The 288,358-nt window shown below is 40.8% G+C and overlaps 3 protein-coding genes across 4 annotated transcripts; all 3 read right to left on the bottom strand.

Moving 5' to 3' along the window:
* Positions 1 to 4,081: 4,081 nt before the first annotated feature.
* LOC122555640 (general transcription factor IIE subunit 1-like) lies at positions 4,082 to 17,698 on the bottom strand. The gene is made up of 4 exons (XM_043701640.2): positions 17,207 to 17,698; positions 14,273 to 14,474; positions 13,400 to 13,623; positions 4,082 to 4,524 (listed from the first exon to the last, which is right to left on the bottom strand). Exons 1-4 carry the CDS (start codon positions 17,649 to 17,651, stop codon positions 4,139 to 4,141), a joined length of 1,257 nt encoding a protein of 418 aa, XP_043557575.1. The 5' UTR covers positions 17,652 to 17,698; the 3' UTR covers positions 4,082 to 4,138.
* Positions 17,699 to 33,641: 15,943 nt separating this feature from the next.
* On the bottom strand, positions 33,642 to 74,106 carry asah1b (N-acylsphingosine amidohydrolase 1b). 2 transcript variants are annotated; one of them, XM_043689892.2, is made up of 15 exons: positions 73,039 to 74,106; positions 70,697 to 70,809; positions 62,160 to 62,206; positions 61,217 to 61,307; positions 58,439 to 58,525; positions 57,312 to 57,390; positions 51,818 to 51,892; positions 51,411 to 51,456; positions 48,901 to 49,045; positions 44,407 to 44,461; positions 43,637 to 43,718; positions 43,191 to 43,322; positions 42,951 to 43,074; positions 35,101 to 35,157; positions 33,642 to 34,346 (listed from the first exon to the last, which is right to left on the bottom strand). In XM_043689892.2, exons 2-15 carry the CDS (start codon positions 70,709 to 70,711, stop codon positions 34,257 to 34,259), a joined length of 1,125 nt encoding a protein of 374 aa, XP_043545827.1. In that variant the 5' UTR covers positions 70,712 to 70,809; positions 73,039 to 74,106; the 3' UTR covers positions 33,642 to 34,256. The 2 variants fall into 2 exon arrangements, with proteins under 2 accessions (XP_043545827.1, XP_043545821.1); XM_043689886.2 differs by lacking the exons at positions 70,697 to 70,809; positions 73,039 to 74,106 and adding an exon at positions 70,119 to 70,268.
* A 142-nt stretch (positions 74,107 to 74,248) lies between these two features.
* Positions 74,249 to 114,022, bottom strand: frg1 (FSHD region gene 1). The gene is made up of 9 exons (XM_043689905.2): positions 113,942 to 114,022; positions 107,309 to 107,376; positions 101,556 to 101,678; positions 99,019 to 99,079; positions 93,600 to 93,714; positions 88,028 to 88,132; positions 79,651 to 79,742; positions 76,966 to 77,076; positions 74,249 to 75,025 (listed from the first exon to the last, which is right to left on the bottom strand). The coding sequence occupies exons 1-9, from the start codon at positions 114,004 to 114,006 to the stop codon at positions 74,989 to 74,991; spliced, it is 777 nt and encodes a 258-aa protein (XP_043545840.1). The 5' UTR covers positions 114,007 to 114,022; the 3' UTR covers positions 74,249 to 74,988.
* Between the last annotated feature and the right edge of the window lie 174,336 nt (positions 114,023 to 288,358).

The raw sequence follows: 288,358 nt of genomic DNA on the forward strand, positions 1-288,358 counted from the left end.
GGCATCCTTAAATACAGGTGAGGTGCTGGAGGACTGGAAGGTTGCTCATGATGTCCCCTGTACAAGGAGGGTAGTAGGGATATTCTGGGTAACTACAGATCAGTGAGCCTGATGTCGGTGGTGGGGAAGTTGCTGGAGAGGGTACTGAGGGATAGAATCCTTTATATTTGGAAAGAAATTAGCTTATCAGTGATGGGCAACATGGTTTTGTGCAGGGGAGATTGTGCCTTACCAACTTCATAGAGTTCTTCGAGGAAATGATCAAGTTGTTAGATGAAGGAAAGTCTGTTGATGTCATATACATGGACTTTAGTAAGGGGTTTGATAAGGTTCCCCATTGGAGATGAATGGAGAAAGTGAAGTGCAGGGTGTCCTAGCTAGGTGGATAAAGAACTGGTTGATCAACAGGAGACAGTCGTAGTTGAAGGGAGTTTCCTCGAAATGGAGAAAGGTGACCAGTGGTGTTCCACAGGGGTCAGTGTTGGGGCCACTGTCGTTTGTGATGTACATAAATGATCTAGAAGAGGGCATTGTTGGTATGATCAAGTTTGTAGAAAACAAAGATTGGTGGAGTGGCAGAAAGCATAAGGACTGTTAGAGAATACAGGAGGATATACATAGACTGGAGAGTTGGGCAGAAAAGTGGCAGATGGCTTTCAATCCAGACAAATGTGAGGTGATGCATTTAGGCAAGTCTAATTCTAGAGCAAATTACACAATGAATGGAGGAGCCTTGGGAAACATTGATGGGCAGAGAGATCTGGGAACGCAGGTCTGTTGTACCCTGAAGGTTGCTGCATAGGTGGATAGAGTGGTCAAGGCGGCATATAGTATGCTTGCCTTCATCAGACGGGGTATTGAGTATAAGAGCTGGAAAGTCATGTTATAATTGTACAAGACATTGGTTCAGCTGCATTTAGAATACTGTGTACAGTTCTGGATGCCACATTACCAAAAGAATGTGGAAGCTTTGGAGAGGGTGCCGAGAAGGTTTACGAGGATGTTGCCTGGTATGGAAGGTGCTAGCTATGAAGAGAGGTTGAGTCGGTTAGGTTTATTTTCACTAAAAAAAAATTGAGGTTTACAAAATCATGAAGGGGATAGACAGGGACAAACTTTTTCCCAGGGTGAAGGATTCAATAATGAGAGCTCACGCTTACAAAGTGAGAGGTGGAAAGTGTAAGGGGGATACACGTGGCAAGTACTTCACACACACGGTGGTGGGCATTTGGAACGCGTTGCCAGCAGAAGTGGTAGAGGCAGGCATGGTAGATTCATTTAAGATGCGCATGGACAGATGCACGAGTAGATGGGGAGCAGAGGGATACAGATGCTTAGGAATTGACCCACAAGTTTAGTTAGTACGCTCGGATCGGCTCAGGCTTGGAGGGCTGAAGGGCCTGTACTTGGGCTGTAAGTTTTTTGTTCAGGACACTGATTAGGCTTGAGCATTTCAGCTATGAAGAGTAGCTGGATAATTTTATTAATCCTTAAACTAAAGGAGCTTTATTTTAAAATGGATGGCATGAGGTTGAGAGGGGATAGGAGAAAATATTTTGACTTAGTGAGTGGTGGGGACTGGAGTGGACTGCCTTTTTATAAAGTACTTGGGAGTGTCATAACATTCAAACTTACTACAACCTGCATTATGTTTGATAGTACTGAGTTAATGGGCTGAAGAACCTCTTCTGATTCTATGGACTTCTATTCCAGATTTATGAAATGAATTTCAAGCTTGTTTCAGTCACAATGACAAAGACAATCAACATTGATTACTGAATAAGATGGGGTTTCTATACTGTCCTTTGGCTAAGGAAATGTATCATCCATCATCCTTAGCAAGTCTGCCATGTACAGGCCAAGGTGGTTGACCTTTTAATAAATAAATCCTGCCAGGAGAACCTCTGCTTATCTTCAATGCATTTAAATTTTTTTTTGTAACTATAGGAATATTTGAAGTTCCTGCTGATAGCTCTGCAATTTTACTGATTGCATTGACATGTGTATTGTTTCAGAGTCCAAAGAAACCAATTACAATTACAATTCTGCAAATCAGTGACTGATTGCAAAGGTCTCAAATGGAAGATCAGAAACGGATGCCTTCAAAATCAACCAATAATCAAGCAATTCTCAACTTTTAACACATACCTAGTTACTACCCTCAAAAATCGGGTTGAAAATATCAAAATAGATAGAGAAAATACTTACTTTAGTCAACTCCATGCCAAATCTAAACACCCAAACATAGGTGTATGGTCTGCTGTAGAAGTGTGTTAGAGAAATAACAAATTCTGGCAGCACCTCCAGAGAGTTTTAATGTTAAAGTCTAATGTGAAAACAGATGCTGCCAGATCTCCTCAGTTTCTTCAGTGCTTTGTTTTCCCCCTCCCCCCCCCAAGACCTCCAGCATCCATAGTACTTTTTTTTTGAAAAATGACGTAGAGAAGTGCAGTGTTAGTGTCCACTGCACCAGTTTACAAGCCACTATCTCCAGCTCTGCATACAACAGATTCACCCTGTTCTTGACACATTGCCAAAACAGAAAAAAATAAAAACCACTAACGCAGTACTGGTTTGCCATATATTCCACATTCCATACATGTTGTTGAAAAAACTAATATTGAGCAGTTCCTAGATCTGGACAGCCATCTTTCTTAAAAATGCCATCTGTGCAATTCTGGGTCATTAAGTAGATAGATTGACTTAATAATGAAATAAATGAAAGGTAATGGGGAAAAAGGTCAGAAAGGGGAGTTAAAAGATTCAGATCAGCCATGATCTTATTGAGAGTAGATGTGATGAACTGAATGATCCATGTATCGGAGTTATCTGTATCAAGCAGCCAAGGCCACTAATCACACAAGTCAACAAACGTCAAACCATTATTCAGACAGAGCACCTCCCATAATCAATGGCAATGGATTGTGTGGTTCAGTTGTTAGCACTGCTGTCTCACAGCATCAGGATTGATTCCAGCCTTGGGTGACTGACAGTGTGGGTTTCCTCTCACCATCCAAAAAGATGTGCAAGTGAATTGGCCATGCTATATTTAAAAAAAAACCACAGGCCCATGGATGTCAAGACATGTGCAGGTTAAGTGGGCTTGCCCTGGTAAAAAGCCCCATGTAGAGTTACAGGGATGGGGTGGGGAAGAGAGGGAAGAGTTGCTGCAGGCTCGATGGAGAAAGAGGTTATTCGGTCCAATGTAGGGATTCTGATTCAATGACATTTTAAAGATTGGAGGTGGCGCTATCATTTTTTAAAAAATGTTGCCTGATGAAGGAGCAGTGCTTCAAAAGCTTGTGCTTTCAAATAAACCTGTTGGACTATAACCTAGTATTGTAAATTTTTTAAACCATTTAAAAACACCCACCTATCCAAGTTGCAACAAATGTCAAATCCAGATGCCTTTCTGAGGCAGGGCAGCAGTGGAGAAGCAAGTGTTTACACTCCAGGATCCACCACCTCACGGGGTATTCTACCAAATTTGCCATGAATCTGCACAGCGGAAACTTGTGACAGATTAGATGTCATCCTCAAAATAACAGGCAGCCAGTAGCCCTGTACAATTACATGTCAGTTACTCAGGGCAAGTGCAATAGGGATAAATATCAAACAACTCTAGCCTGGCCAGAGCCACCCACATCCTGTTGAAAATGGTGTAAACATATTGAAGCCAAAAGTAAGGAGCCAGTGCAGATTTCAGAAGGGATGGTTATGTTTAGTAGCAATAACAGAGCAGATGTGTTAGTTTTCAGAAAGGTCTGTGGTAAATATTCTCACATCAACCACAGGAAGTGAAAGGGTAGTCAAGTCAAATTGGCCGTTGCATTTATGAAATAGTACTCTGACCTATAGTTTCTCCAAATTAAAAAAAAAATGTGAATACACAGAAGGAAAACCAAATTTATGGGTCAATTCATACAGAGAAGATTAAGATGACAACACAAGTTTTGAAACTTTCTCCCATAGTAAGACAGAAGTGCTAACCATTAAAGGCCTTTGATACCACCATACCAAAATTTTTTTTTTTTTTTTTTAAACAGCACAAAGAGAGAAATTTACTGACTGCAAAACTAGCTTGTAATACAACATGAATTTAATACAATACAAGTGAAATTTGAATACTAAAAAGTGGTTAATCATACATTAAATGGAACATTTCTTGAGAAATACTAATGTAACGCTCTCGTTCTTTTTCTGTCATCAAAGATACTAATTCAGGATTTTGACTAACTTCGCTGTACAGGTGCAACTTTCCAGCAACCATAACTGTTGACTTCTCTAGTACAAACTCATTTTCCTCTTCCTTTCCATCCAATTTTGTTGGTGGTTTTGCATTCTTTGACTCATCCTCTGATTCACTGGTCTCACTATCTGGTTCACTCCGATTTGCATTTGAAGGGAAGGTTGCTCCAGTTAATGATTTTTTCTCATGAATCATAAGTGTTTTTATGACCTCAGAATTTGGAACCTTACTATTCAGAGCTGTATCTTCATCAAGCATTTCAGATGTGGTGTGTTCTGGAACAATTAGACAAGTGAAGTTTGGACAAAGTGGTCAAATACAATTGATCCAAAACAATTTCTTTTCACTACCTTTATTAGAAAAAAAGTATTTAGCATCAAAATCGGCATTTAATTGACATCTAAATTATCCAATGTATTACAATAAAAACACAGATGGTCTAATATTTTGGCATGATAATAGCAAGCTAGATAGCAGACAGTGATGTGGTGGTAACATCACTGGGCTAATAATCTAGAAATTCAAGATATACTTTGGGGATATGAGCTTGAATTCAACCAGAGCAGATGTTGGGATGTAAGTTTTAAAAGCTAGCAATAAAAGGCAACTTTGCTGGTGGTCATGAAAGCTCTTTTGGCAGTCATGTAAATCCAGGTCCACTTCAATATTTCTACTCAATTACATTCTGAAGTGACCTAGCAAGCTAAAGGGTAGCCAGGAGATTGGTTAAAAAAATGCTGGCTCAGCCATTGATGCCACATCCCATGAACAAAAAAATAAAAGTTAATATTTCTAATTGGCAAGATAAAGTGGTGTGCCATAGGGATTGCTGCTGAGTTTTTCTATAAAAAGTTATGTAACTAACTAGAAGCCGAAGGCATGTTTTCCAAATTTGCTGACATAGGTAGAAAGCATGTTTTGAAGAGATCACAGGCTAAAAACAGGGATTAGAGATACCTTAAATCCTGGGCAAAAATCTTGCAAGAGGAGTATTATGTGGGAAAATGTGAAACTGGCCATTTTAGCAAGAGGAATTTTTTTGAAAAAAGCATATAACCTAAATTGAGAGAAATTGCAGAGCTCTGGAGGTACAGAGTAATTTCTAACTGCTACGGCCAAGGTGGATGGACAACAATGAGTCAGCTTGAAAAGGATACCTGACAGCAAGGGACAAGATCCTGTTGTGGCCCATATTGGCATTGACAACCTGGGCAAGGGGTTCTGATTGGTGAATATCAGGAATTAAGAAAATATTTAAAAGCACAGGTCATCAGGTTGTACTTTCAGGATTATTACCTAAGCCTTGTGCAAATTGGCAAAGAGATAAGATTAAGGAAGCAAATACATAGCTAAAAGGAGAGCTATGCAAAAGAGGGCTTCCATTTCATGGGTCACTTCATCAGTACTGGGATAGACCCCACCTGAACCAATCGAGGACTGGGATCCAAGTAGAAAGGCTAAAGAGAGAGAGGCATAAGAAGGATCTTTAAACTTAAGAGGGGGTGCTCAGATTATTAAAATTTCCAACGCAAGTAATAAGACAGTTTGGAGGGGTTCAGGAATTTAACTTCAGGCACAGCAGATAAAAAGGACAAAAACTACAAGTAATAGGTAGTCCATGCAGAATTCAGGGTGTTGTATACGAAACAGGTAACTGACGTCGTAGTGCAGATTTGAATTTCCATAGGATGATGTAATCAAGCATGACCAGGGCTGGGAACAAAATATCCAAGGATGCACATCCCCTTGAAAAAAGGGCAGGCAGAAAGGCAGGGGTTGGGTTGCCTCACATGTTTAGATCAGTAGCAAGTGATAAGGTTGGAAGGCATAGAATCTGTGGGTAGAGTTGCAGAACTGTAAAAGGCAATAAAAAGGCCTTGATGGGAGTTATATAAAAATCTCCTAGCAACAGCCAGGATGCAGGGCAGAAAATCAATTCAGGGAAGATCGTGCCATTCCTATTACAGTAATCATGGGTACTTAAATATACAAGTGAACTGTTGGTACTGGATCTCACAAATGAGTTTGTGGAAACGTCATTATGATAGTTTTGTGAGCAGTTTGGATAAGAGTCCATTCAGGAACAGGGAATTGTGGATTTGGTGATATATATAGTGAGGCAGACTTGATTCGGGAGCTGAATGTGAAGGATCCCCTCAGGTCAGTGACCACAATATAAAATTCAGCCTGCAGTTTGGAGGGTGAGAAGCTGGAATCTCAACAATTCAAATCAAGTGAAAGCAACTACAAAGACAAGGAAGGAGCTGTTCTGAGCTTTGGAAGGCACAGCAGACAAAATATATAACATGCTAAGAAGAGGACAAGGTAACAATGGCCAACAAGGGAAGTCAGGGACAGCATAAAAGTGAAAGGAAAAGGTAATGTGGTGAAGATTAGCAAGAAGCCTTTAAAATCCAGGGAGCAATTTAAAAAAAAAGTAAGAGCATCGGGAAGATGACAAGATTAAGCTTGCAAAAAAAGGAGATTGCAAAGTATTTTTGGATATATTAAAAAAAAGAGGCAGTAGATATTGGACTGCTGGAAAGGGAGGCTGGAGAAAGTGAGGAATGAAGAACCCAGGGTTCTGATGGAAATAGCAGAGGAGATTCTGGAGGCATTGATGGTGATCTTTCAGAAATCACTGGAGTGAGGCAGTTTCCTAAAAGGACTGGAAAATGGCTAATACAACACACCTGTTAAAAGGCGGCAGATGATGTCAAATTTTAGGTTGCTCAGCCTGACCTTGATCATTAGGAAGATTGAGTCCAATATTAAGGATGAGATTGCAGTGTACAGAGTGCACTGCAAAATAGGGATGGAGTCAGCACAGCTTCATAACGGGAAAGATAATACCTGAAAAATCTGCTCCTGTTTTTTGAGGTAATGAGCAAGTTAGACAAAGGAGAGCCAGTGGATGTGAACTTAATGAATTTCCAGAAGGCCTTGGACAAGGTGCCAAACAGGAGGCTGCTGAATAAAGCAAGAACGCATGGTGTTAGGGCCAAGATACTAACACAGACCAAGGATTTGCTGACTGAGAGTAGAGTAGATAAAGGAGTCTTATTCAGCCTAGTGGCATTTCACAAAGTCTGTTTTGGGAACAAACTATTCATGTTTATATTTCTTTCTTCAAACCGTCAACAGAGGGCATTATTTGCTGATAAATTTGCAGATAAAGATAGGTAGAGGACAGAGTGTTGAGTGGGGAGGATTTGGAAGGTGAGGAATGGGCAAAAGATGAAATACAAAAAGTGGGAAAAGTAGAGGAAAGCAGTTTGTTTGGGAGAAGAGGTGTAGACCATTTTCTAAATGGGGAAAGGCTTCAGAAATCTGAAGCAAAAAGGGACCTGGGATTCCTAGTTCAGGTTTCTCTCCAGGTTAACATGCAGGTTCATTTGGCAGTTAAGGCAGCAAATGCAATGTTTGCATTCATTGTGAGGGGGCTGGGATACAAGAACAGGATGTACTGCTGTGGCAGCACAAGGCTCTGGTCAGGCTGCATTTGGAATATTGAGCAGTTTTTGACCCCTGTCTGAAAGGTGACTATGCTGGCCTTGGGGGGGGACGGGGGTTCCAAGGAGGTTTACAAAAATGATCCTGGAGATGAAGGGCTTATTGATTCTGGGTCTGTATTCAATGGAATTTAGAAGGATGGGGAATTGTGGGAGTGGAGAATTTTAATTAAAATTTAGAATACTGAGAGGCCTCAATAGAATGGATGTGGAGAGGATATTTTCACCAGTTGGTGAGAAAGTTGGTTCAGAAGGCACACCTCAGTGTAGGGACATCCTTTAAATGGATATGAGCAGGAATCTTTTCAGACAGAGGGTGGTGAATCTGAAATTCTTTGTCACAGAAGGCTGTGGACGTCAAGTTATTGACTGTATTTAAGACAGAGATAGATAGGTTCTTTAAAGGGTAAAGGGAACAAAAGGTTACAAAGGATAAGGCAGGAGAATGATGATGAGAAACGTATCAGTCATGATCAAATGGCAGTGCAGACTCTATTCTGAATGATCTGTATCTGCTCCTATATCTAATGGTTTATGCATGAATCAAAAGCAAATAACTAATGAAAACTAATTCAATGTTTGTTTATTGCAGGATGAATGGCATAAAGAAAGAAAAGATGGTTAATTCTGGAATGTGTGCCCAGTACGAGTCACCTTAGTTCAGAAAGCCTCAAAGGTCAGAAAACATTATGTTGGAAGCAGTTCAGAGAAGAACTGTTAGAACAACCCATCCATTCCACATTTAGTCTATGAGAGAAAGACAGGCTAGTCTTGTGTCCTCTGCAGTTTAGAAAATTAAGATGTGGCTGGATTAAAATAAGACAGACCCTAAATAAGGTATAGGATCAAGGATTCTTGACAGCTAAGTAGCGAGGATATTTCCTATTTAAAACAATCTAGAGCTAAATTGTCACCCAGTTAAGGCATCTGAAAATTAAGGGTCTGAGTCTTTGACACACTTTCCACCACCTTGAGGAAAAGTCTGACTATTCAGTTAGAGGGTGTCAGATTCTGGACAAGATGAAAAGTTTTGTGGGGAGTTAGCTAGGAGGGAGCATGGAGTTAAATGAAATTGGCCACTATCTTATTGAATGGGGGAGGAGGCCCAGAGCCAGATGATATCTGCTGCAAGTTTGTTTTTTTCTTCTTCTCTATCAAAGACCACAGTTGATAAATTGTGATATCAGGAGAATCGACGTTTCGGGCATTAGCCCTTCTTCTAATGCCCGAAACGTCGATTCTCCTGTTCCCTAGATGCTGCCTGACCTGCTGCGCTTTTCTAGCAACACATTTCCATCTCTGATCTCCAGCATCTGCAGACCTCACTTTCTCCTCAAATTGTGATATCACCCATTGTCTATTCCTCTCAGATTGAGATGAGCAGAGGATAGGTTTGACAGTATATTCTGGTGAAAAACTCTTTGTAAAATCTAATATCTTTCAGTTTATGAACATTGTTAGTTTGGGTGCTGTTGAATCAGACAAGGAATAGGAGCTCAATGCTTGTGATACTTTGAATAAAAACAGTTCTGGCTGGAAGAGCCCTGTCAATAAGGTTTAAACCTTAGACTAAGTTCACGTGGGAGTTACTGGCTGGCCAGCATTTATTGCCAGTCGGTAATTGCCCTTGAACATGGTGGTAAGCTTGCCTGAATCCATAGCAGCCCTATGGTGTAGGTTGACCCACAATGTTAACAGAATTCCAGGATTTTGACCCATTAAGTCACTCAACAGGACAATTCACAAGAAGAAAGGGAAACAAACTTTTCTACTGAAATTAGGGAAGCTGTATAGTACTGTTCAGTCATTTTCACTATATAGATCTGGCAATGTGTTTTGTGGTTGTCAGAAAGAGCCTTAAAACAACAGAAATTTAGTGGCATATGTTTGTTTGCAGGAATACATGGTGCACCAAAAACGTGTTTTGGTAATGTGTGCCAAAAAAAGGAGAAATAATGGTAGCTTGAAATTTGTAATTACACAATATCTTGAGCAGAGTTTGATTTTGGTGAAGATACTAGTACAAAAAGACAATTAAGATTCTCATTTGACAAGCACAAGCCACTACTTGCAGTGTCCCATCAGCTTTGTACACAAGGCAGTCCTGTACACTTGCAGAGTTTCCTTCTCTTTCCAACAGGGGAGGAATTTTGCAGAAATTAAGCAATGTCCTGAGGTGGTACAGTGACTGCTAGGCAGGCAGCATAATAGAGGATGCACCATATTTCTTCTGGGAAAGGAGCATGCAGAAAGTAACATTCCAGAAAAAATTACATCAGTTACATGCTCTGTCCAGTAGCCCAGAGAGAAATAATTTTTGGCCATTATGTTGTCTGGGAATGCCAGCTCATCTCCATTTGAGCTGCTGTTGCCAGTGTAGTGAATTTCAGGGCCAGCTTCCTATAGTATCAGAGGTAACTATTTCCTGATTTAAGAATAATATCTTGTGATAAACTAAATCATAACTACATGTCCCCATCTGGTTACAGGTTACTTTGATAGATATTGTGACAGTGACTAAAGAACCAGAAATCTTATCCCCTTCAATGAACCTAAAAAGGAGTTCTACCCACAAGTCTATGACAACAGTGGATGGTGCTCATCTCATTTCTCAGTATTAACCCTTCCAGGCCCATATAAAACATGCCATACAACAGCTTTATAAATGAAGCACTAAAAACATTTAACCTCACAACAAAAATCCTTTCCCATCTTCCAACAATGGAAGAGTCCAGAATGTTAGTGCAAAAGGCTGAAGTATTCGCAACAATCTTCAACCAGAAGTGCTGAGTGGGTGATCCACCTCAGTCTCCTCCAGCACTCCTCCTAGCCAAACCAATTCAAGTACAGCTACAAACACTGGCATCTACTGGACCCAAAAAAAGTGGCAAGTAACAAAGGCCACACAACTGACTATTTCACCACTGCTCTTTAACATTCAAAAAAGGTGTTATAACCAAATCTCCTGACATATTCAGCATTGTTATTTCCTCAACCCAAACATCCTGGGCATCCCCATTGAACAGGAACTGAACTGGACTTGCTATAAATAGTAGTGACAAGAGGTCAGAATAGGAATGCAACATGCAATTCGCCTAACTTCCCACTTGCCCGGATAAGTACAGTTCAGCAACACAAAATCCTGACACCATACAAACCACTATTGCAACCGCTAATGCAGAAATTTGCCAAATTCCTAAAGGCAGCACCTTCTAAACCCACGCCAACTATAACAAGGAGGGCGAGGGCAACAGATACATGGGAACATCCCCATTTGCAAGTTCCTCTCCAAGTCACTCATTATCCTGACTTGGAAATAGATTGCCAATCCTTCACTGTTGCTGGGTCAAAATCCTGGAATTCTCTCCATACACAGGATTGAGAATTTATCTGGGCTTCAGCAGTTTGTGCAACTCAGGATGGGCAATAAATGCTGCCCAGCCAGCAATGCCACATCCTATGAGCGAATGTTTAAAAGTGAGCAACTATTATTATGCACTGCAGTATTCCACAAGTAGGGTAGAAGCCACTTAAAAAGTCAGGGAAAGCCACCTAGTAAAAGCTCACCTTCAAAGCACAGGAAGTTTACATTTTCTTGCACCTTCAAAACAAGCAAACCAGGACTTCAAAAATTTTTTTAAAAGTCTCATCAGAAAAAACAACGGTCACTGGGCAGAAAAAGATATATAATGGTTGGGTTATACGCAAATGCTGGACAAGGAAGTGACATTGACTCAAAACACAGCACTACCAACTGCAAAGTGGATACCTAATTAACTGGTAGGAAAGGGTATTTACTATGCATACATTAAACCTCCAGGTCATAATCAGAGCAGAAGTAGATCATTTAGCCCATCAAGTCTGTTCCAAATTTCTTGCCTTATTCTCCCATAATCCCTCAATCCCCTTACTAATTAATAAAAGGAGCTCTCAGTCTTGAATATACTTAAAGGCCCAGCTTCAACAGCCCACTGTAGTAAAGAATTCACTATCTTCAAGAAATTCTTCATCCGTCCTTACTGGGTCATCCTTTATTCTGAAATATAATCTTCTTCTGGTCCTAGACACTCCCACAAGGGCACAACTTCTCCACATTTACCTTGTTAATTCTCTATGAATCTTGTATAAATATGGACTCCTTTTTATTTAAAGTTAAAATTAGCAAGCTGAACTTAACTTTTTCTTAAGGCACTCTTCCATTCCTGGAATGATTGTAGAGAACCTTCTCTGGACTACCTTCAATGCCAGAATATATCTTTCCTTACATAAGGAGAGCAGACAGGTTCACAATATTCCAGCTGTGGTCTTACTAGTACCTTGTATAGTTTTAGAAAATCTTTCCTTTTTTAAAAAAAGGGAAAAAAGAAACAAACACTCATTTGAAATAAGTGCCAAAATTCCATTTGCCTTCACTATTACCTGCTGTAATTGGATGTTAGCTTTTTGTGTGCATGTACACTCCCAAATCCTTCTGTTCCATAGTTTTTTGCTGTCTTCGTCCACTTTAATATTCAGCTTCTCTATTCTTCCTACCAGAATGCATAACCACTATTTCCACATTATGCAAAAGCTTTGCAGATGGACTATAAACACTTAAATCTGTGTCACTCTGTAGATGTTGTGTTATCTTCACTATTTGCCCTCTCACCCATGTTTTTAATCCACAAACTAGATGATTTGCATGATAATTGTATTATAAGTAGTGGACACAGCCCTGATTCGTGAATACTTTAATTACAGGTTACCATCCGGAAAACATCCCCTTATCCCAACTGTTTTCTACTCATTAGCCAATCCTCTATTCTTACCATCACAGGCTCGTCTTAAAATGTAACTTTGTGCAAAACCTTTTTTTGGCTTGCTCAAAAATTTTTTATTATATTTACTAGCTCCTTCAAATTTTTTTTCCTAATACATTAGAACATACAACTGCCAGGAAATAAATTGTAAATAATAACCTGGATCGTTACAATGTAGTAGATTAAAAACTTCAATAAATAGAAAATAAAACATTAACAACAAGTTTTCTGTTAAGTGATGGGACCTGGCATGAATTGCTTTTTATACTAAATACCAATCAGTCACATTGGTCATCTTGGTAATTTAATTTTAGACATTGAGGTAGTTGCAGAATAGTGGGTCATGATTACTATTCCCTCAAGTTTTGACACTGGTATCTCTCACACCACTTTCAATCTCATTCCCACCACACACAGACACCAGCGTGTAGCAACTACACAGATACACAACAGTAATTCACCCTGGCTTCTTTGGCAACACATTCAAAATGCCTCTACTACGTGGAAAGAGAAGGGCAGCAGGTAACATGGGAATATCACCACAAAAGTTCTGCTCCAAACTAGACTTGGAACACTGTCAAAATCCTGGAGCTCTCTTTCTGACAGCACTGAATCTATCTACACTCCCCTGACTGCTGTTGAAGGAAGGGGTTCATCACAAGGTTGATGAGGGAATGGGCAATACATGCTGACCTCGCCAGCAACACCCACATTCTGTCAGAAAATAAAACACATAACTGCAAGAAAAAAACCAAACGATTCAGGATTGCTGAAAATAAGACACGTTAAATCATTTCCTAAAGTCTCGAAGGAAATTATATTAAAATGCACATACTCACCAACTAAATTCTCCATTTTATCCAAACCAACTCCCTCAACAGTGCTTGCAGTCATCCAGATGGGCTGTGATTTAACAGGCTTCACAGTTTTTTTCTTAGATTTAGCATCAGATTCTTGGACATTTACAACAATGTTTTGTTCATACAGATCATTGCAAATTGCTTTATTTGACCATCTCTCTGGATGATCATTACTTTTAAGGCCATGTGTCTTCGGATTCTGGCTGAAAATAAAATACAATCACTCACTACATGAATAAAGCTTTGAGTGATTCCTGACTTTTATACCTAACCACTACTGATGTGAACAAGAAAGTCAACCTCTTGTGGGGTTCTGGGAAGTGGACTCCTGCTATAATCTAAAATTCTAAATCCTAAAAACGATTAACCTTTGGGTCATTCAAGCTCTAGTTTTCACAGGGACTTCAACTTAATGTTATCCAACATAAATAATTTTAATAGAGCCAGTCTTCTAGATTTATATTAACGATGGATTTGGACAAAGCACTGGCTGCAATTACCTTCTTGTACAATAATAGGTACTTTGAAGTGTTGGCATTGTACAGTTAGGATAAGATAAATCTGGAAGTATCATTTTAGATGAGCAGGATCTATATATGTAAAAAGATTTTAATGTTTAGCTAATCAAGTTCTGTTCTCTATACACCCTGTACCATGTATTGCTGACTAGAATCACTAACATTCAACTTATTCAATGTACGGGGTGATTAGCATGCCACCATTTCACAGCTCCTACTCCTCAGGTAATAAGCTAGTACCCAAATTCAAAGAATCCTTTAGCATTTGCTTTCTGTTCTGATTAAATTATTTAGTGACCAGCAGTATAACAACTGAATTTCAGATATACGCTACCTTATTGCCAGTTCTGGGATCTCAGTTGGTTGTGGTTCTAAGAGTTCATGTGGAAGAGCAATATCTTCAGTTTCACGTAAAAGTGCATAAATTGGTTCAATTTGTTCATTAAACGTTGCCAGAAGTGTTCGAGCATCACGTTTAGGTATTGCAGAAGCATCTTCTTCTACCTCCGTGAGACAGTATGTACAGTTAAAATTGCCTATAGATTTTACAGGAACAGCAAACAAGGATAATGACAAGGGAAGGATTAATAGTGGAGCACAGGATTATGACATTTGGCCTATCAAGCCCAGGTGCTAGCAGTGCTATCCAGTTAATCTTACTCCCAATATTCTCCATAAACCTATGTTTACAAAAACATTTAAAGCTTTTGCCTTTTCCACATTGCCTTCTTAATTTAGAAGATTCGCTCCCAATTAATAAAGGGGTTGGGAGAATCACCAAAAATCACAGGAAGGAATTTACTAGAAACTCTAATTTGCTTCCTCTTACCTCCTCAGTCTGCTGTACGCACTTTTGCTTCAACTGAAATTTAAACAAAGTAGAAGTAAAATATAAAACATCTGTCACTGCCTCCAAAAAGGTATGCAAAAGGTACTGCTCCAGTAACAACTGAAGATGGTGAATGGAGGAAAACATTACCCTCCGCTTTGGGATTTGTTACCTCACCTGTATCCTTGTGTTTTCAACAAACGTTAATTGTAATGTACTTGAGATGCCATTAGTTAAATCATTAAAAAAGTGCTCAGCAATTATTTTTCCCAAAATCACATTTTTCAGCCTTTCAAGTTTCAAATCCCCAGTTCTTGTCATTTTCATTCTGTTAAAAGAAAAAGTCTATTTGGACTGTACATACTGAGCAATTCTAAAAATAACTTCAAAACCACATGCTCAATGTACTGCAAAAGGAGCTACAAGAAATAAAAGGCAGGATCTCACCTGGGTAGTGCATTGTAACTGATGGAAATTGAGAAGGAGTGTGATCGGGTTGCTAATTCAGGCTGAATTAATTGGGAAGGACAATTGTAAAGTATTTGCTCTTCTTATGTAAAGCTAACCACCTGTTTGAAAAAAATGTTTCTCCCACAAAATCCTTAGATTAAAAAGGTGTTAAGGGACATATAAAGTAGGTTAATTTGGGCATATTCATCCAAGTTAGTCCACAGGTACAACTTCAGAGTTTTGTCGTCGCTGTGGTCCTACCAGATTTATAGGTCCTCGGAGAAGCTCTTCTAGTCATCAGACCAAAAACTCAAATACTGTGGCAGCAACAGCGGTATCAGAGGTTGAATCCTGCAGCAAGTAACTCACCTCTTGGAAAGACCAGCAAGACTGACTACATATGGAACTGTAGGAATTGGGGGGAGATACTAAAATGAATATTTTGCATCAGTATTTACTGTGGAGAAGATATAGAACATGGGAAGATAAATTGAAAAATGTTCATATTACAGAAGTGTTGGACATCATAAAATGCATAAAAGGAGGATAAATCCGCAGGACCTGATCAGGTGAACTCTAGAACACTGTGGGAAGCTATCATGGACAGTCACTAGTGAGGTGCAGGAAGACAAGGTTGGCTAACATGGTGCTACTATTTAAGAAAGGTGGTAAGGAAACGCCAGGGGGACGTGACCCTAACATTGTTGGTGGACAAGTTGTTGGAGGGAATCTTGAGGAATGGGTTTTCACATATTTGGAAGAGTAAGGACTGATTAGGGATAGTCAACATGGCTTTGTGCATGGGGAATCAAGTCTCAAACTTGATTGAACTTTCTGGAAAACAAAGAGGATTGATGAGGCCAGAGCATCGGATGTGATCTATTTGGGTGGCACGGTGGCACAGTGGTTAGCACTGTTACCTCACAGCGCCAGAGACCCGGGTTCAGTTCCCACCTCAGGCAACTTCTCCCCGTATCTGTGTGGGTTTCCTCCGGGTGCTCCGGTTTCCTCCCACAGTCCAAAGATGTGCAGGTCAGGTGAATTGGCTATGCTAAATTGCCCGTAGTGTTAGGTAAGGGGTAAGTGTAGGGGTATGGGTGGGTTGCACTTCGGCGGGTTGGTGTGGACTTGTTGGGCCGAAGGGCCTGTTTCCACACTGTAATGTAATCTAAATCTAAATCTAAATTTGGACTTCAAGGTATTTTACTGGTTAGCAAGGTTAAGGCAGCATCCAAGGAGCAGGAGAATCGACGTCCAGATCTCGGGTTTCTGAAGCAATTTGCGTTTTCCACATTGAAAGAGCTGATTTCAACTGTGAGTTCAGCAAGTTGCTGCCAGGTGTGAACGCGGTAGTATATAATATTACTGCCCTTCTTACGGCACTGATCCTATTTGGCAAAAAAAAGGACTGCAAATGCTGGAAACCAACGTCTAGTGTTGCTGCAAAAGCACAGGTCAGGCAGCATCCGAGGGGCAGGAAAATCGACGTTTCGGGCCAAAGCCCTTCATCAGGAATGCTTCATTGGAAGGGCTTTGGCCCGAAACGTCGATTTTCCTGCCCCTCGGATGCTGCCTGACCTGTTGTGCTTTTCCAGCACGGATCCGATTTGGACAACCCGCTGTACAACATGTAACTTTCAGCCATTTCTGCCGGAGTACTGAATCAGGCTAAACTTGGACTACCTCCATACGCGTGCGCGGTTAAACCCCGTGTTAGACAAGTTTAGCTGATTCCGTACTTTGTGGGGGGGGGGCGTAGAAAGAACGGGACAAATTTCAGAAACAAGCTGGAGAATCCTTGCAATATCTCTGTTTGAGAAAATAAAAACCATCTTACTGAAAGTTTGTCAGCTGCTAACCCAAAATAACCTTCTGCGGTGATATTCAAATTATCGCGTGGGATGAATTCAAAACCAACCATTCTCTACCAAAACAAGGGATGAAAATCAAAACATATGTTCTGGGGAAACCGATAAAGTCCCAGCTCACCTGTACAAGGGTCAAACAAATGATTGACTTCCAAATCAGTAAATGTACTGAAACAGAGCGGACACTTGAAAGATGACCTTGTGCTTGAATTCCTCTCGTCAGTTTCAATTTTTCTGCGCATAATATCCAGTTTGTATTTGACCACGTCCACCAGCAGCTTGTAGTTGATGTAATAGTAATTATGTCTGGAACTCTTCCCGTCAGAATTGGTTTCCACCCTTATTCGGCTCTTAAGAAACTTGTCAGATTTTAAGGTGTTGAGGACAGAGCGGAGCTGCTTCTTGTCAAACTTCAATAGTTGTTGCAGGTCATCCTCCTTCACACAGGGATAGCGAATGAGAATGTCCAGAGTGAGGGAATATTCCACCCCATAGAATCCACGCACTATGTACTTTGCTAAGCGTTTGAGAGATGCAGGGACTTCCGTAATGACGTTTTGGTCCATGATAGTAATTTTTGTTTAAATAAGCTGGAGAATCCTTGCAGTGTCTCAGTTTTAAAAAAAACCCAAAATTACTAAGTCTTTCAGGGGAACGCGAGTATTACAATTCCAAGAACCAGACCAGCAAAATCCCTCCATTAAAATTAGAGATGCAATGCAAATTCTACTCTCGCGTTTTAAGTGTGACTGGTTATTAATTGTATTCTCCCGAAGACGATCAATGGAAACTCATTTAATCACGTGTCTGGAGTTTGCACATTCTCCCCGTGTCTGCGTGGGTTTCCTCACACCGTCCAAAATTGCGCAGGTCAGGTGGATTAGCCATGGGAATGCGGGGTTTAGGGATAATCGCGGGGAGCTAGACCTGGGTGGAGTGTTCTTCGGAGAGAGTGCAGACTTGATGGGCCGCCTCTCTGCATTGTGTGAGCGGGACGGTAATAAGCAGGGCTAGGTATCCTAGGGAATGTTTCCTCAGCTCTGCAGTATAATCACAATAACATCGTGAAATTTCAAAACTGGATTTAAAAAAAAAATCTCTACAGTGTGGAAACAGGTCCTTTGGCCCAAGGCAATGCTGACCCTTTTACCCAAACCCATTACTCTATATTTACCCCTGAGTGATGCACCTAACCTACACGTGACTGAACATTATGGGCAATTTAGCCTGGCCAATTCACCTAACCTGCACATTTTTGTATTGTGGGAGGAAACAAGAGCACCCCGAGGAAACCCACACAGTCACTAGAGGCAGAAATTGGACCAGAGTCCCTAGTGCTGTGAGACAACAGTGTTAACCACTATGCCACCTGTGGTTGCATTGGTTAACCAGGCCCCAAGAAGAAAAGAACTTTGTGCTTTAATATCCTCGTGGTGGGCAGTACAGGTGGTTTGGGTCAGTGGGCTGAGGGGTGGCAGGTGGGTTTAATTTGGATAATTGTAAGGTATCCCATTTTGGTAATACAAGCAAGGACAGGACTTATACAATTAATGGTATGGCCCTGGGCAATGTTGCAGAACAGAGATCTAGGGGTTCAGGTACATAATTCTTTGAAATGTGTGTCACAGGTAATGGTGTTTAGTAGGCTTGCCTTCATCGGTCAGACCTTTTTGAGTATGGAGTTGGGATATCATGTTGAGATCGTATAGGACCTTGCTGAAGCCTCAAGTACTGTGTGCAGTTCTAGTCACCCTGCTATAGGAAGGATATTAAATTGGAGAGTGTTCAGAAAAGGTTAACTAGGCCTTTGATGGGAATTAAGGGTTTGAGTTATAAGACTAGGCTGGGACTTTTTATCACTGGAACAGAGTTCATAAAATCAGGAGGGGCATATGTAAGGTGAATAGCAAAAGGTCTTTTTCCTAACATGGGAGAGTTTAAAGTTGGGGGTGGGGGTCAGGGTCATATTTTCACAGTGAAAGTTTTGAGGAGGACAAGATGGGCAATGTTTTCATAGAAACAGTGATTTGTGTGGAATGAACTGCCAGAGGAAGTGGTGGATGTAAGTGCAGTTATAACATTAAGACAATTGGAGAATACAGGAATAAGAAAAGGTTCAGAAGGATGAGGTAAACTTAGAGGAGAAAGTGAGGTCTGCAGATGCTGGAGATCAAAGTTGAAACTTTATTGCTGGAACAGCACAGCAGGTCAGGCAGCATCCAGGGAACAGGAGATTCGACGTTTCGGGCACAGGCCCTTCTTCAGGATTCCTGAAGAAGGGCCTGTGCCCGAAACGTCGAATCTCCTGTTCCCTGGATGCTGCCTGACCTGCTGTGCTGTTCCAGCAATAAAGTTTCAACTGAGGTAAACTTAGGCCAGTTGGACTATTTTGGTTTGGGAACATGGTCCAAAAAGACTGCTGTATGACTCTAACCTCCAAGCTCTATTCTGAAGTGCTGTCAATGTTTATCCAATAAGGATCATTATTAGAAGTGATTGGAAATCTTTGTACCAGGAATCCTTTAAAAGCAAATAGTCTACCTGTCACATGGGATATAGTTGATCTAGTATAGATCAGTAATCCAGTTCTTGCAATATGTCATCACATATAGAATATTAACTTTAAGTCAAAGTTTGCACAAGTTTACTTGCAAGTAGACAAAAGTTTACTTGCTAGGTACAGACAAATGTTATCCTTGCCTGTAATGCTCAAGCCCCATAAAGTTCAAATTTCTCCAGGAATTGTTTGGCGATAGTATATTCTTTGTCTGTAAGAACTATTAAAGAGCAAAAGGTGATTTGATTGGGAAAAGTAGTTTTAGCTACCTTTACGTGTTGATAGAGTGAAATAATATAGAGGGTCATCAGGTCAAGAATTGTGTATGGGACAACTTAGTCTGTGTTTACAGTTCTAAGAAAATCAAGTGAGGGGACCCAGAAAAATTTTAACTTCTGAAACAATATTCATTAAAACAAAATTTTATAGTACATATTATGTACAGTAGCATATTTGGAACTGAAGTAATTGAGGAACTTAAGTGTTCTCGCCAAACATCTAATCTTCAAAGAGATTTTTCTTCCATAAGACATAGGAGTGGAAGTAAGGCCATTCGGCCCATCGAGTCCACTCCGCCATTGAATCATGGCTGATGGGCATTTCAACTCCACTTACCCGCATTCTCCCCGTAGCCCTTAATTCCTTGTGACATCAAGAATTTATCAATCTCTGCCTTGAAGAAATTTAGAATCCCGGCCTCCACTGCACTCTGCGGCAATGAATTCCATAGGCCCACCACTCTCTGACTGAAGAAATGTCTCCGCATTTCTGTTCCGAATTTACCCCCTCTAATTCTAAGGCTGTGTCCACGGGTCCTAGTCTCCTCGCCTAACGGAAACAATTTCCTAGCGTCCACCCTTTCCAAGCCATGTATTATCTTGTAAGTTTATCTTCCTCCCAATCTCAAGTCTTAAAAAAAAATCAAGGCTCAAGTGATCCGCATTCTTAAAACCAAAGCTTGAAGTATCAAAATCACATTTCTTCTCCAGCTTTATGCTTATAAAAACCCATAAGTATTAGGATACTATATAAACCCCATTTTTAGACCATAATAGGAATAAAGATGTTTAAAATCTGTTAACATGGATCCCATACTTCAATAACAATATGCCAAGTCTCATGTTTCTTAATAAAAGTAACCTGTATTTTTAGTGGGTTAGTCACAAACAGTAATTCATTGGAGAGAGTGAAAATCTAAAGTAAGAAACATAAGCCCAGTATTATCTCAAAAACCAAGTAAAAAGCAAATGTGAAGAAACAATTTGATACAATCTGTACAACACAAAGCCAAAATGTCTACAAACTAAGGTAAATAACTTCCCTCTACGATCTAAGATAAAACAGCTAGACAAAAAGTAAAAAGTTTTAAAAATCCAATTCATGATCTCGAACACAACCATTACCCGTCATGTCAATAAATTAATGGAAGCAGCTGATTAAAGGAGGAGCAAGTAGAGAATCGAATCACAAGTGAAATGATTCAAGTCAATCACACCACAACTAAATTGTGCAATTACATGCAGAAGCTGCCTCTCCTTAGTGAATTACTGAAATGGGTACAAATGGTGAACATTTTACTGTGATTCCTCAGGCAACTAATTAATACTTGAGGAAGAGTAATCAAACCAAAAGTGGGAGTTGAACGATAGCAACAGAACTGATGTTGAAACCCAAACCCAATTGAACTCTGCAGGACCCCTGCCAACAATAAAAAACCTGACAGGTGACATCAACACAAAACAGATAGCTGATTGGGCAGCAAATTGTTTTTCTCAATAAATTGTTTTTCTCACCCACTTTAAAGCTACTTAAAGAAAGATAGAGAAAAGTTCTAGCTTTCTTTTTAAAAAAAAAACTTATTTTCTACTTTAGTGAGTATTTTGAGTTCAATAAAGATATGGTAGGGAAGCTCAGATCCAAGTGTTGTATAGCTTGGAGAATGTGGGAAATCTTAGATTTAGTCTTAGAATTGAGGCAAATTAGAACTAAGTTGCAATTTATATCCAGCATAGGAGTTAAGAGAACTGACAGAAGACATCAAAGGGGATTATAGAATACTTTTTACAAAATGATGTAACTTTAATAAAAAATATAAGAAGCTGGGATTTTGCATAAATATCTTTAAGTGCCAGGAAAAGCTGTTAAGGCCAATTTTAAGAAGCACAGCTGATCTTGGCATTTGACTTTCATGAATAGAGGCATGGAGTAGAAAAGCAAAGAAGTTTTGCTACACATTAAGTGAATATTCTCACCTGGAGTGTTGTGCCCAATTCTGAGAACAGCACTGTAGAAATGATGTCAAAACTTCGAGTGGTGTGAATGATGAATGTCAGTAAGAAGGAAAGACCATAAGATTTGGAGCAAAATTTGATCATGGCTGATATGTTTCTCAACCCCATCCCCTACCTTCTACCTGTAACCCTTTATCCTCTTACTACTCAAGAACATATCTATATCTGTTTAAAATACACTCAATGCCTTAGCTTCCATAGCCTTCTGTAGCAATGAGTTTCACAGATTAATCACCATCTGGGTGAAGAAATTCCTCCTCATCTCAGGTGTAAAGGGTCATCCCTTCACTCTGAGGCTGTGCCCTCAGGTACTAGTCTCTCATACCAGTGGAAACATCATCTCCATGCCCACTCTATCCAGGGAATTCTATAATTTCAATGATGTCCTCCTTAATCCTTCTAAATTCCATAGGGTACAGACCCAAAGTCCTAACTGCTTCTCATACGATAAGCACTTCATCCCTGGGATTATTGTTGTAAAGCTCTTGTGGATCTCCTCCAACGCTGCATGTCCTTCCTTAGATACAGTGCCGTAAACTGCTCACGATATTCCAAACGTGATCTGATCAGAGCTTTATAAAACCTCGGCAGTACATCTCTACTCTTCTGTTCGAGACCTCTTAAAATGAAGGCTAACATTGCACTTGCCTTCTGAATTGCGAACTGAACCTGCATGTTAATCTTAAGAGCATCTAAAATAAACACTCCATTTGTCCTTCAGATTTCCAAAGTCTTTCCCTGTTTAGAAAATAGTCTCTGCTTCTCTTTTTCATACCAAAGTGCATAATCTCACACATTACCACATTGTATTCTGCTACTTCTTTTCCCACTCTCCCAGCCTGTCCATGTACTTCTGCAACCTCCTCACTTCCTTTGCACTCACTGTCCCTCCACCTATTTTTGTGTCATCTACAAAATTAGCAACAATGCCGTCTTTGTCCAGGTCGTTAATGTATAATGTGAATGGCTGTGGTCCCAACACTGAACCATGCGGAACTTCACTAATCAGTGGCTGCTATCCTGTAAAAGACCCCTTTTTCCACACTTTTTGTCTTCTGTCAGTCAGCCAATCCTCTATCCATGCCAGTATCTTGCACTGTCACCATGGGCTCTTATCTTTTTTAGCAGCCTCCTATGCAGCACCTTGTCAAAGATCTTCAGGAAATGCAAATAGATCACATCCACTGGCTCACCTTTATCGAACTTGTTCATTACCTTCCCAAAGAATTCTAACCAGTTTGTCAGACATGATCTCCCCTTGATGAAGTCATGCTGACTCAACCCTACTTTACCATGCACTTCCAAGTCCTCAACAATCTCATCCTGAATAATGGTCTAACATTTTACAACAACTGAGGTCAGGCTAATCAGCCTATAGTTTCCTGTTGTCTGCCTCCCTCCCTCCTTAACACAGGTATTATATTAGACAATGAAAAATTAGGCAACCTTTGAGGAGGGAATAAGACTATAATACATGGGAGAAGAAGTAAAGCATTCAGGCGAGTGGGTCTACAATGAGATTGTGGCTGATCTGATCATCGCTCCACTCAGCTTCACTTTCTTGTCTTTTCTCCTTAATCCTTAATTCCTTCACCAATTAAAAATGTCTATCTCAGCATTCAATATACTAAATACCCCACCTTCACAGCCCTCTGTGGTAAAGAATTCCATATATTTACTACCCTTTGAGAAAATGTTCTTCCTCATCTCTGTGTCTTAAATGGGCAACTCCTTATACTGAGATTATGCCCTTTAGTACCAGAAGGGCGTACAACCACTTCACATCAATCCTGTCAAGCCCCCTGATAATCTTATGTTACAACAAGGCTCTCTCTCATTCTTCTAAACTCCAAAGAGTACAATACTAACTTACTCAACCTCTCCTCATATGAAAGTCTTTCCATATTGTCATGAAGCTGAAAGGGGCACTGTACCTTTAAGAGAGTTGAACAGCTAGCAAAGACTTAAAGAGGCACAGAGAGTCTGGAACAAGGTAACCATGTAATGCTTGATCAGAACAACTAGCACTGGCTGGGTTGCTATGAGACAAAAACAAATCCAAATTTGGCCAATCAGTTTAAATTATATCCCAAGATACCAAACTCCAATCAAGTTTGAATTTGATATTTTGACAATATTAAAAACAATGAAAGGAGCTGATGTTTTCGGGTATAAATGTCAGACATTTTGGAACAGTTACCCAGAGTAGCAAAGAGAACTGCCAAGCACCAACCACTAGAAAGACTGCTTGTAAAAAGATCTGCTCTCTTAAAGGGACCTTGATCTATCAACGACCTAGGAAGGAGAATCTCTAAGATGAAGAAAAGAAGACAGAGGAAAATCTACAGAGGACATTCGGCAAGCTGATTGGTTTTGAAATGTGATTATATTTTTTATAAATTGTAATTGGGATTTTTATCAGACCAGTATTTTAGAGAGGAAGGTAAAAGACAGGTTTAGAGAAAGAATTTGTAAATAGTTGCTAGTTAATCAGTTAGACTTAAAAAAAAAAGTTGCTAATTGTTACTTTAAATCGTGACTTTTGTGATAGTTCTTTGCCTCTCGAATTTTAACAGCACGGGGTGAATCTTTTCTGTGTGGCTGGGTTAAATTAGCAGAAGGGTTTACCTTGTGTTATAACAATAAACAGAATCAAACCAATTTAAAATCTGGCCAAATTACCAAGGCTTTCTTGGATTAATCTAAGAGGTTAACAAAAGAGAGTTTATTAAATATGAAAAGAAAGAATAACATATCAGACCCAGTTTAAGAAGAGCAAGTCAGTCCAAGAAAAGAGAAACATCAAAAGATATATTGATCGGTTTCTTTGGGTTAGTTGTTCATGAAGAGTTGATAGTTCGATAGTCAACTCTGGGTAGTGAAATCTTGGCTTTTGCAGGTTATTTGAAACCGTTTGTTCAGTTTTCCTTTTAATAGTGCTTGAAGGGTAGCACTCAGAGCAAGCAAACCCTCCTTGTCCTGTTTCCTTCTGACTGAGGCTTGTTGGCTCCAATACTTGGAGCAAGATAGTCCATTTATCTTCAACAAAGGGGCAACCTGTGGGAAGTTATTTGACTGTGACCATTATCTGACCAACACGCATGGCAGAAGGCTGTAATGCAGCCCTATGTGAATGGTTGTTGTATTCATAAAACTTCATCACGTTACCACATTTTAACTTAAAAATTATTTACTATTACACTCCAGCTCCTGAGATTTTACGTTCAAGTGACTTTTGGTAAAAATGTGAACTGTAACAAAACAAGTGTAATTTCAGGAGGAATTTGGGTGCAATTCCCTGTTTGTTCCGAAAGCAGGAACATTTTTCAAAGTTGTTGTTGCCTCCCAGGAGACAGTATGTACCTTTCATTTCTCAACTTCCCAGCTGACACACCATTATTGAGGGTGAGATAAATAGTGAGCTGTCAGGGTCAATTGATCAAAAGGAAAAGAAGTGGTAAAATGCAAACAAATATTTTTCCCCTCAGATGCAGGAATACATTTTCACCTTGGTGTCTCCTGATGACAGCATTCTTGAGGTAGGAAACTTGGCAGGTTCTGGAATCAATCCTGTGTCCTTCATGCGGTGATCTCATATTGGTGCTCAAAAGCATGCCATTCTAGTTTGTCACCCAGATTTTTAGACATTTCCAGACTGCATGATCACAAATTTTTCAGGAGGGGGCACTATATTCCTTCTTAAGTAGAAATTTCTAAATGTAAATCAGTGCATAACTGCCACTCAGCACAAGCAGCTGGGTTATTAATTACTACATTTAAATATATCAGTTGTTATATTCTTTTCCCATGCCACGTTCAGTAAACTAAAAAAAAGGAAACAAAACTATTCCCAGTCATATTTGCAGGGAAAATAATTAAAGGTGAAAAAAATCACTGAACAAAACAAAGTGAACAGATGTGCTTATGTTCAGAAAAAATATCTCCTCTGTGGGCCGCCAATATTTCTTATTAGGCTGATAGCCTGGACACTAATTAACAATCAGTGTTCTGAAGGAACGCAACATGGAACTATATATGTACACAGCTACTGAGTTTGAAAGCCTGGTCCCTGGATATTTTGTGTTTCTTATTATTAAAAATAATATTGTCAGAAAGGTGGATGTAGTTAATTTGACAGGAGGGAGCACAGCACAGTGGTGTCATCTGGCAGGTTGCATGTTTGATATCTTTAGTCAATTAACAGCCATCACATCTGTTCATTTAAAGATATCGTCTTATAAAGGCATCTCAAAAACTTAGCATGTGCCACCCACGGTTGATCTGTAACAAATCCATATGCCTGCCTAGATTTCATAAACCTTGATATCCTTGCTGAACAAAAATCTATTGGTCTCTGATGTGGAATTTTCATATTCATTTATATTCAGCAGTATTTCAGGAAAGGGCTTTGGAGCTCCAGAGTGATGTATTAATAAAATGTCACTGCTGGCTGCCTTAGGACAGAATTCTGCACATCATTCAGGGCATAGCATACAATGTGTGAGGAGCCTAAACAGGTATTAGTGTCCATGCTTCCAGCTGCGAAGGCTTCAAGCTCCTGTACTTCTTCCCTAAACCTCGCTCCAGTTTCCTCCCACAGTCCAAAAATGTGCAGGTTAGGTGAATTGGCTATGCTAAATTACCTGGAGTGTTAGGTGAAGGGGTAAATGTAGGGGAATGGGTCTGGGTGGGTTGTTCTTCGGAGGGTCGGTGTGGATTCATTGGGCCAAAGGGCCTGTTTCCACACTGTAAGTAATCTAATCTAATCTAATCTCATTGCCTTTCTATATCGCAATTTTCTCCTTTAAGTAGTTCCTTAAGATGTACCTCTTTGACTAGCCTGTTGGTCACCTATTGCTTCATTGTCAAATTTGTCTGCTAACTCTCCTGTGGAACACTTTGGAATATTTTATGACATTCAGGGCACTAAATAAAAAGTTGCCCTTATTGAAACATAGAACATAGGTGCTGGAGCAGGCCCTTCAGCATGTATCATCATCATCCAATACAATCCTGGCTGGTCATGCAATTTCAGTTTCCAAATTCCACAATCTCTCCATACCTCTTGATTCCTTTAGCCACAAGGGCCATGTCCAGCTCCATCTTGAATTTTTCTAATGAACTAGCCCCAAAGGCTTTCTGTGAGAGAGAATTCCATGGGTTCACAACTCGTCTCCGTCCTGAATGGCTTACCCCTTATTCTTATACTGTGATCCCTAGTTCTGGACTTCCCAACATCAGTAACATTCTCCCTAGCCTATCCCATCAGGATCTTTCTTATATGTTTCTATGAGATCTCCCTTCATTCTTCTAAATTCAGTCAGTACAAGCCCAGTTGATCCAGTCTTTGCTCATGTCAGCCCTGCCATCCCAGCAATCAGTCTGGTAAATCGGGGTGGAAGGCGAGATTATAATTCGAATGGATGGGGAGATTATAACCAGGGGATGGGAAGGGGAGATTATAACTGGGGGATGGGAAGGGAGATTATAACCAGGATGAGAGGGAGATTATAACTGGGGACGAGTGGGAGGCAAGATTATAACCGGGATGGGAGGGGAGATTATAACCGGGGAGAGGTGGGAGGCGAGATTATAACCGGGCTGGAAGGGGTGTTTGATTATGCTAGCTGCCTTCTCGAAGAGGGTGACAAATCTCCACTACTCTTTACATGTAGAAGTGCTTTATAATATCTCTCCTGAATCTTCTGGCCTTAATTCTTAGACTATGCCCCTAGTACTAGAATCTTCAACCAGTGGAAATAGTTTATCTTTATCTACCTTATCTCTCCCTGTCAATATCCTGAAGATCTCGATTAGATCATCTTGTAATCTTCTAAATTCTTGAAAATAAAGATCTAATTTGTCCAATCCCTCCCAAAAGCATAGCCCGTGAAATCCAGATATCATTCTTGTAAATGTGCATTGAACTCTCTTCAGGGCTGAAATAGCCTTCCTAAGGTGTGGTCACCTCAAAGTGCTCCAAGTGCAGTTTAACTAGGGTTTTGTATACCTGCAGCAAAATGTCTATATCCTTATACTCCAGCCCTTTAGACATGCAGTCCAGTATTCCATTAGTCTTAAATATTTTCTGTACCTGTTCATGCCTTTTTAAAGAGTTATCTACCTGAAACCCAATCGTTAGACATCCACTGTACTTAACTTTGCACCTTCTGAAAGATCCCTGATCTATCCATTTTTGGTCCAAAATGGATAACTTCACACTTGCTTGTATTAAAATCCACCTACCACAGCTACGCCCAGTCACCCATTTTATCAGTAAGCTGCTGTAATATTATGCTGTCATCAGCACTGTCCATAATGTTGCTCAATTTTGTGGCATCAAAAAATTTGGATATTTGACTTTTTATGCCATTATCCAAGTTGTTAATAAATATTGTGAATAATTGAGGCCCACCACATCCCTTTGGGATTCCCCTATGCACTTTGAGTACTTCCCTATTATTCCAACTCTGTTTCCTGCCACTCAACCAGTTCCCTATCCATGTCAGTAATTTGCCCTCAGTTCCACTTTAGCAAGCAATCTCTTGATTTTATGAAAATCTTCTGGAAGACCATATAAATAACATCCATTGACTTACCTCTGTCCACCACTCTATCTTCAAAAAACTCTGAGATTTGTCAGGCATAACCTCCCTTCATGACCCAAATTACTGATTAATTGAAAATTTTCGAGGTGATCAGTTGCCCTATCTCTAGGTTATAGACTCCAACAACTTCAACACCACAGATGTTAGGCTAACTGGTCTATAATTCCCTGGATTCCCTATGGCAACATTGTTAAAGACCAGAATGACATGAGCAAATTTCCAGTCCAGAGGTACAACTCCTGAACACAGGGAACTCTGAAAGATTACAGTTAGGGCATCAGCAATGTGCTATACTGTCTCCTTTAATACTCCTCAATGGAAATGATCAGATCCTAGGCTTGGGCACTCTTCAGTTCCATTAATTTCCCCATCATTAATGATTTACTTAGAGTCAATGGAAACATGTACAGCATGGAAACAGACCCTTCGGTTCAACCCGTCCATGCTGACCAGATATCCCAACCCAATCTAGTCCCACCTGCCAGCACCCAGCCCATATCCCTCCAAACCCTTCCTATTCATATACCCATCTAAATGCCTCTTAAATGTTGCAATTGTACTAACCTCCACCACTTCCTCTGGCAGCTCATTCCATACATGTACCACCCTCTGCTTGAAAAGGTTGCCCCATAGGTCTCTTTTATATCTTTCCTCTCTCACCCTAAACCTATGCCCTCTAGTTCTGGACTCCCCGACCCCAGGGAAAAGACTTTGCTGATTTACCCTATCCATGCCCCTCATAATTTTGTAAACCTCTATAAGATCACCCCTCAGCCTCCGATGCTCCAGGGAAAACAGCCCCAGCCTGTTCAGTCTCTCCCTATAGCTCAAATCCTCCAACCCTGGCAACATCCTTGTAAATCTTTTCTGAACCACATGTTCCTATTTATTTCTCAGCGCCCTTCCGCATCCACAGTCCTGATGTAGGGCTTATGCCCAGACTCTCCTGCTCCTCAGATGCTGCCTGACTCACTGTGCACATTTTTTGACTCTTGACTCTCCAGCATCTACACCGCTCACTTTCTCCAAAGCTTTGTAGTATGCAGGGTATCATGAATTTTTGGGGTTAGGAGTTTAGGATTAGTAGTTCACATTAGCCTCTATGTGTTATGATTCTTCTGACCCCAATTAGCGTATCTTTCCTTTCCTTTCTCCTCATTGCACTTCATCTTGATTCACCTTAAACGCATGTAAGGTGTTAACATTCATTTAAGTACTTGTAGTGAAATTACCCAGTTTCTCCTGAATATTGGAGATGGAATGAAAGATCAGTCAATGGGGCAGACAATGGGAGGCCATTTGACAAACCCTCCAAAAATATATCAAATCAGAGCTGGCAATATTCTACTGTCAGGAAATTCAGTTTAAAAAATAGAACGAGCAGTAAGAATGGAGACAAAAGGAGAGCTGACAGTAGTGTCCTTGCCAACAAAGCAGCTCTGATCAGGTTTTGCCTTAGCAATATTCTGAGGCCATTCAATTTGAGTTAAAGTCCTTCAATGACTGGTGTATGAGAAAAGTGATTGTAGTTGATCTAAAGGAAGAGGGCTGCATCTCTGAAGTCGATAGTTGTAGTCCTAGCATCAGTTTAAGAATAGAAAAACCATTTTAATTCAAATATTTCAGTACTTTATCTTTAATTTATAACAGTGAGGGCCTCAGTTGTGCCTGATCTAACCAGGTAAGAATGAGCAGTGTCTATGAATAAAGTTAAGTTGGTTTAAGCAACACTTTGTGAAGTCTAGAAATAGTAGTAGTGAAGACAATGTGGACGTTTCTCACCCTTCAATATCTGGGGATTCCTTGAATGCTGCTAGTTCAGACAACATATTCTTTCTTCTAACTCTGAAATTGTCTCACAGAAGAAACACATTACAGAAGTGAAACTGTGCCAAGGAGAACTGAAATTTCCAATTTTAATCCTTAATTCCAAGGGATTGTCATCTCTTACTTGGAAATAGTCCGAGTTAACACCTTTAGAACATAGAAAATAGGAGCAGGGACATTTGGCCTTTTAAGCCTGCTCCAATCATTCATTTGAATTATGGCTGATCAACCAAAGTATTATCCTGTTCCTGCTTAGTCCCTTTATCGTTAGGAACTACATCTAAATCCTTCTCGAAAACATTCCATGTTTTAGCCTCAAGCTCTTTCTGCGACAGATAATTTCACAGGTTCACCACACTCTGGGTGAAGAAATTTCTCCTCATCTCAGTTCTAAATGGCATACCCAACATTCTTACAAATAGTGACCTCTGGTTCTGAGCTACTGGTGAAGGTCATTTAGTGTCATTCCAACTCTGTAACCTGAGCCATGTTGGGGTGAGACAAAGACTTATTTCCTTCGGCCTCAGGAGTTGCATTCCACAGTCCAATAAGACTCCCAGTATGATTAAATCAACGACAGTTTGGTTGCAGCCAAACCTTTTGATATCTTTTAATGTCTGTTGATCTATCATGGTCTGTTTCTTGCAAGTAGCTACCTTATTTGAACTCAAATAAAAAATAATCAGGACAAATCCAACGCGGCCAATTACCACCCAATCAGTTTACTCTCCATCATCAATAAAGTTATGGAAGGGGTCATCAACAGTGCTATCAAGCAGCACTTGCTCAACAACAACCTGCTCAGTGACACCCAGTTTGGGTCTGGGTCACTAATCTCCTGATCTCATTATAGCTTTCGTTCAAACACAGACAAAAGAGCTGAATTCCGGAGGTAAGGGGAGAGTGACAGCCCTTGACGTCAAGGCCTCATTTGACTGAGTATGGCATCAAGGAACCCTGGCAAAATTAGAATCGATGAGTATCTGGGGCAAACAATATACTGGACAGAGTCATATCTGGCACAAAGGAAGATGGTTGTTATTGTGGAGGTCAGTCATCTCATTTCTGCAGGAGTTGCTCAGTGTAGTGTCCTAGAGCCCAACAATCTTCAGCTGCTTCATCAATGACCTTCCCTCTGTTATAAGGTGAGAAGTGGGGATGTTCGCCGATGATTGCACAGTGTTCAGCACCATTCATGACTCCTCAGATACCGAAGCAGTCCGTGCTCAAATGCAACAAGATCTGGACAATACCCAGGCTTGGGCTGACAAGTGGCAAGTAACATTCATGCCACACAAATGCCAGACAATGATCGTCACCAATAAGAGACACTCTAACCACTGTCCCTTGATTCAATGGTATTACCATCACTGAATCCCCCCCTTTCAACATACTTGGGTTACCATTGACTAGAGACTCAACTGGACTCACCACATAAACACATTGGCTATAAGAGCAGGTCAGACACTAAGGATATTGCAGCAAGTAACTCACCTGATACTCCAAAGTCTTTCCACCATCAACAAGGCACAAGTCAGGAGTGTGATGGAATCCTCCCCACTTGTAAGTCCTAGTGGTCGTAGTAGTCTGGCTGTCAGTTCTGAAATGCTCCTGATGTATGGTAGTGTGGCTAGTCCTTTGGGTTGCTCGGACCACTAGGACTTATAACAGCACACAAACCAACAGCCACCCTCAGACAACAACTCACCAGAACGAAGGACCCGATACCCAGCATGAGCAAAACTAATGTAGTGTACAAAATCCCATGCAAGGACTGCACAAAACACTAAATAGGACAAACAGGAAGACAGCTAACGATCCGCATCCACGAACATCAACTAGCCACGAAACGACACGACCAGCTATCCCTAGTAGCCACACACGTAGATGACAAGCAACATGAATTCGACTGGGACAACACTACCATCATAGGGCAAGCCAAATAAAGAACAGCCAGGGAATTCCTAGAAGCATGGCACTCATCCACAAACTCCATCAACAAACACATCGAGCTGGACCCAATATACCAGCCACTACAGCGGACAGCTGAAACTGACAACCGGAAGCGGCAGGGACAGGCCACTATAAATGCCGGAGGAAACACCACAGAAGCGCTTCACAGGAGGCTCCCAAGCACTGAGGATGTCACCTAGACAGGGGACGAAACGTTTGCAACACAAACTTCCAGCTCGGCGAACAGAACCACAACAACGAGCACCCGAGCTACAAATCTTCTCACAAACTTAGAAGTAGGGAATTATACCCAGACTGAAAGATTCAGGTTAGTGGAGGATAGACTGGAAGAACTCTAGGTCAACAACAGAATATCCCATCCCTTCAACTTTGAACATGGAGATGTCGAGGAACATACATATTAATAAATAATTCTAAGCTACATACCAGCCTGCATTGACATGTGCAATAATTGAAGTTGCTGATTAAAGCAGCTTGGATCAACTCAAATTCTCAAACAAATTGAATGTAATAACAATCACTATGGTTTGTGAAGGGAGGACTGAGTTACCCTTTTTTATTTGCTAATTTAGTCTAACATTCTAATTTGTTTAGACAACCTTTGATTTTTGTAACCAGCTGCCTAACAACCTGGAGACTAGCCTCTGAACAATTGCAATAACTTATGGTTCAATGCTTCATCAAAGATTTCTAAGACAAAAGTATGATATTTCACCCCTCAGACGGATATTAGGGCAAATGGCCAAAGCATTGGTCCACCTTGTAGGTTTAAAGGCACCTCAAAGAAAGAAACAAGGTTGATAGGCAGAGAGATGTTAGAAGGGTATTCCAGAGTTCAGGGCCACACATACAAAGGCACAGCAACCATTGTTACAGTAACTAAAACTGGGGAAGCATCACAGACCTTATTTAAAGGATTGCAAATATCCAGATTAAATGAGACACAAACTTGGGAGTGACAGATCCACAAAGGTAGGAGTCGATGTTGGTCAGTGAGCCGAGAGGCAATAGGGAAATGAGACTTACATAGAGTTTAGATAGAATTTTGGATGATGGAGTTTGTGTGTTACATATGGAGGGGACAAAGTGGAAGCAGAGTGTGTGAGAGAAGTTAGAAGTGAGGTGGAAATGCAAGGTCATAACAAAAACATAATTGAGGGTTTTGTCAGATGAACTGAGACAAGGGTGAAGTTAGGTGATGTTGGCAAAAATGGACAGCCAGAGTTAGGAACTACTGTGTGATTTGCATTATAAAATAAATATTAGTAACTATTAAAAAATGGAAAATATGAACTGAAGTAGTTTTAATCAATAGATTTATCCATCAGCTTTAATGGTCAGATACAACACACTAATCTTGTACATAATGTGTTTTGGTAACAAACTTGTTTGACAAACTAGAATCCAAGCAGGTTGTTTAGCAAAATGACAAACTCCAAACATTCACTAAAGTGTACACTGTATGGTCAAAAGAGGACTGAAATATTTGTCTTTTGGTCCTGTCTACATCAAATTAACAATTAAAGACAATTTTAAGAACAGAAATCTGAATAAACAATGCTTAGTTTTACCAGTGCCAAATAAATTGCTGATTAGTAAGAAAAGGATATCAATAGAACTTTCTGCTCAGCATAATCATTAAAGTGCTTCTTGCTAGGTTTGAAATTACTGAACTAACCTATTAGACAAGAATTTTTCACATTTAGTCCATATATTTAAATTTCAAATATTTAGCTAAGCATGAAAATCTGTATAACAAAAGCCAATATGAAAGCCTAAATCGTTTTGCACATTACAGAAATTCAGTGCCATCAGAAATTAATACACTCCGTAAGAAGCATATATGCAGCTTGAACTGCTTGTCCATATTCAGATCCAGCTGTTAAATTCCACAGTACCGCCTTGCATAGATGTCTACCATGGCATACATGGGTTTGGACAATCACGTAAATATGATTCAAATGTTCCTTCAGAGATTTCCATCAAGGTAGTATATGTAGTCAACTGTGAAATGCAAATATTATTAGAAAATCTCTCGAATTTCCTAGGTTGAGTCCAAATACTTTCGATACACAATATAAATTCATGTTCATATAGCAAAAATAAAAAAGTCAAATCATAATTTCAAAGACTGTTGATTCAAGTAGTGCAAGCATATTTCACACATAAGGAGAAATCTCTCAGAGAATCCCTATTAATAAAAAGTCAGATTTGCCATAGCCCTATCCATTCATTTAAAAGAAGAATCCAGAGTTTTATTCAGAAGTTTGTTTTGGGCATTGATCAGTGTCAAGGATCTTATCTTCGACTAGTTTGAATCTGTATTCTCTCTTCCTCACTGTTTAGATTTTTGATACTAGGATTCATTCAGGGCTTTCTTGAACACATGCTAAGCCATGAAGTTTGTCCTACTGCATATAAATATATAAAATCACATTTTCCCATATACACACACTTTAGTCAATTCAAAGACTGTGTACTGGTGAAATACTTCTTGCTAAGTAAAACTGGAATTAAGGAATACTAATAGGAGAATCATAGACTTGTTTCTTTATCAATCTGGAACACCGTTAAAACAGCAATAAATGAGGAGAAAGAAAATCTAAAAAGGACTAGAGATTAACAAAATGACTGGAATCTACCAATATTAAACAGTATAATTCCCAAATTGGCTGAGCACATTGTACCTCTGCACTAAAAAGAGAGAGAGAGAGAGAAGACAGACCATCTAAAATGGAACAATTCAATTTACACTCACCTTATTGAGAACAGGCTTTGTTGACAAAACATCATAAATAGTTTCTACAGAAATATTCTGAAAGACAAGGAATAAGACATGCATCTCATTATACTTTCAGTAAGCAAACTGCACTAACACAAAACTGTCCAATTTATAATCGACATTTACTACATCTTCAAAAAAGACAAAATTCTCTGTTGTCAGATGTCACTATCAAATGATGGAATAAGTTTTCAAAAAATATTAATGCTGCCCAGAAAATTAGAAATTTATGTAACTTTGCAAACAACAAAATGTCAATTTTTAAATAATTTTACTGAATATTTTAATAATATCAGCTTACTATGTGCCAAGCAGCCATATAAACAGTCAAGTTTCATCAGTGAAAATGAAAACCAAGCTGGATTATTTATATTTGCATTTAGATTTCTTAACCTGAGTTGACATACACAGAAGCTAACAATTACATGTGAGTGTAGACTATTCGGCTCCATTAGCCTGCTTCACTAGTTGATAACATAGTGCAACAAGGGCAGGAACTTGGAGTTTGTGTGTAATTTGATCGTAGCCCTAACAAATGAGTCAATCTGCCTGCCTGGATTTTTAAAAATGATCCTGTCTTCACCATTCTCTTGGGAAGAGAGCTCTGAAGAAAGTCAAACCTCAGGAAGGAAAAAGATCCTCAGGTCTATCTTAAAATGGGAGACTCCACATTTTTCAGAATGATCAATTAGTTCTATTCTCTACAACAAGGGGAAGCATCTTCTTAGAATCCATCTTGTCGAGTTTCCTCAGAATCCCACCCCTCATTCTTCTAATATATAAAGCCAGCCTTGCTAACTTTTCCTCATGAGACTAGCACCTTATCCAAGAAATATGTAATGTGAATCTACTCTGATCTGTTTTAATGCTATTGTGTCCTTCAAAGAACACAACTGTACAGAGTACCTCTGATGTGGTCTCAACAATGCCCTGTTCAACCTTAAAATATAGCTATTTTTAAATTCCACTCCCCTTGCAATGAACTAAAACAGCCATATCTGCATATGATCCTTTTGGCAATCAATGTACCAGAATTCCCAGACCTCTGTCTACCTCAGTTTTACAATTTCTCTTCATTTAAATAATATGCGGTTCTCTAATCATCCTGCCAAGGTGAACAAATTCACATGTTCCACACCATACTGCATCTGATAATTTTTTTGCTCACCCACTACAGATATTAGATTAGATTAGATTAGATTACTGACAGTGTGGAAACAGGCCCTTCGGCCCAACAAGTCCACACCGACCCGCCGAAGCGCAACCCACCCATACCCCTACATTTACCCCTTTAACCTAACACTACGGGCAATTTAGCATGGCCAATTCACCTGACCCGCACATCTTTGTGACTGTGGGAGGAAACCGGAGCACCCGGAGGAAACCCACGCAGACACGGGGAGAATGTGCAAACTCCACACAGTCAGTCGCCTGAGTCGGGAATTGAACCCGGGTCTCTGGCGCTGTGAGGCAGCAGTGCTAACCACTGTGCCACCGTGCCGCCCATCCTTTACACCTCAAGTCCTCTGTACAATTTACTATCCCAATTACCTTTGTGTCATCAGCAAATTTAACAACCACACATTCAGTCCAAGTCATTGTTGTGGGATATAGGTAAAGTAGTGTTACTTCTGCAATCATAATTACTTATGCAAGGTAAATGCACTCACACCAGTGTATAATTGTTTCAACCAAGAGCTGAGTCAACAAGAATGAAAACTATGTGAAGGAAATATATAATTGTTTTTGTAATAGCTAAAATGTGCATACAAGAATGAAATGTGCCTGCAAACAATGGTAGATGTTACAGACAAATAGATAAGGTGCTGTGAGGGTGTAGGTTAAGCCAGATATGCTTGTACAAACAGTAGTTATAAGCATCTGTTGCCCACTTCTGCAAAAACAAAAACAAACCACAATTAAAAGGTCATAAGGATCAATATGGTTGGGGAATGGGAGGAAATGTCACAAGTGGGGGAAGTAGATAGTAGTGAAGGAGGATATACCTCACAATGGACCACAGCAGGATGTGGTGAAATCGCCAAGTAAAACTTGTACTTTGTTATGCACAAAGCCAGATAAGGCAAGAGATAAACAATAGTAATGGGCACTGGGTTGGGAGTAGTGAATCCTATATAAGATATGCACTTGCTAAACTCTGCGTGCCTATTCCAAGCACCACGCTTGCAAGAGTATAATAAACATACGGATTGCTTCAGATCTTGTCTCGGACTGAAATTCTTGAAGTGAGTGAGCTTCGTTTCTCACATTGTCGTAGTTTGCAAATAGTGGAAGTCCCAGTATTGACCTGTGTTGTTCTCTACCAACAACCCATTTATGCCTAGTATTTCCTGTTAGCTAAGCAAGCTCATAACCATGCAAACATTTACCCTTTACTCAGTTCTTTTGAGTAATATCATGTATGTTTCTGTTATCTTTATCAGATGTCTTTGTGGAAATTTAAATTTACCACATCCACCAGTTCCACTTTATCCACATTTCACATTAATTCCTTGAAGAACTTTAAAATGAGTAAGGCCTGCTCTCCTTTTCACAAAACCATGTTGGCTCTGCCATTGGCATTGAGATTTTCTAAGTACCCTGCTATAAACCCCTCAATAATAGATTAAACTTGTTTATTAAAATACATTTCTATAGAAAAATGTATTTGTTGTAATATCAAAAAATCTAAAACAATATAATTCAACACAGTACAAAGAAAAAACCCAAACTGCACTCATGTACAATTGTATAAATCTATATATAAAAACCAAATATGCAAATAATAACTAATAATAAAAATAATAATAATGATGATAACAACAACAACATGGCTCAGTGAGACAAAATACTGGCTCTGTGTCCAGGTAGTCCAAAAAGGGCTGCCATACTTGTAAGAAAATCCAAAGGGATATGCTCCATAATGATCTTATGCCAACCCAACAAACTGAGGATTTTCAGATACCCAATCTAATAGAATACTCTTTCTTGCGCAAAAAGTATGGATGTTGAAAAGTTTCTTTCTTATACGCATCTACAGGGAAGGCCAAGAGGAGGAGAAATCAGGTCCATCTCCACCCTTGTCCTCAAGATCCTCTCAAAGGAACAGGAGAATCGACGTTTCGGGCATAAGCCATTCTCCTTTGATGCTGTCTGACCTGCTGCGCTTTTCCAGCAATAGATTTTTAAGCTCTGATCTCCAGCATCTGCAGTCCTCACTTTCTCCCATAAATGATCTGGAACCAAGTGAACCCTGTGGAGAATCTTCAACTGTAAAGTGTGGGTCCTACTGCAAATGGAGATCTTTCTCGCGTTCTCTCAAATATCTTGGCATGTCTTTGAGGAGATCTTGACACCCAACCCTCCCCCATTCCCTGCAAAGCCGTTCGATCTCATCCAAAAGGGCCGCCCCCCAACAGATGATAAAGAATGCTGATAGAAAGCATTATCTTAGCACTGAGCACCCTCTTCTCTATTTTGGATCTGTAGGGATTATTAAAAGTGTAGCCCTTTTTTGAATGAAATCCCTAATTAGAAAAACAAATGAAAAAAAGAGTTCACTGCTTGATAGCTCATATTTCTGAGCTAACTGGTCAAATAACATAATTGTATCCCCCTCAAATAAGTCACCCATACAAGACACACTCCTAGCTGCCCAACAGTTTAAACCCAGAGTCTAACATCCCAGGTTGAAAACCTGGCATACCCCTACTATAGGTGTAAAAAAAGATGCTTTGACAATGTTGCCTTCACTCTGCCGCATTGTCCTCCATGCTTTAACAGTATTGATAAATATTGGGTTGTGGCAATATTCCTCAACTGTCCTCGTTTTGTCCAGGAATAGCAAGCTAGTAAGGGGGCACCTTACATGAGAAGTTTCAATATCTAGCAAGAGGGTCCCCCACAAGCCCAGTCACTCACATAAGATAAAAGCGAGCCTAGTTGATGGTTTTTAATGTCTGGGAGATCCACCTCCCCCAGTCCATGAGGCAACTGCAATTTAGCTAACTTAATAACCGGCTGCTTACGATGCTAGATAAAAGAGCTGAACCAACCGTTCAGTGTCCTCAACGTTTGCTTAGTGAAACTCAAGGAGAGCATTCACATAGGGTACGATAGACTGGGGGGCGGCGGAGTATCTACACATTCTAGTAACTTAAATGGGAGATTCCTCCCTAACCAATATGGCCAGTCCCCTACTCCTAGTATTAAAAAGATGAAAAGTAAACCCGATCAAAGCCATTCTACTGTAGATTCAAATGTTCCCCATCATCCAAGTGTGTCTCCTGCAATAAATCAATATCCACCTTTTCCTTTCTAAGGCTCAAGAGTACCTTTTTCCTCTTAATTGGCAAGTGACTCCCTTTGACATTCCAGGGACGCCATTTAAAAGAATCATTAGCCATAACCTTCTGCAGTAACACTTAGACTCTAGAGAGGAAGAACTCAAATTACAAATCGCTGAGCCTTAATAAAAGAAAATCCACAGAACCTAAAAACTACACAAACTAAAACCGCTACAGTTAACAAACCTACACAACTATCAAAGATTATATATAACAAAAACCCCAAAAAACATTATATATAAAGCACCAACAGCACTCGATAGGGGAGCTACCCCCACCCCGCCCAAAGGGGGTACCTACACACCCCAAACCCCATCTTCCCACTGCCAACACAGCAACCGGGACATTTAAATACCTGAACTGCCTGTAAATAGGCGACTAGCCATCCCAACCATTTTCTCTCCTCCTAGCTAGAGCCACACCACAAACACAAGTGACACAAAAAAAGAGAAATACAAAAAAAAATAACAATGTGAACAAAGAAATTAAAAATGAATAGTAAGTATCCAATCTCCTGTTGTTAAAGTAAATACCCCATCCATCCCAGAGCATAATTTAAGCCAGATTATTGCCAACAAATAGGAGGAAAAGAAAATCCTAACAGGACTTCACATTTTAAAAAAAAAATCCAAAAAGCGCTATTATCTATACATATTGAATTGTTCAGACTAAGTTAACTTGTCCACAAAGTCTCTTGCCTTCTCTGACCAGTCAAAGTAGTGTACGGATCCATTAAAGGTAATCCGAAGCACCGCCAGGTATTTTAGAGAGTACTGGATCCCAATCTTCCTCAGTCTTTTCATAATGCCATCATAGGATTTCCTTTTCTCGATCACCGCTGCTGAGGAGTCCTGGAAAAACATGATCCTAGAACCTTCGTAAACTAGGGTCTTCCTCTAGACTCTGGAAGTTTCCATGATTCTCTGCTTGTCTCCATAGTTATGGAGCCGCACCAGGACAGAGCGAGGGCGAGGGAGACAACGATTTGAATATTTTTCCTCCTGCCCCTGTTCACGAGATCATTGACCTGGTCAAGCAAATTATGGACTTGTGTCTACAGGCTCTGGATCCTATCCTTGGAGGAATCAGTCTCAGCTTCTACCACTGTAACACTGTGTTCAACCTCGTCCGACCTTTTCCTGAGGTTCCCAGCTGCAGCTTGTGCTTCTGCAGCATAATAGAGATTAGGGCCAGCTTCTCTTCAATTTGCTTACCTAGCATCTCGTGAGATTTCACGAACTCCGATACCAGGGCCTGATACGAAATCGAGTCCGAGGATCCTGTATCGGAGATGCCGGTGTTGGACTGGGGTGTACAAAGTTAAAAATCACACAACACCAGGTTATAGTCCAACAGGTTTAATTGGAGGCACACTAGCTTTCGGAGCGACGCTCCTTCATCAGGTGACTGTGGAGGGCTCGATCGTAACAGGTGTTACGATCAAGCCCTCCACAATCACCTGATGAAGGAGCGTCGCTCCGAAAGCTAGTGTGCTTCCAATTAAACCTGTTGGACTATAACCTGGTGTTGTGTGATTTTTAACTGAGGATCCTGTAGGCTGGGTAGCGGCCCTGGTCTCGAGTGAGCCTGCTCCCTTCTTAGACATCCCTGGACAGTGAGAACGCAGTTAAGTGACTTCCTCAAACTTTCTAGGACTCTAAATGTTTCAGAGTCCTAGAATATCACGATGACCTGGGTAGGCTGGGTTAGGGCTTTGTCCTGCTTGTGATGTGGTACAGAGTTCTGCAATGTGATCTTCCTAGATTGATTATCATCTTGGATCCCCCAGATTAAACCTTTAACCTTATGATAGATGTTAACTCCCTGCAGTTTCCTGCTTCGTATTTCTCTCCATTTTTTAATAACAAATTGTTACTTTGCAATTGGATAAGACATTTCTTGAATCTCAGGAATTTTTGAAAATTTAAAACTAGTACATAAACTATCTCAGGAACCACTTTCGATAAGTCACTGGGATGTAGTCCATCAGGGTCTGGGGTCTTGTCAGTTTTCCTCAATACTTTTTTTTCCTGGTGGTGATCATTGTTTTAAGTTCCTCCCTCACCTCCGCATATTGAATCACATATATTTCTGGGATATTATTTGAATCAACCACAGTGAAGGTAAAGACAAAATCTGTCCAATTCACCTGCCGTTTCCTTCAATTTTTTAAGTTCCTCAGACTTGCTTTTGAGGATCAGTGATTACTTACCCTTCTACAATTTATGTGTAGTCCTTCAGAAGGGCTTATGCCCGAAACGTCGATTCTCCTGCTCCTTGGATGCTGCCTGACCTGCTGCGCTTTTCCAGCAACACATTTTTAAGCTCTGATCTCCAGCATCTGTAGTCCTCACTTTCTCCTTCTACTATTTATACCTATTTTCATAGTACTGGACAGATTTTTCTCATACTCCAATTCCATCCTTATTCTTTTAGTCATTCTTCGCTTTTCTAAAGAATATTGTCCAATCTTCTGACCCTCTCCTTACCTTTGTGAATTGTACACATCTTCTATCTTTAAGTTCCTCAGTTTGCCATTGGTAGTGCATTCTTCTCCAGAGTGTCTTTTTCACTGGAATATATGTCCTGAGGTTCTGAAATAACTCCTTAAATGTTGGCCACTCCATTCATTTTTATGTTCTTTTCATAATGTAAATTTCCCAAGTCACATTGGCAAGCTCACCCCTTCTTTAGAGCTTCACAATTGCTCTAATTAAGTTTAAAACAATACTCTTAAGATCTACTGTTCTCGTCCTTAAAATGAATGTGAAATGCAATCACATTCAATCATCACTACTTCAGGGTGCCTTCACTGAGAAGTCATTAATCCTGTCCCACTGTACATTACCCTATCTAGGGTAATGTACAGCCTTCTCCCATTGGCTGCACAACATGAGCCTGAAAACATAATGAACTCATAATGAACTCATCTTCCAAGCTACCTTTGCCAATCTGATTCAGTGAATTTATGTGCACATTAAAAATCGCCCATAATTACCACTATACCTTTCTCTCGTGACCCCATCATTTCTTCATGTATACCTGTCATTCATTGTAGTTACCAGCAGGGGGCCTGTAAATCATTCCAAGAGACTTACCTCTATCCAAACGGATTTATAACTAGCACTAATATTTTTAGTTAACAGAGCCTCTCCAACTTTTTCTCAGCTTCTGAAATGTCATACACCTTTCAATACTGAGATACCAGTTATTTTTAAAATCTTGCATCTATATCTCTATAATGGATAATATAAGATACATATTGCTTTGTATTTGAATTGCCAATTCATTCATTTAGTTATAAATGCTATATACAGACACAGAGCCTTTAAATTCTTTAAATTTTCACAACATATAGCTGTGTCTGCTAGAACACTCTTAGATTGTACACATTGTCCTGTTTTGAGAGAGAGCTTGACAGATGCAAAGTACATTTCCAACCATGACCACAATGGTGTAAGTTAGCAAAGACAGACTTACAGCTTGCGTTGTTTGATTCATGCACTTCATGGCAGGAATTCTACGATTATCCAGAAACAGTGGGTCCTTCCAACGATCATAGTTTGTTTCTAGCACATACCAGATGCCATGCTTAATGTCAAGCCTAGGTTTGTACATAAAAAAATCAAAATCAAACTCCAACAAGTCTCTCTGATCCAAATGTTCCACTGCATTTACAATACAGAACATAGAAATCCTATTTCATTTGGATTTACTTACTCCCAGATATCCAGAGCAGCTGTCCTTGAACGGGTGATTACACAACCTTCACCAGACTGGTTTCCTCCAAGTATATAATAGGCCGGTGCTAGCATTTTTGTTTTGGCTAACTGATCCTTGGCTTGTGCGTAACTGCAAGATAGAGTCAAAAATGTTAGCGTGGGTAAATCCATTCCATCAAAATCAAGGAGAGTTTACAGATTCTAGCTTGAATAAAAATCTGGCATATGGAAAAGCAAAAAAAAAAAAAAAATTATTTCTCAGTTTGTTACTAACATTTGGACCACAGAATGTCTTTGAGGGATAATTTCTGGGCTGAAAGATCTATAGAATAGAAACTAGATGTCGAAATTCTGAAATAGTTCACGGAGGTGTACAGAATATCTAAATTAGGAAGAGAAATAGCTACCTTCAAAATACAATAGAATTTATGATAGACACATTACCTGGTCGCATTCTCCAATACAGATCGGGTGAGGAAACTCATCCATATACCATCCCTTTTACCTAATATCCATTCAATGATGCCTGCAAATCAAGTTAACATAGATTTAAAATGTTGGAATTTTGCAAATACCCCAAACTTACAGGAAAGAACCCCAAAATTTGGATCTAACCTACGAAAGCTTGCGTTGACACTTTTCAGGAAAAGAAAAGACAATTAATGATGCTTCACCATTTATGTTAGTTGTGATTCTTAGATTCTAATGGGAACTTAGTCATGGCAGGGGACTCCGATAAGGACATCAGAAATGAATCCTTGAAGAGGTCAAACTGACCTGCCAATTTACAGATAGCTCTGGTTTGTGATTGGTCAAAGTCAAGAAGGCCTAACCAGGAAGGCACCAACTTTGTCGGCACTATACGGAGGTGAAGTTGAGGGAAGGGACCAAGTTCACAAACTTCTAAATATCCTAGCTACTGAATCCTTCAAGTGGCCCACCTCTCCCACATTTGGCAGAATCTACCAATGTATTGACTTTAGTAATTGCAGAATCAATTAGATTGGAGAGGAAGCAAGTCTTCCGTAATCAAGAGACTGCTTCACAGGTGGAGGATATTTAAATAATTTAAATAAATTAAAATTTCTATAAACGTTTATATAATAGTATAGGCTTGTATAGAATGTTAGTCACCTTAGATACAAAGGAAAAGCGTTATAAAATTACATTTTGCTAAAATAATCCAAGTCTTAATGATAATCAGTGTTAATTACCAATATATCCTCCATCAATGCTGAAACGTTCATTCATTGTAAGTGTAAACGTCCCCTGTAAAGACAGTAGTTTGGATTACACATTAGAGGGTCCTCAAAGTGCACTGTCACGTGATTATTTTTAAACACTGAATCTATTGTGTATTGACAATTATTTTCCAATGGTCAGTTAGACACAAAGCATTAAGTTGTAATCTTATTTAATTGTCAATGGTCCAACAGGGAGGAGATAGTCACCTCAGAGTACAAAAGAGTCAAACTGTTGGCGATTTAGTAGATGATATCAGTGTCAAGAATTATACTCAATGAGAAAAATTAAAATTGGCTGGGACTCCCTTCTCTAGAAGAGAGGCCTAAAAACGAATAAAGGGTTTCTTGACATGAACATGAAGAAAATGATTGTTTGTTTGTGGAAATGTTTAAGAATAAATGACCAATTTCTATGGTATATTCTGGACAATCTATACAGATTGACACTAGTCTATAGACTTCTTTTCTATTCTTCCGAATCATAAAACCATGGGCATTTTGGAATCAAGCCAGTAAGAGCCTTTCAAGTTTATTAAAATCTGTATAATAAACAAAAGTGCAGGAAAGACTACCATTGCTGTATTGTAATTTACTTAAGTATTGGACTAGTCATATAGATATTGTTCTTGTGGCAGTGGTAATATCCCTACCTCTGAGCCAGAAGGCCTGGGTTCAAGTCCCACCTACTCCAGAGATATGTCACAGCAGCTCTGAATGGCTCTTAGCAAATATCTATAAAAAACAGTGGCCACAAGAGCAGGCCAGAGGCTAGGAATCCTGTGGAAAGTAACTCACCTTCTGACCCTCCAAAGAATGTCCATCATCTACAAGATAGAGGTTAGGAGTGTGAGATGAGTGCAGCTCCAACAAAACTGAAGCAGCTTGACACCATCCAAGACAAAACAACCACTTGGTTGGCACATCCACAAAAATCCACATCACCATAGATGTGCAGTGTGTACTATTTACAAGATGCACCACAGAGATTTACCAATGATCCTTAGGCAGTATGATCGCTACCATCTAGAAGGACAAGGGCAACAGATACATGGATTTACCACCACTTCCAAGTTCTCCTCCCAGCCACTCAGCTAAACTTTGAAAGACATTGGTGTTTCTTAAGTTTCACTGCATTGAAGTCCTGAAATTCTTTTCCTAATGGAATTGTGAATGCACTTACATCAAATGTAGTTCAAGAAAGCAGCTCAAAACTGGGGAGGCAGAATATCAATACTGCATAATGAAGCAAACAATATTTTTCTAATATATATATATATATATATATATATATATACACATACATACACACACACATATACACACTTGCTGAACTGCAGTGACTACCTGCCAAGCTAAGTTTTGTTTTTAAAATTCTCGTTTCCAGCCCCCACCTCCCCTTGTATCTTCTGACCTTGCCCTTCCAATGGTAAAGGTTTCAGGTTGCGATGGTGCTGCTGAAGGAATCTTGGTGAATTGTTACAGTACATCTCACCTCTGAAGTTCTGCTCTTTTGAGCACGTTTGGACTAGGTATGTACAGGTTAGGAGAAGAGAGACTCTAGCAAAACTCAAACTCTGCACCAGCAATCAGCTACTCCTTTCCAAGTGCTGCTTAATAGTCCTACTGATGACCGCTTCCAGCGCTTTGCTGATGTTGGAGAGCAGACTGATGGGAATGGTAATTGGCTGGGTTGGATTTGTCCTGCTTTTTGCAGAAAGGACCCGAGTAATTTTCCATTTTACAGAATTGATGCCAGTGTTGCATGTGTAGTAAAACAGCTTGGCTTGGCTAGCCAGAATATTGTTAGGGTCCATTGCTTTTGTAGTATCCAGTGTCTCCAACCATTCCTTGATATCACACGGGTGAAGCGAATTAGTTGAAGACTGACCCGCATGATGCGGGAGCTCTCAGGAGGATTCATCTTAATAAATGCTACTGAAGCTGAGAGTATCCTGCAAGGAGAAGGAGACCATCCCCAACATCTGGGTGATATTCAGATTTCTACCTTAAGCCTACGCTGAAACAATTGTTCTTCAAAAACTTGCAAGACATGCAAAGTGGCCAGGCACAGGAGCCTGGATATTGCTTCAGATGTCCCACATGAAGGAGCAGCTACTGGACTCAGACAGAGGCAACAGGGCATCACAAGTGAAGACAAAGGATTGTTTAAAGTAAAAATGTTAAGAGTGCTGGGAAAGCTTAGCTGGTCTGGCAGTGGATAATTACAGAATTGAAGACAGACAGAAGCATAATGGGTTTTACACAACTTTACTTAGTTCAGATTGCTAGCATCCACAGAATTTTGCTTTGTTTTTGTACTTGTTTAAAGCATGGGTGCACACCAACAGTTTTGCAGAGGTGAGGCATTTGATTGGCTTCAATGTAGTCTTTGAGGAGAAAGTGAGGTCTGCAGATGCTGGAGATCAGAGCTGAAAATGTGTTGCTGGAAAAGCGCAGCAGGTCAGGCAGCATCCAGGGTACAGGAGAATCGACGTTTCGGGCATAAGTCCTTCTTCAGGACCGTCCATAACCTCATCACCTCGGGGGATCTCCCATCCACCGCCTCCAACCTCATAGTCCCACAACCCCGCACCGCCCACTTCTACCTCCTGCCCAAAATCCACAAACCTGACTGCCCCGGCCGACCCATTGTCTCCGCCTGCTCCTGCCCCACCGAACTCATCTCCGCATACCATGACACCATCCTGTCCCCCTTAGTCCAAGAAGATTCCTGAAGAAGGGCTTATGCCCGAAACGTCGATTCTCCTGTTCCCTGGATGCTGCCTGACCTGCTGCGCTTTTCCAGCAACACATTTTCAGCTTCAATGTAGTCTTGCCAATCGTAACTGTAACCCCTCTCCCCACACACCCATTGCCAATCCTTGCTCCCCTATTAAAGGCAGCACTAAATAAAATTCAAACCAAGATTTTCCGAAGTTAAGCAGGGAGAGCTGTAGCAGTACAGGAGATAGAACAACAGTGTTCTCTTGGACAATTTCACATTTAAATTTACCTGGTGCTCCTGGCAGCAGGATGTTTCCCCTCCCCACCAAAAAGAGCCTGCCTCAAGAATCTTTCAGTGTGCCAGTATCATCTGCTTGATGGCTATTTTTATTGTTTATCAGATTAATAGCTGTCAATATAGAAAATAAAGAGCATGAAAGCATGAAGACTACTGGCGATCTGTTACAAGGGGTCTGTGGAATGCAACACTAGTCAAAAGGTCACTGTGGCAGGGTGGGATAGGAATAGTGGAATGCTGCTACACCAATTAACAGAGTAAAGTTGGGGCTGAAAGATCAGGCTGAGATAACAACAATTTGTAAAGTCAGCCTCGCCTGCTAAATATAATCATGGCAGGTTGGGACAGGTCGTGACAATAAATATTTAGGACGTGACATTAAATATTAAATTAATAGTTAGTAGAGTCAGCCTACTTGAGACTGTTGACAGTAAAATATCTAATCATAGAATAATATTAAGTAGGGTCTGGGATGGAAGACCATTGTTGCAGAGGTGGCAGTAAAATATCTAATATTATTCTAATGTTACGATTTAAAGTAGAATGTAGGAAAAACCATAGTGGCAGAAGTAGAGAGGGAATGGGAACTAACATCATTGGTTTATTGTATAGCTGGAGTGAGGTAATTCTGATTAATACAGTTGGGCATGCTGATAAGCTAACAAAAACATGATTATAAAATGGTATAAAGAGCCACAGACCCAGAGGTTTGGGGCATTCAAGAATTTGCTTCCTGAGTATCACAGTTTTTTGTTTGCAAATAAAAAGACCTACTTCTTGAAGAACTCTCCACGTCTCCTGGCGATTCTCTACATTTTCTTCACGACATCCTCAGTATCAGCATTTGCCATTTTCAGTCCCTCATCTGTGTGTTGGCAGGGCCAGGAGAGGAGTGTCCTTGCCCATTCTATTGTGAGAGCCAGTGACTGTTTTGTATTCCCAGATCAGCTATTTCTACACATGGTTTCTTTTCGAAAAACAGCAGTTTGCTAGCATTATCTGACAACCCTAAAGCCACAGGATGGCAGGTGAGTTTTAAATTATTAATTAGGGAGGGATTGTTTGGATTCTGCCATACACTGTCGTCGTCTCATCTGGCTAACAGTGGAGGATTTATATCAAAACCAGTGCTGCTGACTGGTGAGGGAGGGATGAATTGATAAAAGGTAGGGAAAAAAAACTCATCAGGAGGCACGCATTCCCCAAAGTCCAGGGGCTAAGGTTAGCCAATGGGCAGACACATTGCTGCACAGTGATGTCTTATGTCTCACAGACAAACACATGGACAGAAGATTCTTTTCCCTGGATGGGGGACTGAATATTATTGACAAATGCAGCTTTATGTCTTGATCTACAAAACAGGCATTGGAGCAACACAGTTTTTAAAGCTGATAGATTAGAAGGCAAAGTCAGAAGCAGTTTTGGAATTTCTAATAACTCACAGGTCTCATGCCAGTCAGCATTCCAACATATCCGGCAAAATTAGTGGATTTAAATACAGTTTTGTTGTTTCTCTGGAAATTCAGGTTAACTGTTAGAGGTCGAAGGTATTCTGGAATTTTCCAGCTCTCATTTTTGACATCCCAACTGCAGGGAGAAGACAGAAGTATGATTAAAGAAAATAATACCATTATCCCAAACACCGGCAGAGCATCGGCACCAACTAAAAACAACTCCCCAGGCCACTGAAAAATGCCTTATGTTATACCTTTTATTTTGAGTCAGTATTCATACTGATTTACCCAAAGTCTATAATGTATTAGCTGTAGAAGAATAATATTCATACAGAGTATATTCAGTCATAGGTAAGGGTTAGACAAGAACCTCACATCATGTCTGGCGTCTTTAAAGTGTTGGGAAGCTGGTTCATGATTGCACATGGATTAGCCAGCACAATGAAACAGTTGCAAGTAGACTTTGAGGAAGCTGGTATTTAAATCTTTCAACTGCAACAGCAGACTATTCTGAGGGTAGACCACCAGGTCAGATGCTACCTGATAACCATTATGCATAATAAAAAAAAATATTCATGGGATGTTGGCGTTGCCAACTGACTAGCATTTGTTTCGGTTCCCTAAATGCTCTTAAGAGGCTGGTGAGCTACCTTCTTGAACTGTTGCAGTGCTTGTGCTGTAAAAGAACCATAATGCCATTAGGGAGGGTGTTCCAATATTTTGACCCAGCAACACAGAAGAAACTGAGATATATTTCCAAATCGGGATAGTCAGTGATTTGAAAAGGAACTTCTAGGTGGTAGTATTCCCATGTACCTGCTGCCCTTGTCCTTTTAGATGGTGGTGGTGGTCATGGGTTTGAAACGTGCTGTCTTAAGAGCCTTGGTGAATTTCTACAACACATCTTGTAGATAGTACAAACGGCTGCTAAGTATCAGTGGGAGAGAGTAGATGTTTGTGGATGTGGTGTCAGTCAAATGGGCTACTGTGTTCTGGATGGCATCGAACTTCCTCATTGTTGTTGGAGCTGCACTCCTCCAGCAAGTGGAGGGTATTCCATCACATTTCTGACTTGTGCCTTACAGATAATCGACAGGCTCTGGGGAATCAGGAGGCGAGTTATTCACTAAGATTCCTAGTATCCAATCTTCTCATGGTCACAGTACTTGTATAACTGGCCTCATTCAATTTCTGGTCAATAGTAACCCCTAGGATGTTGATATTGGGGGATTAGTGTACACATACACTAATGCTGATTAGCGATAAGCTAACTTCCCACTCTCGCTCAGAGATTTTGCACCTTTATTCTTCCTAACAAAGTGCATAATCTCACAGCTTTCTACATGATATTTCATCTCCTACTTCTTTGCCCACTCTCCTAGCCTCTCCAAGTCCTTCTGCAGGCTCCCTCCTTCCTCACCACAACCTGTTCCTTCACCTATTTTTGTCTCATCTGCAAACTTAGCAACAATGCCCTTAATTCCTTCCTCCCCAAGATCATTAATGCATAATGTGATTAGATTAGATTACTTACAGCGTGGAAACAGGCCCTTCGGACCCAACAAGTCCACACCGACCCTCTGAAGCGTAACTCACCCAGACCCATTCTCCTACATTTATCCCTTCACTTAACACTACAGGCAATCTAGCATGGTCAATTCACCTAACCTGCACATTTTTGGATTGTGGGAGGAAACCCACGCAGACACGGGGAGAATATGCAAACTCCACACAGATTAATTCGGCCCAACACGCCCCCCGCGGAACTCCACTCGTCAGCAGGTGCTATCCTGGAAAAACAACCAATTGCCCTCATACTGCCTTCTTCCAGTCAGCAAATCCTCTATCCATGCCAGCAACGTGCCCCTAATGCTTTGGGCTCGTCTTATTTTGCAGCAGCTTATGCAGCACCTTGTCAAAGGTCTTCTGCAAATCCAAATGGATCACATCCACTGGCTCTCCTTTGTCTAAATCGACTGTTACCTTCTCAAAGAATTTGAGCAGACGTACCAATGATTTCCCCTTGATAAAGCCATGCTGTCTGCCCTATTTTACTAAGCACTTCTAAGTACTCTAATTTAATCCTTAATAACAGATTTACTAATTTTACTAATAAACAAGGTCAGGCTAACCAGCCTATATTTTCCTGTCTTCTGTCTCCCGTCCTTCTTGAACAGCGCTATTACAGTTGCCATTTTCTGTTACCTTCCCTGACTCTAGTTATTCTTGAAAAATCACCAACAATACCTCCATATTCTTAGCTATCTTCTCAGATATCTGGAGTGTAGTCCATCTGGTCCGGGTGATTTATCCACCTTCACCCATTCAGCCTCCTCAGTACCTCCTCCTTCGTGATGGCCACTGCACTCACCTTTGCCCCCTGACTTTCAAAGGTCTGGTATGTTCCTAGTGTCTACCAACTGAAAACTGATGCAAAGATTAATCTTAAAGAGATAAAGGTTTTAGTCCCTAAATATAAAATCAACTTAGTTTCTTACCCAAGGAATAATCCAAAGTCCAGATTTCTAGCATGGTACAGTCTCCCTAAAAGTCAAAAGATAAATATGTTCAGTTCTTCTGCTACATCAGCCTGAACAATGCAAGTAACATTAGAAACCATTGTTTCTTTCTAACCCACTCGAAAAAAATCCACTACGTGTAACAGGAACATGAAGGATATACAAATAAAGGAATTAAGTAGTTAACAGATGTTGTAACTTGGGATGATCTGATGGATGGGCAATAGGCTGTCTAATAAGCCAAACTGTGACTAAATAAAGTAGTGAAATATTGATACACATCTTGCCATAAAGGCATGTCAAAGGATTCAGTTAATTTCTTTACCACTCCCCAATAAAATGTGACCCAACAGAAATAGCTGAGAAATCTTCAGTTGACGATATACCTGCATTATCTTCAGCTACGAGGGATGTGCACACCGTGAATACTTCATAAAAGATATTAAAGAGCATAACTTCTCCTGATAGAGGGGAAAAAAATGTTAGGAATAAAGGTTAAGAATAAAAGCAAATCTGTAAGCTTGACATTTCAGTTTAAACATCTTCCCAAGTTCTGCAAATTAGGCCAGCACATTTGTCAATGTAAAGTTGGACTAAATTTCCTCCTCTTTTTCTTCATTTTTAAAACAAATGGTCAAGAAGGAGGAATGATACGAATGGTGAAAAATAAACATGCCCACATCCCAACAATAGGTAAAAGCCTAACTCCAAACGTATTTTTGTACAGTACTGTTTTCAATACCATATTTGCTTATGATGTAGTCTATTGAAACGGGAGATTGAATCGGAATACGAAGGTAGACTTTCAGCTATCGGGACTGCTTCTACTACAAAATAAATTAATAATTGATTCCCAAATTCATTTCAGACAATCACACCTAAACCCAAGGATTCGAAAGCTCCAGCATAAACATGAGTTACTTCAGTGGTCTAATACACCCCAGAGGAAACATTAATAACAAGATAGAATCCTAATCATTCCTTTATGACACAATTATCCAGTTCAATACCTTCTGTAAAGTTACTCATCTAAAAAGGATCACAATGCATGACTTGAGAGAGAGATTTCTTGTTAAGAGTTCATGAAGGTTTAACTGTAAGCAACGTTAGTTACTGTCATTTGGCCAAAACATGGTAAAAGTTTGTTAAAAACAGAAATGGTTAAAGAGAAAACATTTACTTACAGGAGCCTGGTTACAGTTGAATATACTTCAGAATATTTCATTGAATAGTTTATTAGTGATAAGATTTTCTTTAGTCAGAACATTAGAGTGCAGAGCCAGAGGATCACAACAATTATTATGGATTGTTTATATCCAATTTAGAAGTCTTTATAATATTTATGCTATTTCAAATTAATTTTTGTGAAACCAATACAGTTTGAAGCCAAGGCGGTTTCAGACAGAAAATTACAATTTAAGGCATGCATCATTATAATTAAGTCAGAAGTGCTGTTAATCTCATGGAATGATTCACACTTCAAACTAGAACAGCCAACGACTACAGTGGTTTATAATGGTCATCTTCACTGACAAAGCCTCAAAAGAGATTTGGTGACAAGAAATGGACTCTGTCAAGTAGTTGACATCTATTGTATTGAAAGAAAGAGTTTGGATCTTAAATTGTGCAACAGCATGTCACTTCAGAGTATGTGAAATTCTTTTCCCAAGAAAGCAGTAAAAGCTATGCTATTAAATTTACTCAAGGGTGAATTAGATTTTTAAAAAGGGAGTTGCAAGTTATACTAAACAGACAGCTAAGTGGAGACAACCAGATCAGCCATGATTTTATTCTGTGTTGAAGCAGGCTAAAAAGGTTTGGATGACCTGCTCCTGCTCCCAGGTATGACATTTATGCACATATCTAAGTTATTGAAAACCTAATGAACTATCTAAACATTAAAAAATGGCATCTCAAATGAGAGACTTGGGCAAACATTGCAGGAAGTGTCACTTTGCAAGGTTAAAATTTCAGAACTTCCAAAGAATTTGATCTGAGAGATCTGGGACAGAGATATATTTCTGGAATGGGTGTTGCAGTGTATAGTTACAACAATGAGAAGGCGAGCAAGTAGTGAAGTAGGAACAAAGGATGACTACCTAAGGGACAGTAAATGATACGAAGAGAAGGTTAAGACAAGGGCTCAGTGCAATTTATATTCCCAGATTTGAAACTCTGCCTTCATCATGGGATGACTCAATGAGTCACTAAATTCATAAATTCATGAAGTACCAGTTAAGAAGGAAATAGAGATGGAATGAGGGGAAAGACATTGGTGAGTGCTTTCAAGGTGCTATGATAGAGCCGAGACATCAATTAAAACAAATGTAGAGAAACTAATATTGAAAATGCCAAGAGAAACCTATTAGTAGTGGCCTGAAATTGTTTAACAAACCTCAATTCCTTATCATGTCTCTCAAACTTGATTGAGTTTTTTGAGGAAGTAACAAAGAGGATTGATGACGGCAGAGCAGTAGATGTGATCTATATAGGCTTCTGTAAGGCGTTCGACAAGGTTCCCCGTGGGAGACGGATTAGCAAGGTTAGATCTCATGGAATACAGGGAGAACTAGCCATTTGGATACAGAACTGGCTCAAAGGTAGAAGACAAAGGGTGGTGGTGGAGGGTTGTTTTTCAGACTGGAGGCCTGTGACCAGTGGAGTGCCACAAGGATCGGTGCTGGGTCCTCTACTTTTTGTCATTTACATAAATGATTTGGATGCGAGCAGAACAGGTACAGTTAGTAAATTTGCAGATGACACCAAAATTGGAGGTGTAGTGGACAGCAAAGAGCTTTACCTCAGATTATAACAGGATCTTTGAGGAGAAAGTGAGGTCTGCAGATGCTGGAGATCAGAGCTGAAAATGTGTTGCTGGAAAAGTGCAGCAGGTCAGGCAGTATCCAGGGAACAGGAGAATCGACGTTTCGGGCATAAGCCCTTCTTCAGGAATCCTGGATGCTGCCTGACCTGCTGCACTTTTCCAGCAACACATTTTCAGCTATAACAGGATCTTGCCCAGATAGGCCAATGGACTGAAAAGTGGCAGATGGAGTTTAATTCAGATAAATGCGAGGTGCTGCATTTTGGGAAAGCAAATCTTAGCAGGACTTATACACTTAATGGTAAGTCCTAGGCAGTGTTGCTGAACAAAGAGACCTTGGAGTGCAGGTTCATAGCTCCTTGAAAGTAGAGTTGCAGGTAGATAGGATAGTGAAGGCGGCGTTTGGTACGCTTTCTTTTATTGGTCAGAGTATTGAGTACAGGAGTTGAGAGGTCATGTTGCAGCTGTACAGGATATTGGTTAGGCCACTATTGGAATATTGCGTGCAGTTCTGGTCTCCTTCCAATCGGAAAGATGTTGTGAAACTTGAAAGGATTCAGAAAAGATTCACAAGGATGTTGCCAGAGTTGGAGGATCTGAGCTACAGGGAGAGGCTGAGCAGGCTGGGGCTGTTTTCCCTGGAGCGTCGGAAGCTGAGGGATGACCTTATAGAAGTTTACAAAATTATGAGGGGCATGGATAAGGTAAATAGGCAAAGTCTTTTCCCTGGGGTCGGGGAGTCCAGAACTAGAGGGCATAGGTTTAGCGTGAGAGGGGTAAGATATAAAAGAGACCTAAGGGGCAACTTTTTCACACAGAGGGTAGTACGTGTATGGAATGAGCTGCCAGAGGAAGTGGTGGAGGCTGGTACAATTGCAACATTTAAGAGGCATTCGGATGGGTATATGAAAAGGAAGGGTTTGGAGGGATATGGGCTGTGTGCTGGCAGGTGGGACTAGATTGGGTTAGGATATCTGGTCGGCATGGACTGGTTGAACCGAAGGGTCTGTTTCTATGCTGTACATTTCTATGACTCTAGGACTCTAAGTAAGAGACATAACAGCTGGCAGAAAAAAAATACAGTGGATCAATAATGTGAAGGCTGCCCATGACTGAACAGCATAAAATGTCAGCCAAAAGTCCCAACATGCTTTGCAGTAACAGAAACTATAAAGTGTGGGAAACACTTGCTTAGTAATGTCTCAGTACATGAAACAATGACTGTGCAACATTCTTTGTTATCCTAAGGATAAGTATATTTCACACCAATTAGTTATTTCTCAAACTTTTTTTCTAATCATTTACAATACAAGTAGTTTTTAATTAAGATTTTTCAAGATCATATAGTTTCCAAATAAATTAGACTTAACACACAAAAATCACTAAATAAAAACATTAGAAATAAAGGTTTAAAAACTAATAACGAGTAATGGAGAGGGGCATCCCTATTTCTTATCAAGGACTAAGGCTAAGAGAGTTGGAATGGTGAGAAATCTCAAAGAAGCCTATGACAGCCTTGTACGAGATAGCAGACACAGATGTCAGAGTTGAGAGATCAAAGGTTACAACTGACCATGGAGAGTTCAATTTTTCACTTACCAAAGCCCAATCAGATTACTAAACTAGTAATTGCTTGTTGTAGAGTCATGTACTAAAAACCCAATCACAGTAGGACAACTGTTATTAACCAATAATATACAGGAGGAGGGAGTATGTGCCGCCATGTTAAGGTAATAAGAAAAAGTATAAAATGAGAATTGTTTTTCTTGAAATTAGAGCATCATAGACTTTTCTTCCGATCTGAGCCAAAGATTAAGGGGGTAATTGAACTCTCATGTCGAGGACAGATTTGGGTAGTCATTAGCCTCTCTCTGCATTGTACTGATAGACGCGGGAACTAAGTTACAATGTCCCTGAATTCTGCTTATCTCCTGGAAGTTTATTACCTCCATAAAATTCACTCCTACAGATATAAATGAGGCAACATTAATTTGAGTCAGAAATATACAGCACAGACACAGACCCTTCAGTCCAACTCTTCTATGCTGACCAGATATCCTAAATTAATCTAGTCCCATTTGCCAACATTTGGCCCATATCCCTCCAAACCCTTCCTATTCATATACCCATTCAGATGCCTTTTAAATGTTGTAATTGTACCAGCCTCCACCACTTCCTCTGGTAGCTTATTCCATACACACACTATCCTCTGCGTGAAAAAGTTGCCCCTTAGGTACCTTTCAAATCTTTCCCCTCTCACTTTAAACTTATGCCCTGCAATTATGGACTCCCCACACCCTGGGGGAAAGACCATGTCTATTTACCCTAACAATGCCCCTCATTATTTTATAAACCTTTGAAGTCACCCTTCAGCCTTCAATGCTACAGGGAAAATAGCCTCAGTCTATTCAGCCTCTCCCTATAGTGTAAACCTTCCAACCCTGGCAACATTCTTGTAAATCTTTTCTGAACACTTTCAAGTTTGACAACATCCTTCCTACAACAGGGAGACCAGAACTGCATGCCATCAGTATTGTAGATATTTTTTAAAAAGGACACACTTAAGGTTGCCAATTAACTGTTTCCCCTATTGTAAACTCCCCCACGTAGGTTTACACAGGTCAGCTATGGATTTCGCTGTTTGATTATTTTTCTTAGACGAACTCCAATGTCCTCATATACTTGAAACCAAACAGCAAAGGCAGCTGCTGTGCAAGTTTCTTTCTCCTTTTGAATCACTTCCCCTAGTTATCTCTACCTTTGTCTGACTTCCTCCTTTTTAAAAGTGCCATTGTTCTGATTTTATTTTCTGTTCCCAGTTCCAAAACAATGCAACAGCTTATTAAAAAAAAGTCATTACTGCTCCTAGAACTTGAGGAAAATCAGCTTCAACACTGAAATTACCTCAAAAAGGAACAGCTTTTTTAGCTAGAATTGTACCCACCATCCATCTTGGATTACCCAGAATCCATTGAAGTAACAATGTTCACAGTAATAGATTATACCACATGATGCAGTACCTATGTCCAATAGCATCTATTTTACATGTATCATACCTAAGGGCACTCCTGATACATCTGCAATTCCTTTTAGTTCTTCATTAAATGGTGAAGGAAGTGTGTCCACCAGTGGAGCCTGAAAGAAAAACTGCATTTAAAATTTTTTCATATATATTAAAATCTGAAAATGTAGAGGATCATTTTGGCAGATTTAATTTATGCATATGCCTTTCAAATTGAGAACTGAGGACAATTTAACTCAACTTAAAATTAGTTTAGTGAAGAGGCATTGCAGGAATATAAATTAGTTATAGATAACAATGGAGGTAATCTAAACAGTACAACGCTAGCTGAGGTTCTTACCTCATCTCAGGTCTAGCTTATAAAAGCAATGTGTTAAGATCTGACAAACAACAGACATATGAAATTCAACACCTCAGAGTTGCTACAGGCCATGGGGTAGAGTTTCTGATTTAGGTACAATTAACAAAACTGAACAAATTACACCATAAATTTGCACACAAACTTATTTTGTTTAATAGAGAGGAATTCCCTGTGTAACAGAATGATGAAGCAGTATTTTGAAAATTATAAAACTGCTTTGATAATATTCCTTAGTATATTTAATAGTGGTAACCTTGGCAAAGTTAGTTGAAAATAGATTATCACAAAATAATTAAGAATTTAATTCAGTTTGGATCCATCACCCATGTCACATTTATTATTTAAAAAAAAACAATTTCATAGGTGGATTGAGGTACAATTCTACTCAAAGCATAATTGGTGGTCTTGGAGTCAAAGCAGAATTTTAGGAGAGTCATCTCTTGCAAATGAGCCCAATTAGCTCAAGTCCTAAAGGGGACGGGGGTCTGCTTCTGGCACAGTACTTCTAAACCTAGTGGAAAAAGTCACCAAAATTGGCATTGCAATGAATCCAATTCAACTCTAAAATTCTGATAGTTTTTGCAATGGTTGTGAAAATATATTGGAGGTGGGCGGGGGGGGGGGGGGGGGGGGGGACAGGGGGAGAAGAGTGAAGGATGAATGGAGTAGAGTGAATTCTGAAAAATCCATTGAAAGCACAATTTCTAAGCTCAAATAATCGGCCATTTAATTACATAACTCTTCCATATATTCAAATACATAAACTGCGTGCTTTGGAACAATTACAAAAGTATCCTTACCAAACTTTTATCCACAATTTCAATTAATTTTCCACTTGGAAAGAAATCATTTGCCAAGTTCTTGATCACTTGGATTAAACTGGTCAGCTGAAATTCATCAGAAAAGATGCATTGTAAACGTTATATATTGTTTGTATGAAAAAAACAAGCCAATTTAACTACATGCAGCACCAATAGTATACACAATTCTGGTAGCTGGAATCCAAGGTTCATTTCCTGAAACAATAATATAACTAGGAGAGATTGGGAAAGAGACTGGGAGGTGGAGGAGTGAAAGAGGCGCACAGATGCTTCTTGGATCCAGCATTTTCAAAATGACAGTTCATTTTTTTAAAAAAAGGAAGAAGTTTCAAAATTGCATTTCTATACTATTGTGAGAAACAAAGCTCACTGTTCAATAATTTCAGTCTGAGTCAAATTCTGAAGCAGTCTTTATTCATATGGTCTTGCAAGCCAGGTGACCATTACAGTAGGCACACCAATCAGGAGGTTACATTACAATATATACAGTTCAATTGAGTCTCTCGATACTCCTCCTTTTACTTCATATCTGATAGTCGTATTGCTCTGTGCAGTTGCTAATCTAATTGGCTTACCACATCTGTCTGTGGCCTGTTGTTGGTGTGCAACTCCCCCCCCCCCCCCCCCCCCACCCCCTTGATAGCTGGGTCTTATTACTTTTGCTGACGCAACACTGGATCTTATTCAGTTATCTTATTCATACTAACTCCCTATGTGCGTGACAATTGCAACGGTCATGTCAATACATCGGTTTCCAGCAGTCGACCACCTCCCTTTTCAGTTAGTTATTTCTTGGTATATACTCTCATGATTCCGCCTTGTGATTTTTGCAGAAGCAACATACAATTACTTGTAACTGCTTGCAAGTATATCTAGCTTAACATCGAAATCTGGATGTTCTTGTACATCAGTCAATGTAAGCAAGCATGCAGGTACAGCAGGTAGTGAAGAAAGCTAATAGCATGCTGGCCTTCATAACAAGAGGAATTGAGTATAGAAGCAAAGAGGTCCTTCTGCAGCTGTACAGGGCCCTTGTGAGACCGCACCTGGAGTATCGTGTGCAGTTTTGGTCTCCAAATTTGAGGAAAGACGTTCTGGCTATTGAGGGAGTGCAGCGTAGGTTCACGTGGTCAATTCCCGGAATGGCGGGACTATCTTACGCTGAAAGATTGGAGCGACTGGGCTTGTATATCCTTGAGTTTAGAAGGCTGAGAGGGGGTCTGATTGAGACGTATAAGATTATTAAAGAATTGGACACTCTGGAAGCAGGAAGCATGTTTCCGCTGATGGGTGAGTCCCGAACCAGAGGACACAGTTTAAAATAAGGGGTAGGTCACTTAGAACAGAGTTGAGGAGAAACGTCTTCACCCAGAGAGTGGTGAGTGTGTGGAATGCTCTGCCCCAGAAGGCTGTGGAGGCCAAATCTCTGGATACTTTCAAGAAAGAGTTGGATAGAGCTCTTAAGGATAGTGGAATCGAGGGATATGGGGATAAGGCAGGAACAGGATACTGATTGAGGATGATCAGCCATGATCATAATGAATGGTGTTGCTGGCTCAAAGGGCAGAATGGCCTACTCCTGCACCTATTGTCTTAACATATAACCCCCCCCCCCCCTCCCCATGACTCAGCCTTATGATTTTTGCAGAAACAACAACCTTCGCAAGGGCCTCTCACACTATCAAAGACCAATTAGTTTATACAAAATGTTAGTTATGAACTTTGATACTAATGCTCAGGTACTGGCCAATTAAATTGATCTTTCAAAAATTACAAGAAAAGTAAATGTCAGTGGTTACTCTGGAGTTGCACTGTGAAAAATAAATTACATTCACACAGCATTTTCCACAGGCAAATGCCTCAAAGCACTTCAGTCTATGACGCACATTTAAAGTGTAGTTGCTACTGTAATGTAGGAAATGCTGAAGCCAATGTGGTGATAATAATCAGAAAATATTGATGTGATATTGATTGAGATAAGTTTGGGTAAGGCACCAGGGATAACGTTCTCACCTTTCTTTGAAATAGTACCACAGACCTTTTACATCTACCCCAAGGTCTAAGTTTAACATCTCATGCATAAAATTTAGTATCTCAGCCTTGACTTGTGTGCTTAAATTATGGAGTGTTTGCAACGGAATCAGTGTGAATGCAGAATCCAACATTAGTACACCTTTTGATTTGATGACAATTAAAATTAACTATAATTAAACAGGTTTTATTGTAAAAGTAATAAAAAAAAATCTTAGTACCACTATTGCCAGTATTATTACTTTAATTAATCCATGTAGTCAGCTGTTACTTAAAGTTGTTCAATCCACTCTGAACACATTTTAGTAAAATATTGTTCCTCTTTCTCATCCATTCTTTTCTGATCAATCATTTCCCCTTTTCCCTTGCCTCCAGGAAACAGCTTCTTCTGTTGTTTGAGGGCTTTATTCCTATCTAAGCTTTGATTATGAATATTTTGCATACTTAATGAGGAGGAGTCACTTTGTCCTGATGTAACACCTGAGCACATTTTTGAATTTGGATGAAAAGGGAGAAGGTGCTTGGTAGTAATGGAGGGGTCTGTTTCAATACATATATCACTAATATTGGAAGAAAGGTCAGCTTTCTACTGGCAACTTTCAAACCTGGGTGTTCCTGATTTGTGTAGCACAGCTGCACTTGACGCACAAACTCAAAACTATCAGCATAAGTCAATTGTGTTATGTTTTGCGATAGTAGCAACAATACAAAATGACAGCTGCATACCTCCACTTTCTTATCATTAATCAACTGGTTCCACCTTACGCGTGGAGCCAAGTCAAGATTTATCTTGTACCAAGGAACAATGCCTTTAAACCTGTAAACATACACGGTGCCTTTTTTTATTACAATGTCTCATTAAACAGAAAAAGGTTAATTCCATGTTACTGATACAATAATATTGTATTGATATTACAACCACATGGGTTTTAGCAAACATACAAATGAACAAAATATATTTTTAAACCTTACTGTTTCAGTCAGTCCTTTACTTGAGAAAAAAAATATGTACTGAGAAAAGGAACAAAAGTTGTTTATTCAAAATAAAGATTGTAATTCTTTAATTAGTATTCACCAAAATAGTAAATAAGCAGCAAAGTATTTTAAAAAGGCATAGATTTTGAATAGTGAATGTGTCAAGTACTCAAAATCAATATTTTTGATGGCCAAACAAACACCATTTTCCGATCATGGTATCCTTTTAAAAATGTTTGATTGAATCAGTGAAGAAACTTCATTCAAAATGGGTGATTTTTCCAGCTTTCACAAACAGCTTTGTTTCAAATATAAGACACAATTCAGTGACCCAAAACCTCTGGAGAGGGGAAAATAATTTACAAATATTATTAGCAAGGGCAGCTATTGCCCATTGAAAAATTGTGGGTATATATTTCACTAAATAACTTTAAGGCTCAGAACATACACAAAACAAATAGTAATCTCAAACTCTAGCTGCTCTAAGGCAGCTGAACAGAAGAGAATGTAATTTTTTGCTGCCATACCTATTGGCCTTATGTCAGAGAAAAGCAGTAAAGATTGAATACTAGTCACATCAGTAACTTACACCTGTGGATTCATTGCAAGGGGAAGAAGAAGTGCACCTCAAATGGATGAGAAATTTGCTTAATGAAAAGTTGATACAAACATTCTGAACTGTTTCAGAACTTACGTGGGCCCAGACGGTGGATATGTGCCTCTTCTACAATCTTCAGTGTACTGCAAAAAGAAATAAGGTTTTAAAAATGCTCAACCTTCTTTTCATTATATATCAAAAAAGTACCTTCCATAAAACTGTTACGGATTTTAAAAATTCACTGATTCAAGACATGTAGAAAAACAGAGGGCCAGAATAATACCTTGCTTTTATAACCTAACACAACTATGTAATTGTAATATTGTACATTTTGTAAAGGAAGTTAATCTGTCTTTAAACAAATACCTCCCAAAGTCACATGATCACTTGTGAATTTCAGTTGCCATTGGGATTTGAGTGTACTTGTCTCAGGAAGAAATCGAGACACATTTTGGAAATTATTATTTTTATTGATAACCCTGAAAGTCCTTGATAAAGTCCTTAGTTCACCTGGAGGTATAAATAGCTCTTTCTAGCTGAGCACAATCTGACAACAACAGTCATTTAAGCTAATTGTTGAAACAGTTAATTACACCGATTGCAAGACAACAGGCAAGTCACCTGCCTAGGTGTAAGCAAATACATAATATTGATACGGGATTTACCAGTTTTGGGAAAGCAGCAATTTTAAGTTTTGATCTGTACAAAACTGGCTACAAGCAATCATTTTGCATAGGAACCAGCCCTCTAATGGTAACTCCTCCTTGAAAACATTCAATGTTGTATCAGCCTCAATTGCTTTCTGTACAGGAGAATTCTACATGCTCGCCATTCTTTGGGTAAAGAAATTCCTCCTTATCTAAATCCTCTCTCATTAGGAAAGGGGGAGGTGCAATCTATTGCCATGCAAATAATAATCTGCTTGTGTTTGCTATCAAAGTGGATAACCTCACATTTATCAACATTAACTTTCATGTGTCATGCGTTTGCCAACTTGCCCAAATCACACTGAAGTATTTCTGCATCCCCCTCACAGTTCACCCTCCCACCCAACTTTTGTGTCACATGCAAACTTGCAGATATTAAACTTTGTTCTCTCACCTAAATCACTAATACATGTGAATAGCTGGCAACCAAGCATTAATCCCTGCAGTTTCCCAGTAGTCACTGCCTGCCACTCGGACAAAGATCCATATATTCCCACTGTCTTTTTTTCTTTTGTCTGCTAACAAGTTCTTTATCCATGTCAGTACACTAGCCCCAATCCCATGTGCTTTAATATTAACCATCTAATTATGTGGGACCTGATCAAAAGCTTTTTGAAAGTCCAAGTAAGCCCCATACAACAACTCCCCCTTATAAACTATAATAGTTGCATCCTTGCAAATTTCTAGTGGATTTGTTAAGCACGATTTCTCTTTTGTAAACGCATGATGACTCTTTCTGATCCTGTTTTTCAAATGGTCTTCTATTAAGTCTTTTATAACGGACTCTAACATTTTCTGTGCAACCTTATCAGTCCTTAACTCTAGAGATAGAATCTTTACACAAGTAACAGGCTTCCAGAAATCTTAAGACAGAAATAAAATCAGTCTTTTAAGAATCTTTCATTCTGATTTTAATTTTTATGAATGGAATTTTTGCAAATAACTCATTTTGACTTAAGTAGCCGAGCAATAGTCATAATAAACTAATCCTTTGTCTTGTTTAAATGCAAGTCTATGCTTTTGGGTACTTTCACAGTGGATATGAGAGATGATACAGGAGCTTAGACAAATTTATTCATCCTCAGATCACTCCAAAGGCATGCCTGATGTGATTTCGATGTAGCCAATACACTGGGGAGAAAATTAGGAAACAAGTGACAGAATGATTAAGCAAAAAAAAAAATTGAGCCCCGCTTCATTTTGAGAAATAAAGACCAGAACCTGGTATCAGAGTGACTTCCACAGGAAGAGTAGTCTTTTGATAATTACGCAGTTCTATGTTGCCATAAGCTCTAGGGACCAAACAGAGTTGCTCAGAAAACATAAACAAAAAGATTCAAAACTGACTTTAGGAAACCAGCATTTCATGCAGTTTAGGCCTGAGTCTGCAAAGTATTTCTGCATAACACAAGAGCGAGATGCAATGGAGACAGAACCAATATAATTTCACATCAATACTACCTTAGCCAAATGACCATGTCTATGCAAAAACCATCCATTCCCAATTCTGATGTAATTTGGACGTATTTAAAAGAGATTAGTCAAATGGTCACATCCTACTCCAAAAAAAAACCCCTATTCTATAAACTCAACATGAAAATAGCTGCAAAATACTTAAAAATCAAACAGCAGTTTGAGTTTTTGCTTTGAATCTTTTACATCAATGTCTGCTATTATTAGCTAAATCTGGACTTGAACCCTCCTCATTCCAATTCTTTAATCCTTAGCTTCATTGATTCAGCCTTTGAAATTCACAACACAGATTGGCGAGTATGATACCACAGAATTACTCTGGTGTAGGGGGGCAGTCTATTAGTCTGCACAAGCTCATCAAATGACCATTATAAACTTGGTGTCATTGAACGACCTTTTCCACATAGACATGCATGTTTATTTAAATAAATCACCCAGTGTCCTCTTGAATGTCTCGATAGACCCTGCTTCCCCACCATGATTGCAAACAGTGCATTCCACACCCTAACTACTCATTGCGTGAAAATGCATTGTTTTTTCTGTAAATCACTGTGTCCTCCTGTGCTTGATTTATAGAGTCACAGCATGGAAACAATCTTCGATCCAACCCATCCATGCTGACCAGACATCCCAATCTGACCTAGTCCCATTTGTCATTTGGCCTATTGTTCTAGCAACTCAAGATTGGTCATCCATGAGGTACAATGAGCCATCAACAGCAGAGTTGAACTCCAGCACAGTCTGTAGCCTCACAGGCCAGCATATCCTCCACTCAACCATTACAACCAAACCAGGGGATTAACCCTGGTTTAATGGAGAGTGCATGAGGGCATGCTAGGAGCAGCGCCAGGCATACCTGAAGATGAGAGGTCAACCTTATGAAGCCAAACAGGATGACATGCATGCCAAACAACATTAGCAGCAAGTGATAGACTGAGCTAAGCGATCCCACAACCAACTGATCAGATCTAAGCTCTGCAGTCCTGCCACATCCAGTCGTGAATTGTGGTGGATGACTAAACAAGTCAATGGAGGAGGAAGCTCTGCAAATATCCCCATTCTCAATGATGGGGGAGCCCAGCATATCAGTGCAAAAGAGAAGGCTGAAGTTTTCACAGCAACCTTCAGCCAGAAGTACAAAGTGGATGATCCATCTTGGCCTCCTCCATTGGTCTCCAGCATTCCAGATCCCAGTCTTCAGCCAATTTGATTCATTCCACTATATCAAGAAAGGATGGAGGCACTAGATACTGCAAAGGTTGAGGGCCCTGACAACATTCCAGCAATCATACTGAAGACTGGTGTTCCAGAAGTTGCTGCTCCTCTAGCCAAGCTGTTTCAGTACAGTTACAACATTGGCATCCATCCAACAATGTGGAAAATTGCCTAGGTTTAGGTCTTGTACATAAAAACCAGGCCAAATCCAACCCAGCCAATTACCGCCCCATCAGTCTACGCTCAATCATCAGTAAAGTGACGGAAGGTGTCATCAACAGTGCTAACAAGCAGCACCTGCTCAGTGACACCCAGTTTGGGTTCCACCAGGGCCACTCAGCTCCTGACCTCATTACAGCTTTGGCTTAAACATGGACAAAAGAGCTGAATTCCAGAGCTGAGCCCTTGCCATCAAGGCTGCATTTGTTGGAGTGTGGCATCAAGGAGCCCAAGCAAAACTGGAATCAATGGGTATCGGGAGCAAACTCATCAGTGGTTGGTGTCATACCTGATACATAAGAAAATGGTCATGGTTGTTAGAGGTCAGAGGTCAGTCATCTCAGCTCCAGAACATCTGTGCAGGAATTCTTCAAAAATAGTGTCCTAGGCCCAACCATCTTCAGCTGCTTTATCAATGACCTTCCCGCCATCATAAGGACAGAAGTGGGGATGTTTGCTGATGATTGGCCAACGTTCAGCACCATTCACGACTCCCCAGATACCAAAGCATTCAGTGTCCAAATGCAACAACATCTGGACAATATCCAGGCTTGGGTTGACAAGTGGAAGTAACAAGTAATATTCTCACCACCCAAATGCCAGTCTATGACAATCACCAATAAGAGACAATCTAACCAGCCCCTCTTGACATTCAATGGTGTTACTATCACTGAATCCCACACCCCCCAACCTATTATCAACATCCTGGAAGTTATTATTAATTAGAAATTCAACTAGACTCACCACATAAATGTAGTGGCTACCAGAGCAGGTCAGAAGCTAGGAATACTGCAACAAGCAACTCATTTCCTGACTCCCCAAAGCCTGTCCACTATCTCCAAGGCACAAGTCAGGAGTGCGATGGAATACTTCTCACTTGCCTGCATTAGTGCAGCCCCCAAAACACAAGAAGCTTGACACCATCTGAGACAAAGCAGCCTGCTTGATTGGCACTCCATCCACTCCCTCCTCCACCACCGACAGTTAGTATACACTGATGCTACTATCTACAAGATGCACTACAGAAATTCACCAAAGACAACACCTTCTAAACCCATGACTACTTCCATCTAGAAGGACAAGGGCAGCAGATACATGTGTACACCATGACCTTCAAGTTCCTTTCCAAGCCACTCGCCATCCTGACTTGGAAATATATTGCAGGATCAAAATCCTGGAATTCCCTCCCTAATGGCATTGTGGGTCAACACAATGGACTGCAGCAGTTCAAGGTGGCAGCCCTCCACCACCTTCTCTGGGGCAACTAGGGAGAGGCAACAAATGCTGACCAGTCAGCAACACCCATAACCCCACAAAATTAACAAACAAAATCCTTATTATTTACATACCCACCCAGATGCCTCTTAAATGTTGCAATGACACCCACTTCCACCACTTCCTCTGGCAGCTCGTTCCATACACACACCACACTACGTGAAAAAATTACTCCTTAGGTACTTTTTAAAATCTTTTTCCTCTCACCTTAAACCTATGCTCTCTAGCTTTGAAACCCCCTGCTCCCCACGCTAGGAAAAGACATGCATGGCTATTCCCCAAGACCTTACCTTTCAGTGTACAAGTCTGCACTGGTTTGCCTTACCAAAACAACACCTCACATTTACCTAAATTAAACTCCATCTGCCAATCCTCACCCCTTCGGCCCTTCTGATCAAGGTCCCGGTGTACTCGGAGATAATCTTCTTCACTGTCCACTAAACCTCATATTTCAGCATCCTCTGCAAACTTACTAACCATACCTCCTATATTCACATTCAAATAATCTGTACAAGTGACAAAAAGCAGTGGACCCAGCTCCATTCTTGAGGCACACTGCTAGTCACAGGTTTCCAGTCTGAAAAGCAACCCTCTACCACTCCCCCGTCTCCTACCTTCAAACCAATTTTATATGTAGGAACAGTTTTCCCTACCTACTCTATCCAGCTCCCCCATGATTTTGAAAGGTTTACTAGATCGCCTCTTAACCACCTTTTCTCCAAGCAGAACAGCTCAACTTATCCAATCTATCCTCATAGATTAAGTTTCTCATGCATGAAACTATTCTTGAAATGTGTTCATATCCTGCCTGTAATGTGACACCTGGAACTGTATACAAGACTCTAGCTGTGATCTAACAAGTGCCTTATACAAATTCTTTGCTCTTGTACTCTATGTAACTATTAATAAAACCCAAGATACCATATGCTTTATTAATTGCTCTTTCCAGCTGTTCTACCAATGATCCGTGTACATATGCACCGAGATCCCTCTGATTCTGCACCCACCTTAGAATTGATCCCCTTATTTAATATTGTCTATTCACATTCTTCCTATCACCTCACGTTTCAGTGTTGAACTTCATCTGTCACCCAAATCCATCAACTTGTTGATGTCCTTTTGAAGTTGAATCAAAATATTATAGAATGAAAACTTTAAGTTTTAAACAAAATGTTAAAAAGAGAATCTTTCAGATAATCTATGAAAAGGTTAAGAACAAGTGAAGTAAAAAAAATTCCACTGTTTGTAAACCAGTTTAAGACATTAGATCAAGGTTATCCTACAAGGGAAGAATGACAAAGGTGGTGTAGCCGTGATGTCACTGAACTGGTAATCCATGTGAATGCATTGTAGACATGGGTCCAAGTCACATTGATGGAATTTAAATTCAATTAATAAATCTGGAATATATAAAACCTGTCATGGTGGCCATGAAATGATCAATTTTCATAAAAACCAAAAATACATATTGACAGAACTGAAATAAAATGCACTCAGCAAAGTAACAAAGAGGTAGTTAGGTAGATATCCATAAGGAATTATTTTTCAGTAAGCTTATACTGTACTGAGAATTAAAGAATAGCCTTTAGGGCTATGCTGAAAATGAAACCTATTATATACAGCCATGCATAATATTTGCACATTAAGATTAGTATATTTGCCTTGCAATGAGATAGCTTGCAGTTTTCATAAATACCAAGTCTCTTTATTGGGAGGTCATTTCATAATCCCACAATTGTAACAGAATGTTGGTTAGAAGCTTGAGGTCCCAAAACTTCCTTTACAACAACATATGAAGTTACTTGAGCTGTAAATACAAGAACCTGTTTTTCACCATCAGAGTTCAGTGTGCTGGGGATATATTTTTTGCTCTTGGAGTATCTTCTCCTGAAGATTTAGGTTTCTTAACATTATGCTTTTCCACAGGCACTTCCAACCTTCCAGTAGGAAGGTAGTGTTGGTGTTTTTACAGCTGACAGTGAGGACATGCTATGCCATTCAGGGAGGCAGTTGCAGGTCCGATTCCACACTTCCATCCTAATGCTTCTATAGGGTTGGACACTGGAGCATTAAATTGCAGAGTACAGAGCGGAGGGTTAAAAGTCTTATGTACACAACCAAAACGTATCTACTCATAGAAACCAAACAGGCTTGGTACTTCCCCAAAGATTGTACATCACATTCCTAAAGTTGGGCTTCAGTCATGGATTATAAGAATTAATTAAGTTTGGTTTTAGTGTTGTTAATTGTTCAGTAAAATCGACAAATTTGATGACTGAAAACGTTAGTTAGCAATCACATACCAATGATATTTGTGCTGAATCAATGGGGGTTTAGATATTTCTCACCATGCTCAGTACAAAAGGTCATGGCAGTTTTAACTTAAATACTACTTTTCCTTAAAATGTTTATTTTCTTGTTTAGTCATTGATTTAAAATTTCAGTTAGTTAACTCCCTAGTAAGCAAAACCAAATATTTAGTCAGAACTTTGTGATAGTGCTCTGGCCAGACAACGTTAGGTCGCTGCAACACGGAAAGTGTCGTGTGATCAAACGTCCTGATCAAACATCACAAGAACAATTCACGTGATCAAATACCACGTGAAAAATCAATTTCCGCAAATCCCCAACACTAGTAGAAAACAGTTCTGTCGTGGGAAGGTGAATTTTGGAAAAGTTTAAGATTATGGAAGCTGAGAGACCAGTGTGGGGTAAGAAGTCAGTCAACAAAGGCGTGGTCAACTTCTGCATTTTATGAAACTTTTGAATATTTTTGTAGAAACAAGGGATAAAAGGTTATGGGTGAAGATAATGGATAGTTAAACACCACCTTCATTTCTAATCAAATCAAAAAATCTACCTTAGAAATAACAAGATCTCAGTTTGTAAATATCTACAGATTTCCTCCTGAAATATTGAAAATTGTGCAATTGAAGATAATTTAACAAAAAAAAATTCTCAAAGTACAAAAAGGGATTCTCACAGTTCCATCTATGTGAAAAGTACATCAACGTATAAAAGTTCATAACACCAGAATCCTTTCTGATCTATCACGGGAAACCTCCATAGTTAGTAACAGATCGGTTCCTGGATTGTTGTGAAAACCCGGAACCGCGCAGCCAGTCCCTGCGGCCGTGACTTATCAACAGCGAATGTATTCACTCACCGGCGGCACGAACTGTGCCAGTGCAGAAAGCGAGAGAGTAACCAGTAAGAGATAGCAACTCCCCGACTGCATCTTTCCCCTCAGTCTTATCCCCATGCTGCTACTCCTGTCCCTCTGATCCTGGCCCCAGGAGCTCCTGCCGGCCTCTGAGGGTGGAGACAGGAAGAGAGGGATGGGGGTTGGGACAAAAAGCGACAGCGCTCTCTCCATTATCTAATCCAATCGCAAACTTGGCTGCGGATGAGTTGTTATCGTTTAGAAATCTGAGGGTCAACACATTAGCGGAAAAGACCCGTCCAAATTGATTAAGCCCAGTAAATTAAGCTCTGATGTGTTATTTATTTTCAGATTTCAATGTATATTTTAAAAAAAAAACATAAATCACTGGTCCAGAAGGACATCATTCCTCAAAAGAGGCAGAAACAAGTTATTGGCTGGGGTATAAATTCAAGACAGTGTTAACGCATTACTTACGAATACTGGTTATAATTAAATGGATTGATACAAGAATTAACAGATCACTCTGAATCAAAAACATTTCTACTGTCTAATAATTTAGAGCTGATATGTGTTATTACCTGTTTTTTTCTCATTAACTGAACTCTTAATATTAATTGTCAGCAATTAACCTCCTTCCTCCATTCCTCATTGAGGGGCTGGAACTAGTGTAAATCCTTTGTTGCTTGGACTCCTGTGGGAAGAGTGGTACTGTACTTACTTATAGGCCTGAAAGTCTAGGTCTAAGTCTCTTATACCAATTTAGTATTCAATATTCAGTGCAGACTCTACAATAGGGAGGCCAAACATAAATTAGGTGATCACTTTGTGGAGCTGTTCATTACCTAAGCTGCTGCCTGTAAAGGACCATAGAACTCAGGGTCAGGAGGAGGCCGACTGGGCCTTTGAACCTGCTCCATCATTCAATAATATCATGCCTAATCTGGATGTGGTCCTGCCTTCACTTTCTTCTCTGATGTCATAGCCCTTGACTTTCTTGGGCTGACAAAAAATGTTCTAACTCAGCCCTAAATAAATTCAGTGACCCAGCCAATATGTTACGAAGAGAATTCAATAGACTAACAACCCCAAGAGAAAATAAATTCTTATTATTACATTCTTTTAAGGAAGATTCCTTATTCCTAAACTGTGTCCCTATTTCAAATTTCTCCCACATGAACAAGCATCCTCCTAAGTATTTATCTACCAAGTTCCTCCGAATCTAATTAAGTTTGAATGAGATTGTGTTTCATTCAAAACACTAATCAGCAGAAGCCAACTTATTCAATCTTGGTTCATAAGGACCTCAACTAGGAATAGAATGAGTGAATCTTATCTGAATTGCTAATGTAATTATAACATTTTTCAAATAAAGAGACTAAACTGTACATTGCCTGTCATTTTACTTTTTTTGCCTCCTTCTTACTTTTGACCTCTACTAGTCCAATGAAGCTTAAGTAATCTCATCTTGTAATTAGGCATATTACAGCCTTTTCGCTCAATAAGGTCAATTCCCAGTTCTTTGGACTGCAACTGTTGAATGCTGCATTTTCCACTAACTCTAAATTCATGTTTGCTTTCTTTACTCATCCCACTACCATGCCCTTTTGCCTTGCACTATTATATTTCCTTTCTGTCTTACCTTCTTGCTGTCCCATCACAGGCTTTTTCATATTCTTACCTTCACTTGTTCTTTTCCCTTCCTCAGTACTTGTTGCATCTCTAACTTTTTCCACTTCTGATGAAAAGGTCATTAATTTGAAATGTAGGATATAATCTTCCCAGTCGCTGAGAAAGTGAGCCATGGTGAGAAAGTTGTGAAAATTGGGAGAGATATCCGGTGCGGACCTTCTTGATATTGCGACCAGGAAGTCCCATTTTCCAGCCAAGTATTGGATGGCTGGTAAGATTCTGTCTAATGAGTGGTCAGATATCTATTAACATGGATTATCACTGACTATCGCCTTTATTAATATGTAGTTTCCTATTCTCCCATCCACATAGTGCATGTGCATCAACTGAATGGCCATGTCTGATGGCCATGTCTGAAAGTAATCCTTAGTCGAGGGTAAAACAACAGTCAGGGGCCCCAGCACAATAAGTCAATGGTGACCTCTAATAACAGTCCGGGGGCTCAGATATAGCATGTCGACAACTGAGGGCAGTCAGCAACTGGGAATCTGTATCTCGACAGTCTGGGGAGTGGGCCCATAATCAATCCTTTGGCTCCGGTGCAACCAGTCCATGGAGTTGTGGGAAGACAGTTGGGAAACTGCCCTCAAGTCATATGTCCTGGTGAGGGGAGGCTAAAATTGGGAGGTGAAGACCGAGTAAGACAAGTTGGGTGGAGACTTGGGGAAGTTGAAAGCCATTGGGGTTAATGTACAGGACTACGAAGAAAGGAATGTGTAGACCAGAAGTAAGTGGATGAAGCTAAGACTGACTGGTTGAAGAGCGATGATTAAGGGATTCCTTCTTTGAGGGAGTGATTTGAATTTTGAACAATGTGAGGCCATTCAAAGGGCAAAACATTATATGGACATCCCTAGACTGAAGGTGAAACACATCTATGACCCACTATATGCTGTGTGTGTACCTGAGACATTAACCTACCATATGATAAACACTCTGGGCCACATGTAGCATTGAGAATCAATCCCACTAATTGCTGTGAGGCACAAGCAATGTTTGGGACCTGGAAAATTGACCCTAGTTGCCACAATAGCAATTATTTTTCACAATCCTATAGTCTGCACATTGTGCAGCAGTTGCTCACTTCACACACTTGAGTATAAAACATGGTATAGTGCTAAGAATGGCTAGGGTCTGTATCGCCAAAGTTGTGGTTGTTGCTAAACAGACATTCATACAACTCAAGAAAAGTGAACATACATTTACAAATGTATTTACAATGAATTCTCACCTCTGCTACCTACGTGTCCTGTCAGGTCATCTTTCTTTCCCTCCCACTAAACCTCAATATAGTGCCATGTTTTGTAGCTAGGGTGGAGGGAACCTGCCCTGCAGTGGTGCCTGTAGCTATTGGAGTTTTTGTTGGGTGACCCCAGTAACATTTCAGGCTAGAGGGCGCAGACATGCTGAGTCCTCGGTGCAATCTTCTCAGCTTCATATCCCACAGGAGGGAGGCAGGAGACATTGAAGTGGAAGGTCTGGCCACCCCTGGTATCCGACTGCTACCCTAAAAGGCTGGAAATACAAACAGACTGTGGGAGGAATTCTTGTGAGATCAGAATGTACTGCCTATATTATGCAGGTTATGTACTCATTCAGGATAACCACATGATTTGTATCAAAGATTTTGAAAGGATGGATTGAACTAGGACTGACTGGAGAGAAAGCTGTGTTCAGAAGGATATAATACCATCATGGTCTGGGGACAGAATAGAGTGTAAGTGTAGACTGGAGTGGAACAGAGTAGGTTTGCCTGCACCCTTTCGTTGCACTTTAAAATACATCTCCCAGCCTCCTGGGTTACAACTGCTTGGGTATCCTTTGATTGCTAATTTAGCATTAGTAGAAAGCAGTGATAGTAAAAAGCATCTAAATGAAGCTTGGCTGGCGATGAGAGGGCATCCCTATCAGATCACTCCTCCATACCCAAAGTGTAACCACACCAACACAGTGGTTGCAGCAAGGAAGAGACAGTCACCCCTCTTCTTCTGCAGTCTGTTGGTAAGGGAGGTCTAGAAAGAGATGTCAAGATTTTCATTCAGCTTCATCCCAAGCAGCTCCATAACAAGGACTTTGTGTTCTACAGGACATATGCTGAAACGCCAAATGAACTGCTGTTGAAGGACCATAAACTTATTGAAATGGGCTGTTTGGGACACCCAGTTCAGTTGCTAGTTAACTGGAACCCCCAGACATTAAAGTGACTATTTCAAGTCTGTCCATATTCCAGGCCATTGGTGATACTGGCTGGGTCAACACCCTACACAGTTCATTCAAAATGTTGATCAATCTTTGTGCAACATTGTTGTAGTTTATCGGGTGTTCAAATTTCCTCTTCAGTGTCACTTCATTTCTACCCATTTCCAATGCTAAAGATTTGATTTCAAACTTTAATATGCGACAAATTTACTTCAGTATCATCAAATTAAATGGATAGGGTCCAATGGGTGACTGGTTTTATTCACTTTATAATAAGTGTTCTATTGTCTGTGAACAAATACATTAGGAATGCAACTATGTGTGCTATTCTATATGAGATAAATGAAAAAAATTACAATGTTATATTTTAAAAAGAGAATAGATCAAACCATGATCCTGGTAATTTCTTCTTTATCTTAAGAAAAAGTCCAGATGGATTTGATATCATCTCTCTTTCTGCTGCATAATCAGGAAAATAATAAAAACAAAGTTTAATTTTATACATAATTTTATAATACAGAGACAGTTTGCTTGTCTCCCTAATTTAAGACTTGAATCCTCCACAAGATCACAGCATGGATTGTGAATTAGCAAATATGAATAAAACAATAATGAACTAATTAAGCATTATAAATGTTGTACAGAGAACATATATTTAATACAACTCTGACAAATATTCCTTGAGCTCGCCTTTCATTTTTGGATATACCACCACAGTAAAGATTTAGTGGGAATGTAGCATATTCAGTAATTACAATTAATTCTGTGTAACATGTGTGCTGTTCATGTAATTAATCTGGAATAGCAACCATACAAGGCTACCTACATAACACACTTTTCAAAAGTAAAATAAAAATTGAAAATGGCACGTTTACATTACAGGTAATGCTGCTTGTTGTACAGCATTGCTAGTTTTATATAAACACAAGCAGCCTTGGAGATAAAAAAAATTCATACATCTAGTGAAAATAACAAAATTGCTTTATTTGCAATATCGATCAGCTTTCATCTTGGATCGCCTGCAAAGCAAAACAGAGAAATTCATTACAGATATGTAAAGATAAAAAGTAATAGAATGTATAATGTGTCTTGTATATGCCTTCACTAATGAGGATGATGCAGTCAAGATCATCGTGGGAAAAAAAGCAATAGCAAATGTAAAATTAAAACAAAAGGGCTTTAGAAAAGCAGGCAGTACTAAAGTTGATAAATTACCATGTTTGGATTAGATGCATCCAATCCCAATGAGGGATTGTGAAGGCACTGGTGATACCCTTCTAATTCTCCCTGGCTAAGGATGATGACAAAGGACTGGAGAATTGTAAAATGTTACACTCCTGTTCAAAAAGGGTGTAAAGACAAGCTTAGCAACCACAAGCCAGTCAGTTTAATCTCAGTGATAGAAAAGCTTTTAGGAACGTGACAAAGTCAATTGAGAAAAGCTAAGAAATACATATCATTTTGACTAAATTGATTGAGTAGAGGGTTGATGAGGACTTCCAAAGGTCATTTAATGAAGTGCTACATAACAGACTTGTGAACAAGGTTTAAGCAAATGAATAAAAGGAATGGCAGAATAAAGTTGGCCGAGTGTCAGAGAACAGAAAATCGTGATGAATGGTTGATTTATAATGGGGTTTTTTAGGGATCAGTTTTAGGACTAATTTTTATTATCTATATTATTCTATACTTAGGTTACAGGGTACAATTTTGATGTTTTCAATGAATGTAAATCTTGGGAAGGGTAGCAATAAGCTTTGAGAGAACAGATAAACTCATGGCATTGGTGAAGGTTTGACAGGTAAAATTTAATGTCGAGAAGTGTGAAGTAAAACAAAAGGAATGATGAAAGAAAGTGCAAAACAAACGATACTGGTCTAAACTCTGGGGTATATGTACATAAAGCATTGAAGGTGAAAGGATAGGTGGTAGGGCAAATAGTTAAAAAGAATTTAGGATTTTAGTTTTATAAATAAAAACACAAGATACGAAAGCAAGGAAGTTGTAATGAATCTTCATAAAACAATTTTTCAGCTTCAGTTGGAGCATATTGTCCAATTCAGGTCAATGCACTTTGTAAAGATGTGAAGGCTTTAGAGAGAATGCAGAAAAGATTTATGACAAAGGCTCTGGTGATGAGAGACTTCAATTACTCAATAGAGGCTGGGACTGCTCTTCAAGAAGGTTGTATGGAGATTTGATTAGATTAGATTACTTACAGTGTGGAAACAGGCCCTTCGGCCCAACAAGTCCACACCGACCCGCCGAAGCGTAACCCACCCATTCCCCTACATTTACCCCTTTTTCCTAACACTACGGACAATTTAGCATGGCCAATTCACCTGACGTGCACATCTTTGGACTGTGGGAGGAAACCGGAGTACCCGGAGGAAACCCACGCAGACACGGGGAGAATGTGCAAACTCCACACAGTCAGTCGCCTGAGTCGGGAATTGAACCCGGGTCTCTGGCGCTGTGAGGCAGCAGTGCTAACCACTGTGCCACCATGCCGCCCACAATAGGTGATGAGTCTGGACATAGTAGATAGGGGGAAACTGTCCCTGCTGGGAAAGGACACCAATTTAAGTCGAAAGAACTACTGGTGACATGAGCAAAAACATTTTTCACAACAAGTAGTTTGAATTTGAAATTAACTGTTTGAGACTGTAGAGGAGGCAAATTCAATTGTACCTTTCAAAATAGAACTGCTTGATTATCTGAGAGTAAAGATTTGCAAGGCAATGAGGAAAAGGTAGGTGAGAGGAAGTACCAGATACAACACAAATTCCCAGCTTAGCAAACAGAACCACAACAGGAAGTACCAGAGTTGCTCATGAAGGCAACTAATGTTGACGCAATAAGCCAAATAGCTTCCTTCTCTGCTGTAACGATTCCATGACACCAACAGACTAAATGGGAAGACTTCTTTCAAGGTGGTAAATAAAATTTAAACACGTACCTGTCCAACAAGGCCTCGTGAAAAGTACCTTCTTTCCTGGCTTTCTTCAGCAGTTTACTATCCTCTACATTTACTCGAAGTTTATGGTCTTGAAAGCTCTGGAATTTCTTTCTGCAGCAGAAGAATTATATTAGCAACCTGAAATAAGCCTTTAACAAAATAACAAAAAATAGCACCCCACCATAATATATTCAAAGCTCCTTATCACCCATTTTCTCAAGACTTGCATCTCTGGATTGTTGCGTTTTTTGCGATTCAACTTATTTTTCCCCAAAATATTCTAATTCTGTGAGAAGCCAAATATGATAAACTGATTTAATGATGAATTGTGTACTGACAGTTATCAGGACATGCTTGCAGAATGAAAACTATTCATTTAAGAAAAGCAAACATAAGCAACAATTTCAAAAGGAAACTGGATAGACACCTGAAGGAAATAAACTTGCAGGGCTATGGTGTTGTAAGTGACTATGACGCTGAGCACATACAAACGTCTTGAAAATAATAAAGTTTAGACCTTGCAAACAAATGAATTGGCTACATAAGCAAGATTGATCAAGAGAACTGTCGTCAGTACAAGTTGCAAAAGAACATAATTAGATTAGGTGCTAAGCAGCATGTCTTTTTATACAATGTCAATGAAATAAACTTGGTCAGCACTGTAAATGATGCCGATGTGAATGGAAAGTTACAAAATGGCACTGATAAAGATTGACTATGCAAAATTGTTATAGGTGGAATTGTGGTGAAGTTAAATATTATTTGCTTTGGAAAGATTGATTGAATATTTTCAAAATGGTGAGAAGCTAGAAACTGTGAAGGTGCAGAGACTTAGGAGCCCATGTTGAGAAATGACTAAAAGCCAATACACAGATGCACAGGACAATAAGAAACAAACAGGAATTGGACATTGAGCCTTTGAGTCTGTTTCAGTCATTCAGTAAGATTAAGGCTGAAATTCAACATCAACACCACTTTCTTGCTCTATCCCCACATCCTTAGCTCTAACATTAAATATAGGCTCCGCACTTTAGGAAGGATATATTGATCTTAGAGGTTCTCATGTAGATTGACCAGAATGATACTGTGGCTAAGAGTTAAAGTATGAAGTTTCATGTAGCAGTACTGTATTTCCTTGAGTATGGGAGAGTTAAGGGTGACCTAATGGAGGAGTTAAGATGAATAAATGATTTGTAAGTATAGGTAGACAGCAATATCATCTCAAGTGGTGGACTCTTGGACAAGACTATCAACTTAAATCCAAGAGCTAGTGATGATGTTGGAAGTAATTTACACAAAGAACAGTGAAAATCTGGAACTTTAGGATCCTCTCAACTTCAGAAGCCCCAGGTTTATTCAGAATTTCTAGATTTTGTGACAAAGGTGATGATTTGGCGTGGAACCATAATAGAAAATCCAGACAGATATTTTAAAAATAAACATTCTCCCTTTCTCCAACATTATACCAAGCATAATTTTGGTATGCTTGCATTGGTCATTGCATTGAATATAGAAGTTGGGAGGTCATGTTGCAGCTGTATAGGGCATTGGTTAGGCCACTTTTGGAATTATGCATTCAATTCTGGTCTCTCTCCTATAGGAATGATGTTGTGAAACTTGAAAGGGTTCAGAAAAGATTTACAAGGATGTTGCCAAGGTTGAAGGATTTGAGCTTTAGGGAAAGGCTGAATAGGTTGAGGCTGTTTTCCCTGGAGTGTCAAAGGCTGAGGGATAACCTTATAGAGGTTTATAAAACCATGACAGGCATGGATAGGTGAATAGTTAATGTCTTTTTCCCCAAGATAGGGGAGTCCAAAACTAGAGGGCATAAGTTTAAGGTGAGAGGGGAAAGATTTAAAAGGAATCTAAGAGGCAACATTTTCACTCAGAGTGGTGCATGCATAGAATGAGCTGCTAGAGATGGAGGCTGGTAAAATTACAACATCTAAAAGGCATCTGGATGGGTATATGAATAGGAAAGATTTAGAGAGATATGGGACAAATGTTGGCAAATGTGGCTAGATTGATCTAGAATATCTGGTCAGCATGGGCAAGTTGGACCCAAGGATCTGTTCTGTGCTATACGTCTCTATGACTCTAAGTCAAGCAGACATATGTGCTGTTCCAAACTTAAGAGCAGCATATGACTCTCTCTGTTGCCAATGTGTGATAGTCCTATAAGATTCACCAGCTCTGCCACAGAAAGTTTGCCTAAACAATGTTACATTGAAAGTTTGCTTCTTCAGAAACTGTAAAACAAAAAACCATTCAAACTAAGTACACTGGGTACCAAAGAAATGAAGAACTCTTTCTGGGAAGAGTAACAACTCAGATATGCCAATCCCAGAAGATGGTACTATGTTGCAGGTTCCCGTTCTCTGTATTCTCAGCAATTTAAAAGGAAGTATAAATTGACGCATCTTATTTTGTGGACTACAGTCTGTTCTGATATAATGTGATAGTTCTGTTCCCATGTAATCCTGCGTTAAAATTATGTAATAGTAGCACCATTTAAACCAATGGGTCTGGAATTGCGTTATGGCAATACAGGCAAGGAAAGTTTGCGATCTACAAGTTATAGTCTAAAATTTTCAATCACGTTATAGCCAATTCGTGTTGAAGAAATATGCGTTATAGCAGAACTGACCATTCTCCAATTATGCTCAGAACCTTTGGTGTACTTACACGTAATTGATTTCACATTGTTTTACGTTCCCCTTGTCTTCATCTAAAAGCTCATTTTTTTCTTTCACAACAATATCAGCACAAGACCGAATCTGTTATAAACAAAAATGCAAGTTGCAGATGAAGTTTAAAAATGTTTATGGTTGGACCTAGCTATCTGAATGCATTAAAAACTGCAAGGGCCATCAGTATGAGCAGTGTTCTTGAAGTAATAGGGGATAGTTGATCAAGTTTGTTGTAGCTTGACTATGCTGAAAAAGTCACATTTTATTGAAGCTTTACGCTTTATGCACATTAGGACATTTACAAGATAATTGAGTCAAGGGGAGAACCATGATCTGTACTACCAAATGATAATCACAAAATTGTTATGGCGGAGGAGGAGGAGGCCATTTGACCCATTGTGCCTTCACCAGCTTTTCAAAAGAGTATCGTTAACTAATTATGTAAGTTAGCTCGCTGAGCTGGAAGATTTGTTTTCATACTAGGTAACATCATCAGTTAGAGTCTCTGGTGAAGAGCTGGTGGTATGTTCTGCCTCTCTATTTATAGATCTTGGTTGTTAAGGATGGTGATGCCATTTCCATTCCTTTTTTCAAGGGAAGGTAGATAGGATCAAAATTGATGTGTTTATTGATGGAGTTCTGGTTAGAATGCCATCCCCATACCATGTAAGAACGGTAATAAACACTACATCGGACAGACTGGCAAGAAACTTGCCACCAGGATACATGAACGCCAAGGGGCCACCAAAAGACACGACCCACCATCAGTAGTTTCCATACATACAGATAAAGAAGGACATTACTGTGACTGTGACAACGACAACACACATATCCTAGGACTGGCGAAACAAAGACACGCATGAGAATTCTTTGAGGCAAGGCATTCTATCCAGAACTCCATCAATAAACACATTGATATATTTCCTATCTACCTTCCCTTGGAAAAAAAAGAACTGGATGTGACAGAAACCAAGATCTATAAATAGAGAGGCGGGATGTACCACCAGCGCTTCACTGGAGACTCTCACTGATGATGTTACCTAGTGTGGTGATGAAACTTCTGAAAACAGATTTTCCAGCTCAGCGAGCTAACTTACGTATTTATCATCAACCTGAGCTACAAATCTTCTCAAAAATCGCTATCATTAACTAATGTCAATTTTCTCCCTTTTCCCGATTTCCTTGAGTACGATTTCTAACCAAATAATCCAATACCCTCAAATAGCTCATCGAACATTTCCAGGCAGTGCATTCCTTACCATAATAATAGACAATAGGTGCAGGAGTAGACCATTCTGCCCTTCGAGCCTGCACCACCATTCAATATAATCATGGCTGATCATCCTTAATCAGTATCCTGTTCCTGCCTTATCTCCATAATCCTTGATTCCACTAACCTTGAGAGCTCTATCCAACTCTTTCTTAAACGAATCCAGAGACTGGGCCTCCACAGCCCTCTGGGGCACAGCATTCCACACAGCCACCACTCTCTGGGTGAAGAGGTTTCTCCTCATCTCTGTCCTAAATGGTCTACCCCGTATTTTTAAGCTGTATCCTCTGGTTCGGCACTCACCCATCAGCGGAAACATGTTTCATGCCTCCAGCATGTCCAATCCTTTAATAATTTTATATGTCTCAATCATATCCCCTCTCAGTCTTCTAAACTCAAGGGTATACAAGCCCAGTCGCTCCAGTCTTTCAGCGTAAGGTAGTCCCGCCATTCCAGGAATTGACCTCGTGAACCTACGCTGCACTCCCTCAATAGCCAGAATGTCTTTCCTCAAATTTGGAGACCAGAACTGCACACAGTACTCCCGGTGTGGTCTCACAGGGCCCTGTACAGCTGCAGAAGAACCTCTTTGCTTCTATACTCAATCCCTCTTGTTATGAAGGCCAGCATGCTATTAGCCTTCTTCACTACCTGCTGTACCTGCATGCTTACCTTCATTGACTGGTGTACAAGAACACCCAGATCTCTTTGTACTGCCCCTTTATCTAAATTGATTCCATTTAGGTAGTAATCTGCCTTCCTGTTCTTACCACCAAACTGGATAACCATACATTTATCCACATTAAACTGCATCTGCCATGCATCTGACCACTCACCTAATCTGTCCAGGTCACCCTGTAATCTCCTAACATTCTCCTCACATTTCACCCTGCCACCCAGCTTAGTTTAATCAGCAAATTTGCTAATGTTATTACTAATACCATCTTCTATATCATTAACATATATTGTAAAAAGCTGCGGTCCCAGCACTGATCCCTGCGGTACCCCACTGGTCACTGCCTGCCATTCCAAAATGGAGCAGTTTATCACTACTCTTCGTTTCCTTTCAACCAACTAACTTTCAATCCAAGTTAGTACTTTGCCCCCAATACCATGCACCCTAATTTTGCTCACTAACACCTATGTGGGACTTTATCAAAAGCTTTCTGAAAGTCCAGATACACTACATCTACTGGATCTCCCTCGTCCATCTTCAGAGTTACATCCTCAAAAAATTCCAGAAGATTAGTCAAGCATGATTTTCCCTTCATAAATCCATGCTGACTCTGACCTATCCTGTTACTACTATCCAGATGTGTCGTAATTTCATCCTTCATAATAGACTCCAGCATCTTTCCCATCACTGAGGTCAGACTAACTGGTCTATAATTTCCTGCTTTCTCTCTCCCACCTTTCTTAAAAAGTGGTACAACATTAGCCACCCTCCAATACGCAGGAACTGATCCCGCATCTATCGAACTCTGGAATATAATCACCAATGCATCCACGATTTCTCGAGCCACCTCCTTCAGTACCCTGGGATGTAGACCATCAGGCCCCGGGGACTTATCAATCTTCAGACCTAACAGTCTTTCCAACACCAATTCCTGGCAAATATAAATTCCCTTAAGTGCAGGTCCTTCAACCACTGTTACCTCAGGGAGATTGCTTGTGTCTTCCCCAGTGAACACAGATCTGAAATGACAATTCAATTCTTCTGCCATTTCTTTGTTCCCCGTAATATATTCCCGTTTCTGTCTTCAAGGGCCCAATTTTAGTCTTAATAATTTTTTTGCCTTTCACATACCTAAAAAAGCTTTTACTATCCTCCTTTATATTTTTGGCCAGTTTACCTTCGTACCTCATTTTTTCTCTGCGTATTTCCTTAGTAATCCTCTGTTGTTCTTCAAAAGCTTCCCAGTCCTCCGTTTTCCCACTTATCTTTACTATGTTATACTTTTTCTCTTTTAACTTTATATGTTTCTTAACTTCCCTCGTCAGACATGGCATCCCATGTCTCGTCCTAGGATCTTTCTTCCTTTTTGGAATGAACTGATCCTGCATCTTCTGCATTATATACAGAAATATCCGCCATTGTTCCTCCACTGTCATCCTTGCTAAGGTATTGCACCATTGAATTTTGGCCAGCTCCTCCCTCATAGCTCCATAGTTTCCTTTATTCAACAGAACTATAGTCACTTCCGATTGTACCCTCTCCCTCTCAAATTGCAGATTGAAGCTTATTGTATTATGGTCACTACTTCCCAATGGCTCCTTCACTTCGAGGTCCCTGATCAATTCTGGTTCGTTGCACAATACCAGATCCAGAATTGCCTTCTCCCTGGTAGGCTCCAGCACCAGCTGTTCTAAGAATTCATCTCGGAGGCACTCCACAAAGTCTCTTTGTTGAGGTCCAATACCATCCTGATTCTCCCAGTCTACCTGCATGTTGAAATCCCCCATAACAACTGTAGTAACATCTTTGCGACAGGCCAATTTCAGATCCTGATTCAACTTACATCCGACATCCAGACTACTGTTTGGGGGCCTTAGATAACTCCCAAGAGGGTCTTTTTACCCTTAGAATTTCTCAGCTCTATCCACACTGACTCTACATCCCCTGATTCTAGGTCCCCCCGCGCAAGGGACTGAATATCATCCCTTCCCAACATGGCCACCCCACCCCCTCTGCCCGTCAGTCTGTCCTTACGATAGCACATGTAGCCTTGAATATTCATTTCCCAGGCCCTGTCCACTTGAAGCCACGTCTCAGTTATCCCCACAATATCGTATCTGCCAATTTCCAAAAGAGCCTCAAGCTCATCCATCTTATTTCTAATGCTTCGTGCATTCATGTATAGTATTTTTAATTTGTTACTGCCGTCACCCTTCCCATCAACTCCTATTTCACTCAACCTTACAGCATGATCCCTTTCTGAGTTTTCTGCCTGATTGATACAGTTGTCTTTCTTGACTTCCCTTGTTCTAACTTTCCCTTCAATTTCCTTCTTAAACATCCAGTTTGTCCCCTCCCCCCCGCTACTTAGTTTAAACTCACAGTGCATCTTTGCATATCACTTTAAACTGCAACGATGGTTGTATTTAAATTGTTTTTTAAAATTTAAAACAAAACAGAATGTTCTGGATTGGAGGATGATGTAAATTTGTATAGGGCTCTACCCTGTAATCTGGTTGGCATAGGAACAGGCAGGGCCCTATCTAGACTTATTAAATTTGAGGTGAGACTTTTAGCAGAAAGGAGAAGAAAGCTGTTCTTGCTGCTTGCAAAATCACAGATTCTCAGAGGCAGTCAGAAGAGCAGGTTTTGTGGAAGATGACCCACAAACAGTAGGGAGAAAAGAACAGATCCTGCAATCACCAAGTGGACAGCTAGTGAATATGTAACTCATATTTGAGAAAGGAAGGCGTTTGAAGAGTTAGAGCCATGGAATCACTAGAGGCCACAGAAGTCTATTTGACTGTACACAAATTCGTATGAACGCCATTAAACACTTCCTAAAGAAAATGATCGCCAGTTTCTCCTTTTGAATGAAGGTGACTGGAATGGTGAAACAGGAAAAAAGGATACTGTTAAGAGATGGGATGAGCTTTGGGTTTAACTCAAGACTACATGTTTATGGAGTATGTGATTGATGTATAAATATAGTCTAGATTTTTTTGATCATCAATAAATTTAAGAGAGATGTACCTTCTTTAGTTTACATTAGGTGCTTACTATGTAATGCTTAGTGGATGCTGATTTTAATTTGATAGTTACAGTAAAGTCTCCAAATTTTGCCATGCAATTTCTGTGTTGATCTCTAGAAATTTATATTATTTTTAAAAATAATGGTCTTTATGGAATCATAAGATGATAAATGGTGAGAAATAATTGCCAAAGAAAGGAGTAGCAAATCTAGAAGGAAAAAAGGATAATAAAAATATTCAATTAAAACATCAAGAAAAATAAGGCAGAATTCTTAAGAAGGAAATTAGAGTCAGGATGTTTGTGAATCTACAAAGCATCCTAACAGAAATGAATAATCATGAACATTAGTGGCTAATCAAGGGGTACATCAGTAACAAAAGATTTATTGCTTTAAATTTTCTTGTTCTGATGAAAAATAATTGTCTTGAAAAGTTTATTCTTTCTTTCTTCATATGTTGTGCCTAGTCTGCTACTTCCAGCATTTTCTGTTTTCATTATGTATTATATTGGAAATTACTATATGTAGTAAAGTCAGGAAAACATGTTGTGTGGTAATAAAGGATAGGAAATAAGACGGTTTCAGGGACTAGAAAAATCTAAAATTGCACAAACTTAAGTAGTCGTAAAATCCCGTGTGTATCGCAGACCAACATGTGCAAATAAGATATGTAATTAGTTTCCTGACAGTTCAAAGTGATAGGGATAAACAAAAGGTCGATAAAATTGGTTGACTTTAACCATTCCAAGATAAATTTGAACAAAATGCCAGTGATGAAACTGGTGAGTAATTTTCAGAATAAGTTTGGTACCTAGATATGTATTTAAACAAACAAAGAAGCATTGTTTAATTTAGTGCAAGAAAAGGAAGTGAGACAAATATCCAATGACAGAAATAAGAACAATTGGGCATAGTTACGTATGATTGATAAAGGATAATGAAAAGTTAAAGGTAAAGATGTTAAATTTTTAAAAGGCAAAGTTCAGTGAGAACAGGAGAATTTACTGTAAATTAGCTGGGCAGAAAGATACCACATAGGATGTCAGATCCCCAGGGGCTTCAAATAGAAGATGCATACAGTACATCTAAAACAAGAGTCAAAGAATGGAGTTCTATGAATAAAGATTTAAAGTTACATTAAAACACGGGAAAAATAGGATTAAAGAAAATCTACAGGGGTGGAGGAAATAATAATGCAAAAAGAAATAATCAGTTCTCATAGTTATTACTAAATACAGGACTGTAGAAATAACTATAAAAGTGAACTTGGTTCTGACAATATTAGGGAAGCAAGTGAGAGAAAATGTGTGACCTGGCTTGTCTTAGTTGGCAGTGTTGGCTTGGAGGTTATCAAGGATACTAAAAGGACTGAGAGAAGTGAGTTATTTAGACTGATAGATGATTTTATTTTAAAATTGAATAGAAAGAAAATGGCATTTCTTTTGCAACTGAACTGATTTTATTTGAGTTCATTTAGTAATTCATGTACTAGGTGCAGAGCTACTTTGTTGACTATATGTAGAAAGGTGTCTCTATGAAATGATCTGCAACGACAGAAAAGTTATTGAAGTTAACAATATTTGCAGGCCAGATATAGACATAAGCTTCTGTAATAAGCATAAATATGACAAGGTGAAAGATATCTGCTAACAGGCAACAGTAGGACACTTGATTAGTTGGCATTGATGGACAATAGATTAAATTTCCTACTCTTGTACTATAGTTTTCAAGTATGACTTAATTACATGCATTTTACTGTCTTTCAGTCAGCCAGAACAAAGTTTTGGCCGTGAGGTACATGTGCATGAAGTGAACATCTTAAATTATCCACCATTACTTATTTAGATGATGTCAAACCACTCTGCTCACATTACTCTAGAACTAATTGTGGGCAAGATTAAAGGGCTTTAACTAAGTAATCATGTAAAGCAGGTTCAATGCAAATCCGGGAGACAGGTGAGTTACTCACAGCAGAATTTCCAATCTCTCACCTTGAATTGACAGGGTTACCTTATGAAGAGAGAGCCTGGGACTATACTCATTGGAATTTAGAAGAATGAGAATAAAATTATGAAGGGAATAGATAAGACAGAAGCAGGGAGGTTGTTTCCACTGGCTGGTAAAACTAGAACTAGGGGGCATAGCATCAAAATAAGGGGGAGCAGATTTAGGACAGAGTTGAGGAGGAACTTCTTCACCCAAAGGGTTGTGAATCTGTGGAATTACCGGACCAGTGAAGCAGATAAGACTACCTTGTTGAATGTTTCTAAGGCAAAGATAGATAGAATTTTGAACAGTAGATGGGTAAGCAGAGTGGAGTCCATTAAAAGATCAGCCATGATCTTATTTAATGGCAGAGCAGACTCGACGGGCCAGATAGCCTACTAAACCAGAACAGTTTCTGAACAATAGTAACCCCCCAGATTGTTGATACTGGAATACTCAGTAATGGCTATGTCATTGAAAGTCCTGGAATTGACAGTTAGATTCTCTCTTGATGGAGATGGTCATTGCCTGGTATCTGTATGGCACAAATATTACTCGTAATTTGCCAGCCCAAGCCTACTATCCAAATCTTGCTGCATTTGGGCACGGACTGTTTCAGCATCTAAGGAATCGCAAATGATGGTGAAAACTGAGCAACCATCAGCAGACACCCCTATTTCTGACATGACAACAGACAGAAGGATATTGATAAAGCAGCTGAATATGTTCAGGCCTAGGACAGTACCCTGAGGAACTCCTGCAGTGATGTACTATGGCCAAGATGATTGACATTAAACATGCTTATTCCTTTGTATTAGGTATGACCTACTTTTATTAATTATCATGAATTGGCTAGGCCAGTTTTATTACCCATTCCTAATTGCCCAGAGGACAGTTTAGACTCAATCACAAGGGGCAGAGGGGTAAGGTTGGCAGTTTCCTTCCCTACAGGACATTAGTGAACTGGATAAGTATTTCTGAAAATTGACAAGTGTCATTGTCATCATTATACACTTAATTCCAATTTTTTTTATTAAAACAATTTTAAAAATCCACCTGCCACGATGGGATTCAACCCAGTTTCCCAGAACATTACTGGGATCTCTGGATTAACAGTCTCACAATATTACTACTAGGCCATCGCCTCTCCAACTATTGGAGAGTTTTCCTCCAAATTCCCATTGACGCCACTTTTGCTAGTGCTTTGTGACATCACTTTCAGCCAAATGCTGCTATGATGTCAAGGGCAGTCATCCTCACTTCCCTTCTTGAGTTCAGTACTTTTCCCTGCATATTTGGCTGCAATGAGTTCTGCAGTTGAGTGGGCCTGGCAGAAGCCAAATTGAGTTTCAATGAGTAGGTTATTGTTGAACTAAGGCAATTTTAACCAAGGCAAGCCACATGGATACCTTTATCATTTCCTCTTCTCCTGCTGTTTTGTGCTTTGCAATAATGTCACCTTCGTCATTACAAGAGATAAAGCAGCTGTTTGATGCCATCAATGCAAGCTTTCCCTGGGAACAGAAAAGCTAGTGAGTATACATAAAAATCATAATCATAAAAATGTTTGTATTTTACAGATACTATAAAACTCTCCTCTCTAAGTCATCTAACTTCTTGAAATTGTTTTGCCACATTTATTCACATTTGTTATTGTTCCTCCTAAACTTACCTGAAACATAAAATTCATGTACACGCAGTACAAATTACCTCACTATCTTGGAGAGAAATCTTGTAGTTTATACACTGACGTCATAAACCTAGGCCACAGTGTTTGGATAGGTAAGAGCTGCTATAATTATGCAAGTTGTTATAGTTGTAAATAAATAGTCATAATGTTTTGCTGACCTTATTCAATGTTTCTTACTTTTGTTATTTTGGCAAACTTAGTCAGTTTCCAAATATGTGCACACACAAGCAACTCTATCTAAATGTCACCATGGACTGCAAACTCTCACAATATTTTCAATCTAACATTGCAACACAGAATGGATGTAAAGGGAGGAGACAGCCCACACCACGGAATGATACAAAAGGGAGAACACATTTTTAAAGTTAAAGTAGTGCATCACTAGAAAGCAGGAACAGTCAATGTGGGAATGGAAGGCACTATTCACTAAGAATTTTGTTTTTAGATCCTATTTTGAATCAGGAATTTCTTTTTGTCTAATCACCATGTCATGCATCATTAAAGCACCATAATTTTATGAATGAAATGTCTGTAACACAACATGTTATAAATTATTGTTTGTAAATCCTACTCTGCCTGTTTAGTATTAAAACCAATAAGACCTGCATTTTGGAAGATGTAGTCTATCATTGTGGAATACACAGCATGTCACAGGCAGACTTCTGGAACTTCAGTCTACTGCCTGGCTGAATATCATTAAATACAAAACATGTTTGAGGAATTAAGCAGAGCACACATTCTAGGAACAGAGAAGGTGACAGGCCTGTGTACAGGAAATAAGCATTAGAACATGGAATGAGTGCCTTTAAGTAAAATGATTATTTTCCAGAATTATTTAAGTTGTATACATTCATGCTTTAACTAAAGAATTTTCAGTAATTTATTTCAAACAGTTCACTATATTTAGTTGTTTGGACACTGGTTTATTTTTGAGCACTGATATTAAATTAATAAGTGGGTAATTTAAGACAATCAGAAAATATCCTGATTTCTTTTGAATTGTAACACATACACTTTTCAGCCGGGGTATCTGATGCAATATTTTAGATGAGAAGCAGACAGAAGCATTATCCTATGTAACACTATTGAATATGTGGTTGATGTCTCAGTACTGTTCACAGACAACAGAATTCCTTCTGATGCACTGAAGACTCAGTGTAACAATGACAGTGCACTGTATTATTGGTGACACCCTCCTTTTGAGATGGTAAACTGAAACCTGTTTACCTGTTTCAGTGATTCCAGCATAATCAAAGCATCCATGGCACGACCTAAACATGTGTGCAGTTTTTCCAGTGTTGCGAGATATGTTACTTCATGTCACTAAAAATTCCAAATTACCTGGTCATTCATAAGAGAATATAATATTTTGTTGAGAAGTGCCACTTGGTACATTTTAGATTATTCATCAACAAAGTCTCCTACTGCAGTTCCCCATACAGGGGCTCAATCAATGTGTTAATTAATTACTCTTTGCAAATAAACATGGTGTCAGTCCTAGATTTGGTTTTTAGTTCATTGGACCAATGATTCCTTGCCATCTCTCAGATCAATTTCAAGTAATTGTCCTAATTCAGTGTTTCCACTTGTGTAGTACTTCATACATCTCCATAACATGACATCTCATAAGTTTTCTAAGGCTGAAAAGTAAAATCCTCTCCAGACTTTTCTTGTAACCTAAACCTCTAAAAAAAACTGATCAGCATTTTGGCACGGCTTTTAATCTAAGTTTGTTTCCCTTGTGTTTTGTTAACTAGAGCTGGACCCAACACTGTGGTCTGACCACAGTGATTTAGAACCTGATTCCTTTGATGTGTATTCTGTTTGAATCATCTTTTATTTATAGAATCAAATATGATATTGTAAAGGAGGTAATTGAGTCCATCATACATAGCCAACTCTTTGTGGAACTATTAGTTAATTCAACTCGCCTACTTTTTCCTCATGGGTCTTTCTTTCTTTCCCTTCAAACATTTAGCCATTACACTGGTGAAACTGACTACTAAATCTGCTTCAGGCAGTGCATTATAGATCAGACCAATTTACCATGTAAAAAAAGTTGCCAGCTCATGTCAATCACCTGAAATTCATTCCCCCAGCTACTGGCCCCTTAGCCACAACAACAATTTTCATTTATATGGTACCTCTAACATAATAAGATGTTTCAAGGTGCTTCATGGAGTGTTATTTTTGACACTGAAGTATGTAAGAAAATATTACCACAGCTTATAGGTTGTTAAAAACGTTCTGGTTTCGAAGGGATTGAAAGGAAGAAAAACAGGGAATGAACTCCAGAACTAAGGGGTTCGGCAGTTTAAGTGGTGGGAATGATTAAAATCAAAGATATGCAAGAGGCCTAAATTGAAGGACTGCAGATATTCTAGGGGTTTCAGAGATAGAGAATAGTGAGGCCTGGAAAGAACTGAAAACAAAGATAATAAATTTAAAAATTGAGGCATTGCTTAATTGGGAACCAGCTGAGATTGAAAAGTACACCAGTGATAGGTGAACAAGATTTATTGCCAGTTAATACAGAGGCAGCAGACATTTGAATCAGCTTACATAGATGGTCGATAGCAGAGTGGCTAAGAATGAATTGGGATAGTCCAAAGTAACACAGACAGGAATGGGGTTTCAGCAGCAGATCAGATAGAACAAACTCTGATGACATTATGGAGCTGGAAATGAGAAGATTTTGTGATAGCACGGACACATAGCTGAAGCTCACTTGGTGTCAAATACCAAAAATGTGGTTCAGCCTCAAGGGATGCAGTTGTTGGCTAGGGAATCAAGTTTGCCAAAATTCAAGGTTGGAGAAAGTTTCTGTTCATATAGTGTAGAATGTCAGATAAGCTATATGGAAACAATTTCTCCTTAATTACTTAAATCAAACAGTGCATGATTTCTACCACTTTTATCAAAATTCTCTGCTCGAAAGAGAACAATGACAGTTTCTCCAGTCTTCCACATAATTGACATCTCTCTTCCCTGCTACCACTCCAGTAAACGTTTTCCTAAAACAAAGTACCAGCTGAGGCCCAACTGGTGTTTTGTATTTGCTTTCCTGATTGCCCAGAGGGCAGTTAAGACTCAATCACAAGGGCCACTGGACTAAGGACGGCAGTTTCATTCCCCAGAGGACATTAGTGAACTGGATGAGTATTTCTGATAATTTACAAGTTTCACTGTCATCATTATACTCTTAATTCCAAATTTTTAAAATTGAATTCAAATTCCACCGTCTGCCATGACGGAATTCATCCTGGTTCCCCAGAACATTACCTGGATCTCTGGATTAATAGTCTCACAATATTACCACTAAGCCATCGCCTCTCCAACTAGCGGAGAGTTTTCCACCAAATTCCCATTGACGTCAGTTTTGCTAGTGCTTTGTGACATCACTTTCAGCCAAATGCTGCCGTGATGTCAAGGGCAGTCATCCTCACTTCCCTTCGTGAGTTCAGTTTTTTAAAATTTATATTTGGAAGCTTCTTTCTATTTGGAAGAAGGGAATGAGGAAGCAGAATATTTGACTGTGGAAGAATACTGACAAAATATCATGTGTCATAGACATGTATAGCACGGAAACAGACCCTTCGGTCCAACTTGTCCAGGCCGACTAGATATCCCAAATTAATCTAGTCACATTTACCAGCACCTGGTCCATATCCCTCTAAACCCTTCCTATTCATATATTCATCCAGATGCCTTTTAAATGTTGTAATTATATCAGCCTCCATCACGTCCTCTGGCAGCTCATTTCATACACGCATCACCCTCTGTGTGAAAAAGTTGCCCCTCAGGTCCCTTTTAAATCTTTCCCCTCGCACCTTAAACCTATGCCTTTAGTTTTGGGCTCCCATTCCCTGGGGAAAACATTTTGGCTATTCACCTTATCCATGCCGTTCATGATTTTCTAAACCTCTATAAGGTCATCCCTCAGCCTTCAACGCTCCAGCGAAAATAACCCCAGTCTATTCAGCCTCCCTTTAACTCAAATCCTCCAACTCTGGCAATATTCTTGTCGATGGTGGACAGGCTTTGGGGATTCAGGTAGTGAGTTACTCACTGTAGGATTCCCAGCCTTTGATCTACTTTTGTCACCACTGTGTTTATGTGGCGAGTACAGTTGAGTTTCTGGCCAACGGTAACTGCCAGGATGTTGATAGTAGGGGATTCAGTCATGGTAACACCATTGAATATCAAGGAGTGGGTGGTTAGATTGTCTCCTATTGGAGATAGAGCCAGGAGCAATCAGTTCAGTTTAGGATTGTGGTTGGCATGGACTGTTTGGACTTAAGGGTCTGCTTCCGTGCTGTATGACTCTTTAGTCATTGCTGGCCTTTTGTGTGGAGTGAATATTACACTTGTCAGCCCAAGTCCAGATCTTGTTGCATTCGAACACGGACTGCTTCAGTGCCTGAGGAGTCGCGAATGGTGCTGAACATTGTGAAATTGTTGTCGAACATCCCCAATTGTGACCTTATGATAGATCGAAGGTCACTGATGAACAGCTGAAGATGGTTGGGCCTAGGACACGACCCTGAGGAATTCCTGCAGAGATGTGCTGGAGCTGAGATAACTGACCTCCAACAACCACCACCATCTTCCTCATGTCCAGTATGACTCCAACCAGCGGAGAGTTTGCCCCCTGATACCCATTGATTCGCATTTTGCTAGGGCTCCTTGATGCCACACTCAGTTGATTGCAGCCTTGATATCAAGGGCTATCACTCTCATGTGCGGCATGGAATTCAGCTCTTTTGTCTGTGTTTGAAGCAATGAGGTAATGCTGTCAGGAGCTGAGTGGCCCTGGTAGAACCCAAACTGGGTGTCACTGATCAGGTTATTGTTGAGCGGGTGCTGCTTGATAGCACTGTTGTTACCTATTCATCTTCTCAAAGTCAACATTAGCAGCGGTAGTTCCCAACTGTAATGCAGCTTGCATACACAGACACAGCCATGTATACACATATGCACATGTATACACACACACAAATCACCAGATAAACGTGTTAAGATTTACAATGTGTCCTTCAGGATGCATTGATAATACTTTCTGAATAACCCCATTGGCTCATGTTTCCTGAAGGATGGGCTGTGACGCCAAAATGAGACAAAGCTTTTCGGAGAACTGTGAGGACAGAATGTAGCTGGTCTCTTTCCCTCTGAGTCCTAATTCAAACTGGACAAGGAGCTACATCAGAAGAAATCCACATTACTGGTACTCAGAGCCTTCGACTTAGCGAGACTATTCCCAGATTGCTCGACAGTTTCCAAAAGCAACTTACATCTTGAAAAATTGGCTCCCACTGTTCTCTTGATCCGATTGCATCTGATCGTCCAGTAACAACACCATCAGAATTTATGCCCATATATTTGCCATAGCCAGACTTCAGCGCTATTCTATAGGAAATAACAAAGGATAATGAAAATATATCCTGCATTATTGCATATTTTAGACATTATTTTAATTCATACAGTTATGTAAAATGTTTTATATAAACGTGTGTTAATCAGTGGCATCCTGCCAAACTATAAGTATATAATTGTCTGATTACCAACTGCCAAGCTGTTTTTTTTGATACAGAGGAATCTCAATTATCTGGCATTCGATTAACTGAATTTTTGATGATCCGAAGAAGATTGCAAAGTCCCGATGTGTGACTAACTACGTTATCCGGCATTGATTATCCGGCATTCGATTAACCGAACGAAATACTCGCGATCCATGTCCTTTGGATAATCGAGGTTCCTCTGCATTGCTTTCAATGCAATATAGTAGATCATAACAATGCTTTTATTCCTGGGCTGCATAATACATTTATGTTCTTATGTTTCCTAACAGAAATTACAAATCAGACAGTCTCCAATTTGTTAGAAATTTTGATTCAAAACAGTATCTATGCAAAATGTATGCACACCACAGAACAATCTATGATACTACTGAACTGGAGGGGCACCAATATCCTGGGTGGGAGGTTTCTTAGAGCTCTTTGGGTGGATTAAACAGGATTGGCAGGGGAGTGGGAACCAGAGCTACAGATCAGATGATGGATTAGGTAGTGAATAGCCAGATAAAGTGTGCAGAGAGTCTGAGAGGAGGAATAGACAGTTGACAGTCCAAAGGTGCAGTTAGCGTGATGGGTTGAAGTATGTCTATTTCAACACAAAATTATCAGGAATAAGGGTAACAAACTTAGAGAATGGATCAGTACTTGGAACTATGATGTTGTGGCCATTATGGAGACTTGGATATCACAAAGGTAGGAATCATTGTTGGATGTTCCATGGTTTAGATGTTTCAAAAGGAATAGAGGGGGTGGTAAAAAAGATGGAGGAGTGGCATTGCTAATCAGGGATAGTTTCATAGCTGAAGAAAGGGAGGTCATTGTTTGTCTGTAGAGTCAGTATGGGTGGAAGTCAGAAACAGGAAAGAAGCAGTCACTTTATTGGGAGTTTTCTACAGAACCCTTAATAGTAACAGATCACTGAGGTGCAGATTGGGAGACAGATTTTGGAAAGGTGCAGAAATAACAGGGTTACTGTCATAGGTGACTTTAACTTCCTTAATATTGATTGGAACCTCTTTAATTCAAATAGTTTGGATGGAGCAGTTTTTGTTAGGTGTGTACAGGAAGAGTTCCTCACTCAATATGCAGATAGGCCGACTAGAGGGGAGGCCATATTGGATTTGATGCTTGGCAATGAACCTTGCCAGGTGTCCGATCTCTTGGTGGGAACGCATTTCATAGTGATCACAACTCCCTGACCTTTACAGTACTCATGGAGTGGGATAAGAGCAGATGGCATGGCAAAGTATTTAATTGGAGGAGGGGGAATTACAATGCGATTAGGCAGGAACTGGGGTGCCTAAATTGGGAACAGATATTCTCAGGAAAATGCACAACAGTAATGTGGAGGTTGTTCAGGGAGCACTTGCTGATAGTGCTGGACAGGTTTGTCCCACGGAGAGATGGTAGGGTGAAAGAACCTTGGGTGACAAAAGATGTGGAACATCTAGTCAAGAGGAAGAAGAAAGCTTACTTAAGGTTGAGGAAGCAAGAATCAGACAGGGCTGTCGAGGGTTACACGGTAACCAGGAAGGAACTGAAGAGTGGATTCAGGAGAGCTAGAAGGAGCATGAAAAAGCCTTAGCAGGTTTCCTTTAAGCAGCCTTAAAGGAAAATCCTAAGGTGCTCTACACTTCTGTGAGGAACAAGAGGATGGCCCGGGTGAGGATAGGGCCAATCAGGGATAGTGGAGGGAACTTGTCCCTGGAGTCAGAAGAGGTAGGGGAGGTCATTAATGAATAATTTGCTTCAGTATTCACTACTGAGAAGGACCTTGACGTTTGTGAGGCAGCATGAAACAGACTGATATGCTCGAACAGGTTGATGTTAAGGAGGAGGATGTGCTGAAAATTTTGAAAAACATAAGGATAGATAAATTGCCTGGGCCAGATGGGATATACGCAAGGTTACTACAGGAAGCGAAGGAAGAGATTGCTGCGCCTTTGGCGATAATCTTTGCATCCTCATTGTCCACTGGAGTAGTGCCAGACGATTGGAGGGTGGCAGATGTTGTTCCCTTTGTTCAGAAAAGGGAGTAGAAATAATCCTGAGAACTACACACCAATCAGTTTTACTGCGGTGAGCAAATTAACGGAGAGGATTCTGAGAGACAGGATTTATGATTACTTGGAAAACCACAGCTTGGTTAGCGATAGTCATCATGGCTTTGTGATGGACAGGTCATGCTTCATAGATCTTATTGAGTTCTTTGAGGATATGAATAAAAACATTGATGAAGGTAGAGCAGTGGATACGGTGTACCTGGATTTTAGCAAGGCATTTGATAAGATTCCACATGGTAGGCTCACTCAGAAAGTAAGGAGGCATGGGATATAGGGAAACCTGGCCGTCTGGATATAGAACTGACTAGCCCATAGAAAACCGAGAGTGATAATAGATGGAATATATTCAGCCTGGAGCTCAGTGACCAGTTGTGTTCGACAGGGATTGGTTCTAGGACGTCTGCTCTTAGTGACTTTTATAAATGATTTGGATGAGGCAGTGGAAGAGTGGGTTAGTAAGTTTGCCGATGAGACAAAGATTGATGGAATGGTGGATAGTGTGGAGGGCTGTTGTAGGTTGCAGTGGACATTGACAGGACGCAGAACTGGGCTGAGAAGTGGCAGATGGAGTTCAACTTGGAATAGTGCAAAGTGATTCATTTTGGAAGATTGAATTTGAATGCAGTCTAAAGGATTAAAGGCAGGATTCTTGACAGTGTGGAGGAACAGAGGAATCTTGGGGTCCATATCCATAGATCCCTCAAATTTGCCACCCAAGTTGATAGGGTTGTTAAGAAGATGTTGTCTTTCATCGGCAGGGAGATGGAGTTTACAAGCTGCGAGATTATGCTGCAGCTCTACAGAGTTCTGGTCAGACTACACTTGGAGTATCGTGTTCAGTTCTGGTCACCTTATTATAGGAAGGATGCGGAAGCTTTAGAGAGGGTGCAGAGGAGATTTACCAGAATGCTGCCTGGACTGGAGGGCATGTCTTATGAAGAAAGGCAAAGGAAGCCACGATGAGAGGCCTAGATGGAGTGAATAGCCAGAGACTTTTTCCCAAGGCAGAAATGGCTATCATGAGGGAGCATAATTTTAAGGTGGTTGGAGGAAAGGTTTAGGGGAGATTTCAGAGGTCGGTGGTAGATGCGTGGAATGCACTGCCAGCAATGGTAATAGAGTCAGATACACTAAGGACAGTTAAGGGACTCTTGGATATGCATATGCAAGATAATGCAATGAAGGTTAGTTTGATCTTACAGTAGGATAAAAGGTCAGCACAACATAGAGGGCCAAAAGGCCTGTTACCTTTACTGTGCTGTACTGTTTCATATTCTTTGCATTTATAAAGTAATACAAAGGGATCGATTGTTGATAACCATAGGACTTATCAGATTGTTCCGATCACCTGTCATCAGATTTTGTCAGACAGATATGTAAGGTATACTGGAATATCGGCATTATAGAAATCCAATTTGTTGATACATAGCATGCAACAGTTGTAAATGAGGCAAATACATGGAATAATAGAATGCAAATCAGTGATAAAGAGTTGATAAGTTCCTTCCCTACTGGAGTATTGCACACAGCTCTTGCTGTCCTGCTACATGAAAGAGTATCATGGAATCGGAAATGGTCATAACAAAGTGCAGTCTATATGAAAGAGCTTAAAAAAGGCATGACAGAAATTCCTTCAGGACATCAATCAAATATGAGAAATATTTACCATGGCACAGAGAATTACTTTTTGGCGTGGGGGGAGGGGGTCGTTGTTAAAGCAAGGGATGAAACCCTGAAGTGATGATCAGTCAACAGTTCAAAGTTGAGAGAGGATGGGAAATGTATAGAACAGACTGGCCAATAGGTAATCTAGATTGATGACCTCAGTAATTATAAGGTGAAACAGGGTTGAATTTGATAAATGAAAACAAGTGGGCGATGTAGGGAGTGCAGTCCATTCTTGCTCTGCACTTCCGAACCAAGCAAATGGATCAAAATAATTTTCACTAATACTGAACCTTCCCATCTTCATGTGGCCATCTGTATTTAATACTCTGAGAATTGCACAATGAGGATACTCACATTTTTTTTAATAAACTGATGCAACTTACCTATAATTTACCTATAATTACCTAGATTTCCATAATAGTTCATTCAAATATAAATACACCACAAATATCTACTCTTTTTACTGTACATATCTAAATATATACACACATAAAGCCACATTGCTGTGAATGTAATAAATTTTAGTTTGTGAGTATGAGCACAAGTTGTACTTGTACAGTGGCTTATAATTATATATAATTTTCACATTTGTGGACCAGGATAGACTAGGTCCACACAATCTTTTTAATACCAGTAGTCATGATTTATGAATTTCTGAAATGGTATCAGCATCCAAGAATCCATCAGATTCACTTCGACCCTAATATCAAACAAAAGTCCACAAAAAAACTCTAGGCTGCAGAAGATAAAGCAAAGGAGAGCAGATGGAGTCAGTTGTATTACTTTCAGTTTGAATATGATTTTAATATTACTGCTACATTTTCCCAGGGTGTCTGGACATATCTGTGCAAGAGCAAACAGGAAGGTACGCTTGTATTTATACTCAAATCAATAGGAAAGTAATGCATTATGAAGGACATGAAAACACTGAACAAAGACCAATTTACATTTTGTAATTCAAACAACATTAGTAAAAATACATTATAAATTACTACTTCCTTCATCGATAAATTAAATAGGAACATACTTCAGGGTTGCAAAATAGAGGCACTATTGAGCTGAAATCCAAAAGTTCTTGACACCACATTTTGGATTAATTTCCTTTGCCTTATATTTTTCAAATGCGATTTCTGCTAGGCTAGCATCATTTTGCTTGTAAAATACCAAGAGGAACTTATTCGATCACAATCAGACTTCAATGCACCTACTAGCACGGAGTAGTTTTGTATATATATTTCAGCAAGGGATTGATTGAACTAATACAACTAGTTGAGTTCGTTTAATGAATTAGTTTTCATTCCTAATCATTTCTTGGTTATCTGCCAACATTTGTTCCATCAATGATTAAATGAGGTGAATAGGTTTCCTGTCTTCAAACAGAAAAAAATGCTACTGGTATTGCTCACCTGGTTTCAGATAATTTGATAGCTGTTAACTGCTCTGGGGGATGAGGGCTTTCATTATCCTCTGTGAAATTGCAAAAATATGAAAGTAGATTGTATGTTATAATGAGAAAGACAATTGTTCATTTTTATCATGTAGCAAATATTGCTATAGTTAGTGACATAGCTAAGTTTGTTTGTTTATTTTAATTACTTAATATTCACACATGTCATGACATACATCTGGGACAGATAGGGATTGAACCTGGATCTCCTGGCTCAGAGGTAAGAGTTTACTCATTATAAAAAATATGAATATCCAGATTTCAGGTGGAATCTTTCACATCCTTAAAACACCCCAAACCACTCGACATCAGACTTTTACTTTTGTAGTACAGTAAACTGCACTATGCTGTTGAATTGGGTCTAAATTAAGCATTCAGATCCTGGAGTGTGGCTTGAACATAAAACTTTCTGAGAGGGAGTGCTCCATTAAGCCAAGCTAACACACACTGAATAAGTACAGTTTAAATGCATTGATCAATATAATCCTGTAAACCAGTTGAGAATTTTTTTCAAGACACTCAATTATCTAAAGATTAGAGTCATAGATAGAGTCATAGAGATGTACAGCATGGAAACAGACCCTTTGATCCAACCTGTCCGTGCCGACCCGATACCCCAACCCAATCTAGTCCCACCTGCCAGCATCCAGCCCATATCCCTCCAAACCCTTCCTATTCATATACTCATCCAGATGCCTCTTAAATGTTGCAATTGTACCAGGCTCCACCACTTCCTCTGGCAGCTCATTCCACACATGTACACTCTCTGTGTGAAAATGTTGCCCCTTAGGTCTCTTTTATATCTTTCGCCTCTCACCCTAAACCTATGCCCTCTAGTTCTGGACTCCCCGATCATAGGGAAAAGACTTTGTCTATTTACCTTATCCATGCCCTTCATAATTTTGTAAACCTCTATAAGGTCACCCCTCAGCCTCCGACGCTCCAGGGAAAGCAACCCCAGCCTGTTCATCCTCTCCCTATAGTTCAAATCCTCCAACCCTGGCAACATCCTTGTAAATCTTTTCTGAACCCTTTCAAGTTTCACAACATCTTTCCGATAGGAAGGAGACCAGAATTGCATGCAATATTCCAACAGTGGCCTAACCAATATCCTGTACAGCCACAACATGACCTCCCAACTCCTGTACTCAATACTCTGACCAATAAAAGAAAGCATACCAAACGCCGCCTTCACTATCCTATCTACCTGTGATTCTACTTTCAAGGGAACTATGAACCTGCACTCCAAGGTCTGTTTGTTCAGCAACACTCCCAAGACCTTACCATTAAGTGTATAAGTCCTGCTAAGATTTGCTTTCCCAAAACGCAGCACCTCGCATTTATCTGAATTAAACTCCATCTGCCATTTCCCAGCCCATTGGCCCATCTGGTCCAGATCCTGTTGTAATCTGAGGTTACCCTCTTCGCTGTCCACTACACTTCCAATTTTGGTGTCATCTGCAAACTTACTAACTGTACCTCTTATGCTCACATCCAAATAATTTATGTAAATGACAAAAAGTAGAGGACCCAGCATTGATCCTTGTGGCACTCCACTGGTCACAGGTCTCCAGTCTGAAAAACACCCTCCACCACCAGCCTCTGTCTTCTACCTTTGAGCCAGTTCTGTATCCAAATGGTTAGTTCTCCCCGTATTCCATGAGATCTAACCTTGCTAAACAGTCTCCCATGGGGAACCTTGTCGAATGCCTTACTGAAATCCATATAGATCACATCTACTGCTCTGCCCTCATCAATTCTCTTTGTTACGTCTTCTTCTTTTGGACACAATCTCATGTATATAACATATCAGAGTATGAACAATGGATCAGACTATGGACAATTGCATTTCTGTTCCTCATTCCACTGCACCAATTAAAAACTGCGATTCTGGAGGCAGAGGAAAATCTTCAATCTATTATGCAAATTCAGACAACTAAATTCAAAGCAGCACCAAGGCAAGATTGAGTTATTATTTGCTAATTTGTTGGCCACATTTGGTATATACTGCAGAAAAATAGAGCAGTCAAAAAGTACATTTTAAATCTATTGCTTCGGTATAAATCCAACACTGTAGATTGGCTGTGCGGAAAAGATGAAAATCTAATGATCTGTGCAACATTAGTTTTATATTCAGCCTGGCAAATTGAAAATGTACTCCTGAATATCTTTTAAAATGTCAATCGCAAGTACAAACATAGATAGAATTATACAACCATATCGAGCTACAATTACTTTTGCTCATTTTTCGTGGCAGTTTGTTCTTTAATGGAATAATAACTACAACTGTAGGGTACTATCAGAAAGCTTTACAAATAAAAAAAGTAATCAGATCAATGATCATTTTAGCAAATGAACACAAGGATATGTTGTTTTTAAACCTAATCCTGTAAATCACAAATATTGAATTTCCAGTTTCTAAAACCATAAAACATCAATTAGATTTGCGGGAAAAGATTAACTCAGAGTAAGGCACTTCAAATTGAGAATACAGACCTTTATGCGGTGCTCCGAGAGTAAATAGACCATTATCGAGAGCACAGATGTAGGTGCCTGTTCCCATCTCTATTGCCACAGTGCCTGTAATTTCTCCAAAATTCCGGACTGCCCACCATCCTCCTAAAATATTAAAAGAAATCTGATGAGGCTCAGAATATGTTAATAGTTGGAAACTTAGGTTCTAAAGGGGAGGCAACAGAGATTTGGCTTTCTGTTCCATGAAAGTCTGTTTTGTTTCCTAAATAAAAATAAAACTCATGTTGAATGGTGAGCTAACAACAGCATTTCCATGAAATCATGTGATTTTAGTTAAGCAACTTTCAAGCCTCGTGTCTCTGCAGATAATTGCTAAGATATTTGTAGACTTGAGTTTTACATCCAGCAGACACACCCATAGTGTTAGATATATTACTCAAAAGTGCTGCTAGTTTAGGAATTCCTGATGAAGGGGTCCTGCCCGAAATGTCGATTTTCCTGCTCCTCCAATGCTGCCTGACCTGCCGTGCTTTTCCAGCACCATTCTAATCCTGACTCTAATCTCCAGCATCTGCAGCCCTCACTTTCGCCTAATCTCCAAAATCAGTCAAGGCAGAAAGGGAGAAATTCTGAGTAGCTTAGAAGAAAACTCCAGAAGCAGAAGATTGTGGAAATGTCAGATAGGAAGACACCCTCTACAAAGTTTTGAAGACAAGAGCATTAAAGAAGCCAAGTTCAGTATTTTTGTAGAAATGCCAGTGTTGGACTGGAGTGGACAAAGTCAGAAGTCACATGAAACCAGATTATAGTCCAATAGGTTTATTTGAAATCATAAGCTTTTAGAGTGCTGCTTCTTCGTCATGTGAAGTGAGCTGAACTGAGTAGAGTTATAAACTTGATTAAAGGTTTCAGGGAAGAAGTAATAATTGAACAAAACATTGAGTGAATGCACAGAACTTTGCCAAAAAGGAAACCAATAACAGCTGCATCAGGAGAAAGTGAGGTCTGCAGATGCTGGAGATCAGAGATGGAAATGTGTTGCTGGAAAAGCGCAGCAGGTCAGGCAGCATCTAGGGAACAGGAGAATCGACGTTTCGGGCATTAGCCCTTCTTCATTCCTGAAGAAGGGCTAATGCCCGAAACGTCGATTCTCCTGTTCCCTAGATCCTGCCTGACCTGCTCCGCTTTTCCAGCAACACATTTCCAACAGCTGCATCAGCCAAATTAGAAGCTTTAGTGTTGAGATAAAGGTTGAATCTTTCATTCTGATCTTAGACTAACAGCCTGATATAAAATTATTCAGTAAACAAAAAAAGAAAGTAACACATGGTTTATCAAGCCAAAAATCACTCTGGGACTTGGCTTGTCTGGTATTATTATCAGCTCATATCATAACAACAGACATGTTTCAAAATAAAATCAGCAATAAATGGAAAGAACTTGAATTTGCTTAGTGCCTTGCATGACTTCATGACAACCAAAGTACTTCACAGGTAATAATGAATTGGATCAGTAGCCACTTCTGTTCTCATTGAAAATATAGCAGCCAATTCATACATCGTAAGGTTGCTCAAAAAAGCAAATGAGGTTAAATGCCAGTTTATCTGTCATGGTGAAGTTGGGTTGAGGGAGAACATTGCTCTCTTTGAAAAGCACCATGGGATCTGCTAGATCTACTTGAATGAACAGATAAAGCCTTGGTTTAATAATGCACCAAAAATAATATACCTGTGCAACAGCAACATCCTCTCAGTCTTTCACTGAAGTGTCAGTGTGGAAAATATGCTCAAGTCTCTCTCTCAACTTAAGCTTGAATCAACAATATTTTGACCCAGAGGTAAGTATGCTGCCAGATGAATCAAACTGATAACCTATTCAGAATAGGATCTTGGAAAAGCAAGTTGAGACAAACTTGAAGTTCAACCCACAAGAGGGTGAAAGATTTTGCATTAAAAAGTTCAATTGAACTTAAATGTGTTAGCTGTATAACTTATGTGCAATCAGAATTTATTTCATTATCCCTTACTCCATTTGAATTGAATTCAATTTTAAAAATGCTGAGCTTCGTGGCTTTATAAAAATGCTCTCAATTCTGACTCATTGTAGGATAATAAAGGGCTCAGTGAAGTACATTTCACACCATTCTGGGAAAGAGCAAGCACAGATTAAAAATTAGTTGGTAAAAATGAGAAGAAGTCAGCACTAGGAAAAGAGAATGCCTAAGGAAGGAAGACTGGGGGAGGTAGGGAAATTAGTATTGTTTATCAGTGAGGGCAGAGGTACTAAGAACTACAACTTGGTAAATGAGCATGAATAGTATCACAGAAGTCCAAGTCCAAACTATGATTCAAACAAAGTATTAAAAAAATAAATGCCATTTCGACTTCCTAGAAAAGGCATAATTTTGTAGACTTGAGGGGTTGAGTAGCCTACTTCTGTTTCTATGTTCTGTGCAAATATAACATTCTCATTATCGAATAGCCAAAATCTGGCAAATATTGTGGGAGTTCCCTTCCTACATCTACTTGCACTTATTACCCAATTACATGATTTTATATAACTGTTCCTGTAAATTATAAAGTTTTGTCATGATCACTTTTCCCTTGAGATGTTTCCAAGTAGGGTTAGTTTAAGTTTGTTAACTAAATCTGTTAAATTAACACTCTCATTGTAAAATATTGGATCCAAAATAACCTGTTCACTAGTTGATCACTCAATGTACTGATCTGGAAAACTCCCCTTGAATGCGTTCCATGAATATCTCATCCGCACATATTAAAGTCCTTGGTGACCAAAGCTCCCTTTATGCAGCTTAAAACTGAAAGCTCCTGTACAAACTGTACAAAAGTTTGCTGTGTTCAATATTGCATGGATATGGCCGTGCTAAAAGGTGCTGAGCACTTAAAGAAATTGCCGACAATATTTTAAAAGAAAATACAGGATATGTTATAAGTGATAATTATATTATCGTTATCAAATTTCCTGATTCATTCTTTGCCTAAATCAATTACAGTAAAGGGGGCAATAAATTACTACCTCTATTGTTTTTTATTCCTTGTTTTTCCTTACCTTTACTCAACTGATTCTAGATTTTGATTTTCACAGCTAAGATTCTTTCTTTATACTATCTTCATATTTTGTCCTTTGATGGGTGGATTGCTCTGTGGTGAGATGGCTAGCATGTGATTCACATTTATGGGCACAGCATGACTTTGATTCTCTTTCTGACTGAGGTAGACTTGGGACACTGTTGTTGTCCTGCCCTAGACAATAACAAACCACAACTGACAAAACTGCCATGAAATCATCAGACCAAGGATCTGTTTTTGGGCAGAGCAAACAGGAAAAAGTTGGAACTGCCTTCTTGTCTGCCCCTGGAGTGGAAGACAATAACAAATCAACACTGGCAAAAAATTCCATGAGATCAACAGACAATGAATGAAGGATCTGCCTTCATTCATTGCAGTCATTCTGCAGAGCCTCACAGGAATGAATAAATGTTATCTGTTATCCTACAGTTAACTATAGCACTCCTTTTCTTTTTTAACTGAAAGTTAAGTTTCCAGGCAAGTTTATTTCCAAACTTTGGTTATCCATTTGTTCCGAATGGCTGTTAGACATTATCCCTTTACTGGTGTTATTGATTCATATAATTTCTTGAGATGCATTCAGAACTTCTTTTAGTTTTAACTTTTTTCTATTTTTCTGATTGATTTATTGTGGTCACATGTACCAAGATACATTGAAAAATGTTGTTTTATGTGCTCTGCAGGGAGATTGTAGAACCCCTACCGTGTGGAAGCAGGCCATTTGGCCCATTTAGATTAGATTACTTACAGTGTGGAAACAGGCCCTTCGGCCCAACAAGTACACACCGACCCGCCGAAGCGCAACCCACCCAGACCCATACCCCTATGTTTACCCCTTCACTTAACACTATGGGCAATTTAACATGGCCAATCCACCTAACCCGCACATTTTTGGATTGTGAGAGGAAACCGGAGCACCCGGAGGAAACCCCCGCAGTCACGGGGAGAATGTGCAAACTCCATACAGAGAGTCACCTGAGGCAGGAATTTAGTCCACAATGACCCTCTGAACAGCATTCCAGCCAGATCCACTCCTACCATATCCCTCTAACCCTGCATTCCCAATTGTTATTTCACCCAGCCTGCACATCCCTGGACACAGTGGGTAATTTAGCATGGCCAACCCCACCTAACCTACATGTCTTTGGACTGTGGGAGGAAACCAGAACACCCGGAGGAAACCCACACAGACCTGGGAAGAATGTGAAAAACCCACAGACATAATCACCCAAGGGTGAAATTGAAACCAGCCCCTGGCACTGTGAGGCAGCAGTGCAAACCACTGAGACACCACACCACCCTAAAGGCCTGTTTAGCCTTTCCCTATAGCTCAAATCCTCAACCCTGGCAACATCCTTGTAAATCTTTTATGAACTCTTTCAAGTTTCAAAACACCTTTCTGATAGGAAGGAGGCCAGAATTGCATGTGATATTCCAAAAGTGGCCTAACCAATGTCCTTTACAGCTGCAATATGACCTCCCAACTCCTGTTTCAATACTCTGACCAATAAAGGAAAGCTTACCAAACGCCTTCTTCACTATCCTATCTACCTGTGACTCCACTTTCAATGAGCTATGAACCTGCACTCCAATGTCTCTTTGTTCAGCAACACTCTTTAGGACCTTACCATTAAGTGTATAAGTCCTGCTAAGATTTGCTTTCCCAAAATGCTGCACCTCGCATTTATCTAAATTAAACTCCATCTGCCATTCCTCAGTCCATTGACCCATCTGATCAAGATCCTGTTGTAATCCGAGGTAACCTTCTTCGCTGTCCACCATACCTCAAGTTTTGGTGTCATCTGCAAACCTACCAACCAAAAACTCACATCCAAATCATTTATATAAATGATGAAAAGTAGTGGACCCAGCACCGATCCTTGTGGCACTCCACTGGTTGGTTAGTGTACTGAATCACATTACCAGAGATTTTTTTTAAGAACCATTGACATGACATAGTTAAAATTATAGGTAGGTTAAATAAAATGTTAATTTGCAACTTAGAACTGGCACCCCCTTCTTGTGCTGTAATGTCACATTACTATTTTGCTTTATGTCACTTCTGGACTCAGTCTTCCCACCGCCCCCACAGTCTCTCAACCTGCCCTGTCCTCAGATCACTCTCAGCTTTGCTGTGACCTTGTATCACGCTTTCTCTCACTTACGTTGATCTTAGCCTTACCCTTTATTTGTTTCAAGAAAAAAATGAATTCTGATTTACCTTTCAAAATACTTAATTGGAGTAAACTAGTGCATTACAAAATACTAGCAGAAAATCAGCAATGTGGGGGACTGTTTATCAAACTTCTGTAATATGCAGTCAAGAGTGTGGTGCTGGAAAAGCACAGCAGGTCAGGCAGCATCTGAGGAGCAGGAGAATTGATGTTTCGGGCATAAGCCCTTCATCAGAACATACCTATCTGCTGTGCTTTTCCAGCACCACACTCTCGATTCTGATCCCCAGCATCTGCAGTCTTCACTTTCTCCTTACGTAATATGCAATTTTGTGAACAATTTCTAAATTAGCAGGTATTTTCACTGTTGAGGTAGACAGTGCACTGAACCCTAGCCAAGAACCCATTCACAGAGCAGTGCGAAGTTTTCTCACAGTTAAACCTTGTTGGTGGATAATATACATGAAAACCCAAAAGAGCATGAGGACACTTCGTTACCAGCCTCACTTACCAACGATATCAAGCACCTGTTCCTCCTCCTCTAGTTTTCTTTTCCCTTTCTTTTTCTTTTTCTTCTCACTAAAGAAAAACATATGATTGACTGGAATGCTTAATCCTTATACAGAACCTAAGAGCAATGACATTTGATCTCATAAATTTCAATCGTGCAAATGCATAGTGACAAATTAATATCTAACTTGTAACATTATGATGATTTAAAGTACAGCATAAACTGGACAACATTCAGGTTTGAGTGAAGTGGCTTGTGACAATTACGCTACACAAGTGTCAGGCAATGACTATGTCCAACAAGAGAGAAACTAATCATTGCTCTGACACTGAAATGGTGTCATTTAGCAATGGTGATCATTTCTAAATCCCCCACTACCTTCAATCTGAGGGTTATCACTGACCAGAATTGAAGTGGACCAGCTATACAAATACTATGGCTAGCAGAACCTGGCAACAGGTTAACATACCTCCTGATTCCACTTCCTAATGTCAGTGGGGTTCTCCCACATGGTCAGCAGTGGCTTAAGAAGGTGACCATCCCTTTATTAAGTGCAATTACGGTTGGACAACAAATACTATTTATTGACTCTTACTCCCTGTTAAAAAAATTAAAAACAATGGGCTGGATTTTCCAAGTTGTAATCAGTCAGATTGCTACACTATTTCTTTTTTATGTTGAGATACAGTTCTGCATTTCCAACAGGAGATTCTGACCAGGGCTCCATCAAAAAATACAGAGCGTCCTCTAAATCTGACAGGATACTCATAATGGAGAATAGTTTGGCGGTGTGAGGATGTGATCAAACTATGCCACATTCTTTACAGGAGTAGTTGGTGTATTCTGTGATTTAAAGGTCCAGCATCTTGGACATCGCTTGTGAAGAGTTATGTCTGTAAGGTGAATGAGAGGTTGGGGGGCAAGGAGAACAGGGTGTCTGTCAGGTGGGAACAGTCTAGAATGCTAGGATACTTTGTATTCACAATAGAAAAATGAGGTCTAGAAATCAGGAAATAGGTACAGGATATTCAGGAGGTGGTGGGATTGGTAGTCTCAGCAGGCTGGAAAACAGATAAAGCCCAAACTCAGGTGAGAAATATCCAAAGCTGCTTGGAGGTAAGGGAGGAGATTGTAAGGGCTCCGACATTAATGTAGGGATACCAGAGGACTGGAAGATAGACATAACATTATTCAAAAAGGGTAGTGGGATAAAACTAAAGGCCTGAGAGTTTTACATGCGTGGTAGAATATTACTGGAACTAAATTCTGAGGGACAGAATTAATCTTTACATGGCATGGCAAGGATAAATCAAGAATAGTCCCCAGACACACACACTCCTACAGACACATACACTCCCACACGCACCCCCTCACAGATTTAAGACACTCTACACTCACATACACAACCCCCCAACCCAGACAGACACACACACACATCAAAGACCTACACGCACACACATACTTATATACGTTTGTGGGATGAATTTGTACTTGCAGAGTTACAATGCACTTTGCTCAAAAACTGCATGAATTTATGTAAGACTCTGTTATTTCACTTTTTAGATTAGGATCAGTCTAAACATTATGGCACAGACAGAGAACACAGGGGGCTAACACCTTCAACATATTGTCTAGCTAACACCAATTGTTACAGTTAACCTGAGAATGCAACTTTTAAAAAAAAGTTTTGTGATTTACACATGAAAGAAGTGAAACTACCATGGTATCCTAACAGATGAAAGACTCCACAAACAATCAAGGTATTTTTTCAATGTATAATTTCAGTTACATCACACTTTTGCTATAAATTCTGTGTCTTACAATTGTGTCCTCCACAACCACCTGATGAAGGAGTGGCGCTCTGAAAGCTAGTGCTTCCAATTAAACCTGTTGGACTAGAGCCTGGTGTTGTGTGATTTTTAACTTTGTACACCCCAGTCCAACACCGGCATCTCCAGATAAGAGTTTAGGGCAGGTTAGAGTGAGTGAGGAATATTGGGTCAAGTGGGGGAAGAGAAAACATCTGGTCAGTTACATCAGTTGTAAGAGATTAGGGCAATTCGAGCTGGAGGTGGTGGTGTAGTAGGTTGGGACTCAATTAAATAGATACCCTGGAATTAGACAAAGTGAGATAACGAGAATCCAGAGATAGTATATTCCTGTTAGGGCGAAGGGCAAGGCTGATAGGTTTAGGGAATGATGGATGACTAGAAAATTTGAGGTTTTGGTCAAGAAAAAGAAGAAAATATATTTTGGGTATAGACAACAGAAAGAATATAAAAGCAGTTGGAGTGTACAGAAGAGGGAAATCAGGAGGGCAAAAGGGGACACGAGATAGCTTTGCCAAATATGGTTGAAGAGAATCCAACAGGATTCGACAAATACATTAAGGACAAAAGGTAACTGGGGAGATACCAAATGAGTATTTTGCATCAGTGTTTACTGTGGAGAAGGATATGGAAAATAGAGAATGTGGGGAAATAAATAGCGACATCTTGAAAAATGTCTATATTACAGAGGTGGTTGTGCTGGATGTTTTAAAATGCATAAAGGTGGATAAATCCCTAGGACCTGGTCAGATGTATCTTAGAACTCTGTGGGAAGCTAGGGAAGTGATTGCTGGGCCCAGAAGTTGGCTCAGATATTTGTATCATCGGTAGCCACAGGTGAGGTGGCAGAAGATTGGAGGTTAGCTAATGTGGTGCCACAATTGAAGAAAGATGGTAAGGAAAAGCCAGAGAATTATAGACCAGTGAGCCTGCCATCGGTGGTGGACAAGTTGTTGGAGGGAAACCTGAGGGAGAGGATTTACATACATTTGGAAAGGCAAGGACTGATTAGGAATAGTCAACATGGCTTTGTGTGTGGGAAATTGTGTCTCACTAACTTGATTGAGTTTTTTGAAGAAGTAACAAAGAGAATTGATGAGGGCAGAGCGGTGGATGTGATCTATATGGACTTCAGTAATGCGTTCGACAGTCAAGGTAGACTGGCTAGCAAGGCTATTGTCACATGGAATACAGGGAGAGCTAGCTATTTGGATACAGAACTGGCTCAAAGGTAGAAGACAAGAGAGTGGTGTTGGAGAGTTGCTTTTCAGACTGGAGGTCTGTGACCAGCAGTGTGTAATGAGGATCGGTGCTGAGTCCACTGCTTTTCATCATTTATATAAATTATTAGGACACCAACCTAGGAGATATTGTTAGCAAGTTTGCAGATGACACCAAAATCAGAGGCGTAATGGACAGCGAAGGTTACCTCAGAATACAATGGGATCTTGATCAGATGGGCCAATGGACCAAAAAGTGGCAGGTGGAGTTTAATTTAGATAAATGTTAGATGCTGCAATTTCGAAAGGCAAATCAGGGCAGGACTTATACACTTGGGTAAGGTCCTAAAGAATATTGCTGAACAAGGAGACCTTGGGGTACAGGTTCATAGTTCCTTGAAAGTGGAGTCACAGGTAGCTAGGATAGTGAAAGTAGTGTTTGGTATGCTTGCTTTTATTGGTCAGTGTCTTGTGTATTGGAGTTGGGAGGTCATGTTGCGGCTGTACAGGACATTGGTTAGGCCACTATTGGAATACTGTGTGCAATTCTGGTCGTCTTATTATAAAATGGATGATGAGAAACTTGAAAGGGTTCAGGAAAGCTTTACAAGGATGTTGCCACGATTGGAGGGTATGAGCTATAGGGAGAGGCTGAATAGGCTGGGGCTGTTTTCCCTGCAGTGGGCTGAGGGGTGACCTTATAAAGATTTATAAAATCATGGCAAGCATGGATAGGGTAAATAGACAAGGTATTTTCCCCAGGATGGGGGAGTCCAAAACTAGAGGGTACAGGTTTAAGGTGAAAGGGAAAAGATTAAAAAGGGGCGTTGGTGTGTGAATGGAATGAGCTGTCAGAGGAAGTGGTAGAGGCTGGTACAATTACAACATTTTAAAAGGCATCTGGATGTGTATATTAATAGGAAAGATTGAAAGAGATAGGGGCCAAATGCTTGCAAAGTAGACTAGATTTATTTAGGCTATCTGGTTGGCACGGACAAGTTGGAGAGACGTGTCTGTTTCTGTGCTGTATATCTCTATGACTCGATTTCTTGGTAACTATTACAAAAATGGCTGCTACTTCAGCAGGCTAAGGACATTTGGCATGCCCATCAAGACTCTTAGCAATTTTTATAGAAGCACCACAGAAATCATTGTATCTGGATGCATCACACTGTGGTATGGCAAATGATCTTCCTAAAACAGTAAATAACTACGGACAGTTGTGAACACAGCCCAGTTCATCATACAAACTGGCCTCCCATCTTTGATTCCATCTAACCTTTCCACTGCCTCAGGAAAGCAACCAACATAATCAAAGACCCCTCCCACCCCAGTTATACTCTCTTCCAACTTCTGACATCGTGCAGACGATATAAAAGTTTGAATACGCATACAAAGAACAGTTTCTTCCCGGCTGTTATCAGAGTTTTAAATAGAGCTCTCAAATGTTAATGTTGATCTCTCTCCGCACCTTGTTTGGCTGTAACACTGTATTCTGTACGCTGTTCTGATACCCTAACACACTTTGTAAAGTACAATCTGCCTGTATTGTACACAAACAACTCTTTCACTGTATCTTGGTACATGTGACAACAATCAATCAATTTAACTTCAGAACTCTCTGAATCCCCTACTCAAATGAATCCTTTTAGGGGGTCCGTGGCTTGGTAAATTGCCCAGAAAAAAGATTCGGTGTCCCAGGTAGTTCCCCCTGATAAAAGCAAAATGCAGCAGTTGCTGAAATCTGAGATAAAAATAGAAAATGCTGCAGAAACTCAGTGAGTCTAGCAGCATTTGTGGAGAGAGAAAAACGTAGTTAATGTTTTCAGCCCGATGTGACTCCTCCAGAGAAATTTCTCATTGTCCACTAGATTAACAACTCCCATCTACGCTGCAGCAACACCTCCCAAATATTCAGGCCAATGTATGAGAACACTCCCTGAGCTGATATTTGGGGAGACATCTCATTCTATTTTTCCAATAAACACAACTGCATTCACTGAAGAGAATTCATGTTCTGAGAGGGTGGTGGTGGAGGGTTGTTTTTCAGACTGGAAGCCTGTGACCAGTGGAGTGCCACAAGGATCGGTGCTGGATCCTCTACTTTTTATCATTTACATAAATGATTTGGGTGTGAGCATAAGAGGTACCGTTAGTAAGTTTGCAGATGACACCAAAATTGGAGGTGTAGTGGACAGCGAAGAGGGTTACCTCAGATTACAACAGGATTTGGACCAGATGGGCCAATGGGCTGGGAAATGGCAGATGGAGTTTAATTCAGATAAATGCGAGGTGCTGCATTTTGGGAAAGCAAATCTTAGCAGGACTTCTACACTTAATGGTAAGGTCCTAGGGAGTGTTGCTGAACAAAGAAATCTTGGAGTGCAGGTTCATAGCTCCTTGAAAGTGGAGTCAGGATAGTGAAGGAGGTGCTTGGTATGCTTTCCTTTATTGGTCAGAGTATTGAGTACAGGAGTTGGGAGGTCATGTTGCGGCTGTACAGAACATTGGTTAGGCCACTGTTGGAATATTGTGTACAATTCTGGTCTCCTTCCTATCGGAAAGATGTTGTGAAACTTGAAAGGGTTCAGAAAAGATTTACAAGGAAATTGTCAGGGTTGATTTTTTGAGCTACAGGGAGAGGCTGAACAGGCTGGGGCTGTTTTCCCTGAAGCATCGGAGGCTGAGGGATGACCTTATAGAGGTTTACAAAATTATGAGGGGCATGGATATGATAAATAGACAAAGTCTTTTCCTTGGGGTGGGGGAATTAGAGGGCATAGGTTTAGGGTGAGAAGAGAAAGATATAAAAGAGACCTACGGGGCAACTTTTTCATGCAGAGGGTGATACGTGTATGGAATGAGCTGCCAGAGGATGTGGTGGAGGCTGGTACAATTGCAACATTTAAGAGGCATTTGGATGGGTATATGAATAGGAAGGGTTTGGAGGGATATGTGCTGGGTGCTGACAGGTGGGACCAGATTGGGTTGGGATATCTGTTCGGCATGGACAGGTTGGACTGAAGGATCTGTTTCCATGCTGTACATCTCTATGACTCTAGGTTACCACCACGTTCAGCTGCACTCTCAACATCTCACCGTAAACATGAGCCTCCCTCATAGAGGTCATTCGGCCCATCATTTCCATGCCAGAGAGGAAAAGAAACTGCAGATGCTGGAATATAAAAGGAAACAGGCAGGCGGCTAGAAGAACATAGCAAGCCTGGCAGCATCAGGAGGTGGAGAAGTCAATGTTTCGGGTGTTCTTCCAGCCTCCAGCTTGTTATCATTTCCATGTCAGCTCCTGCAACAATAAACTAGTCAGTCCTACCCCCTTCTTTTGACCTTAGATCTACAAATTTCCGCCTTCAGGTGTTTATGCAGTTCTCCTTGTTACTATTGAATCTCTCTCTCTCTAATAATAGGTATCCACCCTGAGTCAAGACCTGTTTCAGTTCAGTTCCCTCTCGTTAATCTCTAGCTGTTTCTCTGATAATATTGATCATTCACTACCCATATCAATTCCCGACTCTTGCCCACCCCAAAGCCATGTTAATATTTCGTTATGGAGGTAAAACTCGAACCTTTTCATCCCTTTCAGCACCAGCTTCGTGCTCTTCACACAGGCGTATTCCGCCATCTTGGACATGGGCACCGAAAACAGCGCCTCTGGTGGACTGGAGGACTCGTAGTTAGAGCGGCACCCAGTGGCCTGGAGAACTCGCAGTTTGAGCGGCACACTGTGGATTGGCGGACTCTCAGTTAGAGCAGCACCCACTGGCCTGGAGGACTCTCAGTTAGAGCAGCACCCACTGGCCTGGAGGACTCGCAGTTTGAGCGGCACCCACTGGCCTGGAGGACTCGCAGTTTGAGCGGCACCCACTGGCCTGGAGGACTCGCAGTTTGAGCGGCACACAGTGGACTGGAGGAACTCGGAGTTAAAGCGGCACCCAGCGGACTGGAGACTCACAGTTAGAGCGGCACCCAGCGGACTGGAGGACTCGGAGTTAGAGCGGCACACAGTGAGCTGAAGGACTTGCAGTTCGAGCGTCTCCGAGAGGACTCAGTATAGCGGCACCCAGTGGACGGAAAGGCACATGGATTCTATGTGATTCAGCTGCGCTGTACTGAGGCTCAGATATATCAGCTGGGTGACTGGGTGCAATACATGCTGCATAATGTTGAAGGATACAGCAACAATAACAGTATGCATAATCTCTCACAGTTTAGACAGGTCAATTACTATCTCAAACAAAATACTTCTGATGCTAACATTTTGAATTATAACGACAACATCCTGGAGAAACTCATCAGCATCCGCGGAGAGAGAGAGAGACTGTTAATATTTTGAAACCAAGATGACTTGAGAACCCTTATGGGGTCAGGTGTGGGATCACTAGTCGGGGGACAGGCAGCTTGTCCTCCACTCAGGTCGGAACTTGGGAGTTGCTGTGCTAGGGTCTGTGGCTGTGTTTTATGCTCAGGCCGGGTTGGAGCTAGAGGGCTGCTAGAGGGTTGTTCTAGGCTGAGACCAATTCTGAAGAATCCAGAGTGGACTCGAAACATTAACTCTGGATCAGTGGTGCTGGATTAACTCTGGATCAAGGCAGGCCATCAAATTCCACTGTGGTTTATTTTACTGCAAATTACTCCCAAGTTATCTAGTGCAAAAAGTACAGTGATTTCCGAGAAGCAAACATCAAAACCAACTCATTCGCTGTGTGTCTCAATGCAAAATCTGACTCACATCACTGGAACATTTTACGAGCAACCTTAAAATAAAGAGCTTTGATTTTGGATTTCAGTGTTCTTGTAACAATGGAAAAGTAAACAACTCGAGGCTTAGCTCAGTACCTGTCTGTAGCCTTAATATCTCTCAATGGTCTGATCCCTGAAATTAAACCTCCGTCTCAACCGCAAAGTGAACCAATCCCCAGCTTACATGAATAGGTAAATCAGTGAAGATGATAGTCATTATGTGTAGAGCCTTCAGTTGAGTATAATAAAGTGTAAATGAGTACATCTGGGAATTTGGTTTAAAATGGGAAATGAACTGGAATGTCTTTTCCAAGTTCAGTTTGAAAGTTGAAGTCTAATTCAGACAATAGCCTTTAAGAACGTTAAAGTGGCTTGATTAAATGTGGCAACTTCAAAATAATAGCATTATCAGACAAGCCCTTTGAAATCCCTTGTCTAAATGAGGTGCTGATCACCAGTTAAGAAGTAGCTCTGAACTTCTCCAAGTAAGAATGGGATTTTTTCCACAGTCAGTAAGGATCATGGTTAGTGTGAGTGGAGATGCTCCCTGAGTGAGCAAAGGCCAGATGAGTATGTCTGGGAATTTGGTGTAGAGGTGCTTTAAGTAAGGTTTACAGCAAGAAATAAAATCTCTAGTGTGAACGCTGAGTGGGAAATGATAAAAGGAACAGGTTGACAGTGCTATCTACAGTGAGAGATCACAAACACAACCGGATGCAAGTACATGAAAAGCAGCTGATTGGTGAATATTCCTCATCTTCAGTTTGTGTTTCAGTCTTTCTCTTTTCTCTTCTGAAAATATATTGTTAAGTATAATTTGATACAAGTGTTTTTTAAAATTAATCAAATAAGTAAAGATCATGAAATCTAAAGGAACAAGTTAGTTAAATTAAATGCAATAAGGATTGGAACTGTTGTATGTCAAGGTGATCCAAAGTGAACATGTCTGTAGTAAGTGTTTGTAACCTGAGGAACATGGGATCCAAGCTGGGGAGCTGCAAACATTACACCACATCAGGGAGGAATATTAATTCAACACTTTGCTCCGGATGGTGGTCACATACCTTAGATTAGGTCATACACAGTTGGTAGGAGAAAGTGAAGACTGCAGATGCTGGAAATCAAAGTCGAGAGTGTGGTGCTGGAAAAGCACAGCAGGTCAGGCAGCATCCGAGGAGCAGGAGAATCGACGTCTCGGGCATAAGCCCTTCCTGATGAAGACTGGTGAAAGTCTTAGCTGAAAAATGTGTTGCTGGAAAAGCGCAGCAGGTCAGGCAGCATCCAAGGAGCAGGAGAATCGACGTCTCGGGCATAAGCTCTCCTTCAGGAATGAGGAAGGTGTGCCAAGCAGGCTAAGATAAAAGGTAGGGAGGAGGGACTTGGGGGAGGGGTGTTGGGAATGCGATAGGTGGAAGGAGGTTAAGGTGAGGGTGATAGGCCGGAGAGGGGGTGGTGGCGGAGAGATCGGGAAGAAGATTGCAGGTCAAGAAGGCGATGCTGAGTCCGAGGGTTGGGACTGAGATAAGGTGGGGGGAGGGGAAATGAGGAAGCTGGAGAAATCTGCATTCTTCCCTTGTGGTTGGAGGGTTCCTAGGCGGAAGATGAGGCGCTCTTTCTCCAGGCGTCGTGTTGCCATGGTCTGGTGATGGAGGAGGCCAAGGACCTGCATGTCCTTGGTGGAGTGGGAGGGGGAGTTAAAGTGTTCAGCCACAGGGCGGTTGAGTTGGTTGTTCTGGGTGTCCCAGAGGTGTTCTCTGAAACATTCCGCAAGTAGGCGGCCTGTCTCCCCAATGTAGAGGAGGCCACATTGGGTGCAGCGGATGCAATAAATGATGTGTGTGGAGGTGATGGTGAATTTGTGACAACTCTTTCTTGAAAGTATCCAGAGACTTGGCCTCCACAGCCTTCTGGGGCAGAGCATTCCACACATTCACCAATCTCTGGATGAAGACGTTTCTCCTCAACTCTGTTCTACCCTTATTTTTAAACTGTGTCCTCTGGTTCGGGACTCACCCACCAGCAGGAACATGCTTCCTGCCTCCAGAGTGTCCAATCCTTTAATAATCTTATACGTCTCAATCAAATCCCCTCTCAGCCTTCTAAACTGAAGGGTATACAAGCCAGTCGCTCCAATCTTTCAACGTAAGATAGTCCCGTCATTCCAGGAATTGACCTCGTGAACCTATGCTGCACTCCCTCAATAGCCAGAATGTCTTTCCTCAAATTTGGAGACCAAAACTGCACACAATACTCCAGGTGCGGTCTCACCAGGGCCCTGTACAGCTGCAGAAGAACCTCTTTGCTTCTATATTCAGTTCCTCTTGTTATGAAGGCCAGCATGCTATTAGCTTTCTTCACTGCCTGCTGTACCTGCATGCTTGCTTTCATTGACTGATGTACAAGAACACCTAGATCTTGTTGTACTGCCCCTTTACCTAACTTGACTCCATTTAGGTAGTAATCTGCCTTCCTGTTCTTGCCACCAAAGTGGATAACCATACATTTATCCACATTAAACTGCATCTGCCATGAATCTGTCCACTCACCTAGCCTGTCTAGGTCACCCTGTAATCTCCTAACATCCTCCTCGCATTTCACCCTGCCACCCAGCTTTGTATCATCAGCAAATTTGTTAATATTACTTTTAATACCATCATCTATATCATTAATGTATATTGTAAAACGCTGCAGTCCCAGCACTGATCCCTGCGGTACCCCACTGGTCACCGCCTGCTATTCCGAAAGGGAGCCGTTTATCACTACTCTTTGTTTCCTGTTAGCCAACCAATTTTCAATCCAAGTCAATATTTTGCCCCAATACCATGCACCCTAATTTTGCTCACTAACTTCCTATGTGGGACTTTATCAAAGGCTTTCTGAAAGTCCAGGTACACTACATCCACTGGATCTCCCTTGTCCATCTTCAGAGTTACATCCTCAAAATATTCCAGAAGATTAGTCAAGCATGACTTCCCCTTCATAAATCCATGCTGACTCTGACCTATCCTGTTACTGCTACCCAGTTGTGTCGTAATTTCATCCTTTATAATTGACTCCAGCATCTTTCCCACCACTGAGGTTAGACTAACTGGTCTATAATTCTCTGCTTTCTTTCTCCCTCCTTTCTTAAAAAATGGGACAACATTAGCCACCCTCTAATCCGCAGGAACTGATCCTGAATCTATAGAACATTGGAAAATGATCACCAATGCATCCACGATTTCTAGAGCCACCTCCTTCAGTACCCTGGGATGTGGACCATCAGGCCCCGGGGACTTATCAACCTTCAGACCTAACAGTCTCTCCAACACCAATTCCTGGCAAATATAAATTCCCTTAAGTTCAGGTCCTCCAGCCACTGTTACCTCAGGGAGATTGCTTGTGTCTTCCCCAGTGAACACAGATGTGAAGTACCAATTCAACTCTTCTGCCATTTCTTTGTTCCCCGTAATATATTTATCCATTTCTGTCTTCAAGGGCCCAAACACACTTCAGTGATTTTCATTGAAGTTCTAAGAAGCTGACTGGTAAGTGATATCAAATTGATAGTCACAAACAAATGAGTCAACACATTGCAATTGATTAAGAATAATGTACTCAGCACCCTATCCTCAGGAAATAATCTAATGATCCTATTTTCAATCTTAGTACCAACCACTTTGTATTTATGCTTGCTGCTTAGAGAGCCTTGTACACTTGTGATTTGAAGTGAGAATAATTATTGTCCTTCTTTATGTTTTTACTTTAGGTGAGACCAAAGCAACAAACATTCATTATCTCAGTGGATCAAAGTAAGGATAAAAATCAATCCAAATCCAATGTGTGTCAGTGTGGTTGCTCGTGACATATCATTGCACAGCATCTACAGTAGTGGCTGCATTGAATGGATGCTGGCTTTTATTTCCAGCTGGAATAGAGATTAGCGTTGGCTTCTAACAATCCCAGCAAAAGCTGTGTTTCCCTGGTGTAAAATTGACCAAATGGATTAATATACTATTGAAGGCTGCCTTGGTAATGGCACTCACCTTGTGAAGCTCTGTTGGGAAACAAATGTCCTCGGTTTGACCCCTCACCTGGATGGGGTTTTCTGGCCATAGTTATCAGAATGGTGAAACTATTCCAATTGGCCCAAATGTCTTGGGATGAAGGAGTAAACTATCCCACAGATTTCTGATCACCATCCACTGGCCATAGAGGAACAGATGAGAACATGATTGGATCAGGAAGACAAAATCAACCTAACATCTCTCTTTTGATTGGCTTTAGCTGGAAAACATTCATCTATTGACATCAGATGGTGAACAAAGTCGAGAATGTGGTGCTGGAAAAGCACAGCAGGTCAGGCAGCAACTGAAGAACAGGAGAATCGATGTTTCAAGCATAAATAATACATCAGGAATGAGGCTTGTGGGCCAAGGGGGCTGAGAGGTAAATGGGGGGGGCGGGAAGGTAGCTGGCAATGTGATAGGTAGATGGAACTGGGGGTGAAAGTGATAGGTCGGAGAGAAGGGTGGAGTGGATAGATGGGAAGGAAGATGGACAGGTAGGACAGGTCAAGAGGGTGGTGCTGAGTTGGAAGGTTGGATCTGGAATAAGGTGTGGGGAGGGAAAGTTAAGAAACTAGTGAAATCTACATTCATCTCATGTGGTTGGATGGTCCCAAGGTGGAAGATGAGGCAAGCCTAACCATCTTCTCAGTGAAAGTTAGGTTTGGCACTTTCGTGTATAATCTCCCAGCTGAAGGGTGGCTGCCTTGGCAAGAAGCTGGAGGATGACAGTTATCTTGGGAACTGTAAGTTATCCTTTGGAAGGAGAGAAGATATTTGAAATCAAAAGGAAATAAAAGCAATTACTGTTGCTTTCCTGAAACACAACTTCCATTGAATATTAAGAAGGCTGCTCTCCAATATGACACCGGACATAAGATACAGTCAACAATTCACATCGTCTTCTATGCTTTATTAGTGATTGAGAGGAAACCAAGTGCAGATCTTAGTTACCACTTTGCATGAATGAACCAACTGTTTATTTCCATAGTGGCCAGGAGAGGGCAGCAGTAACATTTCATTTAAAAAAAAATTCCCTCCTCTGTGAGCTTTGCAGAAACAACCCCCCCCCCCCCACCCCTTCTCACTTTCTGTGCAGGATCACCCCTCCCTACACTTTCTGTGCGGAAATAACCCCCCCCCCCCCCTCACTTTCTGTGCAGGAGCACCCCCCTCTTCTCACTTTATGTGCAGAAACAGCCCTCCCCCCTCACCTTCTGTGCAGGAACAGCCACCCCCCACCTTTTCACTTTCTGTACAGGAACACCCCCCCCCCCTTCTCACTTTCTGTACAGGAACACATCCCCCTCTCACTTTCTGTGCAAGAACACCACGTTCCCCCCCCCCCCCCCCGCCTTCTCACTATCTGTGTAGGAACACCCCTCCCTACACTTTCTGTGCGGAGACACCCCCCCCCCCCCACTTCTCACTTTCTGTGCAGGAACACCCCCCCTTCTCACTTTCTGTGCAGGAACACACACCTCCATCTCACTTTCTGCACAGAAACACCTATCTATGTGGTGGCACGGTGCCTCAGTGGTTAGCACTGTTGCCTCACAGTGCCTGGGACTCAGGTTGTATTTCAGCCTCGGGTGACTGTCTGTATGGAGTTTTCATGTCCTCCCCGTGTCTGTGTGGGTTTCCTCCGGGTGCTCTGGTTTCCTCCCACAATCCAAATGATGTGCAGATCAGGTGAATTGGCCATGCTAAATTGCCTATAGTGTTCAGGGATATGTAGGTTAGGTGCATTAGTCAGGGGTAAATATAGGATAGTAGGGGAATGGGTCTGGGTGGGTTACTCTTTGGAGGGTTGGTGTAGACTTGTTGGGCCAAAGGGCCTGTTTCATCACTGTAGGGATTCTATATAAAAAAAACCTACCTTTCTCACTTTCCGTGCAGAAACACATACCTTTCTCATTTTCTGTTTGGTGTTACATTTTCTGGCCATAGAAGTTATAAGATCAGATGTAATGCATGGCACTGAATGGTGGGTTGTGCAGTGCTATGCTGTGCCACTGTTTCTCACGCTATTCAGTAACTGCTTAGGAACTGTCATGTCTGTGAGGTATCGTGATGGAAACATGGGTGAGGTTAATTAACTCCCTTATCGCGAGTATAAGTGAGATTAGTAGGAGTGTGATTCCAGACCTTTCTTGCTCTGTGTTTTCCAGTTTCGAACTGCACTTATCATTTTGAGATCATCCTCATCAGCTGCCATTGAGTTCCTGCTCTCACCTGCTGATCAGGTTGTGGATCGGGTTGGTTTCAAACAGTTGAGTGGAAGTTTTCATAGAAATGAGGCTGAGTCAATACATTCCCCAACCTCCACGCTGCTGAGTGCATCATTTACTTTGAGGTTCATGTGCAAGTTACTTGCCATCCCTTCAAAAGCACAGCCATTTGATCTGTATGGAATCTTCCTCCAGACACAGGCTGCTGGTGGGAATGGCAACCTCTTACAAAATATCAACAAAGCGACCAGAATATATGGTCACTGATATATCGCATTGCAGTAATATGATGGAATTATTTGAGGATTGGTTAAACTAGGAGAAAGTGAGGACTGCAGATGGCTAAACTAGTCAATTATAGGTTGTACGTTCAGAAGGCACTTGTTAAAGTTTCACTTATTAGATTTCTAGAAGCAGCTAAGGCACTTGGAATTAATGGCAAACTTAAACTGAAATTTAATTGACATTTTATTAAACTGAAATATGTCCTAGCAATAAAAATATCAAAAGATAATGATAAATAGGAAATAAACCCCAGCCATCAGCACACAATTAAGAGGAGATAGACAAAGATGTGTTCCTAACTGCTCAAAATATTCATAAATGATTTGGAGGAGTATTATTTTTTAATAATATCAAATAATTTGATGACAATGACGACAGAAGATCACATTTATATACTGTCCATCAGGTAATTAAATGTCCCAAGGCTCTTCAGAGGAACACTATCACATAAAATGTGACACAAATATGTGTGGTCATGTAATGAATATAAGATAGATAAAGAGCATTCAAAAGTATTCAGACTGATTAAGCGGATGGATATGAGCCCAGGTAAATGTACAGTAATGCACTTTGGAACAGGAAATTAAATTGATGTGCATATTGTGTAAATTAACAAAAATTAGATAACAGTATCTTCAGCGATTTCTGATGTAAATGTGTGGCATTTTATGTCTCTCATTCAAACAAATTCTGCTGCCTTCCACTTCTGTCTGAAAGGCAACACACAGTATAAACTCTTTGTGATATCTTTAAGGTCCAAAGTGGTTGCAAGTTAAATTGCCTCCTCAAAAGTTTACAAAAAAAATCACACACGTTTACTAACTGTTCACGTGTCTCGTCATTACTTCTCTTTATATCTTCCCTTGGTTTCTCACTAAATTACCAGAGAGAGTTAAGCTTAGGGAGATCAAGGAATTGGTTTAGCTTAATTGCCTGGATTGTTGGTTTACAGAGGAGTGTGATGCCAATAGCGTGGGTTCAGTTCCCATCACTGCTTTGAGGTTACCATGAAGGACTCGCCTTCTGAGGAGAGGTCTGATGGTCCTCAGGTTAAATCACCAGCAGTTGCTTCTCTCTAATCAGAGAAGCCCCTATGGTCTGGTAAGACTATGGCAACACAACAACAGGGAGACCAGAAAAATAGACCCATATCATTTAACAGAAATATAAACACAGTTATTGCCTTCTGTAGCCTTCAGACAAAAATAAAAAAAGTAGACCATTCAACCCATTGAGTTTGCTCCTCCATTCAGCGAAATCATGGCTGATCTGAAATTCCTTAATTTCACTTTCCTGCCTTTCCCCTTGAGTCTGTCTACCTCAACCTTTAATGTACTTAATGAACCAGCTTCTATACCCCTCCCTGGTAAAGAACTTTACAGACGCACTACACTCAGAGAAGAAATTTGTCCTCATTGCTGTCTTAAATGGGTGACCCCCTTATTCTGAGATTATGGAGCAAGTCTGGTCCTCTGGTCCTAGACTCTCCTACAAGGAAAGCCAACCTTTCTGCACCTACCCAAAGGTCACCTCTCATTCTTCTAAACTCCAGTGTGTCTATTGAAACAAAGAACTGATTTCAAATTTGCTGACTGTCAGTGAAGCGCAGGTGTTACCAGTCACTGACTTTAGTGAGAATTAGCGACTGGAAAACACAGTGATATTATCTTGAAGTAAAAACCAACAATTTGTATGTATATGATAGCATTAATGGAGAAAAATACCTCCAAAGTGCCTTAAGGAGACCAAATAACTAGGAATCAAGCAACAGCTGAGAAGGAACAGAAAAACAGAACATGCTGGAGAAACTCAGCAGGACTGGCATCACCTGAGGAGAGAGAAATGGAATTAGCATTTTGAATTTGAAGAAGTCAAATTGAACTCAAAATGTTATCTCGGTATTTCTCTCCATAGATGCTGCCAGATCTGGCATTTTCTGGTTTTATTTCATATCTCCAGGTTCTGGAGTACTATGCTTTTATTAAAGCAGTGGAGGTGGAGACAGAATATGCTTTTGAGGAGAGTTTTAAAGGAGAAATGTAGCAAAAATTAAATGTTTGCTGGGGCTGAGATCCTGCATATGGTGGCTTTATAATCAAAAGTGCAATTCTTACTGTCCAATGTTTTCAATAAATGTGGTTGTGTGTCAGAGTTAAATAATTCACACAGTATTTTATTTAAAGGCTGAATGGAAACATCCCGTTGCTAGAATTATGCAATTAACTTAACATTACCATTATTACTTTGAGATGTTGCAACGTGTCTCAAAACTATTTCAACAATAAACAATAAATCTAGATTAAAAGTTGGGTTCATAGAATTACCCAGGAAAAATGCCATGCAACAGGCCATTGAGTCCAAACACTCTATGCTGGTGTTTATGTCCATATATTTCCTAATCTAAATCTACCAGCTTAACCCTCTATTCTATTCTTCTTCATTATATGGTGGTGCCAATGTTGGACTCGGGTGGACAAAGTCAAAAGTCACATGACACCAGGTTATTGTCCAACAGGTTTATTTGAAATCACAAGCTCTCGGAGTGCTGCCCCTTTGTCAGGTGAAGTGGAGAGAAGCACGCAGGCACAGCATTTATATGCGGAGAGATCATTGCAAGACAATTCTAGGTAATTGAGAATGTCAAAAGATAGTACAAATGGTGTGAGTGGAGTGTCGACAGGTTGAATAACAAGTGAGGGAATGACCTATAATCCGGTTAATTAAGGCAGAGAGATAATTACAAAAATTCCAAAATAAGGTGGTACTAGAGACAAATCAAATGGCTGGAATAACATGATAGGTATAAGAGTCACATGATGAGGGTCTAACCAAGTATTTAAAATTGCTCAAACTAATTAAGGTAGAGAGTTCATAACAAGTTATCAAGGTGAAGGTATCTTTCTTCTTTGTGCTTGCTTAGTTCTTTTTCTTTAATGTCTCTATGTTATTCAGTCCTTTTGGTAGCAAGTTCCCAATCTCACCAGTCTTTGGGTACTTCATGTTAATTTCTTCTTGTTGACAACAGGAAACATTGGACACTATTTATGATTTGGAGATGCCGGTGTTGGACTGGGGTATACAAAGTTAAAAATCACACAACACCAGGTTATAGTCCAACAGGTTTAATTGGAAGCACACTAGCTTTCGGAGCGACGCTGCTAGCCCTCCACAATCACCTGATGAAGGAGCGTCGCTCCGAAAGCTAGTGTGCTTCCAATTAAACCTGTTGGACTATAACCTGGTGTTGTGTGATTTTTAGTTGAAACTTTATTGTTGGAACAGCACAGCAGGTCAGGCAGCATCCAGGGAACAGGAGATTCGACGTTTCGGGCACAGGCCCTTCTTCAGGAATTCCTGAAGAAGGGCCTGTGCCCGAAACGTCGAATCTCCTGTTCCCTGGATGCTGCCTGACCTGCTGTGCTGTTCCAGCAATAAAGTTTCAACTTTATCTCCAGCATCTGCAGACCTCACTTTCTCCTTGTGTGATTTTTAACTTTGGACACTATTTATGTTCTGCTCCCCTGCCCCAGTGCGAATTTGAAAGTAGGGAGGGCATTTAATTGGGACAGGGAACCTGTCATTTTCTGCCCCTTGAAGGTAAAACTCATTATTATTCCAAGAGTTGTTCTGTTGCCACACATAGATCACAACATATAAACGTCGTGGGTTGCTTGTGGTCTTGCTGAGTGGGTGTGGGGGATTTACATTCAAAGCTTCTCACTGCCTGATCCAGGTATGCAGGATCAGGCAGGGGAATTTGCTAAAACCAATTCCCCCACCTTCCCCTCCCCTAAACCCACCTCACCCTTGACCTTAGTGCAGATTCCACTCAGCCTGCAAAATTGCTCTCAACATAACTCACTTCTAGCCCAGCTCAATCTGAGATACTGAACCTCTGTGGTACAGCACTGGTAGTGTTGCTCAATAAAAGAGTTTGTGGCTCCTGATCAGAATGGTGGATCTCCTGCTCCGAGGGTCCTGAATGTGGAGAAGGCCCACTGGTGACCTGCCAACTGTCTGATTGGTATGTAATACTGGCAGACCTTCCTAGAGAAGGCAAAGAAGCTCTCTCATGGACACGTTGACATCATGTACCATTGGAACAAGATTACCCTATTTTTAAACTCAATCCTTAGCAAAAAAGATCAAAAATTCCATTTGCCTTCTGAATTACTTCCTGAACCTGCACATTAGCCTTTTGTGTTTCGTGCATAAGAACACCCAGATCCCCTCTGTACTTCACTTTTTTGGGCTCTCTTTCCATCTAAATAAGAGTCTGTCATTTGATTCTTTCTTCCAAAGTGCCTCACTTCACACTTTTCTGCGATAAACTCCATTGCCAACCTACCAATGTTCCCTTGCAGATTACTTGTATTCTCACGACAGCCTTCCATCCTGCCTATTTTTGCATCATCAGCAAATACATTCCATCTGCCCCTCATCTGAGTCCCTAATGTAGACTCGGACTGATCTTTGTGGCACTCCATCAGTTACATTTTTCTATGACCCATTAATCCTGACTCTGTGTCTTCTGTATGTTAAACAATCCTAAATCCATGCTATTATATTAATCCCAATACCATGAGCTAATATCTTGTGTAATAACCATTTTTGTGGACCTGATGCTGGATTTGTGTTGTGAGATATGCTGTGGCTAATCCTAATGATCGGCCACAGGAGGCTCAATTATGGGTTAGTAATACGTTATTCAACTTTATTCGGAGAGCATTAGTCTTAACTAGTTAGGGTTAGAACCCTTTCTGAAGTCAATCTTCTCTATACACCTTTTCATGTATGCACATTCTATAATTCAGATTTCAGTCTTGTCAGTATATAATCATGCAATAAACCAATCTCTGCAGTCCCAAGTATGCATCTTCATCAGCCAAGCAATGAGCCACTTAATCTTGCTCTAGTCTGGTTCTGCCTAATTTTATTTGTTATACTCATTATCTGTTTAATTTCTATTTATCCTCATCTTCACAGTCATCTCAGATTTGAAAGGCTAACTTGTTTCTCTCTCCACAGGTACTGCAAGACTTGCTGAGTTTTTTCAGCTTTTTTTTATTATAAGTGAGAAATTAAATTATAATACATTTAATTGTGGTTATTGTAAAATACTTTCTTTAGGGAAGAATACCCATATAGACCAGGTCAAAAGAATGGTCGTGAGGTTATGATTTTATAGGTACTTTTCACTAAAAGAGATTGATACATTTTGGAGGATATTTAGATGAATCAGTTAGATATCAGTGATGATATTGATTCACCCAGGGGAAACACCTACATGCTCTCAAACATTATTCTGCTGGTGCCACATTAGCTTGAAGAGATTTATGACATTCGTAAGAGGGAGAATCTGTCATAACAAGGAAATGATTGGCTTTTTAAATAAATAAACCAGGAGATTATGGAAGTCATCCTTGTAGGATGGCCATCACTTTTAAAGAAACTAATCGGGACTATAACAAAATGTGAAGATGCAATGCCTATGGATTGGTGGTTATGTGTATTTTACAAGGTTTCAAGAACCAAGCTACAGGAATGCTCAATGAACTCAAATTACTCCATAGCAGCTATTATTTTTTAAAGCAATTTGGATTCTCTTCTCTTTTGAAGCCTTTCTGAGATTCTACCACTTATGTCTCTTGACCCAAAAGTAATGCATCCAAATCTTCTTGTATTCCATCCAACAGCTAGTAAAATTTGGACTGGAAGATTCATATGTATGTTGCCATAGTCTTACCAGACCAGAGAGCTGCTCTCTCATTAGAGAGAAATGATTGGTAGTTGATCTAGCCTGGGTCTGCCTAACTTTATTTGTTGTACGCCTTATCTGTTTAATTTTTATTTATCTTCAACTTTAGAAGAAAAAGAAGGCAATGGTTTAGTGGTATTATCATCAGACAATTAATCCAGACATCCAGGTAATATTCTGGGTTCAAATCCTAGAATAACATATTGTTGAATTTGATAATCTGGAAGGAAGAGTCCAATGGATGATAATCTGCAATAAGAATCCAATATGACAATGAAACCATTGCTGATTGTCAGGGAAAAACCCATCTGGTTAACCTGAGGGCATTGGGAAGGAGAGTCTTTCATGGTAACTTCAATTGGTGAGGAAATTGAACCCACACTTTTGCTATCACATTGTTTTGCAAGCCAACCATCCAGCCAGCTGAGCTAAACCAACCTCAAGTTTCACATACAACCAAAATGATCATCTAATGTCTCTACTGCTGCATATTTTCACATTGAGAATGAAGCGATGAAATAATTTAGGAAGAAAAAACATTACTTGACAACAGGCGTTGATAAAGGGTCTGAATAGTGGCCAGAGAAAATTGGAAGCAAAATTTGTCAACAGTTGTATGATAAAAGAGCTCATACTAATTTCCAGGCTGAAGTTACATCATGAAATTAGTATCAAGAACTGACCACAGTTATTTCATAGTCATACTTAACCATGGAAAGTGAGCAAGCAAGCAATTGTAATTTAATAACTGGGCTCAGAGTACATTTGTAACTCATTGCAGTTCTGATCTCTTGCTTGATAATGTGATATGAACTCATGATTAAGCACATCCATAACTTTCCATATGTTCAGCCTTATGGTGAGATAAAGGAGTTGCAACCCTGCCATCAGAGTTGAGCTAAGAGTGCTATTAACTGTATTTCAGCCTTTATCTCACTGAAGGGAGCAGGAAAGCCAGAATTTGAAGACACGCTTTGAAGCCCATGTTATTGTTACTTAAGAATGGTATATATTCAACATCAGTGCTCAAGGGGAGGCAGAGACTTTTGATAGATATGTGATGACACTGGTATATCGAGCTGGATCCTATGAATTTGGAGAACTGAATGTCTTCAGCACAAGAGCTCTTGCAGTGGAAGCACACCTGCGGAAAGAGGAGGAAGATACTCTCATGAAAACTGTTGATGTGTAAAAAAAGCTTTGAGATAGCCGATCATCAGCAGGAGCATAATAGTTGAACACCAGACAACCTTTGGCATGATACTGAGAGACATATTCAGCACATCTGCAGAAATTTTGATGTTTGGCTCGCTGTTTGCCAAGATTGTGATTGAATTGTGTGATAATAATAAAATGAATAGTTCAAAGGTGCATTGAGCCAAATTGTAGGTATTCACATTCAATAAGAATGTACAAACATATGGAGTGAGAAACAGTTGTTGGACTATCACCCCATTTCTCTCATAAAACTCTCATAGGTCCTAGGCAAACTGTGTAATCTCTCAAGAGCCACAAGTCATACCTGTAAGTAAATCTTCACGAGGATTAGGTTCTGTGAAATTTCTCCCTGATTCTCAAAGATATTCAGATAAAATTTTAAAAAATCTAATTTCCATTTTACTTCCTTACAACCGAATCTTGTCTGTGATTCATGGTTCTAGAAAGAGGATTGAAAAGCAGCAGTCTAGAGATGGAACTAAACTTCCTGTAGACCAGAGGCAATTTTTTTCTAGTCCTACCATAACCAATCAAAAAGGAATCAGAATCATAATGGCATAATGGAGGCCATTTTGCCCATCAAGTTGGCATGGGCCCTGTGCAGAATATCCAGTCTATCTCATTCCCCACCTCTACCCTTTAGACCTGAAAGTTTGTTTTCCTTATGTGTCCATTCAGTTCCCTTTTGAAATCATTGAATGCCTTTGCTATCACCACCCTCATAAGCACCATAAACGTCTCACATTCCCCTTTGCGTCTTTTGCCTAACGTGTAAATTTGCATTCCTTAGTCATAGAGTCATCGTGTCAATGCTGACCATGTTCCTCAAGCTACACCAGTTTCAGCTACTGCGAACAGTCCCTTTTTTTGTCTATCTTATTGATACCTGCCCTAGACTCCTATGCCCCTATCAAATCTCCACTCAATTTTCTTTGTTTCCAAAACAAGTCCAGCTCTAACAACCTAACCTTATGGTTATCAATCTTCGTCCTTGGAATTATTCGGGAACGTTCCCTCTATACGCTCTCAAGGGCTTTCACATCCTTCCTAAATAGTTCTGGCTAGAATTGGTTGCAATACCCTAGTTGTGGCTTAAACTGAGTTGCATAAATGTTCAATCTAACCATCCTGTTTTTGCATTCAATTACTCTGATAATGAAACCCAAACAGTCAAATGGCTTTTCATTCAATTTGCTACTCATTCAATTTGTCCTAGTATCTTCAGAAATCTATGCACATGTACTCCCTTAGTCCCTACTTTATTTAGACTTTTGCCATTTAGTCTGATGGAGGAGCATTAACCTGAAATATTACCCAGAATCTTGTCCTCCTGCCAAAAGTGGGAAATCAGGTGAGTCAGCACTTTTTATTGTCTTGGGAAATGATTGTCCCATGGATGAATATAAGGAATTAAGGTTGTAGTTGAAGTTGGATTAAGTACCTGTTGATTCGTAGTAGGCAAAATTTAAATTTTGTTATAAAGATGTATTATCTAAAATATTAATTTGTAATGCCCATTAGCTTAATTTATAAAGTAATCAGCTTGATATATTTTTATATTGTAAATATGTATCTTGGAATTTTTGAGAAGAATAATTTTCAAAGCAAAGGAAGGTGGACTGTAGCAGCTAAAATGTTGTATTTGTAAAGGACACAAATTGCCGTCTGTCCCGTTCTCAGGTCAGATGGTCCATTCCCTCAATGTAGAATGCACTGGATTTGTACTAACAGAGAGCTAGACTGCTACAGGACAGAAGGAGCCAGAACTTTACTCCCCTCTTTTTATTTGAAACCCCTTTGATCAAAGCTAAACTATTTGGGATTTTAAAGATTACTTGAAGATTTAATCTGTAAAAACCCAGACATCCCAAGGGAAAACTCTGAATCAACAATTATCACCAAAAGAACAAGCAGTGGTTGCACAGTGACTGCTTTAGTGAGAAGCCTTCAGCAACAAAAACTAAGGTGAAAAATGGATTTTCCGCAGTAAACTAGCCTCCAGTCAATCCAGGAATGCTTTTCTTTCTGACTTGTTACTTGATTGAATATTGAGATCTGATTGTCTGCAGAGTCTCATTATCAGTTTTTTTGTATGCTTGGGTTTTTTTGCATTAATGGGTAGCTGTACTTGATTTTTACATTTTAAACTTTTTAATAATTTCTGCATCATTGCCTGAATGCATTTAGAAATAAAACTAGCTCTTTACATGTCAGCTTAAGGAACATGTCGTCACAGAAGTTCAAGATTTTTAAAAATACTCAGTGTTCTCCAATTTGTGTGATTTTTTTTTCAAAAACACAAGCCAGGTACTATTTATTAAATTCTATCAGCAGACATTTATGTACCATTGACATATGATGCTATTAGTCAAAGCTCTGGTAACTTATAGAATTCACCTAGACACACATTCAGATAGACACAACAAGAGTCCCAAAGAATTAAAGGATGCTGGAGATCTGAAACAGAAACAAAAATTGCTGGGGAAACTCAGCAGGTCTGGCAGCATCTGTGGAGAGAAAGCAGAGTTAACATTTTGAATCCAGTGTCCCTTCTACAGACAGACACAAAAAAATACATTGAGGACATGGGTGGAGAGAAACCAGGGAAAGCAGTTCAGTGGTGTCTATCCATTGGATTTTCTAAGAGAATCCCTTTGCTGATCAGAATCCTGCTTTTCAATCTTCCTTCTCCATTCATTTGCACTTACTTGTAGAAGGCACTGAATGAAATAAAAACAGTAAGTGCTGGAGAAACTCAGCACATCTAGCAACATCTGTGGAGAGAGAAATAGAGATGTTGTTCAGGGGCTGCTCATACATAAAAATAGCAGTTTGGGGACTCAAGTTACCCAAGTCCTAGCTGCTGCCTTGTGCTGGCTGGAACCAGCTCAAACCGGGACAGCTCAGAGGAATCCCATTAGATGTAAATCTGGAAGAGTAATGAGGTAATCTGATGGTGTACTTGGAGCAAGCCTGCAGTGGAAAGACATAGACTCGCCAGATGAACCAGAGCCAATGGGAAGTTCGGGAAGATAAGGAAAAGGATAACAATGGAGGATTTCAAGCTGCAAAAACTCTGGAGATAAACCTTCGTTGAAGTCGAGAACCCCATGCTTGGAAGCATGGAGATGAGACTGAGAACCTGGGGGAATTGCCTAGCCAGTGTTAGCTCCCGTTCTTGGGTATTAGATGTTATTTTCTGCGACTGTTCAAGGAACATCAGAGAAATCTAGTGGGTGCGCACATAGATTTTAGTTTTGTATGAATTGCATGCCTGCTGTTAACCCTTTCTTAACCAGACAGTGTGAAGTGTATATCTATTTTAATTAAACTAGTAAAGTTGATTGTTAGTTGATACCGATTTGATTGTTTTCCTCTTTGTGCAGAGCCAATAATTGTTGTCGAGGGTGGTAACCAGACAACATAATTAATGTTTTGTTATGCTCCTTCAGTCTGTGCTTCTCAGGCAGCACCTTTCAAACCGACGGCCCACACCATCTAGAATGGCAAAGGTAGCAGATCCCCTTTCAGTAAAGGAAAGAGAGAGCAAAGACTGTTTCTCGTCTCCCCCGGTTAAATTCTCTCTGACTGCTCTCTGACTGTATTACAAACCAACATAGTTTACAATTCAAACTGGATTATGTGATTTCTCTTTAAAAGTACTTTAGACTCAATTGTTGGAAATTGGGATCCCTTTAAAACAGAACTTTTCCACTGTTTCCTGTTACAGCTTTCCAAATTTCTGGTAAATAAAGACAAAAGGAAGAAATAAGAAAGCTCACAAAAATTACCAAGAATCCAGCAAGAACAAGCCTATCCAATCTTTCTTCATAATTCACCTGCCCATTCCAGGTTGTGATCTAATAAAACTAATAAATGGCTTCCAAGCATTTGCATCTTTCCATAAATAAGGTGATCATTGCTATGACTAGTACTCTGGTTGTGATCTCACTTCTACACAGTATAACTGAAGCATATCCTCTTACTTTTATATGCAGTTCTCCTTGTGAGGAATAATAATACTGTATTAGCTTTCCTAATTGCTTGCAGTACCTGCATACCAACCGTCGCAAAAAATAACAAGGACATTCAGATCCCTCTGCATCTCAAAGCTTTCCAACTCTGCAGTTTCTCACAATGTAGATAATTCTTTTATATCCCTCTTAATTCAGTTTCCTATCTGAAGCTGCACAACGGGATTCTGAAAGAAGAGTGTTCCATCATAATCAGGTTAGCATATAGGAATCACAAACATTTGGTAATGCTTGTTTGTGTAAAATTATCAAGGCTGAGTTTCAGTCATAAAATAAGGTACCAATTTCAAATCTCAACACTGTAAATAGTGAGTAAATTATCATGCTTACATGTTGTATTCCTAATGCCTTCAGTTCTATGGAAAGCAAACCCTTCTTAATTATTCCTACTCCTATGCTCCCGATCCTCAATACATTTTGGTGGTATTTTAACAAATACTTATTCATTCATTTATAACTGAGGATTGTCAGGTTTTTTTTATAGGTATTTTTCAATGATACATTCAATTTTCTTTGAAACATTCTGCATGTATCCCATCAGTGGGCAAATGAGAACCTTCCTATTGTGCAAGGTCACCGTAGCTTACTCAATGACTTAACTCTCACACCCTTTGACATACTGCTATGATCCTAGCTGATGTTATACCTGGACAAGTCAGATTCCAGACTGAAATCTAGCTTGATAGATCATATCTTGCTTTTTTATTTAACAAGAAGTTCTTTTGCTGAAATTCAAGCATGAAATGCTGCAGATTTCATTTTAACAATAAAAGATTTGTTATGCAGAAGAAATGGTAAAATAGAATAAATCAATGCATTTACATATAACATGACTTGAAAGATGCTGAAAGAAATGGTAAAAATATATTTCCATCTATCCCAATATAATAATTTCACAACATCCTTCAAATACACTCTTTGAGGTTCTAATCAGGTACTTTGGTCTATAACTTTCAAACTAAAACCCTAACTGTTCTGAACTGCCTCCTATTTATAGGAGAAAATGTTCTTACATAACTTCAGCTTGGACGTCTGAAATCAACTGCAAAGCCAATCTATGGGTTCTTCTCCTAGACAAACAAAAAATTCCTCATTTCTCTAAACTGAAAGAAGTTAATGCTTTTCAATGTTTACACTGTCCAACAGTAAACATTCTTAATGCAGTCAAACTCCAGGAGCCCTCTCTCTTGTGCTGGTCTAGAAAAAAAATCATGGTTCCAGAAAAACAAACAAGATAGATATTAAACTCGTTCATATGCACAGATCAAAATCCACATGGCTATTGTTCAAATTCCAGACTCTAAAATAAGTGATATTTATACATATATCATTCACTTTATATCACAGTGTAGAATTTGGAAGTTTCACCATCTTCTGACTGAAGACGTTCCTCTTTATCTTGGTCCTAAATTGCTTGCCTTTTAATCTAAGACTATATCTCCTGGTTTTGGACTCCACAGCCAACAGATATATTCCTTCTGTATCTACTCTGTCCATCCCTCTATGAATTTCATAGGCATCTGTGAGATTGGCTTTCATTCTTCTGAACTCTGGAGAATGTAGTCCCAGTCTCTTTAATGACACCCCATAGGACAATCCCATCATCTCAGCATTCAGTCTGGTGAACTTCTGCTCTCATTGCAGACACTTTGTCATCCTCACTACTTGCCTTCCCACCTATCTTTTGTCATTTGCGAAGTTAGCTAAGTATTCACTTTCCACATCCAAGTCATAAATATAGTGTGTGATTGTGACTTCAGTGCTGTTTAGCAATATAATACGGTATAAATTTTATATGATTGGCAGGAAATGAGTTCTATTAAGCTAAAGTCGTTCCTGTTGTGTGGCAAACCAATTTGGTATTTTCTCCTCTAAAAGTTGGCCCACTTTCTGCTTTGTGCACACAACTACAGTAATACATTCAAACACCTACCTCTTGCTCCTTTTTTGTATGTCTTTCCAACTGTGAATCCAAGGATAATCCATTTTGCCTTGTCAAATACATGAACAAAACATCTCTGTGATCGGCAAGAGTTCTCATAATTTTTGAATATGAGCAGAGTGTCAGTCATTAAGTCTGCCATGAGCCAATGATGTTGAGAATTGTTTGTAGACAAAGCAGTAAATACTGTTTACTGGGACTTTATTAGCGATCTCCAATTGTAAATTTTACCACTAACTTTGAATGAAATGGACTCTAGCAAAATTTCATTTGGGTTTTGAATGACTGTTACAATTTCTGAAATGAGTCAATCCATTGCTGATGTCATCAGTGACTGTTTTGTCCAAACATCATGAAAAAAGTGTTTTCAATTTGATGCAGCTTTTATTCATTCAGGCTGCTTCTATTTAGTAAGTGCTGGTTAGTGTCATTGTTCTTCTCTTCCTGCTGATGAGAAGTTTATGCTAATTAAGAAAAATGCTAATTATGCCATATATGCTAATTAAGAAATCACATAGTATTTTCATTTGAAAGTGTTTAGTAATGCATACAATCATTTTGCAAAATATATGTTTTAGTTAAATTATTTATTTTTCATTGCATCTTCATACAGTCATATATGCAAATATTAGATTGGTGTTTCTATTTAAGTTTGACTGAGTTGGTTAGGTCGTCAGTTTTTGGAGGCAGTCAAGTGGTTGGGTAGTGCGGTAGTCTTGAGGGTAACTGGGTGGCCAGTTATGTAGTAGGTATTAAACAAGGTTTAATTCTGTCTAGTATTATTTCCTGTGTAACAATCTAGCTAAGTACATGGAATTTTCCAAAATCTCCAGTTGCAGTTGGAGACATTCACTTTGAGTCCTGTGACATAGAGAAATTGCCCACTGAAAATGTAAACTTCCTGGGTGATGTCCATGTAGATCTGCATGCCAGTATCTCCTCAGGGCACCGCCATACATTTCTGGTTGTAATTCTAGAATCCAGTGATCCAGAGACTAGAAAATTTGGCGCAATATTATTTTTGCATTTCAGACATATAGCTAGTCAGAAATCATAATTGAGAAATCTAACAACACTCTGCCAATATAAATTGCATTTCAGGGTGAGATCAGTTTAAAACCATCGGTATTATTCAGATCACTGTTAAAAACCCATTCAGATCCTATTGAACAAGCTTTAAATTTTTTTGTGGAAATGTTGCTCACCAATGTTGCCTTACTTCAGCAAGGCATTTGATAAGGTTCCCCATGGTAGGCTCATTCAGAAGGTCAGGAGGAATGGGATACAGGGGACCTTAGCTGACTGGATACAGAATTGGCTGGCCAACAGAAGACAGCGAGTGGTAGTAGAAGAAAAATATTCTGCCTGGAAGTCTGTGGTGAGTGGTGTTCCACAGGGCTCTGTCCTTCAGCCTCTACTGTTTGTAATTTTTATTAATGACTGGGATGAGGGGATTGAAGGATGGGTCAGCAAGTTTGCAGATGACACAAAGGTTGGAGGTGTCGTTGACAGTATAGAGGGCTGTTGTAGGCTGCAGCGGGACATTGACAGGTTGCAAAGATGGGCTGAGAGGTGGCAGATGGAGTTCAACCTGGATAAATGCGAGGTGATACATTTTGGGAGGTCGAATTTGAAAGCTAAGTAGAGGATTAAGGATAGGATTCTTGGTAGTGTGGAGGAACAGAGGGATCTTGATGTGCAGGTACATAGATCCCTTAAAATGGCCACCCAAGTGGACAGGGTTGTTAAGAAAGCATATGGTGTTTTGGCTTTCATTAACAGGGGGATTGAGTTTAAGAGTCATGAGATCTTGTTGCAGCTCTATAAAACTTTGGTTAGACCGCACTTGGAATACTGCATCCAGTTCTGGTCGCCCTATTATAAGAAAGATATGGATGCTTTGGAGAGGGTTCAGAGGAGGTTTACCAGGATGCTGCCTGGACTGGAGGGCTTATCTTATGAAAAGAGGTTGACTGAGCTCAGACTTTTCTCATTGGAGAAAAGGAGGAGGAGAGGGGACCTAATTGAGGTATACAAGATAATGAGAGCATAGATAGAATCAATAGCCAGAGACTATTTCCCAGGGCAGAAATGACTAACACGTTTTAAGCTGGTTGGAGGAAAGTATAGAGGGGATGTCAGAGGCAGGTTCTTTACACAGAGAGTTGTGAGAGCATGGAATGCGTTGCCAGCAGCAGTTGTGGAAGCAAGGTCACTGGGGACATTTAAGAGACTGCTGGACAAGCATATGGTCACAGAAATGTGAGGGTGCATACATGAGGATCAGTGGTCGGCACAACATCGTGGGCTGAAGAGCCTGTTCTGTGCTGTACTGTTTATGTTCTATGTTCTAAGATAAATTAATTTTGCTGATGGTCCCCAGGGTGAGAAAGGGATGACACTGAGCATAACGTGTGGTTAAACAATGAATGGCAGACAGCAACATCAGGATTAGACATGTGAATCTCCTCTTGTGCTAAATCCTGAATTTATGGTCAAAATCAGAAGGATGTTGATGGTGAATCACACAATTATAGAATTGTATGATCACAGAATTATAGGATTGTATGAATACAGTACAGAAATGGCCCTTCAGTCTATTGAGTCTGGGCTGACAAAACTACTCTATATCCACAGTAGTCTGACCTGTCAGCACTTGCTCCATAGCCCTGACTGTTATGATATTTTAAGTGTTCATCCAAGTTCTTTTTAAAAGTTGTGAGTGTTTTTTAAACTTCATTTGTGGGAAGTGGGATTTGCTGCCTCACCAGCATTTATTTTCTGGCCCTAGTTGCCCTTGAGAAGGTCATAGTGAGCTGCCTTCTTGAACTGCCTTGACTATCCTCCTAGACAGTGCATTCCAAAGTCCCACTACCGTCTGGATCTAAAATGTTTTCTTCAAGTTCTCTTTAAACCTCCTGCCTTTCACCCTATGTCCCCTCATTCCTGATCCTTCAACTAAGGAGAATGCTGACAATTTGCAGTCAAAAACTTAACAAATCCTGGGTGCTAAAGAAAGTTCAGAGAATAAAAAATACAGATTGCCTGAGGATTATGTTTGAAGTGTACAGGTATTACCTTTTACCCTCTGCAAAATGAATTCTTTGAAGACCTCATTTCCCGAACTTCAGCAGTTATTGTATGGTTGATGAATTTGTAATCCTGGGCAGAACTTCACACAATGTAGGCACAAGTTAGGAATTGTAGTACAGAGGTCTGAATGACCCACTTGAAATTCTTTCTTACAGTGACCTGTGCACGGAAACCTTGAAGAATTAATCTGTGGTAGTGATTGATACTTTGGAATTTATTTTGTTTTTATTGCTGCATTTGCTCATGTTCTAAAATTTAAAAACAAAACTTTTTAGTTTATTTCTTGGCTCACCACATTATGTCATGTAACTTAAAATTCTTGGTACAAACAAAATACTGCAGATGTTGGAATTTACTGAAGACAACAAATGCTGGAGATCATAGCGGATGAGACAGTATTCATAGAGAGAGAGAGCAAGCTAACGGGTTCGAGTCTAGGTGACTCTTCATCAGAGCTGAAGAAACGTGTGGGGGAGACAGCATTTATGCTCTAGTTTGGGGGCTGGGGGTGGGGCACTGGGGGTATTGGATGTAGGGTACCAGTGAAAATAAGATGGTGATAGTTCCAGATTAAGTGATCAGAATGTGAGAGTGGCAGAACAATGGTGTGTCTCCTGCCAGACTTGAAAGGACAGTAAATGGGATGGGGAAGGGGAGGACATGATCACAAACTAAAGAAAGGGAAGAAATGTTCACAATGTAAAGGTGTTGAACTCAATATTAAGTCCAGAAGGCTGTGAAGTGCCTAGTCTGAAGGTGAGATGTTGTTCCTTCAGTTTGCACTGTGATTCACTGGAGCACTGCACCATGCTGAGGACAGACAGGTGGGCATGTGAGCAGGACACTGTGTTAAAATGACCAGCTACGGGAAGGTCGGGGTCAAACTTGTGCACAGACAGAAGGTGTTCTGCAAAGCAGTCATCCACTCTGTGTTTGATTTCTCCAATGTAGAGTCGGCCACAAATATAATGCACAAGATTGGAGGAGTTACAGGTAAAATGCTGCTTCACCTGGAAAGACTGTTTAGGCCCTTGGATAGTGAGCAGGGAGGAGGTGATGGGATAGGTGTTGCATCTTCTGTGGTTATATGGGAAGGTGTCGTAGAAAGCAGGGCGTGGTGTTGGTGGCTGTGGAATGAACTAGGGTGTCCCAGAGGACACGATCACTGCGAAATGCAGACAGGGGGAGTGAGGAGAAGATGTGTTTGGTGGTGGCATTGTCTGAAATGGCAGAGAATGATCCTTTAAATGCGGAGGCAGGTGGAATGAAAAGTGACGAGAAGTGGAACCCAATTACACTGTTGTGAGTGATGGGAAGGGGTAGAACAGAAGCATGGGTGATAGGTTGGATATGGTTGAGGACCCTGTCAACCACAGTGGGCAGGAAACCACGGTTATGGAAGAAGCAAACCATGTCAGCAGTGCTGTTTTGGAAGGTGGCATCATTGGAACTGATGGAAAATAGGCCAAGGCACTTTACAGCCTCCTGGATTTAATATTGAGTTCAACACCTTTAATAGTGAATATTTTTCCTTTTCTTCTGCCTTGTGATCATGTCCTCCCCCCACCCCAACACTCCCCAAACCCCATCCCATTTACTGTCCTTTAAAGTCTGGCAGGAGACATGCCATTGTTCTGCCATTCTTATATTCCAATCACTTAATCTGAACTATCAACATCTTTTCTTCACCAGCATCCTACGTTCATAACCCTCCCCAAAAAAACACTGAAGCATAAACGCTGGCCCCTCCACACTTTACTTTAGCTCTGATGAAGAGTCATCTATACTTGAAACATTAGCTTGCTCTCTCCCCATGGACGCTGTCTGACCTGCTGTGATCTCCAGCATTTGTTGTTATCAACTTAAAATTGTCTTTAAGGGCACCAAAGTGTGAAATGGGCAATCCTTCTTAAATTTGTGAGGTTCTGTTTCATCATTAGACTAAGTCATCTGAATGTTGTTCATGAAGAGCACAGAGTTGTTTGTAAATATCTAAATAGATTCTCTGGCTTGACTGAGGAGGTCTGCAATTCTTTGGATGCATAGAAAATTCCTCAATATTGGTGAGTTTGGGAATGAAGAAACACCTTAATGTGATAAGCAGAACAAATTACAAAATGGATTGAGTGGTCCACTGTTAAACAAATGTATGGTTTTATAGACATTGTCAAAACTAAATGGAAATGCTACAGAAGCTTTGCCATTTCTGCTGGTGTTTCATTCAGAACAGAATATTTGAAAAATCCTTCTTCCCAATTCTACCTGTCAAGTTAAGTTGTGGTGATAAAATTGGCTACAGCAGTGAACTCTTTAATGGACTTATTTCAACATGCCTCAGGTAAAGAGTCAAATCATGCCAGTCTGCAGTGCTCCACAGCATACATCAGGACAAATAGTACGATCCCTTATATAAAATCATCAACAGCAGGAGATTTCATTGCACTTCTTCAGGGGAGTTATGCTTCCAAAGAATAGTTGGCTGCATCAGTCAATCCTATGAGGCCTTTTAGATACTTACGAGCAATTGTGTGGTCTTAATGAACAACTTACGAGTAGTTTGTTGCCATTGGCACAGAATCATGCAGGTGATGCCAGGAAGCAGACATTATATTTTCATTTTTCTATGATCTTCATCATTATTTTAACGATGAAGCGAACATGACGGATGCTTCCTAGGTGACTTCCTTGCAAGCTGTGGTTAATGATGCTACTGCAAATCCTGTCGACTGAAATGGAAAGAAAATCAATCACTTTCATCCTCCTACTCACAGCTTGTGTGAGGTGGCCTGTCGGTCTGTGCAGAGTGTCAACCTGTGCTGTCAAAAGAATAGCTACAAAGTTTGCCTTAACTTGCAGAAAGAAAAATCTTCTTCCAGTTTCGATAAAACTTTTCGAATATGGGCAATAACCCCTCATCCCTGTTTATCCCCTGATGAAGAGCCAGTTTTCATCTGCACCAACAACTGGTATTATCATCTCAATTTCTGTCACCAGCAGTGGTTGGCCAACAATGGCAACAAAGCCCAGCAGAGAAATTAGCTTTAGGTTTCTAATAAAATATCTGTGAAACAGACATAAAGCACTCATGTAAACTAACAAACCAGTGAGTATAAGCTCAGCTGGGAACACTTTAACCCCTAGGCTACTTAAAGGCTTTGTGAAACTGGAAAGCTGGCACAGACATCAAAATGATTCAACATTAGTTCACTATTATTATGATGTAGAATAAATTCATCAGAGGTTGTTGGCAAACAGTTCCAATTCCAATTGAGAAAAGCACTGAGGGGACACATCAAAAAAAATATTAAAACATTTTTCAAATGTACAATCCAGTCACTTGGACAAATATCAATGTAATCATAGGAAATCCTTTCCTGACAAAATATAAGGAATCAGTGAGCATGATTGATTAAATTTGTGATGGTGTTGACTTCAACTCTTTGGTAAGAATATTAAAGAGGAGCCTCTCAACCATGTTCTTGGTTGTTGAACCAACAGTTTCTTTCATACATCCACAGTCAGTTAAAGATTTATCTTTATTAAACTGTCTTTTATATAAATGTCACTTTGTCCTTATAAAATCATTCAGATATTTCTTCATATAACTAGGATTTTTAAAATATTATATTTCAATTATCTTTCAAAAATTCAATTTGTAAGAAGTTATTTTATAAATTCTAATTAGTTGCGAGAGGGATAGCATCATTGGAACAGCAGCAAAAACAGAAATTACTGGAAACACTAAGCAGGTCTGTCAGCATCTATGGAGAAAATGCTGAGCAAATATTTTGGGTCCAGAGAATCTTCTTCTGATCTGTTTGTAATTAGGAAAGGTTTGGTGTATATACTGAAGAATTGGAGGGGGGGGGGGTGTAGGTGTGTAGGGGGTGCATGGCATACAAGTGAACGATAGGCAGAGATAGAGCCCAGAGAGAGAGAGAACAGTAGTTGGACAGTTGGGCAGACAAAGGCAAGGATTAATGTCAGCCTGGGAGAATCAATAGCTGTTAATGGAGACTGTGAATGGTTGACAATAGTTAAAAATCACACAACACCAACAGGTTTAATTGGAAGCACACTAACTTTCGGAGTGACGCTCCTTCATCAGGTGATTGATTCCAATTAAACCTGTTGGACTATAACCTGGTGTTGTGTGATCTTTAACTTTGTACACCCCAATCCAACACCGGCATCTCCGAATCATGGTTGACAATAGGTTGTTTGTGATGCAACCCATGTGATGGTAAGGCCTGGTGTGTGGAGCTGAAAATGTGTTGCTGGAAAAGCGCAGCAGGTCAGGCAGCATCCAGGGAACAGGAGAATCGACGTTTCGGGCAAAAGCCCTTCTTCAGGAATCCTGAAGAAGGGCTTATACCCGAAACGTCGATTCTCCTGTTCCCTGGATGCTGCCTGACCTGCTGCGCTTTTCCAGCAACACATTTTCAGCTCTGATCTCCAGCATCTGCAGTTCTCACTTTCTCCTGGTGTATGGAGGTCAGGGTAAGGGCATGGAAGAAAGTGCTCAGAATTGTTCAGCTAGATAGCAAGTCCTGAGTGTTATATAGCATCCTTTTCCAAGCTAAAATCAGTTCTGAACAGGGGTCATTGAACCCTGAACATTATCTCTGTTTTTTCTTCACAGATGCTGTCAGACCTGCTGAGTTTTTCCAGAAATTTCAGTTTTCATTGCTGTTCCAATGATGTTCTCCCTCTTGCAAGTGATTTCTTACAATAGTTTTTCCTCAGTAGAATTCATTGAGTTGGGATAGTTGTGTGGGGTTGGTGGAGTGGAAGGAGGGAATGGGGTTGGGGAGTAACAGACATCCTGAACATTTTTTAGAGCATGTTTATTTTCTGCAGGTAATGACTGAGACAATGTTTGGCCTTTAAAATTGCTGAAAGCAGTAATATCTTTGCAGCCTTTCTTCTCTATATTTATTTCACGCTCAGTTTCAGGCAGTCATTTACAAACTTAAGAGACAAGTTTTTAAAAATAATTTAGACAGAATTAAGATTTTTTTATTTCTTCATTTCACGTGTTCACTGAGCATGTCTAAGTCATGACGGGTTTTTTGGTCAGTAGACTGTGACATACATTTTGAAAATTCTTAATAATGGAAATGGTAGAGAGCGTTGAGGCATTTGTGCATCGTTTGAATGTTAATTCAGTGCATGTTTGCAAGTAAAGGATAAATCCCGCGTATGGAGTCGGGTATTACAAGGGGGCATAGCTTTAAATTAAGGGGGGGTAGATATAGGACTGAAGTTAGGGGTAAGTTCTTCACTCAGCGAGTCGTAAGTTCATGGAATGCCCTGCCAGTAGCAGTGGTGGACTCTCCCTCTTTATGGGCATTTAAGCGGGCATTGGATAGGTATATGGAGGATAGTGGGTTAGTATAGGTTAGGTGGGCTTGGATCGGCGCAACATCGAGGGCCAAAGGGCCTGTACTGCACTGTATTCTTCTATGTTCTAAATCAGCTTATAAAGGAGACCACTGAATTCCTATTTCTCCAATGTGAGAAGGGTAGTACAAGTTTGAAGATTAACCTTTTTAATATTGAACCATGTGATCTATGTCATTATACAAAGAAAACACTATTACTTGAATTATTCAACAATATTCTGGATTAGTGGTGCTGGAAGAGCACAGCAGTTCAGGCAGCATCCAAGGAGCTTCGAAATCAACGTTTCAGGCAAAAGCCCTTCATCAGGAATCTGGTTTCCAGCATCTGCAGTCATTGTTTTTACCTTATTCAACAATATGCATATTATTCCAGGTGTGGTCCCCGTGTGACTTTATTGTTTGTTGTGCTGTCATTGAACCATTGAGATTGAAGAATATGAGTAACCAAACTTCATAAAGCTTCTTGTGGGAAAAGAATTGCTAACCCACGATAGGCCCACAAAAGCAAATTGGCCAAATTGTACCAGGACACCCAGAATTCCCGAGCAGCTCACGAACTGGGTCAGGCAGCACGTAGACAATGGAATATGCTTTAAGCTTCCATGGACATGACAGAGATCTCAAAGCCCTAAGGGCAGTTTCACAACCCAGCAATATCAAAGCCACACAAAGAGCAGGACAGACAGAGGCACCACAGGACAATGGAAGCACCTCACCACTTCAGAAAGACTAACACCTACCTGTGAAGATGAATGGAACCATGATACTGTCAGGGTGTTGCATTGTGTGAAGGAACAGGACATTCATTCGATAAACTGTTTTCCAATTAGCATCCTTGCAACTAAATTACTCCATTTCCAGAAACATTGTAGTTTCCCATTTCTTAATCAGTGTCATTGTACAGCATTACTATAAAACTGGTCTCATCCTCAGCTCTGGGAGGAGAAATCTGATCTCTGTGCAGACTGTCAGTCCTGTGTCAGCTGGTCTGTTTTCTCCTCCAGTGATATCTTTGCAATAAACTGTTTGTCAATTTCACTTTGAGCTGTGTTTTGTGATCTCTAACCTATTGGGCAAATTTCTCCAACACTCCTCATATTGTCCTTTTGTGCACTTGAACAGAGAAAGGTATTGTGGTGAAAAATCATAAACAAAAACAGAAATTGCTGAAAACTTTCAGATTGTCTGGCAGCATCTGCGGAGAGCAACTAGAGTTAAATCAGGCCAGTGACCCTTCCTCAGAACAAATCACACACCTCTTGTTTAAACTTCACTTTCATAAAATCTAAGGTAGGCGGGCCATTCAAACGTTTTATAGGTGATGTGTCTGCAATTTAAAGCAATTTGCGGTGGCTCAGTGGCTGGCACTGCTGCCTCAGAGTAACAGAAACCCGGGTCCGAATCCAACCTCGGGTGACTGTGTGGAGTTTGCACATTCTCCCTGTGTCTGCATGGGTTCCCTCCCGCAGTCCAAAAATGTGTAAGTCAGGTGAGTTGGCCATGCTAATTTGTCCATACTGTTAGGTGCATTAGTCAGAGGGAAAAAGGTCTGGGTGGGTTGCTCTTTGGAGAGTCAGTGTGGAGTTATTGGGCCAAATGGCCTGTTTCCACACTGTAGGGAATGTATTTATGGAGAATGGGTAAAAAAACAGAAGGATAACATGAAGCCAGACATATATTTCCATGAGTAAACTTCTTTGAGAATTCCTATGGAGGCGAAAATACTCTTTGGTTTTCACAAATAACAACTAGAATACTAGAGAACAAGTGTTGATTCTGGATTTTATTCCATAGTACATCATCATGTGTCTTGTTTGTACTACTCAGCAGGAGCTGGAGTTCACTGCCAGCACTTTGGCACAGAAATCCACATGCCAGCTGTTCACACATTAAACCTGAGCACAATCCCCCCTATGACTTTCTGTGCACGAAGGTAAAAGTTTCTCCCTTGGTAGGTAATTAAAGGAATAAAGGCTGGACCTAACACAAACTGCTTCATTATCCGAGGTGTTATGAATGGAGCTGAACACTCCAGTTTATTATCAAAAAAATACAGAATGAAGCTGCCAAGAAGAAAAGGAGGCTGATTTTTCTCTTCTGTGTGCCCAGGGAACAATAATTTCTTCACTCCTGTTACATTGTCTGCTGATCCAATGGTGAGGATAAGGAATTGTGCCAACAGCATCCATGTGCAGGGAAACCCATGTGAATGAGGCAGGAGTGACATTGTGTATCTTCCACCTGATTTTCAGTTAAGGAGCAACTCATTCAGTGATGCACCTACAGCAAGCTGTCTTATTAATAATCATGTTTTGGCAGAAAATAGCAGGCAGGCAAAAGATTTATATGGTTGTTTTTATTCCTTCTTGCATTTGGATGACTTGAGCTCCCAGGAAAACTTTGTCATGCTTGGCCCTGCTCGATCTCTTTTAAGCAGATAAAAGAACTCACAAATCTTTGGCGCAGCCATATTGGTAAAGTTAAATGGATGCTTTTGCTGGATTGATAGATGTCTGTTCAACTTACTCGCTAACTGTGTGCAGACGTACTTCCTACAAAATATTTACTTGATAAAAGGGGCACAGTTACCCTCACTGCCAGAGCTATATATGATTGTTGATACTATAATAATGTAATTAATCTTGTGGACCAATATGATTATATAGCTGTATTACACTTATAGCAAGTAACATATTTCATACATGGAGCTGAGCTGAGTTTTTGAAGTGCTTCATTAAGCTGACAACTTTGCTCAGTAGTACACTAATCACTGAAGAGATGCCCCAATGAACACAAATTCTTCTCCTAAGTGTATTCAAAGGGGATAGATTGTGAGAGAGTAAGGCTGTTATGGAGCTGAGGAAGGATGGTACCATGGAAAGATTTAAACAGAGGAATGAGGGAATGAAATTTGAGATGCTGGGTGATGATGAGCATATGGGGGTTAGCGATGAGAGAGGGACTAAGTCAAATTTCTGGAATTCCTTTCATAAGGACATTGCAAATGGATAGTAGTGGTTCAAGAAGGCAGCTCAACACCATCTTCTCAAGAGTCTAGATTAGAGTGGTGCTGGAAAAGCACAGCAAGTCAGGCAGCATCTGAGGAGCAGGAAGGCATGGGATGGACAATAATGCTGGCCCAACTAGAGATGTCCCATAAGTGAATTTTACCAGAAATTGGTTAGGTTGGTGATGCTACCTGGATTTCTCACACTCTGCAGGTGGAAGTGCTTGTCCTGCCATGATATCCCACAATTTCTTGGCATCCATGGTGCCAGTTGCCATCTTTGACTTCCAGCAATACACCTTGTTAAGCACTGGCAGTCCTGAATTAATCTTCACCATCAAAGCAGTGTCACAACAATCACAAAGCAATGCTTCGGATGACACATGCAGTGTGTTTGCTGCATAGGCTGCTGACAGACGCTGTAGTCATGAGATTGACATAACATGGTGCTGCACAGTAACAAGTCCACCTCTCTGAGTGATCACTGCTGACAAGCTGCCAGGCTTTGTGTTTACCTAAACAACAGGGCAAGACAGAAATACGGAGAGCTCTGGCTGAGAAGGCAACATACAAAAAGGCTAAGCAAAGCAGGGCTGGGATGCTATGAGCACCTATGCAAGCAGAAAGTGTGTGTGTGTGTGTGTGTTGCACAGTGTGTTTTGCATGTGTGCTAAGAGCTTCACCTTGGTTGAACCAAATCAATCAGCATCTTCCCAATCAGAAGCTGTAATACCTAACTGTTTACTTACTCCGTCCTCACGAACCAAGGCCCCAGACACACCTTCCAGGTCATTCAATGATGCCCTCCACCGCATCTCTTCCACTTCCCGCTCCGCCGCCCTTGAGCCCCGCCCCTCCAACCGCCACCAGGACAGAACCCCACTGGTCCTCACCTACCACCCCACCAATCTCCATGTACAGCGCATCATCCGCCGTCATTTCCGCCACCTCCAAATGGACCCCACCGCCAAGGATATATTTCCCTCCCCTCCCCTATCAGCATTCCGTAAAGACCACTCCCTCCGTGACTCCCTCGTCAGATCCACACTCCCCACCAACCCAACCGCCACTCCCAGCACCTTCCCCTGCAACCGCAGGAGGTGCAAGACTTGCGCCCACACCTCCCCCCTCACCTCCCTCCAAGGCCCTAAAGGAAACTTCCATATCCGCCACAGATTCACCTGCACCTCCACACACATCATCTATTGCATCCTCTGCACCCGATGTCGTCTCCTCTATATTGGGGAGACAGGCCGGCTACTTGCGGAGCGTTTCAGAGAACACCTCTGGGACACCCGGACCAACCAACCCAACCACCCTGTGGCTCAACACTTCAACTCCCCCTCCCACTCCACCAAGGATATGCAGGTCTTTGGACTCCTCCATCGCCAGACCACAACAACACGACGGTTGGAGGAAGAGCGCCTCATCTTCCACCTAGGAACCCTCCAACCACAAGGGATGAACTCGGATTTCACCAGTTTCCTCATTTCCCCTCCCCCCACCTTGTCTCAGTCAAATCCATCGAATTCAGCACCGCCTTCCTAACCTGCAACCTTCTTCCTGACCTCTCCGCCCCCACCCCAGTCTGACCTATCACCCTCACCTTGACCTCTTTCCACCTATCACATTTCCGACTCCCCTCCCCCAAGTCCCTCCTCCCTACCTTTTATCTTAGCCTGCTGGACAAACGTTCCTCATTCCTGAAGAAGGGCTTACGCCCGAAACGTCAATTCTCCTGTTCCCTGGATGCTGCCTGACCTGCTGCGCTTTTCCAGCAACACATTTTCAGCTCTGATCTCCAGCATCTGCAGTTCTCACTTTCTCCTCCTTCACTCAATCTAGCTTATTGTATTCACTTCTGTACACTGGGGAGATGAAACACAGTCAGGGTGACCACTTTGCAGGTATTCTCTTGTCCAAAGCTTTCAGTTGCCTGCCCTTTCAATGCACTACCATGTTCCCACGTCAACAAGCTTGAAGAACAATATCTCATTTTCCACTGGAGGACACTGCAACATCCAGGACTCAACACTGAGTTCAATAACTTTAGAACCTGATTCTGTCCTTCCACCTTTTTTACCCACCACACCTTGTCCTGTACGTCTAGGCCATTATGACATTATATGGGTTGTATTCAGTACAGCACACCCATTTTCTCCTACTCTTAGCACTATTACTTTGATCTACCTATTTCAGATATCACTCTCTCTGTCAGGTCTCCATCTTCACCTATTCCCTCACCTCTCCCCCACCTCCACCAACTTCATGTTCATTATAAATACCTTGAAGCTGCTAACTGTTCTGATTAACAGTCACCAGACTCAAAACATTCACTCTGCTTCCTTTCAACACAAGCTGCCAAGCTGTGTTTCTCCAGCAATTTCCTTTGGTTTTGGATTAACAAGTTATCTGGCTATTGAGCATTAAGGCAGTCAGGAGCAGGAAAAACACTCAGTAGGGGGGGAGAAAGGGGAATTGGACATTGGAATTGGACATTGGAGGTTGGAGAGGCAGGTGCAGACTGGAGGGTTGAACATTGATAGCAGTTAAATCAGACAAATGGGGTCAGATCATATGATGATGGAAAGAGGGTTGCCTAGGTGATAGGGTCATTTAATGGTGTGGTACCTTGTGACTAGGGAGGTAAATATTCCTGCATCTCCTGGCCCTCGAGCAGTGCTTGAAAACAACTTACTTGCTACCTCCAGATGTTATCGGCGCTCTTCAAGTTAAACATAAAATATTGAAGTCAAATAACCTCATTAAAATATTTTAAGGGTGAAACTGCTTCTAAGTTTGCCTCCCTAAAATCCAGAAGAGGATATAAATCAGGTTGCCATTTTTAAATACTCAATCTTAAGTTTAGAATTTTCAAGATCAGCTCATGGTCAGACAATTACTTTCATTTAGACGCTGCCTATGATAGTACGGATAAAACTAGAATTTCATTTTGTGTGTTGGGAAGGGGGTGGGGGCGAAAGAGGGTAGGGAGTGGGAAGCAAGAAATGTGCTACTTGATGGCTACTTGGTATTGATTTTCCTGTTGATGGGCCCTCCCTCTAGGAAAGGAGATCATCCACACCCTGACAAGTAGGGTTTATATTTATACATTCCAGTGGGTGCGTATGTCAGCAGTGGTGGAACATTTGTACCAACTCCCTGGTGCTGATGGAATCTTTGGAATGGCACCCACTTGCTGTGAGGGGGATGTGACAAAGCATCTTCTCAGAAAGCACTGCTGTAATTGTTGGGGGAGGGATAGATGAAAGAATGGCGGCTTTGGATACTATCATAGAGCAGATAAGGCAGAAACCTAATAAATCTAATTTTACCTAAATGGTTAATCTCACACATACGACTTCCCATTTCCACCCTCTTGTGTTTTCCTTTGAATCACATGAAGAATTTACACCATTCATGGAAAATAGTTACATTTATTACATTTCGAGAAGGACTGAGGTCACAGCACTTATATCAAAAAGAGGCAAAAACAGAAGTTGCTGCAAAATCTCAGTATGTCTGGCAAGACCTGTTGAAATTTTCCACTAAGTTCTGTTTTTGTTACAGAATTTGAGCATCTGAAATTCTTTTGTCTTTTGCAGCACGTTTGACTGAGCCATTTCCTCCAAAAATGATGTCATGTGAGCAGACTCTTCAAGTGACAGTCCAACATACTTACACAAATACACTCCTTTACATTAGAGATTCTTGAAATGAAAGGATTTGCAATCATATATGCAACAGTTCACGGAAAGGGAAAGAATTGTTTACCATTTCACAGCCCTTTGCATTTGGCTTCTGTTTACCTGTATTTCTTGGAGTGTAATAGCATGATGTACGTAGACATAGGAGGTCAGCATTGAATGATACTTACCTTCTTTTCGATCCAACATGTTTAAATTATCCCAGACCACTACCCAGAGGTGGCTGCCATTTTGATACTCTGCTTCTATAAACCATACCTTACTCTCACAATATGCCTCCTTCTTGGGTGGGGGCTTCTATGCACCTTGCCTCACCAGCAATATCCTGACATTTTTTTCTTTTCTTTATAAGTTTCTTCCCTTCTTCACTGTATGCATTCCACAGCCCATCAAACTTGTTTGCTACATCGTGAATAGATAAGTCATGACTCACAGCTTTGATTTTTGGTTGATGTTCCAGGAAAAATAAGAAGAACCCAGAGCGAGAGCTTTTTGGTGCTTTGGGGTCCCAATTCTTCTTGCTACCCTTAGCTAACACAAAATTTTTCATTTCTCAATCATAACCAGTCTTACCTACTTTAGCCGCTTCAAATTTGGCCTGCTCTTTCCTAGATATTGTCTTTAATCTTTCAGAGCAGCTTTTAGAGATGTCAGCATAAATGGTTGAGGTTTTCAAATTATAATGTTCTTCACAGCAAGTCTGAACAAAATAAGAGGACACCTTGCCCCTTGGTTTCTTAGGGTCATGTTTTGCTATGTTGATCTTTTCTAGCAGTTGACTGCTGATGCCTCAGTGCCTTAGCATCAATGACGCGGCCTAAACATTCAATGAAAACTTTCCCTCCAGTTCTCTGTATTTTCATCATAAGTTCCCACAAAGCAAAAATATCCTCTCCCTTTTCTTATTACGTTTTAAAATGGAAAGAGCCTGCATAGCATGATGTACCTTGACAATTCTAACACCACCTTGCTTTTTTGTATTTGAAACAAGGTATTCCTGAGGCTGTCTGTCTTTTTTCCTAAGACATACACCTAGGTCAAGACAATTTCCTCTGTGTAGGGAATATAGTACACATACTGTGCCTTCAGGGTGGGGTAAATGGTGAGCCTCTTCCCTGCAGTGAGTTGTTTTTTTTCCACTGACTGTACCTGCTTCAGTGCAGCAATGGCATTTTTTTGATTTATTTTTTCTTTACAAAGTGCCTCCAAGGTCTGTTGTGAGGACAGTGATATTTTTTCCGATGAATCAATGAATTGCAACAGTGAACTTTAAGGTAGATTTTCTCCTCGTCGCCAATTTTCTTCTTGTGTTACATTTGAAGAAGTACTCGGAGGCCACAGCATTTAAACCAACAAAAGGTTTATTATAGTAGGTAGGAGCAAGTTACTGCAGATGCTGGAATCTGGACTGAAAACAAAAAATGCTGGGGTCACAGCAGGTCGAGCAGCATCCATGGAGAGAGAGCAAGGGAATGATTCAAGTGTAGAAGACTCAACCCTGATAAAGAGTCATCTAGACTCGAAACGTTAGCTTGCTGTCTCTCCACGAATGCTGCCTGACCCGCTGAGATTTCCAGCATTTGTTGTTTTTCTTATAGATGTTTACTTTGCAAGGTAGACTAATCCACTTCCCTCCAAAATTGCCAATGATGTCTTGTGATTGGACTCTTAAAGTCACAGTCCAATATTATTAGACAAATACACAACAATATTGCAATTTTCTACATCAATAATTTCCTCTCCACTCCTCTCATAAACTCTTCACAACTCCAGCAGAGGTCACTGGAGAAAAAATGAAAACATTGACTATTTTTCTTGCTCTTTTTTTCATTTTTGTGGCACAGGCTGTTATGGAAAGATAAGGTGACTGTTTTGCTCCAACATGGGTATTATATCAAATGCAAGAGGTGCTTTAATTGGGAGCCAGAATGACCTAATGGTGATCAGACTGGCTCCACTAATCTAATCTCTGTTGTTATTCACACAATCAAAGGGCTGCACAACTGGAGAGGGAGAAGGCAAAATCGTTCAGCAGATTGGTATTACTGCCAACTTGTCAATTTGCAGACCTTTCTCCAACTGCTGCCAATTGCATTTTAATCAGAACTTAATGAAACGGGCGCCAGATGCTAGACTGTAATTATGGTTTCATTATGCTTTCAATGATAAAGTAACCAAGGCCAACTTTTGTCTGGCCTTAACTAATCAAAATGTTAAAAACACACAACAGGTGCATGGTGCACTTACAAGCTGAACTATCAGGGAGTTCCCTGGTAAGGCAGAAAGGGTGCTACAATGATGAACCATTCATCATTGTCCCAATCCAAAGCCCCTAACAGAGTTTGGCAATGTGCATTGCCAAACAAATTGCTTGTATAGCATCTTAACAAAATTATGTTCCTGCTCGTCTAGTTTCTTTTCTGATGTAGTTGCAGACAAATTCTTGGCCCACTAACCCTCAGACTTTGCTCTTTATCTATGAATTGAAGCATGGTCGGAGGTAGAAAATGGCTGAGAAAGTAATTCTTACATTATTAATATTTTGCTAGAAATAGTAAGAGATACCTTGCAATGTCATGATCTTACCAGCTAGTGAACAAATATCTCTGATAAATAACAAAAACTCCAATCAGACTTCATAAAGATGTGGCATTTAACAAGAACAAGGACAAATCGAGAAAATTTCAATGGTTTATGATAAAAACACTTGATTACTCACCTGCACTTTTATAATGAAATGCATAATTTCACAGATGATAACCCTATTGAAACTTTATTTTTGTAAATTAGTTTGTGCATCAGTAAGAAAAATGTAGAAGTGAACTCTTTTGGCAGCATCTTGCTGGGGTGTTGAATGATACGGGGTGGGGGACAATGGAGAGAGGTTTGGGAGAATCGCATGAGATATTGAGCGAGGCCAATCTCAACATTGAGACCAAGAAATTGCACTTTGAAGTGCACAGCATCTTCCTTTGCAATGTTGCTGCAAAGACACATTGCATGCAAACATAGGCACCCAGCTTATCAATTGGACCAGATTGCATCTCAGGGCTGCTCATTCGTTCTCTTAGTATCCACTCGCTTTGTGCCTATCTGGATGTACATAGCACAGCTGCCTTGCCTTTTTTTTGCAGTTTTTGCTCTCAGTCAGAGCTTACAGGGTGACTGTATTCCAGTTTTGCCTTACTGTCCAGCACAGACAGCAAGCCAAGCAGCCTGTCATGGTTGTCAGCAGTCATTGGCTAAAGGGGTGGACAGTTTGCTGCATGGACCAGTCTTATCTCAGTGTCACATTTATACCATGTATCAGCAGCCTAAGTTGCAAGCACACTGATGCAACAACCAAATGGCTATATCTCAAAATTGAAGGATAGTGGTCATCACTCAGATCCAGATATCTGACCATAAGATCATAAGATGACATGAGATACAGAAGCAGAATTAGGCCATTCAGCGATTGAGTCTGCTCTGCCATTTGACCATGGCTGATAATGGGTTCTGGGGTCCTGGCAGAGTCAGCCAAGGGTTTTGTGCAATGTCAGTCCACGGTTTGGGCATGGTTAGCATCCTCTCCTCTTAGGGCGTGAGGAGAGGTGAATGTCAGCCACCCTACCACCTGTCTTGACTCTTTCTGTTTCGATATGGGACATTTTCTCTTGGAACAAAAGGAAGTGGGGGGATTGTGGGGTGCGGTGGAATTCACAGAGATGAAACTGTCTGGCATCGTTGTTAGTGCTGACACTGCTGGGGAAGAGGTGGTGAGTTCTCCTGAGTGAGTGATAGGAGGTGTGGAGGCCATGCGGGTTTGGGAGTCTGGGGTAGGGGGGGATAGGTGAGAGTGAGTGTAGGAAGCTCTTGAATACGATCACAAAAATGGTGGAGCATGAGCCTTGGTGGGAAGTGTATGCAGTAGCTGAGACAGGATGATTGTGAGGAAGCGGAGAGAAGATAAAGGTGCTTACTCTGACAGAGTGGACAATGCTATTGACTTTTCTGTGGCATTGATGTACGTTTCTCCAGACAGCTTATACCACATTGCCACCTGGGTCAATCTCGGACCAGGTTGGTGGGGTCAAGTGGCATGGCCTCCTCAGCTAGTCCAGAGGGAAGATGCCAGCTCTCCTACACTACCTCATCCACCAGGTGCCTGCCCGCAAATCAATTTGCTCTTATCTGCTGTGTCCAGGGCAAATATCACTGACTGTACAGGCCAGCTCCAGAATGACACCACTTGACTGGCCTGCCTTTTAAAGATGGCCTCAGTGCCAGGCATCCTAGGATATCTTGGTGGTTGTGAGTAATTCTGCTTGCATTGAGTGGGCTAGCATCAGAAATGAGGGGTGCCACAGGGGCATGGTGTCTAGTTAATGAGGCAAGTTTGGGATGATATAGAACATAGGACATAGAACAATACAGCGCAGAACAGGCCCTTTGGCCCTTGATGTTGCACCGATCTGTCCCATCATCATCCATATGCTTATCCAAGGACTGTTTAATTGCTGTTAATGTGCTGAGTTAACTTCATTGGCAGGCAGGGCATTCCACGCCCTTACCATTGTCTAAGAAAAGAACCTGCCTCTGACATATGTCTTAAATCCATCACCTCTCAATTTGCAGCTATGCCCCCACGTACAACCAGATGTCATCATCCGAGGAAAAAGATTCTCACTATCCACCCTACCTAATTCTCGGATCACCTTGTATGTCACTATTAAATTCCCTCTTAGCCTTCTTCTCTCCAATGAGAACAGACCCAAGTCCGTCAAACTTTCCTCATAAGATCTTCCATCCAGACCAGGCAACATCCTGGTAAATCTCCTCTGCACCTTTACCAGTGCTTCCACATCCTTCCGGTAATGGGGCGACCAGAACTGCACACAATACTCCAAGTGAGGCTGCACTAGCTTTTTGTATAGTTGCAGCATGACATCACAGCTGCAGAACTCAGTCCCTCTACCAATAAAACCTAACACACTGTATGCCTTCTTAACAGCACTATCAACCTTGGTGGCAACTTTCAAGGATCTATGTACATGTACACAAGATCCCCCTGCACATCCACATTACCAAGAATCTTTCCATTGACCCAGTATTTTGCCTTCCTGTTATTCTTTCCAAAGTGAATCACCTCACATTTATTTGCATTGTACTCCATTTGCCACCTTTCAGCCCAATTCTGCAGTTTATCCAAGTCTCCCTCTACATGCAACATTCTTCCAAACTGACCACCACTCCACTGACTTTAGTATCATCTGCAAACTTACTAACCCATCCATCTATGCCTGCGTCCAAGTCATTTATAAAAATGACAAACAGCAGTGGTCCCAAGACAGATCCATATGGCACACCACTAGCAACCAGACTCCAGGCTGAGTATCTTCCACCAACGATGACTTGTTGCCTTCTTACAGAAAGCCAGTTTCTAATCCAAATTGCTAAATCATCCTTAATTCCATGCTTCTGCATTTTCTCCAATAGCCTACCATGTGGAACCTTATCAAAGGCTTTACTGAAGTCCATGTACACCATGTCAACTGCCTTACCCTCATCTACATGCTTGGTCACCTTCTCAAAAAACTCAATGAGGATTGTGAGACACTGCCTGCCCTTGACGAAACCATGTTGACTATTTCCAATCAAATTATTGCTTGCAAGATGATTATAAATCCTATCTCTTATAATTCTTTCCAAAACTTTTCTGACAACAGACCTAAGGTTCAGTGGTCTGGAAAAGTAGACTCCAAGGCAAGAGTGTAAATGATATGTGGAGCTTGTTCAAGGAGCAACTATTGAGTGTCCTTGATAATTATGTACCTGTCAGACAGGGAGGAAAGGGTCGTGCGAGGGAGCCGTGGTTTAATAAGGAATTGGAATCCCTTGTTAAATGGAAGAGGGCGGCCTATCTCAAGATGAGACGTGAAGGTTCGATTGGGGCGATTGAGAGTTATAGGGTAGCCAGGAAGGACCTGAAGAGAGAGCTAAGAGCAGCAAGGAGGGGACATGAAAGGTCCTTAGTCGGTAGGATTAGGGAAAACCCTAAGGCTTTCTATAGGTATGTTAGGAATAAAAGAATGACTAGGGTAGGAATAGGTCCAGTCAAGGATAGTAGTGGGAAGTTGCGTGTGGAGGCGGAAGAGATTGGGGAGACACTGAATGAATACTTTTCTTCAGTATTTACTCAGGAACAGGGCATTGTCGTCAATGTGAATACTGAGTCACAAATAAATAGAATGGATGGCTTTGAGGTATGTAGAGAAGAGGTGTTGGAAATCCTGGAAAAGGTGAAAATAGATAAGTCCCCTGGGCCTGATGGCATTTATCCTAGGATTCTCTGGGAAGCAAGGGAGGAGATTGCAGAGCCATTGGCCTTGATTTTTATGTCCTCTTTGTCTACAGGAGTAGTGCCAGAAGACTGGAGGATAGCAAATGTGGTTCCCTTGTTCAAAAAGGGGAGTAGGGATAACCCTAGTAACTATAGGCCGGTGAGTCTCACTTCTGTTGTGGGCAAAGTCTTAGAGAGAATTGTAAGGGATAGGATTTATGCACATCTGGATAGGAATAATGTGATCAAGGATAGTCAGCATGGTTTTGTGAAGGGCAGGTCGTGCCTCACAAACCTTATTGAATTATTTGAAAAGGTGACGAAGGAGGTTGATGAGGGGAAAGCGGTAGATGTGGTATATATGGATTTTAGTAAGGCGTTTGATAAGGTTCCCCATGGTAGGCTACTGCAGAAAATACGGAGATATGGCATTGAGGGTGAGTTGGAGGTTTGGATTAGGAATTGGCTGGATGGAAGAAGACAGAGGGTAGTAGTTGATGGCAAAGTTTCTTCATGGAGTGCCGTCACTAGCGGTGTTCCGCAAGGATCTGTTTTGGGACCATTGCTGTTTGTCATTTTTATAAATGACCTGGAAGAGGGGTTAGAAGGTTGGGTGAGCAAGTTTGCGGATGATACGAAAGTCGGAGGAGTTGTTGACAGTGAGGAAGGATGTGCAGGTTACAGCAGGATATAGAGAAGCTGCAGAGCTGGGCAGAGCTCTCCTTCACGCTTTTAAAGGGGGAAAAAACTAACCCAGCTAAGCTTACACTAACTGCTTCCGGGTCTCGGCTGCCCCTCTGCTTGCCGTCACTTCCTCCCGGGTTCACCTCAACTCGGCCGCTGCTCCCACTCAAATGACCGTTGGTGGTGAAACAGTGAGTATTTATACTCACAGTTCTCCTTCCCGGCTGCCCCTCTGCTTGCCGTCACTTCCTCTGCTGCTCCCGCTCTTTCTGTGAAGGAGAGAGAAAACAAAACACCGATGCCCGCTACAGGTAAGTAATTTTGAAAAAAACTCTTACCTTAGCTGTAGTCTCCCGGGTTCACCTCAACTCGGCCGCTGCTCCCACTCAAATGGTGCAGAGGAGGTTTACCAGGATGTTGCCTGGTATGGAAGGAAGATCGTATGAGGAAAGACTGAGACACTTGGGGCTGTTTTCATTAGAGAAAAGAAGGTTTAGGGGTGACTTGATTGAGGTGTACAAGATGATTAGGGGGTTAGATAGGGTTGACAGTGTGAACCTTTTCCCGCGTATGGAGTCGGGTATTACAAGGGGGCATAGATTTAAATTAAGGGGGGGTAGATATAGGACTGAAGTTAGGGGTAGGTTCTTCACTCAGCGAGTCGTAAGTTCATGGAATGCCCTGCCAGCAGCAGTGGTGGACTCTCCCTCTTTATGGGCATTTAAGCGGGCATTGGATAGGTATATGGAGGATAGTGGGTTAGTATAGGTTAGGTGGGCTTGGATCGGCGCAACATCGAGGGCCAAAGGGCCTGTACTGCGCTGTATTCTTCTATGTTCTATGTAATTACCTGGGTCATCTCTACTGCCCTTCTTGAACAAGGGCACAACGTTTGCAATCCTCCAGTCCTCTGGTACTAAACCTGTAGACAATGACGACTCAAAGATCAAGGTCAAAGTCTCTGCCATCTCCTTCCTAGCCTCCCAGAAAATTCTCGGAAAAATCCCATCTGGCCTGGGATTATCTACTTTCAGAGCTTCTCAAAATGGTAACACATACTCCTTACTAACCTCAATCCTTTCAAGTCTAATAGTCTGTATCTCAGTCTCCTCTACAATATCCTCCTTTTCCTGAGTGAATTCATATGAGAAATATTCATTTTAGCACCGCTCCAATCTCCACAGTGTCTACACACAACTTCCCACTTCTGTCTTTGACAGACCCTATTCCTACTCTAGTCATCCTTTTGTTCCTCACATATCTATAGAAAGCTTTAGGGTTATTCTTTATTCTACCTGCTAATGACCCCTCCTTGCTCTTAACTCTCTCTTTACATCCTTCCTAGCTGCTCTTTAACTCTGCATTGCCTCATCTGAACCATCTCGAGTCAACGTCACATAAGCCTCCTTCTTCCACTTAGCAAGAGATACAATTTCTTTAGTAAACCATGGTTCCCTTACTTTATCACTTCCCCCTCCCTGACAGGCACATACCTATCAAAGACACGCAATGTCTGTTCCTTAAACCAGCTCCACGTTTTGCTTGTCCTCATCTCTTGCATTTTGCTGCCCCATTCTATGCCTCTTAAGTCTTGCCTAATCACATTATAATTGCCTTTCCCCCATCTATAACTCTTGCCCTGTGGCATGTACCTATCTGTTTCCATCGTTAAACTAAACATAACTGAATTATGGTCACCCTCTCCAAATTGCTCACCTATCACTAAATTAAACACCTGGCCTGTTTCATTACCAAGTACTAGATCCAAGGTTGCCTCCTGTCCTGTTTGCCCTTTGACATACTGTGTCAGGAAACCCTCCTGCACACATTGGACAAAAACTGATCCAACCAACGTACGAGAGTTATAGCATTTCCAGTCAATGTTGGGGAAGTTAAACTCCCCCATAATGAACACCCTGTTCCTTTCACTCCTGCCCAGAATCGATTTGCCAATCCTCTCCTCCACATCCCTATAACTTTGCGGAGGCCTAGAAAAAACTCCCAGCTGTGTGACCTCTCCTCTCCTGTTTCTAACCTCAGCCCATACCACTTCAGTAGACAAGTCCTTGTCAAAAGTTCTTTCAGCCACCGTTATACTGTCCTTGACTAACAAAGCCACACTTCCGCCTCTTTTACCGCCTTTCCTGATCTTAATGAAAGATCTAAACCCTGGAACCTGCAACAACCATACCTGGCCTTGCAAGACAATGCAAGGATCTTGCATTCTTGCATGAGGATTCTTGCATGACGAATGCAAGAAAAGATGATAGGCCTCATGGAGAGAAACCCCTCCTGCCTTACCATGTGAAAAATGACACAGACAATTTCTGGTAAAATTCAGACTCTTTCGATTAGCTTCAAGAGATCAATTTCATGGAGAAGCAAGCATTTAAGTTCTGCCTTTACAGAAGATCTCAAATATATTCCTTCTTAACTTTACAAACCAAATTAGAAAAATGGAAGCAACAAGGAATTTTTTTCACTATCAAATATAATTGTCATTATTGGTGTGAAGGTATCACTGTAACAATTAAATGTGAATAGCTGTACTTAATTTTCAGGTCAGTGACATTTTGAAAAAATGACCAGATTACAGAGGAGGAAGTGTTATGTCTTGAAACACATAAAAGTGGAATGCTCCGCAGGACCTGATCAGGTGTACCCCGGAACTCTGTGGGAAGCTAGGGAAGTGATTGCTGGGCCTCTTGCTGACATATTTGGATCATCAGTAGTCACAGGTGAAATGCCGGAAGACTGGAGGCTGGCTAACTTGGTGCCATTGTTTAAGATGGGTGGTAAGGTCAAGCCAGGGAACTGTAGACCAGAGAGCCTGATGTTGGTGGTGGGCAAGTTGTTGGAGGGAATCCTGAGGGATAGGATGTACATGTATTTGGAAAGGCAAGGACTGATTAGGAGAGTCAACATGGCTTTGTGTGTGGGAAATCATGTCTCACAACCTTGTTGAGTTTTTTGAAGAAGTAACAAAGAGAATTGATGAGGGCAGAGCAGTGGATGTGATCTATATGGACTTCAGTAAGGCGTTCAACAAGGTTCCCCATTGGAGATTGATTAGCAAGGTTAGATCTCATAGAATACAGGGAGAATTAGCCATTTGGATACGGAACCGACTCAAAGGTAGAAGACAGATGGTGGTGGTGGAGGGTTTTTTTTCAGACTGGAGGCCTGTGACCAGTGGAGTGCTATAAGGATAGGTGCTGGGTCCACTACTTTTTGTCATTTATATAAATGATTTGGATGCGAGCATTAGAGGTATTGTTAGTAAGTTTGCAAATGACACCAAAATTGGGGGTGTAGTGGACAGCAAAGAAGGTTACCTCAGATTACAACAGGATCTGGACCAAATGGGTCAATGGACTGAGAAGTGGCAGATGGAGTTTAATTTATATAAATGCAAGGTGCTCCGTTTTTGAAAAGCAAATTTTAGCAGGACTTAATGGTAAGGTCTGAGGGAATGTTGCTGAACAAAGAGACCTTGGAGTGCAGGTTCATAGCTCCTTGAAAGTAGAGTTGCAGGTAGATAGGATAGTGAAGAAAGCATTTGGAAGCTTTCCTTTATTGGTCAGAGTATTGAGTACAGGAGCTGGAGGTCATGTGGCAGCTGTACAGGACATTGGTTAGGCCACTTTTGGAATATTGCGTGCAATTCTGGTCTCTTTCCTGTCAGAAGGATATTGTGAAACTTGAAAGGGTTGAGAAAAGATTTACAAGAATGTTGCCAGGGTTGGAGGATTTGAGCTAGAGGGAGAGGTTGAATAGGCTGTGGCTGAGGGGTGAACTTATAGAGGTTTATAAAATCAGGTGTGGCATGGATAGGATAAAGAGACAAGGTTTTTCCCTGGGGTGGGGGAGTCCAGAACTAGAGGACATAGGTTTTGGGTGAGAGGGGAAAGATATAAAAGAGACCTAAGGGGTAACGTTTTCACACAGAAGATGGTACCTGTATGGAATGAGCTGCCAAAGAAAGTGGTGGAGGCTGGTACAATTGAAACATTGGAAAGGCATCTGGATGGGTATATGAATAGGAAGGGTTTAGAGGGATATGGGCTGGGTGCTGGCAGGTGGGACGAGATTGGGTTGGGATATCTGGTCGGCATGGACGAGTTGGACCGAAGGATCTGTTTCCATGCTGTACATCTCCACATTGATCTAGTGATGTGCATGGCATGGATGGCACCTTCCATAAAACAAATTTGAATATGGGGCAGTCTACAACAGTGAGCTGAAGTCAACTTTTCATGGCCAGAATGGAATTTCAGACATAATTATGAACTTGGTGTGGTTTTAGAATTCTGTCACACCTCATTCAACGAAATTTAGCTTTTAAAAGAGTTTTTTGCATAATAAGGCAATGTTCTGATTAGTTTAGTGTTTCAACAATGCAGTGTGCGGAGAATCACTGACAGGAACTGCTGGATTTCTGCATTTAACTGTTCATGCATGAAGTTACTATCCATTTCAGAACAGTACTACAGCAAAGTCTGATCGTTACATCAGGAAAAACAATAAAGGGAAGCAAATCTTCAATAAGTAAGCTGAGCTTCCTCCTCCACTGCCAACTGATGAACTGGAGTCCATTTTTGAAACCCAAGTTATCAATCATATATCTTTTTAACACCACTGTGAATTTGCTAAATCATAATTGTTAAACAATACGTCTAGATAAAAGCAACTCACTCCCTTTGCAGTGCTTTTGGCATGTGATACAAACAAAGAGTACTTCAGGTAATACACAGAATGAGGAGTGAGCATAAATCAGGAAACTTGTTGAAACACTTGGGTGATTTTTAATGCTGGACCTCTTCCAACCTTGCATATGAATTGAATAAAAGCAAGTGCAGGAGGCTCTTTTAGAAACAAATGAAGTTTTATAGTATTTATGTGCAATTTGGGTGACATAATTTTAACAAGCATTAAATTTTCTAATTTTTCAGCATGAAATATTTGGACTGATTTTGTCGTATATTAGATTTCTGGGGTGGGGATGGCTAGTGGCCGTCTAGCCAGTCTATTGATCAAGAAACTTAGCTAATTCTGGGATGAGGGTTTGAATCTCATTATGGATAATAGTGGAATTTGAATTCAATACAAAGTATCTGGAATCTACTGACATCTGTGAAAGCATTGCCAATTGTTAGGGGAAAAGTCCCATCACTCATGTCCTTTCCTTTACGGAAAGAAATTCACCATCCTCACCTGGAAGAGACCTACGGGGCAACGTTTGCACACAGAGGGTGGTACGTGTATGGAATGCGCTGCCAGAGGAAGTGGTGGTGGCTGGTACAATTGCAACATTTAAGGGGAATTTGGATGAGTATATGAATAGGAAGGGTTTGGAGGGATATGGGTCGGGCGCTGGCAGGTGACTAGATTGGGTTGGGATATCTGGTTGGCATGGATAGGTTGAACTGAAGGGTCTGTTTCCATGCTATACATCTCTATAACTCTATGGCTTACATGTGACTCCAGACTCGCAGCAATGTGGTTGATTCTCAACTGCCATCTGAAATGACGAAGCAAGCCACGCAGTTGTATCAATCGCTGTGAAATCTCAAAAAATAAATGAAACTGAATGGATCAGCTGGCATTGACTTAGGCAGCAGAAAATACATTGACAGACAGCCCTGTCAATCCTGCAGGATCCTCCTTAGCAACATCTGGGGGCTAGTGCCAAAATTGGGAGACCCATCTCACAGACCAGTCAATCAACCGCCTGATATAGTCATCCTCATGGAATCATACATTACAGACAATTACTATCCCTGGATATGTCCTGTCCCACCAGACCCAACAGAGGTGGTGGTACAGTGGGATACAGTTGGTAAGGAGTTGACTCGGGAGTCCTCAACATTGACTCCGGACCCCATGAAATCTCGCAACTTCGGGTTAAATATCGGTAAGGAAACCTCCTGCTGATTACCACATACTGTCCTCCATGGGCTGGTGAATCAGTGCTCTTCCATGTTGAAAAATTGGAGCAAGCACTGTGGATGGCAAAGTTGCTAAATGTACTCTGAGTGGGGGGTTTCAATGTCTACCCCAAGAGTGGCTCAGCAGCAGTACTACTGATTGAGCTGGTTGGGTCCTAAAGGACAGGTAGTATCAGAACCAAAAAGGAGGGAAACATATTTGACCTTCCCAATCTGGCAGCTGCAATGAAGGGCTTTTGCCCGAAACATCGATTTTACTGCTTTTCGGATGCTGCCTGAACTGCTGTGCTCTTCCAGCACCACTAATCCAGAATATTGGTAAGACTGACCATTGCACAGTTCTTGTGGAGACCAAGTCTCACCTTCACACTGAGAATAACCACCATCATGTAGTGGACAGTGGTGATAGGGCCAGACTTCGAATGAATTTAGCAACTCAAGACTGGCACCCATGAGACACTCTGGGCCATCAACAGCAGCAGAACTGTACTCCAGCACAATCTGTAACCTAATGGCATGGCATATCCCCCACTCAACCATTACCATCAAGTCAGGAAATCAACACTGGTTCAATGGAGAGTGCAGGAGGGCATACCAGGAGCAGCACCTAAGAATGAGGTGTCAACCTACCAAAGCTACCAAGCAGAACTACTCATATGCCAAACAGCATAAGAAACAAGTGACAGACAGAGCTAAGCATTTCTACAACCAACAGATCAGATCTAAGCTCTGCAGTCCTGCCACATCCAGTCATGCATGATGATGGACAATTAAACAACTCACTGGAGGAAGAGGCTCTACAAATATCCCCATCTTCAATATTGGAAGAGCCCAGCACACCAGTGCAAAAGATAAGACTGAAGCATTCGCAACAATCTTCACCCACAAGTGCTGAATGGATGATCCATCTCAGCCTCCTCCAGTGGTCCCTAGCATTACAGATACCAGTCATCAACCAATTCGATTCACTCCACATGATATCAAGAAATGGATGGAGGTACTGGAAACTTCAAAGACTATGTGTTCTGACAACATTCTGGCAATAGTACTGAAGACATGTACTCCAAATGTGTCGTTCCCCAAGCTAAGCTGTTTCTGTATAGTTACAATACTGACATCTACCCAATGATGTGGAAAAGTGCCCATGTATGTCCTGTACATAGAAAGCAGGACAAATCCAACCCAACCAATTACGGCACCATCAGTCTACTCTTGATCATCAATAAAATGTCAGAAGGTGTCATCAACAGTGCTATCAGGCAGCACCTACTCAGCAATAACCTGCTCAGTGAGGCCCAGTTTGGGTTCTGCCAGGAACACTCAGCTCCTGATCTCTTACAGCCTTAGGTCCAACAAGGACAAAAGAGTAGAATTCCAGAGATGATGTGAGAGTGACAGCCCTTGACTGAGTGTGGCATCAAAATTAAGGTAGCATATTAAGGATTGCTTCTCCCAATGAAAAGCTATAAGAGCCAATGGGCTAAGAACTCAGACTATTATTAGGTTACTCCCTAAATTATTTTGAAGGTTGCTTGGCATTTTTGTCTACGTCATATGATACACTGAATTCTTGACTTGCAAAAGGATTGAAAAGAGTTATATTTTTCCCATTACTACCTTTTCTAGACCCATTCAACCCTGTTGCCTTACTTGTCCAGTTACAACCTTTGCATCCCACCCTCACCCTTTTGTTATGCAATACCTCCTGCATTTGTCCTATCACAGACTATTCCTTTTGTTCCTTCCCACTCTCTTTCCATGCCTCTGTCCTTTGAACTGTTACATCTCTAACTCTGTCCAGTTTTGATGAAAACCATAAAACTAAAATATTAGGTAGAATCTTGCCCTGGAGATGTTGATCTTGGAGGTGGAGAGGGCACTTAATTAGGTTGGGTGTTGGGGTACCCAAACCCTGCCACTTCTTGTCTCTGCCGAATTAAGTACTGGGTGGGAATGGTCCATGGTTAACCTTGCTGTCTCACTGCCAATTCAGGCCCACTTAATGGCCACTTTATGATCTTCTGCCACTGGGATTAACCCAGTTATATGCAGACCTGTTTTCATGATAGCTGCTTCCCTGGTCAGCTTTTAACTCAGAATGGATGGGGCAGTTGGGAGATGGTGGGCAGGGTTGGAGTTCTCTCAATCAAAGGCAATTAATGCCTGACTGGACATCAGCAGAGAAGACTCACATGAAGCTAAACCTCCTGCTTTTGCTACCGGCTGTTCTGCCCCCATCTTCCCGTAACCCCCAGCTGGAGAAGCACCCACGTGATGACAGAGTGCAGGTCTTTCACTGGCTTTCCAAGAGAAGACTCCTGATGTTTCTGCAAGATGCTGCTCACAAACTCTCTTTCTCTCCTTGCAGATGCTATTTGGCCTACTAAATAATTTCAGGTTAATCAGTTTTCATTTTAGATTAGCAGCATTTTCTGTACTTTGGAGATATCGCGTTGGAGATATAGGGTCGTGCTCCACTCTGTGGCGCTGTAATGGTTAAATGTCACTTTGCCTTCCTGTCTCCCAGTCTTAGTCCAGACTCCTGCCATAAACTAGTAATTTAAATATAACTACTGGAGAGGTGGAATGTGTTCCTATTAGCTGTCAGTATCAATTGCTGTAATCTGTTGGTCCATCAATATGAAATAAGACATATTAAACAATGCTGGAGGGTGTGCAGTGGAATAGCAATTCCCAACACTAACTGGGAGAGATGTGATTCTGTTCTGTTGCACCCCTATTACACAGTTTAACAATACCAATCTTATCTCCATCTCCTGACTCCTGCTGGCTAATAGAGAAGTGAAAAATTGACCAATTTAGTTGTGGTACTTTAATTTTTGGTACATTACTCACAGTCAGTTGGCTTCTGGCATGTTTTAAACCTTCAAATATGGAAGTTTATTAAACCATTTACTAAAAGAAATGTCAAAGACTAGGTTTTGTGGAAGTGCATGTTACTCAGTCAAAACAGAACTCCTGAAATCCACAAAGGAGCTAATAAACCAGTTAAAGGGTTATATTGATGGCACCAGAATGTCTGGAATCTGTAAGGCTGTTGAAGTAGAAAACCATTTTGTGGATTGTTCCGGTGGAACTTGGGCACGAGTATGCTCAGCTGCTCACAAATTAAGGGCTGGATTTTTCATGACTGAACTTGGTAGGATGTGTTTGGATTTTTCTCAACTTGCCGGATCAATTTGAGTAAGTATTGTCAGGAACTTCAAGGAGGTCAAGATATGTAAGGGCAGAACACAAAGTGAGTGCAAACAGTTAACATTTATTGCCTAATGACGTACGTTCGGATAGTAGAGCAGGCCTTTAATAGATCCCCTTCCATCAGGTCTTAGTCCCATATGATCTGAAATCAGGTCAATGCAGCTGCTTTCAGGCATGCTCAGTAGCTGTTAATAGAGAATTAATACAGTTAACACTTTACTCCATGGTTTTAACTCCAGGAGGACCCATACATGGAGATGGGCCTCTCAACTCTGGAAGCAATTCGTAGGTGGCCATAGGTGAACTGCTTAGGAGGCTCACCTTGGTTTTTGGGACTACATATCAGTTGTAACAGAAGCTGTTAGGCCCCTTGACCCTCACCTCTTATATGTATGTACCCAACACCCATTCAATGCCAAATCACTCCCATTGGTCCCTCATTCTGTCCACCCGATCTCCATGGCTACTCACTCAGGATCCAGCAAGGGCAGACATTATGAGTCATAAGCGGATGAAAAACAAAACATGAGACCATAAGACCACAAGAAATAGGGACAGGAGCAGGTTTATAATTATTAATATGGGTTATCCATGCTGATGTCTAGTAAAGTAATTAATTAATGGGCGGTAAGGTCTTGTATGAGTCTCTATCACTGGGGACAAAGTATTTGACAAACTAATGGGACAAGGCAGAGACATCATGAGGTCCTGAGTTTTAAAAGAACTGGCTCCAGAGATTGTTGGGGCATTGGTCGAAATATCTCAGAATTCACTGGATTCAAGGAGGGTTGCTGCAGATTGAAAATGCTAATGTGACACCCCTGTTCAAGAAGGGAGGAAGACAGAAAGCAGGAATTATAAATAACCTTTCCCTTTTGTAAATAAATATTCACTTGCATTGATAAAATCTGTGCTGAAGTCTAAATTTTGTTGTTGGACCTGATTAACTCACATCTATTTGAGGAATGAACAGTTTCTTGAGACATTCTAAGGATGAAGGAAGTTGTAAAGGCTAAATATTGTTCATCTCTCCCATCAAGCTGACTCCCTGTCTGAAAATAGCCTCAGACAGCAAGGATCCTTAAAATGTCTGATTAATGGTTACAATCAAAGCATTGGGCTTTAAAAAAATACCCACAGACATGCTGGCAATCAGAAACAAAAATAGATATTGCTGGAAAATCTCAGCATGTCTGACAGCATCTGTGCATAGAAATCCAACTTAACATTTCAGGTCCAGTGACCCTTCTTCAGAACACTGATGTTTGAACACTGAATACTGCTTATTGCACCCATTTCTGCAGGAAAAGATTCATTCTATCATTGTGTCGCATTGACACTCAAGGCTGGGAGATGAAAAGTGAGCAGCTGACATGTCCATCTTCCTCACTATGCAGTAGTCTCCTGTGAAAGGCTGCACGAAGTGCTGCTTCTCACATGTGCAATAATGTATTAGAGAAGGTCAAGCATTTTAGTGCAACTTAGTTGTCTACATGCACTTGGAAACATTGAAGGGTTACCAAAGATAGAGGGATCAATGTGAGATTCCTTAGGATTCCTCTCAACCTGCTGTCTACAATGAGAGACTTTACTATACCTCACTTCTATGTGATATGCTGACTTAAAGCTTAAAAGCTACCTAACTTTAGACCCATGTAATATTGGACAAACTGGGCCTATATCCTCTAGAGCTTTGAGGAATGAGAGGTGATCTCACTGAAACTTACAAAATACTTAAAGGGAATGACAAGGTAAGATCCTTCCCGTGAGTGGGGAGTTTAGATCTGGGGACAGAATTTAAAAATAAAGGAAATCATTTTGGTCCAAGATGAGAAGAAATGTTTTTTATTTAAATGATTGTGAATCTTTGGAATTCTCTGCCTCAGAAGGAAGTGAAGACTTTGAGTATAAATAAGGTAAGAGACTGATAGATTTCTGATATCCATTACTGTGCAGTTTTATTGGGATAGGGTGATAAAAGGAATTGACGTGTTCAATCAGCCACGAGTTTATTAAATGATAGGACAAGCTTGTTCCTGTGCTTCTAACTTAGTGCACCGTACCACTGACACATTTTCCCTTATGGTTAGAAAGAATGTAATGTGGGAAGATACTTGAAAGTGGCATCATTTGAAGATATCAAGAGTTTGAGGAGATGATGGATAATGAAACACTTAGTCAGCAATATAAAACATCAAGGACTGCAAAAGTCACAAGGTCTCGGTGGTCTTTGCATAAAGCAGTGAGTTTCTGCCGTATTAAAAGCAGAATGTTAAACAATTAAATGTAGTCCAAGCCTGGCTCATTCATTGTGAAAGTGGGTTTCAATTAGCTCCCTTCAGACTTCTCAGGATCAATGGTGCATTGCTGTTTCATACTGTCTGGAACCTCCCTTCTGGTCAAAGTCGTGATCCTCAGCCTTATTTGGAGTGCCCAACTGCACGGAGGCAGTTTCTCATGATCTATACATTGATGTTCTTGACTGTAAAGTCAAAGAGGGAATATATTTTTAAATAAAATAGTTGTTTGGTGTCTTCTAGAATACCATGATATCCATGCCCTGTTTGTTATGTTAACGGGAGGTAACACAAATATGTCACATTAAGTAAAAAATGTTGTTGGAGGCAAATCCACACCATTATTCATGCTATTATTTCTGAGCTGCTCATTTGAAGATGTCTTTGAAGAAGCTTCATTGTGACTTTATGATTTGGGCTCTTGGAATTCAGCCACTTAATAATCAACCTGTGTTTCCTAGTGTTGCTGCTTGAAATTGTTGAGGAGCTAATACATGTTTCTGTCAATTTGACTAAATTAGCTGCCATTTCCATGCTGTAGTCCAATATGGAAAAAAATCTGATACTTATCGTATGTTCATAGCTGAGAGATTCGTGCAGTCCAGACTTTTTAGATTTACAATTTCTTTCCTAGTAATAGAATTGCTAATATTTCTATGGGTCAGAATATTCACTAAAGATCTTCTGATTTCCTTCAAAAAAGACATTAGGAGGCCTTAGGAAAATGGGGTAAATTGTCATTTTCACCATTTCACTGGTGTTTTTACTCATCCTTTGCTTAAGATGTAGAATTTATGATGTAATTACAGCTATTAACTTTTTGCTTCAAATTGTGGCATTGTCTTTTTGAGTGAGTTATTGCAACACATAATTTGCAAAAACCATGGCACATCAGTGGTTGTGCTGTCACCGTTTGCTGATGTTAAGCAGGGCAGGGTAAGGATGCTGCAGTTAGCTCCAGTAGTACCCAAAATAGAGAAAAGCTAGCTAGGTTCTGCCTTTTGTATCCCATCTTACGTCAAGTCTAGGTTTGCAACCATAAATCACCAATTTTTTTGCTTTTTTTATTGTGTCACATTTCTGCTTTGTTTCTGAACTATCAGTAAACTGGAACTGAATTCTTATTTTGTAAACTTTGATTTAATCCCAAAAGTGATTGTGCTTTTTTTAAGACAAAATTAATTATGTATTTGGTAGCAGCGTTTTCAAGCCATAGATTTTGGCCCTTTTCCAAACAATATTACAACCCAGCTGTGCTTTAACTGGCTACTGTTTCCCCCCTAGATATTTACACACAAGTTTTTTTTTGTTTAAAAAGAAGGATTATCCTGACTGTTTTGACAGAAGACTATAGAGGGAAAGGACAGGAGGATATAGATAGACTGGAGAGTTGGGCGGAAAAGTGGCAGATGGCTTTCAATCCAGACAAATGCATTTAGGCAAATCTAATTCTAGAGCGAATTATACAATGAATGGAAGAGCCTTGGGAAAAGTTGATGGGCAGAGATATCTATGAGTGCAGGTCCATTGTACCCTGAAGGTTGCTGCACAGGTGGATAGAGTGGTCAAGAAGGCATATGGTATGCTTGTCTTCATCAGACGGGGCATTGAGCATAAGAACTGGCAAGTCATGTTAAAATTGTACAAGACATTGGTTCAGCCGCATTTAGAATACTGTATACAGTTCTGGTCGCCACATTACCAAAAGGATGTGGACGCTTTGGAGAGGATGCAGAGAAGGTTTACAAGGATGTTGCCTGGTATGGAAGGTGCTAGCTATGAAGAGAAGTTGAGTAGGTTAGGTTTTATTTTCACTAGAAAAATGGAGATTGAGGGGGAACCTGATTGAGGTTTAAAAAATCATGAAGGGTATAGACAGGGTGGATAGAGACAAGCTTTTTCCCAGAGTGAAGGATTCAATAACGAGAGATCACGCTTTCAAAGTGAGAGGTGGAAAGTTTAAGGGGGATACACGCGGTAAGTACTTCACACAGAGGGTGGTGGGCTTTTGGAACGTGTTACCAGCAGAGGTTGATTCATTTAAGATAGATAGATGCATGAGTAGGTGGGGAGCAGAGGGATACAAAGGCTTAGGAATTTACCAACAGGTTTAGTCAGTACATTTGGATCAGCTCAGGCTTGGAGGGCCGAAGGGCCTGCTCCTGGGCTGTAAATTTTCTTTGTTCTTTGGAAGGGACATTAATGGAGAGACTGACTGGAAATCCATGTCTATGTAAAATCAAGACTTGCTGTGTATGTGCCCTTTTAGAGACTTAACGAATTTGCGGTTACTTTACATTGTAATTGTAGAGAGTCATAGATATGTGCAATAGATTGTCACAATCCACTCTGGCTCCGCCACTCATAATTTTGTACACCTAAGACAATAATGCCATAAGAAATAGGAGTGGAAATAAGGCAGTTCGGCCCATCGAGTCACTCTGCTATTCAACGCCACTTACCTGCATTCTCCCTGTATCTCTTAATTCCATGCGAGATTAAGAATTTATCAATTTCTGTCTTGAAGACATTTAACGTTCCGGCCTCCACTGCACTCCGTGGCAGTGAATTCCACAGGCCCACCACTCTCTGGTTGATGGAACGTCTCCTCATTTCCGTTCTAAATTTACCCCCTCTAATTTTAAGGCTGTGTCCAAAAGTCCTGGTATCCCCGCCTGACGGATACAATTTCCCACTGTCCACCCTTTCTAAGCCATGCATTATCTTGTAAGTTTTTATTAAATCTCCCATCAACCTTCTGAACTCTAAGGAATACAATCCTTGGATCCTCAGCCGTTCATTGTAAGTTAGCCCTACCACTCCAGGGATCATCTGTGTGAATCTCCGCTGGACACGCTCCAGTGCCTTTATGTCCTTCCTGAGGTGTGGGGCCCAAAACTGGATACAGTATTATAAATGGGGTCTTACCAGAACTTTATAAAGTCTCAGTAGCACATCACTGCTTTTACATTCCAACCCTCTTGAAATAAATGACAACATTACATTTGCTTTCTTAACCATGTTCCAGCACTCCCAGATCTCTTTGTACTTTGGCATTATGAATTTTTTCTCCGTTTATAAAATAGTCCTTGCCTGTGTTGTTTTTTCCAAAGTGCAAGACCTCGCATTTGCTCACATTGAATTTCATCAGCCATTTAATCTCAATCAGATCCCTCTGTCAGGCTCCTCTGCTCCAGGAAATCAAACGCAGCCTATTCAGTCTCTCTTCATAGCTGTGTCTTTTCATTCCAGCCAACATCCTGGTGCATCTCCTCTGCACACTCAATGCAATCATGTCCTTCTCATAGTGTGGTGATCAGAACTGCAAACGGTATTCCATCTGTGGCCTAACCAATGTTTCATAAAGCTGTAACAAGATTTCCTTGCTCTTCTATTCTACACAGTGCCTAATGAAGGTAAACATCCCATATGCCTTCTTCACCACCCTGTATATTTGCGCTGATACCATCAGGGACCTATGGACTTGTACACTAAAGTCCCTTGTTCTTCAGTCTTCTCTACCATTCATTGAATATATATTTTCCTTATAGACCACTAAAAATGTATCACCTTGGGTGGATTGAATTCCATCTGCCCAATTTACCAGTTGATCACTGTAAGATTGTAGCCCGAGACCATTCCCTTCATTATCAACCACACCCCCATTTTTTGTGTCATCTGCAATTTAACTAATTTTACTTTCTACATTCACATTCAAGTCATTATTGTACATAACAAACAGCAAGGGTCCCAGCACCGTTGGTCTCCGATTTCCAATTGCAAAAACAACCCTTCACCATTACTCTTTGGCTCCTATTTGTAAGTCAACTTTGGATCCAGTTTTATCAACTTGCCTTGGATTCCATCACTTCTTACCTTTTGTGCCAACCTGCTGTGTGGGACCTTTTGAAAGGCCTTACTGAAATCCATGGAAACCACATCAACTACACTACTTCCATCAATATATTAAGTCCCCTTTTCAGAAAAATCAATTAATTTTGTCAGACAGAATCTCTTTCTAACAACTCTGCGCTGACTACTTCTGATCAACCCTGTGTAGACTCATTTTGAGCTAATGCTTATGCTATAAAAAAGTTGCATTCAAATGTTAGATTAGAACATAGAACATTACAGCGCAGTACAGGCCCTTCAGGCCTCGATGTTGCGCTGCCCTGTCATACTAATCTGAAGGAGAAAGTGAGGTCTGCAGATGCTGGAGATCAGAGCTGAAAATGTGTTGCTGGAAAAGCGCAGCAGGTCAGGCAGCATCCAGGGAACAGGAGAATCGACGTTTTGGGCATAAGCCCTTCTTCAGCATACTAATCTGAAGCCCATCCCACCTACACTATTCAATGTACGTCCATATGCCTGTCCAATGACGACTTAAATGCACTTAAACTTGGTGAATCTACTACCGTTGCAGGCAAAGCATTCCATACCCCTACTACTCTGAGATTTTGGGACTTTCAGACCACAATGACCTAATATAGACAATTGACCATTTGTAAAGATTGATAAGTATGTTAGGAAGGAGATACTCTAGTTAAAAGAGTTAAACAACATGAGACCATTGTATCACTGATACAACAGACAATTACTACAGATGTGTTAATCTCATTAAAATTGGGAAGGTAGCATTGTGTTCTCCAGCTGAAGAGTGAGGAAACTCTTCCCTGGATCTTCCAGTCCATATACCATTTGAATAATACAGTTCCCTGATGAGCAATGCTTCCTAATGAGGACTACCCTCTAATTCTGAGCACTTGCTGATATACCCTATTTTTGGGGTTGGAAATCTACACTGTGTTGATCACTTATTGCATCCTTTTCTATCCCATTGCACTCATAGATAACCTTCTTCACTGTCCACTGTACCACCAATTTTGGTGTCATCTGCAAACTTACTATCCATGCCTACTATATATTCATCCAAATTTTTTATACAAATTACAAACAAAAGTGGACCCAGCACCAATCCCTGTGGGACACCACTGGTTGCAGGCCTCCAGGTATGGAAAATAAAGAACATGAAAGCATGGGAAAGGTTAAAGCATGAAGACCACCGGCAATCTGTGGTCTGTGGTCTGTGGAATGCAGAATGGGATAAGAATAGTGGAATGCACTTACACCAATTAGCAGAGTAAGGTTAAGGCTGAAAAGTCACTATGGCGAGATGAGATAACACAAGTAATAAAGCCAGTTTCTCTGTTAAGTGTTATTAAGACAGGATTGGGACCATAAATATTTGGGACATGACATTAAAATATCTAATTAATAGGTTAGTAGAGTCAGCTTGAGACAGGAGACTATTGTAATAGATGGAATAGCTAAATATCTATCATGACAGGTTAGTCTAGAATGGAAGATCACTGTAAGAGAGTTAACAATAAATATCTAACCATGACATTACAATAACATTAAGTAGAATGTACAATTAAAGAGATAATGGGAACTAACATCACTGTTTTATTGTGTAGCTAGAGTGAAGTACTTTGATTAATATAGTTGGACATGCTGATAAGCTAACAGAAACATGATTAAAAAAATATAAAAATCCATTGTTTCGGGGCATTCGAGAATCCACTTTCTCAGTATCACGTTTTTTTGTTTGCAACTAAAAGACCTACTTCTTGAAGAACTCTCTGTGTCTCCTGGTGATTCTCTATATTTTCTCCACAACAAATTTGGTGCTGCGAACAGGGTCGTGCAGAGACCCACCTGGACAGAGGGCGGCAGTAACAGGGCACTTCTTGGTCCACCGGGGGCACTCCCGAGACTGTCAGAATAAGGGTACCCAACAAAAAAATGGTTAGCATTTTTGCTGTGAATTCGGACTATATTCTGTTGGCTTGGAGTGCTCCTTGGGGACTCGGAGGTGCGGGAACCTGGCGGAGGGTCTCTCCGATCAAAGATCCAAAGGTGAGGGGTAATTGTGGCTGAAGGAGATGTGGAAGATTGCTCAAGAAAACTGTGCAGTGGGGTAAGGGGTGATAAGAATAGAACGTAGCAATTGTCTGAGTAAAAATTCCATGTGGTGTATATAAGACCCTATAGATAGATAGGGCAGAATAAATAAGGGGAAATTGTTTTACCGGAAGCGCTGATAGACCTGTTTAGAAAGTCGGCAGATTGGTAGTGGATGATCAAAAGTAAAATAGCAGAGTATAGTCAAAGTGGTATAGTGTTACTAGACTGTTAAATGTTTTAGATTAGCGTGATGCTGGAAAAGCACAGCAGGCCAGGCAGCAATCAAGGAGCAGGAAAATCAACATTTCGGGCAAAAGCCCTTCATCAGGAATGGAGGCAGGGTGCCTGCAGAGTGGAGAGATAAATGAGATGGAGATGGGGGTGATGGCCTCCTTCTTTAGAGATTGCAATTTCCCTTCCCATGTGGTTAAAGACGCCGTCCAATGCATCTCATCCACATCCTGCACCTCCGCCCTCAAACCGCACCCTTCCAACGGTAACAAGGACAGAATCCCCCTTCCACCCTACCAACCTTCGCATAAACCACATCATCCAACGACATTTCCGCCACCTCCAAAGAGACCCCACCACCAGGACATATTTCCTTCCCCACCCATTTCCGCTTTCCGCAAAGACCATTCCCTCCGTGACTACTTGGTCAGGTTCACGCCCCCCAACAACCCACCCTCCCATGTTGGCACCTTCCCCTGCCACCGCAGGAATTGCAAAACCTGCGCCCACACCTCCTCCTTCACCTCCATCCAAGGCCCCAAAAGAGCCTTCCACATCCATCAAATTTTTCCTGCACATCCACCAATATCATTTATTGTATCCGTTGGTCCCGATGCGGTCTCCTCTACATTGGGGAGACTGGACACCTCCTAGCAGAGTGCTTTAGAGAACATCTCTGGGACACCCGCACCAATCAACCACACCACCCCGTGGCCCAACATTTCAACTCCCCCTCCCACTCTGCCAAGGAAATGCAGGTCCTGGGCCTCCTCCACCGCTGCTCCCTCACCACCTGACGCCTGGAGGAAGAACGCCTCATCTTCCGCCTCGGAACACTTCAACCCCATGGCATCAATGTGGATTTCACCAGTTTCCTCATTTCCTCTTCTTCCACCTCACCCCAGCTCCAGTCTTCCAGCTCAGCATTGCCCTCATGACCTGTCCTACCTGCCTATTTTCCTTTCCACCTATCCACTGAACCCTCCTCTCTAACCTATCACCTTCATCCCCATCCCCATTCACCCATTGTACTCTTTTTACCTTGCCCCACCCTCCTCTCTGAACTATCACCTCCATCCCCACCCACATTCAACTATTGTACTCTATGCTACTTTCTCCCCACCTCGACGGCCATCTCATTTACCTCTTCACTCTGCAGGCACCCTGCCTCTATTCCTGATGAAGGGCTTTGGCCTGAAACGTCGATTTTTCTGCTCCTCGGATGCTGCCTGACCTGCTGTGCTTTTCCAGCACCACTCTAATCTAGACTCTGGTTTCCAGCATCTGCAGTCCTTGTTTTTACCTGTTAAATGTTTTAGATAAGGCCTGTAGGATAATAGGACTTTTTGGAAATGAACAAAGGGTCTGTTAAAGTAAGGCTCTGGCTGACAGAGATTGATTTATGGTCGAGTTCGGTGTGGGTGTGTGTGAGAGAGAGAGAGTTTATAGTTTAATCATTGTGATTTGATTTGTATGCATAATTGTTTGTTGGTGGTTAAATGTTTGCATTTTGGCTCCCTGGAGCTCGAGATCCAGGGTATTTTGATTTTATTTTGCATGGTAAGAATTTAAGATTGTTTTTGAGAGAGAGAAATTTCTCAAGCAACTGTTAGTGATTAGTGCATTTTGAAGGTGCAATGTTAGATTGGTTTAGGCTGAATGAATGAGAATAGGTTGTTTGTATTAACTAGCTGCAACTGAGGACGCTTTGGAATTGATAGATTGGTAAGGGACAATTGCAAGTTATAAAGTTAGGGATTGCTTATACTATTGACAAAGCACTACCGGACTTGAATGGTATGAGAAAGTGATTTATGAGAGCAAAGATAATACATTAGTTGGGCTGAAATATATTGTAGGATGGATAAAGGGACTGCAGTTGAGATACTGAGTAGGAAATTTCCAGTGGCAAGAAATGATATTGTAAAAATTTCTGAGAAATTGGAAAAAAGAACTAAGGATTTATTGACTAAATGGCCAAAGAAGGTACCTTTGATATACACATGTGCAATGAAATGGAAGGACTAATTAAAAACTATAAGCCGAAAGATAAATCTAAAACTAGGAACTAAAAGAGGGATCAGGAGATGGAAATACTGAAACTTTTCAGGAAAGAGGGTGAGGAACTGAAGGTAGCTTGTCAGGCACCTGTGGTGACTGGGAAAGCTGCAAAAGAAAAAACTGAGCAGTTATGGGAAACAGAAAAGCAGGAATCAGCCCCTCCCTTTATACCCAGATGTGGAGGAGTTGAATAGACCTCCTCCCTACTCAAATGAAGAGGCATTGAAGCAGTGTCCAATAATAAAGGGATCAGTAGAAATAGAGGGACAGTTAAAATGGGATGGAAGTGCGGAAGACAAAAATGAACTGAGGGAAAGAAGAGAAAGAGAAAAAAGGGACAGGTAGGAGCAAATGGAAGCTGTACAATGAGAGCAAGAAAAGCTGAAACATGAGATTAGTGTGCTGCGTGGGCTAAGGGAATAAAAAGCAATTGAGGAATACTTATTGCAATACGAAAGAAGGGCTGAAGAGAAAAGCAATGAAAGTGACGCAGCGCAAGCAGAAAGGGATGATGAGAGACAAGGAAAGAAAAAGGCTCCAGTACCTAAAGAATGGGAGGAATTAGAAAAAACATTGGACTCAGAGCTTGAGGGGGATTTGTTGAGAAGTAGTGTCAGTAAAGGAAAAAGGGCCAACAGGGAAGGATGCTATCGCTCCTTATAAAAAAGGGGAGAAACCCACAATACATTCCTTGGGGAACTCAAGGATCTGGAAGGGCTGAAGAATGCACTGCCCAGTTTACATGAGGGAGCGGGAAAATGGATCAGGGCTTTTGAAGATGAAACCACAGGGCAATTGCTGGCTATAGGAGACTTGAAGGCACTGCTGGTGAGGTTGGTAGGGCTCCTGAAGTTAAAGGAAATAATGGTCCGAGCCCATTTGAAAAATGCGGCAGACAGTCCGATGATTGATGGGGTCGGGTTTGATCGGGTGAGACAGAATGTATGGCAGTCCTTAAGAGACTGTTATCCATCCAAAATGTACTCCCAGGCTCTGAGAGGGGATTCACTGGGAGAAAGTGAAAACCCGGCTGCCTACTTGGAGAAAGAGTTAAAGAAGTGGAGGCTGGAAACAGAGCAAGACATAGAGACTAATCAGTTGCTGACCACAATGTTCCGAAATTCCGTCATTGAGGCAATACACTCGCAAGTCAGGTCAAGGCTGGAGGAGGTGGGTCTGACATCATCAATGAACCACCAGGAATTTAGAGATCATGTAGCTCATGCAGTTGAATGGTTTCAAAAAGACAAAGAGAAACTGTCTGAAGAGCAGGAGGAGGTGCAAAGGAAGCTGGCGCAAATGCAGCTCAAAGAGCTTAAAGAGAAAGAAAAAGAGAAGGCTAGAAAGGTGTTGCTGGGGGATCTAAAATGGCAGCGATCTGAGAAGATCACACTGCAGAGCTACAGGAGCAGGAGAGTCCTTTAACCTACCCAACCCAGGTCAACAGGATTTCTTGGGGTGCTGGAAAGATTGTGGAGCCCCAAGAAACATTTAAAAATTGACTTACCTGTATTCTCAGCTGTCCAGAAATGCCTAAAAGGGAGGAGGAGCATCTGAGGCCGGGCCTGCAGCTCAGCCTGCAGCAGCCTCAGAGCTGATTACTCTCCAGGACCTGGTGAACCAGCTCTCGAAATCTCGTGAGATGTTGGAGAAACAGATTGAAGAGAAGCTGGCTCCAGTCTGTCTCATGCTACAGAAGCATGAGCAGCAGCTGGGAGACCTGGAGAAGAGGATGGATGAGGTGGAGCACAGGGTCACAGTGGTGGAAGCTTATGCCAGTTCATTCAAAGAAGAGATCCAAGCCCTGAAGACGCAGGTTCGTAATTTGCGTGACCAAGTGGATGATCTTGAAAACAGGGTCAGGAGAAAAAACATTCGGATCATCGGTCTGCCTGAGGCTAAGGAAGGTGAGCAGCCTGCGGAATTTGTTGAAGATTGGCTTCCGAAATTCCTTGACTTGGAGACTGGCATGAGAGGATTGAAGATAGAGGGTTCACCGGGTCGCAGCACGGAGGTCGGGTCTGGGTCAATGCCCTCGTCCTTTCCTGGTGCGATTCCATCATTACCGGGATAAGGAGAGAGTCATGGAGGCTTCCAGACTCCAGGGGAAGGACCTAAAGGCCCTAATTTACGAGGGGTCGAAGATCATATTTTTTCAGGACTTTTCAGCGGCGGTGATCCAGAAACGAAAATCGTATGATGGTGTCAAGAGAAGATTGAAGGAGCTTGGGATTCAGTACTCCGAGATATCCGGCAATGCTTCGGATCACCTTAGATGGATCCATGCATCTCTTTGACACATTGTCTTTGTGGACAAACTAACCTAATTTAAACAATTGTAACATGTTTAAATATCGTTGCTTGGGTATGCGTTTATCATTCTGTAAAAGAAATGGAGGAAATCCAGTTGGAGCTTTGTTTTTTCCCCTTTATTTCCTCTATTGACAATAATTTGGTTCAAACTATGTCTAGTGGTGCTTAAGATGTACATTTTAAATTTCTAAGTTAGGACATACCAAAGGATGGATGGGGTATTTATTCCCTCTTTTCTTATATAAAAGAATTTTTTTTATTCATATTGATATTCTATGGGGTGTTTATTCTTTTTAGCTTGTGCTTGCAATTCGGCTCTAGCTGGGAGAAGTGAAGGTGGTTGAGATGGTTAGATGCCTATTTATGGGCAGTTCGGGATGGGTAGTTGCCCCCTCCAGGCAGGGGGTGAGTTCCCCTACTCAGCGGTATTGGCGCTTTATATGTTGATTTGTTTTCTGGTTTTTGTTGTTTTTTTATTTTTAATAATTTTGTATGTTTGTTAAATGTAGTGGTTTTAGTTTATGTAGTTTTTATATTTGGTGGATCATGTGACACTAAGACTCAGCAATTTGTGGTTCGGGTTCCTCCTCTCTGGAATTTAAATGTAATTGCAGAAGATTATGGCTAATGATTTGATTAAATGGTGTACCTGGAATATCAAGGGAAGTCACTCACCAATTAAGAGGAAGAAGGTACTCTTGAGTCTTAGAAAGGAGAAGGTGGATTTTGCTTTGTTACAGGAGACACATTTGGATGACAAGAAGCATCTGAAATTACAGCAGAATGGCTTTGACCGAGTTTATTTTTCATCATTTAATACCTGAAGTAGGGGAGTGGCTATATTGGTTAGGAAAAATCTCTCATTTAAATTGTTGGAATGTGTTAAAGACAAACATGGGAGGTTTGTAACTCTTAAAGTGTTGATAAATGGGGAAGAATATGGCATATTAAATGTTTATTGTCCCCCAGCTCATCCTCTTAAATTCTTGGTAGATGCTTTTTCTAAACAGATAAGTCTCAAGTCTCGGCACATCATTATAGGGGAAGATTTTAACTGCCTCATGGACCCCACAGTAGACAGGTTGCCTAAAGGTCCCTCGATATCCTCGGCACAAACCCTCGGGTTTGTGTGGGGAGTTAGGGTTGGTGAATGAATGGAGGAGTCTCCACTCTACAGGTAGGGATTTCACGTTTTTCTCCAATCCGCACAGATGTCACACGAGGATTGATGTTTCTCTGACCCCTGCGGTAACCCTGGATCTGGTGGCATCCTGTACGATTGGTAATATTGCCATTTCTGATCATGCTCCAGTGTACCTGATGGTTAAAATTAAGGATGTTACAGTGGATTCCAGGTACTGGTGAATGGACCCCTTTATTCTCATGGACAGCAGGTTTGTGAAGTATTTCTCTAGGGAATTTCGGGCATTCCTAGACATCAACATAGGCTCGGTTGATAGCTCATCTGTTCTCTGGGAAACTGCCAAAGCTTATGCCAGAGGGTTAGTTATTTCATATTCCACCAGTCGGAAGCGGCAGAAGGGTGAGCAGCAACGTCTCCTTGAAGCACTGTTGAAGGCAGCCGAGAAGGCCTATTTTGACAGACCTTCGTTGGTCAAACTACAGAGGATTATGGCACTGTGATCTGCACTAAATTCCATGCTCACGCAGACGGCAAAGAAGGAGCTGGCTTTTGCAAAGCAAAGGTTATACGAGCATGGTGACAAGCCAGGCAAATACTTAGCATACCTTGCCAGAAAGAGAAGTGCCTCACAAACCATTACAGCGATTAGGAAAGGGTCTGGGAACCTAACATGTGATTCTAAAAAGATTAATGTGGCGTTCCAGAGATTCTACTGAGAATTGTGAGGAGGGGCAGGCCAAAATTGAATCCTTTTTTAGAGATCTGAAGCTCCGGGGTGTGACTCCCAAACAACAGTCCTTTCTCAATGCCCCATTATCAGAGCAAGTAGTGCAGGAAGCTGTGAGGCAGCTTCAGAGTGGAAAGGCGCCCGGTCCTGATGGACTTCCCAGTGAATTCTATAAGGAATTTATATGTATACTGTCAGGCCCGATGCTGAATATGTTTAATGATTCATACAGTCATGTTTGTCTCCCACCATCTCTGAGAGAGGCCAATATTTCACTTATCCTTAAAAAAGGGAAGGATCCGGAAGACTGTGCTTCATACAGGCCCATCTCGCTCTTAAATGTGGACTTTAAGATCCTCTCTAAGGCTCTCGCATTAAGGCTGGAGACTGTGTTATCTTCTATTATTAAAGAGGATCAGACGGGCTTCATAAAGGGTCGCAGATCCTCCAATAACGTTAGGAGGCTGCTTAACGTAATTCAAGCATGCCAACAGCAGTCAATACAGGGATTGGTGATTACTTTAGATGCAGAGAAGGCATTTGACTGAGTCGAGTGGCCGTACCTTTTCTATACTCTAGACCGGTTTGGTCTGGGCGAAGTTTTCATAAGATGGGTAAAAGTTCTCTACAGTGTACCTCTCGCTGCGGTCATTACCAGCGGGGTACGATCAAGCAATTTTAATATTTCTAGGGGCAGCCAGCAGGGCTGTCCCCTTTCACCATTACTTTTTACGTTGGTGATTGAACCGTTGGCAGAGGCCATTCGTGGGGATCTCAATATATCAGCTTCAGAAGTGGGGTCAAAATTACATAAGATCTCGCTGTATGCAGATGATGTTCTAATTTTCTTGACAAATCCAGCATTCTCAGTGCCTTGCCTGATACAATGCATTCACGCGTTTGGCTCTTTTTCAGGGTATAAGATTAATTTTGCTAAATCAGAGGCTATGTCTATGGGTGGTCTTACAAAAGAGTTGGCTCTTGAGAGTGACTATAGATTCCCATTTAGTTGGTCACAGGGGGGTTTTGTGTATTTGGGCATATTCATTACTCCAGTTCTGGATTGGCTGTTCAAAGCCAATTTTACTCAATTATTTGAAAAAATTAAACAAGATCTCCAAAGATGGGAGGCACTTCCAGTCTCATGGTTGGGTCGGATAGCACTTAAGATGAATATTCTCCCTTGTTTGCTATACCCTACACGGATGCTCCCCCTGATTTTCAATAAACAAACACTCAGGAGACTGAATAGTTGGTTCAGCTCCTTTATCTGGCACCGTAAACAGCCCCTCATTAAACTAGCCAAACTGCAGTTGCCTCACAGATTGGGGGGAGTAGACCTTCCGGACATTAAAAATTACCAATTAAGCTCGCTTTTGACCTTAATTGAGTTTGTGATTGGGTTTGTGGGGACCCTCTTTCAATATGGCTAGATATCGAAGTCTCCCAGGCAAGATGCCCCCTTACCAGTTTGCTGTTTTTGGACAAGGTGAGGACAGTTAGGGAATATTGCCATAACCCAATAGTCATCAATTCTGTTAAAGGATGGAGTGCAATTCGGCAGAGGGAAGATAATATTGGCAAAACATCTTTGTTTACACCTTTAGTGGGTATGCAGAGTTGTCAACCAGGTATGATAGATTCAGGATATAAACGTTGGGCAACTAGGGGTATATCTTGCATGGGTGATTTATTTGAGGGAGATGTAATGATGTACTTTGATCAGTTAGTACGGAAGTACGAGTTGCCTAATAGAAACCTCTTTCGTTTTTTTCAAGTTAGGGATTTTATTCAAAAAAGGACCACACTTTTGACTGATCCCTATAAATCTGACATAGAAAGAGGGGTACTAAGGGCTAAGAGTACACTCTCTGTCAATACTCTATATCACCAATTGGGGGGTGCCACCTCAGATGAGTCTGATCGACTCTGCAAGATGTGGGAAAGAGAGCTGGGTGTTGAAGTTTCTTCAGAGGCATGGGAGGATATTTGGGAGAATGCAAGGAAGATATCAATTTGCAATAGGACCCATGCTTTACAGTTGAAGATTCTCCACAGGGTCCACTTAGCCCCAGACCATTTGTCAAAATTTAAACCAGGGGTATCTTCAGCATGTCCCAAGTGCAAGGTCTGCATGGGCACTCTTACCCATTGTCTTTGGTCTTGTGACAGGCTTCAAACATATTGGAGTGCTATGGTGGGTGCAATGGAGAGGATTTTAGGGTAGGGGTGGAGAAGGACCCTATTTCGCTCCTTTTGGGCCTACCCATTGTATTTCCTGCAGACTCGCATAAGGCAAAACTTTTCAATATTCTTACATTCTGTGCAAGGAAGAATATCTTGCTAGGTTGGATATCAGAAAACCCCCCAGGCCTGTCGGGTTGGCGGAAGATTGTTATGGAGCATATTCCCCTGGATTTTCTCACAAATATGGTACACCACAAAACTGAGAATTTTTACAAGAAATGGCAACCCTTTTTGAAATGCCTGGACACAGATTTATCTGCCACACTAACAAGGGCTTTTATATAGCCGTAATGATTGTGTTTCATGAGTCCAATATCCAGGGAGGAGGAACTGTGAATGTGTGAGTGCTTTGTTTGGCTGGGCTGAGTTATTACTATTTATTTGTTTGTTGTTAGGTATTTATTTAGTTAGTTAAATAGCTAGTTTAGATTTTTTTTAAAATTTATACTTCTCTATATATGTTTATACATTCGTAAAGGAGGGTGGGTTGGGAAATTTGTTTTTATTATTTGGTTTAGTTTTGTACTATTTTTGTACTGTTTTGAATTGCATTGTATTGTATTTGTTGTAATATTTAAAAATCTATTTTTTTCTTAATAAAAATATATTATAAAAAAAGAAGAAAAAAAGGTGTTGCCAGTAAGAACTGACACAGTAATCAACACTGGCATGAACCAAGTGCTGGCGCAAGGTGGGTCATATCAGGTAGCCAGACAGGGGCCAGAAAGTCCCATGCCAGCAATGGAGGTTTTTAGAGAAGCTTTCCCGCAGGTGACAGATCGGGGGCAGGGCAGATTTAAACAACAGCCTAAACAGAACTGGGATCCCCAAGGACAGGGATGTAGGAATGGGGGATTAAGGTACATGATAAATAATCAGGCTCTAGGGGGCGCCAGAAATGATGTGCGGGGGATGCCATCAACGAGGCCACTTTAGGAGGAATCGTCCTTATTGGACCGGGCCCTCTCTGCCCTATAGCGGGCCTAGACAGCGGGAATCCCCAGTGGCCACTTCCCAGACACCTACAGGCCCAGCAGGACCTGTTAACCGATATGGGATGTGTCAGGGATGCCCTGAGAACCTGGGTGGGAAGGGACACTACCCTGTAGTAGCATGGGAGGCTGATCAAGAACCAGTAATACAAGTTAATATAGAAGGGCGGCAGACACCGGTGATGATAGATACTGGAGCTACATACACTTGTATACAGCTGCCGTATGCCTCTCACCTTCCCATGTCAAGTAAATTTGTTAAAACTGTAAGGTTCTCAGGGAAATCACAGTTAACTCAATTTACAGCTCCAGTAAGATTAGAAATGGAAGGTCAGGAGATAGTTCTGCCAATATTAGTGTCTCAAGAGACGCCAATTAACTTGTTAGGTAGGGATGCTTTACTACAGTTAGAGGTAAGATTGGAGTGCACACAGCAGGGCTTGGTCATAGAAAATGCCAATACACAATTAGTGATGCAAGAAGTTAAAGATGTGAATGTTCATTGGATAGGGGATATAGCAAATGGTATTCAAGATAACTGGGGGATGTGGGAAGCAGAAGTCTTGATGATGTTGACTAAAGCAAGACCACCTAAGTCTGAGTCTCAGGATGAGGTGTTAGAGAGGCAGTGGCAGCAGGAAGTCACTGCTCCACAACATTTAAGAAGTGAAGCAACAGTATTAGGGGAGCAGGGAGTGATCCTGCAAAGAGAAAGAAATGCGTTCCTGGAAATGTGGTATAGTGCATCAGGCGCCGCACTACATGTTACTGGTAAATAAGGGATATCAATCTAAAGACTTAGGACCTATGGCCCGGCATGTAGAAACAGTTAGGGAATGGTGTATCCTCATGACAGGGGTTTGGAAATCCAGGGATGGCAGCTATATTAAAATCCTAGCTTGCTGCAACTTGACAGGGAATCTGAAGGAAGTCAAAGTAACACCCTAGCGGAGCGTGCCAATGACAGTGGAGGAAGATGATCAATATGGTAGTGAGCAATTGGTTGCATTACCAGTCACTTTGTGGTCACAGCATGATACATATCTGGGGAGAGTGAAATCAGCTTGCCCAGTGGAAATAAGGTTGAAACCAGAGCTGGGACATTAGTGAAATTTCTGACGAATGAAGTTATCCTAGGATTTGGTATACCATTGGAAATTAGTTCAGACAATGGATCTGCCTCCATTCAGAAAATAGTAAAGTTGGTGCTGCAATCTTTGAGAATCAAACAGAGGTTTGGGTACGTGTATCACCCCTAGTCACAGGGTATGGTGGAAAGGATTAATGGGACATTGAAAGCCAAATTAAACAAGATCTGCGCAAGCACCAACCTTAATTGGGTTGATGCGCTACCGCTGGCGCTAATGAGTTATCGCATGCAGACTAATCGCATGACCAATCTAACATTGCATGAGATGCTCACAGGTAGACCTATGCCAGTGCCAAGGTGAAGAGGCCCATACAAAGGGCCTAGCTTGGAGCGGTTAAGCTTAGAACTTAAGCAATATATGCAGCAGCTAACTATGATATATGAGACTATCCACCTGCAGGAAACACAAAGGGAACCGACACCTTTCAATGAGGAAGGACCTATTACACCCAGGGATTGGGTGTACGTGCGGGTTTTTCGAAGACGCTGGAATGAACCGAGGAGAGAGGGATCTTTTGTAGTGACTAAGGCGTCACCTACCGCCATCCAAGTGGAAGGATGACACATATGGTACCACCTTAATCATTGTACTAAAGCTCTCCCACCAGCACAAGCTAACTCTAACACTGAGGTAAGTGGAGCTGAGGCCAAGAGACTTGGACACGGGCAGGGTACACAGGAGGCTAGTACCCCTCAGCAGGGTTCTGAACAAGGTACAGGTGAAGATCTTGGGGATACTGATCATTCCAGAAATGATTGTGATGGAGATGTGGAGCATAGTTCTCCTGGTAGCAGGGATGGGGAAGACATGGGGGATGCCCCTGATACCCCCCCCCACCCCCTCCCCCCCGATGCCAGGCCCACACACTCAGACTTGGAGACCATTAGCTTGGAAGACCTGGACTGGTAATGCCCGTGACAATCACTGGTATCAATGGGCAAACTATACGGCTGTAATGATGGCTAGACAGGACTGTTTCTTGTGTATTAAGGCAACCCCCTCATACTATTTTGTCCCTATGCCTTATAACTCGACCACTTGTACTCAATGGCATTTTCAGCACTCTAGTCGACCTCTTAACCCAGATGATCCACCAACTTACAGGCAATCCCATTGTCTGTTTTGGTGCCTCCTACTTCAGGCCTCTATGTTCTATCGGCAGGATGACGTGGGCAGGCAGCAACACCAGCAGTAGTGTGGTTCATCAGTAAGTCTAATTACACATTCCCAGTGTCTGCTCTCAGGATACGGGAAGGGTTGAGTTTTGAATGCTTTAAGCGAAATGGCTCCACAACAGTAGGCTATTTTATGGGTCTTTGTGGGAATACAATTGAACTAGAGGTGGACACCACGTTTGAGGCTGTTTTAAATTCTCAATGCGTTCCGCTGGCAGATACTTGGTGGCTGTGTGGTAAGAAAGGAGGGTTGCGCCCAACACTGCCCACTGACTGGTGTGGTAGCTGTGCCTGTGTAATGCTCCTACACAAGGTAGTTATATCACCACACATGCAGCTTGACGCTATGTCACAGTCAGCTTTGTGCTGAACTAAGCGACAGAATGGCCCTGATCCGACGATTTGGATTGATAGCATAGGACAGCTAAGAGGTATTCCTAATGAGTTTAAGGCCCAGTGGCTCAGTGGTTAGCATTGCTGCCTCACAGCACCTTGGTCCTAGTTCAATTCCAGCCTTGGGCGACTGTTTGTGTGGAGTTTGCACATTCGCCCCGTGTCTGTGAGGGTTTCCTCCGGGTGCTCCGGTTTCCTCAACAGGTGAATTGGGCATGCGAAATTACCCATAGTGATAGGTACATTTGTCAGAGGGAAGTGGGTCTGGGTGGGTTACTCTTCAGAGGGTCGGTGTGGACTGGTTGGGCCGAAGGGCCTGTTTCCACACTGTAGGAAATCTAATGTAATCTAATCTAATCTAATGAGATTGCTGCGGGTTGGGAGGCTCTCATCCCAGTGATAGGGGTTAGCAAGAATGCTGAATGGATTAATTACACTTATTACAACCAACAGAGATTTATCAATTATACTGATGATGCCTTTGTGGCCTTGGGAGAACAATTAGATGCTACTACCAAAATGACATGGCAAAACAGACAGGCCTTAGATTGTATACGGGCAGAAAAAGGTGGGGTTTCTGTGATGTTTGGGGAGCAATGCTGTACCTTTATACATAACAACACTAGCCCTGGGGGATCTTTTACTAAAGCAAGTGACAATATTTCTGTTGAATAAGGGGAACTATGGAGCTATGAGGGAGGAGCTTGCCAAAGTTCAATGGTGCAGTACCTTAGCAGGGATGACCGTGGAGGAACAATGGCGGATATTTCTGTGTATAATGCAGAAGTTGCAGGATCAGTTCATCCCTAAAAGGAAGAAAGATCCAAGGAGGAGGCATGGGTGGCCGTGGCTGATGAGGGAAGTTAAGAAACATATAAAGTTAAAAGAGAAAAAGTATAACATAGCAAAGATAAGTGGGAAAACGGAGGACAGGGAAGCTTTTAAAAAACAACAGAGGATTACTAAGAAGGAAATACGCAGAGAAAAAAATGAGGTACGAAGGTAAACTGGCCAAAAATATAAAGGAGGATAGTAAAAGCTTATTTAGGTATGTGAAAGGCAAAAAAATGGTTAAGACTAAAATTGGGCCCTTGAAGACAGAAACAGGGAAATATATTACGGGAAATGGCAGAAAGAAATGGCAGAAGAATTGAATTGGTACTTCTGATCTCTGTTTACTGGGGAAGACACAAGCAATCTCCCTGAGGGAACAGTGGCTGAAGGATCTGCACTTAACGGAATTTATATTTGCCAGGAATGGGTGTTGGAGAGACTGTTAGGTCTGAAGGTTGATAAGTCCCCGGGACCTGATAGTCTACATCCCAGGGTACTGAAGGAGGTGGTTCGAGAGATCATGGATGCGTTGGTGATTATTTTCCAGAGTTCGATAGATTCAGGATCAGTTCCTGCAGATTGGAGGGTGGCTAATGTTGTACCACTTTTTAAGAAAGGTGGGAGAGAGGAAGCAGGAAATTATAGACCAGTTAGTCTGACCTCAGTGGTGGGAAAGATGCTGGAGTCTATTATAAAGGATGAAATTACGACACATCTGGATAGTAGTAACAGGATAGGTCAGAGTCAGCATGGATTTATGAAGGGGAAATCATGCTTGACTAATCTTCTGTAATTTTTTGAGGATGTAACTCTGAAGATGGACGAGGGAGATCCAGTAGATGTAGTGCACCTGGACTTTCAGAAAGCTTTTGATAAAGTCCCACATCGGAGGTTAGTGAGCAAAATTAGGGTGCATGGTATTGGGGGCAAAGTACTAACTTGAATTGAAAATTAGTTGGCTGAAAGGAAACAAAGAGTAGTGATAAACGGCTCCATTTCGGAATGGCAGGCAGTGACCAGTGGGGTACCGCAGGAATCAGTGCTGGGATCGCAGCTTTTTACAATATATATTAATGATATAGAAGATGGTATTAGTAATAACATTAGCAAATTTGCTGATGATACAAAGCTGGGTGGCAGCGTGAAATGTGAGGAGAATGTTAGGACATTACAGGGTGACCTGGACAGGTTAGGTGAGCGGTCAGATGCATGGCAGATGCAATTTAATGTGGATAAATGTATGGTTATCCACTTTGGTGGCAAGAACAGGAAGGCAGATTACTACCTAGATGGAATCAATTTAGGTAAAGGGGCAGTACAGAGAGATCTGGGTGTTCTTGTACACCAGTCAATGAAGGTAAGCATGCAGGTACAGCAGGTAGTGAAGAAGGCTAATCGCATGCTGGCCTTCATAACAAGAGGGATTGAGTATAGAAGCAAAGAGGTTCTTCTGCAGCTGTACAGGGCCCTGGTGAGACCACACGTGGAGTACTGTGTGCAGTTCTGGTCTCCAAATTTGAGGAAAGACATTCTGGCTATTGAGGGAGTGCAGCGTAGGTTCACGAGGTCAATTCCTGGAATGGCGGGACTACCTTACGCTGAAAGACTGGAGCAACTCGGCTTGTATACCCTTAAGTTTAGAAGGCTGAGAGGGGATCTGATTGAGACATATAAAATTATTAAAGGATTGGACACTCTGGAGGCAGGAAACTTGTTTCCGCTGATGGGTGAATGCCGAACCAGAGGACACAGCTTAAAAATACAGGGTCGACCATTTAGGACAGAGATGAGGAGAAACTTCTTCACCCAGAGAGTGGTGGCTGTGTGGAATGCTCTGTCTCAGAGGGCAGTGGAGGCCCAGTCTCTGGATTCATTTCAGAAAGAGTTGGATAGAGCTCTCAAGGATAGTGGAATCAAGTGTTATGGAGATAAGGCTGGAACAGGATACTGATTAAGGATGATCAGCCATGATCATATTGAATGGTGGTGAAGGCTCGAAGGGCGGAATGGCCTACTCCTGCACCTATTGTCTATTGTCTATTGTCAATGGAAAAACTAAAGAATCTAAGACGGGAGCTAAAAGACAATGCGGGGTTTGGTCATCAGGCTTTTGATTGGCCAAATAATATATAAGGGTCTTGGAGAGCATGGTTTGTCAAGATTAGTCTTATTATAGGTGCGGTTTTGCTTGTTGTCGCCTTTGTCTTTTGTTGTGCTTTAACTTTTATTAAGGACTTTTTAGTTTGCGTCACTACATGGCAACTTGTAGTCATTTCAATTACCCCAGGAAGTACTTACTCCTCTGATGGAACCCCACCGCTCTACTATTATGATCTGATAACCTCCACGGTACATGGAATATGTCCACGTGGGGACATCGATGATACTTCTGAAGAATGTGTGGGTCCTAGGTTGTGAGGGATAATGGGTCTTTTTTCCTGTTCTGGTTATTGGAGGACTGGTTTTTGGCCCAAGGGACCCCAGGAATGGAGGAAGCACCCTTTAAGTCTCAGACTCCAAAAATTATTTAGTCTGTGTTGGGACCTACATTGTTTATATTGGGCACAAGAGAGGCTTAGCTTATAGCCTTCTTTCTCTAGGTGGGGGAATATGGAAAATAAAGAACATGAAAGCATGTGAATGGTTAAAGCATGAAGACCACTGGTAATCTGTGGTCTGTGGAAGGCAGGATGGGATAAGAATTGTGGAATGCTCTTACACTAAATTAGCAGAGTAAGGTTAAGGCTGAAAGGTCACTATGGCGAATGAGATAACACAAGTAATGAAGCAAGTTTCTCTGTTAAGTGTTATTATGACAGGGTTGGGAACATAAACATTTGGGACATGACATTAAAATATCTAATTAATAGTTAGTAGAGTCAACTTGAGACAGGAGACTATTGTAATAGATGGAATAGCTAAATATCTATCATGACAGGTTAGTCTAGAATGGAAGGTCACTGGAAGAGAGTTAGCAATAAATAACTAACCATGACATTAGAATAACATTAAGTAGAATGCACAACTAAAGAGATAATTGGAACTAACATCACTGTTTTATTGTGTAGCTAGAGTGAGGTACTTTGATTAATATAGTTGAGCATGCTGATAAGCTAACAGAAACATGATAAAAAAGATATAAAAATTCACGGACCCTGAGGTTCGGGGGCATTTGATAATCCGCTTTCTCAATGTCACGGTTTTTTTGTTTGCAAATAAAAGACCCACTTCTTGAAGAACTCTCTGCATCTCCTGGTGATTCTCTACATTTTCTCCACAACACAGGCAGAAAAGCACCCCTGTATCACCACCCTCTGTTTCCTAACATGAAGCCAATGTCATCTCCAATTGGCGAGCTCTCCCTGAATCCCATGTGATCTAATTTTACTAACGAGTGTACCATGCAGAATCTTGTTGAAGGCCTTGCTAAAGTCCATGTAGGCAACATCTTCCCTCATCTATCTGCTTGGTCACACCCTCAAACACCTCAATCAAGTTGGTGAGACATAATTTCTCACGCACAAGCCACAGTGACTATCTGTAATCAGTCCTTGCCTCTGCAAATGCATGTAAATCCTGTTCCTTCAAATTTTCTCCAACAACTTACCCACCATTGGTGTCAGACTCATAGGGTCTATAGTTCCTGGGCTTTTCCTTGCAGCTGTTCATTGCACAACATTAGCCACCCCTCGTCTTCTGGCACCTAACTAGTGGCTAGAGATAATACAAATATCTCTGCTCTTGGCCCCGCAATTTCTTCCTTAGTTTCCCATAATGTCCTGGATACACCTGATCAGGTTCTGGGGATTTATCTACCTTAAATACCATGTATTTTAAGACTTCCAGCACCTCCTCTTCTGTCATGTGGACTGTTTTCCAGATGTAACTGTTTATTTTCCCAAGCTCCCACACTTTCTCCACAATCTATCACTTAAATGCAATATCTCGCAAGCTGAAATGATTATTCATGCATATTATTCTTAATAGAATTGAAATATTATTTTGTAGGTTGTGTCTTTGCTTTTGACTTTGTCAATATTGTGATCATGGTTAATATTGACTATCGATTTTCATTACCCGGTATCTGATTCTAATGCCTAAGACTTTTCATGTGCTAAAAATGGTTTCAAAAAGAGAAATGCTGACCTATAATCGCTGCTATGAACACCTGACTAGATTGAGACAAGCTTATTGAACTGCCAGTAAATAAAGGTCAGTCTGAATGGAAAGTGTTCTAAAGAGGCACTAAAACTCAGATCAGTATCTCCTGGTTGATTCACACCTTTCTGGAAATTATAAATTGGGATGCAATGTTATCTACAGAGTAGCTTGGAAACAAATAATGAGCAGTTCATATATTCAAAGTTTGTGCGAAGATTTGTAGCTCGGGTGCTCGTTGCTGTGGTTCTGTTCGCCGAGCTGGAAGTTTTTGTTGCAAACGTTTCGTCCCCTGTCTAGGTAACATCCTCAGTGCTTGGGAGCCTCCTGTGAAGCGCTTCTGTGGTGTTTCCTCCGGCATTTATAGTGGCCTTTCCCTGCCGCTTCCAGTTGTCAGTTTCAGCTGTCCGCTGTAGTGGCCGGTATATTGGGTCCAGGTCTATGTGTTTGTTGATGGAGTTTGTGGATGAGTACCAAGCTTCTAGGAATTCCCTGGCTGTTCTTTGTTTGGCTTGCCCTATAATGGTAGTGTTGTCCCAGTCGACTGGGCAAGCCAAACAAAGAACAGCCAGGGAATTCCTAGAAGCATGGCACTCATCCACAAACTCCATCAACAAACACATCGACCTGGACCCAATATACCGGCCACTACAGCGGACAGCTGAAACTGACAACCGGAAGCGGCAGGGACAGGCCACTATAAATGCCGGAGGAAACACCACAGAAGCGCTTCACAGGAGGCTCCCAAGCACTGAGGATGTCACCTAGACAGGGTGCAACAAAAACTTCCAGCTCGGCGAACAGAACCACAGCAGTTCATATATTCCTATGTGTAAGTGAACCTTCGTCAATAGTTGTTTCTAGCCAAAGGGCAACAAGAAAAAATTGTTTGGTCAGCATGAATTGGAAGGCACTCTCTTTGCCTGTCTTTTTCTTATCAAGCTAATTTGAAGCAATAACCATTCACCAAGAATTCAAGGATATTTGTAAATGACCAAACAGTTTGGACTCAGGTCATTCTCATCACTCAAGGAATTTAAGAAATTTAAATTATTTTCATCTTGCCTCATTGCATTGGCATTCTCCCCTCGCCACCTCTTCTTTTTAAGCTTATTACTTGTATTTGATTATGTGTTTGATGTCATGTATTTATTACCTTCTTGTTGATTCAAAAATTCCTTTCTTTCACTCAAAATAAACTTCACATTAATGATCCCCTTCATTTTCATGGAATCATAGAACCTTTACAAGTGCAGAAGAAGGCCTTTCAGCCAACTAACCCTCCGAAGAGCAACTAACTTAGACTTCTACCCTATCCTTTACCATAGTTAAACCACCTGGCCTAAACAATTTCAGTCTGGTCAATCTACTTAACCTGCACATCTTTGGACTGCGGGAGGAAACCAGACCACGCAGAGGAAACTCACGCAGTCATAGGGAGAGCCTGTGAACTCTGCACAGACAGTCACCCAAGGCAGATGGCTGGCGCTGTGAGGCAGCAGTGCTAACCATTGAACCATCGTGCTGTGGCTCTGATTAATTGAAGTGTGGTAGGTTAAAAAAGAAAGGAAACCTTCCTCACCCCTCCTCCCCTGGTTGTAAAAGCATATAGTTAAGTCACTGAGCTATGTAAACTTGTCAGTGAGTTACATTAAATTTAGTAGTGTAGACATTACTAGCTAAAATAGTGCTGCTACAATATCCTCAAAAGACCTGACTCCTACACCCTTGAAGAGATGGTTGTGAAACAAATGGATACAATTTCTTTCAATCAAAGATTGCATTAAAAATGGCATCTCTGGGACATCACTAATTTTGGTCATTTTTTTCAACAGCTACCCAACTAAAATGTACCAATGTACTGTGTCTATCTGCCTTCACTGACATTTAAATTCTCTGAGGTCATCTGTTCTGTGTGGGCTTGCAGATCTAATGCTATTGCTAACCTTCGTTGATTTCTCCAGAGTCAAAGCCACACTTCCTTCATAATTGTGCAACTTCAAAATCTGACAGACAGACATTTGTTATGTTTAAAGTGCCCTTGGAGGTCATAGACTTCTGACACTTCTGTTACTCATGTATATGGTCGACAAATCTCCTGAGTAACGAAACTCCAACTGTAGATGGCATTCCTAAAGTCTTCAATCAAATTTTAATTTTTAGTCGAAACGCGAGGGATACCAAAGGGAAAAAGGTGAAAACTGAAAATGTCATGTAAAACTTGAATCCTTTCCCTTAGAAAGGTAACCCCTACTCCAATTTCTTCTCAGGAACTTAACAATGTAACAGTTTTATTTTCTAAATATACCCAGATGGCTGGCTGTCAAGCTAGCATTCTTATGTATTGCTGCCAGCTATCTTCTTAAATACGTAAATAATATTTGAATAGTTGTAAATAATCAGTATGTTGCATTAAACCAATCTGCTATTACAAATGTGCATTGTTAATTACATAGAAGACTGGTTCTAGTTTTATTCTCGTCCTCTAGTCCAGCCACATTTGTTCCTTTTTGAAGTGTTTATGTTCTTCATGGTGCAGATTTTCTCACCCATATGGCATATGAAACACTCATTTGCTCTTTTGACAACTTGTGTAGTGCAGCTCGCAGTAAAGTTGTGCTGTTATGATCAGTATTATTATTGCAGTATAGTTTGACAGACTAGAATAGAGAATTGATGGGAAATTGGGGCTAATTGTTGATTACAGTTTGAACACCATTAAACAGATTTGCTTTACAAAGCATGAACTGATGAATGGTTCAAACGATGAGGCTTTGTCACGTGTCAATGTATCGCTAACAAGCACAATTCGCCAGGAGCAACAACAAATTTCATTTGTAAAACAAAATATTGCAGATAATGGATATCTGAAATTAAAAGGAACGTATCAGAGGCAATCAATAGGTCATGCAGCCTCTGTGGAGATAGAAAAACAGAGTTGATAATTTCAGCTTGGTGACTTTTGACAGAATTGAACTCCTTAACGTTAGAGGCACAACAGTAATCAGGGCTGATGTAAAGACAAGATAGCAAAATATATAAACATTTCTGGCAATGATTGTGGGTCAATGTTTTCTTGGGTCTTTTTCATCCTGATCTCCTTCTTTCTTGAGTAATTGTTACAGTGGAGAAAGACCATTTGGCCCCTCGTGCCTGCACTGGCTCTTCAAACAAGCGTCATTCCCTCTTGCCAAATTCCACCCTGCCAATTGCACTTACCCTTGCACACTAATTCTGTCTGAATAATCATCCAATACCATCCTGGATGCCCCTCTGTTCACCTTTAGTGCTTGGAATGATGACTGTCCTTGCAATAAACCAATTACAATGGCACAATTACATTATGCACTGAAATGCTGAAAACTGATCATACTGCACATTTTCCATTGACCTATTCTAGCACTAGATATTGGACTTGAAAATTCTGATGGCTTTTGCAGTTCCCACAGTCTTGCTGAACTTGTCATGGTCATCTAAGATCAGATTCTGATGAATCTTGTCAAGTAAGACTGAAGCAGGTACTGCACTCTGAATTCAACACTTCCCTTTGTCATTGTTGATATGGATGAGCATTATAAACCTTTTGGATTGTCTGAAAATAAACATGATAACGTGCATTGACATGCATAATGAGATGGTTAGCATTAGACACCATCTGGACATTGGGGAAATAAAATCCCTTCCTGTTCATTCAGCCGATGGCACTTCCAGAGAGGGCCTTAATAGCCATATGGATGCCATTAACAACAAAGAGTTATCATGTGCAGTTGATCCAATATTGTCCATTGTACACTGTCATCAAAATTTTAAATTACCTCCATATATCAGGCATGTAATAAGTAAAGATCTGCTTGGCTGAGTCAGCAATGCTGTGTAGAATCGATGGATGTTCATCCTCTTCGGTCCTGGTTATTTTCTGAGCTGTCAACTTTTGTAAAATTCTGCACTGTGTGAGTGCAGAACTGTACTAAATTTTAAAATTCCCATTGACACTGTGAGATCTATAGCCTTGATGAGTGCTGATCGCTATTGAATCTATTGAATTTAGCACTTGATGCTAATATTAACAGAGTGTATTAGCATTTTCTGAGGTTTCACTGGTTTTAATGAAATGTCAGTCTTGTACAAACCGAAGGTGACATGGCCAGCTATGTGATACTATAGACATTTCCTGTCTGTAGTAGAAGTTGACCATAATTCACTTAAGACTTTGTCACATTAGGCTGGTGAGAGAAATAGACGTCCACTGTACTGATCGCCATATTGGTGTTGGCTATCATGTGTACAAAAGAACCTCGATTATCCAGCATTCGATTAACCGAATGACATACTCCCCACCTGTGGCCTTTGGATAATTGAGATTCCTCTGTATTCAATGATGTCAGTGAGAAACAAAAGTCAAAATATCACTTGTGACTCATTTGATTGTGACGAGTGAATTGCCAATGGTAAAGGTGTTGCTTATTGGTAGTTTGCTGATTGGGGAGGGGCAAAGCAAAGAGAGGGTGGAAGTCAATCAACAAATGCAGGTCGAAGAGTCCAAATCATTATGTTGAATCATTCTGTAAAGTGAAGATGGCAGCCATGTCAAATTTATAAGAGTACCTAATATTAACTTGTTCTAGGGGTGTTCATAAAGGAGAGACTCCTTAGGAGGGAGTTGCTCCTTCCAGCTGGTGGGAGAAGAGTTATAGGACAAATAAGAGAAAGTGAGGGTTGTAGATGCTGGAGAGTCAGTGTCAAAAAATGTGGCGCTGGAAAAGCAGAACAGGTCAGGCAGCATCCGAGGAGCAGGAGAGTTGATGTTTCAGGCAGAAGACCTTCATTAGGAGTGTGAGGTGGGTGTGGCACTGGAGGGTAAAGTGGATGGAATAGCAAAAAGTGGATGCAGTTAGGAGGTGATTGTGATAGGTTGGTGGGGAGGGTGGAGTGGATAAGTGGGAAGGAAGATGGATGGATAGGTTAGATCAATAGGGCAATGCTGAGTTGGAGGGTGGGATCTGGGATGAGGTGGGGAGATTTGGAAACTGATGAAGTGGATGTTGATGCCATGTGGTTGTAGGGTTCCAAGGAGGACGATGAAGTGATTTTGGATTTGATTTGGTGGTGGAAGAGGCCCAGGACTTGCATGTCCTTGGGGAGTGGGAAGGGGAGTTGAAGTGGTTGTCCGCAGGGAGGTGGGATTGGTTGGTGTGTGCTTCCCAAAAATGTTCGCCAAACCACTCTGCGAGTTGGCATTAGGTTTCTCCGATGGAAAGGAGACCACATCGAAAGCAACGGACACAGTAAATGAGGCAGGAGGATCTCTGCCAGATTTAAAATGATCTTTTGGGGCCTTGGTCAGAGGTGAGCAGATTTGGGGGAGGTGGGGGGGCCTTGTGCAGCAGCAGGGGAAGGTGTCAGGACTGGAGGATCGGGAGTGTGGACCTAACAAGGACTCATGGAGAGAATGGTCTCTGTGGAACGCAGGTATGGGTGGGGAGGGAAATACATTTTTGATGGTGGGTTCTGACTCTCGGTGGTGAAAATGGTGGAGGGTAATGTGCTGTATCTGGAAATTCATGGGATGAAATGTGAAGACAAGGGGGATTCTTTCCTTGTTGAAGTTGGGCGCCAAGGGGTTCAAGGCCGGTGGTGCGGGAAGTGGAGGAGATGTGATAAAGGGCATTGTTGATAACATGAGGGGGGAAATTGTGATCCTTGAAATTGGAGGACATCTGGGATATCCTAGAGTGGAATTGCTCCTCCTGGGAGCAGATATGGCAGAGGCAGAGGAATTGGGAGTAATGGATTGTGTTTTTATGGGGGATGGGGGTGTGCGGTGTAGTGAAAGTGGTTGTAGGAGTCGGTGGGTTGGAAATAGATGTCCATGTTGAGTTGGTCGCCGTAGACAAAGATGGAGAGGTCAAAAAAGGGAGGGACAAATAGTCCAGCATCAATTGGTGGAGGCTTCAGTACAAATTGGTGCAAGGTTCACAGCATTAGGTGGGTTTATGTACCTGAACACAACTCTAGGCTGAAGTCCTTTCATGGGGGAAAGAGTTATAAATGTTTAGGATGTATAATCTTATACTCATTTAAACAGTTTTCAACAGCCTTCTGAAATGACATCAAAGTTGATTTGTAGAAAATAAGATGGTAGTGACAAAAGTTGCTGGTAACTGGTCTGTAGCCTTGTGGGTTGCAATGCTTCAGGTGCAGAGCCAGGCTCCTTTTAAGTGAGTTGAGGGCTTCCACCATAACCAACTTCCTAATTAATCAGCAGTCTCCTCTCAGTCAGAGTCATACAGATGTACAGTGCGGAAACAGAGACTTCGGTCCATGCCGACCAGATATCCAAACCTAATCTAACTCCACCCTCCCCACCAACCTATCACAATCACCTCCTATTAAAGTCCCTTTTATACCCTTCCCCTCTCAGTCCAAATCAATGCCCTCTCATTCTGGACTACCCACTCCAAGGAAAAGACCTTGTCTGTTTATCCAATCCATGCCCCTCTTATAAACCTCTAAGATCGCCCCTCAGCTTCCGACGCTCCAGGGAAAACAGCCCCAGCCTGTTCAGCCTCTCCCTATAGCTCAAATCCTCCAACCCTGGCAACATCCTTGTAAATCTTTTCTGAACCCTTTCAAATTTCACAACATCCTTCCGATAGGAAGGAGACCAGAATTGCATGCAATTCTCCAAACATGGCCTAACCAATGTCCTGTACAGTCGCAACATGACCTCCCAACTCCTGTACTCAGTACTCTGACCAATAAAGGAAAGCATACCAAATGCCGCCTTCACTATCTTATCTACCTGTGACTCTACTTTCAATGAACCATGAGCCTGCACTCCAAGGTCCCTTTGTTCAGCAACACTCCCTAGGACCTTACCATTCAGTGTATAAGTCCTGCTAAGATTTGCTTTCCCAAAATGCAGCATCTCGCATTTATCTGAATTAAACTCCATCTGCCACTCCTCAGCCCATTGGCCCATCTGATCAAGATCCCGTTGTAATCTGAGGAAGCCTTCTTTGCTGTCCACTACACCTCCAATTTTGGCGTCATCTGCAAACTTACTAACTATACTTTCTGTGTTCACATCCAAATCATTTAATAAATGATGAAAAGTAGAGGACCCAGCACCAATCCTTGTGGCACTCCACTGGTCACAGGCCTCCAGTCTGAAAAGCAACCCTCCTCCACCTCCACCTCTACCTCCGAGCCAGTTCTGTATCCAAATGGCTAGTACTCCATGAGATCTAACCTTGCTAACCAGTCTCCCATGAGGAACCTTGTCGAATGCCTTATTGAAGTCCATATAAATCACGTCCACTGCTCTGCCCTCATCAATCCTCTTTGTTATTTCTTCAGAAAACACAATCAAATTCATGAAACATGATTTCCCATGCACAAAGCATCCCTAATCAGACCTTGCTTTTCCAAATACAGGTAAATCCTGTCCCTCAGGATTCCTTCCAATTACCTGCCCCCACTGATGTCAGGCTCACTGGTCAATAGTTCTTGTCCTTACTACCCTTTTTAAAGAGTGGCACCACGTTAGCCAACCTCCAGTTTTCCGGCACCTCCCTGTGACTATCGATGATACAAATATCTCAGCAAGGGGCCCAGCAATCACTTCTCTAGCTTTCCATAGAGTTCTACGGTACACCTAATCAGGTCCTGTGGACTTATCCACTTTTATGCATTTCGAGACATCCAGCACACCTCCTCTGTAATAAGGACATTTTTCAAGATGTCACCATCTACTTTCCCACATTCTATATATTCCATGTCCTTCTCCACAGTAAACACTGATGCAAACTACTTGTTTAGTATCTGTCCCATTTCCTGCAGCTCCACACATAGGCTGCCTTGCTGATCTTTGAGGGACCCGATTCTCTCTCTAGGTGAAAGTGAGGACTGCAGATGCTGGAGATCAGAGTCGAGAGTGTGGTGCTGGAAAAGCACAGCAGTTCAGGCAGCATCTGAGGAGCAGGATAGTTGACGTTTTGGGCAAAAGCCCTTCATCAGGAATTCCTTTGGATTCTCCTTGACCCTTTTGCTAAAGCTATCCCATGTCCCTTTTTGCCCTCCTGAATTCCCTCTTAAGTATATTCCTACTGCCTTTATACTCTTCTAAGGCTTCACTCGATCTCTCCATCTATACCTGACATATGCTTCCTTCTTTTTCTTAACCAAGACCTCAATTTCTCTAGTCATCCAGCATTCCCTACACCTACCAGCCTTTCCTTTCACCCTAACAGGAATATACTGTCTCATACACCATCAATTTTGTTTTCCTTTTGTTTTGGCCTTCTTGTGAGTTGTTGTGATGAATACAAAATGAAAAGATTTGCTAAACATGCTCTTCTCAGCAATAATATATTAAATAAGATTTGACAAAGCTGGTAGCACTGCAGTTCTGGTAATCCTACTTTTATTTTTGTCATGAACTTAGTAAATTAGACTGTTAGATGGAAGTGAAGACATTGTGAGCTTGAGTTATGAACAGTTTCAGTAGCAGTTTCTGCAGTCGGAAAACATTGTAATGACATTTTGGCATTCTGCTCCAGATATAAACCTCATTTTCACTGCTTCTAATAATGCAATATTTTCATCATTCACCCCATCGAGAGTCAGGGTTGCTTATGGGAATGTCTCATTGGTGGTTCAGGGGAGCAAACAAAAGCATGTAGGTGAATAATGGGAGGGTGCAGGGTCGGAATGGGCATTGGGATGGTCATTAACATCATCAAGGGGTGTGGAATGGCACATGTAGAGAAATGGTGTTAGGGTTCAGCGTAATGAAGGAACAGTCAAGTATAACAGAGGATGGTGAGGAAAGGTTATGTTGGGTGGGTGAAGGTGATGGGAGTCAGTGTGAGGATGATTGGGGGGAAATTAGAAAACACAAGTTTCAAAGTCAAATGAATTATTTCTGTGACTCATTGAAGATGCATGTTTGGTTGCTAGTATCACATATGAAGGAGAAGGAGGATTATTTTGGGTTGGGTTCATGGTGCATACATTTGGCAAAATAAAAGGCCCTTAAATGTTTGACAACCACAATCGAGCCTATTCCTAGATGTATGCCTACTCTGCTCACACACTGCAATTATTGCCATGGATCTCATTCACACCAAAAGCTTATCTTCAACACCTCAATTGTCTGTTTAGTGATGGTCTGTATCTGAATGTGTTTTCTATTATAACTCCATTACATGTCATTTAGTGTCATTCTCAGGCTGCCATGTCACTGAATAGCTAGCTATGTACCTGGGGAAGGTGGTGGAAAATTGAAGCAGGCACAAATCCTGCAGAAAGATTGCATCATGGCAACCACTCATGATGTGCATGCATGCAGGAATTTCTTCCTTTTGGGTTCATTTTGCAGAAGTCTTGGTCACAGTTAGATTTATAAAACAGAGTTAGGAACTGCTAAGAAATGGGTTCCCTCCATGTAAATAGTTGGTTTGAAAGTTCTGGACTGGAGGTGTTTCATTAGAACCATGAAGAAATTAGTCAAGGATAAGAAGGTTTAAGCTCATTGGGCAAATATTCAAGAAAAAGGACTTCAAACTGTCAGGACTGGAAATTAGATGAAACAGTTAAGTTAGTCAATAGATGTGATGGAAAAGCAAACTTTCTCTGATGCTTTAGTCTTTTAAAGTGATGCTGTTGGGATTGATGGAATATTGTATTTGACTATGTGTTTTGAAATATTTAACTGTTATATGTAAATAACTTGGTTTGTTTTATTTGATCTTCATTTCCCTTGTATAATAAATACTTGTTTTGTTGTTGCAACAAATCTGCAGCATTGCATACTTTTATTTCAGTGAAAGAGCACATTTTAAAAACAAATTAAACAAATTACGATCTATGGGATCTGACTTGTCTCATAATAATATCAGCTGAGATCATAACAATATCTTTAAATCCTATCGCCAACCTGATTATTTAACCATACCTTACTTTGTTAGTAATGCACCATTAAATATTTCTGTTCATGCTATGAATTATAAAAGTATTTTTAATAACATTCTTATTTGAACATACTCTCCACAGAATTCAAAGTCCATATTGCTTTCATTGATTTACTCTTGGCTCTTAAGACTTCCCATCATAATAAACAACAGCTTGATATACAGGAACAATGAACTGTGTTGTACTACTATTTAAACAAATGTTTTGGATAGATTGTGCAGTTAGACATCCCCTATCTAATTGTCTACATTGTTCATAAAAAAACAAATTTAAGCAATCTTTGTAAATACACAAATCAAGTTTAAGGTCTATGTTATTAAATCACTAGTTATTGAGAGAAGTATTGATTTGTATACTGTCAGTGGTATGGAATCATACTGAGCTATCAGTTAGAGACTAATGCCCTAGATCATGGCTCACAGTTAGGAACACTCAAGTGCAAGTCACAAGCAGAGAATCAGGAGAGCAATATGTTTTAACCAGTAAATTCTGATTATTTTGAGTGTGTGTAAAATATGCTAGTTTTCTTGAAACTTTAAAAGGATCACTGCTTAAGGTTATAGAGTGCTTTGGTGATTCAGTGCCCATGTTTAAAATCTTGTCTGTCAACATATTGCATTTATTCTCTGTACAGTGTGAAATCCTAAGAAGTATTGTTGACTCTCAAGAGCAGCTCACAGTGCCACAATTTGGGGTCTCAATCATTTTTGCCTGACTGTAAAATATAAATTGTTTAGCAGTGACACAACAATAATCATGAAACATTATTCTCAATCTGGTTTTGAGTGTAACTGAAATTGGACTAATGAACTAGAATTAGAGATTTACTAATGACACGTGAAAGAAAACATTTATAAACATCCATCATCTATCAGATAGCAAATCATGTCCTAATGAAAGGTCACAGGTGGAAAACAAATTGTCTCTGGATCCACGTACGCAGGCAGACCTCTCCCAGAATCACAGACTGGCCCAGTGTAGGAGGAGGCCATTCAGTCCGCCATGCCTACGCCTGCTATGCCTTTCCACTATTTTCTGTTTTTACTTCAGAATTCCAAAATCTCTGCAGTCACTCATTTTTATGGATCAAAATGCCATAATCCTGTTAGAAAATCTAACTGAGGGCAATATTATTTGACTGTTTTCTGAGTCATCTGTAAACCAGCAAGGTTCCAACTTATAATGCAACATGTTTCTGTGCTTGTCACTTAAGTTAATATTGTCAACATTATTCACCTTATCTATGGCCCCTTATGATTTTATAAAGCTTACTCTCTTAAGCACCAGGTTAAAAAAGACCCAGGCTAGCCAGTCTCTCTTAATAACTCAAACCTCCCAGTCCTGGTAACATCCTTGTAAATCTTTTCAATTTAATAATATCCTTCCAATAGCAGGGCTACCAGAACTGTACACAGTACTCCAAAAGTGGCTTCACCAATGTCCTGTACAGCCACAATGTGATGTTCCACCTCCGAGACTCAATGCTGTGATGAATGAAGGCAAGCGTGCCGAATGCCTTCTTCACCACCCTTTCAACCTGTGACACCACTTCCAAGAAAATATATACCTGAACCCCTACATCTCTCTGTTCAACAATGCTCCCGAGGGACCTACTAAAAACTGTATAAGACCTGTCCTGGTTTGTCTGACCAAAATGCAACACCTCAAACTTAAATAAATTAAACTCCATCTGCCACTCCTCGGCTTATTGGCCCGGCTGATCAAGAATCTGTTATACTCTTAGATAACCTTCTTCACTGTTCACTATACCACCAACCATGCTTCCTATATTCTCATCCAAATTGTTTGTATAAATGACAAACAACAGTAGACCCAACACCGATCACTGCAGAACATTGCTGGTCACAGGCTTCCAGTCCAAAAAACAACCCTCTACTACCACCCTCTGTTTCCTACCCTCAAACCAATTTTGTCTCCAACTGAATCCCACGTGATCTAATTTTACTATTCAGTCTACCATGAGAATCCCCGAGGACTGGAAAATCGCTAACGTGACACCCCTGTTTAGAAAGGGAGTAAGGCAAAAGACAGAAAATTAGCCTAAACTCAGTCGTGGGTAAGAATCCATTGTGAAGGATGAGATTTCTGAACACTTGGAAGTATATGGTAAAATAGGGCAAAGTCAGTATGGTCTCATCAAGGGGAGGTCATGCCTGACAAATCTGCTAGAATTCTTTAGGCAAGTAATGAGCAGGTTAGACCAAGGACAGCCAATAGATGTCATCTAGGCAAAAGGGAGGACTGCAGATGCTGGAGATTAGAGTTGAGAGTGTGATGCTGGAAAAGAACAGCAAGTCAGGCAGCATCTGAGGAGCGGGAGAATTAACATTTCGGGCAAAAGCCCTTCATTAGGAATGAAGCTGAGCCGAGGGAGCGGAGAGATATATGGCAGGGGGTGGGGGTGGAGCTGGGGGGAAGGTAGCTGAGAGTGTGATAGGTGAATGGAGGTTGGGGTAATGGTGATAGTGTGGAAGAGAGGGTGGAGCAGATAGGTGGGAAGGAAAATGGACAGGTAGAATAGGTCAGGAGTATGGAGCTGAGTTGGAAGGTTGGAAGGGGAGGAGAAATGCGAAAACTGGTGAAATCCACATTGATACCATGTGGTGGAGGATCCCGAGGCGGAAGATGAGGTGTTCTTCCTCGAGGCATCAGGTAGTTAGGGAGTGGCAATGGAGAAGGCCTAGAACACGCATGTCCTTGGCAGAGCGGGAGAGGGAGTTGAAGTGTTCAGCCACAGAGCAGTGGGGTTGGTTGGTTCAGGTGTCCCAGAGATGTCCTCTGAAGCGGCCTGCGAGTAATGGATGTTATCTACCTGGACTTCAAGAAGGCCTTTGACAAGGTGCTGCACTGGAAGCTACTGAGTAAGATAAGGGCCCATGGTGTCAGAGGGAAGGTGCTAGCATGGTTAGCAACTTGGTTGTCTGGGAGAGAGGGGCTAAAAGGGTCTTTCTCATGATGGCAGCTGGTGACTCGTGGTGTTCCACAAGGCTCTGTGTTGGGACCACAACTTTTCATTTTATATGTTAACGATCGAGATGAAGGAACTGAGGGCATTATAGCTACATTTTCAGACACACAGATAGGTAGATGGACAGGTAAGATTGAGGAGGGGGGGAGGCTGCAGAAGGTAAACTTGCATGTTGAGTCAGTCGTTAGGTAGGCAAGTGCAATGATGGCATTTATTTTGAGAGGACTTGAATATGAAAGCAGGGATGTATTTCTGAGGCTCTATAATGTTCTGGTCAGACCATATTTGGAGTATTGTGTGCAGTGTTTGGCCCCATATCTCAGGAAGGATGTACTGGCTCTGGAGCATGTTCAGAGGAGGTTCACGAGAATGATCCCAGGAATGAAAAGCTTACCATATGCAGAACGTTTGAGAACTCTGGGTTTATATTTGATGGAGTTTTGAAGGATGAGGAAGGATCTAATTGAAATGTACAGAATACTGAATGGCCTGGACAGGATAGATGTTGGGAAAATGTTTCCATTGGTAGGAGAGATTAGGACCCAAGGGCATAGCCTCAGAGTAAAGGGAAGACCTTTTGGAATGGAGATAAGGAAATCTTTCTTCAACCAGAGAGTGATGAATCCATGGAATTCATTGCCACAGAAGGCTGTGGAGGGTATGTTATTGAGTATATTTAAGATTGAGATATAGGTTCTTGAGTATAAAGAGGATCAAGGGTTACAGGGACAAAGTGGGAGAATGGGGTTGAGAAACTTATCAGCCCTGATTGAATGGTGGAGCAGACTCGATGGGCAGAATGGCCTAATTTCTGCTGCTATGTCTTATGGTCTTATGCTGAACCTTGTCGAAGATTTTGCTGAAGACCATGTTTACAACACCTACTGCTCTGCCCTAATCTATCTGCTTGGTTACATCCTCAAAACACTCAATCAAATCTGTGAGAACACAATTTTCCATGCACATACTATAATGACCATTCATAATCAATCCTTGGCTCTCAAAACGCAGGTGAATCTGTTTTTCAGAATCCTCCCCAACAACATTTCCACCACTGATGTCAGACTCATTGCTCTACAGTGCTCAGGCTTTTCCTTGCAGCCTTTCTTAAATAAAGGCACAACATTAGTCACCCTCTGTCTTCTGGCAGCTTACCTATGGCTGCTAGTGGCCCCCCAATTTCTTCCTTAGCTTCCCAAAATGTCTTGGGATGCACCTGATCAGGTCCAATGGATTTATCTACCTATATGTGTTTTACGACTTCCAGCACCTCCTCCTCTGTCGTGTGGACTGTTTTCAAGACATAACTATTTATTTTCCCAGGTTGCTAGCTTCCACTTAAATTCATTTAGGATCTCACCCGTTTTCTGTGGTTCCACAAGGAGATGGCCTCGTTGATCTTTAAGGGGCCCTATTCTCTCCTTAGTTACAGCAGACTAGAGGGCTAGCTTCTCTCTGTGCACTGCACAAATCCATAATGATGTGCTATGAATTCATTTCACATTTTGTAACTGGAAAATTCACTGTTTCGTTAATTCAAGAAAACTTAGATAATTGGTCCCTTTTAAAGTATAAGTTTATTTGGTCTGGGAGAGAGGTATCTAACAGGAAGGGATCATTTGTAGATTGTAGATTAAACTGGTTGTGACTATGGGCCTTTTGCTGAGATATTTGTATCATCGATGGTCGTAGATGAGGTGCTGGAAGACTGGAGGTTGGCTAACATGGTGCCACTGTTTCAGAAGGGTAGTAAGGACAAGCCAGGGAACTATAGACCAGTGAGCCTGACGTCGGTGGTGGGCAAGTTGTTGGAGGGAATCCTGAGGGACAGGATGTACATGTATTTAGAAAGGCAAGGACTGCTTAGGGATTGTCAACATGGCTTTGTGCGTGGGAAATCACGTCTCACAAACTTGGTTGAGTTTTTAGAAGTAACAAAGAGGATTGATGAGGGCAGAGTGGTAGATGTGATCTATTTGGACTTCAGTAAGGCGTTCGACAAGGTTCCCCATGGGAGATTGTTTGGCAAGGTTAGATCTCACTGAATACAGAGAGAACTAGCCATTTGGATACAGAACTGGCTCAAAGGTAGAAGACAGAGGGTGGTGGTGGAGGGTTGTTTTTCAGACTGGAGTCCTGTGACCAGTGGAGTGCCACAAGGATTGGTGCTGGGTCCTCTACTTTTTGTCATTTACAGGATGTGAGCATAAGAGGTACAGTTAGTAAGTTTGCAGATGATACCAAAATTGGAGGTATAGTGGACAGCGAAGAGGGTTACATCAGGTTACAACAGGATCTGGACCAGATGGGCCAATGGGCTGAGAAGTGGCAGATGAAGTTTAATTCAGATAAATGCGAGGTGCTGCATTTTGGGAAAGCAAATCTTAGCAGGACTTATACACTTAATGGTCAGGTCCTCGGGACTGTTGCTGAACAAAGGGACCTTGGAGTGCAGGTTCATAGCTCTTGAAAGTGGAGTCGCAGGTAGATAGGATAGTGAAGAAGGCATTTGGTATGCTTTCCTTTATTGGTCAGAGTATTGAGTACAGGAATTGGGAGGTCATGTTGCGACTGTACAGGACATTGGGTTAGGCCACTGTTGGAATATTGTGTGCAATTCTGGTCTCCTTCCTATCGGAAGGATGTTGTGAAACTTGAAAGGGTTCAGAAAAGATTTATAACGATGTTGCCAGGGTTGGAGGATCTTAGCTACAGGGTGAGGCTGAACAGGCTGGGGCTGTTTTCCCTGGAGCGTTGGAGGCTGAGGGGTGACCTTATAGAGGTTTACAAAATTATGAGGGGCATGGATATGATAAATAGACAAAGTCTTTTCCCTGGGGTCAGGGAGTCCAGAACTAGAGGGCATAGGTTTAGCATGAGAGGGGAAAGATATAAAAGAGACCTAAGGGGCAACGTTTTCACACAGAGGGTGGTATGTGTATGGAATGAGCTGCCAGAGGATGTGGTGGAGGCTTGTACAATTGCAACATTTAAGAGGCATTTGGGTGGGTATATGAATAGGAAGGGTTTGGAGGGATATGGGCCAGGTGCTGGCAGGTGGGACTAGATTGGGTTGGGATATCTGGTTGGCATGGATGGGTTGGACCGAAGGGGCTGTTTCCATGCTGTACATCTCTATGATTCTATGACTCTATAAGGCAGGAAAAGCTGCAATCTTTTCAACACACATAAATGAAACATTTATTTTTAAAATATTGAACTCATTAGACAGACGAAGTAATATGGATGAATGAGCTTAATGGAGCATGCTGTATGAGCAATCCTCACCGCCAACCATCGTACTGAATGAAGCTGCCTGCATTATTGTTCATTGTGCAGTAGGTTTGCTGCATTTCTATTGTCGGGATCTACAGGGCCTGCTTGATCCAGTATGGTAGCTGAAAGCTACTTTCCAGTGTCATTAAAAGAGGCTCCTGCCTTAAAACAAAACTTATTGTATGTTAGCAACTAAGTACAAATTACTAATATGTTAGTTGTTGTTCCAGAGACTGAGAGGAGGTCCTGAATGGTAAGTCATATTCCTTCAAGATATTAAACTGTTCTCCAACAAGGTCTGTGTGACATCATTATAGTTATGACATTCCTCAGTATCTGTTCTCATGCAACATCAACCCCCCCTAAGCATTTTCCATTATGATAAATATACATTGCTGAATATAATTATATTTATCACTACTGCATCTCTGCCTTGTCTCCAGTTTCTCAAATTAAGACAATCTGAAAATGTCACTCTTATCCCAGAAAATGTTCTCTTCAGATCTGGAAAATTGGTAGATGTCTGGGTTGAAACCTATGATCTTGATTCTGTTGCTAACAGTGTGAGTGTTGTAAGTTCCTGTAGACAGGATAACATATGATCATTCGGATTTATATGGTGGCCATGAAGTGCTTTGAAAGGCTGGTCATGGCAATAATCAACTCTGGCCTCCCCACTACTCTTGACCCACTCCAATTTGCATATCAGACCAACAGATCCATGTCAGATGCCATATCACTTGCCCTTCACTCCTCCCGAGGACACCTCGACACCAAGAACAGCTATGTAAGAATCCTACTCATTGACTACAGTTCAGCCTTCAACACTAGTATCCCCTCGAGACTGGTTACTAAACTTAGTGATCTCGGACTAAGCCCTACTCTCTGCAACTGGATCCTCAGTTTCCTGACCCACAGGCCACAATCAGTGAAGGTTGGATACAGTATTTCATCCTCACGGACTCTCAACACTGGAGACCCCCAGAGGTGTGCACTCTGCCCCCTATTGTACTCAATATCCATGACTGTTTTTGGTACTGTTTACCTATTATTTACTTATATATGCTACTTAACTCTGTGGTCTGCCTGTATTGCTCGCGAGACAAAGCTTTCCACCGTGACTCGGTACACGTGACAATAACTTCAATTCAATTCAATTCCTTTGTGGAGGACAATTGTCCTGCTGAGAAAATCAGTTTTTTTTCACACACTCTCCTGGATCACTGAACCAGGTATTTCTTTCTTATCATATCCTAGATTTTCAGACTAAGTAAATTTTTTTCTTGATTGTATCCTAGATCTTTGGACATTGGTCATATATCCTCAGTGGTGACTTCAGTGTGGTTGTATGCATTACATCTTCCATCTGTATTTGCAGGTTTTTATGCTCAATCTGCCTATAAATTGGTGTCAAAGTGCTATAATCTTTAATTTGTTAATTAGATTGGATACTTTAATAGGGCTTCAGTGATTGCTGCAGTAATGACATTGTAGTAATTACAATCATGCGGGGAATGGATGAAGTCGTGAACTGACAAGTTTTTGGGTCCAGATCGATTTCATTTTAGATTCTTAAAAGAGGATACTGTTGAGGTAGTAGATGTGTTGGTATTATTTTCCAAAATTGTTCAGGTTCAGGAAAGGTTCCTTTAAACTGAAGAATAGCAAATTAAACCTTTCTATTCAATAAGGGAAAGAAGACATAAACAGGAAACTATAGGTCAGTCAGTTTGATGCCAGTCATGGGGAAGGTAATGGGTAATCAGTCATTAATGGGACCACAGTTGCATACTTAGAAAAGTCCAAGGTAATCCTAAAGAGTCAGCATGGTTTTGTCAAAGGGAATCATGTTTAATCAATTTATTGAAGTTCTTTGAGGGAATAACATGCAATGTAAATAAAGGGGATTCTGTTGCATTCTCTACTTGGATCATAGAATCCTTACAATGTGGAAAGATGCCATTTGGCCCATCAATTCTGGACTGACCCTCTGGAGAATATTCCACCCAGGTCCAAATCTACCCTATCCCTGCATTTACCAAGGCTAACCCACTTAGCCTGCATTTCCCTGGACACTTTGAGAAATTTACAATGAGTAATCCATTTAACCTGCAGATCTTTGGACTTGTGGAAGAAACCAGAGAACCGGTTGAAACCCACACATACATGGGGAGAACATGCACACTCCACAAAGACAGTCACCCAGGACTGGAATTGAATCCAGGTCCCTGACATTGTCGTACTATAGTGCTAACTATTAAGACACCATTCCACCATTTCCAAAAAGCACTTGATAATGTGCCACATTATTAAGATTGTTGGGGAAGGTAAAGGTTCATGGTGTAAGGGGTAATATATTAACATGGATAGAAGATTGGCTAGCTAACAGAAAGTACAGCATAAGCATAAATGGGTCTCTGTCTGATTGAGGAAGTGATATGTGTAGTTCTGGAGGCATCTATGTTGGAGCCTCAACATTTTACAATTTATATCAATGACGTCGGTGGGGAGAGAAGGCATGGTAGCTAAATTTGCAGATGACACCAAAGTGGATAGAAAAGCATGTTGTGTAGGAGATGAAAGGAAGTTGCACTAATGTTTGGAAAGGACAATTGAGTTAGCAAAATCTTACAGATGGGTATAATGTAGGAATTGTTCACATTGGCAGGAAGAATAAAAAAAAACAGACTGTTGCTTAAACAGAGTGACTGCAGAACTCTGAAGTGTAGAGGTATGTAGGTATTCTGAAGCATAAGTTAAAACATGTTAGTATGAAGATATAAAATGTAATCAAGAAGAACAAATGTGATGCTATATTTTATTACAAGTGGAATTGAATCTAAAGGTAAGTAATTTTTTTTCAGTTATACAATGCATTGGTGAGACCACAACATGAATATTGTGTTGAGCTCTGGTCTCTTTAAGGAAGGATTTAAGTGGAAGTGGTTCAGTGGATCTTTACTAAGTTGTTATCTGGAATGAGGGGATTGTCTGCTGAGGACAGTCTGAACTTGTTTCCACAAGAGTTCAGAAGGCTGAGGGATGACTTGTCTGAAGTGTATAAGGTCCTAAATGATTAACAAAGTGAGCATTGTTCCAAGAGCAAGTGAGTCTGGCAAATGGAAAATAATGAAATGGCAGATGAATTGAATAAATATTTTACATCTGTCGTCACTATGGAGTCTAGAAGTAACACTCCAGAAACAGCAATAAATCAGGAAATGGAAGAAAGGGGAATCGTAGGAAAATTACAATCACCAGACAAGCGATATTGAATTAATTGTTGGAGCTGTGGGTTGGAATATCTGAGTCCTGATAGACTTCATGTTGGGGTTTTAATGAAGTAGCCAGTGAGATTGTTGATGTATTGGCTTTAAATTTCCAAAACTCACTTAGGTCTGGGAAGGTCCCATTAGACTGGAAACCAATCAATGTAATGTCTCTATTCAAAATGGTATTGTTACGGAAAGCAGACCTGTTAGTTTAATGTCAGTCACTGGGAAAATGTTAGATTTTTTTAAAAGTTACAACAGAGCACTTAAATAAGTTCAAGGTAATCGGATGAAAGGAAATCATAGTTAACCAATTTATTGGAGTTCTATGATAAAGTAACATGGAGGGCAATCTTTGGATGTATTGCATGGCTCATCTGCATGGTTAGAGGTTCAGCTGGTTGTCAGCAAGTAGCGAATAGGCATAAATGGACTTTGGTTAGACTGGCAAAATATAACAAGTAGTGTGCCATAGGACTCAGCCGTTGGACCTTAATTATTTACATCTTATATAAATGGTTTGGATGAAGAGTATGCTCACCAAATTTGCTGAAGACACAAAAATAAGTAAGCATGTAGGGTATAAGAGAACATTCGAGGAGAAAGTGAGGACTGCAGATGCTGGAGATCAGAGCTGAAAATGTGTTGCTGGAAAAGCGCAGCAGGTTAGGCAGCATCCAAGGAGCAGGAGAATTGACGTTTCGGGCATGAGATTCCTGAAGAAGGGCTCATGCCCGAAACGTCGATTCTCCTGCGCCTTGGATGCTGCCTGACCTGCCGCGCTTTTCCAGCAACACATTTTCAGCTATAAGAGAACATTAGATAGCAAAAAAAATTTATGCGAGTAGACAAATATCTGGCTAATGTGGTTAAAAAGTGAAATTGTTCCTTTTGTCAGGAGGAACAAAAATTGAGCACATTATTCAATGGTGAAAGTTTTCTGAACTTTGAAATGCAGATCTGGATGTTGTAATACATGAACTACAAAAGTCTAATATGCAAGAATAGAAAATAATTAGGATTGTTATCATTTATTGTGAACGAGGTTGAACTAGGGAGATTATGCATCAGTAACACAGAGCACTGGTGAGACCATGTCTGAAATACAGTATTTGTTGCCTTATTTAAAGAAGAGATGTAGTACCTTAAGAACAGCAGTAGGCCATTCAGCTGCTTGAGCCTGTTCCTCCAATCTGTTCCACCACTCTATGAGATTATGGCTAATCTGCGCCCTAACACCATATACCTGCGTCGGTCCATCTCTCATGATGTCTTTGGTTCATAAAGTTAAAAATCACACAACACAGGTCGGCGCAACTTCGAGGGCTAAAGGGCCTGTACTGTGGTGTAATGTTCTATGAACACCAGGTTATTGTCCAACAAGTTTATTTTGAAGACTAGCTTTTGGAGTGCTGCTTTTTCATCAGGTGGTTGTTTGTCATTCTCAGATTTAAAATTAACAAGTGATCTAGCTGTTTGTGAAAGGAAGTTCCAAATACATACCACTTTTTGTCCAAACACTTCTCCTGAACATTTCATGCACCTGAGCTTAAAAGTGCTCAGCTCCAAGTCACCTCTGTAAGGTTTCATCCCAAAAATGGCTGGTCTGAGATTAACTCTAAATCTTTACACTAAGTTAAACATCGCACAACACCTGGTTATAGTCCAACAAACTTATTTGGAAGTACAAGCTTTCGGAGCGCTCTGAAAACACTCTGAAAATAAACTTGGTGTTGTGTGATTTTTAACTTTGTCCACTCCAGTCGAATACCAGCACCTCCATATCATCTTTACACTAAGGTAATCTAGTTTTACTATATCCTTAAAATAAAAGGAAGAACTGTGAATGTTGGGGATCTGAAATAAGCAAAAACAGAAATTGCTGGAGAAACTCAGCAGGGTCTGGCAGCACCTGTGAAGACAAAACAGTTAACAATTCTATCTATATAAAACTCACACAGTTTATATCACAGAGGTTAGTATATTATTTTAACCTGAGCATCTGTGAGGGAAAGGAAAGGGTTCGTGCATTGGAGATTTAACTACAAGAAGCATGTTTGTCAATTCAGATGTTTATTTGTCTTTACAGTTTGGCAAGCATATCTAGAAAAAATCCAGTAAAAACATAAAATATAAAACCAATTTTGCTTGCAACTAACAAAAACAAATATGTGATCAACACTGTACAACAGTATTGTAGAACATATCAAATGAAGCACATGCATTTAATTGCACAGTGAATTTATGGTGTAGGAGGAAACGAGATAGTTGATATTACAGATGCTGTTTACTCGATTACTAATCCACTTCCCTTTTAAATTTTATCATGGACATCAAAATGCTAATTGTTCTCCTAAATTACTGGAGATAAAGCAGGATGAGACTTACAGATTACTCAATAGTCATTTTAGCACGTACTTATAAAATATCTTTATTTAACCAAGGCTTTAATTTATTTCTTTTGACTGGATTAATACCTGTAGTAAATAATTCATACTAACATATTATGGCATATCAGCTTTTCACAAAGTGTCAGACATGGTTTGGGGGTAGTAGTAATCTTGGTTCAGAGTGTGAAAGCTTGTGTAGGTTCAAGCTCCATCCCATCTTATGTGTTGACTTCCTTGTGTTTAATTATGCTGTTGTTACACAGGAAATCTATTTCGTACATCAACAGAGGGTGTTACAGACAGGAATTCTGGGGTAAATTAATTCAAGATGTTTTGGTATTTTGTGATATAACATTTAAATAGAAACCTTAATTTTGACTTTGGGAAATTGTGTCAAATGAGAGATGTGCATTGAAAACCCACAGATAGCAGATAGTGCAATTTGAACTCAAAAAATTATCAGGAGTTAAAAGCTGGACTATACTGCCATCCTCACTTAATCTGACCTACATGTGAGTCCAGACCACAACAACATAGTTGACGCTTAGCTGACCAACTAAATTGCCTAGCAAGTCACTCAGTTGTAGCAAATTATTGCTACGTTCAAACAAAGGCTTGAAACCAGATGAACCACCCAGCACTGATGTCGTTTCTGACAGTGATGATAGTAAACAGAGTCCTATCAGTCCTGCAAAGCTCTCCTTACCAGCATCTGAGGGACTGTGTAAAAATTGAGCTTTCCTATCAATAGTCAATGAATAATCAATTGATAGTCTCTAGTCGAGATTTTCAGGGAGAGGTGGGTGCCGCAGGGAGTGGAGTGTATTATTTCCCCTCCAACTCTATTTTGATTTGATCCCTGCCCTCCCCTTCACTGTTTGATCATGCAGCATTGCAGTGGATCCCTGGATCAATGTCAACGACTCTCCGCTTGTAAATATAGGGTGACTTTGTGATGGGAAACCAGCCTCTGTGGAGTTATTTCATATGTAAGTATGTTATCACATCCATCATGAACTCCTACATTGTACAGAACCTTTTATGTAACACCATGGCAGGTGCTTTCTAGAATTCTAGTAAAGTGCGACCACAGTTCAAAGGAGTAGACTGGTTAAACATGTTTTCCCATGCAAAATGTCACATTGACATTTCCTAATTACCTTGGAATTTCCTAAGTGTCCAGAAAAGAAAAAATATATAACCAGGAGATAATGTCAGAGCCCTGGTGTCCTTGAACAAGGAGCACGCGGTGTCTACCAACACCCTCGAGATTTTCAGGGAAAGGTGGGCACTGCAGGGAGTGGAGTGTATTATTTCTCCCTCCAACTCTATTTTGATTTGATCCCTGCCCTCCCCTTCACTGTTTGATCATGCGGCATTGCCCTCTGAGAAGGGCACTGCTTGTCACTGGCCACTTGGTGGAAATTGAATAAAGATTTGTACACCTGTTGCCTTTCACTGTGTCTTACACCTGCACACACAAAGAAAAAAAAGAAAATAATATAACCAGGAAATTAAGAATCTTCTCAATTTAGGGGACTGACTCTGTCCTGGCTGGGCCACAGTCAGTGAGTTACTGCTGCTGTCGGTTTCTGCTTTTTTTTGGAAAAAAAATATAACCAGGAGATTATGTCAGAGCCTGGATGTCCTTGGAGAAGGAGCATGCGGTGTCCACAAACACCCTTCAGATTTTCAGGGAGAGGTGGATGCCGCAGGGAGTGGAGTGTATTATTTCTCCCTCCAACTCTGTTTTGATTTAATCCCTGCACTCCTCCTCACTGTTTGATCACGCAGCATTGCTCTTTGATGTGAGGGGCAGAGCTTGTCTCTGGCCACTCGGGTGTTTCCTTTCTTCCTGGTGGTGGAAACTGAATAAAGATTTGTGCACCTTGTGTCTTTCACTGTGTCTCACACCTGCACACACACATAACATGAGTGCTGGGGAAAAAAATAAGCTGTACCACAGTTAGGTGGTAGTGTGGGGATTAGGGAAAAAAAAAGAAAAGAAAACATAACCAGGAGATTGTCCAGGCCCGGGTGTCCCTGGAGAGGGAGCACGCGGTGTCTACCAACACCCTCGTGATCTTCAGGGAGAGGTGGGCACTGTGGGGTGTGAAGTGTTTTATTTTCCCCTCCGACTCTATTTTGATTTAATCCCTGCCCTCCCCTTCACTTTTTGGATAACGTAGGCATTGCCCTGTGTTGAGAAGGGCATTGCTTGTCACTGGCCACTCGGGTGTTTCCTTTCTTCCTGGTGGTGGAATATAAATAAAGGTTTCTGCACTCGTTGTCCTTCACTGTGTCCTATACCTGCACACATATGACATAGGAAATAAATAAACACCACTGCTGTTAGGCGGTAGTGTGAAATAAGAAAGACAGAAGAAAAGTAAAGCCAGGTGATCCTCTGTGGAGTTATTTCAGAAAGATAACATTTATCTTGAAGCAAATAGGGCATGGATTCCTCAGAATGTGACAAGGGATACAAGGGTTAGAAGATGAAGAAAGATTACATAAACTGGCCGTATTGTCTTGGTAATATGAAAGGTTAGGTAATAATTTGCAAAGATTAAAAAAAAGAGAAAAAATATAACCAGGAGATTTAGAATCACCTCAGTTCAGGGCCTGACTCTGAGCTGGCTGGCCACAGACAGTGTACTGTGCACAAGTGAATAAAGGGTGACTTGGTGACGGGATACCAGCCTCTGTGCAGTTATTACAGTGGAGGACTTCAATGTCCAACACTAACAGCAGCTCAGGAGAACCACTACTAACTGAGCAGGTCCAGTCCTGAAATTGATAGCTGCTAGATTGTGTCTGCAAGAGGTGGCAAAAGCACCAAAAACAAGTCAAAATCTACTTGACCTCTTCATCACCAATCTATGACAGATACATCTGTCCAGAAGTGTTTTGGTAAGAGTTACCATCTCACAATTCTTTTTGTGATGAAGTCCTATCTTCAAACTGAGGGCACCCTCCATATGTTGTGTGGCATTACCACCATTCTAAATGGGACAGAATTCAAACTCTAAACTGGGTATCCATTGCGGCAGAGTAGGACACTCCTGCAGGAGCTCCTCTGGTCCCTGTAATCTATTTCTTTCTTCTACCTTTTTCTTTCCCTCTTCTTCTTCACTTGTCTCAGCACCAATGGTGAATACTGGTGCAGTGGCAGGCCCGGGAGCATTGTGTGGTCAGCCAGCCCTGGAACAGTGTGGAGAAGCAACCCCGGAGCAGCATGCAAGCAGTGAGTCTCTGGCAGTGATTGGCATGGGAGAGGCAATTCTGGCACTTACCCTGGAGCAGCTTGAGTCCTGGTATGGAGCGCGCTGGGGTTTGGAGTAGAGCAGGGGTGGCTGTTGGACTGGGGTGGAGGCACTACACTGACCTGCTACACTGTAATGCCTATTTGAAATTTCCTGCCTTACCGTAATGTTATCACTTTAGCGGAGTCCTATTTTTAATGTATGTTTCAACTCTGAAAGTAATGCAACTACTTTTATTTCTCTGCTGTATCTAAGAATTGTATTTAAAATGTCACCATAAGAAGTTGGACATTGTAAAAGCATTTCGCTGTATTCCAACAATGGAATACAAGTGACAATAAAAGGATATTCGATATTCTATTCTATGGAGTACTGTGGACCACCAGCAGCAGCAGAATTGTATTCAACCTCAAACTATAACATCATAACCCGGCATATCCCTCATTCTACCATTACCATCAAGTCAGGGGATCAACCCTGATTCAATGATGAGTGCAGGAGGACATACTAGGAGCACCACCAGGCAAACCTATGGTGAAGCTACAACACAGGAATACCTGTGTGCCAACAGCAGAACAAACGAGTCATAAATATGGCTCAGTAAAACCACAAACAATGGATCAGATTTAAGATCTGCAGTCCTGCCACATCCAATCATGACTTATGGGGGACAATTAATCAAATAAAACAAGGTGGGGCTCCACAATATCCCCAACCTCAATGGTGGAGGAGATCAGCACTTCAGTGCAAAATACAAAGCTGAAGTCCTTATTCATCTTCAGTCAGAAGTGCCAAATGGATGATATGTTTTGACCTCTTCTTGAAGATCCCAGCACCACAGATGCCTGTCTTTCACTCATTTTATTCAGTCGACATGAAATCAAGAAACAGGTGAAAAGATTGGATAATCCAAAGGCTACAGCCCTGACAACATTCCAGCAATAATGTTAAAGTATTCAGCACACTAACTAGCTGTTCACCTATCTGAAGCCACATCTAACTCAGGTGTTAAGGTGTCCTAGCAAAACTAGACTCAAAAGGAATCATGGAAATCCTTCCACTAGTTAGAGCCATCCCTAGCACAAAGGATGATGGTTGTGGTTGTTGGAGGCCAGGCATCTCAGCTCCTGCAAATCACTGGAAGAGTTCCTCAAGGTAGTGTCCTGGGCCTAGCCACTTTCAGTTGCTTCATCAATGACCTTCCCTCCATCATAAGTTCAAAAGTGGTGATATTCAATAATTTAACAATGTTTAGCAGCATCCTTGACTCTTCAGATACAGAAGCAGTCAATGTCCAAAGGCAGCAAGACTTGGACAACACCTAGACTTGGGCTGATTGGTGACAAGCTATTTTTGTACCACTCATGTGCCAGACAATGACCATCTCCAACAAAGACAATCTTACCATTCCCCTTTGATGTCAAATGGCACTGCTGTTGCTCAATCTCTCACGATCAACATCCCAGGGGTTACCATTGACCAAATAATGAACTGAACCAAGCGAATACAAACTTTGACTACACGAGGTGGCAGAAGCTTGGAATTTTGCAGGATGCGATTCACCTCCAGACTCCCCAAGGCCTCTCCACCATGTGCAAGACACAAGTAAGGAGTGTCATGGATTACTTCCCACTTTCTGGGATGGATTCAGCTCCAAAAATACTCAAGAAGCTGGATACCATCCAGGACAAAACAGTCCTCATCCATCAACATTAATATCGGGTTTGAGAAACATATGAGCCATGATCAAATGGGCTGAAAGCTCTGCTCCCATGTCATGGAGTCGCAGAGATATACAGCATGGAAACAGACCCTTTGGTCAAACTCATCCATGCTGACCAGATATCCTCAATAAATTTAGTCCCTTTTGCCAGGATTTGGCCCATATCCCTCTAACCCTTTCTATTCATATACCCATCCAAATGCCTTTTTAATGTTGTAATTGTACCAGCCTCCACCACTTCCTCTGGAAGCTTATTCTATACCAATAGTGGCCTAACCAATGTTCTGTACAGCTGCAGCATGACCTCCCAACTCCTACACAGTATGCACTTACCCTTATGGTCACCATCACTGCACAGTGGAAGCTATGTGTACTTTCGATAAGATACACAGCAGCAACTCATCAAGGCTACTTCAATAAATGGGCAATAAATGCTGGCCCAGCCAGTCATTCCCACATTCCCTAGAGTGATTTAAAAAATCCGATCTACTTTACCTCTGGTAAACTGCGATGGAAATGAAAGCTGAGAAAGGTCAAAGTCATGCTGCCAATTTGTTGTAGCACTTCATGGGTGTCAAATTTTGAACTGCTGTAACTAACCAATTTGTCATTGTGATCAGATAAGGATATTTCATGGATGCTTGAGAAAATAAGTAACTGATTAAAATAATTATGAAAAAGCTGATAAAAGTGGAAAGAAGAGACAATAAACCAGAAGATAACCCCATCACAATAAAACCAGTTGGCTTTTGACAATCTATGGCAAAAAAAAGCCACAGCTGTCTCTCAACACAAATATACTAGGTAAAGTACTCAGACAGGAAATGCTAGGGAGCTAAATTTTTTTTCTACATTGTAATAATTCTGAAGGAATTCTTTTTCATTTTGCACTCGATTGACCCATTCTACTGACACATAATGTATGAATGGAGATGAGGAGGTCGATTCTCACTTTTCAAGGGACCAGATGTATCTATGCCAGTTTCCTAAGATCCTAGCCTTTCTAAATTTAATTGAACTTATAGGCCAGGTAAAAAAGGGCAGTACACTAGCTCAAATAACTTTGATCTAATGTTACTTACTGGTAGGCATAGCGAAAGGTACCAGGAATAATCATCTGGGAAATTATCACCATCTCTAAAACTCCATGAATGAACTTGCCCTGTTGAAGCCTCTTCCCTTTCAATTGGATGTAGGACAGCTGTAAGATCGTCCTGAATTCTAGCCTGCATTTATTCCTCAAAGAGCACTTAAAACAGATGAAATAGTCATTTACTAGTTATTGTGGCCTATCACTAGCACAAAATGGCTCCAGTCTGTTCTATATTACAATAATGAAACTTTAAACTGCACTTCCTTGGCTGCAAAGCATTTTACAATCTCAGGAGGCACACTACATGTTAGCTCTTTCTCTCTTCACTTACTCATTCAATGATTTTGTATGGTTTTTGATTGGACGTCAGGTAATATAAATGTTAAAATAATCCAAACATTGCCAAGAGATGTTGAATAATTCACATTTAGTCGTTGTTTATGTCAAAGGTAAATGGAAACCCAAATGGATCCTTAAGGAGGAGTTAAGATGAAAAAGTTAAAGATTCATCATGTGCTCTTGTGTGTACTTTTGTTACAATAATCTCAATACCTCTATGAAAGGATATCGAAGCTTTAGAAAGGAACCACATGGATTCAGTTGGAACATATGATGAAATACAAGCATAAAGGAAGGATCAAGAAATTAGAGCTTATGTGTGGACTATTGGAATATATAGTAGAACTACTAAAATTGAGATGTGTTGGTGTTGGAATCATGTTGCTAAACACAGAATAGGCAGAAATATTTGGATGGTGTGGTTTCCTGCCTGGAACAGTGTGATCTCCGGGATGTCCTTCTCACCATCTCACCGAGATGATTCTTCTCTGGAGCAGTGCAACAAAACAGGATAGAAATGACTATCATGGTGAGTGAAATGGCAAGCAACTGGGAATTCAGAGTTAGGCTTTTAGAGATAGCTGTACTTTATTTAGTATTTACACTCATTTTTACCAGAACTACAAACACTCCCCGGCCTTCTGTTCCAGACACCTTTGTCAGTTAATTTCTCCTGTCCTCTATATTCCTACACTTTTTGTTCTGTGCTAACTGAGGAAGACACTAAGTTTTTCTCTATTACTATTGACCACAAGTCTACCTTTCCTGGTCAATACATGTTGGGATTTCTATAAGGTTCGTCTTATCAGCAATTCTCTAAGAAATGCCCTAGCTATTTTCCCATCTTGCATGCTTGATGCAGAAATCATCGCATCAAAGTTATCCTGCAGGGCTCTGGTTATCCTGAAAAGATAATTGTTCACTGAGTATCTGTCAAACTTAGAAAACAGGACAAAGGCCTTTGTACCTGAAAGTGGCTAGTCTATCCCAAATTACACCACAAGAGGCAAAATATCTTTAAAAATTTGGACAACAAACTATGTAAACACTTTCACCCTACTACAATGCAATGACTGTGTGATTGGTATTTTCCACAGAGTGTGACGATCAGCCCAACTCAATGTTCTTCCTATCACATTGTTGATCAACATCATGTTTAAATTTTAGTGCCACTGAGAGTCTAAAGGGTATAGACAGTATGATTTTTTTGTTCATTTTTTTGTTTATGATGGGTTGAACACAAAGCGTACTCAGCTCCCACTTCTCAACTTCTGCACAATCTAAAACAAAACATCTATTGTAGTTGCGATTTTGTGTTTGGGCAGCATTTGTTCAACAATCCTGTCTGTATATGCTAATAGCAGCAATAATAACAACGTAAGATAATCAATTACGCTTAAAACATTATGCTTGCTAAAAATGCCATTCATTTTCTCACAAAGACCAACAAATGAAACAATCACTAATTGCTATTATGTAAGCAACCTAGTCTACATAAGCAATCATATAATACTGATCAGGTGGTATGAAATCTCTGTACTATTGCTTACTATCAGGTGGATTTGCTGACACATCCTTATTCTGGCAGTAATCCTTGGGGCCTACAAGGCCGACAATACATTGCGATCACTTGCAGCACACTTACCTGTGCCACTGCACCCAACTTGCACCACGGTTTATTTTTGGAGACCTATTTTGTTGCATACAACACCTTTCCTTGCTTTTTTCTTACCCCCTCCCCCACCTAACCCCACACCCCCAATCTCCCACAACACTAATATTGCATGATCTCCACACTGTCTCTGCACTTCCTTCAAACACCTCAACATCTTTCCTCTTCGTGTGCGAGTCCAATAGCCATGCCACCCATTTGCGATTTATTCATTCATGCCCTTTATGTTATTACAGGAGAAGACATCCCATAACAGGACTGAGTGACACTGCATGTGTGTGGGGGGATGCGTGGTGCCCTCACCCACTTTGAGGAAAGGATTATTTCTTTGGCAGGGTAAGACAGGGACCAGCTCCTTTGGGGAGGCAGAAACATTCATGCCCCAATCCTGAGTAAGAGTTAATATCCCACTGCAATGGTAACATTAGCCAGGTGTCAAACCATGACTAACCAGTGCCTGCAATACCTTCTGACAATTATATCTTACAGATGCATCCCTCTCTGGTTGAAGAAATTTCTCCACATCTCAATCCTAAATTGTTTAACCTTTATCCTTCGACTGTCATCCCTGGTTCTGGAGCCACCCCACCCCCCACCCCCCAACAATTATTGGGAACATGCTTCCTGCATCTACCTGTTAGAATTTTGTGGGTTTCTATGAGATCACTCCTCATTCTTCTGAACTCAAGAGAAAGTAATTCTAATTGATTCAACCAGATTGATGGGTGAGCACTCGGTGGGCAGGCAGACAGGTCGTGCAATGATCCTCTGAGGCAATTCCCTCTCAAACAAGTTTACCATATTGGGTAATGTTGGAGGATTGCCTTTTCAGGAGAAGGCAACAGCATCAGCCAGATCAGCGGCACCACGATTGTCTCTGTTCTACTGCAGGGAAGGCCCAGAAGATTAAGTTAGATGGGATTCATGGCGAATTGGCAAGTTGGTTAGAAAACAGAGGGTGTTTTTCTGACTGGAGGTCTGTGGCCAGTGGTGTCTCACAGGATTAGTGTTGGGACCTTTGTTGTTTATAATATAGATAAATAACTTTGATGCAAATGTCAGTAAGTTTGTAGATAACACAACACAAAAGTTGATGGAATTATAGATAGTCAGAAAATTGTCAAAGGATAGACCATGATATGGTTCAGATGGAGAAATGGCAGAAGGAGTTTAATCCGGACAAGTGTGAGGTGGTACATTTTAGGAGGTCAAGTGCAAGAGGAAAATTTAAGATAAATGGTAGGACACTTAGGAGCATTGATATACAGAGGAATCTGTGCAAGTCCATTGGAGTGCAAGTCCATTGGAGTGCAAGTCCATTGCTCCCTGAAAGTGGTAAGGTGGATAAGGTGGTAAAGAAGGCCTATGACATGTTTGCCTTCATCAGTTGAGGTATCAAGTATTAAAATTGGCAAGTCACGTTGCAGCTGTATAAAACTTTAGTTAGGCCTCATTCAGAGTATTGCATGTAGTTCTGGTCGCCACACTATGGGAAGGATGTGGAGGCTTTGAAGAAGGTGCAAGAGCAGTTTACTGGGATGTTGCCTCGATTGAAGTGTATTAGCTATAAGGAGAGGTTGGATAAACTTGGATTGTTTTTGCCAGAGCATTGGAGGTCATGGGATGACCTGATAGTAGTATATAAAATTATAAGAGGCATAGGTAGGGTGCATAGTCAGAGTCTTTTTCTCAGGGTAGAAATACCAGGTGCCGTATATTTAAGGTGAGGGGGGGCAAGTTTAAAGGAGATGTGCGAAGCTATCTTTTTTACACAGAGGGTGGTAGGTGCCTGGAACATGCCAACATGGTAAGTGATGGAAGCAGGTATGATAACCACATTTAAAGCAGGCACATGATCAGGCAGGGAATAGAGGCATATGGATCATGTGCAAGCAGATGGGATTAGTTTAGATTGGCATTATGGTCTTCGCAAACATGGTGGGCCGAAGGGCCTGTTCATGTTATGTTTTCCTTCCATTATATGTTCTATATTCTTAACCTCTCCTTATATGTCATCCCAGGAATCAGTCTGGTAAACCCTTGCTTCACTCTATAGCAAGAATATCCTTACTCAGAAAAAGAGCCCAAAACTGCAAACAGTGTGGTCTCAAAAAGGTCCTATATAACTGGAGGAAGACATCCCTGCTCCTGTACTTGAATTCTCTTGCTGTGAAGGCCAATGTACTGTTTGCCTTCTTGACTATCTGCTGCACCTGCATGCTTACCTTCAGCCACTAGCATAGGAGGACACTCAGATCTTGTTGAACATGCCCCTCTCTCAATTTATAGCCATTCAGGTAATAATCTATTTCTTGGTTTTGCTATCAAAGTGGATAACTTCACATTACACTGCAACTACCATATCTTTGTCCACTCACTCAAATGACACTGGAGCACCTCTGCATCCTCCTCCCAGCTCACCCTCTGACCCAGCTTTGTCTCATCTACATTTAATTTTCTCATCTGAATCATTAGGTAATATATTATGAATATTAGTAATACATTATGAATATAAGTAATATATTCTCAATAGCTGGAGTCCTAGCAGGTCCTGGGGTCCCTGCAGTATGCCATTGGTATTGCCATTCGAAAAAAGTTATTTATTACTCTTGGTTATCCAGCTAGCCAATTAGTTTTCTATCTCGATACACTATCCCAAATCCCATACACTTTAGTATTATATGCTAATCTCTTTTGTGGGACTTTGTCAAAAGCCTTCTAAAAATCCAGATAAACCACATCCACCGCCTCCCACACATCAAGTCAGCTCATTACATCTTTGAAGAATTCCGGTAGATTTGTTAAGTGTGATTTTCCTTTTATAAATTCACGTTGAGTCTGTTTGATCCTGCCACTGTTTCCAGGTGGTCTGCTATTAAATCTTCTTGAGTCTAGCATTTTCGACATGACTGAGAAGCTTGACAAGTCAGTTTGACTGGTCTATAATTTCTAGTTTTCTCTCTATTTCACATTTTTAAGTGGAGGCATTACAATGACTAAAAACCAAAAAACTGCACAAGTTGGAAATCAGAAACAAAATCAGAAATTGCTGGAAAAACTCAGCAAGTCTAGCAACGTCTGTAGAGGGAAAGCAGAGTGAACATTTCAGGTCCATTTCTGACCCTTCTTCAGAACTGATAACTGGGAAAAGCTGGGTATAAATGCGAGAGAAGAGGTGGTGGGAGGGGGGGAAAGAGTAAACTATAGATGAAGAAGGAGCCCAGAGAGCGAGAAACATAGTTGGGCAGACAAAGGAATAGGTAAAGGTCAGCCTGGGGGAATCAATAGCTGCTAATGGAGACTGTTAGTGGCTGAAAATGGGTTGTTTATGGTAGCAGCCCATGTGATGATATGGCCTGGTGAATGGGAGTTGAGGTAAGGACATGAGAGAAGGTACTCAAGACCCAGAATTATTGAACTTCATCTTGAGTTGTAAAGGTTGCAGCATTCAAGCAGAAAATGATATATAGTTCTTCCAGAATGCTCTGCTTCAGGGTACATTAACTACCCTCCAATTTGTAGGATCAGTTCTAGAGTCTATAGAATCTTGGAAGATGACCACCAATGTGCCCACTATTTCTATGTCCACTTCCTCCAGTACTTTTGGATGTAGACCTTTAATCCTATCAATTTGTTCAGCACCATTTCATTAATAATACTGATTTCTTTCATTTCCTCGCTGTCACTAAACTTTGTGTTCCCCAATATTTCTGGTAGGGGTTATTTATGTCCACAGAACCAAATCATGTATTTAGTTACAGTGTTTTGCTGGAAAAGCAGCAGGTCAGGCAGAATTTCAGGCATAAGCCCTTCATCAGGAATCTGAGGAAGGAGACATGGCTGTGATAGCGAGTCTGATTGAGGACATGCCTGAAGAGCTCCAGGGCAGAGGAGAGGACTTGGAGAATACAGTGAGAGAGGGACTCACTGAGATCTTTGTAGAGAGAGGAGGAGAACGTCTCAAGGTAGGCATCCTTGGAAGAGGCTTTGCATCAGGTTGAAATCAATTAGAAGAAAGTGAGGACTGCAGATGCTGGAGCTCAGAGTCACGAGTGTGGTGCTAGAAAAGCATAGCAGGTCAGGCAGCATCCAAGGAGCTGGAGAATCGACGTTTCGGGCAAAAGCCCTTCATCAGGAATCCTGCTCCTTGAGTGCTGCCTGACCTGCTGTGCTTTTCCAGCACTACACTCTTGACTCTGATCTCTAGCCTCTGCAGTTCTCACTTTCTTCATTTACACTGTATTTAGATAGTCAGACATTTCTGACTTTTCCTATTGAAAATTCCCTTGTTTCTATCTGTAAGCCTACATTTGTCTTCATCAGTCTTTTTCTCTTCAAGTATCTACAGAAGCTTTTATAATTAGTATAATTAGTTTGTGAGTTCCCTGCAAGCTCATCTACTCTATTTTCCTTATTTTAATTAACCCCTTTTGTCCTCCACTGCTGAATTCTAAACTGTCTCTAATTCTCAGGTCTGCCTTTCTTTTCAAGCCAATTAGTATGCCTTTTCCTTGGTTCTAATACTATCTTTAATTTCCCTTATAAGCCATTTGGATGTAACATTCACATTCCAGTTTTGCTCAATGAGATGAATGTTCCTCTGGATTGGGATAACTACTAAAGGATTAGAGTTAGTCTTCCACTTGCCACCACAAAGCTGTTGTAAATTCACACTACCTCTATATCACCTCATCACACTTCTATAGTAGCTGAAGGCCTGGACACATGGTGTTTGAATTTATTAAGTTGCAACACTGAGGTTTTCTCTATTGAACTGAAATCAGGTGGCATAGCAGTAGAACATGAAGAATGACTGGTATAAAATTATGATCTGAAGTAACATGTGTTTTTGAGTTTTGCTTCCTCTGGTATTTCACAATGGTGGAGATGGATAAAACTGGGCTTGTGAAATGTGTGATTAAAAACTTTTTGATGTTTACAGAAGTGTTATCTGGATTTGACCGGTGTAACATTGGGAATAACTGCACCTTTTGTGATTATTTTTAACAGTCTGATTTAGAGTTCTTTAACGTCCCTTGTTTCAGTTAGCATTAATGACTTATCAGAGCCTGGATTTTTCTTGTGCACACTTCACTGAACTTAACAACTCCATTAAACCTATTAGTACCTGACATTTCTGATGCATTATCGGGCTAGTTTCAGGTTTCATATGGTGATTCCATTATCTATGTTAACATCTGGCAAACTTTGATCATAAATCTTCCGCATCTTTACTTTCACTGGAGTCACTTTGTCTCTGTGTACTTGAGATATGCACTTGAACTCCATTATTTTAACAGTCAGAAAGCACAAAATTCATGTCAACGGATTCAGTCAGTTCAATTAGATGCTGAAAACCTACAGTGGCGTGATCTGAATGATCAAGAAGCGTGATTGTTATGCTGGGTTCTTTCGCCCCCTTTCACAGCAGTGTGAGCACGCTCTGTGGCTCCAATGGCTTCCAGCCGATGTTGCTGCAAAACACACTCACTGGGGAAGCTATGGGAGAAAACCAATCGTTTTTAACAGTACCGCAGAGAGTTTTCCTCTTTCTGTGGTTAGTCTCAGTGAGAAATTCGGCTTCTAAATTGTTAGTATAAAGAAATGAGTACAGCTGTTGCAGGCAATGGTTATTGAATCTTCCTAATGAAGGCCTCATGTGCTTAATCAGTACAACAGAATGGTGATGTATTACAGGAGCCTTAGTTCACATTTGCCCATTAAAACAGTGATGGTGCAAGACTCAACTTTGCCTTGAGCACTGCATTTCCCACATGTGAATTTGATCCTCTTGTTTTCAATTAGATTAATGCTGGTGGCAAGTAAAATGTAGAATGGTGTTACGTGACTGCAGGAAAATTGCAAAATACCTTTGACGTTTTCAAAGTCCATAAAAAGTTATGATGTGCCTTTGGTCACAAACAGCTCTGCTTAACAATAACCAATTATTTTGCACTTACACCCATAAAGTCTGGAAGCAATTGAATTGCAAAAAAAAAAGTCACCCCACATTTTGGAGGAAGTTGGTTAAAGCTTCGATCCTCAAATCAATTTCTGGAAAAATTGGATCATGCCCCTGAGACCCAGCACATAAACAGGATTTCCGCCACACTTCTGATTAAATCACAACGAAACATCAGCTCAGCATCTGAGAATGCTGAGGCACTCTGTTTCAAAAGTGTGAAACTAATGCAACAGACATACGAATATATTATGCTATGATCAGAAGCATTAATTGGCAGATATAATTTATCTCACAATGCCTCATTTTGATGTTTTGCAAAAAACACTAATTGGTAATTAAACATCACACAACACCAGGTTATTGTCCAACAGGTTTAATTGGAAGCACTAGCTTCTGGAGCGCTGCTCCTTCATCAGGTGATAGCGACACTCTGAAAGTTAGTGTGCTTCCAATTAAACCTGTTGGACTATAACCTGGTGTTGTGTGATTTTTAATTTTGTACACCCCAGTCCAACACCGGCATCTTCAAATCATGGTAATTAAACAAAATTTATATTTAATAAGAATGCCTAGTGAATGTGATGGAACTATGGAACATTAGAGCAAATAAGGTGCCTATTTGTTCTATTAATTCTGCACTGATTCTTGGAATGAATTATCCATTTGGTTCTTTTTAAATTCTACTATTCCATATTTTAATGACCCTCTGCATAAAACTCCCAACTACTATATGATAAGAAAGTATTCCTTAGTATCTTGATAGAAGTATGTTTAGGTCATTCATCTAAATGTTGAAGAAAAAGGAATATGACAAAATCCCAGTTGCTGTCAGATTAGAGGAAAGGAAGTAATCTAATCAAACATAATCAATAAAGGAGTCCTGTTCAGCAAGTGCAACATCTTATAACTCTCACTCTGTTTGCATACTAGCACTGTTACCTCACAGCGCCAGAGACCTGGGTTCAATTCCCGCCTTGGGCAACTGGCTGCGTGGAATTTGCACATTCTCCACGTGTCTGCGTGGGTTTTCTCTGGGTGCTCCACTTTCCTCACAAAGTCCAAAGATGTGCAAGTTAGGTGAATTTGCCATGCTAAATTGCCCATTGTGTTAGGTGAAGGGGTAAATGTAGGGGAATGGGTCTGGGTGGGCTGCTCTTCGGAGGGTTGGTGTGGACTTGCTGGGCTGAAGGGCCATTTCCACACTGTAAGTAATCTAATCTAATCTAATCTTATCTAATCTAATCTAATCTAATCTAATCTAATCTCTGCGACTCTATGACTCACTCAACATTGATGCATACCAAGTCACAATCCATGATGATGGAATCGCAAGGTTGGGCAGGTTCCTGGCATCTGTAAAGCTGATTTGGGGGAATCAATCTTAACAAAAGTTAAACCTGCTCTGAATATGGAAGAGACCTGCTCTGAATATGTGTAGCTTAACAAAGTGCATTTTTTCCTTCTGGCTCTATTGAGGCAATTGAGGCTTTTGATCAAAGTTATAGGTGCTCTCCAGAATCTGTTATCTATTTTTTATAGATGAGTGAATGGGTGTCATTGGACTCAACATCTCTCAGTTTGCATGACCTCCCCATAAATAAGGCCTTTAAATGGATTACTAGTTGGATGGAAACAGAGAAAATAGGAGCAGGGTAGGCTCTACAACACTTCAAACCTACTCTGCCATTCAGTATGATCATGGCTGATCATTCAACTTAGTCGGAGAAAGCGAGGACTGCAGATGCTGGAGATCAGAGTCGAGAGTATGGTACTGGAAAAGCACAGCCAGTCAGGCAGCATCCGGGGAGCAGAAGAATCAATGTTTCAGTCCTGATGTTGCACCTGCATGCTTACTTTCAGTAACTGAATGGTGTACAAGGACACCCCACATCCCATTTCACCTCCCCCTTTCCAATCTATTACCTTTCAAGTAGTAATCTGCTTTCCTGTTTTTGTTACCAAAGTGGATAATGTCTCATTTATCCACATTATACTTCAAAATTGTCTAAATCACACTGAAGCATCTCTGTATCCTCCTCACAACTAACCCTTCCACCTAGTTTTGTGTTTGTAAAAGCTTGGTGACATTACATTGAGTTCCTTCAGCCAAATCATTGAAATATGTTGTGAATAGATATGGTCCAAAGACTGATTCCTGCGGTATCCCCACATTCAATGGCTGCCATTCAGAAAAAAGACACATTTATTCTTATCTTTATTTCCTATCTGTCATCCAGTTCTCTATCCATGTTGGTACAGTACCCCAATCCCATGTGCTATAATTCTACGTGCTAATCTCTTATGCAGGATCTCATTAAGAGCCTTCTGAAAGTTCAAGTAAACCACATTCAATGGTTCTCCCTTATTAACTCTAACAGTTACATCCTTCAAAAACTCCAGTAGATTTGTCAAGCATAATTTCCTTTCTGTATACTTATGCTGACTCTGTCTGATCCTGTCATTATTTTTCAAAACTTCTGAATCTTTTATAATGATTTCTAGCATTTTCCCTACTACCTATGTCCAACTAACTGGTCTCTAATTCCCTGTTTTCTCTCCTACCTCTGTTTTAAATAGAAGAGTTACATTAACTACTCTTTAATCCATAGGAACTGATTCATAACCTATAGAATTTTGAAAGATGATCACCGTTGCTAGGACCACTTTCTTAAGCTATGGAATGTAGATTATTGGGCCCTGGGGATTTATTGGCTTTTAATCCCATTAATTTCCTCAACATTATCTCCCTACTAATACTGATTGCCCTGAGTTTTGATTGCCTCCTGATATGCTCATTGATGTGAGACAGGGTGAGGATTCTCATCATTTCTTCTCATAATAATTCTACTGCAAAATGTGGCACCTCAAATTTATGCCACTGATCCTTAACCCACAGATCTCTCCTCAATTTAATCCTCTTATATCTTGTCCTAATGTAGAAATACAGAAATTTCAAGTCTTAATTTTTTTGAGCAATCTAATGGATATTCGGTTGTGATAAAAAAAAATCTCTTTGCTGGCAGGGTTTGGAATGTGATTATTTATGCTGCCTCTGCATCTACAGCAGTGTTTATTTCTCTGGCCATAAAGATCAATACTGCAAACCTGCCAAGTCTTAATTTAAACATATTTTGTACTGCAGAGGCAGCAAAACAAATAAAGAATGTTTTACTGTGAAGATGTCATTCATTTATTTCTCAGTGATTTATAACAGTTCCAATGACTTCCCATCTGTTATAAATGATGATGCTAAGAAGCAATAACAAACTATTCCGTAAATTTCATTTATCATTTTCATTATTCCTCTGAGGATCCTATTCAAACTTACTTTGGAACAGTGTATCATGATATAACCTACTTTACTGCAACTTAAAAATATCAGCAAATCATCTTTTCTCCTCTAATCCAATTACAGCTAGAAACAGTCTACAAGTATGTTAACTACCTCTTGGTGTTTAATGACACCAACAATTCTCTTACTCATTTTGAACACTGGTCTTATTCACATTACCATAAAATTCAAACATGGAGAGATTAGAATTGTGATTTTTTTTAAGAGGTCCATGGATTGGCTGGTAGAAAAAGGATGGTAAGGGAACAAGGTGTCTTATCTGTTTAAATGAAAATCTGGAAAATGTTTTATGCTCTCTGATGCAATCTCTTTCAGCTTGTTATAATGGCTGACTGATAACTAACCAAGTGTAGCGAGGATACATCCTTCAAATATCCAATCTGAATCTCAGCCTCATGGAGTAAACCGCAAAGTCAAATGCTTCAGAACAGAAACTGGCTTAAAATTCAATGCCGTACTGAGGGAGTTGTTGCAACTGCAATATATTGAACTGGTTCTATATCTTTCCTACCTAAAAGATCCCATGTAGTATTTGATTGAACAAGGGAGAGATCTAGCCATGTATATTCCTCAACTAACATACACGAATTAGCTGCTGAGTTTGCTCAATTCAGAACAGTGATTATACATCCACAAAGTTAAAAATCACACAACACCAGGTTATAGTCCAACAGGTTTAATAGGAAGCGCACTAGCTTTTGGAGCGACGCTCCTTCATCAGGTGGTAGTGGAGGGCTCAATTAAACCTGTTGGACTATAACCTGGTGTTGTGTGATTTTTAACTTTGTACACCCAGTCCAACACTAGCATCTCCAAATCATGTATACATCCACAGTATTTATTGACTGTGGAACATATTGAGTTATCCTAAGATAGTCGAAGGTGCTGTACACGTCAAAGTCATCTTTATTTATATGTAAGATCATGCACAGTCCATGGAAAAATTGCATTCATATTTGATTTATCTTCCTTAAGCGATTTAGTAGGATTTTATAATACAGACTCACAGTCTATATCAGTTACAGCAAAGGTAGCCATATTTTATTGCAAAGAAAGGCATCTGCATTTGATTTTTTTCTGTCAATGTGCTGTGAATCAGTTTCAATGCTTTTAAAAACTGTGGACAAATTGAGTAACCTTTGTTGTTGGGTGAAACCACAGTCAGCAGTGAGATGAATTGATGGTTTTGTTCGTAGCGGTTGTGAGTTTGCATGTACATGTGCTTCTTGTGTTTACTCATGTCTATGAAATTACTATACATGCAAGGAATGGCTGTAGGGGTAAAGCAGGAGAGACTGACAGCTATCTGTCCTGTGTGATGAAGTCAAGAGTGTGAAAAAGCCTTTTTTAAAAATGATTTTCTACTGTCCCTCTGGGGTGAAGATAAACCCAAACTTGAAATCCAATCTCTGTTGAATTTTACAGGTGGGTTGAGAGAGTACTTCAGTCAAACGGTTTCTTTGATCAAAAGCCAATCTGTTCTTTTGAAGGCTTAACTCTCAATTTTTTTTGGTAAGAAGACATGCCAATGTGTCTAGACCAGTTAAGTCCAGTTCTGCACTTTAAATAACACAACTGCGGCAAATGTGATCCAGAAATGGACACTGACAAGCAGTGTGTATCTCTAATCCTTTTGTTCCCTCTTTCCTGTTGTAACAAGCAGCAGACACTCTGAGGTAGCTGTAGGAACTTTAAAGGAAGAATTTAATAATGTGCGAAGACCCAGAAATGTCAGAAATTTGACATCAATGATTTATTGACTGGTCAGCAGTAAGAGAAAATGTATTTAATATAAACTGTATTCATTCTGTGTTAGATTCTTCTGGCAAAAGAAGGAGAAAATATAACTTTCTGTAGTATAAAGTGGCCAAGCCTTTGTAAATAAAGCAAGATTGTTTCTGTGAGTGCGATTGATCATCATTAGAAGCCACTGTGTACATTGTATTGATAGGCAGCTTCAGATCTTGTGATCCTGAAAATGACAAGGGGCTGCTTTTTCCATGAAAAAATAATGCAGCAAGCCTAATTTAAGTTTCTGGGAAAAAAAGGCAGCAAAATTATTTTAACTAGGTATTTGTTCTTTAGTCTTCTTACTATTGCCCATATGTTCTGATTTTGAAATGTTTTGGATATTAAATGATTTAAATATAACCAGAAAAAATAAGATGGGGTTGGTGATTGATCTGCTGCACTTCATGTAGATTTTATTGTTTCTATAGATTGATGGACAAATATTACTGGATGAAATCTCATCTCACAGGATGGATAACTTTCAACTCACCCAGTATTTGGTTGCTGTGAACAATGGTCTTTGAGTAATGTTATTCATGGAGAATATTACATTTTGGGTTAACTCAGTGGGTTTGAAATTGAAGAGAAATAATATGCTGCTGCAATTAGACAAGATTTTGTGAGAACACACCTGGAATACTCTGCACAGTTTTAGTTTCTGCATCTTCTATTAAAGTGTATATCTGCTTCAGGCTGGTAAAGTGGGTGCTATGAAGAATTATTTGAGTCATTCATCCTATGAGGCAAAATTGAATAAAATGGGCCAAACTCTGAACTTCCAAAGGATGTTGATGTTCTTATGAAAGCATGCAAGATTATAAGAGTGCTGGGTATGAGTAGACTGCTTTGACTGTAACTGGGGCATAGAATTGGATTTTAACAACTGAGATGGATAGCTGAAGTTGGGAAATTTAGTTTAGAGTGTCCTGTTTGACCTAATTTTTGCTTTAAGGTAAGGCAAGCAGGATAGAGATTAATATGTAGGACCAGAGTTGGCCATTTATCCCTCTGGGACAAAGGAAGGTATCCTAGGCCCAACTATCTTCAGCTGCTTCATCAATGACTTTCTCTCCATCATTAGTTCAGAAGTAGGGATGTTCACTGATGATTGCACAATGTTCAGCACCATTCGTGACTCCTCAGATACTGAAACAGTTCATGTTCGAATACAACGAGATCTGGACAATATTCAGGCTAGGGCTGACAAGTGTCAAGAACATTTGCACCATCACCTCTTGACATTCAATGGTGTTACTACCGCTCAATACCCCACTATCAAAATCCTTGGGGTTACCATTGACCAGAAACTCAACTGGACTTGCCATATAAATACAATGGCTACAAAAGCAGGTCAGAGGCTAGGAATACTGTGGCAAATAACTTATATCCTGACTTCCCAAAATATGTCTATCATCTACAAGGCACGAGTCAGGAGTGTGATGGAATACTCCTCACATGACTGCATGTGTGCAGCTCCAATGTCACTGAAGAAGCTTGACACCAACCAGGACAAAGCAGCCCATGATTGGTACCACATGCACAAACATCCATTCTCTCCACCATCAATATTCAGTAGCAGCAGTGTGTACTATCTATAAGATGCAATGCAGAAATTCACCAAAGCTCCTTAGACAGCACCTTCCAAACCCATGACCATTTCCATTTAGAAGGACAAGGGCAGCAGATGCATGAGAAAGCCCACCTGCAAGTTGCTCTCCAAGCCACTCGCCATCCTGACTTGGAAATATATCGCCATGGCTTCATTGTTGCTGCGTCAAAATATTGGAATTCCCTCCCTAAAGGCATTGTGGGCTAACCCACAGCAGGTAGACTGGAGTAGTTCAAGAAGGCAGCTCACCACCACCTTCTCAAGGGAAAGTAGAGATGGGCAATAAATGCTGGCCACTCAGCAACACCCATGTCCCAAGAATAAATTAAAAGAAAACAAATGAAGTATGATTTCCCTTATCCCTTCTCACTGTCCAATGGTTCAACACTCCTCCCAGGGGAATCAGCAATTTACTTGTCCTTGTTTCAATCTCGTCTATTGATTAGAGTAGATTCCCTACAGTGTGGAAACAGGCCTTTCAGCCCAAAAAGTCCACACCAACCCTCCTAAGAGCAACCCATCCAGACCCATTCCCCTACATTCACCCCAATTTAGCATGGCCAATTCACCTGGCCTGCACATCTTTGGATTGTGGGAGGAAACCGGAGCACCCAGAGGAAACACAGACACGGGGAGAATGTGCAAACTCCACACAGACAGTTGCCCGAGGGGGGAATTGAACCCGGGTCTCTGGCACTGTGAGGCAACAGTGCTAACCACTGAGCCACTGTGCAGCCCCAGTGAACTGTATTCACTCGCTTGCAATGTGATCTCCCCTACAATGGTGTAACTAAGTGGTGTCTGGGTGACTACTTCACAATGCATTCCATTCAGTCAACGAGCCCATGATTTCTGTTTATTTGCTCTTTGAATACATATCTTGCTCTCCTGCTCATATTTCTGACCTAGCTGCTATTGGGTTCCAGTACAGCCCAATGTAAACTGGAGGAACAGCCCCATATTTTCTGTTTAGGCACTTTATAGCCTGAGGACTCAACATTTAGTTCGACAACTTCAGACCTTGTACTCTGTCCTCTATTTTGTTACCTCTGCCTAAGTAGGGTTTCTGACCTTAATTGGAAAATTTAGACTATTACTGCATTACATGTACCTAATCATGCCTACATTGATTTCCTGCCTTAAAAATAGGGCAGAGCCTTCTTCTCCTTGAGATGCAGAGCTTGGAGATGGGAAAGAAACTTAATTAGGCTGGTTGGTGGGGTCCCCAAACTTGCCAATTTCTCACTTTTACTAGACAGGTTATGGTGGGGATTGCCCATTTTAGGCTTTCCTGCCCTGTCACCAGTTGAGGTCCTTAAATCTGGATCAGTGGTGCTGGAAGAGCACAGCAATTCAGGCAGCATCCGAGGACAGGCAAAATCGACGTTTCGGGCAAAAGCCCTTCGAAACGTCGATTTTGCCTGTCCTCGGATGCTGCCTGAATTGCTGTGCTCTTCCAGCACCACTGATCCAGAATCTGGTTTCCAGCATCTGCAGTCATTGTTTTTACCTACGAGGTCCTTAAATCGCTGGTTAAGGACAATCAAGATCCTTAACTCATTGTTGCTGTGATTAACCCAGGCCTGCCTCCACACAGAGTTCATGATGATTACTGCTCTACTGTGGGCAGCTTGTCAACCTTAATTTACTAAGTGTGGGTTGTGGTGGTTTGTCCACCGAGCAAAGATAATTAGTGTCTGACTGGAAGTCAATTAAGAGGGTGTGGGGTAGGTACCTGCGAGGAGCCACACCCAGCCATTACCTCTAACACTTAGCTCCGCTCCCTATGATGCCCAAATTCAGAAACTGAAGTTTATATTACATCACTTATCCTTATTCTAGCATTCCATGATCTTGGGACCCCAGCCATGTCCTCCTCCCCTGTAATGCTGCTAAGCACAAGAGCAGTCAACTTCTGGTTGGCCACAAGGCTTGCTGGGCCTGACTTCTCCCCCTCCCCCAGGGTCTTGATTCCATGTGAAGGATCACTGGTGACCTCACTAGTGCCTGACTGGCATATTTTCCCTAAAAAGCATCATGTGTCGTTCTCTGGCTCTTCAGCTGGTTAATGGGACCCACGGGCCTCAACAAGATCCCACCATGATTCTGGCAAAGCAATTTCATACAATCCCATGAATTGCAAGTACTATTAAAGTAACTTGCATCAATTTACATCTACTTTCTTTTTTTGTGATTTTGTTTCTTATTTAGTTATCTTTTACAAATCTATACTAACATAATTTCATCCTTCATTCACAACTTACATTATGAATGTGGTACATGATTAATCTCCTCCTGTTTTAACTCATTTTCATGAATTTCTGGGTCACTCCATTGTGTCAGTATAATGAGGGGAAAAGAGCCAGAAAGTGGGTTTCATGGACACAGTTTAGAGAGGTCATGAAGAAAGATGCTGGTGTCAGATGTGGGCCTAGGATGAGGTGGCATAATAGATGGAGGTTATTTTGGGGGAAGGTTTAGTTTGATGAGCAAAAAAAAAAGGGAATTTAGAAATTTGTTTTGCAGAAAAGGAAGCTGGGATTTACTGACAGCTGAAGGCTAGCTTTGCTTTCTGGGAAGATTGTGGAACAGAGTGTGGTTTTGGCAGAGAAGAACTGAGTTAGGTCTAGCCATAGATGGCTACACTAAATGTGTCTGTATCCTTTTGAGTTGAGGGAACAGCAATGGGGCCCTCAGTGGGAGAAAAGCAAATGTAGGGAATTTAAGTTGTTACTTGATTTTAAAGAAAGGAGATGTGGAGTACTTATAATTCTTAAATTTATTTACATTATTAACACTTACAGTAACTATTCTTATTCTCACATAATCACTGGAATGGTAAATGACAAAAATATTACTCACTTGTAATACAGTATAGGAAAGTGAGATGTTCCTTGAAACTGTGTAACACCCATACTACCTCCTGTCAAGTGACCATTGAATCAAAGTCAAATCTTGGAGACGTTATTCTGCACTCCTAGATCAATGGGGTCACACAGAGGTAACATCTCTTCAAGAATCAATACGGGTTGGGAAAATATATTTTATGAAAAGGATTTAATGTGAGCTGTAAGAGCCAAATGCTTTAAAAATGTTACAGGCTATGATAAAAAAAATAGCAGTTGATCTTGTTCATGCCTGGTAAAATTTCACTAGGGAAATAAATAAGAGAATGAAAGCAAGAATAGTAATAATGAACAGATGGCCTTAAAATGTACAGTTATACATAGGCTGGAAGCTTGCCTGGAGGATTGCAGAGATACTTGTAGCTTGAATTATGCTCTCACTGACAGAAGCAGACATAAAACATATTTGTTCTTCATGACTGATTACTGTATCATCTCAATGGACAAGTCTGAGTTTGATTTTCATCCTGTTTCATGTAAAAAGAGACTGAAAGGTCTGTGCCAAGGACTCCATCAGATTAGTCACAGCTTCCCCTGGGTTCTATTAAGGACTGGTTGCTGGTTAAAACACAAGACTACTTAGATTTCATGAGCCATTGATCAATGATAAACTACTTCACAATGAAATCTCAGAATCTGTATTTGAAACATATTCACATAGATTGCCATACCAAGACTAACGCAGTTCCAAAGCTATATGCTACAAGCTGTTTTGCAATGGGCTTCTTTTGGCTAAGTTTGTGGCTAATTGTCATAGTGTGGGTGGGTTTCTGACATGAGAGTGTCTCTGATTAGAAGCTGACTCACATGAAGTTAGGAACGTGCATGCTGCCAAAGGATTTCAAGTTATACAATAGCTTAGAGAGCCAAGATTCCATTTTGTTTGATTCTTGGGAGGTATGAATTTAACAGTTTTGAATGTTGGTGACACGTGCAGTTTGGTTTAATCATGGGTCTTCAATCCCTAGTCCCTCTATCTTCCTCAGGGTGATTAAAGCGTATGTGCCACACATCCCACAAGAATATTAACTGAAGGAAATGAGAAGAGGTTGCGCACGACTCAGACTCATAAAACATAGAACATAGAACATAGAACATAGAAAAGTACAGCATTCGATGTTGTGCTGACCTTTTATCCTACACTAAGATCAAACTAATCTACATACCCTTCATTGTAATAGAACATAGAATAACTTGGCAACTATATGTGAGTAATAATTTTAATAGTCAGTCAAAACTTGAAAATTAATCATTTCCTTGTATTAATGTAGATATTTTTACTCACCCTGTTCAACTTTATTATGACATATCTCTGGAGCAGGTTGGACTTGAACCTCAGCCTTCTGGCTCAGAGATAGGGACACTACAACCAGACCCCTTCCGTGTATTAATGTGCTCTTCAAACTGTCAATTGTCTTGCACTCAAATTATTTGCGATTTTTATTATGAAACAAGTGTCCCCTACAAGCTTCGCGTTCCCTTGGAAACACTGAACTCTTGACATTTCAACACTCCCAAGCTTATATATTCCCAGCCTAAAAGAGTCTGTCTAGCTAATACTGTGGCAAATGTGGTCACACTGCTACTGTGAGTTACATGCCGTCAGTGTAGTTTTGCTGCATCATATTGACAACTGGAACGTTTCAATTTTTTTACTTCTCTTGCAGGAGATGTCTTTAACGACTGTGAGAGTTTACTTCATGCAACCATAGGTTCATTGAACACACAGTATAAAAGGAGGCTCTTTGATCCATTGTGCTTGTTCCAGCTCAAAGAAAGATTCACCACTTCCACTTTTCCACATTTTCCCATAGCCAGCAAATCTTTCCTATTTAATTACATATATGTTCCATTGCCTTTTGAAAGTTGATATTGGATTTGTTCCTGCCACTGTTTTAGGGAGTGCACTTCAAACCATAACAATTCACTGCATAAAAACTACTCTCTTAAACTTCCCCCCACCCACCCCCCTCTGGCTTTTGTTTTACCAATTAAGTTAAAGATGAGTCAGTGGTTAACAATCCATTTGTAAATGGAAATAGTTTCTCCCAGTCTAGCTGTCAAAGTCCCTACAAATATAAAGGGGCCTTTTTCCTTCTGATAATTAATGAAAGAACCTTCCACTTTATTGGCAAGATGGTCCTAAAGATTAGAACATACCATTTTAAATTTCACTTGCCTTTCTATTCTCACAACTACTTATTGTTAAGTGCTAAAATAAGCCATTAGCTTTACCACATTTCTTCTGGATGCTGTATGTGATACGGATCAGCATTGCAATCTGTCTTTCCCTTGGTCAGAGATTTGAAAATGGAAGCCTTTCTGAGCCTTCCCAAACAACTACAATTGGCACATTGCAGCTGCAACCTTGCAAACGTCTGTGAAGAACACAAGAACTTGGAACAGGAGTAGGCAATTTAGTCCCTCGAGCCTGATCCGCTCTTTCATCCGATCATAGCTGATCTCATCTTGGCTCAACCCCACTTCCCCTCCTATTCTTCATAACCCTTTCACCCATGACAAATTAAAAATCTGTCTATCTCCTCCTTAAATTTATTCAGTGTCCTGGTGTTCACTGCACTCTGGGAGAGCAAATTCTACCGACTCAGGAGAGAAATACGGAATTGGCTTTATGCAAATTCGCTTTGATGAAAAACCTAGTTGAGTACCCGTTTTTGCTAATTGAAAGAGGAATTTCAGGACTTTTATGAAAAAGCATGTGCAGCAAGAGTGGGGCCGCCAAGCACCTTCCCTGGGAACAACACCCAGCATCTCAGCATTAACCACCATAGCTTGGAACTGTGTGACCATCTGTGCTTTATCTCGATTTATATTGCACATCCGTTAGCAAGATGTGTCCTAAAGTATCAGAAAAGCCTAAGAGAGCTCGTAAGGATGTTACGCTTAGTGTAAAGTTGGATGTAGTTAAGTGTTTCAATCATGGTGAATGAAATAAAGGCATTGTGCTTTCATTGAATTTGTCTGCGTCCACCATTCATACTATTTACACGCAGAGAGAAAGAATCTTAGAAGCTGCTGAAGTTACTATTGGTTCTGCTAGTAGCAAAGTTGTCTCTTTTAGTCTGCATCCAGTAATGGATAAAATGGAAAGTCTATTACTTGACTAGATTGATGAGTGGATTACTGGTGCTGGAAAAGCACAGCAATTCAGGCAGCATCCGAGGACAGGCAAAATCGACGTTTCGGGCAAAAGCCCTTCATCAGGAATAAAGGCAGAGAGCCTGAAGCATGGAGAGATAAGCTAGAGGAGGGTGGGGGTGGGGAGAGAGTAGCATAGAGTACAATAGGTCAGTGGGGAAGGAGATGAAGGTGATAAGAGCTTCAGGGCTGAGGAAATGACCTGGGAGTTGCAGTGAGAGAGAGACTCCCTGAGATTCTTGTAGAGAGAGGAGGAAAACTTCTTCAAGGCAGGCATCCTTGCAAGAGGATTCGCAGTAGGGTTAAAATCAACGAGGTAAAAACAATGACTGCAGATGCTGGAAACCAGATTCTGGATTAGTGGTGCTGGAAAAGCACAGCAATTCAGGCAGCATCCGAGGACAGGCAAAATCGACGTTTCGGGCAAAAGCCCTTCATCAGGAATAAAGGCAGAGAGCCTGAAGCATGGAGAGATAAGCTAGAGGAGGGTGGGGGTGGGGAGAGAGTAGCATAGAGTACAATAGGTCAGTGGGGAAGGAGATGAAGGTGATAAGAGCTTCAGGGCTTATGTTCTGCCTCAAAAAAGATCATAAGCTTCCAGTTACCTGGCACTTTAACACACCAACCTGTTCCCTGGCCAACTTCCCTGTCTCAGGCTTGCTGCAGGGGTCCAGAAAAGCTCAGCACAAGATGGAAGAACAACACTTCATTTTCTGCTTGGGGACCCAACAGCTGTCTGGACTCAGTATCGAGATCAATAACTTTAGGGCCTGAACTCCCTCATGTCCTAGCCCCTACCACACACACCAGGCCTTGTTATCGCATAGTCTGCCATTACACACTAGGTGAAAGTGAAGACTGCAGATGCTGGAGATCACAGTCAAGATTAGAGTGGTGCTGGAAAAGCACAGCAGGTCAGGCAGTATCCGAGGAGCACGAAAATTAATGTTTTGGGCAGGAGCCCTTCATCAGGACTTTAGCCACTAACAGTCTCCATTAACTGCTATTCACCCTCCCTGCCAGATTGTTGTTGACTCCTTTGTCTGTCCAACTGTTCTTCTCATTGTTTGGGCTCTATCCCTACCTATTGTTTACTCCTTACCTCCTCCCCCACCCTATCTGCTGCATATAAACTGACATTTTCCTAGCTGCAATCAGTTCTGAGGAAGGGTCACCGGAATCAAAACGTTAACTTTGATTTCTCTGCACAGATGCTGCCAGATCTACTGAGCTTTTCCAGCAACTTCTGTTTTCATTTCTGATTTACAGCATCCATGGTTTTTTCGGTTTTTATTTAATGTTTTGGCCTCGGCTGCTTTCGGCGGTAGCAAATTTCACAAACTCACTAATCTCTGGCTGACGAAATTTATCTTTATCTCAGTCCTAAATGGTTTACCCCATATCTTTAGACTGGCACCCCTGGTTCTGGACTTCCTGGTCATCAGGAATACCCTTTCTGCAGCTACCTTGACTAGTCCTGTTAGAAATCTATAGATTTCTGTGAGATCACACCTCATTCTCCTGAAGTCCAGTGAATATAATCCTAGCTGACTCAACCTCCCCTCACATGTCAGTCCTGTCATCCCAGGAATCAGTCTGGTAAACCCCCACTGCACTCCCTCTGTAGCAAGAAAATCCTTTTTCAGAAAAGCGACCAAAAGTGCGCACAGTATTCCAGGTATGGTCTCAAGAATGCCTTGTGCAATTGGAGTGAGTCATCCCTGCTCCTATTCTCATATGAAGGCTAACATAACCAATTGGAGGAGAAAGTGAGGACTACAGATGCTGGAGATCAGAGCTGAAAATGTGTTGCTGGAAAAGCGCATTCCTGAAGAAGGGCTTATGCCCGAAACGTCGATTCTCCTGTTCCTTGGATGCTGCCTGACCTGCTGCGCTTTTCCAGCAACACATTTTCAGCTAACATAACCAATTGCCTTCTTTATTGCCTGCTGCACTTGCATGTTTACCTTCAGTGACTGGTATATAAAGACCCCCAGATCGTGTTGCATATTCCCCTCTCTTAGTTTACAGACATTCAGATAATAATTCTCCTTCATGTTTTTAGTTTCAAAGTGGATAACCTCACACTTATCTACACTACGCTGCATATGCCATGCATTTGTTCACTCTCTCCACTTGTTCAAATCATACTGAAGCAACTCTGCATCCTCCTCACAACTCACCTTCCCACTCAGTTTAGTGTCATCCGCAAATTACATTTAATTCCTTTATCCATATCATTAATATACATTGTGAATAGCTGGAGTTCTCGTGTTACTCCACTAGTCACTGCCTCTAGGAAATTCCTACAGTTTGTTTCCTGTCTGCAACCAGTTTTCTATCCATCTGAATACAGTGTCCCCAATCCCAAATGCTTTACTTTTATATACTAAACTCTTATGTAGGACTTTGTTGAAAGCCTTCTGAAAGTCCAAATGAACTGCATCCACCCACTTCTTCTCATCAAGTATACTAATAAAATCATTAAAGTAGATTTGTCAAACATGATTTTCCTTTTTAAAATCCGTACTGACTTGTCTGATCCTGTCACATTTTCCACATGCTCAGCTATTAATTCTTTTACAATGATCTCTAACACATTTGCCACTACCAGCTTCAGACTGACTGCCCTACAATCTTTGGTTTTCTCCCTGCCTCCTTTCTTAATAGAGAGTTACATTACCTCTCCTCCAATCAGTAGGAACTGTTTCAGAGTCTATAGAATCTTGGAAGATGACCAGCAATGCATTCACTATTTCTAGGGCTATGCCCTTATGTACTCTGAGATTTAAATTAATCAGGACTTGGAGATTTATTGGCCTTCAATCCTGTATTTTTTTCAACACCATTTATTTAATTTTAGTTTAGTTCCTCCCTCTCACTTAACCCTGTGTTCCCCAACATTCCTAATATGTTATTTGTCTCTCCCTTTATGAACATAGCGGCATACTGTATACATAATGGATCAGTGGTGCTGGAAGAGCACAGCAATTCAGGCAGCATCCGAGGACAGGCAAAATCGACGTTTCGGGCAAAAGCCCTTCATCAGGAATAAAGGCAGAGAGCCTGATTCTTGTAGAGAGAGGAGGGAAACTTCTTCAAGGCAGGCATCCTTGCAAGAGGATTCGCAGTAGGGTTAAAATCACGAGGTAATGCATACATAATGGGTCAGCCATTTATTTTGTTCTCCATTATAAATTCACCTGGTTCTGACTGGAAGGGACCTATATTTGTCTTCACCAATCTTTTTCTCTTCACGTAACCATAGAAACTTTTACAGTCAGTTTTTATGTTCTTCACTGAAATAACACCACAGAGGCTGGTATCCCATCACCAAATTACCCTTTATTTACATGTGGAGAGTCCTTGACACTGATTCAGCTCTTTCAGAGCCAGCTCTCAGAACCTCTGACACTCTTGTTTTTATTCTGTCAGCCAGGGCTCCCCGATCAGACCAGATTAACAGCCCCAATCATAGAAGTCTTATTCAATGAAGTCCACCTAGCTGACCTTGTTACTATCACTACACCCACAAGCTTACTCTCACACTGCATTTTTATACCTAGACTTTCTTTTTCTGTCGCCTTGCTTGCATTTTTACAGCAAAAGCTGGTAATTTGAAAAACCTCCACTATTAAATGCTATTTATTAGATTATGGCTTGAAATCTGTATCATTAGATAAATGGTGTTGAGGAATTTTAGATGTAATATTTATAACAGATTTCATGATATGAACTCAAAGCTTTCGAAGTCTAATGCTTATGCGAACTTGTGCCTGTTCATACTTATTTTCACATTCTGGCAATTATTAGTAAGTAGACACCAGTAAAATGGGTACATGAATGGGTAGCATTTAGAAAGTAACTTCCCAATTAAACCACACAGGAAATTCCATTCCAATGTTTGAAGATTAAAAATCTGATCGCTCTGAAGTTGTTTATACAGAGAACATTCTTGGTAAGGTGCAGGAGCAAGTCTTATCAAGTGGCATGAGTGGCAGATTTGTGGGATCATATTGCACATGTACACTAATGTAGCAGAAGATAATTGTACAATACAGATTGAGAAAATATACAGAGAAGCAAAACAGAAAATGCTGGAAATAATCAACAAGGTCAATCAACAGAATCAACTAATCAACAGAATAATCAACAGAATGTTTTGTAGAGAAAAACAGTTAATAGATATTTCACTTGGATGTTTGGAGTCTAACTCCATTTAGTTTCCCAAACTATACTGCTGGAGTGTATTCTTGCAAAAACTTTCTTTACACCTTACTCTATGCACACTATTCTCTTGATACTAGCACTTGGTAACCTTCCAACTATCTCCAATTAATCAGTTGACTCTGGCCTCAGTATTATGCCTTTATAAATTATCATTCAATGTTCTTCTGATGTTAATCCAACTACTCCATAATGTGCATAGTTTTGTAAAACCTGAGGAGTCAGGTGGGCCCACTCAAGAAATGTTGATACGTTTCCAAAGAATTTTGTTGATACAGAGTCAAAATGCCGGAACGCCTTCACGAACAGCATTGTGGGTTTACTTACAATAAATATACAGCAGTGGTTCAAATAGCCAACTCAACAATATCTTTGCAAGAGCATTTAGGGATGAACAATAAATGCTGGTCCAGCCAGGGGCACATTCTTACATGAATTAATTTTTTTAAAAGGTGGAATCATTGGAAATTATATGCTGGTTGCAGAGAAATTGGGATGATTTAGTAGAATCCAGGAAGTGGGGCTGAAGTATAGTTCAAGTATCTGTGAGATCCAATGTGTACATGATTTATATTGATGGAAGCCTGTACTCAGAAATGGAGACAGAGAAGTCAAGGAAGGGAAGGGATTCATCAAATCATTGGGAACTTTCAACCAAGTGATGTGTGTTCCTTGCATCAAATTAGTATTTGATTAGAGTAGCTCAATGGAAGGAAAATATATGAAAATCCCTACCCAAGTTATGAATCAGGAATGCTCAAGTCTCAACTAAAAATATTATTCCTGATTTTAAAATATATCCTATTATGTCTACTAATTTAAATCCATTTTGATTTATGACAATTATGACTTGATTTGTATCCTCAAGATCTTGCTATGTGTTTCTGAACAAATGTAACTGTCAAATCAAATCAAGTCTAAAATTCAGTATCTTTTGCTCTGACAAATTCTTTATAGGATTCTGAATGATCTTTCATGGAGAACATATGGGATAACAAAGTCTGAGTTGTGAGCTCTACAGCATTGATTTCATCAGATAGTTGTTTGAAGATTTTTAAAGTTTCATTTCACATAACAAAGACTGTGTGAATTATTTTATCATGTAATCACAGAGTGATACTATACATCTAATCATGTATGTGCCAGGTTGTTGATAGGACTACTCAATTTTCCCATTATCCTGCCTTTTCCCCATAGCCCTGTATTTTTTATTGCTTCAAGTGTAAGTCCAATCTCTTTTAAATGACACAATTAAATCTTTGTTTCCATCCTTTCCAGATCTTGAATTGCCCATCATAAATTGTGTATTGCTGAGGCCCCAGCATTGACCCTTTTGACACTTTACAAGCAACTTCAAAACACCCCATTAATTGTTGTTCTCTGATTCATCTTCATCCATACTAATGTACTAATCCATAAACAAATTGTTTTTGGCAAATGTATTAGAATTTGTTTTGAAGTTAGGCTTAGAGTGCAGAGGTTGCCCTTAGGCGTAAGAAAGACAGCTAGTAAATGCAGTGGATTTCAGAAGGCATTTGGTCAGGTGCGATACAAAAAAGGTTGATAGGTAGTTTCCCTCAAACGAACACTGGGGCGATCAAATCCATATAATCACCTAAAGTCAGTGGGTTGGATGAAATATTAAAATTTTACGTATCTCAAACCTGACTAAATGAAAATCAACCTGCCATGTTTGAGTTTAATAGAGATGGGACATGGTATAGATAATTAATCCACTCACAGGAGGAGGGTTTGGAAATTAATAAAGCTTTCAACCTCTGGTTTATCTTGCTTTCCAATTTTAACAGTGACTAGCTGAGATTTTGTGGTTTAGGGGGTAAGCTACTGAGAGAAGGCAAGTCTTTTCAGCACCCAGTCCGAAATGAGAATGAAGTGGAAATCTTACCTGGTGTTGGTAAAGAAACCTCTCCCCACCCTCCCAACAGCCTTAGAAGCTACATTTTGGTAATATTTGTCAAACATGCCTTATCTTGTGTCGATTTATGTTTAAGAAAAGTATCATGAAGTTTTAAAGCAAAATATTTGTTCTTTCTCAGCTCTGCTTTCTCAACCTAACATAACCCTGTTTGAGAAACCTTGTTGACTTAAAGCTGCACTCTGACCCAACTCACTTTGATATCTTTCTGGAAAATGTCAAAACTAAAGGTATTTATCTGTATTTCATTTCCTGTAATTTTTCATTGTTAAGATGTATTTTAAGTTTCAATGCAGAATTGCTGAAACAGGTACATTTCTTTGGAAAGTGCAATCTTGAATATCTGGGTGTGTTCAGTAATGCACAGTAAATATCCAGTGATATTTAATTGATGTTGTCAATATACAACTTTGATATATTGCATGTTACTTCATTAAGAAAATTATAATATTCAGTTATCTAAGGTGGCTCCTGAACTGACAAATTATCATCAGAAAGCAGTTGGTGAATAAGAGTATTAAAGTATAATTGCAGAAGTTGAAAGGTTAGATATGTATGTGATATACAAGAACTACAGGATATGAACAAAAACATGCTAGTGCAAGATAATTTATATGTGGGGAATATTTTCCTTTATCCCCCAAAATCCCAGGAGGAATTTCTACTTTGAGCTTAGTTTTTTTTAGAATTTGCTAATGGAAGTGTAAGAATGTGTACTTTAACCATAAGAACATTAGTTGTCGGAGCAGAAATGGACCATTCAGCCCATCGAGTCTGCTCTGCCATTCAGTGAGGTTATGGCTGACCTGATAATTCTTCATTCCACTTTTCTGCCTTTTCCCCATAACCCTTAAAATCTGACTATCCCTGCCTTGAATGTACTTAATGAGCCCCCTCACCACCAAACCACCCCTCCACCTGTCTGTGGAATTTTACAGATTGCCTAGCCTCTGAGAGAAAGTGAGGTCTGCAGACGCTGGAGATCAAAGCTGAAACTTTATTGCTGGAACAGCACAGCAGGTCAGGCAGCATCTAGGGAACAGAAGATTCGACGTTTCGGGCACATGCCCTTCCTCAGGAATGAGCAGAGAGTGTTCAGCAGGAGAAGATAAAAGGTAGGGAGGAGGGACTTGGAGGAGGGGCGTTGGAAATGTGATAGGTGGAAAGAGGTCAAGGTGAGGGTGATAGGTCGGAGTAGGGTGGAGGCGGAGAGGTCAAGAAGAAGACTGCAGGTCAGGAAGGCGGTGCCGGGCTGGAGGGATTCGGCTGAGACAAGGTGGGGGGAGGGGGGATGAAGAAACTGGTCACCCGGACGAACCAACCCAATCACCCTGTAGCACAGCATTTCAACTCCCCCTCCCACTCCACCGAGGATATGCAGGTCATTGGACTCATCCACCGCCAAACCACAACAACGCGACGGTCGGAGGAGGAGCGTCTTATCTTCCGACTGGGAACCCTCCAACCACAGGGGATGAACTTGGACTTCACCAGTTTCTTCATCCCCCCTCCCCCCACCTTGTCTCAGCCGAATCCCTCCAGCCCGGCACCGCCTTCCTGACCTGCAGTCTTCTTCTTGACCTCTCCGCCTCCACCCTACTCCGACCTATCACCCTCACCTTGACCTCTTTCCACCTATCACATTTCCAACGCCCCTCCTCCAAGTCCCTCCTCCCTACCTTTTATCTTCTCCTGCTGAACACTCTCTGCTCATTCCTGAGGAAGGGCATGTGCCCGAAACGTCGAATCTTCTGTTCCCTAGATGCTGCCTGACCTGCTGTGCTGTTCCAGCAATAAAGTTTCAGCTAGCCTCTGAGAGAAGAAATTCTTCATCTCCTTTTTATACGGAGACCCCATACTTTCAGATTATGCAATGTTCTTGTCCTAGACTCTCCCACAAGGGGAAACAATCTCCCCATATCTACTCTGTCAAGTACCCTAAGAAGCTTGCTTGATTCAGTAAGGTCACCTTTCATTCTTCTAAACTTTACTGGCCCCACCTACTTAACGTCTAATCGTAAAAAAATTTCTCCATACTTTGGATTAGCCGAGTGAATGTTTTCTGGACTGCTTCCAATGCCAGTTGTGTTTGCTTTGAGAAGGGGCCCAAAGCCATTCACAGTGTTCTAGCTGTGGTCTGATTTGTGCCTCATATAGTTTTAGTAAGACTTCCCTATCGTGATCAGAACCAATCCCCAAGTCAGTGCAATCTGGGAAGCTGACATCTTGAAGAATTCATTTTCTTCCTCACTGTCTTCCAGTTTGGGATGTCTGTACACTGCTTTGGTCTGGATTTAAGTTTCTTTGCTGCTGTTTCTAGATCTGACATGGTCACTCTAGGCATTCATGAGCTAATATAAAACTAGCCAGATGAACTTTTGGCAGACGAGCTCCCTATTTAAAACAATACCAGTTGTTTGTGCTTTATCACTGGTGAAGTTTCGAAATGTTCATTTCTTATCCATCCTTACAGGTCGTTTGATCATTTTCTCTGTATTCTTTTGATAACTTACAGGCATAGCTGGCAAAGCCAGCATTTGTGCCTAAATTAGAGCAGTGCTAGAAAAGCACACAGGTCAGGCAGCATCTGAGGAGTAGGAAAATCGACATTTCGGGCAACAGCTCTTCATCAAAAGCACATACCTGATGAAGGGCTTTTGCCCAAAATGTCGATTCTCCTGCTCCTCGGATGGTGTCTGACCTGCTGTGCTTTTCCAACACCACTCTAATCTTGACTCTAATCTCCGGCATCTGCAGTACCCACTTCTGCTCAGTATTTGTGCCTGTCCTAATTGCTGTCATAGTAAGGGCAGTAAAGATTCAAATGACTTTTTAGAGGTTCAAAAATAGATCAGACCAGGTAAGGATGGCAGATTTCTTTCTCAAAAGGGCATATAAACAATATCTCTGGTATTAATTTACTCAGTTTAGCCATCTCTTTTCTCTGTTGCTTGCTACATCTGTTGGCTTTCTTTAGTGCTTTTTCAGCTTTTGTGCATGCTTTCCCTTTCTGTACTTTGGTGCCTATGTGGGCCTTCTGCCACTGTTGTTCTTTTTGTTTTTTTTTCCTTTTTTTTTCTTCTTTCTTTTTTTTTAAACACCCACACTACCACCTAAGTGCGGTAGTGCTTATTTTTTCTCAGCACCCATGGTGTGTGTGTGCAGGTGTGAGACACAGTGAAAGACACAAAGTGCACGAATCTTTATTCAAATTCCACCACCAGGAAGATAGGAAAACACCCGGGTGGCCAGTGACAAACACTGCCCTTCACATCAAAGGGCAGTGCTGTGTGATCAAAACAGTGAAGGGGAGGGTAGGGACTAAATCAAAATAGAATTGGAGGGAGAAATGATGCACTCCACTCCCTGCGGCGCCCACCTCTCCCTGAACAACTCCAGGGTGTTGGTGGACACCGCGTGCTCCTTCTCCAAGGACACCCGGGCTCTAACGTAACCGCAGAAGAGGGGCAGGCAGTCGGCCCTAACGACCACCTCCACGGCCCGCTGCCTGGACCTGTTAATGGCCAGTTTGGCCAGGCCCAGGAGCAGACCCACGAGGAGGTCTTCAGACCTGCCCTCCCTCCTCCGTACCGGGTGCCCAAATATCAGGAGTGTGGGACTGAAGTGCAGCCAAAAACAGAGGAGAAGGTTTTTAAGAAAATCAAAAAGGGAGTGCAAACGCCCACACCCAATATATACATGGTCCACGGACTCCACAGCGCCACAGAACAAGCAGTTGGGCTGGGAGTCCGTGAACCACTGCAACCTGCGGTTGCAGGGGACTGCTGCGTGCAGCACCCTCCACCCCAGATCCCCGAGAGAAAGGGGGAGGACTCCCGCGTAGAGAGCCCTCCACTGGGGATCCCCACCGCCCGGTGGCAAATGGGCACGCCAAGGCGTGTCCGGACGGTGGATGAGGGGGAAGAGGTGGACGGTGTGCAGCAGCAGTCTATACAGGGCTTTCCTTTTTACGTCCCTAAATGAGACAAAATTAAAATTTCGGAGGCGGCTCAGGTTGTGGGGCACAGGCTCCTGTGGGAAGTACGGGACCTTGGGGCCAATGTTCTTTTTGTTAGCTGTTTGTTAGGTGTTAGGCTAACCTAGGCTTTCAACCAGGTTATTATGCTGCCTCAGGACTTCAATAGGATACTCCTTCCATATGCTTTTGTTAGTCTTGTAACCATTGCCACTATGCAGTAAAATAAGGTTCATGCACTTGTATACAAACATTTCCAGCCTTTTAAGTAGATACAAGGTGTGGTAAGAAAGTACATTTCTGAAACCCAATGGACAGAGGTTTCAGTTTCATGTGATCTGATGATGGCATTACATCACTACTTTCAAGCATGCTCAGTAGCCATTCCTAGAGTAAAGGTATCATTAACCTTGGACACCCATAACCCAAATAAGAAGCACAATTTTTGTGGTAAATGTAGCTCAGATAAAACTAAGCATACTCTTAATTTTTGATGAGGTGTAGCATGCATTCAGATTTATGATATGAATTCATGAATGGTTTAGTGAACCCCTATTATTTTGGTGATATATAAGAATCAGCCAAATAGCTATAACAAGGAAGACTTTCTAACTCATTTTCATTTTCTCAGTTATTCTTTGCTAGCTTGTGCTTTTCGTACCCCCAGTCTGATCAGCCCATCTTGATCCCAAATTGCCTTTCTATACAAACTTCACTAAGCACTATTTTGTAGCTCCTGATGGTATTGGTGGAATCTGTTAGCTGGGAAGGCTCATGATTTTCTGGAGTTCATGGTGGGGTTTATGATGTCAAGATGGGAGTGGGAGAAATTCTGCTCCTATAAGTAGACCATATCATTTCAGTATGATCTATCGCCTCATTGCAAAAATATAGAAGACAAGCAAGTTGCACATTTTAAATGTGTTGGTACCATGACAATTTTCCAGATACAAAATAGCATTGAATATGACTGGCAGAATTTATGACTAGACCTTGTGCTGTGTTGCCCACTCTGTGACTGAAAACACAAAGTGCACCGTCTCGAATCTTTGCATGAAATAGGCTTTTAAGACATTTGCATTTACAACTAAATGCTACATCCTGATTGAGGCTCCCTTACAAAATTTGGCATGGGCTGAACATTGCCTGCAGACTGACTGTATTCCAATAAACTATATTGGTCCTAACTAGGCATCTTAAAGGAATTACTATTAGCTGTTACCAAAATAGTAAAATCTTAAAATATACTTGGCTGAGCTGGGAATATCAGGACTTTTCTCTTTCCAATATTACACAGGTGACCATTTCCTTTTGTTTTATTTAATGTTTTAGTTTAAAAAATGTACTTTTCTGCTTGATATGTAAAAATTAAGTTCATTCAAGATTATGGAGTTAAATTTTGAATTTACGTATAATGGATACAACAACTGAAAATCATTTTAATCTTGAAAGCAACTGACATTAACAAATGAATTCTCTATAGAGTCCATGGTGGATCACCTTGTGTACTTCCACGGAAACTCTGCTAGATTATCATCTGCTAATTTTTAAAGTTTGTAGTTACAGTTCAATTGTGAGATAGGTTTACATTATAAAAACAAGAAATAACAAACAAAAGTGAAGAACAGCATTGTCACCAATTTGACCCCAGTTGCTTGTCCAGACATGGAACTATTGCACTGAGCTATCAGTGAGCAAATCACACTGTTCTTTTATGTTATTGCATTTTCCTACAGCCCGAGGTTAGCAAGAGATGGTTAACTCAGCATTTGAATGTTGTACCGACTTGCTACAAGCGCTGCTTATCTTGCATGTGAATGTGAGTGAAAGAGTTGTCTTTTTTAAAAACATTTGTTCATGAGGTGTGGGCCACTAAATATTACCCATCCCTATTTGCCCCAGAGAAGGGGGAAGTGAGGCATCTTCTTGAACTGCTGCAGTCCTTGATGTGTAGCTAGTTGATGTGGTGCCAATCAGGTGGGCTGCTTTGTCCCAGATAGTATCAAGCTTCTTGAGTGTTGTTGGAGCTGCACTCATCCAGGCAAGTGGGGAGTATTCCATCACACTGTTGACTTCTGCCTTGTAGATGATGGATAGACTTTGGGGAGACAGGAAATGAGTAAGTCACTGCAGCATCCCTTGCCGCTGACCTGAACATGTAGCCAATGTATTTATTCTGAAATTCGGGATGGGTAATAAATGCTGATCTGGTCAATGACACCTGCTACACATGAAGAAATAGAAGAAAAGTAACTTCTTCCTTTACATTCGCATATAAGTATTTTCTTGTAGCATGTCAGTACAAAATTCAAACTATGGGCCTAATGGCCTCCTTCTGCATCATAACAATACTGTTATTTTGTGATATGGTTAGTCCAGTTCAGTTTCTGGTCAATAATAACTCCCATGATGTTGGGAATAGTGGGGGATTGGGCAATAGCAATGGGAAAGATGCTGGAGTCTATTATAAAGGATGAAATTACTGCACATCTGGATAGTAGTAACAGGATAGGACAGAGTCAGCATGGATTTATGAAGGGGAAATCATGCTTGACTAATCTTCTTGAATTTTTTGAGGATGTAACTATGAAGTTGGACGAGGGAAATCCAGTAGATGTAGTGTACCTGGACTTTCAGAAAGCTTTTGATAAAGTCCCACACAGGAGGTTAGTGAGTAAAATTAGGGTGCATGGTATTGGGGGCAAAGTACTAGATTGGATTGAAAATTGGTTGGCTAATAGGAACAAAGAGTAGTGATAAATGGCTCCATTTCGGAATGGCAGGCAGTGACCAGTGGGGTACCGCAGGGATCCGTGCTGGGACCACAGCTTTTACAATATATGTTAATGATATAGAAGATGGTATCAGCAATAACATTAGCAAATTTGCTGATAATACAAAGCTGGGTGGCAGGGTGAAAAGTGATGAGGATGTTAGGAGATTACAGGGTGACCTGGACAAGTTAGGTGAGTGGGCAGATGCATGGCAGATGCAGTTTAATGTGGATAAATGTATGGTTATCCACTTTGGTGGCAGGAACAGGAAGGCAGACTACTACCTCAATGGAATCAATTTATGTAAAGGGGCAGTACAGAGAGATCTGGGTGTTCTTGTACACCAGTCAATGAGGGCAAGCGTGCAGGTGCAGCAGGTAGTGAAGAAGGCTAATAGCATGCTGGCCTTCATAACAAGAGGAATTGAGTATAGAAGCAAAGAGGTGCTTCTGCAGCTGTACAGGGCCCTGGTGAGACCACACCTGGAGTACTGTGTGCAGTTCTGGTCTCCAAATTTGAGAAAAGACATTCTGGCTATTGAGGGAGTGCAGCGTAGGTTCACGAGGTCAATTCCTGGAATGGCAGGATTACCTTACACTGAAAGACTGAAGCGACTGGGCTTGTATACCCTTGAGTTTCGAAGATTGAGAGGGGATCTGATTGAGACGTATAAGATTATGAAAGGATTGGACACTCTGGCAGTAGGAAACATATTTCCACTGATGGGTGAGTGCCGAACCAGAGGACACAGCTTAAAAATACGGGGTAGACCATTTAGGAGAAACTTCTTCACCCAGAGAGTGGTGGCTGTGTGGAATGCTCTGCCCCAGAGGGCAGTGGAGGCCCACTCTCTGGATTCATTTAAGAAGGAGTTGGATAGAGCTCTCAAAGATAGTGGAATCAAGGGTTATGGAGATAAGGCAGGAACAGGATACTGATTAGGAATGATCAGCCATGATTATATTGAATGGCGGTGCAGGCTCGAAGGGCTGAATGGCCTACTCCTGCACCTATTGTCTATTGTCTATTGTCTAATTGTATCTGGAAGAGATTAGATTATAAACAGAGTGGCTTGTCACACCCTATTGTACATTTTAAAAGGTGAGAACACCTATCCTTCATTTGCCTGTTTTAATTTTCTAATGAGGCAGGCCAACTGTCCATCTATAGGAAGTAGTCCCACCTCATAGAACTGCTGGTTAGACAAAGGCCAACAGCTTTGCATCCTGTCATATGACAATGCAAACACACAAATTAGGAACAGAATTAGGGCAAGTAGGCCTTCCAGCTTGCTCTGCCATCCAATAAGACCATAGCTAATCTGTTTCTGTTCCAAATTGCCACTTTTTACTGCTAGCCAAAGATTCTTATATCGTAAAACAAAGCTGTAGTGCTTGAGCAAGACTCAATGTAAAGTGAATGAACAACACCTCATCTTCTGTTTGGGTAGATTAGTCTTCAGAGCTCAATATCAAGTTTAACAGTGTAACAGCATGAATATCTCCTTCCATGTCTTACACCTATCCCACAACCCAGATCCCATCATGACCTGGGTTGCTTTCAGCCCAGCCAATTCATTTTCACCTACTCATTTTCCCCATCAACATTTATCTAGATTCTCTTTCTCCTTGGCTTCCTGTCAAAACTACTTTTCTATCTACCTTTACTTTTCTTTCTCTGGGTTCTGTCTCCACCTATCTGTGATGTGGAGGAGCTGGTGTTGGACTGGGGTGGACAGAGATAAAAATCACATGACTTCAGGTTATAGGTCAACAAGTTTATTTGGAAACACTAACTTTCGGAGCACTGCTCCTTCAGCAGGTAGCTGTGGAGCAGGATCACAAGACACAGAATTTATAACAAAAGATTACAGTGTCATGCAACTGAAATAATATATTGAACAAACCTAGTTTGTTGAGGCTTTCATCTTTTAGAATAGGTTGCAGGTTTCGGTTCATTAACATGTAAATCCCAGAACTTCTTTTAAGTCACATTCTCGAGATAACTTAAGACTTTACATAAATAATTTGCATCGGTGTTCACAATGGAGAAAGAATGGTTATTGGTGATTCTAGAGGGGTGTATGCTAATATTCCAGGTCATATTGATATTAAAGAAGGAGAAAGTGTTGGATGTTTTGAAAAGTATTGAGAGAGACCTAGGACCTGATGGGATCTATCACAGGGTACTGAAGGAGGCAGGTGAGGAAATTGCTGGGGCCTTGTATGAAAGAGGTCCCAGAGAACTGGAGTATAGCCAATGATATTCTTTTGTTTAAGAAAAGCACCAGGGATAATCCGGGAAACTACAAGCTTTATTTGGAAAAATATGGACTTATTAGTGATAGACAGCATGGCTTTGTACAGGGGAGGTTTTGTTTCTCAATCTTGATTGGGTTTTTGAGGAAGTGATGATTGATGAAGGCAGCGCATGTTGTCCAATTAGCATGGCTTCTGACAAGGTCCTTTATGGCAGGCTGATGCAAAAAGTGAAGTCACATGGGATCTATAGTGAGTTGCTAAGATAGATAAACAACTAGCTTGGTCATAGAAGATAGAGAGTGGTGGTGGAAGAGTGTTTTTTAGACTGGAGATCTGTGACCAATGGTGTTGCATAGAGATCAGTGCTGGGATCCCTGGTTTTTGTAATATACATAAATGATTTGGAAGATGATGTAGGTTGTCTCATTGGTAGGTTTGTGGATGACACAAATATTTGGGGAGTTGTGGATAGTGAGAATTGTCAGAGGATACAGCAGGATATAGATAGGTTGGAGACTTAGGCAGAGAAATGGCAGGAAGAGTTTAATCTGGACAAATGCAAGGTGATGCATTTTGGGAGGCCTAATGCAGGAGGGAAGAATACTGTAAATTGCAAAATTCTTTGGAGCATCATCATACAGAAGGATCTCAGCATAGTGGTCCACAGTTCCCTGAAATTGGCAACACAAATGAGTAAGGTGGTCAAGAAAGCAAACAGCATGCTTGTCTTCATTGGTCAGGGCATAGAGTATAAAATTGGCAAGTGATGTTGTAACTGTATAACTTTAATTTAGCTACATTTGGAATATTGTGTGTAGCTCTGGTCACCACACTGCAAGAAAGATGTGGAGGCTTTGGATAGGGTACAGAAACGGTATACCAGGATGTTGACTGGTTTAAAATGTATTTGCGATGAGGGGAAATTAGACAAACTTGGTTTGTTTTCATTTGAATGGCAAAGGATGAGGGGCAACCTGATAGAAGTTTACAAAATAATGAGAGGCATAGATGGAATGGACAGTCAGAATTTTTTTCCCTGGATAGGAATGTCAATTACTAGGGGACATAAGTTTAAGGTAAAAGAGGGGTAAGGTTAAAAGAGCTGTGAGAGGCAATATATTTACATAGAGGGTGGTAAGTGTCTGGAATGTGCTGCCAGAAGAGGTGCTGGGGGCAGATACAATACAAATGTTTAAGAAGCATCTAAACAGATATATGAATAGGCAGGTAATAGAGAGTCATAGACTCTGTGGAGGCAAAGGATTTTTAGTTTAGGATGGCATCATGTGATGATGCAATCTTGGTGGGCTAAAGGACCTGTTCCTGTGCTTATTCTTATTCCTTTTGTCTCATGTGCTTGTAAACCTTACCCTTAATTAGTAAACAGCAAACTGTATTAAACACATTGTTCACAGCATTCTTCTGAAATGAATAATGTTGTTAAATGTCAGATCCTGCCACCAATGTTCAAGAATCTGCAACATATAAAGAGCTTACATTATAAATTTAAGGAACTATAGCTTTAATGTGCTTGAGTCTTGTCGTACTTGTTGTTTGAATGCTGCATCTGGTTGCAGTTTGCTGAGTTGACCTTGGCAGAAACGGTGAGGTTAGATTATGTATTCATTGTTGGTGTTTTGCAGGAGTGCATAGCACATGAAATAACAACTAGCCTATAAGGTGGGTAGGTGATGGCCTTAGTGGCATTATTGTTAAACTGTTAGTTTAGAGATCCAGTTAATGTTCTAGGGGTTTGGGTTCAAATCCTGCCATAGTGGAGCTTAAATTTAATAATAATCTGGAAATAAGAGTTTAATGATGACCATTAAACCATTGCTGATAGTCAGGAAAAATCTATCTAGTTAATTAATTAGGGAAGGAAATCTCTGCCCTTATCTGGTCTGGTCTATATGTGCTGCAATGTGGTTGACTCTTAGCTGCCCTCTGGGCAATAAATGCTGGCCTAGATAGTGATGCCCACATCCCATAAATTAATAAAAAGTAATGACATGCTAGTATTTACTGCTCTTCCTTAAAGGAAATCGCTTGGCAGATGAAATGGCAGAAGAATAAGAGTTCATTTTCGATTTTACTGTGTGAAGAAGAGCTGTCGCGTGAAGTTTCATTGAAACATTAACTCTGTTTCTCTCTGAACAATATATGGTCAGATCTGATGAATTCTCCAGCACTTTCTGTTTTTATTGTCCTTCCTGATGTTATTTTGTTGAGGCTGGTGAGCTCAGATGGTTTAATCTTTGGAATCTGTCTTTTTGATTGGCTCTAACGTGCTATCATGAAATCACTGGGGTTTGTTTACCTACTGAGGATGCGACATGAAGAAGAGAAAGATCACAATATCTTGATTCCTATATTCTGGCCAAGTTAATTTTAAGCCTTCTGCCAACACCTGACACTGTTCAGGTGCATCCTGTCCTGTCTGTTAAGGTCCCATCTTTCCCAAAACTAATCCCAAAATCCCAGCAATCGAAGGCACTCCCTATGACATTAGCTATCCAGCCACATATTCATCTGCTTGCAAGCGCTATTTCTGTACTCATTACGCCGGCATTGGGATGATCCAGAAATGATTAACATTGAGGTCTTGCTTCTTAGTCTCCTTTCTAGGAACATAGAAATATAGAAAAGTAGAGCAGCTGTTGATCATTCAGTCCATTAAGCTCCATCCACCATTTCACCTGGTCATTGCTGTTAATCTACCTTGACACTACACTTCTGTGCTCTCCCATGTTCCTTGATGCCTTTAGTATCTAGAAATTTCTTTCTTTCTTAGATATATTCAGTGACTAGGCTCCATGTCCTTATGTGGTAGAGAATTCAATAGGTTCACCTACTGAGTGAATAAATTTCATATCATCTCATAAATGGCCTATTCCATATTCTGAGACTATGATCTAGCTCTCTTAAATCTGGTTGCATGATTTCATGCTTTTATCTGCCTGTTGTTGGTGCCAGTATGAACTGTGACCTCTGGCTGTTCACCCTCCCCATTCAGAGTGCATTGCAGTGATATCCTTGTCTCTGGTACCAGGGAGGTAACACGTCATCCTGGATTCATGTTTGTCACTTCAGAAATCAACCCCTATTGTGTTTGTGCCAATTATTGCACTATTTGCTTCTAATTATGCAGAGACCACTTGGACCAGTTATCAATACTGCTCTTAAATCTCCAGGAAGCATTTTCAGGAACTCTTGAAATGTAGACGTTGCAGCTGAGCACCACAGAATAGCATATGTTATTCATAAGGGAGTGCAAATAGATTTGGAAATGACAGATCAATTACCCTTTATTAGTAAAGGCAAAGATACCTTGATAGCATTTTACTGTATGTTATTTATTTAAACCACTTCAAAAACCTTAAGAAAGAATTAATGTACATTTTAGAGACAAGAGTTTCAGGTCAGATTGTTTCACTTGTTCTTCCTCATAACCTGCTTCTGTTAAGAGCGTCACTCCAATCTCCCAGTTTCTCTGTTTTGATCAGAATTGTTTCAATGGTGAAGCATTCTACATCAATGTCCTTGATATTTTTTCCTTTGTCCTCAAGCAGGGATTGCTACCTAGTGTGGTTGACGGAGTCCTCCACCTTCTTCAATCCATTTCATATACTTATGTTCTTATCTCTTCCCCTTCCCCACTAGTACCAAAACAGGATTCCGTTGTCCTCACTTTTCACCCCACCAGTCTCTCGATTTAACACCACATTTCACCAACTCCCATGTGATGCCATCACCAAATACATCTCTCACTGCCCTCCCCCTTCAGCATTCTGAAAAGACTGTTCCCTCTGTGACACCCTTGTCTAGTCTTCAGTCACCTTTAACCCTCTGTTGATTCCCTAAGGCTCCTTCCTGTACCCAGAGGAGATACATCACCTACTCTTTCACCTCCCACTTATTGCCCATTGCCCAGAACAGTTCTTTCATATGAAACAGCAATCTGTACTTCTTTCAATGGAGTAATTTGCTACTCACAATGTGCTCTGCCCTACATTAGAGACTAAACACCTGTTGAGTAACCATTTTGCAGAACATCTCCATTCTGTCTACAAGCATGACCTAGACTTTCACTTGCTTGTCATCATAATTCTCTATCTTGCTCCCAAGCTAACCTTTCTGTCTAGGACCTGCTCTCGTGTTTCTGTGAAACTTAGCATGAGCTCGAGGAACAGCACCTTATCTTTTCATCTCGACTCTGTGCAGCCTTCTGGACATTATGTTCAACTAATTCAGAACATAACCTCTGTCTCCATCTTGTTCTGTGTGTTCTTTCCTTTGCTGGTTTGTTCATCTTCTTGTTTCTTTCTTTATCTCTTCAAGTTGCATTCAGATGGTTTTTATACAGGCATTCATGCCTCATTTGAGCATGAAGGTTGTTTCTTTATTATATCCAGTACCACTCTGTATGGCTTATACATTAGGAAATCTCTGGATACTTAAGCTTCCCTCTTATCCACAGAGATCCGCTTTAGTTGTTCTTGTCCTCTGCCCTCTTTCACAGCTGGGACACTGAAGTCCTACCAAACCTATCGACAGGACATCATTAACATTTGTAACTCTCTCCCCTATTTGGCAACTATCCAAATGGGCAGTTTTCCCAGTGGATAAGATCTGGCCTCTGGAATGGTCTTTCAATACTTGGAGGCTGATGCAGTCAGCAAATGGGGCTGGGTATGGGAACACCTGTGATTGGGACTGGGGGAATATTAATGATTAGGATTGGGGGAGCCCTCAAGACTTCCTTAAGTATCTGAGAATACTCAATCAAAAGGAATTTTGGAATATTCTGCCACAGCTTTACTGCCTAAGAAATCTATGTGGCTTTAAAAATGTCTCCCAACTGAACTGTTGAAGCCCAATCTAAATATATTAACTATCCCCTTCCTCTCGCTGAAGGGACACTTGGATTCTCCAGCATCTTCGCTGTTAAAATAACAGTGGACACAGAGAGTTGAGGTTACGATCCACACATTTTATTCTTCGTACCAAGCCCAACTGTCTGCTCTTGAAGAAGAGTCATTGGACGTGAAATGTTAGCTCTGTTTCTCTCTCCACAAAAGTTGCCAGACCTGCTGAGTTCCTTTCTTTATGTTATATCTCCTACCCAACTTAATTTAACATCGAAACCCATTTGTTTACAAGATAGAGACTTTCTGAAAGTAGATTGGAAGAGTTTGACCAGATACAAATGATCAAGTTGCAATATTTTATAGACAGCAAGTTAACATATTCAGTAGGAGATGCAAATAACTATCCTCAGAAACTACATCTAAATCAAAGAAATAAAAACTAAATGAGTCATTTTATCCCAAGTCGTAGATTCACTTATGTCTTAGAACCTAATGGGAAATGGGATTCAGATGCCTGTGTTTCCTGCTGGCTGGTTGCCTGTACTTGCCTATTTGTGTTACAGGCAGCTATTTACCTGTAATCCCATCAATGAACTTGAAACCATCCTTCCTATTTGGAATGCAGGTTTAAAGGAGATATATCCTGCTAATTGATCTGGAATTGTCTGAGTTTGAAATAGATGGTGAGTTTCAGCATTCCATAAATTAAAACTAATATTCAACACCTGGACCATTAACTATTAAACAATGTGTCTAAGTCATCTCACCCTATGCCTTTTAAAACCCATCCAAAATCATCTTTCTTTTCAAACTACTATCTAGGGGAAGGAAGAGCTCATGAAGAGGCTGCCCAGGTTGCACATCAAAGTTATATTGTAACTTTATTCCAACAGGATTCATGGCAAGTGAATGGCAGTGAGGCACAGAAGTTGCAATCTAAAGCAGTGTTATGAATACATAAAATGCATTCTGAGATAACACAGTTCACACTAAACAAATCTCTGGTTGGCCTTGCACTGCGTATTATGAGGTTAAGCCAAGTGGGAATGATGAAATGCCAAGCAGACAGTGATGGATTATGAATTCCTGCATCCAAGGGAAATCTTTTTTCCAAAGAGGCCAAGTGGTCATGGATATATGGTAACTATTGAGCAGATATTCCAGATTTGGAAGGGAGACGAGAGTTGGAAAAATAGCAGAACCTTTCCACAGGAGATTAATTGGTCTCAGTAGAGTCCGTAATAGGAGTGTTTATTGTACCTGTGCAAAGAACAGATTTGATGGATCAAATGATCTTTTCTCATTGTATATTTTCATATCATCCTATGTGGTTTTAATTAATCATAAGTTCTGTTTAAGATGAAAATAAAATTAAAGAAAAAAAATCTAAAACAATCAGAGAGGTGAACGTCCCTTTCTTTACACTAGTTACCTCAATATTTTGGAACTGTGTCTTGCTTGTTGTAAGTCTGACTTATCCAGTTTAAAAGTGAAGAGTGCACAAAATTGATAAATACTGTCGAATTTAATTTAGGAAATGTCCAAATGGTAATAACGTCTTACAGTCTACAATTTCATGTGTGGATGTGCAAAGGGTAATGTAAACTGCCTGCCATCCCCCGGCCCTGAGTGCATATAAAAATCATTGTTCACTTGAACAGTTTCCATATGACCGAGCAGCCTTGATATTACCTTCAGCAACACATCTTTCTCTTTTCCCTGTCGTTTGGTTAATTAAAATTTATTTTCATGCCATAAATACAGTATGATTAATGATTATAATGATCGATTGTGCACAAAGACGATATTATTAATCTGCTGTTATCACATTGAACTCCAGTGTCAAGGATGCTGTTCTGATTGAAACAGAATATTGCTTTCTGATTTTATGCAAATACTGGAAAGCTCAATCTGAAGCATGTCTGATTCTGAATAATTCTCTCTTTTATCGGTGTTTCCTCAGCAAAGTCTGTATACCCTGGACTGGTGGTAAATATTGCGGCATGAAATTAACAATGACGTACTGGCAGTTTGTTTTGCAACCCCCTACTAACACAAATTCATATCATTATCTTTCTTAAAAATTAAGCTGAAAATACTGGTCCAGGACATCCTCAAAGATGCCCTTGTTCTGTTGCCAAAAATTAGGTGAAATCTCTGAGAAAAATTTGCTTACATATGTTAACTGAGTTTCTGCCGCACGTCTGGAAAATTTACCATGTTAAAGGAAAGATAGCTGCAACAAAACTCACAGTTATGTGTTCTTTGCTCTTGGACAGAATATGTGTGTTTGTTTTTATCAGTCAAGTCAATTAATGTATTTACATTTTGGTGTAAATGTAATGGTGCATTTCTTTTTGACTTGCTCCATTGTTACAGTGAATTGCCTATAAGTTTTCGAACTTGTCCAATATTACTTCCAAAATCATTGGAAAGAAAATCTGATAGATTCTAAAATGGGAAGGTCTTCAAATTAGATTATTATCAAAATATCAAAGATTTAAACATATATTCCTATAGTTGGATGAGGTTTTCTGTGATTGGCCCATACAGGGACATATTAAAAGCAGAACACACTTACAAAGTTAACTCTTGCTTAACCATCTCGAACAATACTCCCATTTTTAACTTGATGAGGAAGAAAACTCATCAGTGGCCAGACAATCACCTAAACTAAGAATTCCAAAGTTAGTGCAAAATTGGAATTTGGACTTTAACTATAAAATATGGATATTGTTAACAGTAGTTGTACCTCCACAGGCAGTTTGCCCTGATGCATGAAAAGATTCTGGGTGAAAAGCCTTGCCATTATGAATGGCAACAAGCATAATGCCTGCTTCAGTATCCGAGGAGCCATTATTGGAACTGAAAATCAAGTTAGCTCCATCTGATCTGAATGTGATCGGGGACATCTGGACTAACTCAAATTAAATCATCCATTTATCACTTCTGACTTTAAAAAAAATTTGTTCCTTTGCATTGATATTCCCATTATTGAAGATAGGGATATTTGTGGAGTCTCCTTCTCCAGTGAGTTGTTTAATTATCCACCACCATTGCCAACTGGATGTTGAAGGACTACAGTGCTTGGATCTTATCCCTTGGTTTTGGAATTGCTTAGTTCTGTCAATCATTTGCTACTTATGCTGTACATGGAGCTGTGAAGCAGCTTCACTAAGTTGTTATCTCATTTTTAAGCTTGGCTGATGCAGTTCCTGGCATGTTCTCCTACACACTTCAGTGGACCAGAACTTATCCTGGGCCTTGATGATATGTTAGAGTGGGGAATCTGTTTGTTCATGAGGTAGCAGATTGTGTTTGAGTACAAACGTGCTGCTGCTAATGGCCCTCTGCAGTTCATGGATGCCCAGCTTTGAGTTGCCAGGTCTGTTTGAAGTCTACCTCATTTAGCACAGTGGTAGTGCCACTGGAAAGTACCCTTAAGATGAAGATGAGACTTTGCAGTTGTCACTTCTACTAATACTGACATAGATAGATGCACCTAGGTGAGAATTAAAACAAGTGTGTTTTCCCTCTTGTTGGCCTCTTCATCACCTGCTGAAGATCCAGTCCAGTCACTCTGTTCTGTTAGAGTTGACTAGCAGTTGAGCCAATCTTTGTGATGACCTTTATGAAGTTGCTCCCCATCCCCTGACAGTGCAGATTCTGTGCTCTTATCACCTTCAGTGCTTCCTCCCAGTGCTGTTCTGTATGGAAAAATACTGACATCAGATGGTTGGGGTTAGGGTGGGAGAACAATGTGGTCAGTCATGGTAATTAGCAGAAATTTTCCTTGTCCATGTTTGTCCAGATGACATGAGATATCATGTGGTCTGGAGTCAATACTGAGGAGTCCCAGAGGAATTCTCTCCCAACTGTGTGCCATGTGTGCCATGATACTGCTACCTCTGCTGGGTCTGTCCTGCCAGTGGGACAGGGCAAACCTGGGGATGCTGACAGAGCTGAGATGTTGCATGCTAGGTATGACTGTTGCTTGCTTCTCAGATAACTCTCCCAATTTTGGCACTAAACCACACTTGTTTGTAAGGTGTGTTTTCCAAGGCTAATTGGATGAATTTGCTCTTATTGTTTCTGGTGTTTATGATCAGTCCAGTTTTATTACTTTATTGAGACTTGATAAAACTGAGTGACTTGCTCAGTGACCTCAGAGCACAGTTCCAAGTCAATCTTGTTGTGGGTCTGGAGTCAGATGCAGGCCAGATTTGGTAAAGATAGCAGTTTTGCAGCCCCAAAGGGTATTTGTGAATCAGATAGGTTTTTATAATAATCAATAATGGTTTTACGGTTATCATGAGACTTTTCATTCCAGATTTATAAAAAAATTCAAATCCCACCATCTGCCATGATAGATTCAAACCTTGTTCAACTGAACATTGCCAGGATTGCAGGATTATACACTATAACATCGCACTACCTCATCAGCTCCCGTGACCTTATTTTCTGGAAGTTTGTGCCATTTTATCATAGAGACTCTGAAATGTAGAGAAAAACAGAAATTTGGGGTGGGGTATCCTATTAATTAAACAATTTCGATGTTTTCTACAAATTTTGAGTTACTTATCTGTTACCCATGGCAAAATAAGTTGAAAGTTATCTAGTTCAGCCTCTAATGAAATCAATAGAAATCACTAATTCCCTTCATGTAAGTCAGTTATCATCAGCTTTCTGCTAGGCTTTGAGTTAAGTATCTTGGCAGGTTCAAAGATATTGACTTCATAATACATTTGCTGAATAGTAATCCATTTACTGAATCCAACTTTTACTTTGAAATTACACTAAATATAATCTCGAGTTTGAAAGAATTTGCTTCAGAGTCAAAGACTGAGTAAAAGAAGTTTCAGCAGACTGTTAGAAGCACAAAGCAAAGAGATTGTACTTGGTAAAAATAAATTTCCACATTACTCAGGATTGAGTCTGTTTCATCAAACAGCACATAATTTTCAAACCTTTTAGATTCATAGAACATGTTGGGCATTCTTCATAAACATTGTGTTAAAAATGAGGTTTTAATTCAGTTTTAGTGTGAATAAACTACATTGTGTCTATTCCCCGGGGGTGGGCATTTCAAAATTAGGGGTCATATTTTTAAGGTGAAAGGAGAAGGATTAAAAAAAATGAGGGGAGAGGCAATATTTTTACACAGAGAATGGTTCCTGTGTGGACTGAACTTTCAGAGGAAGTGATGAATGCGGGTACAGTTACAATGTTTAAAAGGCATTCAGATAAGTACATGAATAAGAATGTTTGGAGGGATATTGGCCAAGTGCAGGCAGGTGGGACTAGTTTAGTTTGGGATTATGGTTGGCATGGAATGGTTGGACCAAAGGGTCTGTTTCTCTGATGTATGACTCTGTAATTTCTCACTGAAAATCAAAGCAAAGAGATTACTGCCAGCATGAGAAAACATCAACATTCTATAACTTTAATTTTTCATTGTCTTCTAATTTTGCAACAAGTGAAGAAGCTTATTAGAAATGATGATCTGAGATTATAAATTTAAATAATCACCAACTCTTGAGATTTGCCCATCATCCAGTGTAAACCTGTAAAACCTTTGTTCTGCTTCAGTATAATTCTGTCCACAAAATTTAAAATGAAGTTCACAAGAAGACATTAACATTGGCCATTATCAATATTCTTCTATAAAATGAAATCCTTTCTCAGCCATTGTCACAATACTCATCATTGCTTTCCTTACAATGCTATGGGCATTCCATTAGTGAGCAACCTATGTGTAGTGAAAGCTTTTAATAAATTTGCAAGGTAATAATGCTAAATTCATATTATGCTTATCACATGGCGATAGGTCAAAGCGTTTCAACTAATTAGTTATTTTTGATGTACAGTGGTTGTTGTTAAATAGGTAAATGATCAACAATTTTATGTTCGCAAAGTCTTCTGAATAACATTGAGTTAAATACATCTTGTGTTATGTTGTAAAGGTAAGTACTTGAGAGTATATGCTTTATGAGATACTAGCTCTGATTTTTGATCCCAGCTCATAAGTAGAGAGGGAAGAATTTCTGGTGCACACTCCACCCAAAATTAATATTTTTGGTGTGGGGAATGAATTGGTTTGGGAATTTGAATGGGTGATCCCAAATAAGGGAGCTGCCAGTGTGGAACCATGATAAAAGAAGAGCCCATTTGGAGGCTTTAGCAGAGTGCTTGAGAGTTAAAAAAAAGATCGACACATAAAACATTGGTCCAGCTCTCAGAGAGACTTCTAAAATCATGCACAAATATAAATAAAAGTATTATATAAATTAAGGGTTTGTTATATTGAGAAAAATCACTTGCATCATAAAAGCACATATGATACAAATTCATTTAACTCAATAAAAACATACATTTCATTTGAGTCCAACAAACATTGGAATTCATAGCCCCACATTGAATCAAAACCATTTACAGCTGTCAATCAAATTATGAAAAGAAAGGCACCCCCGTGATCATGGTTCCTTGTGAATTAAGTAATGCAACACCAGTCCAATAATGGAGCTGCTTATGTGAACAGACAGAGAGCAATAAAACAAAATCAGTTTTCTTTAACCTTTCTGATATTTAGAACTGGAGGTTTAAGTGCCTTATATTATAAGACTCCAGGCAAGGTTCCCCAAGTTAACCTAATGTTCTGGGTCTCAAACCTCTCACAGAAGTTAATGGGTTGTTGTTAGTATAATCTGTGGTCTCTCAGTACCCATTTTAAACATATATCTCAAATGTTTGAGAGTCAGTGATAAACCAATGTTTTTGCTGGTGTCTCTTGCTGGTCTTGCTTTTGGTAGAAGTATCTAATCAATGTCTCACTTCTGAATTCATCTTTCCAATGTCACCTTCATTGATGGCTACTTTAAATGCTTGGCATAAAGATGCTCACTTGTGATAATAATCTTCAGCTTTTCAAAAGCAGTTTGGCATTTCTCAGTCCACACTACCTTTGCTTTTTCTCTATGGTAAGTCTGTTAGCCGCACAGCTACTGTGAGGAAGTTCAGGAACGTAGAATGCGTACATTGCTTTCCGGTTTCTTGTGGGATTGAGTTGCAGTGTCATTACTTGTATCTTTGCATGACTAGACAGTACTCACTACATGTCCCAGTTAGGCCACTATTGCTCGCTCTTTGAGAGATTGCACACTGGCTCAGTACAATATTTTCTGGATGAGGTCTTCCACTTGCTCTTGGCATATTTCCAGGTGTTGTTGTGCTCGAGAAGATCCTCAAAGTACACTATGGAATTGGATAAACCTACCGCTATCTGGTTCATTAACCAATGGAAGCTGGGTGGATCATTTCAGAGTCTGAATGGGATATTTAAACACTGGATTATCCTCTCCAGAATTAGTCTGCCAGATGTTTTTCCTGAGATGGCATCAACTCTTCAGACTAACAATCAGTTTAAATAAAACAGAAGTATTCCATTATCCTGCACCACAAGTAGAATATAGGTTATCAAGCATTGATATAATAATTTACCTTTCAGGGAAGCATCATGTCATTTGATGCCAGAAAAGGAAGTGGAAACAGGCTTTCTGAAACAAACAACACATTTGCCTGACCACAAATGAGTATGGAGCAACCACAGTGTTTCAGAGTGTTGGTGTACAAAGCCATGGGCCTCACCACCTTTCTGTATGGAACAGACTCAAGTGTTCTGTACTGCCAACATGTGCACATTCCAGAGTATTTCCGTTAATGTTGCTTCCACAGCATCCCCAAGATCCATTGGCAGAGCCATATCACAACATTGAAGTTCTGGAATTCACCAATATTACCGCTATTGAGGCCATTTTCCTGCAAAGCCCACTATGTTGTGTGAGTCACATTGCCCAGATGGACAACAGCCACCTGTCCAGAAATGGATGGAGAACTGACCACTTGTAAATAGAATAGACGTGCTCCATGTATAAGGACTCCCTGAGGAAAGTTCTCTTTGTGTGTCATATCGACCACTGTTCGTGGGAAGCACAAGTCATAAATCATGATGGCTAATAATGCCAGAGCTTGCGTGCTACAGAGGCATTTGAGACTGAGTAAATACCCAGCATGATAGAGAGAATGGGGGAAATGGTTAGATCTAGTTGTCACCAATTGCAACTATACCTTCACCTGCTCCGGGAGGAGAGGTCATTTTGCAGCTATACAGGACCTTGGTTAGAACACTTTTAGAATATTGCGTGCAATTCTGGTCTCCCTCCTATTGGAAAGATGTTGTGAAACTTGAAATGGTTCAGAAAATATTTACAAGGATGTTACCAGGGTTGGAGGATTTGAGCTGAAAGGAAATGCTGAATAGGCTAGTGCTGTTTTCCCTGGAGCGTTAGAGGGGTGACCTTAAAGAGGTTTATAAGAGAACTAGAGGGCATAGGTTTAGAGTGAGAGGGAAAAAATTTAAAAGGGACATAAGGGGCAACTTTTTCACACTGAGGGTGGTGCGTGTATGGAATGAGTTGCCAGAGTAGGTGGTGGAGGCTGGTACAATTACAACATTTAATAGGCATCTGGTTGGGTATATGAATAGAAAGAATTTAGAGTGATATGGGCCAAATGCTGGCAAATGGGACTAGATTAATTTAGGATATATGGTCAGCATGGATGAGTTGGACTGAGTCTGTTTCTTTGCTGTACTTCTCTATGACTATGAATCTGGTTTGCTGATCTGACTAATCGTCAGTGGGCTTGGGTCCAAGCTTCCTAAAATCTTCATCCATGGCAAGCTGAGAAAGAAGAGTATTGTCAAGGTAGAGATCAGTATATTTGTGGATCTCTAAGTCAGCAGGGGATATGATGATATTGTTGGACGGTGCAATTGAGGTAGAAGGCTACCAATGATCTTGTTGAACACATACACAGACTTGATGGATAGAATGCCATAACTCAGTTTCTATCTCCTATGGTATTATTACTTGTACATTGAATTACTCAAAGTCAAATTCTGAATCAAATTTAGAATAACTCATACATAACTCACATGCTATCCATTTATTATTTATTTATAGGATGAGGGTATAGCTGGCAAGGGCCACAAGTTATTACCCATTCCTAATTGAACTTGATAAGATGGTGGAGAGACACCTCCTTGAACTGTTGTGCATTATGTGGTATAGAGACACCCATGGTGCTGTGAAGAGAGAGAGAATTTCAGAACTTTCATTCAGTGACACTGATGGAACAGCAATACAGTTCTAAGTCAGGATTGTGTGTGAAGGGGAACTTGGAAGTTATTGGGTTATTGTGCACCCGATGCCTTCATTCTTCTAGCTGATGGAGGTCACGTACTTGAAAGATGCTATTGAAGGAGCCTTGGTAATTTGCTGCAGTGCTACACTACTGTTACTGAGAGGGACATAATATTGAATTAAATGAATAGAGTGCCAATTAAGCAGGCTGCTTTTTCTTTGATGGTGATGTGGAGAATGAAGCAGTTAAAAGTACTGCTGTGAATAGAGTTGCTCTACTGAACAACTTTGAGATGTCTGATCTGGTTCAAGGATTCTATATGCTTTGTATGTCTGTATTAATGTTGAAAAAAGTATTTTATATAGAAAATGGGATGACATGGACAAGGCGACTTGATGGTGATCTTCTCTTAAAATTATATATGAAAGACTGTTACTATAATTTATTTTCAATAGACTTCAGAATCAAAAACCTGACCTGCTGGTAATAAAGATGTCTGAATTTAACTCCTTTTGGACTCCAGTGGATCTGCCCCTCAGCAATTTAATGTTGTTCGAGCTGCACTCATCCAGGTAATTGAAAGAATTCCATCACATTCCTGATTTCTGCTTTTTAACTCATGGACAAACTTTCAGCAGGCCGGAGGTACATTATTCACAGCAGAGTACACAGTCTGGCATGCTCTGGAAGCCACAATATTTATGTGACTTGTCCAGTTAAGGTTTACTTCAATTATGGTTTTGAAATGTTGGTAGTGGCCTATTCAGCAATGGCAAAGAAATTGGAAGTCAAGCAGAAATGGTCAGATGCTCTCATTTTGGAAATGGTGGCTATAAGAAAAAGGTTGGAGGTGAACATTGGTAGGCACTTGTGTGGCACAAATTCTTACCATACATCAGCCTAAATGTAAATGTTGAGGAGGTGTTGTTGCAGTGTGGAATGGAACTACTTCACTATCTGTTGAAGACTCCAATAATGAGCAAATTTCTCCACTTCTGACATTTTGTGGTATAATTTACTTGTAAGAGAACAATTTGGAATTTTGTAATCTTTTGATAGCTTCAGAATAAATGTTACTGGCATTGAATTTTTTGAAATTATAAGTATTTAAATTAATTATACATTTTGAAGGAGATTTGAGATTCTAAATTATTGATTTTTAAATTAATGTTATGAAATGTCCTGTTTCTAATAGTCTAATCATTTGACTTTGACATTGAACAATTAGACGTAATTCTGAGTAGCAAAGTTCAATGTCATAGATAGACTGTTATATTAAAGAGGTTCATGTTGAAATATTGAAAGTCTTCATATACTTTGATAACAATTGTGCATATATTGGTAGGAAAGAGACTGTGAAACAATTGAAAGATGGTAATGTCTAAGAATAATTGCATAATGTTGCATCCAGATAGATCTACATTAATGGCATCATCAAAAGATATAGTAACATTAAATTGCTATTTTGTATTACATCTGATTGAATATTGGGATTCAAACTACCAAGCTGTCCATATTACATACCATCAGCATTATTTATTTTAATAGGCACATTGATTCTAACAACCGAATATTGCACACTGCACTTTAATATTCAAGACATTCACATTAATTTTAGAATTGCATTTGCTGATAGTAAGTCATTATCAGGTTCCACGTATGTGAAATATATTCAGCCCAATGTGTTTTGTGCCTTTGTAACAACTACCCTAAAGACAGATACTTGGCACAACAGTTTTTTTCCAGGATGGCCTTTCATTTGATGGCCTTGCTGTATAATGGGGAAGTATGTATGTTTCTTGTCACAGATTACTTTCATTCAGTATGATGATTGCTGCTGCAACAAGAAAATGATGATGGTGTGATGCCATCATATAGGGCTAGAGTCCTCATTTTTGAAGGTTAATAGGTATATTTTCACTCAAAGGAATTTGTGACCAAATGCTCCCAAAAGTTATTTTATGGGTTGAAAGGAATTAAAGAATTGAGATGAGCATTCCATCCATAGGGATGGGATGGAAGGGTAGAATGGCATGGCATGTGGGTTTAAAGAAATATTGTTGCAAGTACAGCACAAATATTTTAAAATTCTTTGCTAGTCTAACTAGTTTTAAGAACTACAACACATCTACTGTCATTAAACATTAATACATTTAATTTACTAATACCAGAAATGATTTGAAAGATGTGAAGAAGCAAAGAACTTTGCCATAATTGATGTCTTTTGTAAATTTAGACTGTTCCAAATTACTATGGGGCTGATGAGGTACTTTTGGAGTATAGCCAATGTAATGGAGAAAATACATCAAATTAGCACACAGCAAGATCCCACAACCTACAGTGATGGTTTAAGGTGTGTTGCATTGCTGTTTGAATTTTTAAAAACATTTTTATCTCCACATGTACGATGGACAAAAGGACATTAGTGAACCAAACAGCCTTTTCACACCAACTAATGCTAATTTAATGGCCTTTATCACTACAAATAGATTTCTTATTCCAGATGTTGTGGTGGTATTTGAACCCATGCCTCCAGCACATTAAAACAGGTCTGTGGCCAGTTATTAGTCCAGTGACATCTGTTAAGACACTAAGCTGATTACCAAATGTTTTTAAATTGTCTATAACCATCCATTATGGTTTTTTATAGAGTCATAGTCATACTGTATGGAAACAGACCCTTTGGTCTAACTGTTCCGCACTGACCAGACATCCCAATCTGACCAAGTTCCATTTGCCAGCATTTGGCCCTTGTCCCTCTAAACCCTTCCTATTCATGTACCTATCCAGATGCCTTTCAAATATCACAATGGTACCCACCTGCATGAAAAATGTACCACTCAGGTCCTTTTTAAACCTTTCCGTCTCACCTTAAACCTGTGCCTTCCAGTTTTGGACTCCCCCACTGAAGGAAAAAGACCTTGGCTATTCACCTTATTGATACTTTTTATGTTTTTATAAATATCTACAGGTTTACCCCTCAGTCTCCGACACTCCATGGAAAAAAAGACCCAGCATATTCAGCCCCTTCTTCCAGTCCTGGCAGCATCCATGTAAGTTTTTTCTGTACCCTCTCAAGTTCAGCAACATCCTTCCTATCGAAGAGCGACCAGAATTGTACACAGTATTCTAAAGGTGGACACAACAATGTCCTGCACAACCATAATACGACATCCCAACTCAATATGCCAAACATTGGTGCTGTTTGTTTAAATTACAACAGATGTCTACTCCCTCTCACTTCTTGTGCCATCAAATAGTTCCCTAAGTGTATCTGAGCTGAGCTGAAGTCCCTCTACCCTTGATACTGTTCCTGCTACTTATAACTAAAATTGTTTATAAAAGGCCATTATTCTATACATTAGGTGGCAAGATTTTATTCACAAAATCTCTAGCCTCTGCTATATGGTAACAGAGATCACTGTGATTTTATAGCATCCAGTGATGGGGATTCAGGAATGAGGAAGTGGAGAGAAAGGAGGGTCAAATAGTAATGAGGAAAGGGGGGTGTTCATAAAACATAGAACATAGAACAACACAGATGTTGTGCCAACCTGTGAACTAATCTAAGCTCACCCTCCTACACTATCCCATCATCGTCCATATGCTTATCCAAGGTTTGTTTAAATGCCCCTATGTGGCTGAGTTAACTACATTGGCAGGTAGGGCATTCCACGCCCTTACCACTATCTGAATAAAGAACCTGCTTCTAGCATCTGTCTTAAATCTATCACCCCTCAATTTGTAGCTATGCCCCCTCATACAAGCCAATGTCATCATCCTAGGAAAAAGACTCTCACTGTCCACCTTATCTAATCCTCTGATCATCTTATATGTCTCTATTAAATCTCCTCTTAGCCTTTTTCTTTCCAATGAGAACAGACCCAAATCCCTCAGCCTTTCCTCATAAGACCTTTGCTGCAGACCAGGCAACATTCTGGTAAATCTCCTCTGCACCTTTTCCAATGCTTCCCCATCCTTCCTGTAATGGGGTGATCAGAACTGTACACAATATTCCAAGTGAGGTCGCACTGGTGTTCTGTACAGTTGCAATGTGATATCACAGCTCTGGAACTCAATCCCTCTACCAATAAATCCTAACACACTGTATGCCTTCTTCACAGCAACCGGGGTCGCAACTTTTAGGGATCTATGTACATGGACACCAAGATCCCTCTGCACATCCACACTACCAAGAATCTTCCCGTTGACCCAGTACTTTGCCTTCCTGTTATTCTTCCCAAAGTGCATCACCTCACATTTAGCTGCATTGAACTCCATTTGCCACCTCTCAGCCCAATTCTGCAGTTTATCCAAGTCCTCCTGCAAACTGCTACATTCTTCCAAACTGTCCACCACTCCACCGACTTTAGTGTCATCTGCAAACTTACTAACCCATCCATCTATGCCTGCGTCCAAGTCATTTATAAAAATGACAAACAGCAGTGGTCCCAAAACAGATCCTTGTGGCATACCACTAATAACCGATCTCTAGGCTGAATATCTTCCATCAACCACCACTTGCTGCCTTCTTTCAGAAAGCCAGTTTCAAATCCAAAATGCTAAATCACCCTCAATCCCAAGCCTCTGCATTTTCTCCAACAGCCTACCATATGTAACCTTATCAAAGGCTTTATTCAAGTCCATGTACACCATGTCAACTGCCCTACCCTCATCTACATGCTTGGTCACCTTCTTAAAAAAACTCAGAGGTTTGTGAGATACCATGTTGACTATCTCCAATCAAATTGTTGCTTGCTAGATGATTATAAATCTTATCTCTTATAATCCTTTCCAAAACATTTCCTACAACAGACATAAGGTTCACTGGTCTATAATAACCTGGGTCATCTTTACTGCCCTTCTTGACAAGGGCACAACATTTGCAATCCTCCAGTCCCCTGGTACCAAACCTATAGACAATGATGACTTAAATATCAAAGCCAAGGGCTCTGCTATCTCCTTCCTAGCTTCCCAGTGAATACTTGGCTAAATCCCATCTGGCCCAGGGGGCTTAACTACTTGCACACATTCCAGAATTGATAATACCTCCCCCTTATTAGCCTCAATCCTTTCTAGTTTAATTGCCCGTATCTCAGTCTTCACCTCTACAATATTCTCCTTTTCTTGAATGAAAACATATGAGAAATATTCATTTAGCATCTATCTGATCTCCCATAGGGTCCACACACAACTTCCCACGTCTGTCTTTGACTGGCCCTATTGCTACCCTAGTCACCCTTTTATTCCTCACATACCTATAGAAAGCTTTAGGGCTCCTTTATTCTGCTTTATTCTGCTGAAGACTACTCATGTCCTCTCTTTGCTCTTCTTAACTCTCTTTAAATCCTTCCTAGCTAATCTGTTACTCTCCATCGCCTCATCTAAACCATAACGTCTCAACGTCACATAAGTCTCCCTCTTCTGCTTAACAAGAGATACAATTGATTCCCTTATTTTATCACTTCCTCCCTGCTTGACAGGGATGTGCCTATCAAAACCACGCAATATCTGTTCCTTAAACCAGCTCCATATTTTGAACTGTTCCCATCTCCTGTATTTTGTTACCTAATTGTATGCCTCCTAAGTCTTGCCTAATCGCCTTATAATTGCCCTTGCCCCATGTATAACTCTTGCCCTGAGGCAGGTACCTATCCCTTTCCATCATTAAACTAAACATAACTGAATTATGGTCACTCATTCCAAAGTGATCACCTACCACTAAATCAAACATCTGGCCTGTTCATTACCAAGCACCAGATCTAGTGTTGCCTCCTTTCTTGTCGGCCCTTTGATATACTGTGTCAGGAAACCCTCAATACACATTGGACAAAATCTGATCCATCCAATGTACTAGAGTTATAACATTTACAGTCAGTGTTGGGGAAGTTAAAGTCCTCCATAATGACCATCCTGTTCCTTTCACTCCTGCCCAGAATTGTTTGGCCAATCCTCTCCTCCACATCCCTGGAAATTTGTGGAGACCTATAAGAAACTCCCAGAAATGTGACCTCTCCTCTCCTGTTTCCAACCTCAGCCCATATCAACTCAGCAGACAAGTCCTCATCAAAAGTTCTTTCAGTCACTGTTATACCGTCTTTGACTAACAAAGCCACACCTCCCCCTCTTTAACTGCCTTTCCTGATCTTAATGAAAGATCTAAACCATGAATCCTACAGATCCATTCCTCACCCTGCTCTATCCATGTCTCCGAAATGGCCACAACATCGAAATCCCAGGTGCAAGCTCACCTCCACTATTCCAGATACTCCTGGGCTGTCTGCCAGCACATTCCTGTGACCGTGAAATCCTGTCCATGTCCTCCCTATTCTCATCCTCCCGTGCACTGCAACTACATCTCAGGTTCCCACCCCCTTGCTGAACTAGTCTAAACCCACCCGAATAGCACCAGCAAATTTCCTGGATATTAGTACCCCTCTGGTTCAAGTGAAGACCATCCTGTTTGCAGAGGTCCTACCTTCCCCAGAATGAATCCAAATTTTCCATATACCTGAAACCATCCGTCCTGCAACATCCCTGCAGCCACGTGTTCAGCTGATATCTCTCCCTGTTCTTTGCCTCACTATTATGTGGCACAGGTAACAAACCAGAAAAAATAACTCTTTGTTCTAGCTCTCAGCCTTCCACCCCAGCTCCCTGAAACCCTGCCTTACATCCCTATCCCTCTTTCTGCCTGTGTCATGGGTATGTATGTGGACCACGACTTGGGCTCATCACCTTCTCCCTTCAGGACCCCAAAGATACGATCTGAGACATTACGGACCCTGGCACCTGGGAGGCAACACTCCAACCGTGAATCACTTTTGTTCCAAACAAACCTTCTATCTGACCCTCTAATTATTGACTCCCCAATGACTAACACTCTCCTCCTTTCTCCTCCTTCCCTTCTGTGCAACAGGAACAGACTCTGTGCCAGAGACCTGCACTCCAATGCATGCCCCTGGTAAGTTGGTTCCCCCCACAGCAGTATCCAAAATGGTATACTTGCTTTTCAGGGGAATGACCACAGGGGATCCCTGCACTGACTGTTTTTTTCCCCCTTATAAGAGTTACCCAGCTTTCTTCATGCCTAGGAATAACTACTTCCCTGTAACCTTTATCAATCACAGACTCTGCCTCCAGAATGATCCAAAGTTCATCCAGCTCCTGCTCCAGTTCCCTAACGCAGTCTTGGAGGAGCACAAGATGGGTGCACTTCCAGCAAATGTACTTGGATGGGACACTAATGGCATCCCTCACCTCAAACATCATGCAGGAGGAACATTCCTCTCCCTGCACTGCCATCCCTGCTAATCCCTTTATCAGAAAGTTAAAAAAAGAAGAGAAGCTTACCTGATGTGTCCCTGGTGTTTAAGATTAAAGGGAGGTGGATGGCTGGGAAGCCCTACAAGGCTAGGGTCTCAGGTTTAGAAAACACTCACTGTATAGCTGAGGGGAAAAGATAAGTCCCTTCTTTCCCAGAATTCTCTTCTCTGCGAGGAGCTGCTGCTGCCGCGCTCAAGATAAACTTTTAAAGATTTAAATTCATGACTCACCTTTCCCAACAGGCCCCTGGCCCAAGCTCCTGATCTTCCTGCTGCTGAAAACGGATATGGAGGGCTCTGACGCTTGAGGTAAGCTTTTAAAGAGTTAAATTAGTGACTCACCTCACCCTTCAAGCAGCTTAGTGTCTTAAAATTTGATTTGGTAACTAGACTTCTAGAAGTTTAATTTCAGCATAGATTTCTGGTGAGTGGCACTTATGATTTATTTTAAATTCACTTGTGGGATATAGATGTCAGTGGTTGGCCAGCATTTATTGCCTGTCTCTAATAGAGATTGGAACAACTGAGTAGCTTGCCATTTTCAGAGGGTATTTGAGAGTCAAACGCATTGCTATGGCCAGACCAGGTGAGGATGATTTCCTTCCCTGAAGGACATTACTGAGTCTGATGGATTTTTCCTGCAATCGATCCATTGCAATCATTAGAATCTTAATTCCAGATATTTTTTATTGAATTCAAATTCCACCTTACGCATGGCTGGATTTGAACCCAGATCCCCAGAGCATGAGTTAAGTTTCTTCATTAATTATCTAGTGATAATACCAGTAGACTATAACTTCCCCTCCCAATCAACCAAATATGATTGATGTTTAAACTGCTCCCATTGTAAGTTTGAGACATTGGAAGGCATCTATTAATTCTGGAAAGGATACTATACTTTGCTAGTATCTGATCCAATAGGCCAAGTCAAGAATTATACTGCAAGCATGTTGGAAAATCCAATACAGCAATACACAGATGAAAGGCCTCAAAGTGAGTTTATTAGGAGCATATAAATTCTGCGCTTAATGCTCAAATAGTGGCACAATGTTGGTGCAGCTTGTTTTTCTGAACTCCTGAAAGTTGTACTGGACAGGGTTGAAACAGAAAATGTCTTGTAGAACAGTTCCAATAATAATGATTTAATGTCATGGAGAAACCCCATCTGATACTGGTAAAAAAAACAGTTTCTTTTTTGAAGCATGCATACTTTCAGGTTTGAAAATGTGGTTTCTATTCAGAGCAGGGGGAACTCAGCGACTTGGAAAGTAATTGATATCAATGGCCTTTCAGGTGTATTTCTTGTGTTGCCACATATATTTGATGCTCTGGCAGAGCAACCAGCAAGATTTTACTCACTGAAGGAATGTGCTGGGAAGATTATAACTTTGTATGGGATTGCAAACCAACACAAATCTCAGGGAAATCACATATCATTTCATTGCATTTTATACCTTTGTGTGATATGTGGTCCTTATAATGAAACTAGAAACCGTATGAGTACAAAGCCAAATCTTAGATTTTATCCAGATGTGTACTTCAGCTTGCAGATATATGTGAGTAGATGGAACACTGAGCCCCTGGCTCTTGAAAGAAGAATTAAATCAAACTCAACATTCTGGCCCATCCATTGAAATTCCTATTGATGTGATGGATGATAATGAATGGGAGAATGTTGGAGTCTTCTGGCTATTAATCTTTCCAATGACTAGAAAAACATTCGCCACAATCTCTTCCTCATCAATTGATTGAATTATAATTTTAAGTGATTTGAAAGTAGTACATAACATGTTCCAGAATTTCTGGTTGTCCTGTCAGTAGGCAAAGATCCCATTAAAACTGCATGGTTAGAAAGTAGCAAGGTTAGAAGACAGACTGGATCAGTTGGGACTACTTTCATTAGAGTTTAGAAGAATGAGGGGGGAATCTCATAGAAACTTACAAAATTCTAATATAAATAGACAGGGTGAACATAGGAAGGATGTTTTCAATGAGCCCAGAATCAAGGGTCACAGTCTAAAGGGTAGGCCATTTAGGACTAAGATGAGGAGAAATTTCTTTGCCCAGGGAGTGTGAAATTCTCTGCCATCGAAAGCAGTTGAGGCCAAAAGATTGAGTGTTTTCAGGAAGGAGTTAGAAATGGTTCTTAGGACTAAAGGGATTATGGGCTATGGGGAGAAAGCTGGAACAGGGTATTGAATAGGATGATCAACCCTGATCATATTGAATGGCAGAGGAGGGCCAAATGTTTATCCTTTGATCATAAGATCATAAGGAATGGGGAGTTTGAATTCAGCTAATTAACCATGCAAACCATTCCATAAGATCAAGGTTGATCTGATTGTGGCCTTAATGCCAATTTCTTTTGTTCCTTCTAACCTTTGACTTTCTTGTCAATGGAGCATCTAACAACATATTCAATATAATCAGCCTTCATTGCTATCTGTGGAAGAGAATTCCAAAGACTAGTGACCCTCTGGGAGGAAACTTGCACCTCACGTCCATCTTAAATTGGAGACCCTTATCTTCACATTGTTTATCTTACTCTTGTAGCCATTTCAACTACAGCTTAGGAATGCTGCAGGTTGCCATAAGTAACGAGGACTCGATCAAGAGTGGAATTCTTGTTGAAATAATTCCCTACAACAATGAATCCTCAACAGTCTTCAGACTCCAGTGGAATCATTCAGGAATAAGGAACTCCTGCCGGACCCATCGCTTAACCAGTGATATCAAAAGATTCCTCCGCACTGCCCCACTAGTGCTCTGCTTTCTATGAGGTCAACTGGAAAGTATGAAGTTTGAAAATTCAGTCCTCGGAAAGCCACAACAAGTACTTTGTATTTTATTCTCATATGTTATTGTTGAGAGTTTCTAAAATGTTTCATTTTAAGTTGGTGTTGAACATTTTGCTCTATCATGATGAACAAATGTTTGTTGCTTAGCAGACTAAGATATAATAGCTTCGTCATAATGGAATGACACCCTAAAACATATTATGCAGTCTAAGAAATCTATTGCTTTGTGCAGCCAAAGCTTGCTTGAACTGCACCTTCAAATGAGCTGTCAACTGAGAATCAATGTGTGGGATCAAAGATGCTGATAAAAAAATCTAATGAATAATATAACATCCTTGGCTAAAGATTAATGTGGCAAAATACCTGATCCTTGTCACTGCAGTGAATCAGTAAGATTCTTGTTTCAGAAATACAGTGGGTTTTTGTAAAGGAAGTGCATATGCTGGAGATGTTAGAGCAAAACATGAATAACATAAAGATAGAATCTGCATAAAACAAGGCTTTGTTACCTTGAAATGGTGTAAAAATAATGAGACAAAGTTTAACCCATTGGAAGCCAATACTTACTTTTGATAGTGAAGGATGTCTATTTATTCTGAAGCTATTAAATGTTAATGCATGATGGAAAGGTTTTAAGTATCTTAATCTAATTGCATGCAATCTCAAAGTTAACCTCATAAACATACATTTCACTTTACTACAATATGGAAAAGAAATTGATTCATATTCGTGGTGAACATTACAGAGGGGAATGTATTCCTTGTCTCTACTAGTCAAACAGCCATTTGCCAGCACACTGACTTTAAGTGCAACTGCCCTCACTTGAGAGTAGGATTTATGAGCAGGGTCAGGAGATCTCACCCTCAAGAGATTCTGGTCAATCTGATTGGATGGTAGCTCTGTAGTCTCTGCAGCACCAATGCTGGGACTACACAAGATCCCATGAAGATGTCTCATGGACCTAACGTAGATTCAGGCATTTTGATCAGATGGGGATTGGAGACCAAGTGAGGCACAGATTCAGGTGTTAGAGGCCAGTGAGGGAGGCACAAAATGTGTTACCATCTTATGTGGATGGTCCCAATGGGCACAGGAGATCTGCCCCAAAGGAGTAAGCTCCTTCTTGCCAAATTTTAGCCCATGCAATGAAACCTTTCTCTTCCCTGGCTTTGTGTATTTTAATGGTAGATGCAGAATGAGGTTCTTGGGTGGCCATTATTTAGACAATTAAGAGCTTCGTTATGCCTAAAGGTGGGTCGGCAGCTTTACCTGCAGGTTGTGATCTGGAGGATATGTCAGGAGTGGATGGGAAGTTTATGGGCTAGTTGCCAGAAAGGATATTAGTCTCAAAATGCTAACTCTGCTTTCCCACCACAGATGCTGCCAGACCTGCTGAGTTTCTCCAGCAATTTCTGTTTTTGAGTCAGATTTCTAACATCCATAGTTCTTTGTCTTATCGTAGCCCTGATATTTAGCCTGATCTACTCCGCGAACTGGATGCCTGTCTAATGGGTTGAAGGGTTATGGAGAGTGGGCAGGAGATTGGAGTTGAGGCCAAGATGAGATCAAGCATAATTGTATCCAATGGTGGAGCAGGCTCGATGGACTAAACTACCTACTCCGGATCCTAGTTCTTATATTCTTGGGTTATAGACCATAAGACTATAAGACATAGGAGCAGAACATTTGGCCCATTGAATCTGCTCTGTCATTCAATCATGGCTGATACGTTTCTCAACCTCAATCTCCTGCTTTATCCCTGTAACCTTTGATCCCCTTGACAATCAAGAACCCTATCTATCTCTGTCTTAAGTATTCTCAATGACCTTGTCTCCACAGCTTTCTGTGGCAGTGAATTCTAAATGATTCACCACTCTCTGGCTGAAGAAATTTCTCCTTATTTCCGTTCTAAAGAGTCTTCTCTTTACTCTAAGGCTGTGCCCTTGGGTCCAAGTCTCTCCTACGAATGGAAACATCTTCCCAACATCTACTCTGTCCAGGCCATTCAGTATTCTGTAAGTTTCAATTAGATTTCCCTTCTCATCCTTCTAAATGCCATCGACCCAGAGTCCTCAAATGTTCCTCATATGTTAACCCTTTAATTCCTGGGATCATTTTTGTGAATCTCCTCTGGACCCGCTCCAGGGCCAGTACATCCTTCCAGAGGTATGGGGCCCAAAGTTATTCACAATACTCACATTTATAGTCTGACCAGAGGGTCATAAAGCCCCAGAAGTACATCCCTGCTTTTATATTCTAGTCCTTTCAAAATAAAAGCCAATATTGTATTTGTCTTCCTAACAACCAACACAACTTGCAAGTTTATCTTAAGAGAATCCTGGACCAGAACGTCCAAGTCCCTTTGCACTTCAGACTTCTGAATTTTCTCCCCATTTAGAAAATAGTCCATGACCCTATTTTTCCTAGCAAAGTGCATGACCATACAATTTCCCACGTATTCCATTTGCAACTTCTTTGCCCACTCTCCTAACCTGTCCAACTCCTTCTGCAGCTTCCCTGCCTCCTCAATACTACCTGCCCCTCCACCTATCTTTGTATCAGCTACAAACTTAGCCAGAATTCCCTTAGTTCCTTCATCTAGATCATTAATGTATAAAGTGAAAAGTTGTGGTCCCAACACTGACCCTTGTGAAACTCTGATAGTCACTGGCTGCCATCCTGAGACGGCTCCTTTTATCCCTACTCCCTCTTTTCTGTGGAGAGTTTTGTTTAATCTCTCTGAGCATACAGCACCCTTGTAGCAGCCTTCCCAATGAGAGGTGCTGCACGCCAAGGTAAGATCATAAGACACAGAAGCAGAAATAGGCCATTCAGCTTATCGTGTGTGCTCTACTATTCAATGAGATAATGCCTGTTCTGAGAATTCTCAACTCCACTTTCCTGCTTTTCTGCATACCACTGATTCCCTTATTAATTAAAAATCTGTCCATCTCATCCCTTAATATACCCAACACTACTTCCCTTTGTAATAAAGTGTTCCACAGATCCATGTGCAGCATGGCAGTGTACTGTTAGTGGATCAGAGGTGAGCCATGATAGTTAGAGAAGCTGGCATCTATCAGATGGCAAAGGTCCATGGTTGTGGGTGCACGTGGCCCCTGTCCGTGGAGTGTGCCCTGAGATGTCAATGCAGGGTGTCCAATCTGACAATCTGAAGGATCTGTGTTCACCTATCACTACCTCTCTACTCTGCTCCTCTCCCAACCCAAAACCTTCCCCAACTCCCGCTTTATCTGCATTTCCCCCTACCCCCACCCCCCGGTCCTGAACAAGGGTTATACCTGAAACATTGACTTCTCCACCTCCTGATGCTGCCTGGCTTGCTATGTTCTTCCAGCCTCCTGCTTGTCTCATCTGGAGGATCAACTATGATCTTACTGAATGGAGGAGCAAACTTGAAGGACCAAATGGCCTATTCCTGCTCCTAATCTGCTTGAGTGTATTATGCAGAAAGGACACAATGAGAAGAGAGACAGACAATGCAAACCACTGAGTTAATGTAGCACAGGACAGCAGGGTTATTGAAGCATAGATCGAGAATGCCAGAGAAATTTGCAGGTCTGGCAGCATTTTGGGAGAGAGAAACAGATTTTACATTTTGAGTCTTCTCCAGAAGTATTTGTTGTTATAGTAGTGTCACTGTGTCCATATAGACCCCAACAAATATGGTTGCAAGGGCCCAGCTGTTTCAATGTGACCTGTCTTATAGCCCTGGGCCTCAACACCAGGATAAAAATGATAGAAACTCACTGAATGGTACAGCACTTTAGACAGTGTCAATTACATGTCATCTTGGTCTTGTATTTTATATCATTTCTGTTTTAAAATAATATCAATTTTTTTGTCTTACAAATTAGATCTAGCTTGAGAAATGGGCTTCTGTTGTGCAGCAACATAAATACATTTTATAAATATAAGTGGCATAATTGAAGATGATAGAATTCTATCACTCATCTTCAAAACTGATGACTACATAGTAATTTTGTCAATGATACCATATAACAATATTTGCAACATTAAAAGTTTACTTTCTTATACACAACCAGTCTGCTTAAGCCTTAAATGTCTATCACAGGTTTTGTGCATTTTTTAAAGATTTATTTTGCTTATCCACAGCAGAGAGAAACTGTGATCTTGGATAAAATGGTCTTAAGAATGCTATAAACTTGAGTGTGGACGAACTTTCTGGGATGAGGAGCTGACTTCACTGGATTTGAGGACATGGATACATTTCAATAACTTGAGAAGGTCACCAAATCTCTTGTTGATGTATGTACAACTGATGTTGTATTGCCAGTCAGAAATGTGCTATTGTTAGAATTGTGGAGAATGGCAATATTTCCAACCACTGGTTATGTTATTCCCACTTTACAAAATTAGTCTATGTCTTTTTGCTGTAGATAATTAGGTTACTCCACTTCTGAAAACGATACAATTGCCTAGAGTCTGCTGATATCTTGAGTAATTTTTATTTTACCTTGTAAAAAAATCATATTGAAAGATTTTATTCCAGGTGCTTGAAAAACAAAATTACAATAAAAGGTTTAAACATGTCTTCCCAATTTAACAAATTCGAAAAGATAGGGCTGCATTTTCAATGCAGGACTGGAAACTGGTTGGATTTCAGTCTTGAACCTGCACCATGTGCTTAAGGCACTCACTGCAATCTTCAATACCCAGGGAATTAAAGAGCAGCGTGTGAATGGGTTCCCACGACTGGAGGACGAATGGGAGATCAAGCACACTGAAATCCGCTGGGCTAAGTGGGAGATGTTAAACTGACCATAGTGACTTTGAAAGACAGGTCACATAAGTTGATTTTTTTCTTTGTATGATATCATATCTGCCTTGCTCTTATCCTGCCACTTTAAGACTTCTCCACTCACCCTGAGTCCATCACATTGGCCTAGAAGTGGATTGGGTGAATTTGGGATAATCACATTGCCACCAGGAAATTATAGTCAATGCAAGAGCAATTTGATGAGCAACAGATTTTTTCTGAATCAATCTCATTCATAAAAACCTTGAGATCGGCATTGTAGTAGTGAATGGGCATGAGGCAACTTTGTTAATTATAGGTAAAAACAATGATTGCAGATGCTGGAAACCAGATTCTGGATTAGTGGTGCTGGAAGAGCACAGCAGTTCAGGCAGCATCTGAGGAGCAGTAAAATCCATGTTTCGGGCAAAAGCCCTTCATCAGGAATAAAGGCAGAGAGCCTGAAGGGTGGAGAGATAAGTGAGAGGAAGGTTGGGTGGGGAAAAAGTAGCATAGAGTACAATAGGTGGGAGGGGGAGGGGATGAAGGTAATAGGTCGGGGGGGGTGGGTGGAGTGGATAGGTGGAAAAGAAGATAGGCAGGTAGGACAAGTCATGGGGACAGTGCTGAGCTGGAAGTTTGGAACTGGGGTGAGGTGGGGGAAGGGGAAATGAGGAAACTGTTGAAGTTCACATTGATGCCCTGGGGTTGAAGTGTTCCGAGACGGAAGATGAGGCATTCTTCCTCCAGGCGTCTGGTGGTGAGGGAGTGGCGGTGAAGGAGGCCCAGGACCTCCATATCCTCGGCAGAGTGGGAGGGAGATTTGAAATGTTGGGCCACAGGGCGGTGTGGTTGATTGGTGCGGGTGTCCTGGAGATGTTCCCTAAAGTACTCTGCTAAGAGGCATCCAGTCTCTCCAATGTAGAGGAGACCACATCGAGAGCAACGGATACAATAAATGATATTGATGGATGTGCAGGTAAAACTTTGATGGATATGGAAGGCTCCATTAGCGCCTTGGATGGAGGTGAGGGAAGAGGTGTGTGCGCAGGTTTTGCAATTCCTGTGGTGGCAGGGGAAGGTGCCAGGATGGGAGGATTAATTATAGGGTAACCCCCATAACCATAGAATCGTTTTCCATAGATTCAGTTACCTGTGGTTTACTACGGCCCAAACACATTATAGGGAACCTTCCGGAACCAGGGACCGGGGGCTATCAGGAAGGTAGATTTGAAATGAATGGGCTCGCTCCTATCCGCGATTCGGGCTTTTGTGGCAGGTCGTGGAACATATCCCCTGTGGGTATGGGCTGGGGCGGGGTGGAACTACTGTACCTTCTAATCTTCTATTACAGCCCTGACTTATAGAAGAATGACATCCATGGATAAAATGTCTCGCAAAATAAAACACCGCAGTAATGATATACTGTAAATATTACCAAGGTACATTTTCTACATGCTATTTATGACACCATGCACCTGGAGAGTTTCCTTTGTTCAAGTGTAACCTTTTGACAAAAAGAGAATAAAGACTGGCCTGAATAGTATCAAATTGTGGGATGTGGAAATAGATGAATAACACCGGAGAAGAAAGAAAGCACTTGTATTTACAAGGTTATATTGTTTGTGACTTCAGGATGTGCTAAGAACTTTAGGATTAACGAAATACTTCAAAGGATTATAGGACACGTGACAACTAATGTTCAAGGACGCACAAACAGCAATGCACAAATGATCAGGTAATTTGACCTTATGGTTTGGTTGAAGGATAAATATTGGGCAGGAAGTATTACAAGGATAAATATTGACCAAGGAGATTATTTATCTCAGGCAGTCCTCTGCTTAACAATTCAGAAACTGAATGCTGTAATGGTTCTGTGATTCTATAAAATGATGGCAGCACCACCTGTAGGGAATTCCCTCAGCTCTAAACTAAAGTGTCAGTTTGGATTTTGTGTTTAAGATTCTGGAGTGATATATGAACCTACATCCTTCTGACTCAGAGACACTGAAGTAGCAACCACCGAGATACAGCTCACATCAGAAACTGCAAACAAATAAAAGCTCGATAAATCTTTCAGAAAGCTAGCACAAATGCAATAACTACCATCTGTGCTGTAAAATGTTATGATTTCTATGGCATCCATTTAAGCCATATTTTGCTTTAAATCTGGATTGTGAAATTCAGCTCCATAGCACAGCTGGTGCCAATGTAACAGAAGCCTGAATTTCAATAAATTTTGTTCAGAACCCTTGCAGTCTCTCTGGTATTCCTTTTTGATATGTCTAAACATAAAGACGCTGAGACATACATGCACAGCATGTGCAAGATGTATTCAGAGTGCATGTATCATAATGTCAGTCTCAGATGCTGATTTGTTCACAAACTGTACATCTCCTATTAATGCCCTTTCTTAAGCATGTATTTTGTTGCATGGTGGAGCTCACACAAGCTTTATTTAAATTGATAGTCATGCATCATTTATGTTGTGTGGCCTTGCTTTCTTTTGTTGGAGCAAAATTGCTGAGAGTGCTGTGTTGAGTGTTCTCAGAGGACTTTTAAAAACCTTTTGGTTTTACAGAGGAGGGAGGCTTGGAGTTTAGAGGAATTGGAATGCCTGCTATAAAGGAAACCTGCTTCGGTGATGGGAGCTGCAGCTGCAATGGGTCTCAGGCTGTAGCAACAAAGACAGCAGAGACAAGAAACTGCCCAGAGGGAGGAGGAACAAGAGAGTGCCCAATGGAAGGCTGTAACCACTAAGTGTCTTTACAAGCATCCTCCCTGCTTCCACTGCTGAGTGCAGTGAACTGCATCATCTTGGACAACCTGACTTGTAATTACCACAACAGTATGACGGTCTCACTGTCATAGGGGACCTACAGTTTTAGATCAGAGATCCATTCAGGCTGGAGTAGGTGAGATTAGTAACACTTCACTTCACAGTTTGTCAATTATCGCAATGTCAAGAAGATGACAGAGGCCAGAGTGGAATGAAGAGGTTTTGCGTTGTCTTCTCACTGACTTCAAAGAAGCCCATCCAAGATGGTGGTAGAGTAGGATGGTCTAGTGGAGCTCCTCTGCTCTGCTCATTCTTTTTTGTTTCCTCTTTTCTTTCCAAGCTTCTAACTTCAAACTTACTGGGAGGGGAATGGAGAAGGTGTCTCCCAGACCAGAGGCTGTTGCAGGCGAATCCCAGACTGGGCCTGTGCAGGAGGCAAGAGTCCCTGAGGTGAAACTGATGGCCAGTGCGAGGAGCTGAGTTCCAGAGGCATGTCCCAGACTGGAGGCTGCTGTGGGGAGGCGAGGCCTTGAGTTTTGAAGCCTAGCATGGTCTGGCTACTTGGCCCGGTGCAGTGTGGAGGTTAGGTGCTGGCATGGACTTAATTGAAAAGGACTGTAATATGAATACTTTTGTTTTCCCTTTTATTCTTATGCTGGATTTTTATTTATCATTTTTTCAATTTCAAACTTAAGTATCTGTATCTAGTTGTCCTATATCTAAGATGGTGCCATAAGCGGCGACATTGCAAACTTTTCATTCACTCAATTGAGCGCACATGATGATAAAGTTAATTCTAATAAAAATAATCCTTCTAGAAGCAACTTTTCTTTTTAAACCCGCTCACGGGACATGGGCATTGCTGGGAAGGAATATTAATTGCCCATCCCTAGTTGCCTTTGAGAGGGTCAGCTATCTTCCTGAACTGCTGCAGTCCACGTGCTGGAATTAA

Source organism: Chiloscyllium plagiosum, unplaced genomic scaffold (genome assembly GCF_037043375.1).
Source record: "Chiloscyllium plagiosum isolate Xiang-an unplaced genomic scaffold, Cpla_swu_hap1 HiC_scaffold_1, whole genome shotgun sequence".
In the NCBI taxonomy this organism is placed as follows: domain Eukaryota; kingdom Metazoa; phylum Chordata; class Chondrichthyes; order Orectolobiformes; family Hemiscylliidae; genus Chiloscyllium; species Chiloscyllium plagiosum.

What these genes read in the sequence shown, in the direction of transcription:
- asah1b (XM_043689886.2), bottom strand. Translation starts at nt 70,214, where the DNA reads ATGGGGATAAGACTGAGGGGAAAGATGCAGTCGGGGAGTTGCTATCTC. An exon ending in AAATTGTGGATAAAAGTTTG is followed by an intron (nt 57,391 to 58,438) that starts GTAAGGATACTT and finishes TTTTTCTTTCAG; the next exon opens with GCTCCACTGGTGGACACACT. An exon ending in CATTGATGGAGGATATATTG is followed by an intron (nt 43,719 to 44,406) that starts GTAATTAACACT and finishes CTTGATTTGCAG; the next exon opens with GCATCATTGAATGGATATTA.
- LOC122555640 (XM_043701640.2), bottom strand. Translation starts at nt 17,651, where the DNA reads ATGGACCAAAACGTCATTACGGAAGTCCCTGCATCTCTCAAACGCTTA. An exon ending in TTTGTTTGACCCTTGTACAG is followed by an intron (nt 14,475 to 17,206) that starts GTGAGCTGGGAC and finishes TAAAATCTATAG; the next exon opens with GCAATTTTAACTGTACATAC. An exon ending in ATCCCAGAACTGGCAATAAG is followed by an intron (nt 13,624 to 14,272) that starts GTAGCGTATATC and finishes TTTTATTTTCAG; the next exon opens with CCAGAATCCGAAGACACATG.
- frg1 (XM_043689905.2), bottom strand. Translation starts at nt 114,006, where the DNA reads ATGTCCAAGATGGCGGAATACGCCTGTGTGAAGAGCACGAAGCTGGTG. An exon ending in ACAGGTGCTTGATATCGTTG is followed by an intron (nt 101,679 to 107,308) that starts GTAAGTGAGGCT and finishes TTAATATTTTAG; the next exon opens with GAGGATGGTGGGCAGTCCGG. An exon ending in GAGAAGAGGAAATGATAAAG is followed by an intron (nt 79,743 to 88,027) that starts GTATCCATGTGG and finishes TGTTTATAACAG; the next exon opens with ATTCGGTCTTGTGCTGATAT.